Source organism: Pagrus pagrus (assembly GCF_965226575.1).
Source record: "Pagrus pagrus genome assembly, chromosome: 2".
In the NCBI taxonomy this organism is placed as follows: Eukaryota; Metazoa; Chordata; class Actinopteri; order Spariformes; family Sparidae; genus Pagrus; species Pagrus pagrus.
This window is the reverse complement of record NC_140186.1, coordinates 14,316,688-14,560,480: the sequence shown is the minus strand read 5'-3', so window position 1 is coordinate 14,560,480 and position 243,793 is coordinate 14,316,688. Positions and strand designations below refer to the sequence as shown.

The window sequence follows — 243,793 nt, the reverse complement described above, 5'->3', positions numbered from 1 at the left end:
GACTCTTCCTGCGTTCATTTCAGCTCCGTTGACCGGAGCAGTATCTACCGGTGGCAGACGACACGAGGACAGACAGAAGCTTGATATATATGATTTTGAACTGTTTTGATAAGGTTTTGGCTGTGATACTATTTTAATATATAATAAATCTATATTTAAATATTAATCTTGGTGAAATTACTTCAGTTTATCAATGTATCGGTGTTTTTTCAACATTTTGAAGACATTTTAAAAATCCCAGTGTACACCAATAACCATGATCATTTTGGTCACTATTACCATGGTATGAAATGTTCATACCATTACATCCCTATCTATGATCAACCAACATTTTGCCTGTGAATATTCTCATTCATCCAGGTCATTGAAGGCAACTGGATTTGTTTATATGTACTTGAAATACATAGAAATAAATCCAGCAGCCTTTGATTCAGTTTCCTTCAGAAAACCAAAATTATGTGACAGCATTCTACAAAAGGATGAAAATTCAAAGGAAAACCCAAACATTTCGTTTAAAACTGTGTAACCAGTCTATAAGTAGACCTGGCATCCTGTAGAACCTGGCCGAGCCACTATGAAACAATCTTTATGAAAGCAATGCAGTTACAATTTCAAGTGGTTTCAAACTCTGAAAACACCACATTAACATTCAAGCGTTTAAGGAGTAACCCTAATTTATGCTTTAAAATGTGTGTCAAACGTGCAGATTGTTTGATACCCTTTCAAAATACCATACCGAATATTCAATACAATATATTGTGATCTGTCAACACAATAATAAGTTTGACGTGTGATGCTTACAGAGTCACTATTTATTAAAGGATTAATGGCAAAACTCTTTCCAGACTTTCATTTCTCTAATGCCACAGTGCCCTTAGTGTTGAATTTAAAGAAGACAAAAACTTTCATTAAAAACAAATCACTTTATTCACTGCCAATGAGGATAAATTAGGTATAGATAAAAGTAGGAAACACTTTAATTTTATGTAAACTGTCCAGATCATGTCCTGAAATCAAGTTTCTTTTATACTGAAGTTGTGTCAGCTGATAGTGGAGCTCTCAGGTCACACAGGTCATCCTGATGCCTCTTCTGTGGATACTGATACTTCCTGATGCTGCTGGCCGTTGTCTTGCGGGCTTTTGCTTGACTGAGGCAACACCCGCCCAACAATACCTTCCTCCTCTGATGGTTTCTCATACTGCAAGGAGAGTCTGGCGGGGTCCAGGAAAACCTCAAACACAGCATCATCAGGTCACTCTGATGATCTGTAAAATATGGCAGAACCACTGTTACTTATATTATACAGTCATGATTAATCAGTCGCAACCATGCACCTAACCACTGCATAAATTTGGTTTTGAATGAAAGAGAAGCATGTAGTGGTATGGTGATCTCAGTACTAAAGTCAAGGTGACTACAGTATTAAAACCCAAATGACAACAACATGTTGTTGACAATTACATTTAAATACTTTCTTTGTTCAACTGTCCTTCTGTAAGGATCGCTCTTTGTTGATGTGGCCTGATAAAAGTATGTTTATTTTAGTGTAGGCATGTGAATTATTTTGAGCACTAAAAGTATTATTCCTGTTTAATTTGAACATGGTCGTGTTCTCTGTTTCTTTGAATATTGTCAGTAGTTGCACCTACCATGCTTTTATGCAGAATCACAGGATTACACTGTTGAAGGCCTCAGTAGTGATGACTGAGCATCTCAACATCACTTAAGACTGTCTGAGAGACAGGACTGACTGCCACTGAGCCTGAAAATAACATTACACAGAGAGTTCAAACACTGAATTAGACTGTGTTAGTTTAAGCGAATAAACAGGCAACTAATAAATATATATACAGAAATGAAGGGATATTTGGAAACTCACAGCATGTTTGTCAGCTCTGTCAAAGATGTGGTGGTGTCTGCAGGGTCGGTCTTGTAGTGGTATGTTGGCCTGTGTGCAGGACAGTTACAGTTTACTCCAAAATCATCTCAAATATATGCAACAGCTGCAAACAGTTTGCAAAAAAATGATTACACATCATTGTTTGCCAGTATGGAGGAAGAGATTGATTTAATAGAGCATTTGCTTAAGACTGTGATCTGTGTTGTGACTGACACTCTCCTAGTGATGCTCTGGGTTGTTTATAATGCAATTCTGGACAACATGACAGCAACAGGGGACACTTGGAGCTGTTGACAGTAGGGACAAGCAGAAATATACACAGACCCCCCCATAATGACATTTTTAGTTGAAACTGGCCTCTACAGGGGGATTTTTTTAAAACAAGGTCTATTTTGATTCTTTTTTTATGCACCCAAGCACCTCGTTTACATTAGAGTAGATGTCTTAATCATTGTGGCTGCTTATGTCCATCATCAGGCATCTGACCATGACTTACCTGCTCACTTGTACTCAACTAGCCTAGTCCCATCACTCCCTATTGCCATGGTCAGATGGCTGATGGAGGACAGAGGCAAATTTACATTTAGCCAATTATATTGCCCCCTTTTTTCTTTTTAACAATTCATTCTGATGTGCTGGAGATAAACAGAAAATTATCTGAAATGAATCTAATTTGAGGCAAATTTATCGTAATTCATCTGTCCAGTGTTGAAACAAACAGAAGCACATGGCTAATTATTATGCAGAATGATGTCATCGAAGCGTTCACGTCGAATATTTAGCTTAATCATTGTCAAATGCAATACTGATATTCTGAGGGTAGTGATGGTTTCATGTCCTGCATTCATCATAAAACGTGCCTCAGGAGTTATCACTGTTTGACTAACAGACTGATAAAATGTAAAACCTTTTGACTAACTTACAGGAGGCTGGTTTAGTGTTGCACCTGGGAGAGACACAAGGAGGCTAACGGCTTAGCTGTCTGCGATGCCATGCACAGTAACTTATGTTAGCTGCAGCGCTACATTATATAACTTATATACCTCTACTGCTCATGTCATGTTCACATAACTTAAAACTCATGCAGACATTTTACACACCACCTCATCCTCCTTTAGCTGTCCCTCAGTAACGTTTTTAAATACTTCATAGGTCCAGCGATGCTAAATTAGCCAGGTTAGCCGCGGACATTGCTGATACCAGGCTCAACAGGCTAACATGAAAAATAAACAGTAAAGCATCATAAGAAAGGGCAAAACTTACAGCTTCCAAGTTTGAAGTGAGCATCAATCAATCCTTGATCTTCATTAAACCTTCTTTGTACTGCCACAGGAAAGCAGTCTGCAGTAGTTTTCACACATGTCAGAGTTTTCCAGTTGTGGGGTTATTTCCATTTAAAATGAAGTGAATCCACTCAGCTCCTCTGTCCTCTGAGGCGGGGGGGGCTATTCAGCCAACAACAGAGACGTTTCAGTGATTAGCTCTGAACTTCTACACAAGGCTGGTAAGGCCATCACACGCCAGAGAAAAAATGGCTCCCTTCACAAAAGTAGTTTTCAGGGAGTCCCACCCAGTCCCACCCGAACAGCCAATCACAGCACTTTTCCACTAAACTACTTCCTTTTCCACTAAAGTACTTCCTTTTCCACTATACTTTCTCTCACACACACCTATATTCTCCTCTCACACACACATATTCTTCTCTCACACACACATATTCTTCTCTCACACACATATTCTTCTCTCACACACACATATTCTTCTCTCACACACATATTCTTCTCTCACACCCATATATTCTTCTCTTACACACACATATTCTTCTTTTACATTCATATATTTTCTTCAGACATATATAGACACATATATTTTCCTTTATATGAAAAATGAAAAAATATGTGTGTGAAAGGAAAATGTATGTGCGTGAAAGGAGAATATATGTGTGTGAAAGGAGAATGTATATGTGTGAAAGGAGAATATATGTGTGCGCAAGAGTGAAAATATAAGTATGTGAAAGGAGAATGTATGTGTGTGAAAGGAGAATGTATGTGTGCGCAAGAGTGAAAATATAAGTATGTGAAAGGAGAATGTATGTGTGTGAAAGGAGAATGTATGTGTGTATGAGAGAAAATATATGTATGTGAGAGGAGAATGTATGTGTGTATGAGAGAAAATATATGTATGTGAGAGGAGAATGTGTGTGTGTGAGCAGGCCAGAATGAATTATGTCTTGTACGGCCCCTCATATGAATGTAACATTATCGGTGAGTGTCGTTTTTATGCTACACAGAGTATATTGTAGGAAAGATTTGAAATTGGAATACTATATAGGATCAAAACACTTCCAGAACCAGTGACCCTTCCCATTTCATAATTATGAGGTTTATGATTCAAATAATTTTTCATTCTAATCAAACCCTTCAGTGACCCTCATTTCATGTTTGGAAGCATCTGCATTCGTCATGTTTGTTTACTCAGGATTTTTCTTGTAATTCGTCATGTGTCTGTATGTATAAAATCACTGTACATATACAGTTTATACTCCAAATGTAGAACTACACCTAATATGATGTCTTTTTTACCACACACACACACACACACACACACACACGCGCCTCCTTTCTCCCTGGTGTTCACAGTCTGTACTGATGACCCAGGTGTCGCAGTGGCAATGTGAGACCTCATCTTAACTGACCTTAATGACTTCTGAATCCTGCCTCGATTACCCACCTTCCCCAGACCCCCCCCCCGGCCTCCTCTCTGTGTGTCTACCTCAATCCTTCCCCGTCTCACACACAGCCTATTAGCATAGTGCTATCTTTAACCTACCCCTCTCATTCATTAATGAAGCAAGGGAATAGGTGAAGCGTATTTAATGAAATCAGAGTGTGACCAGCCCTCCTAAATCATCTGCACAGGTTAAAGAGCAAACGGCTTCTTACACTCGATCATGCAGACTGTAAAGCAGGGCGTTCTAGATAGATTCTGATGAGTTTGTCATGGTCAAACTAAATGTAGAATTTGTAATACCAAGTGCAAACATTATTTGATCGCTGTGCCATAAAATAAAAAGATAAATACGAAGAATATTATGTTTTTATATTATATAAGAACAGTACTTTTTTTATGACCAAATTTTTTTTGAAAAGAAAGTGAGGTGAGAGACGGTTTATGAGGGAGGGAATTGAGTCATATGAGAGACCAGAGTGAAGGCAGCGCTGAAAAGACGAAACAAATGAAGTGACAGGTCGAGCCCGCCTCGTGGAAGAACAGAAACAGTGAAACTGGTGATACAGGATGTATGTGGGCCGAGAGCTGAAATGTGTGTCTGAGGGAAAAAATCTGTCTGTGATCTTATTCAGTTTGAGGCGTCAGTGAAATATAGTGTGGCTGTAACAAGTTCAGTTAAAACAGGCATTATTTTTAGGTTAAGCCAGCAGATGGCTGCAAAACAATCAGATAAAAAACATATTTACCAGAAGCCAGAAGTTGGTTGTGTTTTTAAATCTCGATCATTGTGGAATTTGGCACACAAGCCTGATCTCTGCTCCTACAGTCAGCCATATATCAAATGTAGACACAACCTGAAAGCATAATTATGTAGAAATTAGTGCGATTTGGCGGCCCCCACAGTTTCTGAGTGCAACTCCACTGTTGTAATGACAAACCCCAAGTCCGTAACAATTTGTCAGATAATGTAGGTGCTAACTAGAAACAAAATTACGTCAACAATGTTATGTGTTGAAAACTTGGTAAAATAGTTACATAATATTCCTTTAAAACATTTGTGGCTCTTCTACGTAAAAAAGGTGGGTCAGCAAGCTTGATGATGTGACTACAGTACTTGCAGGGCTAGCTGGCGGGCTAATAGTTGGCCATGCTTGTGCAAGTCAGTCACAACAGAGCTTCTCTCAACTTCCTCTCTACCATTTTGTTTACTTCCTCCTGGCCTTTTGTTCACCATTCAGTTCGATAAAAAGCTTTTTAAGAGGGAAAATAAAGCTCTCAGAGCTAACAAGCTCACCTGTTTGGTCAGTTAGCAAATGCATTAGCTTAACTTGGTTGCTAACGGCACAATAACTGTACTAACTAAGTGCAAACCACTTTATGGAACATTCTTTACTTTGACCAAGGAAGTTAAATGTAAGTGAATGGTGCTTCACAACTAATAATGATAGATTCCTCTGGTTTGGACTCTCAGGCTAGTCGTCCCATCAAAGGTCATTAGTGTCGAGAGGATGTGCTATTGGTCAACACACAAATTTACATGTCAAATTTGCAGATTTTCTTTGTCAAGCATGGGAAAGAAGGCAGAATGTTTGTTTTTAGACCGAGCTGCAAAAGTATTTGTAATTTTGTAATGTAATGAACTGTAATGAACTGTTTGCCTGCTGCAACAGTTTTTTTAGTTACTTGTAAACCCATGAGGGTTAGGCACTCTATGTGCATGACACAAAAATAAAAATCAGTCAATCAAAATCAATCAATGTTAAAGGGTTACATAATTAAGACATAAAAAAGCAACTGTATTTCATAAAAGTTACAGAAAAAAAGATGTAATTAGATTACAGATACATTTAGTAAAAAAGGTGCAGAATACACACATGTATATTGAGATTAAATAAAAGTAATTTTATTAATAGTTATTTTCTCTTGCCTTCATTTGCATTTGTAATCTAAAAGTGATGGACAGTAATCAAGTTACATTAATACTTTGATAGGGTTACTGACTACATTTTTAACAGGTAATTACTAACTTTATCAGAATATATTGTTAAAGTAACCCTCTTTACCCTGATTATACCTCTTCAAGCGGCGATTCCATTGGAATTAATTGATTTTGCAATCTCACCATTTTAAATCCCGCTGTGTCCAGACCTCGTCAATACTTCTGCCTGCTCCACCACTTAGTTTTACAAAAACATGTTTTATCATTGATATTCCATTTCATCTTTCATGTTATTCATATTTGCTATCTTCAAATCTTTGTGTGAGCATAGTCTGAGGTATGTACGAGTGCTGCGCATTATACTTTTAGAAATAGAGGTTTATTTCTGTGCTATATGAATGTCTATGTTGTGTAGCCTTTATCTATTCAATGGCAACAGGACAAAAGCTGAAAAAGAAAATGGAATCCAAACACACCACATACATTCACACACGAACACACACGAACACACACACACACACACACACACACACACACACACACACACACACACACACACACACACACACACACACACACACACACACACACACACACACGCAGGTAACTACAACATGTGCTGGACAGATGCAGTGTTCACCAAACACATTCACCATCACAATTCACGCATTTCACCCAAAACACACTTCAAATTTATCGCCAAATAAAACCTGTCTGTGTACCTTCCATAAAACACATTATTGCATTAGAGCGCTAAGTGTGAGTGTTTGGGAAAGGTCACTCGGAAAGTGGGGCATGATTGGCGAGTGGTTATTTGCAGTCAGTCATAGTTGTGACGTGAAAATCCATAGGGAAGAGGAGTTGCCTCTCTCTCCCTGGCTGAAAATGACCACCAATCGATGGTGTAGGAAATTGGTCGGTGGTGCAGAGCTATAGGGTGTGGAGCGAGGAGGGGGTGAAACTGTTTGGTGGGGTATTAGCTAAAGATTATTTATGATCATACATATATTTCTGCTGACACATCGGCCGTTAGGTCCTGGATTACGGGTCCTTCATTATGCGCCAAATGTTTCTGTTTTCTTATTCTAAATGGCAGACTTGGAATTGTATTCCTCTGCAAATGGCTACTCTGTGATTACATGCTGGAGTCCAAATGAGGATCATTTACTCATCTACATTGTCCTCTCGTTTGGGCTCAGGTCTGCAAGCCCAAATGTGATGCGCTCTCATTGCCGTTTTCTCATTTTATCTCTTTCTTTCCCCTGCCTTACCCCCCTCTCCTTCATTTCTACTGGCTCCACTGGTGTCATTTCCTTCTTTCATTTGCCCTCTCTTTCTCTTTCTCATTTTCTCTCTTTTCCCAGTACCACAGAGACTTGGAGATGAGCTTATCACTTTCTGCATCACAGGACCAAGCTGTCAGGCTGGCTCTGAATAAGCCTCTGTGTGTATGTGTGTGTGTGGGGGATAAAGATGTGGGCAACAGCTTGAGAGTGTAGGTAGGCTCTAGAACAATAAATTTTTTTTTGCTTTAAACTTGCTTCTGTCTGGAGACATTACTGATGTGATACCTCTGAAGGGATACTTTCACATATTTTGACCATTTGTTTCTTTGTTGCTGTGATACCCCGGCGACCTGTCCAGGACGTACACCACCTCCTGTCCAATGTGTGCTGGGATAAGCTCCAGCCCTCTGCAGCCCTGAACAGAACAAGCAGTTTAGGTAATGGATACTTAGATAGATGGATGCCGCCTAACCAATCAGTGGCAGATGTGTCATTTAACAATTACAAGAATAGCCCCACAGTATACTGCCAATTCATCCCATTCTCAGGAGACGGAAGAAAATGACTTTGTATTAGTAGAATCGATATATCCCACACAATGCTACCTGAGATAGTTAAATAGCTGTAAAGGAAAATCATTTGTTTTGCATACACAGAGGGATTTTTTGAATCAGACACGTGGGGATATAAAACTCTTCTAAAGGCGACAAGGAGCCATTAGGGGCCTATAACAAAATGAAACAACCTGAGGAAAGCTTCCTTTCTCACATCACAGGAGCAGGAAGTTTATTTTCAAACAGTTCTAGCTGAACAAATCCTGCCTGTTTCAGTCACAAAATACATTTCACATCTGGCAAAAACAGAGACAATCTGTGCTATGAAGGTCCAAACTATGGCTGCAACAATCTAACTTTTTCTCCCCTGATACCAAAACTACAGACAGCTGCCAATCCAAAGCTCCAATGCTGTCCCAGAATTTTAAATCTGCATAAATCAATGTATGAAACCCATTGGATGAGGCACACAGGTAGCACTTGTCATGGTTTGGGTTTTGTTGTTTCCTGTTTTATTTTGTAGATTATATCCTCATTAGTCATGTTTTACATTCCACTTCCTGCCTTTGTCTGTTTTCCTGTCCTTTTTCTGTGTAACCCTGTGTTTCATTTGTAAAATTGCCCTTCTGTATTCAAGTCTGTTTTCCTTTATATTTCTTTGGATTGTCTGTGTCCCCGCTTTGTTCTCTGTGGCTTCCGATTTATCCTCAGTTATGTATTTCACTTTAGTTTTTTTCCCTTTTCCTTTTGTTTCTTGCATTTTGGATGTTTGGACATCAGCTCATCATCAAAGCTCGCTTTTGCCCTCCTGCCTCTGTGTGTCTTGTGTTTTGGTCCCTTTTTCTTAAACTCAGCAGAACTTTTATTATGAGACTGGTTGACTGTATCAGACTGTATTGTTTGGTAAGGTCAGTATCTGCTCTGATGCCGATCTAATGCATTGAAACAGTACGTTCTAGTCCCTGATACAGTTATCCCTACTTCTGCGCCTTTTAAAAATTACTATGCTCTTTTGGGTTGGCAGCAGATCATATTTAATTGAAGCCAGTTCGAAAATGATTAGAGATGTAGGTGAAAGCAGCATATTTAACAGAATCTCTGCCCTTCCCATCAGGCATCTCCGCTTGATTCAAAGGATAAAATCCGTCTGCATTTTACCATCGGTATATTTGATGCAACAGTGGCATCAACAACTCATCTCAGTGTGAGGAGACCTCGAGCATAAAAGTAAACAGAGGATAGGAACGCTCTAGATTAATTCCTCTCTGGCTTTGCATAGAGGCAAGCTAACCAACCCTTCTGGTTCCAAGTTCCTGACATCATCGATATGCAGAAGTAATTTTCATCTCAGTCGCTCCTGTCAAAAGGTGCAATATGTAAGAAATTTAGTTGAAAGCATTCAAAAATCAAATAAAATCATCAACAGAACGTTTTGACATTATTACTTCTATTTATTTCATTGCAAAGATACACACAATAAAAAAAGATCCAAGTCTGTCTTGGAGCACGTTCACCCTCTGTGTCTCCTAAGGATAACTGTTTAGGGCAGCTGTCCTGACTACACCGCCTCAGGCTCCAGGGCAACCAAGGCCAACAAATATGATGCACTCAGCCTCATACTCTTCAAACAGTCTCCTATTACATAAGCTCCTTTAACACCGTTCTTTGCGACTAAAATGTGGTGAAGATCAAAACATGGACTTTTGCTTTTTGATGAAGTTGTCAAAATAAACATCTATGTAATGAAATCAATTTCACATTTTCAAAATATATTCATGAGATCAAAACAGTTAAACTCTGCTTTTGGTCCCGAGTTGCTCTCCTCAGCCTTTGGTCATGCGCCTATTCGGATAGTTGGCATTCCCTGTTGGAACATTTCATTTTCATTGCTTTGAAAAAGAAAAAGAAAAAGAAAAATTCTCAAGCTTGTCCAACCAGAAGTGAAGCGCTAGTTGTTTTTGTTCTGGACTGCACCTGTGATGTAAATGCATGCACGCATTTAAGTTGTGGCTCAAGGTTATGAAGGTGAGTTGATGTTGTAAATCAATCAACACACAAATACCCCTTTTCCACTGGTCAAAAATACTACTTAAACCCGCTAAGATCTGGCTTTTGTGTCCAATGGGAATGTGATGACGCGTTATCAACATCCGGTGGTTGTGCGTAAATAAGGAAGGAATTTGGGATGTGGTCTATTCAAGGAAGTTTTATTACAGGACACAGTGTTGGAGGTGGAGCCCTGTTCATTCCTATGAAAGCTGCTCAGTGGTGTTTTGAATCCAGAAAAGCTTAACTTTCTGGGTATGAAAATACCTGGATCACCAACAGAGCCGGCTAACTTCCAGTTTAGCGCCGGCTATCTTGAATGGGGATAAAATAATTTAATTGTGCAGCTTTTCTAGACTTTCCAAATGTTATTTGACCAAATGGCTCAAATTATGATAGTGAAACAAGTCATTTCGCGGGGGTTGCGGTGCTCAAGAAAATGTATCCACCGTTGTACAGACACTTCTTTCACAATGGAATCGGGTCAATACACGATTTTAAATGGGTGTACCCATGTTTAAAAAACCTGTGTAGACCAGCTAATTTTGGTGGAAAAGCGGCATTATTTGACAACTTAGTTATGAAATCATAACCTTGCAAAAAGGAAAACAATACAACATTTTGATTTTTATCTACTCAGCCGGCCTTGGGGCCTATGTATGAGAAACACTGCTCAAATCATCTCCTAAATGTTCCTCCAGGGTTTCAAAAAGAGATTTTGAAGCTGACACCTGTTTCTTCATCTTCTTTTACAGCTGGTGCAGAGCTGGCAGCAGAAGGCTGTGGATTGAACCTGTAAAACAAAACTCAGACTAAATCAACAAAAATCAGTGAAAATGATCACACAGCATGTTTAAACAACTGTGAGTAGTTGGCAGAAGCAGGTGAAGTGTGTCATTTCTCTTGAAGTTCATATCTGTGTCTTAAACGCTGTATATTCTTTACCGTTTGCTGTTTCTCCTTGCTCTCTAACAAACAGGTAGAGTGCATGGAGTGAGAGCGAGAGAGCCTGCTGAATGTTTCACAGCTTTCGCAGCAGTGGCATCAGCTGTACAAACAAGATCCAGGAGATGACATGCGCACTTGTGATTCCGTGGGAGTTGATAGTCAAGGCCACTGTCGCCAGCTAAAGGAGCATAGACATCTTGATACTCCACTTCTCCAAGTGGACTCTCATCTCCTGAAGCACCATACATGATGGAGAGTCTCTCCACCTGTTCATCATTTGAAAGAAGGGTTTCGTTGTTGCCGCTATCTGTTTTTCTACTGGTCTACATCAAATGTGTGGGAGCCTTTCATGCATCTGCAGTGCCTTGGAGCACCTTGCGAAGGAGGTCTGGTCTATTCAGTGACAAGTGACACCCGCAAGTAAAACAATCCTGTCTTGCTGTCCAGCGGGTTGTTATGGTAGCTACTTGATTGACAAAGCTAAGCTTTTTCTTAAAATTTTAAGAACAGCATTTTCCTTGTCATCACCAGAGACCTTATAAGAAAGGATACAAACCAGCTAAAGCATTTTGAATACAAGAGTCCATAACGACCGAGATGGCAGTTGTATGACACATATTTCGCCCCTTCCTGCCAAAAGCCAATCATCTGCTTAATCACAACTGAATCAGAAAACATATGAGCCAAGTGTGTTGTTGCACAGACACAAGCACATAGTTGAGACAGTTTATTCAAATGCCAGTTAGACAAGCATGGGTTCATAGAGAACCAACGTAAACGCAGATGGTGTGCAGTAAACATTTACTTCATAATTACAAGCTAAAGCAGAAAACTCGTCTATTGCCAGTTTAAATATCAAGCTTATACATTTTCCATCCCTACCTTCGAAGTCTCAAAAGTCTACTTGACAAGGGAGCGTCTGAGTGTATAGGGAGGGTCAAACTCACACTTGGTACGACCTAATGCTCGGGGGACTGGGTTTGTGCACACCAAGCACAAAATGTTCTCTTGGGAGGATGGTTTTCGTCTGAGGGGCTTCTGTTCTTTTCTCTCGTATCACATGCACATGCCTGGTTTGCCGGATTTGAGTCTAATTAAATGCCATAGAGCAGCTCCAACCTGCTCTCTATCAGTCTTTTCTCTCCTTTTCAAATATGGACTTGGGCATACTTTTCCAAGGTAACAGTGGAAGCTTCGAAGCCTCAGGTTCAGCCCTACTTTCTAGACGCATTATGATTTTCACTTACTGTTGGAGTATCTATGCTCTGTACACATTTTATGTTTGTTGCAGTGAACCCTAAAAAACGTCAATAAAGCTACAAGGGTTTGGTAATAAAACAGACTCATCACCACAAACACAAGCGTAATGGAATAAATAGGCAATTAACAATATGTAATGTGGTAGTCACTGCTGTAATCAAAATATTAGTTTGAAATAATGTTCTCTGCAACCTTGTAGTGATCTAAAATAAGACCCTGCAAAGGTATGTATGTATATTTGTCAGTGAAATAAGAACTGATGGTCAAGGCAAGAAACTGAGATAACTACTGATCAGGTAATATGAAATACTGAGCATTTAATTCAACCGATATTTTGTTTTACACCACTGCATTTATTTAATTGCCTTAATTTCAATAAAATTAACTTCAAAAAAATATTTAAGTCAACTCTGGCAGTAACAGGTTTTGTCAGCCTTTGCTTCTCTGAAAAAAAAAAAAAAAAAAAAGGACCACATTTTCTCTCCGTCTGGATGATACTGCTCTGTTCAGTGCTTTAATAAGACTGTATAGCAGCAGTATGTGTGATCTTCACGTAGAGAGACAGAAGGACGAACCCAACGTTTTAATGTGGGAGATACGAATGGATTTTTAAAACTGTGGACATAAATTGAACCAAAGGAGACAGACTTGCCTGCTCTCTGTCATCTCAGTGTCACTGCAGCGCTCTGATGTTCTGCTCTCAAATGAGCGTCAACAGCCGGAGCAGAGCATCATCTGACAGCACGAGCTGGTAGCACAGTTTAAAAAGGGCTGCGGTATAGGTCAGTAAAGTGGATGTAGCCACAGAATCCAAAAATGTTTCCCTATCATAAATAAGCCTCGAGCATTTTATTTTTGTCATAAACTCACATTAAACAATTAAGTCTCCTACTGATTTTTAGTTGCATGTTATGAACCCTTGACAATCGGATGCTCTCTGACCTACAACCAATTAACTTTTTCACCTTGCTGGATTGACTTACAGTAAATCAGTGACAATCTGTGTAGCCAAGTTAGAAAGTGAAACAATTTTAAAATAAAGTAAGTTAGTTAAAAACTTCAGGAAACAAAGATATTGTTTGCTGACCTTTGTGTGACTCTTTATGCCGTGCTGAGTTTAAAATTCACAAAACATAGAATATGTATTTTTTTATTTTTCCAAGGGAAAATGTAGAAGGTATGAAAAGGGCATCTTAAAAAAAATGTTCTACCTACTCTCCAAAGCAGTCAGATGAGTTGAGGGTGCGTGCAGCAGTGACGCCAAAAGTTTGCAACTGCTTTTAATTACTGGTTTCAAATCTGTTGAAGTCCAACATGATATAATAAGCACAATTTGAACTTATTATGATTATAAAGATGGAGCAAGCAATTCTGGAGAAAGAGTTGACTGAGTCTCATTCCCAGGTCGTTATATACAGACACTTTGAGTTCGTGGCTCAGCCTGAGCTTTTTTAAGATCATCTGGATAACATAAATCTCTGGACTAGGGATGTCAGTTTTGGTTAATTTTGCCAGATAATTATTAAGAAAAAAACCCCCCAAAAAACAAAATGATGTGAAATACAAGAGGCGCTTTCCTTTCAGTCCGGTGCTCCATTGATATGATGAATTCTGGCACAGTGCAGCAGCTCCTCGACAAGGTTGTATGAAACATGCCGGATGAGGAGGCTCTAGTGAAGCCGTCAGCAAACAGTGTGTTCATTCGCAATTGTACCACCATGCTTAACTGTTCACAAATATTCTCAGCGGTTAACCAATCACCAGTTAATGGCACCCATTAATATTTAACCATTGACAGACCTGCGTTTTTTGCAAATTTTGAAATGTGTGGCCACAGTAGCCACCAAGCCTCATTAAACGTGCAGGTCACCCTTCCCTCTGCAGGACACTGTGGTACTAGCACTCAGTGGCACTGATATTATAATTAGCTTATCTGTTGCACTACTGGCCAGCTGGGTAAATCTTGAATAATACAAAAGACATGAGCAGAGAATGAATAATTAAATGAGGTACAAGGTGGGAGAAGAGATGTAGCATGATAATACTGTTAGGTATTGTGCTTGCTGAGGATGTGGTGTTTCTGAGGATGATGGAGTTATGCGCTGCATAGGAGCATCCAGTATTTATAGGGTCCCCTCCTTTGTCCAGGCGACCGTTGACCTTCTGATGTCACTGTTACCACTAATGATGAAATAAACAGATGGTGTCATAGCCTGCATATTTTGGCCACGGTGCCCTGTGACTCAGGGGTCTGTTGAGTCATAGGTTTGACCCCTCAGAGATTCGGTCCACACTTTTCTATTTTAGAAAATACTGTCAAAAATAAATATAAAATCTGATGACCCTAAAATGACCTGGCAATGCAACTAAGCTGACTCATTCCTTACAGAATAAGTTTCTGCTTGGCCTCATTCCTGCCTGCAGAAACATTGTAGTCACTTACAGTATGTCAAACGGTCTAATGTTGGATGTTCTGGATCATTTATCTTGATCATTTGTTTTTGCTAATGATAAAAATGGCATGAAAAAGAATATGGTTCAACTGTTTTTAAAAAAAAACACCACCTATATATGTATATATATATATATATACATATATATATATATATATTATATATATATATTCCAAATAACATACATTTATACATTTGCAGATAAAATAAATACATACAAAGAAGCAGTTCTCTCTTACTAGTTTCCACCAACATACAGGTGTATACTTAAGAGCTGGAAAACCACAGAAATGCATTGAGCACAGTGGGATTCAGCTGAGAGCTTGATTCACTGTTGCGTCTATTTAGATTCAGTCTGTGAACCGCAATTGCAATCAAACCTATGTGAGTATATTTTGTAGGGGGTGACAGGAGTGCTGAGGGAGGGGCCTTAACGCCCACACACACACACACACACAAAGCACAACAGCAGCTACGCTCAGAGCCAGTGACTCAGATACAGCAGTAGGGCAGTATGTGATGGCTCCATTGAGGGAATTTTAATCTCTGTGCAGCTCTACAATATTAGGACGTAATTAAATCAGGGACCGCACATAAAAATGCTGCAACTAATTAACCAATAAATTATCAGTTGCTGCTCCATAAATCATGATGTACAGATCAATTTTTGTGCCACAGCTGAGAAAAGCTCACTCTTGTCAATATAAAAGCAAGAGCTTTCCTGACAGAAGGAGCCTCTATATTAATGAAGTAAACAAATAGTATTTAATGAAAAGATGTTAACTTTGTTGGATATTTTCAAATGAAGATCTGAACGTTTGGTAAAAGGAATCCATATTTTGCCATTTCCTTAAAGAGGTCATGTTATGCTTTTAGGGTTGTCGCCTTTCCTTTTTTGTGTTATGTAGCATTTTTGTGCATGTAAAAGGTCTGCAAGGTGAAAAAGCCAAAAGTCCATGCTGAAGGGAGTTTCTCTCTCCGACAGAAAACACAAACGCAAGTGCAACTCTCACCAAAGTTTCAACAGAGGCAAGATGTCTCACTCTGTAGCTAAAACAGAGCGTTCAAGACACGGTGTGAAAAAGGATGCTGCAGCAATGCACCGTATGAGGAAAAATAATGAGTATGTAAATCTATTCTACTAGGATTGAAGGATTGATTAGCCAAGGTAAGTCTGTTAATAGTTAAAAAGTGTTGTAACACAATTTTCCATCAACAGTAAACTCCTTGTGTAGCCCATAATCACTGCAAGTTCTACATAAACTACGTTTTAGCGATAGGTTAAACTTGCAGTAGCTACTGAGATTTTGGGCGCTTTGGGGGAGACATCGACACATCATCTTTAAAGTTGGTATGGGTGTTGCCATTTAGTGCTGAGTATGTATTAAAAAGTGGTTTTTAAGAGCTTTTTCACTGCCAGCAGCCACATGATGCAACCAAAAACAATACTATGTGAGCAAAGAGAAAAACAACAGTAAAGTTGCAGGTCGAATAGCTCTGGGCAGCAGGGTATTCTGGTGATAATACCCTGCAGGGTCATCAATATGAGTGAGCTGCTGTGATTTAGCGGCTGTTAGCTGCTTTTGTTGAAGCTGTGGGTTTGACATTTGCATGAGCCCCTGTATGGCTGACAGACAACAACTCTGTGGGATTTTCACAGTTTGACTTGACGTTGAGTCAACAACACCTACCAGCTTGTTAATCAATCAGAGGAGTTAGCTAGCTATTAGAACTACCGCAGTTAGCGCAGCAAGCCTTTGACTTCTATCAAGGGCAGTAAAAGAAGGGTGCCTGATGACTCCATTTGTGCAGCTGTTTACAGGCAGTCAATACAGACATGTCACACCATCCTGTTGAAGGACTCCACCAGTTTTACACATTAAAGTGTGTAAACAGGTCTTGGGGAATACAACTGTATAGGTAAAAAAAAAAAAAAAAAAGTATTATAAATACTTTTATGGCTCTGGTGAAAGCTGCATGTGATCTAAAAAGCTTCCAGTGATGTCACTCAGAGGCTAAGTTGTGGGTAATGTAGGCAGCAGGTTGTACAATATAGTCCACTGCGTCTATCATTGCACTCCTTTAACAATGTTGGACTCATTATGGACAGTTTAAAGACAAATGATGAAAATCGATACAGCAGAGAGAGATGTTGCCTTTTTCATTCCACACATTCTTCTTCCTTTTAAAAACATGGCGCCTTCATTACCCACAATGCAACCTAGCCACTGAGTGGCATCGCAACTTTAATCGCAATTTATCAGATTACAAGCAGCTCCCTCTGGAACGCCAAAAAAAGGCTTTATACACCTTTAATGTGTAAAATTGGGGGAGTTACTCTTTCAACAAACACATACTCACAATATATTTTCTGACAGTTTACACCATACATTCCTCATTTGCTGCAATGTAGATTAAGATATTTTTCGATAAAAAATTACAATTTTTAACTGAAGCATTTAATTGATCAATTATTATTGCGATGACTCAATAACAAATCGATCATTTAAATCCCAGCTCAGTTACTATGCCTTGATTAAGATACATAAAATAGGGTTTTCTGTTCAAGTAACAAAAGTGTTCACATAGCTTCATCTTCAAACCAGTCGGTGACTTGATATTGGAATATTAATTGTAAAAATGAGTAATGAGTGGGTGAATAAAAACAAAGAACAGCTAATTGTGATGCAAATGTAATTTGAGGCCTCTCACTTCAGGTTGTTGTTGTAGCTGCTTGCGCCTCACATATTAACAGCGACACCATCGTTTACCTTCATCTGTGAGGCATTCTGAGAAATAATGAGAAATATTGCCTCTTAAAACCACAACTGCCCGTGGAAACAGCACGGCCATTAACATGCACTTGGAGCATGCTCTGAGGCGATTTATGTAATCTAGGAGGGAATAAATGAGCCTAACATTAAATGATAAATTGATGTTAATGAGTAATCATTGAAGCACAGCAGATATGAAGTCTACATGCACCCAAATGTGACAACCAATATAAGATGCTCACTTGGTACAATTCACCCCCTGCCCCATGCATCCATAAACAATTAATAATCATTAATTCAAAACGGGCTGATAAACTAGCAGCAGTTCCAGATAAAGCATTTTATAGCATATTGCAAAGTGATGACCATGTGTTAATTATGGAACATAAAAAGAAATAAATGAAAAATCACCTAACTGTATATGACAGGAGGAAAACAGCTTGAAAACGCTCTCAAGTAATTACTCCCCTCTATGAATCTCCATGCACCACTGCCGAATTGCAGAACAGTGACAGTAATGTTTGGTGGCAACGGAAATATCTGATAAAAGGCTGGAGTGAGAAGCACGTCACTGTTTCATTATTGCTTTTTCTACTCTGTTACCTTTGTTGTGTGTTGTTTGTAGATGAAATGGCTTAGATCTTCTTAAAACTGACAGGCACACTTGACAAATTATTCTGTTATGGCTTTGATCCCCCTCCTGGCCACCCAAGCTTGGGGGGGCTTCAAAGAGACAGAGGACGTACAAGCTTACAAGAGGCCTTCGACATGCCCTCGTCAACCAAGACCCTGACATGGGTCAAAGTGGCAGTATGTCGACTTTTGATCAATTATTGATTCGGTTCCAGATCACGCTTTGTTTATCACCTCATTTATGTGATCAAGGAGCACTTGAAGAAATAAATACTTGAATAATTTGACATTATTTGTTTTCTTGCAGAGAGTTAGTAGAGGAAATCTATACCACTCTCATGTCTGTGTGTTAGTATGGAGCTGGAGCTGGGAGCCGATTAGCTTAGCTCACCATTAAGACTGAAAACAGGGAGAAAACAGCTAGCCTGAGTTCAAAAATACACCTGCCACCAGTTGAGCTTACTGATTACCAATTGTTGTCAACGCCATCAATCTATTGTGTTGGAGAGTTGTCGACTGAAGTAAGCATGCTAACCAGCTAGCCCCAGCCCATCCAGGCTTGAAGCCGTCATACTTTCAGCTGGGACGTGTATGTAGCTAGTCTGATAAATATACAAAAAAACCCCACAAAATGTCAGGAAAGGAAACCTTCTTACACCTATTTTCCTTATTAAACAGAAAATACAACCGCACTCCTTCTGAATCCAAGCTTCTGTCTTTCACCGAACAAAATAAAACTCACCAAAACTGTCTTGGTGTGTCAACCAAAAGGACCGTTAGCTGCACAGCTACAGTCACTAGCTAAAGGCAACTAGCTGTAGCCAAAGTGTGCAGCAATATGCTGTTGTTCTGGTGATATGCTACTCCCTATTTGTTTCAAGTCACCTTTGCCAGCTCATATCACAACAATTTTAGACTAATTAACAGCTACCTGGAGTCGTAACTTCGAGAATGACTGCTGGCACTGTAAATTTGCCCTGAAACCAACAGAGATGCTACACAGACAAAAGACGTAAATGGATAAACTAGAATGGACAGATTTTCAGCTTGTAAATCACTGTAAAAACTTCAACATGACAATTCATCAAGTTAGATCATTTCTAGCTTAAATAAATGCAATGACCAACCAAGATAATGGCATAATGGTAGGTCTATTTTTGACCATACATAAAGCCCAGTTCGAACTATTCTTCTGAATAGCTTCTATAGACAAATTACAGCAATGATTATAACTGCAATACTGTATGTCAAAGAGCTCAATTTATGTTACTGCTGAGCTTTGTAACAGTCCTTTGTGTTAGTTTCCTCTGTACACTGCGTTTACTATGCTGCTGAGTAGGCTCTCACGCAGAGATAATGTTTAGTAAGTATGTGATCAAGGTGGTTTTTTTCTTCAATTAAATGGACTCTGCTGTTCCATGTGGAGACCAACCTGAATTCCCATCCCAAAGGCCTTAGCAACATTAGCAATGTTCAGACCACATTGGTCCCTTTCAGCCCATGTCTAATCCTCTTCTAATTCAACACCAGTAATCCTGTATCTGAGCTGAGATTTGATCTTTAAAGGAAGGGTGTAAAGAGGTTTTCTGCCAAGGCTGAGAGGGGAGACGTACTTATTTGATAACCTCATTGTAAAGGCAATTTCCTGAAAAGGTGGGAATATATTCATATTTGTGAAAGTGTACAATAAAGAAAAGGGGGAAATGGGGCCATCAATTCACTGCAGCTTCCATCCTTTCTCCACAACAAGCTTTGCTTGCTATAATTTAATCAGGCCACTAGGGATGGAGCAAAGACGGCAACAAATCAAAAACTGGTCAAGCATCAAGTTGAGAAAACATTTTGATGAAATGCTATATTTTTTTCCTTGGTCTGAGATAGGGATGTTCAAAGATGCAAAGACAGTATTTGAAAAAGCACAACTTATAGTACATCCATGTGGATTCATCACATTCATTCAGGCAATAGAACATTATGTCAAGCAAAATATCTACTAAACTGTTTGTGGTTTGCTGGTGGATTGTGGATGGTTTCATTGTGGCCATAAATTAAACATTTTACACAAATACGTGTTCAATAACTTCACTTTTTCCTTCTCCATCTTGGTGTTTGCCCACAATTTGTGCAGTATTTATCTTAGAATTGCTGCCAAAACTTTTCACTGGTGTATTGTGGAGCTGTGTAGAGTCATCTTATGCTACAGAATGCAATTAGTTGCCATTCAGCGCAGTGTAAAAATCAGCTTGCAGAGACTTGAAACTTCAGAGCCACAGGCAATCCATTTCAGTGACTCTGCAACTCACTAGCCAGGCAGAATAGTGATATAACAGATACCTTAAATAACAATGTTTTTGTATTGTCAGTGCCATTGTTTTGCCTCACCTCACCTTAAAGAAATACATTCTTATTCCAACAGAAGGTCATAATCACTGACAGAAGAAGTACACAGATTTGGTTAAGCAAATGTAGATGAAACAAGAATTAATCTGTAGCATTTTATCACAGAATAACTTGTTTAATGTAGTGGGATCAGTGATGATGATGGCAAGAGTTCAAACAAATCTGACAGTGGAGTTTCCCTTAAAGCGTTCTCATTGATTATTCACATTGATTATTTTGAGACAAATGCTGGCTGATGCTTATTAAGAACATTACAGCAGCTGTGATGAATATACTGTAGCTGCTGGCAGAGTGAGAGGCAAACCCTGATACATTTTCACGCTCCTTTTATTCCTTAAGAATGGCCTGTTTAATTATTTATGGTATAACGTCACCGTGAAGCCGCAGTGCTGTCTGTTTATATTGCCTCTGGGCACATTGCCCTTGTCATGCAGGGTCACTATCATTTGGCTATTTCTTGTTGGGCTTCATGTCTTCTCATCTTTTCTCTGAATATTTTTTTGTCCCTTCAGGAGGGACACACTGAGCTCAGAGTAGACGGGTGCAGCAACATCATTGCTTTTATGTTAAAATCATAATGACTGGTCACCAGAATAACACCTCTTCAAGGGAATTACCAATGACAAATTCAGAGTAGTTACAGAGCATTTAAGACTAGACTTTAAGGAACTCACCCTCAATTTAGGAACCATATACCATACATCACCAGACTACAGAGCAGCTTCTGTCCTCAGGTTGTGAGACTCCGCGAGTCATCCTCCACAATCCTAAAATGCTTTTTTCTTCTAATGTAGCATAAAAGGACTAAAACTTAAAAAGGACTTAAAACTAACTTCCTTTGTTTTGTCGCACATGCTAACCCTTTAAAGCCCCTCCGGTGTATAGCGATATTTTTATGATATTTAATACTTTTCTGAGTCCTTTCCTGGAAATGTTAATGAGCCACACTGTTTGCCAAATATTTTTTGACAAATAGCTTAAATGTGGGAGTCATGTCATCTTCCAACAGGGGTTATAAAAGAAGAGTAGCTTCTTTAAGAAACAGGGCAGTGTGTAGTTTGTGGGTGGTCGAGCAAGAGAAGGAGAGATAGCTATCTGCTAAATCTGCAAATAAATAAATCTGCATCTTTTCTACAATAATAAGAACACATGATTGTAGATCCAGTAGCTAAGTGGGTGATTACAGACTAATTACCTTTTTACCAGAGTTGAAAGAGATCAAAATCGCTATTCTGTTGTTTTGGGTTTGACAGGGACTGATGAGGAAAGTTGGAGCATTGACCAATAGACAGACAGAGCCAGGTTTAGGGTGATCACAACGTATATGAATTTTTTAATTTTAAACACACACACACACACACACACACATATATATATATACCTCTCTCTCTCTCTCTCTATATATATATATATATATATATATATATATACTTATGCGTGTAATATATGTAATATATGTGTAATAAACAGGTAAAATCCAGTGCAGAACTTTCAATTCAAATGCATTGAAAATGCATAGTGGCTACACCTTAAAACATCGAGAAGCACATGCACGGCCCTTTAGAAAGTATCACAAGACAGAAATATATTGAATTTCTACAGAACTTGCTGTTTTGACACAAAGGTTCTCACTTTCCCAATCAAAAATGATATTGAGATATTTAGTATACCACACAGGCACTGCAAGCAGGAGCAGGGTTAGTCACCACATCCTCCCAGACAGTCTGGGGATTTGAACCATTCAGGCAGTGACGGTGCTGTTTGGAAGTTTAGAATTGAAATATTTAATCTTTCAAAATGTCAGTCCAACTTCTGAACCTACACATAATTTTACTTTCATAGGCATGCATGGAAATCATAACTAAGATTAATTTACCCCTTGCTATTTACAGCGTGCTGACATTCCCATAATCCCCCCAAATCCATTTGCCTTTTTGGTGGTAGATTACCACCGTCCCCTGGTTGTATTTACATTACTTTAAAGACCAGACATTGCACACAGCTAATATTCACCCATCTTAAAACCTCACTGCAGTGTTAAATAAAATTAATATTATAGCAATCGTCTTTCCATCTATCTATCATACAATTTTACAACCCAGATTCCAAAACAGTATTTTGGACGTTGGAGGAAGCTTGTGTTTAATTATGTAGCATATCGAAATGTTCTAAACCAACTCGGTACAGAATGACATTGTAACAACCATTTGCCCTTACAAGAATAACTACTACGTTAAATAGGAGAGGTCGCATCACAATCAGTGCGTTTACAGGAGGGATGTTTTTCTCTGCATATGTCAGTAGATGGTAGATGGGAAGGGTTGAGAGAGGCAGCAAGCCTGAGACAGCAAGACCACGGCTCTTCTTCCTCCGCAGGCTGAGGTGGCTCAACACAAACTCAAGGATACTCTGCAACTCCTACAAGAGCATCCTGACTAACCTCTACACCCAGCGGTGCAGGAGGAAGGCCAACAGGATCATCAGAGACCCCAATCATCCCCACCCAAAAATTGTTCTGTCTGCTACTGACAGGTTAGCATCCAGTCCTGCACCACCAGGCTCATGGACAGTTCCATCCCATGGGCTGTAAGACTGTTGAACGCATCAATGTAACACTTTACCTGCACCGCAATGATACAGGGTTGTCACTTTACACTTGACAATGTTATACCATTACAATATTCATACTATACTTGGTACTGTTACATATTAAACTGCACTTAATGTTTGCAACATGTTTACATCTATGTATTATGTATATACCTCCCTGCAGCCTGTTCTCATTAAGCATATATTGTACATTTAGCACATTATTGCACAACCTGCCTACCATCACAGTTTATACTTTTTCCAGCACTTCTTGAACATAAAGGGTATTTTGCTCTCCGGATGATGCAATGGATGCAATGATAAGCAAAGATGTCCTTCTTCTTACTTTGACAAAATTGAGTTCAGTTTTGGAGGACAGGAAACCATTGAAAGAAAGGCGATGTGCAATTCCAGTCGACAGAAGCCTTCAACTGATCTGCAGGAGTGAAGGACAGGAGACTCATTATGACACAAAGCTTGTTTGAAGAAATTTAAATTTAAGGTATTATCATAAAACCTTTCACTCGGTCTGTCCCCTTATCTTTTTGTGAATGAACTCTCATTTTCCTCCATCCATCTCAGAAATGCTGCTATTTTGAAAGGTAAACCAACACAACTGCCTGTTGAGAAATAACCCATCAAAATTTCAATGAGAATGTTGTGGAGAAACAGGATTAAAGTCAAATTAGGTTTAAATAGAGGGTTGAGGCCACAGAGGGTTGTAGCTGCAAGGGATTCAGTCAGTAGCATTTAAAGAGAGCAAACAACTAAAACATTCCAGGTTAAGTAAGCTCAGACTGGTGACCTCCAAAGTCAAGGTCTTACTGGGCATTCATGTGCTGTCGGAAGTATTGGGAAACGTTTCCAATTGGGGAAATTCACACAAATGCCCTCTCAAGTCGGAAACAACAACTCTGGAAATCGGAGAAAATATCGATACCCAAGTTGCTTAGTAACTGGAAATAAAACAAAATGCCTGGAAATAAAGGTACAATCTGATGTGTATATCAGGATTCACTCCAGTTTATATGCCACAGAAAAGAAAAACATTTTTTCAAGCACTGAACCTTTTTTTTGTCCACTTTCAAGGTTAAAGGCACCCTAGACTTATTCTGACTGTCCAATGAAGCAGAGCCAGTGCACTGGAGGCAATATATTTATGTTGTGCTTTTGTTTTCATGCTTCATAATTAAGCAGTAGTATCCCTCTTTGCCAGGGTACAGGGTATTATCGTTTGTTGTGCAGTTTTGAAGTCATGGACTCAAATAAATGGCAGGCTTTCACGCAACTTTCCATAACAATTCCACCATCTTTACTGTAGAGCTCTCGCTCTATCTGATTCAAAAAATGTTACAGATCTAAGCTTTAAAGTATTCACCAGCATGGCAGAATTCATTGATTTCAACCAGCTTAAAAGTTTAGTGTTGTTTGTGCCAAATATGTAATTGCCAGGCAACAAGCTTTACTCCAGACAGTAATTAGGTTATTAATATTTACTTGTTTAGTTTTGTCTTTTTTCCATTTATTGCTTAGCAACAGAATTCAGATCAGGCTGTAACAACTCGATCAATAGAGCCTTGAAGAAAAGCTTTGTTACAGTTTTTAGTAAAGCCGAGAGCTGAGAAGTATGTCAAAAATTAATGATCAAAACTTTAACACCTTGTTCATGGTGTGCAACATCACATTGAACCATGTTATCAAAGTGAAGGAATTATTTGATTTTTGAATGAAGGTATACCTTCGCACTATCTTTACAGAAATTCCTGAGGGTTTTTTTCTTGAAGTATCCTCAGAGGTTTTCAAATGTACTCTTATATGGGTCACTTGATAGTATGATAAATGAGGAAGAGGTGCACCGAGGGACATTAGTGTTGAATCTTGGGAGGCTGTGGGAGTCCCAAAGCAATGTTCGCCTTGGGCTTAGCCCAACTTGTCTCCCCAAGGGAATGTGTGACTGATGTAGTCTCAAGGTTTAAAAATAATTATTATCTCAAGGTTCAGCTCACACAGGATACATGCAGTGCTGTACTTTGTAGAGGCCGCATAATACTTAATTGGAGAGTTTTACAAGCTTGTGTTTAATTCTGTAATTTAACAGTAAAATCAGTTTTATTTAGGTCATCTTGATGTCAAACCTTGGGACATTTTGTTTAATTCATTTCAGAAGGTAAAAATTCAGTCTCACAAACCAAAACCAAATCATAAAGTCATTTTTTTCCTCTTTCTGTCCCAGTTTTTCTTCCTGTCTCTTTCCTTTTGAGCCATTATCCCTCCATCACTCTATTTTTTTTTCTCTCTCTGCCTCTTCTCTCTCTCTCATTCTCCCACAGGCTGGACGTTGCACTCTTAACACAACATTTCATTAAAGGAATGCTTAGCAACACTGTTTCACTCACTCTTTGCTGCAGCCGTGCTTGTGTGTGTGTGCATATGCGCACAGTGTGGAAAGCCAGGCTGGTTCTGCACCTATTGAGATGGCCAAGACTGAAAGAGAGTCCCTTGAGGGCCTTTGCACATGCCAGTCCCTTTTAGATTAGGACCTGAATGCATCTGCCCAGGAATGTGTTCCAATTTTAGACTCGCTGGTAAAACTCGGCAGGTTTGGAGAGAAGTGGAACACGTGATGCTTTTATAATTTTTTAAGCTCGTCCCTTGTCTTTTCTTTTCTTTCTTTCTTTTTTGTTTTTTTTAATGGCCTACTCAGCAACATATCAAAGAGAATTATTGTACTTTTTGCTCCATTATCCTTACCTGACAAATGCAGTTGCTACTTACTTTTCAGGTTAACATCTTACATAAAAACGTACAGCACATACAAAATAAAGGATATTGTTAAAGATCGAAGTGAGGTTTCGTTCTTGGCTTGAATTTCCCCCAGCTGTCTATGATTTGTTTGCAGTTCCACCAAAAAGAGATTTCCACTTGACTGTTTAAGTGGTTTCATTTAAGGCCCAGAAAGTTAAAAATAACCATTATTTTACAAAAAAAAGAAAAGATAAAACTCCAAAAACTAAAATCATCAATCAGACAATAAAAACGTTGGTAGGAAAACTTTGATCCTTCCTTTTTCCTACCCTATTTATCATCTCACAGCCTCACAGATTTATCTTGTGACCCTCTGAAGGGGGCCAACGCCTCAGCTGGGAATCACTGGACAAAACATCCTAATGGTACATCAAGTAGATAAAGCTCCACCTCAACCAGGTACAATAAATGAAATGTTACATACACATTGTTGCTTTTTTCTCTATATAAGATAGGACATTTTTCCACATTTTCACTCATTTCTCAGTAAATAATGCATTGATCTTGATGAAAAAAATCAGATGTATTTAGGTGGCTGGTATCTACGTATGAGGGAGTATAAAAAGGGGCTGATAGGCCTCTGTGGAGGTATCCGCTCTACTGAGTGCCATTCTAGTTGTGACTCAGGGAAAAGACTGGAAAGGAAAAGTTACATCCTAACATTGTGAAAGGGTGTATTTGAGGGTGAACCAAGAGTAAAAATAAAAAGCAAACAGTATGTCAATATGTTCCAAACAGGACATAAACCCCAGTCTTGGCGATAGTCCTGGACCTAACCCATTCAGCTGCAAAGCAAAGAAATCCCAACCATGTGATTGGTCATTTGAAATGATGGTCCTGGAACAGCCACACACATGATGTTCTAGCATCACGGCAATATCTGATAAACCTGTTAAACAGCATGAACAGCTTGACAGTTAAAAAGCCATACACCAGGACTGTTTGCATGTTGTTTTGATGATGAGGCCAGTTCAAACTGTATTTAGATATTCATGACAAGCTGGCAAGAGCAAAGAGAACGTACATTAGCGCTCAGTAGGAATGCATCTAGCCTGCATCCTTCCAGACTTACAGAGCAAAAGCACAGTATGGGATATTATAAGTGAAAGAGAAGCAAGAATTTGGATATCTGACTTTTAAATGTCAGCCTGTGTGAAGTGATACAATCGGCAATGAATTCTTTTAAATTCTGCACTGCATCTCGGCCTATTAAGTTTTTATTCGATATGTCCTATACACAGCTATGCTAGGTTCTGTCAACATTTATTATCTTCTAGTACACCAGTAAGGTATATCATATCCTGCTTGTTAAGCTAATAATGTAAAAACTATCTGATGCATGTTTATAAGAAATGAACTTTAGGGGCCTCTATAAAACAATTAAGCTCAAATATAGTTTCTGCTGTTTATTATTTCTGGTACACAAACCCAGTGTAAAAATAGGATAAGCTCCAAAAAACTACCATCATATAAAGGTAAGAACTTGCAAGAGCACACAGCTGAGGACACGTCATTTCAGGATGAGCCACTGCATTTTTTTTCTCAAATTGGCTGAGCTGCCAATTTTATTAACTGTCAAAATAAATATACAGGCAGCAAAACTGGGAGGTGGCTCTTTGCATCTAAACCAGTTATTGATTTTCTGAGCGAGCTGCTGCAAATTGATTACCCTGATAAGGTGGGATGGCCGTAGTACTGTGAAAACCTTAGTGGAGTAATACAGCATAAGTGCATTGGAGCAATGCTTTTTCTTGTATTCTCAAGTTAACAGTTGATTGAACAAGACATCGGAGGCAGTACATTGAAATAACATGTCGTCATGTGGCCTTACACGGGCTCCAATATAAACGTCTGAAACATAACTTTGATCAAGCTCAGTCGTATGATGAAAGATGAAATGTTGTGATACAGTATGTGAATATGTTAACCGGAGAGAGAGTTCTTTGTGAGGCAGTAAATGTATACATTAGTCCTCTTTGAGAAGATTATTTTTATCCAAATCAAAAAAAGATCCATTGTTTTAAAGTTGAGTACATAAAGAACACCCATTGTTTTAATGTTTAAACCTTAGCGTCAATACATACCAAAGAATGAGCTGTTGCATTGTATGTGTAGGTTGGTGTTTAGAAAAAACTTGCAGAATGACGTCAGAAGTACCTAAAAGATAAATAGAAGTGGGACCTTAACCAATTCCCGGGACAATTTTTGCTGTTTTCAGACACTGGCAAATCTATTGAGTCTGTTAATGAGGATTAACTTGCTACAGAAGAATTACAGTTCTGCAGCAAGACCAGTCAAAACTCCCTAAATGAATACAAAGAAGGCTTCATTTAGATTTAAACAAAAAAAGACAACTTCCCTGAACTTAAAAGCAGAAAATACAATTATTTTAAAGCCTGCGGCAACCTATCAGCTCTAGGATTCTGTACATGTTATGTGGGAAATGTATATGGAGTGGTGAAACAAATCAATCAATTTTATTTATACTGTATAGCCCCCAGGTCTTCAACAGGGGGTCCCTGCTCTGTCCCTCTATCAGCTAGGGTTCCTTGGTCTGAAAGACCCCTGGTATAGCCCACTATCACTAATCAATCGAGCAATTTGCCTCAAAAGGCTTTTAAATCTGTACAGCATACAACACCATCTGTCCCCTGATTTAAATGAGGGGGAAAAAAAACATCCTCATAACAGCCTTTAGAAGAGGAAAAAATGGAAGAAACCTCAGTTAGAATAACAGAGGAGGATCCCTCTCCCAGGATGGACAGACATGCAATAGATGTCATGTGTAAAGAATAGATTGACATAGAAAATTGTACTATACTTTGTACAATTACAGTGTTTTCACTGTAATTGTTTTGTGACAGCGGGTATGTTTTGGTATCCGTTCCACGTTCATCGGTTGGTCTTACCTTTGGTTCTAGTGCTATAAGTGGTTTGCAGCACGAATGTTGTTCATTTCAGCTGATTTACCATGATTAAAGGGCTCTTCTACGCACTACACCTAATGCTTGTTGGTATTTTGTTTTGTTTTGTTATCTAGGTTATAATGTTCAACTTCCAGTTTTATCCACTCCTGAATGAATGGAGAGGAAACACTGCAATTATGATGACAAAACGTAGATAAAGGGAAGAGGGTGGATCGAGGAGGACAACTGATCAGCTTCAGATGTGACACAATAGAAGAACTTGAAGAAGGTCCCACAAACACAGAAGAGGACAACACTATTCATAGAGAAATCCCATTCAGAATAATAAATTAGCTGCTGTCCCATGTTTTCTACCAGTGTAAATTAAATGGATTTTTAAGTACTGACTGGTTAAAAAATTAGCAATCTGAAGATTTCACCTTGGGCTTTGGGAGCGGGTGAAAGCTAATGTTCTACTATTTTATACACCGAACGAAATAAATAAAAAATAATTAAAGAATGAATCGATAATGAAAATAAATATTACGTGCAGCGCTTTTGTAAATGCGCTGTGGAATTGCCAATGAACGTACGCTTACTCTCTACAGTATTAGCATTTTAGCCACACACAGACACATTTTAGATTAGAACATTAGTCTCCAATATTAAGTTTCTATTTGCTCTATGACAGCAATCACAGTAAAATAATTTTAAATGTGTCACATTGCTTAGAGCAATTACAGTAGCAAATGTGCTTTCATTCCACTCTGATTTATTTTTGTATGTCTAATTGATTTTCATTGTTTACCGATTCTTTTCATGAAATTACCTCGCATCTCTACATTATACAGCCTTCGATACCCACTTCATATAGATGACCCTCATATAAATGAACCCTCTGGTATTCCCTGTGCAGTATGGCTTATGTGCAGTATATTATATCCATTAGTGCTTTTATTTCCCTCAGTTCCCCACATGCTGAAATTGCCTGAACATATTTTACGCATGCCCCTGCACTCAAGAACAGCTGGAAAGATCCTATCAGGTATTCTTATATATTTGCATAATTGCTAATATACCTCACAGCGTTGCATTAAAATTTAAATTTCTAACCACAAACAGTGAGCAGAGCGGAGCAGTGGGCCCTCGATAGACAAATGCAGGCAGAGGGAACACGGATACCATTTGCATAGAAGTGAATTGGAATCAAGGAAGGCTGCGGGGCATTGTTGGTCCACAAAGTATTATTTCACTATATAAACCCAAGTCATGATGACTAGTTAGTGTATAAATGAGAGGCAGGTATTTGTGCTATCAGGCTACTTTAACACAGGAGTCAAACACTAATTAACTGAATTGTTGAGGGGTGATTGTTTACCAGCCCAAGATTTCTCTCTCAACATGCAGTGGGTCAGAGCATACATGTACTGTACATGCATTGTTTTGTGTCTGAACTTCTCTGCTGCTCTGGAACAAGAGTCAGTGTCATTATCAAACTGCATGCTTTTCTCCGCGTCCCTGATAATAACAAATAGCCCCCCTTTTCCCCAATAAGATGGTAACAGGGCAACATATCTCAGCATTTTTTGTGAAGACGTTCCAAGGACTTTAATTTTCAGTGCCTTCAGGAGATAAAAATATCTGTCTTTTGTACAGCAAAGCATCTATGGCTGTAATAGCTTTCTTCTGCAGCCCTGCTGTTCCCCACAATGCCACTATATTGAACATTAATAGCATTTTAGTCTATCAAGCTGTATAGTACGTGGCTGTGAACATGGGGGGATATTTGTGTGTGTGGGAGAGAAGCATATGCTGAACGTCTATTCTACCTTGGCAGTTCCATCCAGTGTATGGTCGTCCGACTGGGGACTATTCACTTTTTACCTGTACTCCTATAGAAGCTTGTATTTACAGTATTTTAGTTTTTGTCTGCAGTTTCTTAGCATTTACTTTGACCTCTCATACCGAAACCAGGAAGCAGTAGAGCAAGAACATCATTTTTATAGAGAAAATTCCTCTGGTGCAATCCTATGCTCTTCTTTCAGTTAAATATACTCTCTAGTTTTGATAATAGCAGCATGTGCGCTTACGTCATGAAGAACCACCATTGTTGCTTTAAAAAAACAAACATTTGCTTCTCACGCTGGTCGTCACAACTGACAAAATCCTTTGCTGCCAGTTGCTCCTCATAGGCCAGAAATGCATAGCTTGAGGCCTGGCGGGATTGGATTTGCGAGCTCACGTGATCTTGCAAATCCAGCTGCCTCGCAATGTAAGTAATACACTGCTCTATTTGTTTGGAGAATCTTTGACAGGTTTAACACATTGCACCTTTTAAATGATGCTCATAATGACAAACTAGTGCCTGAATCTGCATTTCCCTTCGGCTAAACACAACATTGTAGCACTCCAATTATCTCTGGCCACACCTGGCAGCTGTTTTCAGCAACAAAAAGCTCTAAAAAAACCAATGTATACTACCTGGTCAGCACCAAATGGCCAGATATTTTCCTTGGGAGTTGTTAAGTACCAAAACAGAGCTGAAGGGGTGTGAATATTAGACTTTAATTCAACATGAAGGTGGCCAGGAACAGGGCTCAAAATGATTGATGATGTTGCTCTGAATAACTACTAAATAAACTTTGCAATATAAACTTAAAAGGTGATGCTATGGCAATGTTAAGTATATGACTTTGTTTCCACTGTCCAAAATTCAGTTACTGTAGGTTTAAATGACAGGGAATTGAAGCTGAATTTAGAGCAACAACACCGAGAAAGGGCAAGTGACAGAAACAAAACTAAAACTCAAATCTGTGACTGTATTGAAGTTATCTATTTAACACTCAGCAGGTCCCGTCTGTATTGGACTGTTTGGCCTTTCTGGCGCTCAGTCTCCCCGTCTCTTTTTGGTCCAAATATCACAGCAACAACAGCAGCAGCAAACGGAAAGTCCTCTGGTGCCTCGACTGAGAGATCGAGATTCTCTTAGGGTCTCGGAATCAATTTCAAGTTTTTAAAGGTCCTCGTAAGCCAAGAAAGAGCCTCTGTCAGGAAAAACTATGTAAAAGAATTGGGGATTCATGTAGTGTAAGAGCTTCTGGTTGAATCCAGTGATTGAACCAATTACTGATATTATATTGCCGCAATACTGATTACACCTCCTGCCAAATATATTGCCTGAATATTTGAAGCTTACCTGTCTTGCTAGCTCTGAATCTTGATTTCTGGAGTATTCAGAGCCACGAAGCAGTTCATAGTGTCAGTCAGTGAAACTGAAACATTAACGAGCTCAGCAGCCAGTGGAGACTGTTGTCATATAGTTTTAAATGCTAATACTAAAGGCATCTTTAGCTTTAACTCTGTAAGATGTAATTATAATTATGATTATTTGAGACAAATAAAAAAAAAAGTCAATTTAAATGAATATACAACACAAATTTGGTGTAATAATTAATGATGAAAAATTTTGTTAATTGTTTGCATTTTCACCCATTTTATGTCCTCACCCTATTCCCCATCTCACCTCAAAGACAAAAAGCCGGTCAGAAAAAAAGTGGTGTGATAATAGTGCAAACAATAGGGCATTACAAAATGTGAAATTCTCAAATGACACTTGTCATGACAATAGAGTCATTAAATAGAATCATATCTTTCTGAGTATATAAAATATTTCTCAATTATTTCTTTCAGAGTCTGGGGCATGAAAAGAAAGTCATCTTCCCTCCATTGATAGGAAATAGTTCTTGTATGACCCTTTTGAATGTTGCTGTGCACATCAATTTTGTATTTGTCCTTAATGTCTTCTCACTAACTACCAGTACATTTGCTTTGAAAAATAACTGTAGATAATAATGGGAAACCATATGCCTGAGCAATGACACAAGAAGTAATTTGGATCGTCACATCAAACTGATTTGTACTCTGAGCAAACAGTTATCATGATAATAGCGCAAGAAAAATGGATGCAAACATGGAAAGTGTGGCCTTGTGGGAGTTCAGACGGCCTTGAAAGCCCATGCTGTTGTAGGCATGCAAAAGGAGACAGAGAGATGTCGCTCACAAACCGTACATCCCGTATGAATGAGAGAGCCTCTTGCTGAATTAAACATCGGGCCGTGGGTGGTATAAAGGTGGAAAGGTTACTAAGTGCTGCATCCATCTCTAGTGTGTATGTAGAAAAAAAAAATGTTCTGGAATAAGAATCCTAAAGTAAATGATTTGTAATTACAGCCGCAACTCAACAGAATTTATTTCAAATCACAATGGAGTAGAGGCCAAACTAAAGTACACTGAAGATCCACTGCAATGCAAAAGACGGTAATGATGGATTAACCTTTAATGCTAACCTTCGATCTTAAAACAGCTGCTTTTGGTACTCGGGTTAAGGTTGGACAGTAATAAGCTGTAGAAAGCTTGGCATCGTGGGAGTTTGTTGTAAAGTTGTTTCCAACTGAGCACTTCTGCTTGCTAGCTCTTTAATGTCAGGGCTGAGTGCATTATTAAGTTAACATAGAAACGTGGGTTAGGGTTAGGGTTAGGGTTAGGGTTAGTAATATCCAGTAATATCCAGATTGTAGTACTTCCATGGAGTAGTATGCATTATGCACTTTTAATTACCCTGAAGGTGCTCCAGGTTGTAGTGAGACACAGCTATAATGATTACATTTCCAACAGTCTTCAGCTTGCTTGTTTTATCCAACCTATTGTCCCAAAACAAAATATGTTCATTTTACAATAATACTACAATGAGAAATTCTGAGAAGCCAGATTTATGAAACATTTGGGGTTTTTGCTTGAAAAACTACACACTAAAGAAACAATCCAGTGTGTAGGATTTAGTGGCATCTAGTGTTGAGGTTGCAGATTGCAACCAACTTAATATCCCTCGTTTCACCGTCCCCGATGGTGGCCGCTAAAAACTTCACCTGGTCCCTCTGTAGATATTAAAGTCTTATTCTAAGCTAATGAAAACACAAGGACCTCAGGTGATTATACACCAACAAAAACAATTATGTGAAATATGTTCTGAATGCTTCTATGAACCTTACATTCCACTTCTGCTGATTGATTCCCCCTAAATCCAACAAAACATACCTTGAAGGCAATTAATCGAACAATGCCTCTACCAAATGATACCAAGCCAATAACAGGCAAAAGTTTCAGCATTTATTAAATTCAGAGGAACCCGACTAGTTTGAACTCCATGTATAATACAACTAGCAAAGGCTGCTGTCCCCAAAAACAGCGAATCGTATTCACATGTTGGAATTTTCTGTCATTCAGCTGTATCTTGATGTGCATCATTTATCTAACATCATGCACAGTATTCTGATGTGGAAAGGGTCTAAATGGCTGGTAAACCTAGAAAAAGAGTCAGCCTTTATGCACAAGATAAATTGTGTCCACGTATGCAGAGGTAGAGCCGCCTTTTCGAAACAATGAGACAATGTGTTTGCTCACAGTTACAAGGGAAGATAAAACTATTTGTTCAGTTTTGATTCTGTAGTCTTGTGGAAAGTGACATACGAGAGTACCAGAGACCTGATTCATGATTCGTCTGTCAGTAAAAATGTTGCAGAGGATTGCATAACCCCTCAGCAGGCAGTTGAGCAAAGATTTGAATTTGATTTATGCATAAAGGCCTTGAAACAGACAACTTTCACTGAGATGGTTATTCTTGAATGAATAAAAGAAGCAACATTTATGTAACAGTAGCTTAGACACAGCCATATGTTTTGAGTTGGTCAAGGTCTGAAGAACAGGCTTTCATTTAAAGAAATAGGGGGTCTGTGGTGCTTCAGGAGGAAAGGCCAAGGATGGCGCTCAATATTCTCTGTTCCTCGGCTTTCGTCACGAATGATTCTGAATCTAATTAAATCCACAAGCAGTATATGTGTATTTTTCCATGGCAGAAAAAGTCCTTTATGTAAATCAATTAATGTCCAATTTAATGTGAACTGCTCCTTTAAGACAGCTGACGTCATTATAGCAAGATCGTTTTCATGACCAAAAATTTGCTGGTGATTGTGGGTTTATTTTATGCAACACTTCCCCCGCCAGGCATTTTCAATTTAACAGGATACAGAGCCGAGGCACGCTGAGTTTGAATAAGTCCCATCGTAGGGCAGAAAATAAGCATCTAGCTTGTCGCATTATCCCTTCAGCGTTATTAACATGCTGCAGCATACATGAAACCTGATTAATAATTAAATCTTTATCTATTTAGCAAAATGCTGTCAGTCAGATGGAGGCAGTATACATTATGCAGATTGGACAATGCCTTTGAAGGAGAACTAATGCGGCACAGTGAAGTCAGCCACCGTGATGTATATATGTTGACATTTTCATTTAGAGGAGAGAAAATGGTAGGTCTGTCACTTTCTGCGGCTGGTCGAGGGGTGACAGGATTATTTCCTCTAGGGGATTTTTATCTCACTTCCAATCTTAAAAAATTGTGCATTAAGTGAGATGGGCCCTTCAACAGTAGACTCCATCGTTGTCTTTTAGAAATGGAAGAATACATGAGTAGGATTGTTCTATTTCTATTCTTTTGTGGACACCAACAGAAAATAGTTTGCAAATTGTAAATTCAGAGGTCATGTGGAAGAGGTTAATATAATTTAGAATGTGGTAGTATGTGCTATTAAAATTAATACCGTTATTCATATTCAAAAAGCTGAGGTAAATTACTGGAGGGATCAGTGGCCTTGAGTGCAGAAGGCACTGATGTAACGGAAGAGTTGCATCGTTCCATCCATTTGAATGAATACAGCCAAGCGTCTGTCCTCACTATCCCCTCCAGAGACGTAGCCAAATATGATTAGACCTTTCCAGGTGAAGGGGCCCAGGAGCTCACGGCGGCAAAGGAAATAGAAATTGTCCAGTTTCATTTAAGCAGATAATCATCTGATAGACATATGAGTGAGTGATTTCTGAGTCAGTCCAGGCGTGCTGTCATATGGATAAGATAAAAGACATTAACCTACACCCCTCACCTTGTGGTCAAAACAATGCTCAAAATTAGTGCGACAAAATGTCGCCTGTGATTGGTCACAACACATTCTGACTATGAAGCCCTTTATTGCTGTATGGTTAAAAACAGGTGATTGATTGCCAGAAGATGAGTTTGCTTGTCTGTATTCTTTTCCTTTTGTGCCACGTTTGTCATCATGAACACGCTAGAAATACAAGACACAGTAGAAAGCAGCAGATCACATACCTCATCAGTCTACATCCAGAAGACGTTAAACTTGTTTTTGAAAAGTCTTAATCCATAACATTCTGAATGAGATGCATTATTTTATTTTTTAAGTATTAACCAGCCAGTGGCCTTAAGTTCAACACGTCGTAGTATCTTCCCTGAAAAGGGGCAGATATTAGCGTATCCACCCAGGGAGTTGTGTTTTATCAGAGCCGTGAGAAGACATGAGATTTTACCTATTTACATTAAAGACAAAAACCCGATGTTAGTGGTCTTACTGGGAAAGGGTTATAAGATGACATAGGAATAGTCATTTTAGGTGCTCATTATAACCTCTAAGGACTTTTTTTTAACCCACAAAAAGATGAAAATACACCAACACGGCATGCTTACTGCTGTAATTGCTGCTGAGTCTGCTGTAATTTGCACAGCTTTTCTGTGTGGTTCTGGTATAAATATTCTCTCCACCTCTACATTTATTGTATACAGCATAACATATCCAAAAGGGCTAGGCTGAAAAGACATTAATTTACAACCTTACTAAAAGCAACCAGAGAAAAGTCAAATAATAGGCTGAAAAATGGGGCAAATAACGGAAAACAGGCAAGGGTGATAGAGGAAAAAAATCATTTTTCATTGCTCTTTCAATACATACTGGTCAGCCCCAAAAGTGTTGTTTTACAGTAACAATATTTATTAAATACCCCTTTCCACAAGGGATGTTTCTTGGCAAAGAACAACCCTTTTATACAGTGTCAACACAATTTTTATACACATTCACATTCGTTAAGTAAGGGTAAGGCTGTCTTGAAAATGAGATATGTATTACTGCTGCTGTCCCGGCCTTGGTTTGAATGTTCTCACTGAGGACTTGATGAAAATTATAAAACATGTTGAAAAAATCAATGGACGCCTTGACATAAACCTACTTTATATAGAATCCTTTGTGTACTCCTTTAATTGACCTCATGAGGAATCCTTTTTAAATACCTTTACATGTCGCTGCTCAGTGCAAATCAGAACAAATGGAAGTGGTACGATTGCTCTCTAAATGGCCATTTACAGGGTAAAAATTAAGGGACAAAGACCTCTTTACTATGAGCACTGCTGATTATTCTTGGAAGCAAAAGCAGTTCTGGCTGTGTAAAGATGTTAAAGCGACATTACCCGTCTGGGACCTGGCACAGCAAGAGAGCAGAATAAACACAAAAGTGCTCTTTACTTGTTTTAACCTCCCCTGTGTTTATCTTAAATAGGTCAAAGTCATCAATATTCCATAAGCATCCTATTGAAGACAGAATATCAGAGAGTTAAAGGATAACTGCAAATCAAAAACTGATTTGAACAGTTTAAATTAATAATGGCATTTTTAACATACATTAATTTTAATTTACAGCAACTGGCAATTTATGCACATTCTAATTAATGAATTCTTTTTCATCTTTCTTCATTTGAAGGTGGTGAGAATGTCACATTTTATTGTATGTTAAGTGTGAAGCTTTTGTCTCTGTCAACTGGTCAGCTACAAGCTTGACATTTACTGTACCCCAAAACAGTATTTCCAACTGTATACGTAGGCATGTAATGGTGTGACTATGTTCTGACTTGACTTTACCACCTTTACTTTCCTCAGGGTTGGTTTATATAGCATAATATCAGAGGAAGCATGGAGGAGTTTACCCTAAAGCATGCTGCATCTCTTTTATGGTGGTGGCTTGCACGGCAAAATTACAATCTGATTATCTTCTATTCACTATGGTTGTTTTTTTTTCCCCCTCACTGATAGAGATTTATCCATCAACAGATTCTGTAGAACATATGGAGTGTATTTAGGTTCTAAAATCCCATTATGGAAATGATGTAGCACGTAGACCTTCAGGACATCTGAGAGCAGCAGAGGGTACACAGATGGTGGTTGAAAGTTTGAGGGTTTCCTTATAACCAGGCCTGGTGTAAAATGGAAGTGTTCAATCAGCACTGCACACACTTTTTTCTGTATTTTGTGCGGCAGCAGCTTGGTTGAGAAAAATAAAAAGCTTGAACTGAGACTGTAAGAAATGAAGGTATTCAATCCCTTTGTGCTACTTTAAAGTGTCTGTGACAATGGTTAAAGTGTATTATCTTGGACACCAGCTCCTTTTTGCATTGGCATTTTTAAGTGGTTCAATCGTTTGTTGCATCAAATGAAATTTAAAAAAAAAAGTTTCTGATGTTTTAAACTAGCGAGAGGCTACTCATTCAAATTTAACAGGACTGCTTTACTTTTGCCTCTGTCATCCTCCTCACATCCATCATCCATCCTACGTACTTCAGGATGACAGGGAGCTGGAGCCCATCCCAGTATGGTAAAAGGTACAAGCGAGACAGAGTTGCCAGTCTATCCACCCACAAACGAAGACATTACCTCAACATCTCATAGAGGGACACAAAATTAAATGCAGAGGTCCATGGTTCCCAGTTTAAGATTCCTACTGAGTCATTAAGTTGATATTCATGCTTTTAAGTAAAATATCCAAAACTAATGACGTCCCCTTAAGGTCCCAGCTGTACTTTGCATCAATTGCTAAGGAGCAAATGTTAGTATGCTAATATGCTAAACTACGTAAGATAGTGAACACCATTAAGCACTATACCTGCTAAACACCAACTTGTTAGCTTCATCAATGTGAACTATGGATTTTACAATCTGGATACAGCTTTGGATGAGGAGCTCCAGTTCATTCCTATGAAAGCTGTTAACCCAAAAAAGCTTGACTTTCCCGGTCTATAATTACCCGGATCTTACTCGTTGTGGGGCACATAGAGAGCATACGTACTAGACACTTCCGCCGACTGAGCCGGCTAATTTCTGGTTTAGCGCCTGGCTAACCTGAATGGGAATACAATGATTTAATCATGCTGCTCTTCAAGACTTTCCAAATTTTATCAGACCGAATAGCTCAATATATGATCGTGAAAGGAGTCATTTAGCGGTGGTTGCGATGTTGTATCCACAGTTTTACAGCCATTTCTGTAACAATCAAGTCTTTTTGGGCTCCAGTGCATCATGTGAAGTTGTAATTACACAAACTGGCCACTATCAAAGTTGGCTTCAAAGTCTGGTGCACTTCCTGAGGGCTTGTTGTGAGACTTATATTATTATTATTATAAACCTGTTAGCATGGCTGTAGTCCTGCATTTGCCCAAAACGTTTAATTTCACAGGAAGATAAATTCAGAGCAGCACTTTCTACTGCACTCTACAATATCAGACTTCCCCTTGTTGTCTTGGGTCTTTTAGGCCCTTGTACTGTTGTTTATATCGCAATAAGATGCCATTTTTCAGCATCCCTAATTGAAAGCAAAGGACTCCTTCTCGCCTTAGATTATTAAATTTAGGGGATGAGTAAAGACCTAAATATCCAAGGCGAACTTGAAATAAGATTTCTGCTCCTGTTGTGTCAAGGTGATTTAGGCATCTCATAAGGATATGTCCATGTGGAGGCATACCAAGCACGTTCAACTGGGAGACCCTTGTTACCACTAAGGACATACTGTACGGATTATATATTCTGTGTGGCGTGGGTATGACCCAGGAGGAGCTGCAGGATGTGGAGGGTGAAAAGGACACCAGGGTTACCCGTTGTGATCCCACTGTCACTGAAACTGAGAACACAAATGACAATAATGAATGGATGTATTAGAAGGAGCATTTCTTTACCTAAACATGACTTTCATAATTGATTAAGGTCTGATTTTTAGTGACGCCTTCCCGGCAATGCCACACACCTTGATATTTGTAACGTTAGACTTCACAGTGTGACTTTGCCGTGAGTCACCACTTAACAGCAAAGAAACTTTATTTTCTTCTAATCTCGTCATTTTCTCCCCCAGGACATAACTCATGCTCTTTTTCATCAACCGTTTCCTGGGAAATGAACACTACCAGTTCCTAGAGTCCTATTTACCAATCTCCCTTGGGTGCACCCACAGCCTTTTAGAAGCTGGGAGTTGTACAAATAGGGCCTGTTGAATCAAATGTGAATTTAAATGTGAGGCATACTCATGCATAAACCAGACAAAGTGACATTTACCACAACTTATTCTGGAAAAAAAAAAAAAAAAGTTAAAAGCACAAAGCTAACAGCTTGCTTGAGATAACACTGATGATCTGTTAAACTTGACAGACTCTGACAACATTAGTCGACTTTGTATAAAGCTAAACTGCACTCGTCACAATAACCATAGTTACGCACACATCCAATCTTTTTTAGCTTAATTGAGGGATAGAAATTCTAATATATTCGCCACTTCATCACTTATTATTAGAGCTGAAATGATCAGTTCATTAATCACAGATTCAAAATGAAGAATGTCTTTGAATTCTCGACAGCCTGTTTCGACACCATGCATTGAAATACAAAGTAACTGATAGAGGTTAAAGATAATAAAGTGTTGCTGTTCTTAGCCCTAGCTATGCAAATACTTGTAATATATGCTTACAACTATGCTTTTTGCAACAACAAACAGGTACAGTCTTTGAGTAGCTGTGACGGCTGCATTGAGGGGCAGAGCCTGTGCTTACTGATCAGTCAATAGTGTTCAACTATTCAAAACAGCATCCAGCTGCCTTAATCTTAAAATCAGTAGCTCACATCCTTAACTAGTAGTTCGAGTGGAAGTGAAGACTGTATGCATGTGTCTGTCAGAGAGGGGGAAGGTGCACTCGGGATCCTTGCAGAGTATGAGGACTGCCTGTAAAGTGCAGCTTTATTCATCGTTTAGTCACTGAAACAGAACAGAATGTGATTTGACGGTGGAAAACTGAGCTGAAAGTACTGAACAAGTCTAATGAAAAAGTTATGACATAAAGGAGTAAATGTTGGGAAAATAAAAGCTGGGGGTAAATTGAACATCAAATGGTATGCTGTAGTAATCTCCACTGGTGCTCTGGACTGATGTGTCATTACATTTTCTGAGATATATTTTAGTTTATTTCTGATTGAGTCATACGTTAACGTTTCACATTTATGGGTAATAAACTGAAAGTTTTCTTAATGCACTTATATCTCTGTGTGTTGTTGTTGGGGCTCTCACACTTTCTTTGTTATTGAAGATTAAAAGAAGACATGTGGTTAACAGGTAGTTTAGTTTATATTTTATATATAGCTTTTAGACTGCTGGGTTGTTCACTCTACTTATGTAGAACTATCTGAGGAACATTTTTTGACTAGCTGAATTGTTATAACCTTAGAAATGTATTTCTCATCTATTTCAGTTTTGTCTGCATGGTTAAAAAAATATCAATTGTAGCTGCCTGTAAAAAGAAAATGTTTTCCGTTCCAAGTGAATTCATCCGTGACCTTGTCAGATGACAATGGGCAACATTAATATTATAAAGCCTCTCTAAATACAGGCCTGTTATCAGAAGGTTGAGTGTTGGAACTTGAGTAGCTTTGAAAAAGGAATGACGTGATGCTTACGCGGACTCCCAAGTGCCTTACCTCTCTGCACTCCCCTACTGTGCCAGTCTATTTTCAAGCCTACTGTAACAACAGGTGACACTGTTGCTGAACATGTTCCAATTATGAGCGTGCTTTAAATTGGATATGAGTGACTATACGTGTCAGTTTTCAATTTAACACAAAATTAATTCACGTGTACACCTACACTAAATGATTTGATATGGTATATAGAGATGAAAGCTGAACAGCATAATATAATATCTTTAACGTGCAAAGTCAAACTCCGCTTATGAGTAGAATATAGGGACTTTAAAGATAATGATGTTATTCTCAATATAATACTTTATGATAGTATTTTTTTGAAACTGCATTCACTGTTCATTTCAGTGTTTGGTCTTGTGTGTGCGATGTTACTGTTTCGGCCGACACTAGCTCACACCTACTGTATGTAGTGCCAGCTCGGGCAACAGGAGGCTGACTGAGGTTCACTTAACGCCCACCGGTGTCATTAATAACAAAGGATTTTCTGAATAATTCACAATGTCTTTATTAATATGAGGTTTTGGAACAATTCATTTGTGTTCCCTCATCTTGAAAAGTAGTCAAAGTTTCTAAAGTACCTGGTCACACCCTCCCTCTCTATTTTTCACACACTCAGGGGTGGGTGGATGAGAACCTGAGCTGGAGAGCAGCCAAGTCGTGGCAGACACATTAGACAGTTGTAAGCACAAAGTAAGGTCATGCTCAAACTTAAGTGGCCAAGACTGTGAACCTGCACCCTGCTCACTGGAGAGGTTAATAGGGATTAACAAAGAAGGGCTCTCTCAGGAGACACTGTTGTGTTGCCTGTTTTTAAAGTCAAGTGTAGACTTGACATACATCAGGGCCTTCGATAGACAATAGGAAATTGTAATTCTAGGCCCCATAATTGGTACCAGCTTCTTCTCATCTTCTCAAGAAGTAGAGACAGAAAGGTATGTGTGTTTTCTCATAGCTGTGTGCGTCTATCTTCACACATACTGCAGTAAGCTCTGGTGCAAACAAGTGCATATCAGTCTTAGCCTGAGTGTGGAGAGATTGATGTCAGTGAGATATTGTGGCATGGACCTGTGGCAGGTTGGGCTGGGTCAGCATTCTTCCCCCAAGGCTTAGGTTATGAACAGATAGAGCTGTTATCATCACTGCGATAAAAGCGGGACAGAGCCACTACATCAATACAGCAACATCATTAAGAATGCACCATTTCTGAGAGCTCAGCTGTGAAATCCAGTCTTAAACACTTCATAACATTCAATAAAGTGTGCATATTTTTTTTTTTTTTTAAAGCTGGCACGCTTTGCTTACTCTTCTAGGTGTCAGGTGAACAAATGTGAAAAATGTTTAATTAATTGCAAAAAAGCTAATCTGCAGCCAGACAGATTGTATCAGACAAATATATTAGTTAAAAACTACCTTTTATCAGTATGTCAACCAAAAATAAGATTGCTTTGAAATGCAAAACAAATTAACAATATTAGCCCTGTAAATACCTCTTCAACCAAATGTCTTTCAAGAATTTGTCTGCAAGTATTTATGTTCTCATCTTAAATATTTAAGTACTTACCTACATACCTTCTCAAAGTATCAGGTGGTACTTAATCCAATTTATTGCCTTTTGGCAAAAGACGTAGTATTAAAAGCAGACGCTTTAACCTCACATTAATACTCAATGGGGTACAACATAAATTAAGCAAAATAAACTGGGAAATATGAGCACATCAGTCAGATGGTTAAAAGCAGTTTGTCATTTTGGTGCAATGCTGTTGTACACAGTGGAAAATGAATGGATGAGCATTTGCACTGTGTTAATTCTCCTTTAGTGAATGATCTGCTGTAGCGATGAAGCCATAACTCAACATAATGAGGATTATGATAATTCACAGTATTACAAGCCTATACATAAACTGGACAGTGAAAAATGCAACCAAAATATCTGTGTACAAACACATGTTTCTTCGTCTGTGCTAAACTCCCATCTAATGTTCCTATCCATTTCACTGCCTCTATGTTAGCCACCACATGTTTTCTTGTTGTACTTTTTCTTTACTTCTCATTCCACCATTTCATCATTGTTTCTATCACAAAAGATTTGTTTCCCTTTCATCCTTCTCCTATTGCCCTTCTTTCTGCTCACTCTCACTATATCCCTTTTTCACTCCTGCTTTCTCTCCCAATCTTTTGTCTCAACACTTCCATCATTCACTTTTTTCCTACCTCTCACCTATCATTCCCCCCTCCCTCATTCCATCTTTGTACTGGTGCAGCTGCAGAAATGAGTCTTGGCTGTGACTAATCTGCTGGCAAAGCCTCCGAGGGCCCCTTGTGGTGGTGCCTCTTCACAGAGGACACATGTGATTGATTGAACCTGGGGAAAACTTTGTCAGGCTGGCCATCATGACTGGATCTCTTGCCTGATAATAAATTCCCTCCTCCCTCAAGTACTATGGGGAGACACAAGTGTCATGAGGCGCATTTTCATGACACATGAAGCCCTGGACTGTTATGGTGATCCACATTGCCAGATTCTACTTTCTCTTACACATACAGTCTCACTCTTATGGTTACATGAGCCTGACATTTAACTAGCCAACACATTTTCTATGTACAGTATGTGTTTTAAGAGCAGTATGTTGTTGTAATTACGAGATTCATACAATCTTGAAATTTTGGAAAACATTTAAATTCCTCCTTGAATTCATATATACTCCTCGAAAAATACTTCATTTCAACATAATCTGGTGCTACACAATCATTCATGTCAAATCGTTTAAAAATGAAACAATCCCATCGTCATATTTGTTCGCTGTCTCCTGTAGTCTCATGTTGACGTCGACCACACCAGACAGAGTTGGATGAACAGACATGAACGCCGAAATGACAAGGGGATGTTTCTCCATTCTGCTTTGTGTCACCTGGCGTCATGAGGGCAACCATCTGTTCTCAGAATGAGCAGAATGGGTCCTCTGACTTTTGACACTGTCTGTGCATGCACATTAGGAGTGCAATTTCTGAGGAAATTGTGGTTGTGAATGCTGGCTGTTGAAAAGATGATGCATAATTTGCATTGCTGGCTTTAAAAATGGGAATAATACCAAATCACGTATGAAAGACGTGGAATATTGTCAAGGTTTGTAGAAAAGCTGATGCTAAACTGAATTGCTGGCTTTAATCTATTTGAAGTAGCATCTGAAAGAGTATGAAGAGTCATAATACTGGGGTGAAAATGAAGGATTCAAAAGGTACTAAAGGCTTGGTTGGGTACCGACTACATTTGAATCAATACCGCCAATAACAGTACATGCAATTTGGTAGCAGTGCCCAATGGTATCTTTAGTCGGTGCTTTACCCTTGCTTTAAAATTGTAGTTTCACTTGTGAAAAATAAGTCACCAAATATGGTTTCATACCAGCATTGCTGCTCACTGTTTTTACTCTGTGCATTCTACTCAATCTCAGTAACTGGACTCAAATGAAGAAACTGACAGAATATCAGCACAGTACTGGACTATATACAAATATAAATTACTCTCAAAAGGAAAGTGTGTAGTCTGCCTTATCAAAACAAGAGGAGGAAATGTTGTTTGTTTATATACTTTTAGTTCTATTCTTACGTATAAGACATAACAAAAAATCTCACCTACTTTTTTAATATACTAAATAGCATGTTGTTAAGGTATTCCTGATGCAGCCAGCAGCAGTGTTGGTTAACGCTAGCAAAAATGCTAGGATAATGTCAACCAATACAGTGAAAAAAGCTCAGTTATCTCCAACAGCAACTTAGCCAACTAGTCAATTAATTACCTACAGCTGATGTCTCAGTTAAAGTTTCTTCATCCATGGACGGATCAACTTCTTCGGCTCTGGCTGTAGGCATGCTAACATTAGCTATGGGGGACTTTAACTTTCAGGCTATCAAACATGGTACACCCTTTAGACCGGGTGTTTCCTCGTTTTAGTCGGTTGCCTTGGCCAACATTGCATTTCGTATTACCAATATTTCTGGTGTTTGTCTGTGTTGACTTTTAAAAAGTGTAACCACATTTGGACTTGATCAAGCGTTGCCAGATGGGAAAGGTTCAACTGTTGTACTTCGGGGAAAAAGCGCTGTAGGTGAGTCATAACCAAGACATGTTTTGAAAGATAATATGTGTAAACAAATTTTTGTCATGCCTACAAATCCCACATAGGGTTTTTATTTATAGTAAGCTGATGCAGCTGTGGTCTGAGGATGGGGATGTCCATAATTATTATATTGGTCCACGTTGAGCAAATACCATAATTATTGTACATCTGGCAAAGCTTGGTGATGTGGTCTCGCTGTCTCTCTTTCTTACTATGAGAACATAGATGCGCTCTCATGTACCAAAATTTGACATTGATCGGTTTAACATAAAATGGGTCTCAATAATATCAATACACTGTGGTTGGTACCCTTAAAAGTAGCAGGTTTAATACCCAACCCTATTAGTCCCCATCATCCCATTTAGATAGTGAGCAGGTTATGTGATGTGCATTCTCCCATAAAAGATTCTGTGCACCAGACCATCTGCTGCTGCTTCTAAATAAAAACACATCACGTCATGAATGCAGACTGATTTGTTTTCTTGTATATTGTGTATTTGCAACCTTCCTGTAATTTTGCTAACGATGATGTGTTGCTCTAATTAAAGTGCAATTATTGATTAAGTGTGTCAGATTTTACTTGATGGAGCTTGTTCTACTAACTTATGTAACTGAGTGGTCGTTGAATGCCGTATCCTCATTTTGTTTCTGTTTTATTTTTCCCCGACTTGTTCAAGGCAAGAAGCATGAAGACCTCTCAAAGACCAGGTCAGGTTCCACCTTAGGGGTTTATTTCCACCTGACATCAAAAGAACTCCACAATGATGCTTCAACATCAAATGCTGAAACCACAGCTACTGCAATAAGCAGTGATAACACACTGAACATTTTATTACCTCAAACCAAGCAACGATGGCAGAAATTTGTTGGGCAACAGAACAAATCCTGACATGTAAATCCTTAACATTAAAATCAGTTAACTTGTGGGGAGATAGCATCCCATTTCTTGTCACTAATGAAGTAGAGGGTAAAGAAAGATTCAGAATCATTGCTTTTGTTTGATGAAAGTTTGAAGTGTAAAATGAGCAGGTGCCCACGTGACATCTACTTAAGATACTGGCATGACAGTTGTGTGCAAACAAAGGCACTTACATTCTGTTGTCATGAGCACCAAGTTGCAGATCAAATTAATGAGAAAATTGAATCTTACGTATGCACAGATATCAGTTTCCACAGCCTGGCAAGCACCAGCTGGGAACTGTTGATCGCCCTCTCAAGGCTTTAAGTATCTTTTTAAGATAAGACGACATGGTAGTACCTGGTATTCAAGTTTCCCCCATGATTATTGTCATTACCGATGGCTGGAAAATGTGGAGGTGGCGTAGGGGACTTTTCGGGATATTGTACTTTTTGAGAGAGCCATCCAAAAGTGGTCAAGTTAAGCTGCTGAGAACGTTAATGAAGAGAGTGTCTCTCAAGCAAAACTGGACTTTCTCATGGTTGCAAAGGAAATCATTCCCGTCTTAAGAAAATACTTTACTTTACTCCCGCTTATGAGCAAGGATCTTTTCACTTTGCTTTGAGAGTTACTGTAGAAGTTCATAAATTCAGTTGCCAAGAACACCACCACAACACTGAAGCTGATACAGTTAGAATATAATGATGGGGACAACCATGATATAACAAATCTTAACAAATAACAACGATTGAATGTTGAATTCCTTACAGCATGAGTTCTTGAGGATCACAGAAAGCAACACCCAAATGCTGAGGCTATAGTTCAATCAGAGCTGTAAATTGTCTCTGATGAAGACCGTCTCAAAGCTGGATCCAAGAGTGCTCATCAGGATCAAAGAAGCAATCATGAAGGAACTCACCAGAGTTCTTCGTGGAATCTGGCCCCATCCATGAGAGATCCTTTGATGGAGTCCTGAAGGAGTTCATCCAGTGTAATGACGAGCTTAAACCCAGACAGCAACCGGATGACAGATTGGATCAATTCTACCATGAGCAGTTGTCCACCAAAGCAGAGTGGTGCCACCTGTGGGAGATCATGAAACATCTCCTGATCTTGTCCCATGGCAAAACCTCTGTAGAAAGACGCTTCTTGGTCAATGCAGAAGTGATGGTGGAGGATATGCATGAGTGCTCGCTGGTGGAGGACCAAGCCATTATTGATCATGTGGAGACTGTTAAGAGAATGTTGAACATCGAATCTACCAAAGAGAATCAGCTCACCACATCTTCACGAGACAGATATAACATTACCTTCAGGAACAAAAAATGAGACAGACGGATGAAGAAAAGGCTGGAAACAGAAAAGACGTGATGAATGACATAGGATAGTTGAAAGAGAAGAACGGAAGGCTGGTAGAGGAGATTTAGGTTCTGAAGAATGCTGATGATTGTAGTGCAGAGTAAGCAGACAAACACAGGAAACTCAGCCTGACCGCTAAAGCAAACAGACTTTGACTAGCTGTACAAGAGTAGGTGGTCTACCTTGAGATGGTGGAGCGTTCAATAGATGAGAGTAGAACAAGTAGATGTGTTGCCATGAGCACTAAACATTTATAATTTCAATATGTAACAGGTTTTCCTCCAGGATTTTTTTAAACCGTGGGGAGGTCTGCCCGGGTTTATATTTTTTATTCATTATACCTTCACTTTTACATGACGTTTCTCTCGTCAGTTGTCTCTCTGTTCTCCACTATCCGTCTCTGTTGCTCTCCTCTGTTGACATGAATGAACATGAACTAATTAAATTGAAGTGTACTACCATCCAAACTTTCCATTAACATGAATTAATTAATTGAATTAAATTTAAGTGTATTGTCTCGCTTGTGATGTGACCATTTTTAGCCACTATAGGCATACTTTCTCTTCTAATGTGGCAGTGGATGAGCTGGTACTCATCACATTTGGTACAGTTGATCATTTTTAGATTGATTTTTAAATTCCAAACAGCCTATTACGCCAATTTTTCACTATGTAATTCATTTTTATAAATTGTGTGTATGATATTATTATTATTATTATTATTATTTTACCCAGCTGTAAAATGAAACTGCACACGTTTGTTTTCACTCTGGTCCAAATGCAGCACCACTGACAGAGCGTCATGTTTCCATGATGACTGACCAGGAAATGACGTGCGGTACGTCATGTTTAGGTGACTCGATTGTAAAAATTAGTTTCTAAAGTAAACTTTAACTAAACTTTAACAACAGAGACACACGTACACCGGTTATTTGTAACGCTGCTCATTAGGTTTATAAACGGACCACTCTAGTTCGACTGTAGCCGAGCTAACGTAGCTAACGGCGCTAACGGAGCTAACTAGTAAACAGCTGCTCAATGGCTTTGTGATGTCTCCGATCCCCCTTGCCTACGGGCCAGCTTAGGTACCTTTCTTTCACCCTTTTCTCTCCCTCCACGTCGGACTGTCGTCTCTACTCTCTTCGTCTTTCGCGCTGCAGCCAGACAGGCAGGTGGTGTCTCCGGTGTTGGTTTTTCAAAATAAGGGTATTTACAGCGTAGCGTCACATTTCATGAAAAACGCCATGTTTTGTGCCAAAATTCACATTTCATACAATAATTTACATTAACATAAACATAAAACAACATAAAAACAAGGTAAAAAACAACAACAAAAAAACTTAAAATTATAAAACTAAATTATTATTCTAAATTAGGTGTGGCGGCTTTTATTTTGCCGTGGCGGTGCGCCACAATAAATTACATGTAGAGGAAACCCTGTGTAAATATTTTTTTAATGTAGATATTCTCTAATGTAAAACATGAGATATTTTCAATCTAAATTAAATTAAATAGACTGAATAAACATGCAACTACACTGACTTACTTAATTTCATTAAATTCTCTTTCTTGTGTTCAATTGTGATTTAGAGTTGTTGATCTTTTACTCTGAAATAAGCAACCATTAGGAAATTCATGACCATCGCCTACAATCAAAATTAACTTAACAGCTGGTAAAATAAACAAAGCGACGATAATGATTGCTGTGGTTGTAAAGGAATTCTAGGCTTTATTTCCTGCAGTTGCATTTATATAGATGCGATGATTGAAGAACCGTGAAAGTGACTGAATACTTTACTCTTATAAAGCTGTATGAAGCCTGTGAATATGGGCATTAGCCTGTCCAAATATGGAAACACAGGGCATGTATTTGCAAAGTGTCTAAGTGTGCAACCAATCATTCCAATAACCCCTTTCTTGGTTCTAAGCCTAGTGTGCATATCAGATGAGGACTGGGAAGAGAGAACAGGGGAATTACTTTTATCGGCAAAGTGTCATGACAAATTGATTTTCTCACTTAAATCCCAGACAATGGACAAGACATAGCAGGTTGACTGTTTCTCTCCCTAAATGGCCCATTTTCTCTTTCCTTCACAGATCAACGCCACTGAGTCATTAAGAATCGTGAGGTAGACCCCTGCGCCAAACCAGAGGCACTACAGCACCAGCTCTCTCCCTCTCTGTCTCTCTCTCTGTCCCACACATGTCCATTTATCACGTTTGCTATCAATGGCTCTGGAGCACAAGTCCGTGTATTCTATCACAGGCTCAGTCACCCATTGAAAAGACTCTGAGGTACGTTTGTCATTGGGCTGCTGGATTCTTAGTGAGGTTAGCACATGAGCCTAAACACACACCAACACACTATTGTTACAGTAAAACACAAAATGCTTTCCTCAAAATGACACATATGGTAATATTGCTGACCAGTAGCAATATTGCTGTCTGGTGGTGCATTATGTACTGGTGAGTCTGGATTTTCAAATGTGTATATAATATATATTTAAATGTATTTATAGATAATCTAACTATTAATTTTGACATCTGTGCAAGTGGATTTGAAAGGTATACTGTGAAGGATTTTCCTAAGAAACAATATATAAACAAAATGATCCTTCTCAGTCATCACTAATGTCCAACAACCACATGATCAGTAGAAAAAGACATTTATCAATCTACAACAGTTTAGCACAATACAGCATCTAACACTTAAGCAAGGAATATTTGTCTGTCTGTCTATTTGCATATCTTGAGAACCGTTCATCCGATTTCAAACCATACAACTGTCATCACATGGTGATCACAATGTTGCTAAAACTGATTGGTGCAGAGAAGTACATGACGTTTTCCAACAAAGTCCTGCAGCTCAAGAGAAAAACAGCAGACAGAAGTCTCTAAAGTAAAATAACCAAGACTGTTGTAAATGTGGATTAAGGCTGTGGGTTTATGTAACACCCCACCCCCCGCACAAAGTAAGAAGCCAATTAAGAAAACAACTTTTCAGTGTCTTTAAGGGCAACACACTCAGGCAGTGCGTCATCACAGGCTGACTAGTCAGTATAGACGACTTATCTTTTCCCATGTTCCATATTAACTAGGGATTGGCAAACTCTGTCTACCTGCATCGCTTATCTGGTGTGTGCGACATTGTGTGACACATAGTGTTAAACGTGAGTGTGTGTGTGTGTTGCCCTTTAGTTCTTGCACTTAGTTCTGTAGAAGTGATTAAAAGAAGCAGCCATGTTCTCCAGTTTTCTCTTGGGCTGCTACCAATGGATTTAAATCCACAGTATATTGACTTGTCCTTCTCTGCGAGAACTGGTTCCAAGGCTGAAGCACACGAACCAGTGCTTTATGAAACAGCACACTCTTCCAAATGAAATGATCAGTCTTGGTCTTTGAAGTCGATATTCAGTGAACTACAGTACTGATGAGTGACTACAGAAATATTAAAAGTATTTGTTCAGAATAAAAAACACTTTATTTGCGCTTTGCTAGTGTACTCAAATTGGAAATAATCCTAATAATTAGGTGTCTGCTTGTGTAATTTATGCAAACTATAGTGGTTACAATCCACCAACAGTCTCAGAATGAGTCACCAAAAAATCAAAAGAAAAAAAATGTCCTAGCATTACCAAAGTTAGTTGCTATGTTAATGGCCATGTTTTTGTGTATTTTAAAGTGTTTTTTTTCCCACTATGATGCTAACAAATGACCCTTTATGTGCACACTAACCTTTTAAAATTAATAGCCCATGGTGTTTTTGTGGCAATATAGTACAAGCAGTTCTCTGCTCAGAGGATTGTGGTGAAAATTCCTCGCAAGGATGTTAAAGTTCATAGCTAAAATGAGATGTTAAAAATAATGGCTCTGTACTTTCATTCTGTAGACACTGCTGGATAAAATGAAAGATGCAATTTGGAAGAAATTTTCTCCAGTGCGTTGAACCATGAAGAAGTCTGATAGCTCATAGGTACAGAGGCCCAACTGACTGACCTGAATATGTCTCTTGATTACCATGGCGTGCTTGTGACAACCATAAGTTACCATGACTGCAGTCATAGATTTAACACAACTGACAGATTTCATGCAACACCTCCACACTCACAGTTAAGGCTGTACACCATCACCATGTTCTTTAATGTAGTAGTCTTAATTACAGTTATGGTAGTGAGACTCATTTACCACCTCCTCTCAGATGGCCCCAAATCAAACACAACTAGTGGAGTCAGTAGCCCCTTCAACTTCTGTCGGTCTCATTTGCACAACAAACACATGTGATGCTGAGTTCCAAACATTAACCACTATCAAGAAAAGCAACTGAAACAAGCCATGACCTCTAAATTACACATCAATAAATGGCTTCCGCACTGGAGGGAAGGACAAGTTTGATCATGTTGTCAATCCCTTGACACAGCCAAGGCATGTACATGCATCTATAAAAGAAATTTGTCAAGGCATATTTGGAAAAACATGAGGCACTGGCAGCATCAGAGGCAGGGAAAAGGACATTTGATTGGGTTGTCATCTCAGTTTCACTCTCTGCAGGACAGCTTTTGTACAACCACACATATGAATAGAGGGGTAAATGCAATGCTAAAACTCCAGTATATGAGGAAACATTCATGCCTAGAATCCGATGTCATGCACATAAAGTTGCCCATTAATGTGTGTGTGTGTGTGTGTGTGTCAAGATTACATATCTGGTACCCAAAAGGTTCCTATCGGGTGACTCAGCATGCTGCATTCCTCAGAATCATCTCAGTGGATGTTTCACCATCTTAGACGGGTGTTTTGGTTCACAAGTGATGTGCTGCCAGGAAACTCAGAATTGCTGTACTTTATTGCCTTGCATGCTGTGCCAGCATGGGATCAAACTTTCCTATTGGAGTGACACCTGACTGAAAACGGTTATTTTTTTATGCCAGTAAAGGTTTGTGTCAAAAGGATAGATGCATATTTACTGTCCACCCCGTATTGTGAAACTCTGCTGCTTTACAATCACAGTAATCATGACAGGTAGGAATTTAGTCAGGACTGATTTATATAATGTTCTGCAGTATCAAACCTTACAGAATATAAAACAATTCAAGGGGGAGGAATGAAACAACCGCAATATTGTACTTTCTATTGCATATAAGCTAAGCTCACAAGTGTCAAATGTTTTACTACATAAAGTAATCCATATACTGTGTATCAAGAAGAAAGCTGCTGTGCTATTTCTACTTTTGTCAAAAACGTTTAAAATTGTGGCCACATTTTTGATAGTTCTAATTGACGGTACATTGAACCCCTCTTTCTTACTTCAATTTTATGTGAGGTTCCAGGTTACATAAGAAAAGCCCCGTTCAGGAATCATACATCAACTGCGCTGTAACACCGGTCTCCGATGTCACTAACTGTTGTACCAGAGTGTGAATTTGGGGGAAGTTTAGCCAATATGACTTTTCAAAAAGTATTGTTAAGTCCTGACCCTCAAAACTCGTTTTCTAATGTAAAATTGAAACACGTTGAAAAATTAATAACAAAAAGCATCAATCTAACCTTGTTTTGTTTGTCCAAGTAACAAAGTATGTGTCTATAGTACATAGCCCATGTCTGTTTGTTGATCGGTTGGTTGGTACAAAAAAATACTGGAAGGATTTCCACGCAAGTTGGATTGAGGACGGGTCTCAGGCCAGTATAGACCTCATTAACTTTTGGTACAGATCCAGGCGTATTTAGGGTGGCTGGTATTTATGAGTAAGTATAATTTGATGTGGATCCAAATGGAAATCTGGATCTAGCAGATTGAAATATGTTTTATTTGATATTGGATTAGGCTCGAGTGAATTAAAAGGGACTGCTGGGCATTGGCAGAGGTATGCGCTCTACTGTGCCATTTTAGTTGGATTTTCTTATTATAACCATACTGTACTATAAGACTAGGTAGCACTACCCAAGGGCACTGCTGCTCCTGCATTTAGATGTCTTCTAGATGAATCATTAACTGATGAGGACACTGACTTTTGGCTTGGAACCTGGAGCTTTCGCCCTGGTCTTTTTTGCACCATTACACAAAGCTGCATTAGCATGTCATGCATGTAGCCCTCAAATGTTCAGACCCTGTAACAGGCGTTTCATTTCAAACAAGTCAGCTGGAGACAGAGTTTTCAACCAATCCACAGAATGACGTTAGTTAGCTTGAGTGGTGCTGACAATTACAGTCTTTTGTTTACATTGCTAAGTTTGATTAAGCATGCATGTTCTGATATTTCCAACTGGCCCCCAATGGCAGCAAAAGGTTAATTTCATATATGTATTGTGAGAAGTGCCACAGCACAGCTAATAATAGGCTACAAAACAGCACGGGCTGCACTTGGAGGCACATAAACCCGCCAGCCCACTGGGAAAACTCTTGCTACAGACTGATCCACCCCTGCTTTAAGCTGCATAATTTCCCTGATGAAGTGGAATAGTGCCACTATACATACAACGTGACAGGCAGTTGAAACAACTAATTTAAGACACAAATTACATTCAGCAGCTCATTGCGGTGAGTGCAAACAAAGTGATAGGGGTTATGGCAGGTGAAGTCTTGTGATGTGAACTGATAGAGCCCAAGCAAGTCGTTGAAATTATAATTAATTTTTAAACATTCTTCTTGGTAAGTGCCACAGGCAGACATTTACGTCAGGGGGAAATATCTTGGCAAAGGGGCAGGTGGTGGTTCAGTTTCCCAAGAGCGTCATTAGCAGAAGTAGTTGGGAGTTTGGGATTTTTGAAAACACCTGCAAGTACTGTTGTGAAGATGCGTAGGTGGAGTCACAGCCACAGATGAAAGTTGTCCTTAATACTACTCATTTTACTGCTGTGTAAACAGATTAGACAACTGTAATCACATTTCAGGTTGGACTTTGTCATCCGTTCTTGCAGCTTGTGTTTGACAGCAACATGCAGGCTGATTCCAGATATAAAGACATGTATGTTTTAACTCACATGCCATGGGCAGACTGTCTTAGCAGTGGTCGTGAAGAGTAGGTCGACACCAGCATCTAAACTGACGTGAGATTTGCATGTATGTTTACATGTTTAATGTGTTGCAGTTGACTAACTAATTAGCTATCTAGCCCACAATCTGACATTGTGTAGCAGGCTGCTCCCTGGCTCTTAGTCAGTGTGACCATCTGCAGGATTATGTTACTGCAAAGATAGGGGGCGTTAAGCATAAATACAAAATATGAATTATTCTTGTGGTTGTGGTTTTTCTCAGAGCAGAACACGCAACATATGATTTGCAAGGCAGATATACATTTCACTTGAACTTTAAAGATTACACTGGTTTTGTAGTAGGTAAGCTGAAAGCCCACTGTTGTGTTCTTTCTCACAAAACACAACACAACAATAAAAGGAGCATATTATTCAGCAGAAGTGAGATTCTGATGGATTGTTGTGCCTACAAAATGCCACCTGTCTACATGTGGGTGGACATCACTGATGTTGGCATCAGCATCATTAGCACCCTCCATTATAATCCAAGTCCTCCTCTGCCTACTCTACATAATTGTTTTTAATATGTGAGCAACATGAGATATTTCCAGCTTTAACTCTGTTCTGTCACAATTAGTTGGTTTCAGATCAACATTATGTTGCCACAGCAGCCCCTACTGGTGGCTCTATGGTAGTTACAGGTTAACTTAACTGACATTGTTACATCTGACGTTTTATCAGATGGGACAAAGCTAAATATTGACAGGCATCTTGTATCTACTATATACTTATGTACAGTGCTGGTTGATACTGTGTTTATTTTATCTTTTTTTCAGCTATCAGTTTACTGCAACCTATGCTAGACATACGCATACTAGCAGTGTGCGGCTAAATTGGTGGTAATACAACATTCAAAGTAAGTGTAATTTTATCGTTGGTCTAACAATAGTATTTTACTCGTTTTAAATTCCTGTGGACCATAAATGCTATGGATTAGATACTCTGTTGTACTTCTATGGGGAGATAATGTTGGTAAACTGTGTCAGCCCGTTCTTACTCCCATAGCGTCAAATACTGCAGCCTGTACAGTGGCCCTATGTTTTTTGTTGAAGCTGTAACTATCCCTTTAGTGCCACTTCTTCATGCAACACTCTATTGGAGTATATAAAGGGTGAGCCAAGGGTAGGGGCTGGGGTGGTTGGGTTGGTTATTTGGTGGATGTCCCCCCCCCAGAGATTGGGGTTTGAATCCAATTTCTGAGTCCAGAGTGATTTGCTTAGTATTTATTTGTAGTGAACGTACCTTAATGACATGAATGAACTGATGTCACCTAAATTATGTTACGTCACTTATTCAACTTAATGTTTGTTTTTTTTAATCCAAGGTACGATCTTTTCTTAACCCTAACCAGGTATTTTTATTTTCCCTAATCCTAACCAGTTTGTTGGTGGAGGCGAAAGCTGACCAAACTGCGACCGTTTGACAAGGATAAAAACATTTGCAAAGTCATAGAATATGACACTATGTGAAATGCTTGTCAGCAGGCATTATTTTGAAAGTCGAACCACACTTTGTATATAAAGTATTGTTGTAAACTTGACTATGGACCCTTTATTTTGAAAGTGTAACCAGGCATTGCACTTCATTTATTTTTTGAAGCTTCAATATACAGAAAGTTGCATTAGCTTTTAAGCTGGATTTTTTAACATATAAACTAATAGGCCAGACAAGGTTTTGGCATTATTTTTCATTGTCTTTTGTTTTCCTTTCTCTCCCTTTTTGGCTTTGTTTCCCCAGTCAAATATCTCCACATCTGTCTCACCTGGCTAGAGAGCAGTCATCACAAAACACTGTTGCTGAAATCTTGTGTGGTTGTTGTGATTCTACCGCAGTCCCTCAGCCACAGAGAGGCGGCGTCACAGCAAGCCAAAGGTTGTAATACACATCACAACATGGTGTTCATGGGAATTGGAGGATTAGGATTGGGAGTGCTGCGGTTTAAAACCACTTCAGACAGATTCAGCGATGCGTTCTTCTGGATCCATTTGGCAGGTTTGCGAGTATATTATGGGCAGAAGGTTACCGAGAAAGGTTTCAGTTTTTGTCCGTCTGAATTCAACTTCCTTAGTCTTGTTTGTTACTGAATCCCCACAGAGAGACTATTACAAGCTTCAAGCTGTGTTTATGTGCATTTGTGTGTTCTTGTGTGTGTCTCACCAAGACATTAGACTTTGAAAGCAAAAGAAGGGGGATAAAACAGATGACCTTTTAATGATAACCTTTTCACAGCAGGGTTTCATTTCTTAATCACTGTCAACCCAGCATTTTAGAGATAGAAATCCCCTTACATCTGTTTTTTTCTCTGTCTCACTGTGAGAGTGGCTTGAGATCTGTTCCCCCTCTATAGGCTTGTCATGGATTTGCAGCCTGTCAGCATGCTCTCACTGAAGTTCTCTAGGGGTTCGGTCTGTGATGACCATCCTGTAAAGCAATGATTCCCATGTAAAGCTGCCCCAGTTTATCACCCAGACCATGTTTCTCCATTTCTACTCTCCCCTGTCCTCCCAGGTGACCAAAGTATGACATGTGTCAGTGGTGCGTGTTAGTGTTGGGAGATGGCATGGGGAAAGGGCAGGGTTAGCTACCCTTGTATCAGAAGTCAATGATTCACTGGGGTGAGAAGGACATTCTGCAACACTGAACACTTCCTTTACAGCATTCCCTTTCCCTGCACACTTGTCTATCCCTTGCTTATTGCTGTCTATCCTTTCCACGCCACAATATTTATGATAAAAAACAACGATTCAATAATTTCAAGTCTGAAATGAATTATTCTAATTATCATTCACCAAACATGAAGTAGCTATATCCTGATCCTGAAACAGGCACTGAATTATTTCAATTATCTGACTGGCTGAATGAATAAAACATATAAGCACAACACATCCCTTGATGTGCATAAATCTCATTTATTTGTCAAGCATTGGACTGTAAAGTCAAGAAATGACTGGTTTCTTTTGTGATCTCTCTTATAGGGAACACAGCAGTGCACAGTGTATAGTGCATACATGCAAATTATAGGACTGTCATAGGACCTATTATTTACAGAACAAAGAAGTAGGTTACTGTTCAATGCTACTATAGTCTTTACAAGTTGAAGGGTCGTTTATGCTCAGCAGAACTGCTTCACAGAGCAAACCTTGGGTCTTTTTCATATCTGAACAGTTTTTCTGTAGCACCTAGAACTGCTTATAATAGTAAAAAAATTACAACGTTTAAAAAATGAAGATGTTGTTTTCTACAAGGGCCACCAGCCCTGTGAGGCTGTACTTTGTGACAACAGTGCTTTGAACTAAATGCTTAAACTAGCTTGCTAAAATGGTCAATGACTCTAACATGCCAATGCTTATATGTACCATGTTCACCATCATGTTTTGGCATGCTGACAGTTGCTAAATAGCACTAAACAGAAGGCGCAGCTGAGGCTGATGGGAATGCCATTAGTGTTCCAGTTACTTGGTCATAAACAAAAATGGTGGACAAATGTAATTTCGGACCTGGTGATGATGCTAGATGAAAAGTTGAGTGATCATTACACTCTATCCTGCGGGAGACATGTACACTGTTGTGCAAAACATCAAATTAATTTGCCCACTGCTATCCTTAAAATTGGGGAATTTCTATTTCTGTCACAATGCCACCTGGCTGTCTGGTTTAGCTACTGTAACTAACTATCTACAGTACTATCTATCTATCTGTATCTACAATCGATCAGCATCTTCACAGATCCTCAAACTCTGATGTGTAAAGCGTTTCGAAAAACAGTCTAAAATCCTAAATCTAGATGTTTAGTTCACTTGTCATCTAAATTTGATTACTTTGGTTAAAATTGTACTTTGCCTTGAACAGAGTTCTTTGAGGTCACAGTCATTAGAAACTCGCTGTCAAAACAGGATTTTCCAAAGAAGTCAAAAAGTCAGACTTGGCCTTCAGGCCAAAACAGTGTTGAAAGTTTTTTTTTTCACCAAGACATCCAGGAAATGAAATTAATGCTGCTTTAATACCTTGCGGTTTTGAGTTTTGAGCCAAAAGTGTTTTATAAATAGCAACACGAGGATACCATCTGCACCAAATCAGCTTTCATCATGAACATTTTCACCACATTTGTAAAATTAGCTCTTGAGATTTCCTGGTTGAAAAAAAGCCTGTGCTATCGTTATCATTTAAAGGTCCATACAGCTATCCTGCTTTCCAAATTTATCTATAAATAGCTCATAAATCAACTCTGGCCTCTCATTTCCTTTCACTTGCTCTCCATCTTGAGCCTTTAGCTTACTTTTATATTACTAGAAGATAGTACTAGGAGAAATTTACTACATTGTCATACAAACAATGACAGTCAATACCAATGTTTTTTTTTACTATTAATGCCTTTTTTTTAATGATTACTTCTTCAATATCTCCCCATGGCGCTACAATATGGCTAATTTCACATAGGTGACTGATAAACAACAAGACTTTACCCTTGAGCCCCATGTACTGTACATTGGAGTAGAACAGAAAAATATGTTGTTGTAAATCACTTATATAACATAGTGTAAATCACTATGAAGATGTCTGCGCATTGCGTTTCCAGTGTTCTTAAGCTTGTGCAAATTACTTCAGGTGGATGAACAGATCTGTGGATGGTGTGTGAACTGCTGATCTTTTCCTTGGCAGGAAATGCAGTTTTCTTTTTTTCTATTTTGATAATACAAATGTATTTTAGATTAGGATACATGTCCATTTGTATTCTCTATTCACACACAACTGATGTATTTTTGTACATTCTTGGCAATGACCGAGTCCAGCAAAAACAACTGCCAGCACTTGGCTGATTTCACAAGTGCATATTGTCAGCGGCCTAATAATACATAGTGATATATACACACAGCAGCACTTGAAACCAACACTCTGCAGCTGGCAGCCTGCTGCGGGACAAACGTTTCAATCTGCTCCAAATATGACAGCGTGAATAAAGAAATCACACCCAGCTGACCATCAGATAACTCTAACGTCGACAGAAAAATCCAGCAAATGAGCAGGTAGCTACAAACACGAGACCACACAAGGAACACAGGAACATAAACAGCCAAACATAGTATTAATGCAATTTTTTTCAGTGCAGTCTTAGACATTTTAGATCAGCAAGTCATACTGAAAGTAATAGTGAGAACATTTCTTTTAGCTGTGAGGCAGCAAAGCGGGGTGCGATCCTTTCCCCAGTGCGTTCTATGCTTAAGGGTTTGTGTTTGTATTTAAACAAAAAAGGGAATATGTCAATCATGTACATCCTTCATTGGCACACCATGAAGCCGCCACTGCTGGGTCACAGTGTGTCTTCTAGCGGTAAAGTAGCGCCCTGCTGGAAATGTACCATTCCCTAATACATGCATCACCTCCTGTGCACAGATGAGATTCCCTGCTTCTGTTAAGTTTTTCTGCAGCCCAAACGCATTACTTTAATTTGGGTCATCTAAGTTAGGTTTTTCCTGAAGAAGTTACATAATGCAGATTTGCGCAAGTATTTCACAGCTGTAGCTGCCAGAGAAGTGTGAAAGAGAAAATGGATATTGAATAGAATATAAGCCGTTCCCCAAGATATGTTACATCACTTTGCTCATTTTAGAGGTTTTTCATCTGAGCCTGTGTAGGCGTGTGTGAAAATGTTGAGCATGTATGTGTTTTTCTGTGTTAATGTCGAGGCCATCAAGTGACACGCTGCTGTCTCCCTTGAGGGGTTAAAGTGTCATAATCACCCGGTGCGCGTTCGACCGGCCTTGAGGATGTTAAAAATGAGTGCTCTTGGCAATGGAGGTGACATGAAACTTCTTTAAAAATGATGGGGAAACTTTGATAAGTCCTCAACAGGGACATGAACTGTCAGGAAGACAGATACCTCAAGTGAAGCAGGGACCTTTCATTAATGTAACACAATCCCTCTACCATCTGTTTAAGCTGACACCGAGAGGCGCCCTTTGAAGCGCTCGTGAGCCTCATGCGTGAACCACCCTACGGCATTGCTTCTCATTGACACTACTAGGACTCTCCATGTGATCAACCATGTATCTTTGTTTTGACAGTGCACGTACCGAACATGCAGACTTTTCAAAATAATATCTGTTGTTGTGTAATTTTCTGAAGATCGGCAACGGGGAAAATTACTGAGCTCTACTGCAAAACATAATATTAATGTCTGTGCATTTAATTGTGTGTATCTGTGTGTTTTAATATCATCAGATTCACCAGATATGTCAAAGACATTTCTTGACATCAGTTGTTTTATTAACCATAACTAAGATGTTTAAGTATATATATATTTTTTCAAGTAAAAACTGCTAGAATCACTTTGATTTTGCCTTACTTACTTATTTTTGACCTACATAAGTGAATATGCACCAAATACTAAGTATATTTAACCTTTGTCCCTTTTTTCTTTTTTCTTTTCTTTTCTTTTCAGTGGTGCAACAAAATAACTAAAATAATAATAAATGTTAGCAGTAAACGTTGCTGCAAAGCACGTTTATTAACTGTCAGGAGTTTGTGGCGACACCCAAAACTAATAAGTTAATAATAATAAAGCAGGAGGCACCTTAGCAGGGCCCCATCAGAGATCTGTCTGGTGGCAGTTAGCAACACTGCACCTGATTATTCAATGTTTGTTCTGCATGCTGCCGTTGTTTTGATTTCACAGGCAAACAGTGAGTGAAAAACAATATAATGCTATATATATATATATATATATATATATATATATATATATATATATTTATATTTGGTAACACTTTATTATATCTGTCATACCATAAAAATGGCAATACATTGTAAAGAAGCAATGGAATGCTTTATAAACCATTTATTAGCAGTTGTTTATTGGAAAGTTGCAATTGATGTTCATAATACTGTGTAGTAGTACTGTGTTTATTTGGATGGCCATTAGAGAGTTGCAACTGAGGTTTTTAATCTTTACAATTGCTTAATAAATGTTTTATGAACCATTTAATTGTTTCTTAACAGTGAAATAACTTAACTAAATATAATTAACTATAAGTTTACCATGTATTAATGATGGTTATTATAAAGTGTTACCCATGTCAATAAGTAAGAAATAAGTTCAGTGCATTTACAGTTAGTCAAAATTGGTCATATTTTTTTTACTTATTTTCTTCTTCTTCTGTCGAAATTTGAGTAAATTTTTCATAGATATTATTTCCTAAGCGATTATTGGTCCTGTCAAATTGCAGAGAAATGCATGGATTTATACTATAGTCAAAATCTTCAGGATTTTTACTATTCCAATCATTTTGTTATTGAGTTTTTGGATACTTTTTTCCCCACATGTTGTGAATGCGCGGTTCTTCTAGAGAAAACTAATTTATGATGATGTGCTTTTTCATTGACTGGTTGAAACAATGTTTGTGACTTTCATGTATAATTTCAGAAAAAACACCACATCAAATATCGAACATAGTAATTGAAAATTAGGAAAAACGTTTATCACACACTTTTAAAAGAAGCCAGATATCATGCTTACAAGATGCTTTAAAATCTGTCAACAAATCCCAGGAAAAGACCAAAACCAACAGTTTACAGTTTTCTTATCTTGTACATGGTTCGTATACACAATAAAGAGTAATATTATAGGATCAAATCATTGTTTCTGGTCTACTCACAGGATGTAATGATAACAAGAGAACCACCAGACTTGTCTTAAAATCCGTGACCCCTGTTGCATGCACTTCTTATTTTTAGAACTGTGGAGCAGTGTCACCTTGGTTTTGTTGTTAAAAGTGCTGCATAAGTTTCTTTTTAATCACTTAGAAAAGTTTTAGTTTTAAAATTGCCTCATATTTTCAAAGTCTTTCCACGTATAAGCAGATGAGCACAAGAGCGTTGGCCACCATCATGCACGGGTCCATAAACTGCAGGCGGAGTACAGCTCAGAACTGCATTGGTATTCCAGCTACAATTGTCTGCACTATCGCTAGTTCTCCAATTTATAAGCCTCCTCCACCACAGTTCTTCTGTGTCCAAGTACAAATAAAAATCTCTGGCTGGCACACTACTTGATCAAGATGGTGTTGTACCTGGCTACTCCCCTATCTGTATTCATAGGACAGGGTGAACACACATTTTCAAAACAAAGCCACTGCACCAGACAGAAAGCTCCTCCAAAGCGGGCTTCAGAGCTCACTGGAGAAGGCCAGACGGGGTGTTAATTTTTCATAATCAGTGACAGTTGCACTGATGTCAGAGCTTAAGCAATCATTGAGCACAAGCACAACTTTCTAAAGAGGCGTCTGACTGAGTGACAAGGGTCTGAAGGGAAGAAAGATGGAGTGGGACAGAGAGCACGAGCGCGTGTGACAGGCTGAAAGAGAGAAACGAGAGGCAGAATGCAGAGCCGCTAATGAGGGAGGGTAGATGCTAATTAAATTTGAGAGGAAATCTTGATGTGAAACTTTTGGTCTAAAGGCATGTCCGATTAAAGGGGCCTCTCCTCGAACATGTTGCCTCTTTATTGCTCCTTGAGAGGTGTTCAATTAAATTGGTGGTCATGCATGAGGGAGGTGTTCAGTAAAGCAGACAGGCGTATCGACACAACCGTGAGAGATCTGGTGCTCACTGTGATAGGCGTGAAGTGACCGTGCATTGATGGCTGGATTAAGCACTTCATTGAATGTATATAAAGAGGACAGGTTACTAGGAAGAGAGAAAAAAAAAAACCTTGTCCTCAACTCCATTCCTCATATTGTTACTTTCTTATCCTGGTTTCATTTTAATACCCTTATCTGTTTTCCCCACAGTTCCCATCCTTACCCCAGTATAAGCACTGTAAATGGACTCCACAGCCTCCGGGTTGCATTTGTCATAAGCCCATACTGTACATGAGCATATTAGCCTTGCCTGCCAGACGAGTCTGGCAACTTGGCCAGACTGTGAATCATGTCTGGCGTTTCTCATCTCTTCCTTCTGTTATCTCAGGATTTAAAAGCGTGAATGCAGTAGTTTTTTTTTTTTTTTTTTTAAAGCTGCTGAAACATATCTTTTTATCAGAGGAGAAGATGTTGCTGCTGTTTGCTTTGATCGAGTCGCAGAGTTCAGTCGGTATTAAGAAGACAGGAAAAGGGGGACGGAGGAATAAACCAGCAATAATCGCTGATGTGTGTTCATCTGTCATGGAAGATGCACAATGTACAAACTGTCACTGCCACCTCAGATACCATCTATGGATGTCTGTGTTTGTTTGTTTGTTTTCCTCAGTAGCTCAGGAGCATAATTGCTGAATGACTGATGAAAATGTGCCCAGTTCATCTCCATTTTGTAAAGAAAATCAGACGATACAAACAGGAAAATATTGCTTATGTGTTACGTTATGAAACATGGTTGAACTATGGACAAAGCTATATGAATCATTGTTCTGAATGGTTTGGAAATTAAAATGATACGTATGAAGTGTCACCGTTCATTAAGAGACAGTCTCTCTGCATGAAACTGTACTGAGGGTTAAAGAGGCCATTGGTGTATTCACAGTGTGACTATCTTACTAGACTCATCTGGCCTGTGAGGTAATGAACATATGTGCACATCGTTAACACATGATCACACACATCTCACAGCACCTTAACACAACCGTTTGTCTGACTGTTCAGTAAAGCTCAGACTGCAGACATACAGCTTTCATACATTCAAATCATACATTATGATATGATATGATACAGTCTGTGTTGGGCAAGATACACTCTCAATACTCCTTATCCACTGTAGATACACATACAAAATAACAAGACTAACAATCTACAGCCATGCTAGCGGCCTGTGAGCTGTGCTAAATATTAATGTCAGCATGCTTGCTTAAAAGCGCCTCAAACTGTGAAAAACAAGTAGGAAACATGATGGAATTATGACATTTCTGTGTGGCAACACTCCATTCACTTAAACACACTGCAACCTGTCCGGTAGATATGAAGACATCCATGCCAGCGTTCTGAATGAAAAATTAAATCTGGAAAGTTTTGAAATAAGAAAACTGTGATTTACTGTATCAATGGCTTTGTGCAAATCTCCATCAGATGTAATGTAGCTGTTTTGGTGGAGTGATTGGGTCGAAAGCCAAACTGCATTGGATGTAAGCCAAAATTGCTCGTATTGAGATATGCTGTCAGTTGTTTGATAGCAACCTTCTCAGCAACTTTTGGTAATACTGGCAGTATGCTTATAGGTCTATAATTGCTGGCTTCATGATGGTCTCCAGACTTACTGTATAGATAGGAGTTACAATGGCTTGTTTCCAGGCACTAGGGAAAGTATTCTGTTGAAGTGACAGATTAATTAGATGAACAATCGGTGGAACCAAAGTATCTTTGTGTTTTTTAATAAACACAGTGTCAAACTGGAAAGCATCTCTACATTTCAAGCTCTTTAGGGAGCTGATGTTTTTTTTTTTCCACTTCTGTGACATTTGTCAAACCAGATCGAAAACCTAATCCGTAGTAGTTATAGGAACAATATCCAGTTCCCTTTCTGTAAAGTTTCTACCTAGTTCATTTACAGACTCAGAAGAAAGCTTGGCAGTTGCCTCTCTAAACATACACATGATTAATTATGTTACCACTTGAGAGCTGGCCTTAAAGGTTAGTTTGAGGCCCAATCCCAATGTCTCCCCTAAGGCCTTCTGCCCTGAACCCTCACGGACTGTTTGAGTCAGAGAGGCTACAGAATGGTCTAATAGGAATGGGACAGCACTTTACAAGATTTCAATTTACCTTGTAGATTTTAGGCTTTGTATTTTACTTTCTTTTAAATATATATTATAGCCTTATAATGAAACTAAGAAGTACAGTATGCAAACACACATATAGACATATATTCATTCAGAGGTTTAAGGGGAAATGTTCCATATAGTTTTAAAAGTTTATTACTTGAGTGATTTAATTAGAGAAAATATCAGATGTTAAGAAAATGTCTTTTTGTGAATAAAAACCATTGCATAAAGAATAATGAAAGCATAAAGATGCTTCCAATGGTAACCCTTTGTTTAATGCTACAACAATACGAACTGTGGGTAATTCCCATGCGGAAACGCAGAACTGCACACTTACGCAAAGTGGCCCTGTGCTGAAAGAGTGTATGAGCATACCCACAGTCCTCACTTAAAGCCATACTGCTCACTACTACTCATACTGCAAAAATGCAGTCAAACAAAAATAATGAGCAATTAGTCTCATTCCAGCATATTAACTTGTCGCGTAGCGCTGTCCTTGCGTGTACATGTCGGATGATTTGTGATGTGATATGCGAATGTATCCGCTGTAGCTGCTGCTACTACGAAACAGCTGCTTTTTTGCTGATCCAATCAAACACAATTAGTATCTCCAACATAAACACTCTGCTTTTTCTCGTCTGTCTCTGTCGCTGTCTCTCTCATACACACACATTCACACAATTGCATGATCCCCTCCCCACCCTTTTATTAACACCACTTGCCTATAGGGAGCTGGCAAAGTTAAGTGAGCCCTCCATCTGTTAAATTAGAGAGTGTCAAAACTTTTTGCTGCTGAGTGATCCAGAGACATAATCCCATGTCTCCTTGGGTAATGAATTGTACTCATGCTAATTAGCACGCACATGGCCAGCAGTAGCAGTGAGAATGTCCTAATCAAATAGACTTATGGTTTTGTCATGTCTACGGTTTCCCTCCCCTCTGTGGGGCTGGCCGGATGGGCCTTGGCTCGAACCTCTGCTGCTCACCCCTCCCTGACACATCCCACTGCAGGCAACTTTTTATTGGACAGTATAGAGCAACATTAAGCATTAGCAGAGAGAGGCAGATGGCATGTGACAACGGCCCCTTGTTGCACTTGAACCAGGGCCGTGACAATTACACAGTACATATTTTCTACTGCTGGAACAGTTTGTTTTTGAGTGAGTTCCTTCAGGCAGCGTGTAGATAATAGCAAATATTCTGAATTTAGAATCTCAGAGTAGAAGAACACACCTAATAAATAAAAAATGAAACAGCAATATAAATAGACAAATAGCTGTTGAGAAACAGCATTTCTTGCCTCAATATTTGCATCTTGTATGTATGGGTACTATCAGCCGGTGCGATAGAGTCCATAGAGTGATAGAAAGGGAGAGTGAGAGTGACACAGAGAAGGAGAAAGTCTTCAAGGGTGAATGGAGCAGGGGGTGTCTGTGTTGCTAAACACAGGCTATAATAGAGGCCAAGGATTAGATGGCAAACTTTATACCCCTGCACCCACACAGACACACACACACTGCATTCCATCAGGGCTTTATCTGGCCTTTTATTTGCCTTTATCGAGCATGGCGGAGGCAGCCCGCTCAGCGTTAACAATGTCGGGCTAAAGTCATTTCACACAACACTACTTGGTCATGTAAGCTGACAACTTTTATATTCCCTTATGTCCTTGGCTTGCTCTGTCGTGTGGGCTTATCAGGAGCGGAGAGTGGCGCAACCAGTTGGGTTTCAACACCAAGACGTGCCACAGAGTGGGGTAAATTGTGCTAATTTCAAGCCTGGAGGAACCATTACTAGGAGGAGAGCATAACTCGTAGTGGCAGACAAAACTGCAGAGAAAGAGGGAGCACACATTGCTCATGGATCTACTACATGCTGCACTGGGTTTAAGTGTTCAATACTGGCCATTGGTGTGCATCAAAGCTTTCACATGCAATTTATTCTTTGACAAAGAGTGTGTGTGTGTGTGTGTGTGTGTGTGTGTGTGTGTGTGTGTGTGTGTGTGTGTGTGCATGTGTGTGGCGATGGTGATGCTTTTGGGTCGGGGGTTTAAGGGGTTCATCTGCACAGTCTTTTAATTAACCTCGTGCCCTGCTACTATCTACACGGCCTGGTCTTGGCTGACCTTACACCGATTTATGCAGCAATAAAAGTGACAAGGTTATGGAAATACAGGCTGATGCAGGACGTGACAGAGAGGTTGCCGGACCAACCTTTAACAGGCTGACAGAGGCCATTATCCTTGATGTCAGATGAAGAGGTGGGAGATGGAAATGCCCCTTACATTTCATGCTGTGCTGGCTGCTTAACAGCAGCCAGGGAGATGGACTAATGGTGGACAGCCAAACGTGTTCTGTTGACGTAAGGATGACTCACATAAATAGGTCTTAGGAGGAGTGTAGGCGGATATTTTGAATGGAACACAAAACCTACTATTGAGGATGAAAACTAGAAATGTCATACTACATGCATTTTGATTTTTCAAGTCAATATTTCATTTATGTTTTACTTTGTAAATAAATAACACAATTCAGTGGGACTGCAACCAAAGATTTTTTGTTATTAATAATAGGAAATTAAACTTTGGCTTCAATCTCCTCTACCATCACTGAGATCATGTCTTCCAAAAGTTTCATTTTCTTTTTTGGTCCATGGCTGTTCCTGTACTAAGGGTAATTCATAAGGCAGGTGCCATCAATTTAAGTTGATTTGAGAATTATAGATCACAGGTGAGCAAGTAACGGGAGTCTTAGGCTATGTTCAGACTGCAAGCCCAAATCCTTTTTTTTGGCAGATCCAGGTCGTATCAATATTGATTTTAGGAAGTCTGGAAAACAAAAAAACACTTTGGATTCAAACCACATGTGGAGGTCGTTTGAAAATCTGGATGCTCTGGCCAATTGACATACAATAACAATGTCAAATCAAGAGTGACAGTAGTGCATCAGAGTGGCCGGGCAGAATCCATCCTGCTACTAGCAGAGCAATGGGGGACAACACAGAGAACAACAGTCTGTGGACAGTCAGGTTGAATTAAATTGTTTTCTCTGCAATTGTTTGGAGGTCAAGATGATGGATCTCCATTTTTTGTGCTTCCATGTTGACTGACGCCTACGTCATTACCACAGCAACCCGTACATATTGGTTGGTGTCTGGACACAAAATAACAGTGCTCCTCTTCATCTGATTTGTGAAACAAATCTGATTTGCCTTCAGTCTGAACATTGCCTTAGAACCTACTACGAGGTTTTTATGTGCAACATCTTTATGAATCAAATGTCTATTACCTTCGCAAACTACAGTACCTTAACAAAAATGATCTTGTCTGCAGTGACAACAGTTTTTTTCATATATATAGAGCCCTGCTGGGTTGAGTTTTTATGTGTAGTCTTCACTCTCCATTATATTACATGACATGCATACCAATATTGTCTCTTTCTATGGCTGCCATATACTATTAGGCTAATAGTATTGGATTTTGTCACTGAGTCATTTCTGCACTTTTTTCCCCTCGATTTGTCCTTGTTTTACTTCTTCATCATTATTTAATCCCTAATCTGAAATGACACGGGGCACATACACTGCATGAATCACTTAATAGGGAACCTGCCATAACTGTCTTAAAACCACAGTGTTTATCAATTAAATGATAAAAACCAAAGGAGAGCACAATAATCCAATTCAGTTTTGGATTGCTTGTGGCTGAGCAGATCCAGAAGAGTGTTGATGCTTGATTAAATATCTTATTTTTTTTTTCTCTGCATTGCTAAATCAATTAAAAAATGTGCTGTGGTTCCATTCAGCAGCATATAATTATCTTGTCATTCCAGTTCATTAGCATCCTATAAAGGACTCACAGCCCACAAGGTAACTGCCCATCAAACAGCAGGGCAGACGACTACATAATAAGATGACTTGAGGGAAGCGCACTCGGGTCAAAAGGTGGGTCTCTTTCCCACTGGGGCTGCGCACAGTTAGCCCGGGGGTCACGCTGTACTCAAACTGTGAGGCAAACAGATTAATACAATATCCGGGGTTAGTCATGGGACACGTCATACTCATGGTTGAAATATGGGCCAAAACTACCCAGCAGGACATCATTTCATTTCACATTTTCATGCAGATGTGAGTAGAGCTTGGACAGCATCTTGAGAGGATAATATTTAAAGTATAGGATGTTAACTGAATGTGGTCACTTTTAAATGATTAACTCCATGAAGGAGTTTGTTTTCACCCGCGTCTGTTTGTTGGTTGGTTTCTCAGCGGGATTACAAAAACTTGGATGCAGGATAGATCTCAGCCCAGACCCCATTAACTTTTGATGAGGATTCAGATAAAGGAACGGATCCAGGATTTTTTTTCTTAAATGAAGTCCCCATGGTATGGAGGGTGGAGTGTTATTTGCTTCTGCATATTTACATGTTTCCTGTAAAAACAGTCAGGTAGAGAGGGACTTGTGGAGGGTATTGATTGGCGTTTTTAGTAGCCAAACACATTAGTGCTGAATGTGAATTACGTCCCCCGCCATGCAGCTACATGTCAAAGTGGCCGACTCTGTCTGACCAGTAACCTGAGGCTCCCAGTGAACACGGCTGATTAAGTGATGAGAGGCTTCACGCAGCACCTGAGACCAACAGCGGCCAGTTTGACAATAGGGAATCCAATATTGAGGTGGATTTCTTGACAGGTTTTGCTCCTGGCAACCCAAGGCCTAACATTAGTCAGCTAATAGGACTGCCAAAGTTAACTGCATGACTAGACAAACAAGCAGTAACTCCATAAACCACCTCAGTACTGGATTCCCTGTCGTCAAATTGGCTGCAGTTGGTCTCAGAGTTGGGGTTTGGTCCAGAAACTGGCCATGTTCACTTTGAGCCTGGTACAGTTAGCAGCTGTGACCAGTTATTTTAGCAACATGAAAAGCCATCTGTTCATCAGGGTGGATGGATGGGTGACGGCATGATATTATTGGTTGAATTTGGTTGGTTGAAGCTCACATAAGCAGATGCGATGTTTTGTGTTACAGGACAAAGACATGACTGGATTTTGATACAAACATACTAGTGACTGTAATTTTTGGGAGGCATTTTTTTTGTTAAACGGATGCACAGCATGACCATGGATGTGATCTGAAAGTAGTTAAAAATGCATTTTTCATTTCAGCTTGACTTGACCATTGTTTCTCTTTATATAAATCTATTACTCTTCAACAACACAATAGAGATTATGATTCCATTGTCTTGTTGTCCTAGTGGCTGGCTGTTAGGCTTGATTGAGTTAAAAGGGACTGCTGGGCCTTGGTGGAGGTATGCACTCTGAGTACCATTCTAGCCTTTCATTTGAGTCCGACGTTATCTGCAATTTTCTCAATTCACTGATGAAGGGCATGTTAGGAATGTCAGAAAATAGAACATTTATCACAAATTCCTCAAGCTAACTAACAGTCCAAAACTCTGAGATATTAGGAATAACATATTTATACGTAAGACGAAGTGAAAGCAGCAAATCCTCACAATTAGGAAGAAATTGAAATGATTTAAATAATTGATTAGAAATAAGGGTTTTCAAGCCTGTCCTCTCTATCAACATACTATACTGCATACATATAGTATACTGCTGTGAGAAAATCTCTTAACTGGTAACTGACACAAATAAATCATACACATACCCGAAATAAACTGCCAGATTCCAATGTGCTTTGCCGCAATGATAATCAAATTTGCAATCTGGTGATTTCAGTGACTCGTGGTCCTGCAGCCAAACAGTTAGACGACACAATGCCAAATAGAAAGACGGCAGAACAGACGCATCGTTTGACTCACACACATAATCGGCAGAAGAGAAATTCAATGGTTCTGTTTGTATAGACACAGATTATCCACAGGTCTTCGGTTACAGCTTTTGGGTTTGCATCTTAACTCACTGTTTTTTTTTCATCTCTTTTCTACAGAGTTTGTTTTTATTTATGTTTTTGTCCTGCTCCGTGAATAGCTTCCGGCAATGTTCATTGATCTGCGAGGCGTTGTGTCTGGATGTTGTTTTGGAGATTGGGCAGGATGAAGCAGCTTATGTAAGCAACAGTTGAAGTCATCAGGGGAAGGAGAGATTAAGCCGCAACATCTATGTTAGAGGAGAAGCGATGAGATATTACCAATATCAACACACTCACGCTGTGCTTAAGCACATCCATGGATTCCAGAGCCCGACGGCTGATAGAGACGCTGCTGCAGAATGGTAAATATCGCGGCTCTGCATGAACATCTGTTCATAACTTTCAAACTGCTACATTACCAGCTGTGGAAATTAACTGGGAACTTGTGCCATAATGCCACTTAAGCTGGGGAGAAAACGGAGAGACTCTATATATTTAGTGACTCAATTATTATCTGGAGAATTAGAATGTATATGAGGTCTGTACATGCACAGTTTATAGATAGGACACCAGCAATAAATGGAACAACAAAGGATTACTGAATGTACTAAACAATAATTGCATGCTTTAAAACTACGGAGCCCAGCGGACATCACAGGGAGAATTCTCGATAATTTGCAGGACACCGATTAGTCAATTCTAGTTAAATTAATCGTCTGTGCCCTCAAATTACTTAATGTGCTCCTGTGAAGTAAGACTTCCTGCACACACATTGAACAGAAGCACTGTCTAATTTAAAGCTGCATCGATTTATGGTTTTCTTTATTTTCCGGGCCTCTTGAAGCAGCGGAAACATTGCAAACACAACACTGACGTATCGTCACCTCATGCAGGTGATCTGGTGAGTGTGCCAGAAAAAAGTTTCTTTTCTTACACATCGAGCAGTCGCATAATAACATTACCATTCAACCGGAGTCGTGTCTGTGGCCACCAGAGGAATCCAAGTGCAATACTCACTCTCCTGTTTTGGTCTCCACCTACTCCTGAGGGAAATATCTGGCTCTTCAGCTGCTAACTTTGTCTGTCTGCTGTTTGCTGCTGAGAATGTGAAGAACAGTCATACTCTCAGAGCTGTTTTAACACTAGACCTTCGTCAGGCAAATGAGAAGCCATCTTAAATAGAGAGTGGCTGCCAATCAAATTTCCCACATGAAATATAAAAAGATGAATAACAAACATCAGGTTTTTTTTTACTGTACTCTTGGGGCTTGTAGGATCTATTTATAGGGACCCACTCTTTTTTTACATAATGGGGTGGGGGAAATGTGATTGTTGTCATGTGCTATACATTGAAGTTTGCCTATTTAGTGTGACCTTGTATTTATTATTTCGTTTCTGATGATGCAGTTTTTTATTTTTATTTTGTAATTGCTGTTTAGCCATGGGAACATTCAGCATCCACTCAATTTGAAGCTCCATGTGGTGTAGGGAATGTTTACTATCACATAGGAAACTGTTTGTTATTTATCTTTTATATTTCATGTGAATGATCGGTGATTCATTGCAAGCTTGCAGCCACTTCCTATTTAAGATGGTTTCTCTTTGTCTGAAACTATTTGCCTGTTGAAATACTAGTACCAAAAGATTTATATATTATTGTATTTTTGCAAGTTAGACAGTGTGCAGGAGATTGCTTGCAGCCTTTTTGCTGTTGCTGCTAACAAGGTTGATAACAGTATAGTTAGAAAAACAAAACAATGAGCTTAAAGATGCTAAAACAGAGGAGCTGTAGAGCTGGGTGAAACATTTTTGACATTTCAAATCATACTTTTATCAATTGTTAATAATAATAATAATAATTATCAAAATGATTAGTGCAGCTTTAAACGTTCCATAAGACATTCACTGCCACTAGATATTTCACTAGATCACCAGCATTTCAACAAATGAGCATGTGGTTGCCTCAGTAAAGTTGTGGGGGGGGAAGTTAGCAGCATCTGACAAAACTCAGATTAAACTGTTAAGACTTGGCAGTGCTGATCAAATATGAATCCATAATCTGTTACTGCATAGCCTACTTTACACCTAAAATGTTTTCAGAGCCATATTGTCATAGTTTTGGGTTCCGGTTTAGTTGTTTCCTGTCTTATTTTGAAAGTTTTATCTTTATGTCTCATGTTTTAATTTACATTTCCTGTATTTGTCTTTTTCCTGCCTTTTTTTCCTTTTCACCTGTGTTTTATCAGTTAATAAGTCCTTGTGTAATTAGTCATGAGTGTCTCTTCACTTGTTGTCACTTCATCTGTTTCAGTCCTCCTGTCACTTCTGCATTTCCTCATATGTCCCCGAGTCTTGTATTTTGGTCCTTGTGTGTCCTCAGTGCTCCAGCTTTTGTTCCCTGTCGCCTTCAGTTTGTTCTCTTGAGATCTTGGATCAATATTAACCTGCTTTTGTCGCCGGCCTTTTGTTGTCTGTATTTTTGGTCCTTGGATTTCAGCTTTACGTTATTGAAGCTTTTTTAACCTGTCTTTTTTGGTATCTTGCTGTCCTTTTAGTACCACATGACACATATTTTAGGGTTCTCTTTAGTTTTAACTTAGGAAGTTTCTTACCAGGCCGCCATGTTAAAATTGGATACAAGGAGGACAGAGATGGGCTATGCGGCCTTCCCGGCTGCCAAAACAAAGAACAGAGAAGCTCAGATCAAAGAACACACAGAGGGAATGTGACGTCATTCTCTGCTCGTGACACCCTTAACCCACTGTATATTTATCTTTATCTCCTATATCAATTTTTAAAATATTATATATTCAACCTTTAAGGGATGGCAAATAGAACAAGTTTCTATTCCCATAAAAAAATCTAAATACATGCACATTTATCTCAGTCCAAAATAAAACTATTCAGCCTAAGAGGCCAGTTCAGTGCATAACCTGACAGCTTCTGTTGTTTTACTTCATATTTTCCATGTACTGACAGCCAAACTAGATAGAGAATATGAACACAGAGCAGTAAAACATTTAGTGTAGCATCAAAACTGTATGAGAGAGACAAGTAAACAAGGATAAATGAAATGAATGAGGTGAGATAACAATTTTAGGTTGAGGGGATGTATTCAGTAATCCGAAGCACAGCTGCTAGTCTGCTAACAGTTGGGGTGCTCCTCCCGAACTGGCTACTACAACAATTAACTTCACCCCCTATTGCTACAACGTTGTAACTTAAAACAGTGGCCTCATTTTAATAGCTGGACTAAATAACCTGAGGGCACAAGTCAGTGGTTCAACAACACAAATTATCAATTCAAGGACACAGATTAAGCAATTATATAATAACTACTGAATACCAATTATCAGAAATTTAAGCCTCGATACTTGCTGGAAGAAAACACGTAATTAATTACCAGTGACAGTTATAGTTCCCTTTAACACAATCCAAAAAATGCTGAAAAAAATTAGATGAACAGGCGACAGACGTGATAAATTGGCATGCACATAAAAGACAAAACACTTGTGAAGCCTGCTCATCAAATAAAATCAATCAATCAATCAATCAATCATCGGCCAAATGTATTAAGATTCTTAACAAGGAGTGACATCTACTGAATAAAATGATCAGAACCACATTGGTCCTTTTTAGATGGATGTAATAAAACGATGTCCACATTTGCAGGTGAAACATTTCCTAGGTGATAAAGCTGCACTTAAAACAAGAGATGGCTCGTTTTTATGACCGTGTTACATCACCAGCAGGCAAAGGTCACTCCGCGACAGCTGTTTTGTGGGACATCACATCGGTTTCGAGGTAATTAATTTTTGAAAAGTAGCACGGCTTCAAACTGGAATGCTCTGAGGACACTGGTGACATTTTGGTGTTTGAAGTGATTTTGTTTTCAGTCCATTGAACACTATATCTCTTAGAGAAATATTTAAGGGGATGACTGATGTTATTTCCACCTGTGTTAACATACACTCAGTTTTACCTTTAAGTGCTGGGAACAAAAAGCACATCTTCCAGTCAGCCACTGTGTGTCTTTTAAGTTAGTGGCAGTTAGTGGCTTCTCCCTGTCATTTTCTCTGTGTCAGAGTGTGTTAGTGAGACAGAAAATAAACAACCTTCAGTCTATTAAGAATGTGTTACAGTAAGTGTTGAGTGTGTAACTGTGTTCTGTACCATTTAAGGGTAAAAAAGGGAAACCAAGCGAGAGAGAGAGTCATTTTTTTTTATTTTCAGTTGACCACATTAAAATCCACCTTTGAAGAATTATGCTGTGAGAAAACTCAAAGTATATTTGTTCGAAGACCACAAAAATGTTCCAATAAAATGATGCCCTGGGACATTAAAATATCAGACTTCCACGACTCTTTGAGAGATACCTGTTCAAAGCAGCAATGGTAATGAAATAAAAATGTAAATTACTAACAATGAAGTCTGCCTTAAAAATGAATGCAAAACGATTTGGGCAAAAATACAATTTGGGGAACACGACGGCATGAAAGTCAATTATTAAACTCCTCTGCTGCCCGAAGAGATTGAAATAGTCAAATATCTTTAATACACACAACTGAATTGCAAATGTGACTATTTCCATATACAGCATTTCATGTTTTATATGGTGTTCATTTGACTTAGAAAAAGTTCAAGATAATACTAAGGGCTGGATCTACTAAAGGTTTGCGTGTATTAAAACGTGTGCAAACTGCTTGCACACGCAAAAAAATGTACAAACCGATTTACTAACAGTGCGCAAAAAGGGTTGCGTCTGTCAAAGGTGCAAAATAGCGCGTCTGCATTCAGTTAGTACGTTTGCAGCAATGAATATGCAACATGGGGCATTTACACGCAATTGTGCGTGTTGTGGGTGGAGAAAATGTAAATATATTAATTTAGCACCACAAAGTGATTTATCAAACCGGAAAGCAATTTTGCTCATAGAAACTGCGTCTATATTTAACACGTCTCAAAGGGAGGTGCAAACGGTTTGTATGCGTAATTGTGCACACATGGCTGCGGTTATTGTTGCAAGAAGGAGTCGCCGAAACAATGGAAGGAGACGCCGATAACGCATTTTTCACCCTCGTGTGAACATTTTTGGGATGAATGAGGAAACTATCATTAGAACATATCGCCTATCCAGCCTTGCCATTTTGGAGCTGTTGGAGGAACTCAGAATGGATTTGGAGCCAGCTACGAGAAGGAGTCACGCAGTACCTGCAATAACGAAACTCCGTGCAAGTTTACTATTATTATTTTATTTATATTATTATACGCCAATTTTTCTTTTGTTCTTCTTCTGATGTCTTGGTATCTCCTTTTCACTTCATCCACTGTTCGCCTGTTTTTTCCAACAGCATTAACTTTTTCACCGATTTTCTCCCACACGGCGTTCCTTTGTGCGACCGTCAGATTCCGTTGCTGCAGCTCATTGAAATGTTTTTTCGCTTCCTCTACCAACACTTCTAATTCCAAAGGGTCCAATTTCACTGCGCTTTCACTCTCTCAAACTTGCCATGCTGAAAACCATGAAACACGCTAAACCCTCGTTTAAATAGGCGTGTCTCCAACACGTTGCACATGTTGTCATTAACGCAATCACTCTTAGTAAATCGCCCGCAAACCGCGGTTCAACCCCACACGCAAATTTCTAGATTGCCCACGCAGATTAGTACAAGCAATTTTGGATCTTAGTAGATCCGGCCCTAAATGTACAATGTTTGTAATGGAAGTGTGTTGCAATCACAAAAGAAGAAAAAAGAAGAAATATCTCTTATTGACATTTGCTAATAGACTAATAGGTGCAATATGTAAGACATGTTGTGACAAACATTCAAAATGTAACTAAAATGATCAACAGAATGTGAAGAAAACAGTTTTGACATTTTATCAAAGATGTCTATGTATTTTGTTGCAGAGGTATCTAGTTAGCATGCTAACTAGCTAACCCTGGCCATTCCTTTTTCATGGTACCAATCCGAGATCCCACTAGCTGCATGGCTAACTGAGCTACCTAGCTAACAGCTTCTGTGCCAATTAATTGTACGTAAGGGAGCTGTAGTGTGCAGACTTTTTCGTTTCGTTTTTCGTATTCTCTGAGGAGGTGTTAGAGGAAACGTGACATTATGAACATTGAAAGCTAGCTGTTGTTGAAGAAAAGAACATTAACTAACAAGACAAGGTAATTCCCCTTTCAGGGCAAGAGTACAGACAATAATAAGTAAAGTATTAGTTTTCAGAACAAACTGGACTAATGAGCGAACAAAAACATTGACTGATTTAAGTTGCTTAAAAAGGATTAGAAGTAAGGAATTGGGCTGTAATTAGACCCTGCTCTGTTGTAAAAGAAATGCTGCACATTAATATCTGTGGACTGAAAGCCTGTGACTGCAAGGTCGTTTAGCCTTTGTAGTTTGCAAGAGGAATTCAAGTTTGTCAATGTGGAGAAAAGACTTGGAGCTGTAAAAAAAACTACAGGCTTTGGTTACCATCTGAAAGTCTCCTGCATGTCTAGAAAGTCTCTCTAAAGCACTAGTAACACCAGGACTCCTTAGTTCTGCAACTTGCTTGCCTTTTGTTTCTCCTTTTGCTCTGGGATAGAATAATAATTCGATATCAAAATATCAAATGTATTTGTTTTGAGTAAATGTGTCATGCATCATCGTATTTTATTTTGGCCCAATAGTTCCTGTGGGAAAAAAATAATTAATTAAGAGATACTGTCTATAAAAAACACAATTTACATTGAAAAAAGTCTTCCGTCAAGTAGCACACAAACAATTCAGCAACCAAAGTTTGGTCTTGATAACGTGTTGCAGGACAACCCATGAGGACCACCAAAACCACAACAGCAAAAATACAGGCCATTTCTGCAGACAAAAATAGTTAGCAGGAAAGTCTTGAAGACGATTAAAGCAACTCCAGTGACTCCAGCTGAGAAACAATTATTAAAAGCACTTACATCATAGCACTTATGAAAGGTATCCTTGTTTAATAGCAGCTACTTTGCTCTGATGAAGGCTTGAATATTGCTTCTATCTTTTCTACTTTATCAACGGTGATATGTTGTGGTTTCTTTCTTGTGACAAAGTCGCTTTGGACAAAAGCGTCTGCTAAATGCCCTAAATGTAAATGTAAATGTAAAAGATTTCTACGGCTGTACATACGAGAACTGGATAAGGTAGGTCTCAGAAGTGTGTTGGTACAGTATGTGTGGCTAGTTATATTTATTTGAGTCTTTGGAGGGACTGGCATGACAACCAGTTGCACACCTAGGATCAGTTTTTGAGTTACTCTGTACATACAGCTCCATGGAGATGGAGAATATATGACCAGTCACTGCTACACTGTGGATACTGTGTAGTAAAAAAATTGGCCAGGCAATTCTGAATGTACTGAACTTATATTTTACACCTCTGTCATAAGTAGAGATGAAGAAATGTTCTTTGGCAGAAATAAGGGACAAAGATGCTGTGTCAGACTTGACCTTGTTTCTTTACGACAGTAACTTCTGAAAGTTGTAGAACTGATTGCCATTTAACTGAGTTTAACAAGACATGCAGCAACCTCTAGATAATCTCTTTTTATTAAAATCTGCCATGCAGGATTATTTGTTCAAATTGTTGACACATTTTTAATGTGAAACTATTGCAGGAAGCTATGTGAAGCTATGCTATGCGTCAGAAGACCAATATCTGAGTGACATAATGAGATGGTGAAACTCAAAGACCTTTAAGTTTAATGACTTCTGGGAGGTAGCAAATACAAGACCAGTTGTCAGTCATAGCTGTGTTTGACAGTTTCATCAGTATGTCAGACAACACTTTGTCTTGTAAACAATTGTTGATTTTTTCCATAATAACATAATAAGATGCTTTATAAACCATTTCTAAGTTGTAACTGATGTTTTCATAATACTCTGTAAATGGTTAATAAATACTTTATAGTTTAAAAACTCTTACAATTGCTTAATAAATGGTTTACAAAACATTTAATTGTTTGTTAACAGTGAAAAAACTATTCACTAACATTTAATTAACTATAACTACCATTTATTGATGATGGTTATAATAAAGTGTTGATAATTGTCTAGTTGTGGCTTTATCGGCATGTGTTTGATGTGTCTTAAGGGTATGTGGCTGACCCCTTACACCACATCACAGGGCTGTTGTTGGGCTGTCCTTATAAAATTGTTTTTTAAAAAATGTTAAACTGAGTTAAATGTGATGTACTGACTATGTACTTCACTGATGTTGGATGACTGAAGTGCCATTCAATTGATGTTTAGTTAATAACAAGCAAACTTCAAAACTGCCTTTATTTTGTAGCAACAACACAGCTGAAAGAAATATAACATGAAATAGTGAGTATTGTTGTTATTTCATCTTAACTGCTTTCAACAAAATGTCAGATGACTGATATTAGTCTTCATTTTTCATCCGCATTCAATGTAATTGCTGTTTTATCTGACACGTACCTTCAATCTTCAAGATGAATTCCACATTACAGTGTTTGAACTTAAATGGCATATCAAAAATCTCTTGGCACACCTGCAGTCCGGCAGATCTTAAAGTCGTCTTTTTACAGGTTTCGGCTTACTTTCTGGGAACACTCTGAAACACGAAGCAGGATACACCGTTGTTAAACTCTAAGAAGGAGAACCATAAAAATCAGAATGTATTGTTTACTTGACCTTTTTTGGTCTTAGTAGGATTATGGAAAGTTGATTATCGACAAACGAAAAAGCACACAATAAAACCAACAACTCAGTCAGAGTCTGAAGCAGGGAGGGGGGCTTATCTGTGAATAAGCTTTGCAACTCTTCACCAAATGATCCTTCTTAAAGCAGCAGTTTACTTACTGTTACAGCTGAGAATGGACATAGGCTCGTAACAAAGGCTGAAGGATAAGTTCACCCAAAAATGAAAATTCAGTCGACGATCTTCGGTCACCCCCATGCCGATGGAAAGTCAGGTGAGGTTTCATAATCCACAAAAAATTTTTGGAGCTTCACATCAAAACAGCGTTGCAGTAGCTGTAGACTGAAAAACATCTCTACCTCCTCAGGAAATACAGTATGCTGCAACGAACTGCAAATTACTACCTTACAGTGAAAGGCTGCAGTCTTGAACCTCAATTCCGTTGCCTTTGGACACAGCTGCTAAAGGGAGATGATGACTTAAAGCACCTACAACCTGCTTGAAGCAACAAAATGTAACTTCCTGGAGAAAGCTTGGGTCTGACGCCAATCCAAAACCTCAGTATGTGTAGACCTGGGCATGAGATTCGACAGTCAGCTATCTTTCTCTAGAAAGTTACATTTTGTTGCTTTGAATCACGATTTCAAACGATAAATTTCATTCCCTTGTAATTAACATAGTTAATTTATTTTTGTAGTGGATCATCATTGTTTCGTTGTTAAGGCTGCATGTTAGCCCACATTTAAAAACATTTTACAAAATCACTATTAAATAAAACATTTCAGTTAAGAGGCTCTAAGTGTTCTCATTACCAGGTTTTGAGCAATGATCAAGAGAATTTTTAATAAAAGCAAAATAAACAAACTTGTTAAGCTGCTTAAGACTACTTTTTTCTGATTAACATTCTTTTCATTTAAAAGGGGAGAAAGAAAAAGTTTATTTAGGAATACTGGAAAAAAAGTGTTCCAGCAACATGATGCCTATGTATACCTACGTCTCTTGTGGACAACATTTTAAAATGTCAACATCAGAGGTCATCAGGTTGGCTGCAGTTTGGGAACCACAGCTTCCTATAGTGAAATGAGTACTACTAATTCAAGCTGGGGGTCATCGCCTACCACACAGTATGACCAAAGTATCAAACACCCACACACACAAACACACTCACGCAGTCGGAAGTGGAAAACAAATATTTGGATGAGTCATAGTTGTTGAGTGCACGGCTGCCTCTTCCTTTGTTAACAAATTCACAAGCAAACAAGTGTTTTTGATTTTGACAACTGGAGAGCCGACTGCCTTGATTATACCATCTTTATAACTTCTTTCCAAACACACTAAAACTTTCTATTGTCCCAGCAACTCTAAAAATTTGCATTCAAAGGGAAGTATTCACCCAGTGGGACACACACTCTTATAAACAATGACAAACTCTTTCATGAATAATGCATTTCGTGAGACTGCTTTGAGAATGCTAAAGTTGTAAGAGGACCAGCGCCTTCCTGTTTTTTTTGTTTTGTTTTTTGTTTTGTTTTTTTGACTCACTGTATGTTTAAAAAAGCCCCCAAAAATGCTTGAAGACACATTTATTTACTCTGAGAAAGATATTATAATGAAAAACAAGGCATTACAGTAAATATTTTAATAAGTTGTGTGCATTTTCACTTCACTGTGTCTTTCTCTTTGCCACAGGAAACCAATGCAGTTCAGCTATGTTTTGTTTTCAACTGACCGCTGACTTAATTGCTCTATTAATTAATGAGTTATGTATCTTTTAAACCATTTAAAACCCACATAATCATACCATAAGGACTGCCGCTTTACATGGCTGTTGTTCTTTGAGCAGGAGACCAACACTGGAGCACTGGAGAGCCACCATACATCCAAATTAACATTAATGATGTGCATTACACGACTATGTATGGTGACAAAGGGGCCAGGTCTCAGAGGACACTCAATATCAAGTGACAGAGGGAGGTGTGTATTAATGCACAAGGAACTTCCTTGACATATTTTAATTGACACCTTAACCTCTGGTGTCGGAGCCATTTAGTCGCCACAAAGGCTTCACATGCAAAAGGGAAGAGGAGGGAGGGAAAGTCCAAGCGGTGAACTGCATCAACCTCACTTATCCTCCTTAGCCTCTGACACTGTGTTCCCCTATAGTGCTTTGCCAATAAACCACTCAAACTCCCCCAAGGCTTTGGTACACATGACAAGCCCACGCTGCTGTTATGACCCCTCTCTGGTAACTGTGGCTCTTAATTGCCATCTTCTGTCATCCGGGTGAACTGTAGACCTGTAACCACAAGTATCACCGGTGGCGGAAAGTACGTTGCATAACATAAACTCACTCATAATGCACAATAAAAGGCTCTTTGCTATGCTGAGATGAAAAAGAGGTACAGCACAGGAATGCTGCAGGAACCAAAAGGTGAAATATAAACTGAAAGTCCTTGATCTTTCAGGTAATCTTTTAAAATTTTTAACAAATAATTCCTCTCCTTTCCAGTTCTTTCATGTAACCTTCAATACTTGCATGTTCTCCCGTGCTTATGTGGGTTTCCTCCACCATCAAAACATGTACGTTGGCATAATTCTCAGGCCAGTGCACCCATCAAAACATGTAGGCGAGGTTAGTTCTCCGGTCAGTGACCCTGACCCAGGCATTGGCTAAGAGTCGGTCCCTGGGCACTGTATGTTGGCTGCCCACTGCTTCTCAAGGATGGGTTTAATGCAGAGAAGCAGTTTCATTACATTGTACATTATTTGATTGTTGGGATCAAATAAATATTCTTCTTCCTCTACTTTCAGAAAATCCTTGTTAATAATAACAACAGTGGCTGTTGAGTTGGTGGCAGTTATCATTTTGTTGCCCATGCTTGCACTAAAAATTGCTTCATAATCCTACTTTTAAAAAAAAAAAAAACTTTTGCGCTGAATAATAGTACATCTTTTAGTTTCTCTACATCAAGCTGTGTTTACTGTCACACTAACTGTGTGACAACTGGAGAAAAAAGTAAAGAAAGACTGCAATCTCATCAAATGATTTCATGTCTGTGAGTTGCCAGTGATTAGGATGGTTAATGACATGAGTGTCTCTGTTGTCATTTAGAGAGACATTTGCAATTGCCTACATTAATAATTAAATCAAAGTTGAATAGTAATAATAACAGTTAATAATGATAATATCTGAAATAAAACTGAGCCTACTGAATGGGACTTTACATTTAGCTCTGAGTAAATCTATTCAAAAAGGACCATAAACACATTTTCATGAAAACCCCTGTACAGATTATTATTCCTGTTTTTAATTTGATCTTGTCAAGGTGGCTCTAACGCAGCCTGTGTTGTCATATGAATTTTAAATTTTGCTCGATTTCTAATCAGTAATGCGGCTTGAATCAATATCGTTTAAAAAACACTCAATTCTAAAAGACAATTACCTCCTCAATCTCAAAGCAATCAAGAGACCTGTTCATCATTTCAACATACTCAATTTCTCTTTATGACCAGAAAATAAATAAAACAGAAAAGCAATCATATAGAAATGCTTCAGGGAAATATTCCAATGATGTACTTGTCATAACTTTCCAGAGGAAAGTCAGACAGTTTTTGATTCCACCTAATTAAAAGACTAATCAAACTGAAAAACTGCACAGATATCATCAAAAAAAAGTTTTTGACTATATCATCATATCTTTAATGTGAGCAGTCATGTGCTGCTTAAAACCAAAGTATGCCGGCACAGGACTTCAATGTATTCCATATTCATCTGTGTTTGTGGTTAGTCCTGGACAGTTCAGCAGACCATGATATTTCCTTAAACTAAATGTCATGAAGGCATTCAAGCATGAAATGTCAGACTAATTCAGGGCACAAGCACAAAATGTGAGCTCGCAAAGGACTTGCTGAAACCATACAGAGCAATTCATCAAAGCGAAAAGGTGGCCCAAGAAGAGTGACGTCCAGAACAAATGGTCTGCAGACACAGCTCAAATTGATTTGGGAAAAAAAACTGCTTAAAATCTATCTCAATTTCAATGAAACACTGTTGTCCACCGATTCGTAGAGCAAAATCTATAACTTATGCCATTTTATTATAGGCTTGCGAAATAACACGGAGGACGGACTGTCCTTGAAAGAATATTATTGACTAGATATTTGGCAGTTACAGCAGTGCTTCACATCAATGGTAACTTGGCGCAGACACACCATTAAAATATTTCATTTTAGTCTACGAAAGTTAATGTTTTAATTAATTTGATTCAGTTGAATGACCTAGCGACTTTAATTACTGTGATGGGAGCAAAGGAGGAAGTCGGGGGATGTTGTTATTTAGTGTCAGTCTGTGGGAGTAGATGGATTGCTCAACAAAACATTTAGACTTTAAAGTCCCATAACCTTAATTAGGTAGTTATTTTATTTTCCCCTAAACCCAACCGAGTTGTTGTGCGCTTAAACCTAACCAAATCGTAACCATAGTGTTGTCACATTTATGAACAACATTGTATTCTGTTGTTTTATTTGGAGGTTGGTATGTACAGTTATGTTTGTAATAAAAACTGTATGGCTGAATGCATTTTTTTCAAACTAATTCCCAAGAGCTGGCAAGTTGTCCTTTCTAAACACCTCATGTTGGTTAAAACTGAGGGGAGCAAAACAATAACCTGTAGATTAAAGGATTCCCACTCATATCGTCATATCTCAATTCGAACTCCAATCCTAACAACATTAAAGAAGATCATCATCAGCTCTGAATGGTTGCTCTTACAGATGGCCACATTATCAGGGTTTTACCAAGTCCAAGTCAATTGATCTCATTCATTTGTTCATGTTTCCCTTTATTTTTTGGCTAGTTCCTTTCAGTGATGTCATGATTCTGCTTTAAAGGCATCTAAGAGGAAGTATTTAAAAAAAAAAAAGGAGGAGGATTCTGACTTGAAGGTTAATTCTGCAACATCTGAGGCTAAGCCTACGTCCAACAACAATCCCCCGTGAACCGAAAGAGAAGAGTTGGGGCAAGTTCATACTAAGTGAAAAGGAGAGCGGGAGGGAGTTGGTTTAAAATCGACAGGGATGGCGAAATCTGTGCGTCTGTGTGTTGTACGACAGATATCAGGATGTGAGCATGTGTGTTGGAGAGAGAAATCTAAATGAAGACAGTAAAGCTCACTCTGTCAAGATAATCTTAATGTGTGTGATGCATCATTGTGCTCTTGTGATCCAAACATAGAAAAACTGTGAGATTGACTATTATATATGAGTTGCAACCCTGTTTAAAAAATTGCTTAGAAAATTTAAAAAACATTTCAAGCTCAGTTATCAGGTCCAGATAGGTCACATGAGTAGTTTTCAGTGCTGTAGTTGGCTTAATGGGGAGACATGTAGTCACCAAAATTTGGAGGAAGCTTACCAGAAATTGTTCCACTATTTTACCAAACTCTAATCAATAATTGCCTACTACCACAGAACAGAGTATGGTACAGATGTTTCTGTTTATGCACCTTCTAATTCAGTAGATTGTAGTTTGTTTGGTATTTTTGGGTTGTTGGCTGTGCTTTATCTTGGAATTGACAACAGTCCTGCTACAATAACTTTTCCAATACTATTAAATCCCATTAGCATTTTTAACACATCATAAATGCACTAAAATGTTTACAGGTTGAAAAACTTATTCTGCAGTCTTATGAAAACAGGACTTTGTAATCAGTGTTAAGTTAATACAAGCTACATCAGATTAGTCACTTAGCTGCCGATAAACAGCTTTGGCTCAAGAGTTTTCAAAACAGTTTAAGCTCCACTAATACCTCTGTAAATATCTAATTAATAACATATTTTGGATCAGCTATTCAGAACAGCTTTAACAAGTAAAGCACAATATGGCAAAAGAAGAACACAGACATCGTCACAACAAATCCAACACAGATTCATATTCATCATTCTCAAAATAACATCCACCATTTTTAATCCGGTGGGATTTAATTCACTATTATTAAATGTCTAAGAAGATGTAACTTAAATTGACTTGGATGGCCAATTTCAGGCATTACAGACATTAAATTGGAAACAGGGAGAGATTAGGTAAATTCTAATCAAGATTTATTTCAGGTGCTAGACTAAAATTAATACTTACTAAAAGAGACAGTCGGGGGTCAAATGTAAAGTGACAGCGGACTTTCATTTACTTCTCCCTCAAGCAGTTTCTCCTCCCTGCATCTTTAGCTTTCCCCTTCGAGTTGCGACTGCACTGCTGCGCTGAACTTTTGCCACACAGACTAATGAAGAGACTTAAAAATCATATGTAATTAGCCACTGAATATTCATCAGGCTAAACCACAGCATGCCTCAGGATTTGTAGAATAGTATCAAATATTAATACCTATGTAATGAGAGCAGCAGTTTATAGAAGGAGGTGGGATGAAGAGAACAGATGTTATTATGAAGTTTGATAAATTGGAAAAACACTAGTATATCAGTTATGCATAAGTCAGAACACCTGACGCTTAGAGCCAGTTTTGTGCAATCATTTTCAAAGTTTAGTCTATAACGTCTTGTTCACTCAGTTCAGTTACTTGAAAATCTGATAATAGTTATGAATATTTATGCTTTTGTAATGACTTTTTGCCTCCTTGGGTCTCGTTAACCTGTGGCAACTTCATTATTACTGACTCAGTGCTGATATTTCTCTGTGACATTATGTAAGAACTGGTACTTTTTGCAACTTGGCACCAATGAGGTTTTGGACCTCAATCCACTTTTATACTTTTCAGTTGTGCTTGACACAAGCATTTGTTAACAAGCTGAAATGTAGAACCACAAAGCTAATATTACTTCTCGTCTATCAGCAGGGAGGCCAGCTGGGCGTCTGTCTTGCAGCGCTTTATTTCGCAAAGCTCTCGCCAACAACTAAAAGCCAGTCTGAGATTTACTCTTGTGCAGACGCTTGCTTGGGCACTCTCTCGTTTATATCCTTAACCTCTTTTGTCAATGTCCCCTTCGGTCCCTTTGCCTCTGCTGTGACGTCTGTAGGGACTCCCTACAAACTACAAAGTATTTCCTATGTCCAGTGTCACTCAGATTGTGTGCCTGATGCTTGTAAACACTCACTTTTTAATCCAAACCATGATCATTTCCTAAACCCAAGCAAGTCATTTTATTACCTTAACGTAAGCAAGTAGTTTTGTTGCCTAAACCTAACCAAGTAGTTTTGTTGCCTTAACCTAACCAAGCAGTGTTGTTGCCTAAACCTAACCGAGTAGCTTTGTTGCCTCAACCTAACCAAAGTGTGACAGACATCTGAAAATATACTTTAAATACCTGAAAAGGAGTCTAAAAGTAAAACACCACTAATAAAACTCTAACGCCACACAAGACTTGAACTCTGGTTACCAACATGAAAGTCAAGTGTGCAAGATCCATTCATCCAGCACAGGTACAACACAGCATCACTTTCCATGCACATAGGTGTGAGGTCAAATGCACAAATTATTGAAAAACAATATGAACACCGAGTTTTTAGTGAGATCAATGTCCATGTATGTCCATACGAACAATTCAGATCTAGCTTCTAATAGCTTGCTAAACCACATAGTTACTCGTGAGTGACAGTGTTATAAAGCGCACCTTACTCCTCACAGAAGATTGTTCCTGGTATACCCAAGCTACATAGTGCAAGAACAGGCCTTCAGGTTGCAAAGTGGGAATGAAAGAGGTGCCATTCACCCTATTAAGAGTCAGTTTACCATAAAAATGATTCTGAAGCTTTTACTTTAAGTTAAAAGCCGTGTATAATGCATAATGTTGCAAAGCCCCAATGTTTTTCCATTTTTCTTGTAACAAGGATATCTTGACATTTATAAATATGGATATGTATTTATGCTGTACAGTATAAAGTATATCCCTCTTTCCCATGGGTATTTGCCTGGGGAAATACCTCCAGTTGTTTTGAATTCATGGTAATAAAATTAGGGGTTGTGATTCTAGTCTGTGGGTATTCCAAATATCAACAAACAAGGCACTGAGCTTAGTCTTGAAAATACTGGAATGCACTGTTGTAGTAAGCATTAATCCTGTTTTTTTTTTTTTTGCCGGAAACCAATAAGTGCTGTTTTACGGACAAATGAATGACAAAAACTGCTAACTGGAAGGAGGCCAGGCTATATTCCAGCACACCCATCTATTTCCTGAAACAAATCCATTAGGTTTTTAATCTCTCATTTGTAGAGCACATCAATTACGATGCAAGGACGCCACACAAAAATAGAAAAGTCATTGATGTCCATGATGTGAAGGTAAAATATATAAAACTACAATATTTTGATAAAGGTATTTAAGCAGGGGAAATGATGACCACAACGCTCCATCCATGCTGTCCATTTCAGGATTACACCCTGTCATCATTTTGGTGAGTGCTGATATTTCTCTGTGATGGCATTAATGTCCAACAGCAGCAGCCCTGCTGCTCTGATGGTCATTGATCACTGATATTTATGGGGAAAAATTGCTGAATCAGACAGGGGGCTTATTTTACTGCTACAATTGACAGAAAAAATATCAATACTCACAGAGAGACGGAGGCGGACTGAAATGAGCGAAATGATCAAGAGAAGACGTAGCTTGTTTTCATTAGGGAGTGGCTGATAACATCAGATGATTAATCACCATCCTCCCAGCCTCTGTAATTCTATGTGAGAATTACAGCAGAGGAGATCTGTAGCAACCAACCACAATAAACTATTCTTGCTGGCATAAATCAGCCTCACTCAGTACACGTCTAAAGGAAAAAAAGAAATGAGAAAACGTTCAGTGTTTTAGCTGGAACTGACTCACAACCACAGTTTTGTTGATGCTATTATGAAATGTGTGCGCAGTTGAAAAAACGGGACCATTTATACAAGCAATGGACATTTTATTTTTGCTGGTTAAACGAGGAAGACGGGGAAAAAGGTATCTTTGAAGTTTGCCTTAATCCTTGAAACAAAATGGTTCAGAAAACAACCATCATACATAATGCATGGTGCATTTCTCTCGCACATGACTCAAGGTTTTTTTTTTTTTTTTATCTTTAGTTCTGCTGGAGGCACATGAAAAAGAGCTTGCACAAAGTAAAAGCTCAGTTTTTTCTGCGTTTGTAGTGGACTAGGCCACGCTGCTCTCACAATGGCCCGTACACCAGGCTGGTTCGATTTCCCTAAGGATATGAAGGCTATCATATCACACGGCACTTCCTTTCAACTCTTTTCCAGTTCAATTTATCGAGTATAAACAGGGTTCAGATCCTCAACAAGAATTCCTGCTTTGTGAGATTCAAAAGTGAGGGCTTTCAGCCCCCAATAAACATGTTGAGAGTGTAAATCTGAGAACGTCTCGGTCTGAGATTTTACACTCTGCAGCATCAAGATCGTGTTTCAAATCACAAGGAGAATCACTCTGCTGGTACTTCTGACTATGCTGAAGGAGAGGTGGGGAATTAATTACATATAAAAGCATCTGTCATTAAATGTTATGTCTGACTTTTTTCATTAGATTTTAAAGACTGCTTCACTTCCAAGCACCTGTTAATGTTGCCATCAACCTCAACCCTTAATGCATACCTCTGGTCTATCGGGGACCTTACTATTTTTTTTGTATGACTTTTTGAATAATCATTGTTTCAGCACTGTCTCTCATGGTTTTGAAGACAGTATGTGTTGAAGATGTGCTTGATGCAAATAGCGATGGTGAGTATAATACTGTAAAGTGATCAATCAGATCCTTTTCACAGAAAACAGTGGACTACTGAACCCATTGCACACATCTGTTTTCAATAACCAAAAGACAACCATTGTGATTTGTTTGTACTGTGTTGACTAATATGTGTTTGACAAGTTTGAGCTTATTGTACAGACCTTTAACATTTAATTATGAATGTCTTAATTACATTCTGTGCGGTAAGTCATTGTTTTGACATACATGTTATCTTAATCTGCATCTTGAATTGCATTACCTAAAGGTTCCCTGTGGAGTGTACTGACCACTTTTCTTTCTTTTTTATCCAATTGCTGGTTAAATGAATGCATTTTAAAATGGCTCTGATGCAGTATGCAATGTAGTGGAGTAAAAATGACAATATTTGCCTCCAAAATGTAGTGTTTCGAGTAAAGTACAAGTAGCTCACATTCTACTTAAGTACAGTACTTGAGTAAATGTACTTAGCTACATTCCATCACTGTATACAATAATGTGCCGGCAAAGGAGACAATGTGCCTACAGAGGAAGTGAAGAAGACTGCTAGAAAGAAAACACAGATGTGAACAATGCACAGTTACATGAAATTTGCTCGATAAAGGTAGTGACTGGTCCTGAAAGACCTGCGGTATGTATAGAATGATGCATGTTTGGCAAAACACCCATTAATTAATGATTTTAAATAACCCCTTCCGATAAGATTGTCACATATTGTCTAAGTGCAGAAATTAAACCGACTTAAGAATACAGTAATTATTATTCTTTCAGATGCAGGTAGATGAATCACTGATTTATAAAAACGTCTGCAAGTCTGTAAGTGTAATGTAGTATGTAGTACGGGTATGGCCTATTTTTGGTGGGAAAATGCCATCCGAATCGAAACAATGCAACAAAATTAATGTTTCCATATTTGCTGACCTTACTGTAGACAAGAAACTCCTTACTGAAGTCAAAGCAATTCATTCATTGTGTCAGAAAGAGAGTGTCCAACGGCCGGCAAGCTGCTTATTAAAACTGTGCAGTAAATCTCGCATGGACAAGTCCTGGCCTTATTACATCCTGCTTTTAATAAAGCTGTCAATTCTTCAGATTACACCAGTGACCTCTTTTTATGTAAGTCTTTTTAATGTTCTCCTGGGACCAGTTGGGTTTATAGAGTTGGTGCCAAATCATCACACTTAATCAAACACCTATAGCCTGCCCCTCAATTCTGAATTTATGATGTTTATAAACACAGTAAATCATTTAAGCCTGTTTGACTGCACAAGACATTGCTGAGACCTGTCTTAAAGGTAACATATCCAAAGGTTTGTTTTGACATCTCCAAGTGTCTAACTAATTATTTGCAATAATGGCTTCTTGATTTAATTATTGGCTGAAACAGATATGATATAATACATGTGTCTTTAATAATCTTACAAACAAATCGGTTCATTTTAATTTATTCAAGTTATATATCTATATATATATATCATCTACACCCACATCTACAACCAATGAAAATGGATTAACAATTGTGTGAGAACATGTTGTATGATAATTGAACTACAACAATTATAATGTGCTGTCAAATAATGAGCCCCAAATCATAATTAACTAAGGATATATACACAAGGACTCAACTAACTTACATCTTTAGTTTGTAACTTGAAAAGATACCGTCTCACGCTTCGTTGGTAATCATAAAAAGAGCTTCTGTGAGAGAAATACAGCATCATGCGGTGTGTTCACAAATCAAATTCAGCTCTCTAAAACCAGGGACTCAACCACAGTCTATTTTCATCTCTGTGTTATGAAAACAATTTTTGCTCAAAAAGGCCTGCATGCTGCCAGTCAGTCAGTCAGTCAGTCACACATGCACGAATCAGTCTAGTCCTTATTACAAACTACAGAGAGCAAATAAATATGTCCTCCGAACTGATGACATGAAACAAACTGGGGCTGCAACACACACTGAAATACAAGAAGCGCCTCATTTTTCCCCCTTGGTGGAGGAGGTGTTTATCAGGAGCAAAACTCAGTCATCCAGGCTAAAGGTTTGCAACTGCTGCAACTAATCTACTGTATGTGACAAATGATGTTCTGAATTTATTAAGTTTGCTTGGTGCTAACAGAGCAGGGCTCAGGCTGCACTGCAGCTAGAGTGCTTGTATCACAAAGTGTGCTTATTGCTGTAGTGGCTAATCTTCACTGATAATATTAGTTTGTGGCTGAATGTTTTTAGTTACTGCTAACCTTTCACTCATCTTGTTTAAAATGTCTCCCGCAGAGAGTGAGGGTGTTTTTTTTGTCAGTGTGTACTTATATTTCAAAGTGAGTTAGCTGTAACATAAGACTGGCACGTCATCATATTTTAAGTTGATATGGACAATGTGCTAGAAAACATTTGCTTACTTACACATCAAGCACATATACGTTGCAACATTAAAATTCATCCCATATTCAGTTGTCATTTAGCTCCTCTATACCACCTCCCGAGGGAAATATGTGGCTATTTAGCTGCTAAATGTTTCACTATTAGCGGGCTGCAATCGTCAGTCTGGCATTAGGTGCAGAGCAGATTGCATATGGAATCTTTATAAGCTTGCTGAAAACAGCTGCCTGCGTCTGGACATGAAAATGTTGCGAGCAGTAAGAGTGAATTGAAACAGTCAACCAAACCACGATGAGCTGAAAGACGGCTAAAAGTGCCCGAGAGACGAAAAAAACAGCTGAGTCAGATGATAATTGAGTTTGTCATAGAAAGTGATACATTTCCAGTTACATTTTATTCATATTTAATATAAAAAACTATCCAACTTTTTCCTAGCCCCTATGATACCATTTTATGGGTGAGACTTGGGACTGGGTGCCTCTGGTCACTTCACCACAACCAGCATTATTCATTCATGAAAATTTAGGTTAGCAACTTTGTCAAGTGAATACTACTGACACTGTTAATATTCTTAGCTCACTTTGCTAAAGCCTTGAAAGTGCTGCCGGTTATTATGATGTGTTAGTTCAAACAATCACCCATAATTGTTCCCGCAGTGACCTCCTTAGGAAACTCTAGAAGAGCAGCTTTAAAAACAATCTTTCCACTCATTTCCCCTTATATTTTTACAAACTGCAACAAAAACAAAACGTTTTTTTGAATGTATTTTGATGAGGTCATATTCCCACTTTTTAAGCTATTAGTAAGGCATTTCTGCTTGTTACAGGAAGCGGGACAGAAGCAGGAAAAAAGGTGACAAAAATAGAACAGATGTCTCGGGGCCGGCATCAGTGGAATAATGCCATAGATACTAATTTGCACATAAGCGCATGTGCCGTGTGTGTAAATGAGATATTTCAGTCAGGTTTCTGCCTCTAATCAGTGAGCTAACTGGTGTTGCAGTGTCAGCTGTGCTGTCATTCAAGTGAAGCAGCGTACAGTAGGTATGGAGGTAACAGAGGTTTTATCACTGTTAATGTTGATCCCACTTGTTTCTCATAGAGGACTACAACAGTCAGGAAATGTTTAGAGCCCCCTGAAATCAGATTTGCCAAGGTTATATTGTAATTTGTTCAAGTATATGTAAAAATATCCAGTAACTGTCAATGTAATATGATCCATTTTACATGGCACTACAAATAATATGACACACTCTTTGGTTGTATGGGCTTGTACACGCAAAGGAAACTAATGATTAACCCTTGCACACTGGTCTTTTCAGTCTTCTTTGTTATGATGACGTGGAAATCTGGCTGCAGCCTCACTGCAGGGCCAGGAAGTAGTCATGATTACTAATCGTTGAGTGCACCAACGTTACAGCCATTGGTACCTTGTGAGCCCAGACAGATATCAAAACCACAGATAGATATGTTTGGTTTCGTATCTTGGGCTGTTTTAAAATTCACTGTTTTTTTATCTTAACTTAAATTTAATGACTTTGAATCAAACAGGAACCCTTCGGGGCTTCTTAATTCTTAGGAAAAAAGAGCTCCTGCATATGCTTTATATTTCAGAAAAGAAGTTAACAATACAGAACTTTAGAAAGAAGAAGAAAGTGCAGTTACGGAGTGGAAAAGTCTGAAGTTTACCAGAAAACAGAAAGTATTTTAGTTCCATAAGCTGTCAAGTTTCCATAACAACAACTGTATGAACTTTTCCAAGAAAGGAGGCAGCTGAGGAAATTCTGAGAAAACACGAACAGTATGGTAGCACTGCCCTTGAAATAGCAGCAGGAGGTAATTTCATTGCATTTGGGAAAGCAGAAATGCTTGAATAGCAATTTTATAAATATCCAAGGAACATTTTTACAGTGCTCTCTAGTCCAGGCAAAGTATGTGTGTGTTTTGACAAATTTGCTGAGTGAAAGCTAGATGCAGGTGGCCATTAAAAAAAGGGGCACACAAATAGAAAATGGTTTAACGAGTTTAGACTGCCAACATATATTCCACCTATTGAGAGAATATCCTGTCAAATGAATAACAGTCCTAAAAAAAAAGTAGGAAAAAGGTTTAAAAGCCAGTGAGGCATACTTCATCAGCCCTTGGACTCATTATGTTGCTAATAGAATTTTAAAAAATGTCCTGACTGTCTTAAGATAAGAATTTAATAAAGGTAGCAGCGAAGACAATTATTCCTAGATGACCAGAACGAGTTTATGATTAATTAATCAACACACAGAAAGCTAAAAGTTGTCTAAAATATGTTTATTCACAGTGAATGCACTGCAGATCAGATTCAGTATGAGGATGTAAACAATTAAATTACCTACAATATTAATTTTTGCCATTATATTGATTTAAAAGATGCAATTTGGATAGTATTCTTATAAAAAAAATGTTTTGCAGTTTTTATTTTGTTGGCCACTGTTCATGTCAAACTAGCCAACTCTGTCTGACCAGGTCACCATGAGCTCCCAATGAAGACGGCTAATTAAGTCATGAGAGCGGTGGTCCGAGACCGACGGCTGCCAATTTGTTGACGGGGGAACGTGGGGTCTAATGTTTGTTGGCTAATGTTACTGCTAATGTTAGCTACAAGGCTAAAAAAGGAAGCAGTAACTGTCGTCAAACTGCCTGCAGTTACGTTAGCAACATGTAAAACCATTTGTTCATCAGGAAACTTGGGCTGCTCAGGCTCAGGGTCCAGGCAGAGCAGCCAGAGGGAAATCCAGAAAAACATTGTCTCAAAAAATATGATCCAGTTTTACTTAAATCAGTGAATAAATCATAAATTGGTGTTTTTTTACGGTCAGTGAGACCCGGCCCCCTCTGCTCCGGCTGCGTCTTTCTGACATGAAGTCTTAGTTCTGTGCCGTTTACTCACCGGACTCACAGGATTGAGTGACGATATAATTGGCTGAAATTGTTTGGTTTAAGCTTACATCAGGCCAAGCAACATTTTGTTTTACAGGAAGACATATCAAGATTTTGATATATAAATACAAAGAAATTGATTATAATAATATTTTTAGCAAAAATGTGATGTCAAGTGGTCAAAAAGTAACATTAGCTCAACTTAAACTTTGCACTGGCTTCAGTCAGAATCTTGCACTGCCATCTTACAGCATATATCCAGACTTTGGGCCACAAATCACATGCCAGAGTCTGACCAGCTATAAAAAAGACATGGTGAGTGGCTAAATTTTGCAGGTGTGCTTCGCGAGATAGTGGCCTTAGCATGTTGGCTAAATATGCAGTTGCTGCTGTTGGACAAGATGCAGAAAAGCCATGGCAGGAAATCACAGCTGTATGAAGAATAGGAACTACGACAAATCCTGACTAAACAGCAGTCAAAGAAAGAAAAATCCTGAATGTTTACACAGACAGAAAACGGTGCAGCAGATGTTTTCTGCCAATAATCCTCCCCGACTTCTAGGCTAGCTTTCTACGAGCTTTCATAATCATTGAGGCAAAGATTTAACATTTTACTTTTATTTAGCATTTGACAACTACATCTCCCATGAGTCTGACATAGATGCCCTGTCAAAACCCCATGGGAGCTGAAGCTGTTAATACAGTCATAAGACGGCACGGTGCTCTAAAATACATGACATTTTGGAAGACACAGACTAATTGGTAAATTGAAAAATGATCCCTGTCTCTGGTTGGGAAACTAATCTGGCCTTATTAATCAAGTGATTAATGAGACCAACACAGTGACTATCAGGAAAAGAAAAGGAGATGCTTGAGACTTTTCTCTCATGCTCAGTCAATTAGTGAGTAAATTGCCTTTGATTTATCTTCAGCCACAGCAAATGGAGAAATTAGCTAGCCTTGCTTTTTGTAAAGACGAAAATTAATCACAACAAAATTGGAGCTGTCCTAATCAAAAAAAAGTCCCAACTTACATGGGCAAAGCAACGGGTGTCAAATGCTTCCTTTTTATTTACCAGAAGGAAATACTATCATTATAAGTTCAAAAAAGGGACACAGAACAACGATGTCCGTACGTGTCATCCTGCAGAAAGATGAGTTCTCGGGTTTTGTCAACTGTTCATAAATGGTTTAAATGCACGTTTGCACGCAACCAAAGGCACGTGAAGGATTCAGCTGCGTGTAATTGACTGTTACATAATCGACTGCAATTGATTACACAATGCAAAGGATTGAAAAGCTATCCATCCATACATGGTAACCAAGGCGATGTTCACCCAAATGGCATGCCCCAGCCTAAGCTTGTGGGCCCACATGGAGGCAGGCCAACACAACAAGTCTGGCCATCAGATGCTCAAAGGCAAGCTTCTCTTCTCTCCAGCAGTGAGTCCTGGTTTCATCTATCAGGACGAGGTCACACTCTCCCAAAGATGCTGACAAAGATGAGACCAATTTGCCTCCTGAGACCACACGATGACCTACTGCCCTGACAACACAGCGCCGCGGGTCAAAGGGGCATGTGAATTCACCACACTGACTTGGCAATTATCAGAGAGGTGGATTTAATAGCACTTGTGCAATACATGAGGGTCAGGTTTGTATTAAACTGTCTCCTCCTCTAAGGAGACTGTGCTGATTAACACAGGTATTAGGGGGAATGCACCCTGAGGGGGAAGACAAATGTGACGCAGAGCACTGAATTAGAAAAACAAAATGACAAACAAAAGCATGCTCTTGAGCACGCTTTCTGGTAATTTCCTAAAATCGAGGATTATTGTATGGTACCACATGGGGAACACTCAATTACATTACAGGAACTGTAGTCAGTTAATGAGACATTTAAAACTGGAAAGATTAGGCAGCAATTACCTTGAAATTCTTGGAAAATGTCCATTGTAACGGTGCCATGTAAACCACTACCTGCTGTCATATGAGCTGCACTTCAATTAGGATTTAAATTGTTGCCTTAGAAGGTGTGATTAATGATTATAAAAGATGGTAGAAAACAACTTAATTGAATCTATTTCATCAGGTCATACTGCATTCATTATATTGGCAAAAGAAAAAAAAAAACTATCTACAGTGCCTTTTTATCAGTTTAAATATGTCCCTTATTGGCCTTCAGGGATCTTGTCTCATTACCCCTGTCAGGCAATCCAGGAACGAAGTCTGGAAAATCATGGAAGCAGCCTTGAAAAAACTGACTATTTCTTGACGCACTAAATTTGATGTAAAATTTACAATCCTTCAAACAAAAATCAAGGTTTTCTGAACTGTCTGTCTCTCTCGCTCTCAGTTGCCTCTCAGTAGGGGTTCAGAAACCCTCACAAATTCAGTCTATTAACTTCGCCTTTTGCGGTTTTATGACATCAAGTCTATTTAGTCCCAAGCGTGTGACGATTTAAGAGTCCGCCCCTCAGAGCACTTTGAACTGTTGTGGCAACTTCTGCAGACATGTGGGGCCAAGGAAACATCTCTGTTTGAGAAACAGGCTGCACTTGGCTGATTTATGCCTTTACGCCTGCTTCTTCTGATTGAATAAGATCATGCCTCTGTGCTGATTACTACAGAGAGGGTGCCTAAACGCATGGGACATATATACTTGCCAACAAGTACGATTTTTGCAGATTTCAACTGGGAGTGTCTCGGTGTCTTGTCGGATGTGTTTGGTGGTTCCTGCCTGATACATGCATGGACATCTTTGCTATAGATTGATGAATATGGTGCCAGACACTGAATGCAGGCCAAAATAGCATTACATTTTACAGATGATACGTGTTGAAAAATTGACAATTTAGCTTCGTAGGCCAAAAAGCACACACATACTCCCTGTGTGTTGTTTTTGTGCTGCTGTGGGGGATTGACCACAATAATATTGTAAAATTAAAAGAATCCCACAGTCAGATAGAATCACCACTGCTGTGAACTATCTATTAATAATTCACCACAAATGTTATCTACATTGAAAGTGGCTGCTGGGGGGGTTATGGCAGCCAAATAAACCATCACAATTGGCAGCGTGGTCCATTAATATTGCCAAAACGCAGTCCAGAGCAGCTTAGAGATGCAAAATGAACATCACTTCATAAATGTGACCGTAGCCAAGTGTGTTTCTAAAGACCATTTCATGAGCCTTTTGCACTTTATAGCCGTTGACAATGTGCCCCGCTGGCTCAACATCTTGGCTTGTTGACTCTAAATCAACAATATGGCAAATCCACTCAAGATCTGAAGTACCCATTACATATTTTTTAGCTTCTTTGGATGTTTTTTTTAAAATTTAATTTAGATCAAAGAACTTAAGTAATACTGATGAGCTGTTGGCGTACCTGCCTATTGTAGGTGGCTGATATGCCGTTTGACATGGCTTTGCTTGAGTTTGTGATAAAAAATGGAGATAGATAAGATAAAACAAGAGAATTGCTCACTGCTCACAATGTGGGCAAGATGGTTCTGACAGCTGTACGATAAAGCGAGATTAGTGGGTTAGCAGCTAACATCAGGCTTAACCCAGGCTTTCTGGTGTAAATGTGCTGGATCACAGAACCAGCTCCAGTGTGTTGACTTATGATTGACTAGCTTTTACAAATCCGGACTCTTTCATGTGCACAAACTCATACCTAATCCAGGAGATACAGAGTCACTTGATGTCTATAGCTTTGTATATGCAGTTATCTACAATCCACTGAACAATATGCAACATCAACAGATCAAAAGCAGAATAATATGATTCAGGTGTTAATTCCCACGGTGAAGTGAGGTTAATACTGCAGGAAAAAGCAATATCAAGTCAGGTAAAAGATAATATAATCACACACAACTAGACTAGGAAAAAAGCCCATGGATGAGATGGATCGGATGGGATTTATTTCTCTAAGGAGGTTGGGTGATTTTAAAATTGTGTGCGCAGATCAATGATCCCAGACACAACACTTATGCAATATGTGATTCTTAAATATAGTCCCGTCAGGAGACACATGTTCTCTTTTTATGTTAATGAGACTGTGTGTGCGAAGAGCTACGTTTCATCAGTTCAGGAAATGCAAACGTAAACAGGCTCGAAAGAGGTTTTTGCTCACCTGACAGGTGGCAATTTGTTATACCAACACACAGGAAACCTTTATGACAAAAAAGGGATTTTGAATAAATATAAGGAATACATTACATTTAGAATGAACATATGTTGCACCATCATGTGCTGATTTCACATATCTCCCTAATGCAATTCAGCCGCCAGTCTTCTACCCGGAAGTAATTTGGTCTATAACCGATGAACTCATTGAAAAATGCAGCCATCCAACATTCTCCAGGATCCCGACATGGACAGAAGTACTATATTCACAGTGAAATGAAGGACACTGCAATAAAAAGCACAGTGTGATATGTTTACTTACCCACTCTGGTTTTAAAAAAAAAGGATTTTAAAAAAGCAACAGCAGTGCATTAGCTTTCACTGAATTACTCCTTTACTTTAACTTACGGGTACAAGAGGACTCAATGAAATGATGATTGAAAAAATATATATGCGCATTTACAACCTGTGGAATTCATAATAGTAAAACATTGAGTCAATCAACCTCACTTAAATTTGCTCATAATAAATTACATGTTGTTTACAGAACATTAATCAAGCATTAAGTCCATGTGTTACTACAAACATTACACTCATACTGTACCTTTTAGATTTCATCTCATGTTTCAGCCACATAAACTCTTATTTTTATTTCTTAAAATGTTAAGCGTTGCTCACCATCTGTTACAACAACCCGTAGCACAAATGTGAGTGCTGTTTTTCTCTCTCAGAATAGCTTATGATAATTCACACACAGACTGCTTGTTGGTTTATATTATTCTCAGCTACTTCTGGTGCTTATTTTCTAGAATGTCTTATTGTAAATTACCTAATACCTCTGCAGTGGCCTGTCTTCACACGGGGATCAACATTGTCCTCACATGTAACGTTCTGCCTTTGGTCTGTTAATATTTCATGTGGTTAGCTTCTAAATACAATTCAAACTTTTTCGATTTTATTAACTAGATGTCCAGAATCCTGGATGTTATGCTGAAAGCAGATAATCAGAGATCTAGCTGAGGAAGAACCCTAAAGACTGCCACAGTTACTGTTCATCATGTAAGTAATGAATAACCTTTGAATGTTGCAGAGTCTTTCTCATTAGAGATGAGAAAGAATACCAGCCAAAAATCCTTGAACAAAACCTAACATGACCCATCTAAAAGTGAGAAAAATAATGCCATAGGAGAAGAATTGATTCCACCACGCCTTACATCAGATTTTGTTTACTGTATTAACAACAATGGAGTGTGTGACATTGACAGCTCAGTCAAATGAAAGGTTTCATCGTCTCAGTTAATTAACTCTCTATGCCCGCAATAAAGGGCGCGTGACATTCCCTGTATATTGCTGTTGTTCATTTCATTCAATACTTATGTCAAGATGTGAGCTTACATTCCATTTCCTTTTTCACTGCGACAACCACATCTTATCTTAAATCGTCTGAATCGCTCCGAACTGCATTTTATTGACTAATTGTTGTTCTTTAATCTTCAAGTGACAGTTTTCATAGCAGGGCTGGAATATCCTGTGTATCCAGGTTACCCTCCGTTCATGTCAACCTTATTTAGTCTTAATAAAAGACTGAATATACGCCTTTCTGTATGAAGTTGTCTTTTATAAAGTTGTATTCCTGTGATCTTTCTCTATCTGTCACCCCATTTCAACTCCCTCTGTTACCTGTGAGTGGAAGAAAATGCTCACATTAGGTGAAGGCCACATTCACCTTATGTAAGCAAAATACTTGTGAACTTAATTGAATATACGCAGTGATGTAGCTGAGATCAAAGACAATGTGTTGCCACAAGTATGTGTGAAGGTTCCTATGATTAACTCGACGTGCTGCAAGTCGCGTATTACAGCGTGTCAGTGATACAACTACTCCAAATCATAGAGGCATGTAAATACAGTAGAAAGTAGTAGAAACTAGATACTAGTAGAAAAATATGATTTGCTTTTGTGAAAGATTTATTTTTTTCCTCTAAAATGCAGTTCTGACTGAATCAGAACCTTTGCCTGGGTGAAAAATGAAACCCCTCTTGTAGCCATCATTCCTCACTTGGTCAGCCATACTGGTGTCAATCTCTTTTTTTCTGAACACGCAGCAAGTACTTCAGGGATCCAGCCCTCTGTTTTTCCTTTAGCTGTTCATGCTGATGTAGCTAACGGTCATACTTCCCACACACATTTTTTGGAGTGACGCAGTGCTGAGTTCTTGTCCATCCTTATAAAATAATCCCTATAATTCACAATAGCTCTTTTTTTGGGGATCTATCAATCTTATATCTGGCCTTACCTTGCCCTGTCTGCAAACCAGCAAGACATGCTAAAAAGAGATAGGAGGTTGGATGGATTTTGATCTCTGCTGTTTGCATCTGGAGAAAAGAGAAGCTCAGACATGGCTGTGAAAATATTACGCATCCAGGAAAAAACAAAGAAAAAGAAAATTAAATTCTCAAAGGATGGACAAAAACTAACAATGCTGCTGAAATACAAGATGAAACATAATCAGAAATTCGTATGAGTTCGCAGGAGTTAGGAATCTCAGTTCTTATGTGAATTGAATTTTTTCAGCTGGCTCCTTTCAATGCAAAGGAGCAGCGGCTCTACTCCAAGTTCCCTCCAGATATCCGAGTTCCCGACCCTATCTCTACGGCTGGGTCCAGCCAACCTATGGAGGAAACTCAATTCAGCTGCTTGTATCCGCAATCTTATACTTTCCGTCACTACCCAGTTTCAATTCTTCTAATGCTGTGCCAAACCGCCTGTCCGTCCCTCATCAACAAGACCCTGAGATATTTAAACTCCTTTGCTTGGAGCAGGAACTTGCGCCCAAACTGGAGGAGGCAATCTTCCGTTTTCCAGCTGAGAACCATGGCCTCAGACTTGGAGATGCTGACTCTCAACCCAACCACTTCACACTCGGCTGCAAACTGTCCCAGGGCCTGCTGGAGGTCACAGATTGAAGAAGCCAGCAGAACCACCTCCTCTACAAAAAGCACAGACGCAATTCTGAGGTTCTCAAACTGGACACTCTCCCCACCAAGGCTGGGCCTTGAGATCCTGCCCATGCATATCATAAACAGGATCAGGGTCAGCCCTCATCCAATGCCCACTGGAAACATGTTGGACTTTGAGCCAAGTATACAGACACAGCCCTTACTTTGGTGATATAAACCCAAAGGGACCGGTAGCTGATACTGACGGCTCACTGTAGAACTGAAACTTAAAACAAAACATTTGATATTCTACTTGGTGGTTCCCAGTATATGCTGGTTCCCAGTGCCCACTGCACAGCTTGGTTTGATGTTTAGGTACAGCACCTGAGAACACACATATATCCATCATCACCCTCTTAAAACTCAGGGAAAACAACAGCCCACTTCTTTGCTGTTGTTAAATGTTTGTTTGCACTGTAATGTTTTGGGAAAAAATACCTAAATGGCTCTCTAATTATAATTACTGTATGATCAGTCGACAAACACAAAACTGTATGTGAATTTAACTCAGCCATAGCCGCTGCTTGATGATGAGAATTTCTGTTCAATGGAACATAGTTAAATGACGCAGCCATTTTTAAAATCATATGGGTGTATTTTCAAGGTTATTTCAATGCATTTCCTACCATAAGCCGACACAAGGCCCTCAAAAAAAGATAAGAGCTGCTGCCTTCAACATACCAGCAATATACCTCAAGTCTGCACTTTAAATGTCTGACATTAGAAGGAAAGTCTGTCTCAAACTTTCGAAAAATAGATATAGATACATAATAAAAGTGAGCGGAATAATACTTGATCTCAATGAAGATACCGTGTGATACATGACAAGGGAGCGGAATATCCCTCAGGATAACTCATATCTTAAACCGCACAGAAAAATATCTATCACAGTCAAGATAATGGTCCTGTACATTTGGGCTTGTGTGGCGTTCATGGCACAATAAGATGTCATGCACAATGTGCTGATTTTTCCCTTTTCTATTATCAATCACTGCATTCTCATTTCTATGTTTGAAAATATGGCAAGCAGCACTTAGGAGTCAAATGACTATTTTTCACATGGCTTCTTTGAATTTAAATTTGGGGTGTATCTTCGGGGGGGTTCTATAGCTCAGAACACTGCTGTTTGAAAAAGCTTCATTAGGCAATTAGGATGTTTAGGGGCATTAATCTGCATCACTCTGAGCAGGCAAATGGTCTCTCTCTGTGGGGGCGTATTGGTGCCAGAATACTTGGAAGGATGATTTAATATTTCCATTTGACTGCCAGCCTGCAACAATGTCACATTAATTGATTGAATCTATTCTGAACTGCTAACTCAATTGAAAACAATGTGTGCAGTGCAGCTGAACAGATCTTGAAACCAGATAGAAGGCTTGTGGCATCCCCTCGTTTCCTGTGGGAGCATGCTCTGTCACAGTATTTAGTCCGTCAAATGGGTGTCTGCCGATGATGCTTTCCCTTTCCTGTCTGGCTCACACTGGCTAAAAGGCTGAGATGACCTTTGCGGGTGTTGTCAGTCTGGCCCTTACAGCTCAGGCTAACCCTTCACGATATGGTCAAAAAAAAGAAAAAAAAAACCTGGAATACTCCTCTCCAGTTATACAGTATTTCAATGCAAATCAAATGCAACCATGTGCCATTCATGCCTTTTAAAACAACTGGCTTGTAACATTTGCGTCTTATGAATTGGTTTCATTATAAATGAATATTAACAACACAGATCACGTTATCAGTTGAAATTAACGTTGCTTCTGCTCCTCATACTACAGACTAGCAACAAAGATAAAAGTGCAGGGTTTAACCGCGTTGGCAGAATGAAAAAGGATACGAAGAAAAAAAAATCCTTGACCAAAAGTTGCATTAAAAGAATAATTGAAAACTTTGTTCACACTGCAGCCATTCTTCTCTTTAGTTAAAAAAAGGACTTCTCACTGCTTGTCATTGGTGCGGTGCAGATCAGCACCAAAAACTTCTTCAACAAACTTCTGATCTTCCCCAGGGCTTCAGTGATGAATGTGAGTACACAATAGGCTAAGCTTAAACAATCCCTTTTGGGAATCTATGTATGTAACAAGGAATTTCATTCATTAAAACCTCTTTTAAAGCAAGAGTAGTAGTTGCTAGTAGTACACGTTGCATTACTGTTCAAGGCACGTCAATTATTTTGTCTTTACATAACCTGGTTCCAGACATCTGAATCGCTGCCCCAGTCCTCAATCTTTTCAGCAATTTCTATAGATTACATGTTTAGTGACATCTGTTTCACCAATTGGAAAAACAACAGAACCAATCAGAGCTTCATGTCTGGTTAGAAATGTTCAAAATATAGCATGCACTTAAACTGATATAAATTCTATAAAATATGTTTTGCTGTGGCCCCCACCCACAGCGATCCAGCGCTTGGGTTCTTACACTCCAAGTGCTTCTCCAAACAAGGCAATACATATGACATACACTTCAAAAACTATCCCTTTCAAAAACCCCATGGAACCATGAAAGCACACTTGAACGAATTAGGACTGAGTCTGATAGTAGTACACAGTAAAAACAAGAAATGAGATTGAACTGTTGCCAGGGAGCTGGGTTCTGTCCAATCACGAAGAAAAAGTGTTGTCCCACCTTTACTGTAATCTGAAATGTTGTTTTTCTTCGTCAAAATGTTGTTGTATTTTATGAAACGTGACTTTGTTCTAAAATATTGGTATGGTTTTAAAATGTTGTTTTCTAAAATAATGTGATTTTTGAAATGTTGTGCTTTGTAAAATATTTTGCTTTTGTGAAATGTTGTTTTGTTAAATGTTTGTTTGTGTTGTGAAATATTGTGTTTTGTAAAAAAATGTGTTTGATGGAATGTGTCTTTTGAAATGTGTTTTTTGAAATGCTGATGGTTTTTTGTAAATGTTGTGTTTTCTGAAATGACTTCATCCCTACTTATGAGATAAAATAGGACTTTCCCTAAATGCAGTTAGTTAACATGCTTCTGTAATACCAAAAATCCAAAATGGAATGAAATTGCATAGGAAGTTTCATGTAATAAGGCCTGCATTTGTTTAAACTGGTTATAGAGGTGATGCTGCCCTCATCTACTGGTTATTTAATGTGAATTTATTTGAATGATAATTATGTGTATTTAAAACTTCCCTCTAGTGTGAGCAACAACTTGACACTAGTTTTGTGTATAAAACAGCAACAGATTCCCCTCAGAGGTTCTTAACCCATAACAATTAATTCAGTTTGTTTGGCAAAGCAGTTTAACCAATTAAAAGTATCATTTGAGAGATACTAAAGTATCTCTTCAATAACATGTTTGACTATCGGGCTGCCTGGTAGAAATTCAGGCATGCTGATAAACCTGTGTCTGAACAGTGTTTGTGTTTTGAGCCAAAAAGTGACTGAACTGATGATAACCCTCCAGGTCCCTTGGGCTTCAGCCTGTCCCATGCATCTCAATTAAGAGCAGTATCTGTTAGAAGAGGTGATTAGGCTTTGCTTGTCATATCACCAAAAAAAGGGGCGGATTAAAGCAATTAGAGGCCATCACTCTGCACACTGCACTTTTGTATTTACTATCTTCGAGAAAGTGCTCTGGGCATTGATTCATCCAGGATTAGCTTGAAATCACGACTCTGATGACAGCAGCATATTCATTATGGTAGATTATATTGGGCAGAAGGCCAAGGGTGTTTTTATTGGCCCTTGTCTACAGTTGGCAGATGTATTGTCAATATACAGAGCATACAACAATGAACCTGTATACCCCATGAACACATGAGACTGATATATATTTCCTTTACGCGGCATTTTTTTCCAGGATCCATGAGCCCCTGTGACGGGCAAATGTGGTTAGTGTTGGCAGGAGCAACAGTGTTGAATGCTAATTGTTTTGAAGGGCACAGGATCCATTGGTTGTTATGGTAACAAGAGACTGTGCACCGGAGTGCAGTAGAGACATGGTGAATGAAAGATGGATAGACAGACAGACCGACGGAAAGATATTTCTGTCAGATCCACGCTGCTCCGAGCTCAATTTAGGATACCTTATAACCTTGTGTCTGAGGTGGTTGTGGGAGAGCTGTGTTTGGTTTGTAATGTGTAAAAGATATTGGAGAAAAAGATCAAAAACGTATTGAGCAGGGCAGAGGTTTAACAAAAGACTACAAAAATGGGGCTTTGATTCTCAAATTCTTACAAAGAGAGCTCATGATTCTTTGAATTTTGAAGAGGTTACCAAGATTTTCAGTGGTGAACAAGTATCTTTTAGGCACAATAATAAAATCAATAAATGCAATGACTAAGTTTTTGACTAAGTACCTTCAAATATCACTGACTATTCAATACAAACTATGTAGGCCACACTTGCATGCAATAGCCTAAAAATTCTCCCACTTCAGTCATGGCTAAATGTTCAGTGTCATTAAGTAGAAAAGGGAATCCTGAACATTTAAGCCTACAACTCTGTGAGAACTTTCCAATGAGTGAAGCACACACAACGAAGACATTAAAATAAGGGGGGCTTTATAAAGTTAGCCTTTAAAAGTTTTGTTTTTTTTGATTTATTTAAATTGCAAGGTCAATACAGAAATGTTAAAGTTGTGAGCTAAAAATGGACACCACTTACTTGATGACTGAAAGACTAAAGGCTTCAATTGACAACTTTTCTTGCCCAATTAAAGCCTCAAGCTTCCTGCGATCGGCCAAAGTCATGATAAGTGAACGTAGATATAGATGACTAGATGGATGGATAAAGTAAATACCAAATAATCTGCAAGATCATGGATGCATGATGGAAAGTAATTGGGATTTCTTTCATCTTTCCACTGAGCAATGCTTGAAATACTCATTGTATCACTTCTGTCTGCCTGAAATGCTCATTTTTGATGCCTTGGCGCATCAGTCAAAACTGAAGGACCATTTTTACTGATCACATTTGTAACAGTCAAAAACAGAAAAACACATTCTGTGCTCAAAGACTCCTCTTCTGTATTAGTGTCTTTAGTCTCTAGACTCTACTGCCAGTTTCTCTGAATCGCTGATGTGAACTGTAGAACCAGGTGACTCAACCACTTACTGGCATCAGCGGTTCTGTTGTCTTCCACTTCAGTTCCTTTCAAACAATCTTGATCTGCTTCACATGGACTTGATACAGAACAGGCTGTATTCAAATTATACTGAAATAGTTTTATTGACTTGACTTTATAGTAACTTGCATTGTACACCACTTGGACACCACTTATGCCAAAAGAATAAATGTACTGCATTCAGTTTGCCTTGCCAGGCTTTTCTTTCATCCACGCTGTAAGCATGAGCTGAGTTTGTTTACATCAGAGGTTAGCTACTGATGGTAATGCTAGTAAAGCTAGTGACATTGCTGATAGTGTAGCTGTAGCTACATCTAGCTGATGGCTGAGGATAATCATCAAGGTCCTGGCAATGGGTATAGTCTTTCTGAATGCTGTTGCTCTGGGAGAGCCATACTGTATGTGCTGCTCAGGTCAGCCATGGGCAACTATGGCTAAGCTCTTCCATGCCAAAAAATCATAAGCAATAATCTGCTATTCAGACGTCGCTGGAGGTGAAACACTAAATAGCAACTTAGCTTTCTTGGCCACACTGACGATCTCCCCCCACCATCAGACAGACTGATGGATGATGACATTGTGGATACAGAATTGTGGACTTTTGTGTGCTAAAGGAGCACCAGCCTCTTCATCTCTATTCTCTCCCTCTGCTACACTTCAATCTACTAATGAGCTGTTTATGTCACAGTGAATGAAACAGCTCTCTCTTTCTCTCTGCTTGGCACTTGCTGCTTGGACACTGTGTTCTATACACAGCATTGATGACTGTGGCCAGTTTTTCTCGAACGCCAGAGGGATACTGGGTGGTCCCACAGTACCACGATCTCTCCATCTCGCCCACTACCTGCTATCAGAGTGTTATCTCTGCAAGGCCAGACCTTTGCAGCCTGGTCTCTCCTTGGTTGGACAGGACATTGAGGAGATTCAACATCAACCTTCTGGTGTATACCATGCACATCTCTAACCCCACTGTGGTTGGAGGAGTTACATGTAGGTTCTGCGTATTTGTACCCCCTATCATGTGACTGATGCTGAATTTATGGATTCTCAGTTCCCTAATTCCCAGACGTTAGACTATATCCTGGAGGCTGGATGACATCTGTAGATTTGACAGACACTTTTATGCTCCCACTGTACATCATATGTTTCAAAAAGGCCGGCTTCCCTCTTACTACAGTCTGCCTCCGTGCACACAACCCAAGTGAAAGGAGACAGGGCTGAACCCATTCAGACTGAGAGATGTGGACCAGTTGATTCTTGCCCCATCACTGATTGAAGCTTGTACCTCTCTGGCATTTCAGCACTTCACGTTTGAAGAAGTGTTTGGAGATATTGCTACACCTGCACAAACACGTGGAGACAGCCCATGGGGTCACTGGTGAGCTCACCATGTTTCTGCCTGAGTTCATGTCAGCATTGTTTGTAAGTTTCTCCACCAAAGCAGAGTCTGATCCAATACTTATATTTATTAAATGCTGATTTAATATGTATTTGGCACATTGAATGAACAGGTGTAGCCTAGGGACTTTGGCAAATTTCATTTTTCACAAGCTACTTGATACAAATACAGAAGGTCGTGGATCAAAAATACTACATTCATCAGATTAAATTATTAATATGATGAAAGTAAAGAGAGGCGAATGTGACTCCTGAAATTGACGCAAACAGCTAGAGAGAAGACTTCTGTGGGAGTTGTACAAACACACAAATCAACTTTCTTCCACCACAAACTCTGGAGCATAATCAAATATCTCTTGAACATTAAATATTTTCATTGCCTTTTCCACGAGACTGATGATAAACCCAGTCATTTCATGGCACCAAAGAACAGTTTTTGCAATTTAGAAATGAAAAACTTTAATGCTCTAAAAATCAAAAGAGATGAGACTGAGCAGCTTTGGTGGAGAAAAAGACAACGCTCCTGTCCTTGACTCTGAAAGTTAAAATCGAAACAGATTAAAAACATACGCAATAGCTCTGTGTAATTGTCTTTTGATGCTCATTGCCCACATCTGCTGTTGACAATGCTGATGGTCATTTCCAAGTGTGACCACAGACGCCACTTGTCAGTCTACTAAATCTTGAATGCTGTGATGGTAACCCAATCTCATTGCACTTAATACTGACAGCCTGTACTGTACACATGATGCTAAGCCACTCATTCCCTTCCATATGTCTAGCCTTTAGCTATGTTCCTCTTTATTGAAAATGGCCAACATGTTCAATTTAGAATAAAAAGACAGGTAACTGAACTGATTAAGCAGCTCACACTGGCAGACAGCACGACTGCAGCTGCAGGTAAGCCTCATTGTGGACAATAAGAAGATAGAGGAAAAAAGAATAAACATTAACTGTACATTGTGCCATTGTGTCTAACACAGGACGGAGGGGCATCGCTGTATTGTGTTTTTTGTATGGCTGGTTACGGTGAAAATAACTGTCAAGTAATCACTGTCTGTCTCTGAAATCTCTGGTGTATTCAGGGATAAATCCCATAGCCACTGCAATTCTTTCTCAAGCACATGAAACACGAGAGAAAATGCCTGGAGCTGGGAAACTGAAAGGCGGTAGATAATGCTAGCACCTGCAGCAATTTGTTTCTTTGTGTGACCTCACCTTAAATTGGCTACATGTGTCCTCTTGCACATGAACATCCCAACAATAGGAAGTCAGACATTCTGAGACAGGCAACTTGGACACTTTTGCTGCTTGTCTAGCAAATAATCAGATTAAAAACAGAGTAAACATATGAGATATAACAAGACATTTCGAGGTGCTGGTGAACAGATTTTGTTATCTTTGTACAGGGCCAGACTAGCTGTTTTCTCCTGTTTCCAGTCTTTGTGTTAAGCTAAACTAATCAGCTACTGGCGCCCTAAAATGTAAAGGACAAATATGAGAGTGGTATCAATCTTCAAAGTATTTCTTTAAAAAATATAGATCAGAAACTGGTCACTCACTCTCAGTCAGGGTGAAAGTTATGCTGTTAGGTCAAATTTAAAATGTGATTCTCAAGCATTTCTTAATGGTTTGAAATGCAAAGGCCATAATTTTGTCAACATTCCCTTTTTGTAAGGATTGGCCTTTTTCTGATAACCATTTTAGATGCTGTCAGCTCTCTGCAGTTTGCCGTTAACATCCTGGTGGTATTCACCTCACGTGTAAAAGCCACGTTTGATAGTACTTTCAAGCATAGCTGGTGCTATTAAAACACCAGATACACAGCGGGTTATGTCCACATTTCAATCTGCCCACAAACAACACAAGTGATTTTGGCCCTGGTTGTTTACAGGCTATAACCATAATATGACCATCATATCAGCAAATGCTTGGGCAGCATAATCCAAGCAGTTTGGCATCCAAGAAAGGCCTCTAAATATACTCCCACTATGTCCTATTTGTAGCTTACTGTTTATTAAAGTATAAACGGTTGTGTGCATCCCTCCTCTGTCTAAGTATGCAATGTCCCAAAAGACTGTTGGCAACAAGGCACATGACTATTCATCCTTTCAAAATAAAACAGCTGTTAGTGGGCTCAATTTTAGAGGTAATGAAGTACATATAAGCTATTTGGACTGGAGTAATCATTGCAAAACACTTGGATAATGCTGCACAAGCTGTTCAGAGACTTTTAACTGCATGGGCTCGTACTGTTTAGTTAAATACACATGGGGTCTTCCTTTTGTTCATACAGATTCAAGCTGACTGGGAAAGGAAGCCAGCTAGGAGGGTCCAGTCCCCTGGAGGAGACTGAAGGTCATGAGATATAAAAGAGGGCAGAAACCCCAGATGGATATGTTTCTGCTACACTGAAGTAGAATTAAAAGGCAAGAGTGTATGATACTGACACATTGAAAGGCTTTACAGGAAGAGAACACACATGTGCTATGATTTAGTAGGAACACACTATCAGCAGATTCAGGTTGATGTAAGAGCTTTTGGTTTTTGACTCCCTGATACAGGGATATGAAGCCAACCTAGTCTGCATATTTAACCTTAATGTGTCTGTAATGAAATTCACAATTGGACAAGAAATATTCCCATTATTCTCTTTTTTATTTTGTGATCAGGATAACAAACGTACTTGTGTGTTTCCCATTTCCACAAAAATATATGTACTTGATACTGTACACTCTGAGGAGAAATGTAGATGATTTATTGTTATATCGGTGTCTGTCCTTAACAAAATGGCCAATAGGTAACATAGTCACTGTAGTTCTTTAATTATTTAGTGCAGTGCCCATTGAAAACATTATGCACGGCACAGATTATCTAGTAATGTCAGGCGTTTAGAGACCCAGTCATAAGCCTCCTGGACTGCTCGCAGAGCGATTGCGGCCGCCTCAAAAATATCAAACATGTTTGATATTCACGAATACATTGGTACTTTCTGAGCCGGACCACAACAGCCAATGAGAGAGGCTTCCTGAAGCAGATGACGGTGAATGGTAAGCAAAATTTAACATTATCCACTAAACTACTGTTGACAGAAACTTAAAATCTCACCTTCAGTTCTCATTGGAGAATAGAAAACCTGTGTTGACTGCATCTCCCTACTCATCCAGACTCGTTTAACCTTCTGCTTTTTTTTCTCTCACTGCGGCTTGTTACTACGGCAAGCTGTTGTACCTCGCTAATCTCCATTTTGTTTAAGTCTGCTTCCCCATGAGAGGTGTTGCATTGTTAGCAGCGGTACAATAACCTTTTCTGTCCTGTGGTGTGCCGTTATTTTCAAGTGTTGTAGTGTGTGCATCTTCATATGTGTGATATGAAGCCAACCTAGTCTGCATATTTAACCTTAATGTGTCTGTAATGAAATTCACAATTGGACAAGAAATATTCCCATTATTCTCTTTTTTATTTTGTGATCAGGATAACAAACCTACTTGTGTGTTTCCCATTTCCACAAAAATATATGTACTTGATACTGTACACTCTGAGGAGAAATGTAGATGATTTATTGTTATATCGGTGTCTGTCCTTAAAAAAATGGCCAATAGGTAACATAGTCACTGTAGTTCTTTAATTATTTAGTGCAGTGCCCATTGAAAACATTATGCACGGCACAGATTATCTAGTAATGTCAGGCGTTTAGAGACCCAGTCATAAGCCTCCTGGACTGCTCGCAGAGCGATTGCGGCCGCCTCAAAAATATCAAACATGTTTGATATTCACGAATACATTGGTACTTTCTGAGCCGGACCACAACAGCCAATGAGAGAGGCTTCCTGAAGCAGATGACGGTGAATGGTAAGCAAAATTTAACATTATCTACTAAACTACTGTTGACAGAAACTTAAAATCTCACCTTCAGTTCTCATTGGAGAATAGAAAACCTGTGTTGACTGCATCTCCCTACTCATCCAGACTCGTCTAACCTTCTGCTTTTTTTTCTCTCACTGCGGCTTGTTACTTCGGCAAGCTGTTGTACCTCGCTAATCTCCATTTTGTTTACGTCTGCTTCCCCATGAGAGGTGTTGCATTGTTAGCAGTGGTACAATAACCTTTTCTGTCCTGTGGTGTGCCGTTATTTTCAAGTGTTGTAGTGTGTGCATCTTCATATGTGTGACACAACCTGATTTCAAAAGTCCCATAGTGTTAGCCCTGCTGCCGCACAAAGCAGTTAGCTTTTTATCTGTGTTGAGTCTCCAAATTGCACTTCATTTCCCCGGGTGCTCAGCAACAATTCTGCCAAGCCTGAAGAAGGTTGGATAAACAGTTCTGGAGATATGAGAACATACAAACAGACAGACAGCCCTTGCTTCATAGTTGGATTTCAGAAAAATAAAATTGCATCAGCGAGAATGCAGACTTAGATCTTTCATCTCTTTAATCCTTTAGCTCTCTACATAAACGTGTCCAAGACATAACCGGTCATGAGTTAAATTATTTAGACAAGCCAAAGTTAGCATAGATGCAAGTTGTGTTGTGAGGCTCAACGGGTTGTCTTTGTCAGTCTTTGATTTTGGATTTATCCTGATTATAACAAAATAAGTTGGAATTTGAAGTGGGGCTCTGTCATAGTGTGAGTAAACAGAGGAATTTAGACATTTGTCTAGGCAGTAATGTCGTTGTAAGTAGTCATTTGTTATTATTTTTGCAATGTGAGGCTTAATTGCTGTCTTTTTCACTAATTGTCATTAGGTGAACATACTACATACATGCAGAAACTTTACAGGATAAACATGAAAAAAGAGAATTAAGTGACAAATAAAAATGCAGGATGGAGACAGACATCCAAGATTTTCCAATAAAAATGAATTGAATTTCCTCCATCCAGTCTTTATTGTTCCATGAAACCCTTGACAAGTTGGCCATTTTTCAAGTCCTGCTCTTTTTGATCCTTCATCTGTCCTTATTTATTGCTCTCCATCTTTTACTTATTTAATAGCAGTTTAACCCTCTCCTTTCACAGAATGGCGTCCTTTAGCAATTCACTTGTCACATGTCAAATTACACAAATGTCCTCGCTCCAGGAGGGAGTATTTTTCACTCAACTCATGGATATAATTTCTAAGTTATATGTCACTTCTGTCATTTCTCACTCGTCTGCCTCTATCTCACCAATGATTGCTTAATGATTAAATCAAAGAAGTGATACACAAAGAAAAAGTTACAAATAATCAAATAGCCATCCACCTTTAAGCCCATTACCTCCAGAATACGTTCAAGATGGATATCTGATATCATTAATATTATGTACTGGGGATTGACTGGACAGGTTTATCACTCAAACATTATTAGGTTAGTGGAAGAGACCAGCAATGCAAGCCAGTAAAATGGTGATGGATGACTAAGCATACAGTAAGGCTTTTTAATGCATAATGATTTACACAATATGTCATAGGGTTTTTGTCACATCTTCCTTGAAGGTGTCCTACCTACAGCAGATCTCCCTGCTGTGTTTTGATATATGAAAGAAGGACAGCTCAACAAATAGGTAAGTGGATGACATTTTTCTTTTCAAATCTGTCAACAAATGCACAGAAAAGTCAAGGTCGAGCCAAGTCAGAGAAACAAAATATAAATGAGACCATGTCTTCTTTTGAAAGGACCTGCCTGCTTTGAATTTTCATGAAAATTTGCAGCATTTTTTTTTATTCTGTGAACAAATTATTAACGTGTGCTGTCATATGAAATAAGTATAGTTGTCACTTCAGGTCAATGCCGCCTTTTTTTGGCTGCTGTTCGGGCTGTCATAGCTGTGTTGCAGACATGGCTTTGATTTTTAAATAAACGCAGTAAAAGGTGACAAAGTGACATTGGATTTGCACACTAGCAACTGGTAAGTAAGCTTTACAAAGATGTTGTCATAGATTGTGAGGGTTAAATCTGACAAATACGTGCCTCTGACTAGGTGGGAGAGCTATTTGCTGGAAAAAGTGAATTATTCTGTTATAAAACCCTAATCCACTTGAAAATGGTGTTGAAACCTCTACATGTAAGAGTTTGTAGTTTGTAAAGGTTTGGAGGTAAAATACAGGGACAAAACATGAGGACCTTTCTATCAGCCAGAGGACAATGTAAGTGATATGGGCCGTTCTAACTCACATCATGCCACTAAATCTCCACTCAGGCAGTTGTGGCCAAGATCCAGCACAGTTCTGGCATGTGTGTCTGCTGCTAGGGAGACATTAAAACCCCAGGGAAGGCTAGTATAATAGCACTGCATTAGGGAAGTATTATATTATCTGACAGTATGGAATTGGCTTTTCCCCTTGCTTTGGTTCGGGATCAGTCCAAGTCAACAGCTCAAATTTAGGTATTTAAATACATTTTGGGAAATAAACGATAGAATTCACGCCTCCCTACTTTAGGAGCCTAAACAATCCTAGGAAATCTAATTGTATTGTTTAAAGGTGTAATTTGTGAGAAATGGCCAGATTCGAATGTAGCCTCCAAACTACACTATATAGCTGCTTACTGCTGCTTACCATACTGGACTATTTACTTTAGCTATCTCCAGGGCTAACTGAGCTACTTGCTGAGTGGCCCTATTAGGTGACAGGAGTCTGCCCGCACCACAAACTCTGAGACTGAACACAGTTTCTGAGACCAACAGATGCCAATTTGAAGACCATGGATACAATACAGAGGTGATTTATAGCAGCTCTGATCAGGACTCTGACTCCAGGAACAAGAAAACAACACTGGCATGAAGTCGCAAAGGACAAGAGTCGCTTATCAGCTAAAATGTTGTTGGAATATTTTCACGTCTTACTTTGTGAACTGAGGACTAATTTCGACCAAACCAGAGGTGATTGTGTAAAGACAAATCAAGTGAGTTTCATTTCGTTTCTGTCGTGTTTCAATCAAGTGTGTTTCATGGTGACTTAATTTTAGGCTCATCTTAATTAAAAAAAAGAAGGACACTTGAATTCAGATGGTGAGGCTGGGGTGTCGGGCTATCACTTCTTGTGGTACAAAGCGGTATTAGAAGACAGGATAGGTCAGAGCTAGCTGGTTAGCATGCTACCTTCTGTTGATAGTTCGGCAACAGAGCACATACTGTATACCTCTTTGACATGACATTAACTCTGTTTTTTCGTCACAATCAAATTGCCCCTTCAAGGTTTACAGATCCAGTCAAAACACGAGTACACATGTTGACCTTTTACATTCATCAATTCAAACACAAGTAAGGCACTCTTATTATAAAAATAATCACAGTAAAGCCTCTAAAATTCATTTTTTAATTTACATTAATTAAATGACCTCCCTGTCAGTCTTTTTTAAACTACCCATGACTCCAAGGTGAACAAAATAATATGAAGTATATTGTCACACACACACACCGACACAGTGAGCATACACTATGAACACGAAGCAGCATCAAAGCTTGAGTGGGATTCTCCACACTTGTTTGCTTCAAATCAGTATGTAGAGCATCAGCACAGTGGCAATGACAGCAGCTTAAATTATTAACCTGATATTCTCTCTGGTTTAAGATGAACTCTACAAAAACATTAGAAATAATGTGATTGTTTTGACAAGGAACCCTCAAAACTGTGCTGAAATTAAGAAAGTGACCTCAGGCATAGGGCGATCTTTTGGCTTGAGTGTACCAACATGTGGTATGATCCGTGCCATGGGCATATCCACAATGACATTTTTTTAAAAAGCCAGGAAAGAGTAAAGAGCACTTGTGAGCAATTCAAGTTCTTTCTATAACAAAAGACGGATGATTCCTGCAAGCCACTCAACCTGTGGCATAAAAGACATTCAGATGATGCTGTACTGTTGCAGAGGCTCTGGGTTACAGACAGGAGTGATGTTTAGAAACTACACAAATAGTGGATATTACTAGAGAAAGGGTCCACATGGGATTACAACACAGGATTTTTGCTGCCAACTAATCAGGAACTGGAAGAAAACAACAAAAACAGAACAAGAGAAGGTTTTCCAAGAGGAATGTGGCGGACTGCACACACAGATGAATGAACAGATTTCTTTTGATTGACGAGTTTAAGTGCATTGAGAGGAAACAGACAAGATAGACTTTCAGTTACACAATACCCAATGGTGTTAATGGAGATTTTGCACTAGCCTTCATTAACATTCAGCCGGCTACAGCTGATGACTGTGATCTACAGCACATCTGTGCATATCATTTTAAGCATTTCCTTTCCAGCATGCCCAATTGTGGAAATATTTTGCAGTTCACCTCCCTCGGACTGCAGAAAGGGAGGCTAAGACTTGGCCAGTATAAACACGAACTCCGGTTGGACAGCTGAAATTTTTTCTTTCTGATGAGAACAGAGCCAATAAAAACTGATCCAGAGAGGGACCAAACTGGTGTCCTGACAGCTTCAATTCCTGATTTTGAGACCAGGTAAGAATCCCTGTGTTCATGTGAGCCTTTTGTGATCTTTAAACATGTCTACAGGAGAACAAATATTTTCACACATCTGGAAACAGAACAACCACTGACATGTTCAAGAGAAACAAGGCATGCTTATCTGTCGAGCCAGTGTTGAATGAAATGGATGCACCATGAAAGCAACAGGGTGGGAAATTAGCACCAGCCACCATTCATTGAAAGGTTAACAGATTTGAATATTCATCTGTCAGTGGCTGGGATATGTTCACATTTTAAAATATGATTTCCCACCCTGGTTTGAAAGGTCAGCACATTTATGACTTGGTCAAAGTTGTTACCTCGTGTGTTCTCCAAAATCCAAAAGATGCTGCCACTATTGTTCACACTACTATCAACATTGCGAGGACAATTATTTTGAAGACTGATCTCAGCTGCCCAGACCATATGATACATTTTTAATATTTTGTGACCTGACCTCTAAGGGGATCGATTTGGAAATCTAAAATCATAGGTTCATTCAGTAGCTTATGAGCTGGCTTTGGTATATTTCAGTTAGCTTCAGCAAGATTAAAAGGTTTCGGTAGTAATATGATAATGCAGACATACTATGATATTGTAAGTTCAACACTTCCTAGTAGCATAAACCTTTCCTGAATTCTGCATTTTCTTTTTATCCATTAAATATCAAGTTCAGTCCAGATAATTAATGTCCCAAACATTAATTATCTTATCCATAAAAACATAAATACAAAGAACATTAACACATGAAAAAATCACAATAAAACAACTTAAGAAATTTAAAGTGTTGATAGGATACATGTAATACAGAACACAATGCATTTTGCATGATGCATTAAGACTTACATTACCTGGTAGATGTTGGATGGTTCAAATAGCAGTGGCAAAGGTGTTGATATTTACATATATTTATGTTTCAGGGGTCAGCAGGTTAATCTTATAATGCTGCGTGATGCGTCATTCTAGTCTATTGTCTGGCATAATTTACAGTTTAACTCATAGACCAGTAATGTGGGAAATATGCTATGTGTCTGAAATTGCCTTTTTTTCAAAATTGGTGAGAGGTTTTCAATGATTTTACTGCTTACAGAGACAATAAAGCCTCGGGCTCATACTGTAGTCATCATCCTACATAAAGACTATTTTAATAAAATAAGAGCCATGCTCAGAAAGAACATTATTAACCTATGACATTTTCGTCATGGCTTATTAGTCATTACAAGAGTATTTGGTGCATGGGCATGGGACATTTTAACAACATGTGCACATTACTTTTACTTATATATTCATATTAACATGGACTATTTCGTAAGCCTTTATCCACAATAATTATTTTAGATTTAAGTATTTTCCTTTTTTTAAAAATTGGCACTGGTATGAAGAAGGTAGTACATACTGCAATTGCATCTATTGGAATAAAAATGTGACTGAATATGTATTATTCATTTTGTGAACCTTCCTCTAAACAACCTGACAATCACAAAGGAGAGTGCTGCTCTAATGTCACTGAAAAAAAAAAAAAAAAGAAATAGAAAAGTACATACAGTACATACAGTGAGTGGCAATGCGTCAGTATCAATAGGTTATTCGAGTTCTTATCAGGTTTATAAAAATGTTAATCTTGTTTGGAAAGAACAAATAATCATTTTAATTAAAACCGATTATCATTTAGGTGCTTAGAGTATATTGGTTGAGAAAGGAAAAAGATAAAATAGCTTATCTATCTTATCTTGATAAAAACAGCATTCCATTTCACCACATGAACTATAAAAGGAACCAACCGTTTATTATGGAAAAGGGTTGTCACTATATCAAGAAGTCAAGTTCGAACAAATTCGAAGCCTTGACATTTCTTTTCTAGTGGCAAGTTTGCTTGCAGAGATGGCCTATGATGAGGCGAGCTGTTAAACTTCCCTTGTCGCTCAGACAGTGTCAACAGTGAATATGCAAGCACCTCTTTCAAACTCAAAACTAAATTCTCGAGTAGTTATGTGTACCACAATCACAGACAGCAGATTCAACTAAGACTATCCAAGGTACCATTGTCTTCATGCAAAGAAACGGCCTGGAAGGGACTGTAGGAGGGAGAGTCCTGGAAGAGGAAGCTCATGTTAGCACTCTGTTGCTTCTCTTGACTTCATGTCGGCCAAGATTGCAACAGTCGCTGTGCAACAAAAGGGGATAATAGATATTTGCCAGAGGTTCAATCACTAAAAAAACAAAACATGTAAAAAAAAAAAAAAAAATGATCATAAATCTGGAGAATCTGGAGTTGACACTTCCAAGGCCGAAGAGTCAGAGGAGCAACAGATAGTCAACTTCTATGATTGTCACACCCTCCACAGCAAAAATAAAGGTGTGACACCAGCAATAATAATCTGCTTTACCAACAGAAGGAGAAGCATGTGCTCCTTGAACAAGGAAGGATATTAAAGTGGACCGACGTCAATGAACACCTCGCCAAGAGGTGACATCGCCAGCAAGCACGTATACTAAGAAAACAAAACAGGAACAAGGGTAGTTGCCAAGTATCGATTAAGTCTAATGGATAGACACCAGTGGCAGCAAAAGTTCTCATCATCAGGGACATCAATGAGCTGGAATAATTTGAGAAATGATGACCTGAGAGGAGTACTAGCATACCTGCCAAAAAAGGGAGATTTTCTGGGGTATCGGCAAATGCCATTTTCATCTGAGCGAGCACAGGGACAAGTGACAGATACAGGCTGGGTCATTTGTGCAGACTTACCTCTGCCTCTGATTTGGGCTGCCAGGTACAATGACTCATCTCCCACACAGAAACTGAGAAACATCCATTTGAAATGAACGTTTTAGAACAAGTAACCAATCAGAAGCACAGCAGAAAACAGTTTTTGAAAAGTGCTGGCAGGACTAATGGATTATAATGACAGGACCATTCATGTACTATATTTAGCTTGCTGATGGATAACTTGGAGATAGCCACACAGACAAGACAATAACAGATGAGAAACTAACGTGGTCTTCTTGATAATTTCCTGAAGGTCACCATATTTTGTTATAACGTCATAAAAGGAAAGACCAAAGGGCCTCAGGATGACTCATCTGAATGTCTGCAGTGTAAATAACAAGGTGCACGGAACTGAACTCAGCAGAACACTATACAGATCTTGGGTGTGTCAGAGACCCACTTGGATGTTAGCATAATGAATGCAGAGGTATGCATGGAAGGCTATCCCAGAAATATTCTGGGTTAGTGTACATCTTTCTCACCTAAAGCCAATCTTGATAGGTTGTTGCTACAGGCCCTTGGAACTGATGCTGAATATCTGAATGACTTGTGTGAGCTGATTGACAGAGTTGTAAATGTGACCTCTAAAATGTTCTTACTTGGGGACATGAATATCGACTGGCTTGCAAATGTTCAATTAAATAAAAAGGTATCACCAGTTATTGATTGTAATCTATCACAAATGATTTCGTAACCGACCAGTGTCTTTACTAACAATGCTGGCCACACATCTACTACATGCATCGACCATTATTTACACAATATCTCCCGAGTGCCTGTCTGCCCAACTGTGGGGATCAGCAATCATCAGGAACACCGAATGATTCACAACAGAATGTCCAAGAAATCCATTCCTAAATGCTTTCAGTAAGATGCCAAAAACATAAACTGGGTTGATGTGAATGCTACTCAAGACCCTGAGGCCTCTTTAGACATTTTTATGAACATCTTCATGAGGATTGTTGACAACCATGCTCCCATGAGGTGTGTCAAGTGTACTGCCAAATCCAGACAAGCTTCATGGTTGAATGAGTCCGTAAAAGACTTCATGAGAAAGAGGGGCACATTCAAATTACTAAAGTCAGATCCATGAGAAAACAAACTAAAAAAAGAAATCTAGTGACAAAACTGAACAAAGGAATGAACAATGAATAAATGCTGTAAAACAAAAAGGCAATGCACTCTAGAGAAGTTTAAAGGAAATAATGGAGAGAAAAGACACTGGAGGCTCTTATTTTGTGGAATCAGATGGCATGTTTCCAACAAAACCATCTGATATAATCAATTATTTTATTGATTATGTAGACAGAGTTAAAGCACTAAAGCAGACTATGGGCAGCATTGTTTCCAATACTGTTGGACTTATAAGAAACAACATAATGCTATTATGTTAAAAAATTGTATGTTTCAATTTAAAAGTGTAGATGAGAGGGAAGTACGGAAGCAATTAAAGACCTTCCCTGAATATGGTTCAGTGGACACTGAAACGCAGGACAGTAAGGTACTTGGTCTAGCAGCTGTCTAAATTTTTCGGCCCAATATGTCATATTTGAAATAAATGCTATGAAATAAGTAATTAAATAAATTCAGGAAGTTGTTTCATCCTCACAAGAGAGGTCCATACAATGGTAACAGAAATCGACCCTGAGTATCAGTTATGGTGGACAGGACTTCCTTTAATGATGTAACCGATGTGGTAACTGACAAAAAGTTCAGGAGCATCCCACCCTTCTTTTTTCTTCAGTAATCCAGACATTATTTGTCACTAAGTGACAAAACTGCAATTATTGCCAATAAAATATGCAAATCTGAAACATTAACTGCAAAAAGGCTGCAATGCATGACATCCTACCTCTATAAACTTTGACGACTTTCTTGTCTCATGCAGAAAATAAGAAGGCATATAAAGTAATACTCAACTTTGATATCAGGATTTATGTCTTTAATCTAATCAACATGGGTGATGTTTCCCAAATGAGCCATGCAGCTTAAATGAATTAAGGACATAAAAAATGATGATCCTCTCATCTGTAGTCACTACTTTCCCTGCATACTTGAAACCCTCAGATGTTTGTCACAGGACGGAGCAGCCTGTGAAAACAATTAGATTAGCTGTGAGTTTTATCCTATTCAGTCTTTTAATTCCAGTGATGGTGCAATGAGGTAATCGATCTAGGATCAAGACCTTTTGTTTTATGTTTTAAGAATTAATGAAACAATAAATATGATTATTACCTGGTTCAGACCAGGACAGACAATGCTTGGTGAAGGAGCACAATTAGAAAAAAAAGAAAAATACTTGTCATGAAGCCATCAGGTTTGGTCATCTGAGACCAGTGTTCAGGTTCAATATGTAACAGCATTTCTTGAGATTACCTCGACAGAGACAACCAGCAACGACTGAACTCAACTGGGTTTAGCAGCCTGAGAGTGAACATGCTGAACTGGCAATGAACAGCCTTCAAGACCGACAGAGGTCAGTCTGAAGACAAGGGATACAGTATGAATACGATTTACAGCAGCTTCGATCAGGACTACAATTCCGGGGATTGCAAGACAAAGCAGATAGAGATAGAGGCGTGCAGCGGGAAAAACAAAGTGTAGAGCCACAATATTTTTACATCTTACTCAGTGAATTGAGGATTTATTTTGACCAAAGGAGACGTGATTGTGGAAAGACATTGTGGTCATTTGTTAATGCTTGTTGAATGGGCTCTATGTAAAAATTTAAAGCAATTTACATGTAGTAATCAATTTCTTATTGGCCATATGTGAGCAGATTGTAACGTGATGTAAAAATGAGACCATCCCTATATCTTTGCCTTTACAAGCCTGTAACTTGTTTACGTTGTTTAATGTGGCTCGACTGTGGATTTCTTTGCACATTTTCCATGACAGTCCAAAGGATATGATTTTATCTACGTTCATGAGTCATCTCCGAAGTTTCATGAGCCCCTTTAAGGGTAGCAACATCGACATTATGGTGTATGTAGTGTGCATTAAAGCTTGTGTATTCACCTCAAGTAGAAGGGAAATAGGTAGAAGTCCCAAGAGAGGGATTTTTCATCATTTCCATTATGTCCATAGATGGATAGCACTATAGGACTTAAAACTCAGCTGGTTCCAGCTCATCTTTCCGGTAATGCATTTTTACGTGAATGACCTGCTCACAGCCTCAGCTACAAAAGCTGGATGAAAAATTGCATCGATATTTCAAGCCAACAGTATATGCATCTTACAGTGTGGCAGCAGGTGTCCTTCTGGGCGCATACAAACCTTTATTTATCCAGTCAAGTGGTGCTGAGAGTAATTATTTTTCCCCAGGAATCCCCTGTTCACAGTCTCACACACATTTTACACATGCAAGTTGCCCAGTACAACCACGATATAATTTAATGGCAGATCAGGGTTATGGACCTTGCTACCTTCCTATCATCAGCCTGCGTTCAGGCCAACTTTTACTTACTCATTCATGCGGCGTGTAATTAAGGAGTGAATGTGTTGTGGTGAGTTAAAGATAAAATGAAAGATTCAGTGAGCACAAGTGTATTTCATGTTCCAGCTTCAGGAGGCATGTTTAGTTTTTTTGAACTGGCATTGTCCCTTTAAATTAACTAACAACAGGCAGACAGATGGCAGATGGCTTGCACTGTTGGAGTGCTGGGATCATGTCAGATAGATGCTAGAGATGAAAGAGAGGGTCATCGCACAACTGGGACCATGATCAGTGGCACTGTAAGTCAGATCCCTCCTGGAAAGGACTGTAACAAAACTATTATTCATGGCTTTTTGAGGAGCTATAAATCAGCTACCACCTGCCACCACACATGTATAGTTTGATGCTGCTATTCTTCATAAGAACTGTCGGTACCTGTAGGGTCATCTTTAAGTCGAGGCTGTGTCGAGGAGTCTCTGTAATTTCTGATGTGAATCACCAGGAGCGCATAAATCTTTTGAATCATGCCTTTCTTTTTAATCTGTGTAGAGATCCTGACTGGGTCGCAGATTTCAAACGCCTTCAACACATTGGTGGCATTCAGACATTCGTTTCATGCTGCAAAATCATTGCAACAAATGAATAAAGACCAAGAGTTTAAAGTGGAGGTCATGGAAAAAGAGATGTCACCACGGCAATAAACGCTGTATAAGAGGGAGCACCAGCAGGAGTAGAAAAAAGGAAAAAATGGGGAGCATTCGGAAAGCATTTTAAGAGGAAGAAGAGAATTTTTTCTTTAATCCCTGTGAGGCAAAGCGACTTAATGGAAACTTCCTCTTATCGGGCATGATGCAGAGACCTTACCATTGCCTCTGCTTCACTTTGATGTGTTTTGAGAGAGAGAGACCACTAAACACTGCTTCGCCACATGCACGCACACATACAGCCTTGAAACCCTTTAGTAGGCTACACTGCGTATTAGATTTTTGCTGCAAAGATATGGTGTTCTGAAAGGCCTGGGTTTATTGTTGTTCCCACGCTCCACTCTATATGAGTAATTCAAAAAAGGCATTTCAATTTCAAATCAGATTCCAATGTGCAACCCAGCTCATAGATATTGCTATAGAGCACTAATATGCCTCTTTTTTTTAGGCTATGTGATCAAGTGTAAAATCTTATCCAGAAAAGAAAACCAAAAAGAGAAACAGGTGTACCTTGATCATGCACATGTCTTTTGTACCAGGTGAGGAAAGGCAGACAGGTTTGCTCTGTTTCTGTTATGTATTCTGAGTTACCTTTGTTTCTGTCTGGTGCATCTGTCTAATGTGAGATAAAACAAAAAAAATAAACATCTTTCTGCCATCATTTAGCAAAAAAAGGAAATGAGAAGAAAAATGTAATATTGAGCCAATTGATTGCAAAAAAAAAAAAAAAAAGGGTTTGTGAGCTTGAGCCATGATTACGGTACTGATTACTTTATGTGTTGCTGTTTGATGAAATAATAACACAATTGTAATAACACAATGACTTTGAACACTGTGCCAGACCAGAAGTGGCATATCCCCTGCAGAGATAACATCTGTGTTCTGTAATCAAATAGTGACAGTACTTGTGGTTTAATCAAAACATTGTGATGATCATGTAATATTAACTGCCCACATCAATACACTTGAAGCAAACAAAGACAGAGACAGACTGTCCTCAATCACAAGCACTTGCCTGGGGAGTCTTGATTACCGCCTACGTAACACAAAGATGACGTTCATGCACTGTGTGTCCTATCCCAGACCATGTGTGCACACAATCCTATCATCATCATACAGTGGATTGAGGGGGAAACACTCAATGGTGATGGTTACTGGTACGTAATCAGCTATATTAAAACAATATTTAAAAATAAGTTTTGATGTTTTATTACATTTGTTTTTGCAAAAATTTACTTCGTCATTTACAACTTGGTGTGTCCAGTTTGCTTTGCACTGCAGACCTTGTTACTGCTAACTCTCACTACTGCACTACAGACAGACATGTGCTACCTATGCCCAGTGTTGTAATGTAACTAAATACATTTACTCAAGTACTGTACAATATTTAGGCACTTGTACTTGACTTGAGTATTTCCATTTTCATCTAGTACAACAACAGTTTGGTTGCTAGTTACTTTGCAGATTGCATGATGCATCAATGCCATCAAGTGGCACATTTAAATGTCAGCAATCGGATTTAAAAAAAGAAAGTTATTCCAATAATCAGCGAAACGCTGAATATCAGATCCAACATCAGATCAGCTGGGCTGATAATTGATAGTCCCGTATATAACGTATATAACTTACTTTTAGTTGTACTTTTGATTGTACTTTTATTTTTGAAACATTGATTGCAAGAACATATTTTTGATACTCAAGGACATTTATTATCAGATTCTAAGACTTTCATTCAAGTTCTATTTGTATGGGTGACTTTCACTATTACCAATATTTTACCACAATATCTTCACCTTTTCTCAATTATGACTTGGGGGTACTTTTTACAACACTTGCCTATGCTTTACATACTGTAACCAGCTTCTTGTTTTCACCCTCCAACAATGAGTTTCCCTAAAAAGGAGTGATCAGAAATGCGTCGCAAGCAAAACCATTGTTTTCCTATAGTATAGCTCTGTTCTAGCAGTTTTTAGTTGAAACATATTCAACTTTTCAGTGCAAGGGTGAAAAAACCCACTCCTTTTCCTATTCATTATAGATGCGCACAGGACAGCACGCTGTTTTGTCCAAAACACTCTTTGTAGCGACGAGTCACTGTGTGATCAGGGCCTAATGCATGGGTGGTTCAAAGTGCCACCCAGGTTTAAACCCCTGACCCAAGTTGTTACTGCTAAAACAAAGACAATAACACTCGCTGGCTTTCAACTTGGTAACAGAGCCAGTTGTGTTCATTTAGACCAACATCACAAAGCTGGAGGGACCACGCGAAGAATGTGACAATTTTCTGATCAAGTTTACACTTCTTGAATGAATGGGGAATGTGCAATTTGTGTTAAATCAGCTATACAAGTTTACATCGCAATTCACACACTCTTAGATCAGGACCAAAGAACAGAAGGAGAAGAATTTTTGGAATGCCAAAGTTGATGCACAATGCATGTATGCCTTCACCTGCCATTCAAACTCCAAACCCCCGACTTAGTAAAACATTATGCATTGCCCCAACCATCTGCCAAACTGGTATTTATATCAAAGGACAACTTGTAGTTGACTAAAGCAAGGCTCTGATTCAGGGAGTTTTAAAATACTTAATAATATTGAGATCTGCCTGCATCCAACACAGAGAGAAATGTAAGAGATTATCTGCTCTTGAATAATGAACCTCACTCAAACTACAAGATTAGAAAACAACAGCACATCACAGACTCCAGGATATTGCGAAGATTATCTTTCCAGGGAAGATACCTTTCTCTCTCACACACACAAACACACTTTCATTTCTCTCAGTTTCAGATTTGAGATAAATCTGATTCAGGATGCTACAGAACACCTTGCCTTGTGTGCTTATTAAATAGATCCTCTGTAAACGCTGCCATGCGGTCTCCATTTAAGCCTTATAATGCTTTTATCCTGGAAGAGAGCAAGGTTACTTTTATCACCATATTGAAACACTAATGGCTCGTTGTTTCTTTCTCTTCAGCTGGTCTGTAAATAAGCTTTGGGTGTTGTCCATTTGTTTGTCTTCACATACTCAAAGCTGGTAAAAGTAATCAAATCTTTTACCTAAATCTGCAGTGTGGGACAGTTAAATAAACATCACAGTATGCTGATTAAGCCTATCACCACCAGATAAATCTCTCTGTATTTCTTTGTTTACCTGAGTTTTTGAATCCGTGGCGAGTTTCCAACCCTGTTGCACTGGTGGCAATGTGTTTAACACCAACCAGCGAAGACTGGCTTGCACAGCAGAGCAAACAGGAGTATGGTGGAGCCTATGGCATCATAAGAACATGGCAGTGTTTGTGTAATTACTCTCACTGCCAGAGGAGGGAGACAAAAGTTACGCACTGAAAGTTTTAATTGGCAACAAGCAAGTTTTTAGCTTTAACTTATCATTATGAAGCAAATGTTGACTGCACAATATAATGGCCAAAGAATAACAACATCATCTGCGCTGATGGATTGGTTGAAGTACCAAATGTTTGAGTACTCATTATATATATATATAAATTATACATATTGATGGACAGGTGTACATTTGTTATAAACATATAACAATACATTTTAATTTTGTTTAATCTGAATCTGAACAGTAACTAGTAGATGTCAAATTAATGAGTAAAAGGATAAAGTTAGCATACAATGGAAATACCCAAGTAAAGAACAGATAAGTTAAAATCGTTACATATTGTGTAGTACTTTGAGTGAATCTACCTAGTTACATTATACCCACTGGCCATACCTTCTGTAAGTCTTTGGAAATGTATATATATATATATACATATACACACACACACACACACACACACACACACACACATATATATATGTATATATATGTGTGTGTGTGTGTGTGTGTGTATATATATATATATATATATATGTCCTTCTCTCTGTCTGACACAACAATACGAGTATAGTTATCAATGTTGAACAGCACATACAGTAGATACAAATGGTACAGAGCTCCTGCACACATTCATTTTAAGAAAAAAAAAAAACAGACCTTGTTTTTTTAATAATGTCAATGTAATTTTGTTCTACCTAGTTACTCTACAGACCCACTCAGTAACTGGTAATTTTCTACAATGTGGAGAGAGAGTGAGCTGTTGAAAGCAGGTTAAGTGCGCTACGCTGGATATTTATTTGGCTCATTGTAGCACTGCAGTGGCATGATGTATTGCAGTAGAGCTGTTTTTTGTCATCATTTAAACTAATCCACTGGATCAGTAAAAAGGACTGTCGTGTTAAGATGACAAATCGCAGGCATGCTGCTCGGACAGCAAAGGACCATCGTTCCATCATTCTCCGACTCACAACACTCTTGGTTACTGTTCTGATTAAGTTGGTTATCCGTGCTAAGAACTAGGAGTGAAGTGTGTTGAAATGGCAACATGAACTTTGTCTTTTGAATTAATAGGCTGGGAAGAGTTAGCCTCACTCCACAGGGCAGTGATATTTGGTCTCTGTCAGTATCTTATCAATGGGGAAAGTGGGAGGTTTCTCATGGTTTCTCATTATCAATCACACAGACTGCATCCTACTTTATAGAGAGCTTTTGATATGGCTAGGAGATGTTATTGATCGCCTGCGGTTACCACCTGACTTAATGAATAAACAACTAGATTTAGTCATTCTCCTCACAGGGGAGGATCCACATACATGATGCATGATTCAAGGAGCATGGTGGGAGGAAGCAGGGCACAAATAGGAAGGAGACAGGCATGGCCTCCGGGCACCACAGGCCTCTCTGCTGGGATTCATTTACAATCGCAGCATGAAAAAGGAATAGCTGTGGTTGTGTGTGAGACTATGAGAGCAAGTCTTTGTGTGAGAGACAAGATAAAATGGGTTATTGATTAACTGTAAATGAGCAGTAGCAATTTTTAAAAAAAAACTGTGTTAAGATTTTGGTCACAGACAGTTTTCATGAAAGCTGAAGAGAGACTAGATTAACTTTGTCATCTGTAGTAAACATTAACATAATGGCTTGGGCAAGTTAACTGACAGGTGGTAACATGTCTTGAATGTGTATTAATAAGAGGGGGAAATAAAGGCAAAAGTGTTTGATTTGCATGTTGTGCAACATTTTTTCATGCAGCCTCATTTGTTTCGTCTCTCATCTGTCAGGAATTCAGTGTGGAGAAGACACCAGTTTGTCTACCACCAAGAGCGACAACACAATAACAACAATATTTAAGCTGTTTGCATGAGAACAAGAGTAAAGTTAGTTTTGTATTGGATATTTTATGGCAAGCTTTTTGGTTTTTTTTCAGCAGAGAATGGAAAACAAATTAATCAATACATTATTTATCACTGTCAGAAGAAAGATGACTAGAATCACCAGGTAATTTGCTTTCTCTCAACATTTCTGTCGTAAAAATTGACATCATTGAGAAATTTGAAGACAATTAAAATCATGCTCCAATGGCTCTGAGCTTTTTTTGATCATCTAAAAAACCTATAGAAATAAAATAACTAGAGACCATTTTGCGATGGGATCACACAAGCCGGGGGCCGTCAACATGTGGTCTAACCCCGCCCCTCTGCGAACTTGGCCTTCAATGTGATCGACATATCTGTCATATTTCTTGACTTCATCGATATGTATGTGAGCCAGGGGCTTAAAGTATGGGGGGGCCACCCCACTAATTTTGACCAGACCCATCTTCAAGCTCAGCATTCATTTTGATCTCAACCACACACATATTTTGTGACTGTATCTTCACAGTTGTGATTCAATCATGCTGACAGAAAGACATAAAAACCTTGCAAACTGCTTTTGTGGTAGTTCCTGCTACAAGTTTCTTCAAGAACGCCAACGCCCTGCAAGAGTGATTTACTCATGTGATATACTCACAAATCTAAATAAAGTTTTGTGGGCCAGCTACTGGGCGTATACATTTTTTCCTGCTCCAAACTATTGTTATTGATCAAGCTGGTTATTGGTCATTATTGTGCTGTTGGTTTAGAGTAGATCCAGTTAATCACCAACTTACATGTCGAGACATCGTGGACATTGTGTTAAATACCGTACATGTAATTTCTTCATATATGAAGCCAATATTACATTTTTATGTCTGAAAATGGAGCTTCCTCATGCCGGTGAGTGACAAAAGTCACAGTAAAATGATACTTGAACATCGCAGCCAAGTTAATGGATCACGGAGAGCAAATTGATAATAAATTTCACTTCAGTGGTCATTAATCACTCAGTTTCAGTGCTCTGGTGCTACATATTCCCTGAATAAGTACTGACTGAATCGGTCCGAGGAAAAAATTATTATAAGATTACAACTTGAAAGTTTGAAGCCTTTTAAATTCTTGAAGTGTTACTCATGGATATTCATCTTCCTGAGGTCACATACACACAGTGGATGCCCTTCAGACTGGCATAATAAATTATTTGTTCTTTTCTGACTCAGTGCAGACGAAAGCATTAGAAATCAATTAAGCGAGACGGACGGAGTTACCAAGCCAGTATTGATAAAGACGAGCAAGACAAGGACACTGGACAATGGGCAGTTGACGTCACAAATGAAGGATGAGGAGATAAAAGATACCTGAGCACTATTTTTAAAATTGACAGGAAGTAAAACCAGGGTGTCAGGCACGACTCAGGATAAGTCACAAATCAAATAGAGAGTAGATATTAAGATCAGTGCAAGCAATAATCTAGTATGATCAAGAGAACTTTGGTTGAAAACAAAACAATCTCACATCAGGGTCCATATAGCAGCTTTATTGGAATTTTTGGCCATATCACATGATCTTCATCTGTGTAAGTTGTCTGCTGTTATTTCATTAACAGATAAACAGCTACTAAATATACCATGAAGTGAGATTGCTTTGTTGAGAACAGTTTCCAAAAATAAACTTTTTTTGAACTCAACCTTGAAGCCGACATACATGAAAAAAATGGAAATTTGAACATTGACATTTCCGTTTCAAATGCTCTTACTTATCTGCTGAGAAATGTCAATGGTAGTATGCATTAAAGCTCCACTACAGCTAATAAATTCATGTAACGGTGTCCAACGGCAAGAGAGAAATTCAAGAGCACTTTGATAAACAGAATTTTTTTTTATGGTATTGGTTGAACATGTAATGTTGGTGTATTTTGTAAAAAGGGTGGCTGCAGCTCATGTCCTCCTGTCTACAGGTAGTATCCCTCACCAAGGCAATGAACCCCAAATTTCTCCCAATGAATGTGGGAAGTCCCTTTGGATGAAAGCATCTACCAAATGATTAATGATTTAATCTAATGAAAAAAATGAAGATTTTTGATTGCCATGTAGAGGATTTGCAGAAAAGAAGATGTATGATACCTGTGTCAATAATAAACTAAAACATCTAATGCTCATTTTCTGCTCACATAGCGTTGCATGGCAACAGTACTTGGAAGTCACTACACCAGTGTCTTTCATGAAAAGATAAATGGTACACAGACAAATGAAATAACTGAATGAGTGGAGTATTGCGGCTGTTGCCTCCATACCAATAAAGCCGTGATGAAACATTCAAGCTAAAACCAAGGTTGACCCTTTCCAATCAGTGTGACCTCTTTCCCCAACAGTATCAATGTCCATCTCATACCACTTATCACATGCCATCATCCCAGAATGAAATGATAGAACACTGCACACACCAAATTACAAATGTCATTATTTCTAAAATGAAGCAAATCACACTACATAATGGCCACTGAGGCAAGAGATGGATACTCAGATTGACTGCTGGTGTGTGCAATATGTCTGTCAGAGGGAACAGCTGAGCAGCAGCTTCTGGCACTGACTTGAAACCTTTTGATGCACAAACTGGCACTGAGTCTTTGTAGTTGCATCATCAAGGCAATGAAAATGCCAACTTTAAATGTGATGCACAGGCCTATTACGATGCAGAGGTCATAGCGGGACAACAGACGCGTGTATGGTGTCAATTTAAATTCCTCACAATTATACACAAATATGATACGGGATTAGTTTCTAAGATGTCTAAACATGCCAACCTACAGAGTATCTGTCAGTAAAGGGCGGTCATTGAGAGTCTCTATGAGAGCAAGATAGGAGTTTTGGTATAAGAGTTGAAGTGGACCACTTGCTGTTGCACTTTGTCACAGGGGTTGTATGGACTGCCACTGACTCGAAACCATTTATAAGCATCTGATTAGAGATGTCACAGTGAAGAAATGTTCCCACCTTTTCATAATTTTTGGACACTAGTTGACTTTCACAGGAAATGCAATTGTTTGTTGAGTTTTTTTAGTTTAGCACTTAACGCTATCGTGCATTAAAAATGCATCTCCAGAACAAGACAACAGTCATTGACAACGAATCAGCATGAAATATTGAGTGAGTAATGGAACATGAAGGAGCAGCCACAGTGAGCTGTTAGATGAAGAAGTACAGGCGACAGGCTGCACACCTACAACTTCTCTGTGTAGTAACCAACTCCTTTTTGCTCACTTACATTATCAGGTTCCCTATTGGGGCAGTGGGTTTAAATTTGAAATATTACAAAACATTATTTTGCCTTTTGCTTTGACAACAAATCCTCATCTGTCAACTCTTCCCACTGAGCAGGCAACGTCTGTAGATGTCCAAAACAGGTTGATATCATGTCCATCGGGCCAGGCCATGAGCTGGACGTCCATTGACAGCCAGAATTAGTCGACAAACAACATATAAACGTCTATACAACGTCCTGAAAAGACGTATACAAAACTTTCATTCTGGCTCCCCAGAGGACGTCTTTTAGACGTCTTGGATGTCCATAAATGACGCCTAAAAGACGTGCTCTAGACCACTTTTTGCTCACTGGGTTCTTAGTCCCTTCACATGAGAAGTGAAATATGACTCCTGCTCTCTATGTTCTGACTCTGCTACTGCTGTATGGAACGACTACTTTTATTTCTGTGATTGTGCCATTTATTGTCCAAATAAGTATTGATTAAAAAGAAAAAAGAGAAAAAAAAAAATGATGCTGCTCATATTTCAGTCCATTCTTTGCCCTCCTTCACTCTGGCTGCCGATACAGACAACCAATCAGTGAGAAAAAAGACATGCTTTGGGAGGACTTTTGTGCCCTCAGTCATAAGCGCTTGAAATAGCTTGGGCACAGTGTGGTTGAATTGTCTGTAATGTTTCTGTGTATGTTTTTTCTTTTGTTTGTATTTTTTTTTATTCCTTGTCTGGATGTCTTTTCATTGTATAGACTGTGAAAACCGGTATGCCAGAATACCTTGTTACACAGGTACACACACCAACTAGCCAAATCGAGGTTAACTTTAGAAAGCCCAGACAGCAAAAAAAAGACATGAAATGCTATTCTATTCGGATCCAAGCCACATCTGGAGGAGGTTTGAAATGCAAATCCACTTACAATACTACAGATCCGTCTGAGTCTGGATGCCCTGGACACTCAAATCTGAATTTAAAGTGTAATTTATGTCACTCACAATGCGACACTACAGCAAAACTAAGGTGATGGAAGCGCACCAGAGCGGCCAGCTAGCAGAGCAGTCTGGTGAGATGGAGGAGTTCTGCACAGCAACTTGACATCATGATTGTTTGGAAGCGAGATTTTGAATTCCCATTTCTGGAAAGCAGTGTTACCAGTGTACCAACATACAGACAAGGATAAGTTGGTGATGTCTGGACCCACAAATGCAATCTAATAACTTGCATACAACAGAGCAGACAGCCTGTCTTAAAGATCTGAATTGAGAAACAAATATGCCGGCAGTCTGAAAAAAGCCAGTGTCTGGCACTAGAAGACAAAAGCAAGGTCTACAGATCGTTATGAAAGAGCAAACAGCCAGTGTTTTAAGAATACAAGGAAAAGATCTTAAGGGATTTTGTCACTTGTAACAATGCCTTTCTCCAGGAAAGTTTTGCAACTTTAAACAGCATAACTATGAGCACAGGTATATGTATGTGTGTGAAGAAGTGACTGACTTTTCCAAGTAATTTCAACAGTTTCCCCTGTGACCATGATGTAGTTGCCAATCTGAAAGATAGTGCCATGATCTCTGCCAATGGCAGGTTGTTGATTAAAATTACAGATTTGTTTAAGGCAACAACAAGACAAATTCCATTGAGCCTTGTATATGTAAAGATATTTTTGATTAAACCATAGTCTCATTCCCCCACAAAATGAATATCGTAACTGTTTAACACGATTGAAGGTGAGTTGATTGATTAAAGATGTCAGCTCATGCAAAGAGAAACATGCAATAGAGTTATATATAAACTTTAGTTTGAGTATATGTTTATAATGAACCTTGTCACCACATCAAGCACCAAAAGTACATTCGCAAACTGTGAGAAACACTGGCGCCCTATGTGGAAGTTTGTATTCTTGTATCCATTTACATAAGATGCATGGAACAGCTTTTACAGTCAAACCCAAACCATTTCAAAAAATAACTTTGAGAAAGGTAATTAAATGTCAGGTAGCCTTGGTGTCTGCCAAAAATCATGTAGATGTTTCTCACAAGGGTCATGTTTTATGAAAATGCGCTGTGCTTTGGCTTGGGCAGCATGAAAAGCTGATTATCATTGGCTGATATTTCCAAGAGGTAGTTTTTTAACAGCCTGTTTAAAAAATTAATTAATAATAAAAAAGAATACAAGACAGCTCTTACCACCTGTATAGATCATGTGGACTCATTGGGCTGAGCGATTTTTCCTTTTACAGTGACATAAAAGTACTGAATGAGCAATAACACCATGAACACAAATATGTTACAATATTTCTCCTGCATGTATTTGTTAGCAGAATGATTTCCTCTGAATACAAGGGGAACATAAAGATGACTATAGTGGAGCAGAGTACATGATAGACTGAGACATGCCCTCCTGTTATATGGGGGGAAAAGAGCAGCAAGATAACAAATCACTACTACTTCACTGCATCAAAAGGCTACAAGCTCTGAGTAGTGCTGTAAAGAGTATCAGTCAATCGACAGCAGTTTGGCACATCATTTAAAGTGGCAATTCTATACTGGAGAGGTAAAAGGTCAAAACCACTGTCACCTGTGCCTTGAGCAAGACATTGAATCTCCTGCTGCACAGTGATTGACGTTCGTCAGTAAAAATATACCAGCTACAGTAAATGCCTCGCTTGTAAATACATTCTTATGTGAGCTTCTCTACGGCGTCATTCACAAAGAAAGAATTGAAACATTCAGATGGGCTTTTTTTGTGATGGATAATACAATGCATCAGAAACAGGAAGAAGAACTGTCTAGAAAAACAGTTTTCATGAAATGTTGCAGAAATCTGGTTTTACAAATCAATAACAGCCAATTTAACATTTCCCTCTCTCTGCCTTTAACAGCTCCAGTCATCCATTTTCTGTGAGGGGCAAGACGTGCCTTAGCTGATACACTGTTGTAACTCAAGTGAATTTCCAATTTAGGTAAACTGGCTCTGGTAGGGGCAATAACATTGGTGGGAAAAAAAACAAAAAACAAATGCTCTCACTCTAAATCTGAGTGTGGTAGTCTGGGGACTTCATGTCTGGAGCAAGCAGGAGCCTCATATATAAATCCAAGCTTTAACAGCCCTTGGTTAGGAATGACAGCGCACATAGGCTACAAGGAAATTGAGGATAATGCATCTCTCAGTCATTAATTGGACAATGGAGTCAGGGGAACTGAGTCTGATAAAGGTTGAGGACAAGGTGTCTTCTTGTGATTATCTTAACCAGGTCAAAAATCCACTTAGAATCCTGCCTCTCAAAGTTTCAGTACATGTTCTGAAATATGAATTACACAATTCCTTATTCACCAAAAAGTGCAACTGGAGGGGCATGTACTTTCAAAAGGACTTAAAAAATTAAAAAGCCCAGATACTGTAACAATGTGGTTTTCACATTGGTAGGTAGGGATAATGAATTTAAGTAAATATCTAGTGCAATGTTCAGACCAATTTCAGTTTAAATTGTGATTCTGGGCTGTAGATGCTGCCTAATAACATTAAACATGGTCTTTTTTTCTTTTTGTGCCATGAATTTCACATTCATCAATTTAAAAGATTATTCTAAAAGTCAAGTTAGTCCCATTTTGTAGTAAATAGCAAAATAGCATGTATTTTTGTGTAAAACCGATCAGTGAACTACCTCGTCTGACTCAGTTTACAGCACCAGCTCTACAGGGATTAACGAGACAATGTCATTTACGCAACTGTTGGGTGTGTTATATTTCAAATTACTTATTTCCACAGTTTTTCACAGGGACACGTTTTATCACCAACTGCAACGTCCTCGATTTGAAAAATTATCTTTAAAATTGACAAACATCATGGGCTATATCTCACGCCTAATGAAGAGTGTCATTGTGAGTTTCAGGCTGATGCAGTTGTCATTTTCTGTGCCCACGCTGTGCAAATAGCAAATATACCTGCACACTGGGCGTGTTGGTCTTAAAGAGGGGTGTGGTCCAGCACACTGATGGAAGATTGCTTTTTGAAGCAGCAGAAAGCGACTGCGTCATAGACCAACAAAAAGCTATTGTTAAGTCAAAGGCGCAGCGTGTTTCCCGCTATTTGAAGAACACTTTGTAAGATGCGTCTCCACAGACAGCTTCACAACGCTTTTCAGACTTCTTTCCATGAACACAAAATTGTCACTGCAGAAAATATCATGACGCATTTTATCAGCAAAACTAAAAGCTGTAGTTAAAAACATTACAAGAAAAACATCTGAACTACTACTGTATGAATCTGGATGGTGTGTGTGACCTTTTGATGTACAGAAGAACACAGCAGATTTGTTAACATGACATACTAACCAATCCTGTCGGCAAGTCAGGAGTTTTAAATAATCAGTGAAGATAGACTGAGATGCACGCATCACAAACCACAGAGGCGTGCAGCAGCGTAGCAGCGGTCCTCCTCAGTTGAATATTAGTGTATTTTTTCATATGCAGTCAAACAGTTGTTGATGGGACAGATGATTATGAAACTGCAGAGACAGAGGGTCCAGCAGCCAAAAACCACATCCCTGTCCCTGATAAGATGAGTGTCGCTGTTTAATAGCAATGCTTTAGGACCTGGCGCATCATTAAAGGAAATGGGAGACAACACCCTGATTGATTGAATCTATGTTCCGCCCAAAACACACCTTTAACTAATGAGTAGTCTAAATACAACCCCTTTGCACCATACACCTTACTTTGCACAATATTTTTTTAACCCTAAACAAGTGGTTTTTGAGCCTAAACCTAACCAGATCTAATGCACAGCATTATCACAACATACAACAATAGAAAACCTAAAGAAATGTTAACTTGCAACATAAAGAAATGTATGTGTTCATCATATCCTTGGTTTGTAGAAACAGACATTGGCAACATTTATTCTGGCGAATGGGATGAATAAAAAAGATTATATGATATGCTTAAAAGTCCAACTGAAAGATTCCAACAACAGTTCACCAAGTGTCTGTCATTTACACTAGACGACCTGCTACCTGCTTACATGTCTGTAATTCACATGAGGCAACATGCCACTCTTTTGATAGACATAAAGTAATACACAGTCCACTTTTTCAAACATCAAAAATGATAGAGTTACTTCTTCCATAATATCATCTTTAGCCTGTAGCATAAATATACAAACAGTGGCACGCAGAGAATATTAACTAGACAACAAACAGTCTTTTATTCTTTCCCCAGCTTACAGAATTAACATTATTTAACTACAGCTCAGTAAATCTGATGTTGACAGGTGTTATCATAGGGGGTGAATTCATCAGATTGCACTTTCCACAGCCTGTTAATTATCTAAGTTCTAATTAAAATTGCAGCTCTTTCGATTTGAAAATCTGACTTTTTCATAATGCAATTTCGATGTAAAAAGATTGATCGCTCAACTTCAGTCATAGACCATTATGATATCCTCCAAAACGACAGCTAAAAAAGAAAATATAATGTTAATATCATAATCAATAGAGGCAGTGGTAGCTGTTGTGGTATTTTAAAGGGAAATCAAAGAGGGTTTTGAGTAAATGTTAAATATGGAGCTAGTAAAAGAATAATTTCTGTATATTAACCTTCCACCTTCTCTCATGTAAAGCATTTGCCCTGTGGCCAGGCATTGATCTTTTTTGTGTATGTGTGCAAGCCAAGTGTTTGACAGACACCATTAATCACACTTTGAAAATAATTTGCTTGGGATTCCATAGGATACATTTGTAATTTTCATGAGCTTATGCATACTTAGTATGCCTGAAAACTCTATCCATTTCTCCAGCCATCCATGCATTCAATTACGTAGAATCCTCGGCAAAAGCCAGGTAGGCTTTTCAATCAGTACACGCCTCTCCTGCAGGAAACCTTGTAATCTACAAATAATTGGTGACAACTCACCCATGTTCTTATGCACGGTGAAGAAAGGGCTATGTATATGCTATAGAAATCTGCACCTGTATGTTGTGGGCGGATATGCTGTAATGGCGGATATGCTGTAATGGGAGTTGGGGAAAATGTCATTTGATTAATACATGGAAACTCTTCAAATACATAGTCAGAGTAAAAAAGGTGCATGTAAACACCTGAACCCAAACATTCCCTTTATTGGAATATATCCAACAGCTGAGTTATTAAATACCTGTACATGTAAATGTAGCAAAGTAATATTAACTAACTCAAAGGCACTGTTACGTGACATAGAGTTACATTTCATTAAGCTGATGTGGTTTAAAGGAATATGTAGGAATTCTGCGTTAAAATGTATAAAAACGACAAGAGCTTTGTTATATTTTTGTTGAGTTGTGTACAAATGTTTTTCAAACCAAGACAATCCACAAGTTTATTCAAGGTAAGGTGCGTTTCATTTGGTTGGCTGTTGCTATTTATGGAATAGGAAAATTGGCAAACGAGGCTAAACCTAACCTGATTAAAACTTTACCCCGTCTGAAAATTTTGACCAGAGCCATGTCGATAGATTTTCATACATTAACTGTGAGATAACATTAGTGAGCAACAACAGCAAACACCAAATCAGCACTCAACAGAGATTTCGGTTCTCGCTCTCTTCCTTTCCTCTCTGTTAAGTAAGGTTCATGAAGTAAAGTATATTTCCCCTCCAGCTCAAGTCGGCGGTCAACACTACAGTGCATAAAAATATCCGACTAGCTGGCTTTGAGCAGCTGAGCAGCAGCTCTTCCCCCTGCACTTCCACAGTCTTTTATTTTGTTTCGATAGAGAGCCCCCTAGTGGCAGAAGTTACATATTGTACCTTTAATAGTGGCTCTATGATGCTGTCACTGTTTTTCTGTTTGGCATCAATTCTGTATCTGCTACCTGTGATGTGAAATGTAAAGGGATTTTTGCACTGTACACATTGTTGCCGTTTGGTCTTAATACAAGTGATTTTTCAAACAATACACATATTGTTTGTTTGTTCTGCTCAAGGTTAGCTTGTATGTGTCAGGCAATTTCTTTCGCCAACCCCTAACCATAACTGTTTTCTATGTCACCTTTTATAGTATTAATAAATGAACACAAGCTAACCATACTGCCCAATCTCACACGTACTGTAGCCTGGTTAACACCGCTGGAATAACGATGTCGTACATGAACAACATTGATTCCGCTTCAGTGGGAGTAAACACAACACATGGGCCAGTCGACAACTTCACTGTATTCAGAGCTTATTGGCTTCAGAGCTGTAACAACATTTCTGAAGAGGTTTGAAGCGGTAGAATAACTGGATTAAATTGGAATTTTCTTTTTCTCCTTTGCTACCAGAAAAATTGAACTTTTTATTCTGTGTAATTTTATGGTGAGAAGAAGAAGAAGCTTAATTTGATGACATATCAATTTACCTGCTCAATTCATGCTTAAAGAACTCATTCTGTAAAGTCTGTTACCCTCTCCATGAAGCTCTCCACCTCGCTGTTGTATTGAATACTAGGCTCCTCTGACTCTGACATTCAATTAATTTTAACAATAATTTATTATGAATGTAGTCAGTCTGCCACTTTGGTCCAGACATCTATCTCAACATCTATTAGATGGGTTTCCAAGACTTTTCAATACAGACGTGCTTGTTCAAAGGATGATGAGATAAGTTCAGGGTTTTCTTATGAAATATCTCAACATCAAAATGGATTGGCAACAAAAAATCATAATTCTAATGCCACTATTAGGTCCACCTATGTGGTTTTAAGTGAAATGTTTCAACTATTGTACTATTATCACACGCATCTGCATCTGATGTAAAGCCTTTAAATTGTGTAGATATAGTAGTTCAGTAGTTCAGTTTACCAGGCTGATAGTGGCAGCCATTCTGCAAACGCTGTCTTTGCGACAGCTGCGCCAACAGTAATACCAGGGAAACAGCACAGAGGGGCAAAGTTGAAAAGTTGTCTGTTTCCACTTAAGCATCGATCAATATCTGCAGCAATTTCTCCCAAACAGATTTTAAAGAGCATTCTGCTTTCAAAAGTTTCCAACCCTGTATAAAAAAAAACATTTTTATAAAACATTATTTTTGCAACAACGGTGTGCCTGAAATGGCCACACTCAACAGCTCTGCAGGGAAAACATGTCATGTTTTATCACGACAGCAAAGAGAGATGAGTTGGCAAAATTCAAATTAAATCTGTATTCTGCAAAGCTGGAGAAACCTTCACTCTTTCAAATTAAGCACTATCTTTTATGTAAACAAATGTCGGGTTTTGATAATGTGCTTACCCCCCAAGAGTGTCGTAATTTGTCAAGGTGAGGAGCTTTTTTTCGCAAGCTTGATGAAGAGCTCCATTAATTGTTGAGATTTTGAGGAGGGGAATGAGAGGGGAGTGGAGCGGAGAATACAACCGAAGAGGGGGGAAGAATAATTGTTGGAAACAGTTTTCATTTCATCAAATCCTGGAGCCCAAGGAGACAGGGCCACAGTGATGAGAGGTGGGAAGGAGGGAGGGAGGAGGAGGGGGGTCAGCTGAGGAATTAATTGCAGGGGGGAAATTATTACTGGGCTGTGAGCTGAGGGAGAAGGGATGAGAGAGATGAGGAGATGGCAAGGCTCAGGATGGAGGAGGGAGCAGGGAGGTCAGGCATGATCATTGTAAGAGAGCCTTACGATGATCACGTCTGGGTTTCTCTCTAGAGAAAAGGTGTGGGCAAACATTTCTGCAGACACTGTGAAGATGATAATAGTTACAAATTGACAAAAAACATCCACAAAAGGGTCTTCCTACACGTTTTATTTAAGCATCAACAGTAAGTAAGCTAGTAGTATTTTAACTCTCCGATGCTCGTCCACATTTGGGGTCATGTGCATTCAGAAAACCACCCAGTTAACCATATATGGTAACAAAACATCTTTTTCCTGAGCTATCTCCAACCTCATGGTGGCCAAAAACCCCAGGGTGGACAGGACTTGACTGTGCACAGGAATGGCTTTCTTAAGATTAGTTTCCCACTCCGACATAAGTTCAAAATCACGGCATGAATCTAGCAATATCTGTTTCGGGAAGTGGTACCTACTCAGAAGTCACTCTGTGCTTTCAACCAAACAGATCAACTTTCCAGTTGACTAAATCTTCCAGTAATGCAAGATGAGCCATGATACATCTTAGAATAGCTACCTGTCACAGATCTCGTTTATAGATAATAATAATAATAATAATAATAATAATAATAATAATAATAAAAACTATATATAAGCAAGAACAACAAAAACAGAACAAAAATACAAGAAATGTACATTCTTCTAGAATATATCCATACAGTGTAATAAATAATTCTACAGTTGAAAATATATGGGTTATTGCACATTGTTTGTCTTAATTATTGCACATTAGAGAGAAACAAAGTTTCCAGAGTCCTCCTATTGACTCAGAGTGTCTGACACTCAGAGCAAGGAGTTGAACAATTATTACAACAACAATTATCACACGCATCTGTACATACGCACTGTTAATAAGGGCCCAGGTATGAATGTATGTGATCAGTTTCTGGATACAGTAGGGTAATGATTGCTCGTTAATGAAATCTGATCCATGGCCATTTGAATTCACACCTGGAACTAATAATTGTTGACACTGTCTTGATTCCGCCCTAATTCTGATGAGCTCTCATTTACATGAGGCTGAAATCTATCCACTATGGAGGCTTGTTGCTTTCTGATCGCAATATTTTCTGTGTATTTACACATTGCATTAATGTTTGCATATCCAGGTATGCAGAAAAAAGGCCATGTGTTAATGCCAGACGTAAATGGGGTAATAGTGTCCATAATATCACTGCCGCACACTGTAGAAAATGCATTCTGTCACCATTCAGGTGACCCGACTCAGATTCAACATGTGATTGTACCCCTTCTCTCTACTGTTTTACGTGTCTATGTAACACATCATTAACTTGAATGTGTGCCTGCTCGGTTACAATGGTCACTGGATAAACGATCCAAAATGGCTATATCAGATCAATCAAATCAATTTTATTCATATAACCCAAAATCACAATCACATTGTCTCAGTGGGATTTACAATCTGTATAGTGAGCAACATCCTCCGTCCTAAGACCCTCGATTCAAGTGAGGAAAACTTGCCATGTTGAGAAAAAAACTTTTTTTTTGGGGGGGGGGAGATGGAAGAAACTTCAGGAAGAGCCACAGAGGAGGAATCCCTCTCCCAGGATGGATAGACATGCAATAGATGTCGCCCATACAGAACAGAACAGCAAAATCACAGTTGCGTTGCAAATTGCATTGACAGAATACCTGATACAGTAATTATATATGTGAAGAGTGTATATTATAATTTCTAAAAAAAATACTGCAATTCCAAATCCAAACCCTGGATAATGCCTGAAATAAAACAGCCTGAGAGAGAAGCGTGAAAACTTGATGTGAACCCAAACACAGTCCGTCAACATCAACTGACGCAGTTTCAGCTATATGTAGGCCTAACCTTACCCACAATACAACATGAATAAATACATAAATAAATGATTACATAGATAGATAGATAGATAGATAGATAGATACAAACAATTCACAGATATCCAATTCAGGTATCAGAATCGGAATAGGTAAAAACAGTGGAAGTGCATCTCTACTTGTGAAATACTCGCATCTCTTGTGTAAGTTATTATTTGATGTAAATTTATGAGGAATAATGGGAACAGAGATAAAAGAGAAGAAAAACAATAGATGATGTACAGGCCTTTAAGTGCTTCTTGAAACTTTGGGCTTGTTCTCAGTTTCAATCAATTAAATATGAAAATTTGACAAGATCACTTCTTGTGGTGCGTGACTCAGTGCTGGCCTGGTCTGAAGGAGAAATTCAATCACACAGAGCCGCCATCATCTTGGCCTTCATTTAACTGTCATCATGCAGTTTCACGGGGGAAGTTCAAACATTTCACCTCTGCTGATTGATGGCAGGTAGTTGGGTGAGTGGAATTGCTGTTCTCACCTCAGTTATAAAACAAGCCACCTCAGCAGATAGTAATTGCTCTGTGCTCTAAGGTTCATCAAAGCATTAAGTTATTGGCTTGATTAAAGTTATTAGTCATATAGAGGGGAAACTGAGCCGTGAGGATCCCTTTCCATTTTTAGAATGTGGATATACTGTCGACTGCAGGGAATCTCGATGCCAAATCAACTGTGAGCGCTTGAGCTGAGTTTCTCTGTTGAACTAAACCTGACATATCATCTAGTTAAGAATCCCCTTTTGAAAAGCTGTCAATACACGATTAGTTTTTTTAATAGGAGTTTTTCGACCTCAACTGCCTTGAATTTTACTCTCTAGAACAGATTTGTGAAGAAAAATCAATACGTCTGGGTCGGCTTAATTACCTGTACAGATGTGCCAGATGTGATATTTCATCAACTGTCAGAATCGTATGCAAGTTAACAGTGTCTCATGCATGCTTACATACAAAAACACTAATTATTTTTTGCAGGATCTAAGGCTTTCATTATTGTGATGAGTTAGTTATAAGTTATTACAGAGGCCATAGCATGCTTTTTCAGTTTATTCCTTTCCTGTAGTGTGTTGAATCGCTTTTTGTGCATGTAAAATATCATCTCTTATACAGAAACATCTTTTTTTCAGCCCAGCCTTTACTTCCCTAACTCACCTACTGTAAATCAGTATGTAATACAGCTTCTCCTCCAGCTAGAGGACAGTCCTCCAATTCCTGCCCACCTCACTGTCTGCCATTAGGGAAGGTTTCATTGTCAAAACCTGATGCCTACATTACCCACAACGCAAGCACAAACAGGTGAGTCTGAGATATGTGTGTTAGACTATTAGTGGCTAATCTAGCCTCAATTTGATAGCCTCAATCAGAGATGAGGACGCTAGCTACAAAGGTCTGGAGCCATGTGAGGCTTCATAAAACTTTTTTTCACTGATACAGTACTGCCAAACCTTTTAGTAGACTTTGATGTGTAAAATCTGTGTTCCATTATAAACTACATTGCTAAAGTTTTTAACTAAGCCTTTAAAAGAATTATCCCAATGCACAATGCACCGTGGGATTCAGTAAACCCTCATCAATGCAGAAACTTATCATAAATGGATCGTTTTAACTTGATTAATCTCACCTGTATGTGAGTAACTGCACTTTCATGGAAACTGTTCATTAGTTTCCATGACTTTCTTGACTTGCCAAATGGTCTTTGAAATTGACATCAACATCATATGTGTAATTCCTGGCACAATTCAAACAGGATCAAAAATGTATTTGTCTCACCCTATTGACGACTGTACATATCTTTTCTGAAACAAGGTCCCATGGGGCTTGACTTTGCGTCCCTATAAACTTTCAGGCTACCACTTAATCTCTGTCAGCAATTTTCATGAACAAACAATTTAGCAAGAGTAAAAAGAAGAACTTCACAAATTGAAGTCCTTCTGTCTGTAATCAGCAGACAAAAACATTGAATATTTATCAGTGACAGTGGTGATATCAGGGAACTCACAGAAGCAATGGAATGATAAAATATTGCTCCAGCTGTCAACACAGTGTAATTACAGGGCTGCACCATGACAGAAATAGAAAAGAATGGTTTTGTTATGGAGTTAGATGCCTAGAAAATGTTTTGCTTAAGTAAAATGGTCCTTGACTGAAATGGAAGGTGGTCACAAGGACGTGACAGTCACAGAGATGATGGCAAGATATATTCAATAGGTTTAATTATAGGTGATGTCACTCTGTCAGGAGATTAAGCTGTAGGATGTTGACCTCACCAGAAACTAGCATAAAATGTGAGACAGGTGTTTGAATATGTCATAATTTGCAGGACCAAAACTAATGCTGAAATGTAAAACTTTTCTCTTTCAAAAAAAACATTGATACGGCACACACTACTCTATATTCATTGTATGTGTATAACTTGTACAAATGATCAGGACCGCATCAAAATGTTATTTGTGCCTGAAAATAGACTTTAAATATGAGCTAATCCAGTATTGGTGCACAGAGTTTTTTATTTCAACTGAGCTTATGCATCCTTTCAAATGTTGCCAAATAAGGAGAATGAAACGCCACTGTGCTGGCACTACTGGGATGTTTGCTCCATGCCTGTGTGAAACACTGTGCTTAGTTTTCACTTGATTTAGCAGATTTACTGCCCTCAAACTAGAGGCCATTGTCTTTGGTGTGGAGAACACAAAACACCATCATCCCTCCTTGTTTCATCAAGGCACACTGTTGGAGTCTGGAAAAAGTAAAAAGTACATTTTATTTTGTGGCAGGTGAAAAGATGTGAAACGTTGTAACACCACAGCACGCAGAGATTTATATACAAAAGAAAAAAAAGTACTATTCTAATAGCTTGAAAATGACTGTAATTTCTTGAATAATGGGTTGATGGACACACTTCCAACAACCCATTATCATAACCCTCTGACAAAAGCAGTTATATGGCTCTGGTTACCTTGGATACAAAGGTTGAATCAGCTTCGTCCTGAGCTGTGCAAGGACACGTTTTATTGTTATTGATGTGAATATCAATCAAACGTCAAAAGGTTAATAAAGGGCAATAAATTAATTGATTTATCATTTTGAGTTGGCTGTTTGATGGAGAACTCTGTGTATAGGACTCTGACATTGTCCTTTTCATTTCAAAACAAGTGCAGCAGCTAAATTGATGGGTGATTAAGGTGGGACAAGATTGATGGTTTCACATCAGCATAGCTGACCGCGACCATTCAAGGAAAGTTTATGGGCACAAGAATCTTTTTTCTCTGGATATATTACTTTCATTTTTTGCATCATTTCCCCCTTTAGGAACTATTTATGCTAAAGATTTAGCCTTAATCTTACTGCTCTGTAATACCCTTTGTGATACTAATACTGGCAACCATAGACAGCATGCCAGGACTAATGATTCAGTGTGCATAATCCCAAAACACTAGAGGCCCAACAAGATTAGAAGTGCCAAGTCCTTGCTGAATACATTTTTTAATACATCTGACAAATTTCAATTAAAATGTGCACTTCAATAGAATCTTAACAACAGGTTAAACAAATGTAAATACACATACGGGGAAGCAACATACCTCTAAACGAGGAATATCTTTTTAATGTTTTTTAAATACTTTTTTACGTTTTAGCCACTCTATCTACAATTTCATCTGGTCTTTATCAGATTTGGGGTATGATATGTTTGGATAAGACGCCAAAAGAGCTATTTGTCTTTTGATATTCCACAACATTTGCCTGCAATTGGTTGAAAAAGTGTTGTAGTTGTGGATTATTTGACATAAATTGAATTGTGCAATTGCAAACCAAGACAGCGCCACAAATCACATGGTATATGATACACTGACAAAATGGATGTCAATTTTTCAAAGTAATTCAAACTCTGGGGGAAAACAAAGAAATCAACTTTCTCAAAGATACTGATCCATTGAAATATGCCTAGATCGGCCTCGATTCCAATGCTTAGAAGTGGCTAGTGGCATCTCGTTCTCCAGCGGCGGTATTCTTAAAGTGAAGTGAATCACTGCATATCCTATTGCCCTCGGTGAACTGTTCTATTGTTCTCCTCATTGACACAAAAAGGGGGGGGTTAGCTAGCTAGAAGAGGCTTTGTTTAACACATACACTAATAATGATGCTGAAGCATCAGAGCAGTTTGGATAAAGAGGGAAAAGTGATGGATAAAAGTAAATCCATTTGCAAACTTTGGGATGGCCAGTGTCCAGGTAGCCAACCCAAAGCATTAGTATTCGACGACCTGGGAATGAGACTCAATAATCAACTATCCTTCTCCAGAACTATCTACTTTAGCTTTAAACTGTAAAATATTGTGCCTCCATTACATATCTTTTTCACAAGTGCTTGACCACATTTGAGGGATCAACTTTGATGGATATCTGTAGTATCAGTATCAGCCCCTCAAATCCAGTGTTGGTCGAGCTCTGCTGATAGGTTGTCACTCAGGTAAGGCAGTGGACACATACCGACACAACACATTGATTCTCTAGTGTAGTTAATGATTCGGCTATGAGGGCTATGTTAAACAAATGAAGTGCTTCTTCAATTTGAACTACACCATATCATTTAAGCAAAGACCATAACCAACACTGTGTATCACAATAACAATTGTATTCCTAAAATAAACAACTGCTACGTGCTTGCAAATCAATATATTTGATTCACTCTGATCCTTGCGAGCTTCCAGCTTGCTCCATTTTCTCGAGAGCCCTCCATGTCTTCATAGTAAACTTTGGCAAAAATGTGATTATATTGTCAACAGTGCTGCTGAATAGTTCATTTCCCATCTATCAATCCTCTCCCAAGGTGCCACAGAGCAATACTGTCCTGTTTACATTCCAACCGGTATCACTGAACAAAATGTGCCAACCTGACAGTCTGATCCTCTGACAATATATCCTGTTGCAAATGCGCAAAGGATATGCAAGTAATATCTTCCTACATCCATTTAATCTCACACAGTGTTCTAAAAATCACAACACATCGTACTGTATCAGTGCTTAGAAACAAAAGTGCATCCCGTCACCGATATCCTGTATGTAAAAATACAGTAATTGGTTTTGATCAATATCTCACTTCCAATAATCTCAAAAAGGTCCTTTAAAAAGATCTTTTCCTCACGTCTCTGCTTGTCAACACCTCCCAGATGAGTACACCTAGTTAATCACCAGAAACAATTCTACACCACTCTGGAGGGATGATGGATCGCAATATGCATCCTTCAAGGCAATTATTCCTTTGTAGCACATGTAATTAAGTAGGGAAATATAATGTAGCGAATTAATTATGATTAATGGAGCTAATTTGAATTGACAGATTAAGTGTAGTGTTTTAATGCACTCATATTTTACCTTTTTTATGAAAGCCATCTCAGTCTGCACGTCCTCGCCGCCTCTCACCATGCATCAGTCTCTGGAGACCTGAAGGTGACAGAAGAGAGATGGTGCAGTTGACAGCCCTGCAAGCAGCTTAATTTAATACTCACAGTTTGTGGGTATTTCACGAGCACAATCCTACATTGTCAGAGTTTGAACAAACAATATGATGGCACCTGTGGACAGTGTGGGTCCACAAAACCAAGCAAGTATGCAAAACACCTTTTGCATTACAACTTTGAGGGCTGTCTCATATGTGTTACACTATTAGAGCAAATCATGAAGTCGGAGCAAATGCATCACTGTTAAAATATCTTACATGTTTATGTTGCTTTTACCATTTCTCAGTATATTGGTAAATAAATATAGGAAATGCAAAAGCCTCTATAGTGTGAAACAAAGCTGTTGTAGAGTGAAATAGCCAGTGAAAGAATTCTGCATACTGCTTTGATCTGTAACATTCAACAATGATCTTCCAATGTTATGCTGTCTCAAAAATGTAGGATTTAATGGAACAATGAGGATAATGATAGCGAGGACACCAGCAACAACCCAATACACCTATATATAGAAAAAAAGACTTTCATGGTAGAAGTTCCACATAAAATGGCAGTGAAGGAGTGATGACAGATAAAGGTAAAAGCAAAGGTTTTCAGCCTGCCACTTCAATATTCAATAGATATTGTTGCAGAGTTTGGATCCAAAACTACTTAAGGAAGCTTTACTGAGAGAGAGCCAGGATTCTTTGAAACTGATACATTGACTGTATGGTCACATTTTAGTCCTTAAAGCAGCTACAAGGAACTTTAATTTTTGGTGAATCAACTGTGAACCCCCTTTTGATTTATCTGCCCACCAACAAGTCTTTCAAGGTCCCATGTTGTGAAAAACACGTTTTCTCTGGTCTCTACATATATATACTGGTCCTCCCTGAGCCTACCAACTCCCAGAATGAGGAAAGCAAACGAGTCGTGCATGGTCTCTGCAGCCCACCCACTGCTAAAACGGGGCTCCTACAGGCTGTTCAGATTCAGCTCCTGTTGTTACGTAACGACAGGAGTGATTTGCATAGGCCGAAAACACTCCCCCCTCTCCCCGGAGATACCCGAGAGGGGTGCGTTCATCCCCGAGGTGAAGGTCGGTGTGTCCAGCGGTGAGATAGCAGTGTTTCGCAATGTCGTCGCTCAGAGCTAGACACGCAAATTGCTCTGTTGTTGGTTGTAAAAATCAACATAAGTGCCTATATTGTGTCCCAGCTACAGAAGAACAGAAGAGACAGTGGTTGCGTTTCATTTTTAAGGACAACGTGCCGGCTACGGTTCCTGTAAGTTGTTTGTGTGTGCTAACCACTTCACATCGGACTGCTTCAGTAACGAGGGTCAGTACAAAGCTGGCTTTGCCTCGACACTGACCCTCCTAAAAGGATCAGTCCCAACCATACGGGACCCAGCAACTGCACCCGAGCCACAGGTAAGTGTCGCCACGTTTTGTTTTAGTATTTACAGTTGCCTACGAGTATGGTGGTCAGCTTGAAATTGGCTAACTAGTTAGCGCCGCTTCGGTCCGCTATACAACGGCGTTTGACGCGAGTTTAATGTTAATAATATTACGAGGGAGCTTGGTTGTCACAGTAAAAAGCCTGGAAACATGTGCAGACTGGAGACAGAGACTATGCGAACAGTGTCCAAGAGTTTGGTGACTGTGTTGGAGACAAACACAGCTTTCGCTAGCTGTTTTTAGATGTTACCTGTTGCAGGTCAGTGGGGGATGGGAGCCGGGTGGTTGTGTTGGGGAGTCCTGCTGCAGCCGCAGAGTCTGTATTTTTCTGAGCCTCTCCTTCTGGGTCCGATTCTGGGTCAAACTGGTGTGGTTGAACGACAGTATCTCGGCGAGCCATAGCGATACATCCACCGTAAAAATTAGCACATGCTACTGCTAGCGTGAGCGGCATCCTCTCCCTGACAGGGGCGCGTAGCAGGAAAGGCAGGCGCTGACAGACGGAGCTCATTAGCATTAAAGGTGCAGGCACAGAAACAGTCTGCTCTCAGTAGAGCTCACTTGAGCTGAAATTCAGGACCACGGATGGGTTTGGGGCAATACATTTCGAATACAGTGTTGTTGGACCTCTGATAGCTGTGTGAAATTAATGAAAACAGTGTAATATGGGACCTTTAAATTAAATCCTCTCTACAACAGTGCAATTTTTTATCTGACAGCCTTATCAGCAGAACAGGTCTTTTGTCATGTTCTTCCAAAACCATTACAAATCTCATTTTAGGTACAAAACACATTGGATTAGGAACAAAAACAGCTTGGTAAGGTTTGAGAAAAGACGATGGTTTAGGTTACAATGACTACTTTACTCTACTTTTTAATTTATTTGATAGTCAATTTACGACCACAAACAGGTGGAATCCCAGTTGAAAACATAAACCAACCTCTTTCCTATGTGGACTTTGCCACTCTCTAATCATGACGTCAACGTACCTCAACTTTTTTTCCCATCCTAATAACTGTTACCTGTTTTTAATGTTATAATGGCCAATGAACACAATGTTTATATGTACCAAATAAACTGCTCATATAGGCTGCTGAACATTATATCATACACGGTACACATTATCTTATATGCAACACATCAACAAGTGGCTGCTTATATCTGCTGCTTCATGTTTACAAATCCCTGAACGCAACGTTTATATGCATGAAAACAATAAAAAGGTGTGATAAGGTCACTAACATTAAGGCATGATACCATTATACCATTGTTTGCGCTGTTCTTGAGAAGACAGTGTCCTGCCAACATACAGTCTGTGCCCAAACACACGAGTCGTGATGATCTAACATCAGTAGATAATACTGTCGATTCATAGTGTAAGGCTCAAACAATTCTGAAACAATGTGGAGTCACAGACTCAAGAACCTGAGAGATATAACTGCTCCAGTTCAAACTCTGGCAGTAGAGTCCTTTACAAGCTTTATACACTTTTTCAAAGCAAACTATTGCAAGTCTCCATCCGTATTTGGAAGAGCCAGTGAGGACACTATGAATATTAAAGCCACCTCCAGTTGTGTTAGTAGCTACTCAGTTACAAACACACCTTCCTTTAAATGGGACTGCATCTGTCCAGCCACTTATTCAGTAATGCCCTTGTATTGCCAAGCTCTACTAGCCAAAGACATGCATCGGTGGTTGTCATTAATTAAACTGAAAAATTGACATGTAAACAAACATGTCCATCAATTATGTTCTGGCAAAGCGGTGATTGAGATCAAGTGGTTGGGCATATCCATTGAATGGCTAACGATGAACGTAGGACTTTTGCCTTGAAGAAAAATGCATCAGGAGGTAAATTCTGAGTGAAAGTTCTCTAGAAACAGCTCATTCTTATGATGCCATCTAATCCGTACAGATACAGGTGTATATAAAAATATAAATGTAAAGGCTGTTAACAGCGCTCAGCCTCATTTATTGATTTCATTGGAACCATTTGCTGCATCGTCAGGTAACAGCTAACAGTTAAGTGGTGTCTCCTTGACAGCAATATTTATTTTCAAAGCATGATCCAGTTTACCTTCAGACTGACAGAATAGTGCTATCAGATGCACTTTTCCAGGCTGTATTGTTGAAGTTTCCTTTTCAAACTCATTGGGTTCATTAACACAATTTAGTCTGTTAATGAACTGTTTCTGAGTGCAACATGTCGAAAATAAAAAAAAAACCTAGGTTTCTGTAAGAATTTGTCAGATGTAACATTACATGCCAACAAAAGACGAAAATCATAACAATGTTATGTATACAAAGCTTTTGTCTTGAACAAAAGTTTGCATAAGCATTGCACAAAACACAGAACGGTAATGCCAAGCTAACGAAACCTGAATCAGAAACAATGATACCTGGCTGTAACATGCTACTGGCTAAACCTCTGTTGTAATGGGCTGGCCTGGCTTATGATCAAAAACTAGTAAGTTAACAACTTCGCTGACACAGCCAACATCAAGTGAGTGCAGCAACACAGGTCATATAACTTAGCAAGCCAGCAAATTTTACAGTTGCCAAAACTAAAAGCCAGTCTGAGATTTACTCATGTCTCTTTCTTGGTCTATTCTTAGCTTCCTCCGTCAACTTCCTCATCTGTCTTTCATGATGTCCATAGAGGCTGCTGAGCCCAGTTCTGTTACCTGCTTGCCCGGGTCCTGGAACCTGAAACCTCCTCCTCCTATTGGTTCAAAGCTGCTGTGTTAGCTGCTGCTAACTTGCAGATACACTACGCGTAGAGCAGCCGGAGGACATCAGAGGGAACATTTTCATCATATTATGATCATGTTATACCCAAAATTACTGATAGTTGGTGCTGTGTGTGATGTCATGCCATAAAGCGTTATCTACTTTGACCCTACCCTCTCACCAAAGTTACACAGCACAGAGACAAGCAACAGGGGGGCCAAGTGGCTGAGACAGACTGCATTGACCCTATTACAAGTCACAGTAACAACAAAATTATTTTAAAGCTGTTACTTTGAGGTAAGATAGTTACATAATGTTGCTTCAAACCAAAATCTTAAACCATTTAATTTTCTGAAAAAGCTTTATTTGTATGCATACGTTTGTGTAATGCCTGGCAGCATGGAGACAAAGGTCAGACAGTGTCTGGAAGACAATGGCCTTTACTTCAGTATTTCTCCCTCAGTCTCCAGCGTCCCTCAGCTCTCCAGCAGTCTTTCACAGAAAGCAAAGTAACTCATACGGACCATTTCAAAAATTACTTCTCCCTACCAGCCACTTGAGCCCCGTGTGATTTATGTTTGAGTGTGTCTGATTTTTTTTTTTCTGTGAGGATGCTGCAACCGTGTGTGTGTGTGTGTGTGTGTGTGTGTGTGTGTGTGTGTGTGTGTGTGTGTGTGTGTGTGTGTGTGTGTGTGTGTGTGTGTGTGTGTGTGTGTGTGTGTGTGTGTGTGTGTGTGTGTGTGTGTGCTGGACAGCTATTGTGGAGCTGTGTGTGTCTATGCCGCAGCCTGTCTGACACTCCTCTCGTTAGTTTGCAAATGCCCTGTCCTACAAATGACAGGCAGACACATGGGAGTGTGAATTAGAATTCACCTCTAATCACTCTCTAATTCACCTTCTGTCACTCTGGAGGCTCGCTCACGGCACTGTTTCTGCCACATAAGCGCTTTGTAGGCGAATGCTGATGTGAGGATTTCAAGCACAAGAACCCCTCCAAACACACACACGCAGACACAGAGTGGTAACTATAGACTGCAGGTTCACATTCAGTTAAACAGAGTGAACAAATACACTTTAACTACGTGCACAGTAACCGCAGTGACCCATTGCAAAACAACAACGAAGAGACCTGTACATGTGTTGCTATTTATCATATTCCTTATATTTAATTAGTCTGTTTGTCTTTTTCTGTGCAAACTATTTAATTTATTTCCCCACAAACATTTCTCTCTTTCTGTGCTCCCCTCCAAGTCCAACATTCATTTGTGCACTGACATTTTTCAAGCCAGGGAAGTCGTTTTGCTTGTGAAAGCAGTTTCACCACTAATTCAACACTGTCTGTTCTATATTTCATGCACTGTAGTGCTTTGAGCTGAGGCAAAGTTAGCCTGTATTGTCCACGGAGGGTACAGACAATGCTAAAGCATTAGCCAGCTCTGTGGTAATTTAAATTAGCACTGGGCACGGAGTTGAAATTGCTCTCGGTCTTATCAACATTAATTTGGTCCGAAAGCTTTTGCCCCAAAAGGTTTGTGTATTTATTTAAGCCTGAGAGAGTTCATTATTGAAATGAAACGTACAATATCTAAATTGTTATGCAGGACTTTAACAGGTGACCCACAACAATGTGTTTGTTTTCCACATTAACATACATTACAGAGATTAGTGCATTAATAATAGCAGTAATAGTAATAATGTTGACAAACAATTAGCGGGAAAATGTGATGAACTTTAAATTGTCTAAAGTCAATGAAAATTAATGAGGACAGAGCAGCTGCATACAATTATTGTTTAGACGACTATGGCATATTAGCTTAAAGGATCAGTTCACCAAAATCACAAAAAAATCATTTTGTCACATACCTGTAGTGGTATGCAAGCAGATTATTAAAATATACCTATGCTTATGCCTAAAACAGTAGTGAATGGAGAGGCATTCATTTGATGGAGAGCGCTGGTGTTGTGTCAAAGTCTTTTCCCCACTGATATGTGTTTCCCTTTTAACACCGGGACTTGAGACGTTCAAAACTGGCATTCTTTCTACGTGATCAGCAAGTAAAAAAACCTGCCTACTTATTAATACAACCAAGTGTTTTCGTCTGCCTTTTCATAGCACTGAGATCGGGGTTTCTATAGTGTTTTTTTGTGCTTCGGACAGTAAAACCACAGGGAAACACTAGTGGTATACTTATGGTCAGAGACAGTTGTCTGTTTCTGCTTTAAAACAAACATTTTATATTTGCAGCTTCTGAAATGTAAGCATTTGCTGCTTTTTGCTGATATCATTGTAAAATGTCTATGTTTAAGTGTTGGGCTGTTGAACACGAGCATGTCACATTGACACTGTTAAACTGAGATGGATACTTTTCCTTATTCATTTTTTTTTTTTTTTTAGAATGGTACATTTATACATTAAAAATATATACATTTCAGAGTGTAAAAGACCCAATGGTGAGGAGAATCAAAAGAATAAAATGATCATAGTAGCAGCCAGACAGAAAAATACAGATTTTTTTTAATTCATTTTTTTTTTAATTACTGGTGAGTCAGCCCCTTCAAAGTAGAATTCCACTGCATATTTTAAGTCTCAAACTACTCCTAAGAAACTCTAAAATGTCTCCTTAAATATAAAAAATGATTCAATACATCTATTACTGCATGTACGGTCTTAATTTTATTGTATTTTGGGCCCATAAAACTATGTAACAAGATAACAAGGTGCTCACAACAGCTTGTGGTTGTCAGACCATGACAGGAAAACAGTAAATAAATGGAGTAAATTTTGATGAGGAAAAATGCTTATGAGACTTGTGAACTATTAACAAGGGAGGTGCAGCAGTGTAGCATGTGTATGTGTGTTTTGGGAGAGCGAGAGGGACATTCACAGAAACACACAGATGGGTGTGGGCAGCTTGCCGCAGTAACTGTAAGTTATTAGTCACCAAGGACTAAAGCTGAATTCAATCATTTGTCACCTTGAGAAGCTAAACAGTGAGGTGAACACAGAGCTAGGATGTGCTCGAGTAGGTATCATCACTAAGACTACTGTACATTATTGGCTTAGAGGGACGACACTATAATTACAACACAAAATGATAGATGCATTTCATCTACCATGAGCTTGAAAGAGGCACACAGGATGAATGGAGCTACTTCCTCCAAGGGCAGAGCGAAGGGGTTTATTGCATAGATTATTGAAATGAGTCATCATCGACATTAACACTACCAACCTTAGGTTTTCCTCCACCCCTGTGTCCAATTTACATTACACAGTGTGCGTGGGATTTACTCTGAAGTTGGTTTTCTCTAACCAACTGAACTTTTCTGAACGTTTCCTTTTCTGAAATATTCAGCCCATCAATCAAACAGGCCTTTAATAAACCCCAACCTCATGTGAAGTAGCACTTAAACCTTTTGAGAGTGAGCTGGCTGTTCTTTTAACAGTCAGGTTTCAACCTGCTGCCGTCTACCAATCGTGAAGCTACAAGCATGGTCCAAACCCAGTAAGCTGATTTAAGGATAAGTTCACCCAAAAATGAACATTTTTCCATTATCTACTCACCCCCACGCTGAGCGAAGGTCTGGTTTCGTAGCCCACAAAACATTCCTGGACAACAAACAATGGGGTCTTATACTTAACAAAAAACAACAAGAACATAAAATGTCTCCATACAGCTCGTCCTGCATATTTCAAGTCTGCGGAAGCCCCTTGATCAGAGGTTGATTTTGAAAGACTTGCACCCTTTTAATGCGAAATCTTCACTGTAGCAGCTAAGCTAAAAGTGTAAGTTTGCATCCTATCTGCTTTTGTTTTTGCGGTTGTTTTTTAGTAGATGAGTGAGTTTTCATTTTAAGTTGAACTTATCCTTTAAAGCTAACCTTCAAGCTTTACCTTAAGTTCTGCATTTTAAAAGCATTTTTTGACAAAATGCACAGCACTTTTCTCAGTTAACAACCCCAATTTTGATATAGGTGATAAGTGATTTTTTGTTTTACCGCTGTGTGTCAAATTGCAATGCTGTGCTTACTGTTATTTGTGATCAGGTGACTGGATAGAGCCCTGTCAAGTAGCCCAGGGACTGCTTTGAAGCTTGCAGTAACCGTCTGAAAATGCCTAACCCTCTACACTGACGAACTGCCTGTTGTCTGTGTGAATTGTGATATGTTAAAAGGTAAAAGAACAGCTGCTCCGTATAGGCGTTGTGAGAGTGAGACAGTTTGATTAAGCCTCTTTTGAAGCCTGTAAGATATCTGTATATGATGTGTAAAATATTACTCACATTCACCAAATTGAATCCAATGTTCGAACGGTTCCACCTCCAATACATCCAATACACGAATTATCCTTAGGACGGTCCAGTGTCTTTTTGCTGCATCCATGTGAGTTTGGCATGAATATCTTTCACTGTAACATCTTCCTGCCTGCTGCCAACAAAACCAAAAACACATGTACCTACAGGTCCAAAGGAATATTTTAAGGATGTTAAAGCAGCGTAGGAGGAATTTTTAGTGGGGAAATTATTTTTTTACTTTAGTCATTACAGATCCTGCTGCTGGTGGTAGCTGACAGGGCTCTTTCCAAAAATTCATCTTTTGTACAATATTGTGTGGGAGTCCATACATATGACGTATATTGCCTTATATTCCAGGAAATGGTGATATCCTGTAGAGCTTTTTATTAGAGACAACGGAAGAGCATAAACACATGTAACTATAAAGTGAGATGGAAGACTTGTCTGATCAAACATCCATTTGACATTAACACAGCAGTGGCATACTTCTATTTTAGTGCTCATATAGCAGCATATAAGATGAAACCCTCACTGACAGATTGTATTTCTGAAACAGATAAACGATGATTTGCAGATAACACAAAACCGTGTGTCCACTAGGCTTCTCTTTGTGGATGAAAATCGCTGGCAGGAGGTGGGAAAAATACAAGGATGAAGCACTTCAGGGAAGTGAGGAAAAAGCCCTGCAGGTGGGCCTTGTCCCTACAAAAACATCCCCAATCCATCTGTAATGAAAAATGCAGCACTTTACCAGAACCATGAAATATTCTTGCCACAAACTCAAAAGAAAATGGATATTGGACAACTCACAACAGTGAGTCACATGGCGACATGACTCTCCCTCCCTTCACTGGTGCTGAGTGAAAAGGGCCTACAACCTCAGACAGGAAATAGATCCGGCCAAGCAGACAAGGTGGTCAAAAGGGCAGATGTAGATGCACTTGATGAGTCAGGATACATTTGCAGCAGTGATTCACTGTTTACCTTTCAAACTGTATCTGTATACAAGATGGTTTTGGTGCTGCATGTCAGGCTGTTTATGAATTTATTTAACATAATTACACATTATTTTACAGAATATTATTGTATTTTTATTCAATTTTATACCTATACCAAATGGTATTTTAGAATTAATTGTCATGCTGTTGTCTACATGATTGTTTATTTAAATATGTACAGTGTTTCCCACACATACTTTACTTGGGCAGGCAGTTCAGGTATATTAACAGCCGCCCAAGTATATTTGGCAACCCATTTAGGCATTTTATTCCTTTTATTTTTTCTTTATCCATCCGAAGAACAATGTAATCCTTTATCGATTAACTAGCTCTTCCCCTCCTGTCTACTGTCAATCACACATGCTATGCAGAGAAACACAGAGAGAGAGATGCTCTTTGGTATTACACCCCTCCTGTAAACACAACGATTGTGCTGCAACCTCTCCTATTTAATGTAGGCCTGTTGTTTTGTATAAACTTGTAAGTGCACCTGGTTGTTTGCGATTTTATTCAGTGCATGTTAGTTTTGATCGGCCACATGACTGACAAGCCTCCTCCACATGCGGCTCACCTGCTGTTTTGACAACGGAAATTCTAACACGAGTTGTGTTTTTTGGTCGACTTTATGATTTGTGATTTATGCTCGATACAAACTCATCCTGTATAATACTAAAGAGACCACCATGAGAGCCCTGGGCAATTTATTAGGAGCTAATCAGAATTTAAATCACAAACACAGTATTTGGTGGAAATATTGAAATTCTACACATTCATATTACTGCTTAACAAAATGAACAAAACATTGTTTTACTCTGCCACACTGGAACTAGGGCACTGTGACTCAGTTCTCCTGTTTGTTTGTTCATGCCCCATTATGTGTGATTACTGTGGATTTTCACAAAACCAGGGGGAATAATACATCTCCCTGCTTCACTGCAACATTTACAAAACTACAGTGGGGAGACCTACTTCTTTCCTTTGTTCACAATCATGTGTGTAGAGTAAGATGTCACTGACCAGATTTCTGCAAAGTGATTCATTACACTGACAGATATTTACATTTTGAATTAAGGTGACATATTTAGTGTTGATTGGCCACAGGAGGTATCATTTGTGTCCAATGCCCCATTAATTGTCCCTTTGTGGAATCCTGGAGGCTGTTTATTGAACGTTCCTTCAAATAGCACTGAGTATTATGCAGCTTAATGACATTAATTGCATTGCTCTAATTGGATGTCTCAGACCATGGTTTGTTAATCACCATTTTTTTCTCATTTATTGCTGACTTTTATTCACACACTATATCCTGCACACACCCTGTATTCAGTACATATGACATTAGAGTCATTTTTTGAAACCCTTTAGTTCTTAATCAACTGATTTTAGTTTGCACCATGAATCAGCTATCTCCATAGCAACTTTGATTACCTGCTCCTCAAACAGAATACAAAGCTTGTTTTTTTGCCCGAGATTTGACACGACAGCGCACAAAAATGAATGAAATGTAGCAGGGGTAAATGATAGTGTTCGACACACTTGACTGTTTTTATATCAAGAGAAAGAGGGGGTAAATTATTCCCTCAGAAGCTGAGTATGCCATAACAGAAAGAAGGGGAGAAAGTTAATTGGCTGTCTCCTGGCCAACTGGGATCTCTATTCACTTTAACATGCAAAAGAACCACTAATTATAGGACACAATGCACTGCTATCTCCTGGCTCGCTGCATACTTTGCAGGTCAGACAATCAGATGCTCCCTGTGAAATCAAAGCAAAGCACATCATGGAGGAGAGGCTGTTATTAGCCGTCTCTCTCAAATGACATGAAAGCCTGAATATTTGAAAACATTTTGAGTGATACTTTGAGACAGAATCACGGCAACCCTGTCTCCTGTAAATTACATTCATATGCAACTAATCTGTATCAGAAAGTAACTAAAAACGTTTTTAAGAAATGTGATGGCACTTGGATCATGCTTGGGATAAAAATGTTGGGCCATCACTTTGATTGCCTCAACAACAATTTAACAGATTGTGAAGAAACTTTGTTATAGAGAGTCATGGTCACCAAAAGATGAAACCTAGTGTCTTTGTTGAGCCCCTGACTTTTTCTACATTGCCACATCAACAACCATTGTGTGGATTGCCATCAAATTTGGTACACACATTCATGTCCCCCTCAAGGTGAGTTGTAATCACTTTGCTGATCTCTTCACTTTTCATCTTCATCATCAGGTCAAAATGTTAATTTGTCCAGGCCTTTGGTTTATGACTAAATCCATGCATAACTAATCATATTTCCATCATTTTGACATGTACTTTGTGTTAAGAGCTCTTTAACAAATGTTAACGTGAAAATATTAAACTGATATGGTTGAAATGGTAAAAAACAAACAAAAAAAACCAAACTGCTAAACATCAGCATGTCATCATACTGATTTCAGCATTGAGCTCAGCATATTGCTGAACCAACAAACAGCCATACATATCTCTTTTGTGTTATCACATAGTGAGGAAACATTTTAAACACTAACCACATTAGCAAACTGTTCACCTCCAATCAAAATGTCCATAGTTTCTTCAAATGGTACAGTCCCTTTATAATATTTGCACTAACTTGTGCATCCATTTTGAATCTCAGTACTTTTTTTTTGCATTTTTTTCACTAACATACTCGTGAGGAAAACTTCAACATATAATGTTTTATGTGTTAAATGACTAACAGCATTGTTCTACCAAACAGCTTCCATAAATCTTGAGTCATCATGGGAGTGGGGCTGTTGTGATTCAAGATCAGTTAATCAGCCAGCTGTAATATTTGTATCTTATTTACCTTTTTCTCATATACCATGATACACATTTAAATATATCAAAAGTTTATCAAATAAAGAAGAAATATTGCCTCACCACCCAGCAGTTTAATAATGGAAAAGATTCTATTATCCAACAATCTAGCTAACAAGATTTGGAATAGGATTAGGATTAGTTTAGAATTGACAAAATCATCTTCAAACCAGCGACTATGAGAAGTCCCAGAGGTACCTCATAATGGATATTTTGAACACCACCGAGAAAAAGTGATAATGAGGACCATGCGATATGGACACATTTTCTAGAAAAAGTGAGAAGGTGGACTTTGTGTTGAGAACTTCTGTTTCCAAGGTCAGGAATCAATTCTGAAGCCCAAGTTAAGGATTACTTTCCTGATGCAATATACATTTTTTTCTATTTCAACATGGACACAGAGGCTGTAGAGTTTTAGGAATTTATTCCATTGAACATTATCGTGAGTGAACAACAACAAAAAACTTTATGTAAGCAGACGTTTTAATCAAAGTTCTGAAATAAAGTTTGAGCATGAAAAGTGAATCTCCAAAAGTTGAGGGTGGACAAATAGTTGTATTATAGCGATTTGTGTCTGAAAGTATAAAATAAAAAAGGCCAAGGTCAGAGAGGGCTCTGGCTGGGGGAGAGTTTTGTTTACAGCATCCGTTTCCAGAATAAATTTAATATTTATGAAAAAAGAAGCAGCAAAGTTAAGGCATGGCTCACCCTGCTGCAGTTTTTGCAGTGTTACAGTGGGTTGTATGATATATATATCATATATCATAATAAGAAACTACACCGGACTTATCATCAGCATGACGGTGAGTCGATAATGACTGAATTTTGTTCTAGAGTGAACTATTCCTTTTAACTAGAAAGTAATTAGTCATTACTGTCTGACAACACTCAAGAATAAAAGATTAAACACACAAGAAAAGCACCTCTGAATTTGATGAAATAATGGATGGTGTCTCAATTTTATAATTAGCTGTTTCCTAAAAGAGTTCTTGTTTTTTCATCTATACTAAAGTTCAGAAGTGGAAACTTCACAGAGAAAGGTCAGGGCTCCACTCTTGACCCTGTTAATCAGAGACTTCCTAATGATCAGAGCTAAAACAAAGCCTGTTTGAAGACACTGTTCATGGCTTTTGTTCCTGGTTCTGAACTATGGCAATTATGAGGTGACGTTTTCTTCTAAACTCAGTGAATCTAAATATGACAGAAAAATGTTGTAGGAGAATTGGTCGCATGTGGGGATCATAGGAGATGGTTGAAAAGGCTAATTTATTTGTGGCTGATTGTTGCTGGAGTGAATCTACTCTTGAAACACTGGTATTAGTCCCATATAGCTCATTCAATGTTGAGTCCTGCTCTATTCTATGTAGAAGTACTTACAGTTAGATGCATTACGTCACTAACTTTAGCTGGAAATAAATGAGAATCCAATTTGATGCAGTTTATGTATAATTCATAAACTGCTACATTCACTTTGATACCCCCATCACTCTGCAAGCCAATGCAAACTAAGGAATACATAACAATTATGTAATGCTTAAAAGCTTAACATTATAACTTTCATAAAGGTAGGATTTATTTCATGGATGTTACATTAGACTCCATTAGTTCTACCTGCCTGTACCTTATAAACTGGCAGCGGGGTGTATATATGGGAAATGCCAATACTAAACAGGCTTCTGAGAACAGCCTCATACATCTGTATCTCTTTTGGTTACCTGTATTAGATACTGTATGTCTATTGAAATTCTTTTACACAATTCATAATCCTACCAGTTGGGGTTGTTATCCCCAGCTCTGGGAGGTTGAAACGGAAATGCATATCATAACGACAACCCACCTCCAGCACACAGAAAAGCCATACATGAAGGTTGTGCACCTTTTCTAGTGAAAGTGCTTTGTCTCATTTATTTGATGGTTGGACTTTTAACTCAGTTCAGCCCAGTAATTGCGTTTGGACTCAAACTGACCTCTAGCCGCTCACATCACTCGCTCTGTAGCAAGTGTAGCAAAAGTTGGCACCCTTGGTTTCAGGCCTTTGATGCGAGCTCAGTGTTAAAGAGTTAAATTACAGTCTTCTGCCACCTGAGTCTGCTTCAAATGTCAGCAATTCACTGGCTCATGGAAAGGGTGGGGGAGTGCAGAGTTAAATGTCAAGTAATGCTTTTTAAGCTAATTGCCTTCAGTGTCTTTGGAGGAGCCACTGTGGGCTGCAGCTGATTAGAAAAGGTAGCTTCATGAATCTGACCACCTGATGAGCAGATGGGTATTGTTGCACTCTAATGGATAAAGCTCTGACTGGTCTAACAAGAATGTTGCCGCTGGCTTACCACGGTGCTCATTTTGTGTTACGGCACATTTAGTTTAATCACGTCCTGGTTTTGCTGCACACGACTTAGGAATAACAGCTATTTCGACAGTAGTGTTTAAACTATTTGCCCTCTGCAGTGTACAATGTCAGCCTGGCTTCACTGGTAATTTAAATGTATTTGCACAAAAAAAAATTATGGTTTTATCTGATATCTGAATAAAAGGGAATGGACTGTGTAGACTCAAGCAGGAGCAAATAGTGTCTTGGTTGGATGCAGAAGGACAGTATATGTCAGATTAACCTAAAATAAACTACAGTGCCCATTTTCATTGTCATATGATAACATGTCACGCAGTGTGGCTCATTTTTGTGTTGTTTTTTTTAGGCAACAGAATCAGTAAGCTATATCAGGCTTTGGCTAGACAGAAAATACTTGTTTGTAGGATCAATTGATTGTTAATTCTGTGGTTTTAAATTATATTTGCTGAGAACAGGAAAAATGTGGAATAACACCAGACTTGTGCTTTAACCCTGGAAAAGTGGGTAAAAAAAAAAAATAGTAATAGTTAAGACAAATTGAGGTTATTTTCTTGGTTTATAATGTGAGAATATTTTGAGTGATATACGCAGCTTGCATTTGCCATCATGTAAAGTTTGCTTTCACAAATCCGTCCTCTTATCCAGATCCGCACCAAAGGTTAATGGTGTCTGTTCCGAGCCAAGACCCATCCTCAATCCAAGCTTCATTGAAGTCCTTTCGGACGTTTTTGTGTAACCCTGCTGACAAATTAAATAACAAACAAATGGACATGGGTGAATGGTTATGTCTCTTATGCAGTTTTTTGGTGATTAATCAACAGATTACTCTCTTCTGGATGTAGTTGTTTTGTCCTGCCCTGGCTAATAACGGTGCCACAGGGCAGAACAGAAACAGCAGATTGAACATTAGACAGAGGGCAGAACAAAGTTTGCAAGGTGCATAACACAGAGGTCACAGTCGGGAAAGCAGAGACACGAAAAATGCAACAAAGCACAAACTGGTCATTATTGGAAATATAACAGAAGATGTGTTGACACACTAACCTGTCATTTGTCACTACTCAAGATGGAAGTTGATTGGAGCAGGGTTTTTTAAAAGGTAATTTCACACATTGTAATAACTCTAGGCTGTCTGACAGAATAACTTTTTGACAGTTTAAATGTCTTTTTTTTTTCCCATTTGTAGTCATTTTTGTAGTCTTTTTTTAATTACTTGACGATAATGTAATTTGTACCTTTTTTTTGATCTGTAGAGAAACATTTTGTTTTCTCACCATTAGAGCAACAATATGGAGAGCAGAGGTCTCTCTCAAATAACCTAGAATGAGTCACTTTCATTTTCTAATTTCCTTCTTAATTATGTAGTTTTACTTTGTAAATAGGCCTTCAGTTGTCACATGGCTCAAACAACCAGAATCACTTGACGGTAATGTCACCGTCCTTATCCCAGCTGTGGATAAGCAACCTCACCCACACATTCATGGCACCAAGAAAAAAGGAAACCCAGCCCAAAGCGACCAGTTTAACATTATAAAGCTACAGATTTATTCACCAGTTATCATTTTTAACAGGAAATGCAGTACATACATACAATTAATGAAAACCTGAAAACTGATGAAAGGATTAATCTCGATATTGTAATTATGCAGTATTTACCATTACTGCATGACTTATACTTTCAGTCAAAAAATATCCATGTATCCTCAATAACATCCACCCAAAGAGCCTTAGTTTCACTGATGAAGGCAATGAAATGAAATCAAAACATGGAAACAGTACTTGCAATTTCTCTCAAAAGACACGTCACTCGCCATCATGACACTTTGACAGTTTGTTTAGTGAGTGGGAGGAGGCTGGTCTCTTTTTCACAAGTCTATTTACAGTGTGTCATCAACATCCTTACAGTATGTTACTTGTTAAGATGTAGTGCTTACATCTGTGTGATTGACAGCAAACGACCCAAGTGGAAAGCTGAGTGTTTAATGCATTTTTTGAATGACATAAATTATGGTAATTTCATTCTTATTCCTCTTTACATGAAGGCTGAAGTTACTTACTGTGCAAGAGAGTTCAGCAGAGGACCAATACAAAGCACATACTCAACTTATTTTTAAGGCAGTATCACTTCTTGCTGCAGCCTTATGTAACTTTACAGACATTTTAGAAATAAAATAAATAAGTGACTTTATATTCTGAGAACACATACCTCATATTTGCAAATGACCCCCCGTCTTGGATCCTACATGATGTCATTTTAAGTTGCAAGTTTCTAAGGAATGGAAAATGACTCACTAATTAGACAGTGACAAAAGTGCAGCTCTGCGGTCTGTTTTCGTTTCTCACTTAGATCTGAAATGAATACCAATTTAAGCCCTGGCATGCAAATTCTAACTGCATTGAAATACAAGAGATTGCTTTTTCATCTGGCCATCTTCATCTCAATAGAGGAAATGATTTATTTTTGTGCAAATAAATTCATTCACTGAGAGCTTAATTAACTAGTGATTCATGATTTGGGTTAAGCCCAACTCTCCCAAGCTTTCAGAAGAATCTCATTTTCTAGGACAACATTGATTCTTTTTTTTCCTTCTTTTTTTTTCAAATACCCCTCCCTATTCACTCAACTGATTAGTTTAGTCCACATCTGACTGTAATCACAGGAGGGAATGTTGTTCATGTGTGTATATTTCAGGGCATGTGCGTGTGATGAAAATATTAACAACAGAGTGTGAAAATTGAATTTCTCCAAGTAGGATTACTAAAGTGTGACATATGAATGAATTAAATACAAATCAGTACAAAGTGCAGTCCTGTCTGAAGCAAGCTGCAACAAGCACACATGCATGCACACACACAAGCACACAGACGCACACAAAGGAGAAATTTGTATCAGAGGAAGCTGCATGGCAACTGTTGAAGTGCGTTGAAGTTGTGCAAATGTAAACTATATTTTGCAGACTCAAGATGACATAAGCTTGATTGTAAAAGTTTAGAAAAATTGTTCAAGCAACCATATCTACTCAAAATTATGTTTAGCTACAACTAAATTACAACAACAAATACCCTTTGAAAGAAATGTAAATGTGTTGTTCGTAAAGGTATCTGGCAAGTGGCAAAAATTTGATGCATCAGTAAAATATTCTGTGACAACATCAGTTGCAGCGGATATTTATTTTTAAGGCATCAGCATCACTAATGCTACAGAATATGACTTTAAATGTGCGTTTAAATGTATGCTATATGTTGTGTGAATATATGTGAATCCTGTCGTCACTCCTTTGTTTTTAAAGAACTTGAAGGAAAAACTGAGCTAAGTATTATAAACATGAAGTAATGAGGGACAACTTAGTAATACAAAAAGAGTAACACATGATTAAGTTTATAATAATTAATGAGTCGCTACTATTTGGTGGCACTCAGTGGCTGATTCATAGTTAACTAGGAACAACTCATCTAGAAAGTGTTCAGTATGTGGATTCACATATTGATGAACTAATCATTACTTAATGATTCCTTAATATAGTATCATCCAGTTTGTTCTAGTAACTCATCACCTGCCTTATAGTCTTTGAATCTTATTTATTCAGGACTTCATTCTCATTAATGATTCATTAATTATCAACTAGTTCCTGATTCATTCATCACTCGTTTCTTGTTACGTATTAACATTTGTGTGAAATAAAAAATTGATCACAAAAAAAAATAACATTTGTGTGAAGGAAAGCACTTTGAAATGGGTATTTAAAGTGGGTGATAGGGGGTAGGAGTTAATAAGTCGTACACTTCTTCCTACTCCTTTTTGGACATGTTATTTAATTTAATTTCAGCATTATTATTTGGGTATTAGAATGTGTATCATGACTAGGGTTGTCACGATACTAAAATTTTCAACTCGATACCGATACTTAGGAAAATATTCGATACCCGATACCATTTTCGATACCACAAGGATTAAAAAAAAGACCCCAAAATTTAAAAGAAATACTTTTATTAACGAGAAAAATGCAAAAATAACCTCTGTTACAACATGTAACAATTAACAGAACCACACGTTAAATATTCTGGGGACTTGGCATCATATTTTCGTTGTTGGTCAAACACAGATAGGTCACACACAGGTAGAGTTGGCTGTGTGTGTTGCTGTTTGGTTGCAGGTCGACTTTTCTCTGCTTCATTCTGGGACTTTAACAGAGAAAATAACACTTTTCAGTCATCAACATTTATGTAAACTTAGTATACTGACACTGTGTCTATTAACGTAATATGGGCATGCCCGATTCATTTTTTTTTTTTTTACGTTGTGGGGGGGATCGATACTTTTGAAAATGAGTATCGTATCCGGATACAACATTTTAGTATCGATACTTTTTTGAATATCGATACTTTTGACAACCCTAATCATGACTACCATAATGTCTAAACATTGGGATGATGAATGGGAATGGAGGAATCAAGTTTTTGCTTCTGTTTTTTTTCTTCCTTCTCTCGCTTTTCCCTCATTCCTTCATTTTTTTTTCTTTATTTTTTTTTTCTGTGACTTGTGAATGTCTTATTTTTTGATAATGCTTTTCTTTTTTTTCTTTTGGCTTTTTCTTTTACATGTTCGAAATAAATAAACTAAATTAAAAAAACTAAACTAAACTAACCTCATTGCAAAGTGTTACGGATGTAATTTCTAGGAGACTGTGTTGGGCAAGGAAAGCATAACTGCTGAATTGGGACTCAGCATCTGCAGTTACTCAACTGACAAAGAGGTAAAAAAAAAAAAAAAAAGACTTTAGACTGCGACATCCCTAATTAATCAATGTTACATACTGGACTAACAAATCTAAATATATTGTTTCTGTGCATCCAGCTACTCAGTGGTATTCATTGACCCCCCTGGCTGTTGAGGATGCCAGCTCTTGCTTGGTGCTTCTGGGAGGAACAGTGATTGAGGTACATTCACAGTTTCACCATCTGGAAGGGCTCTTCAGACAGGCAAACAGCATCTCCCAGAAGACATCACTCTCTCTGCTGCAGACCTTGAACCACTTCCACATGTCTTTGTGGGGTAGGATATTCCTCAGCACTGAAAGCAACAGCCATCGTACGAAACAACATGTTAATAGGATGAAGACACAGAGCTCGCCCAGGGTCATGTCAGGAAGCTGGTCCTTCTGGTCCAGAGGCCATTCCCAGAGCACAGCAACAATCAGGCACAATAGGTGGTGATTGTGAGAGACCTCAAACAACTTTTATTCACCAGCTGGTGAAGTGCCAAAGCAGCACCAAGTGCTCTGAAGTCGTTAATCCCCCCACTGTTCACCTCCTCACCTGCCACCATCCAATCTGCAGCTCTCAACAATACGCAATCTGCTCTCTAACACAAAGGCTCAAAACAGCCAAACCAGTGTCTAAGAAAAGCTTATTTCCCAGCTATGAGACACAAACAGATTTTTATCACCGAGAGTTTAATATTACAGACGGCATAGCAGGTCTGTGGGGCTGTTTTGATATCACAGTTCTACTGCAGTTCAAATGTGGCTTCAACAGTGACTTTTTACAAGCCAGCAATACCGATAAGTTTAGCTGTTGTTACAAAGGACTGAGTCGGACTTACAGTATATATTGTATATGTATGTACATGTACTGTATACCGTATGACTGAAAAAGTTTTGGTGGTGCAAACAAACTTTTACTTACAAAAGTTAAAACCAGGGAATGAAACCCAGAGCAATATACAGTACCACCACTGCTAGTTTGATAAGATTGCTAAAGAGATTGACAGCAAGTCACAAGGGGACCTCAATTACTGAAGCACAAGCACAGGTTACATTTTACTATGCCCTGGGCTGTCTTGGAGTTTTGCATCAAATATCATGTTGACTACACATTTGTAAGTGCAAGCTCTGGGCCTCATTTAAAGCAAGTCTCTGGGTATTCCAGTCAATGTTTTTTTTAAGCAATGCTATGCTAATGCTAGCTTGACTATATTAGATTAAAGATGCGTCACTTCTGTTCAACATACCTCCATCTCTTTCATTCTGCAGTGCTACTAACAGCAAGTGTGTTTACTGTTTGCCTTTCTAAATGTATTTTCAGAAAGTACAGCTGGTAAATTAAAATAATCTAAATGTTCATTTAGAAGTCCCAGAGGGCATGTTCTCCAATGGTTAAAAGAAAAAAACGTGCAAATTTTGTAGGATATGGAAACAAAATTTTACGTTTAATACCAATACAGTGGAAGATTTCGTTTTTGTAAATGAGGGATAAAAGTTTTAAGGGGCAACTAGATATCAAATAATTAATTCTTAGATACTGTTGGAGAGAAAAGCAATTAAGAGACACCTTGGTTGAAAACACATAGTCTGAATACTGATGTTTTGTATAATTGTCAAATCCTCACTGACTTAAATGAGCTGTAGTAGTAGCAGAGACTTTATAAGAGAGGAGACAAACCGCTTAAAGCATTATAGATAGAAAAGTCACCAGAGATGGCGGTTATATGACATATATCCTGCCCCTTCCCTCCAAAAGCCAATCATCTGTTTTATAACGGCCTAACCAGGGAACATATCCGCCAATCCTGTCGTTGCTTTAACTCGAGCACACAGTTGAGATTCACAACAGTTTCAACTGATTTGGTGCGGCTGCAGACAGACTTCTGAAAGGAATGGAAGAGGAGGAGTTATCACAGTAATACACAGGATTAATGAGCAAGGTTAGTTTATTTGAACATTAGACATTGAACTTGCATTTGTTCGAGTGCTCTAGTGAAATGAGCAGATGGCTTCAAGTCACGGCGCTCTGCATGGAGTCGTAAAAGAATTTGGTATTGTGAAACTGTGTGTATGTGGTAAAAGTACAACCTGTTTGGAAAAGGTTTTATAAACCTTATTTTGGGAAGATTCACTTTTCCCCATCAGATGTGACTTTTAGTTCTATAAATGCAGTTGTTGTGTCCCAGTCACCACTGAAAGTGAAGTTGGGGCTCTCTCCCCATTCATTTAGGTAGGGGCCTGGTCTTGTTAGCCCAAAATAACTGCCCAGGGGCATTGCCAAGATGCCTGCCGCATGGCAAGACGTGCCTAAAAGGACTTTGGTAGTACTCCATATTCTGAACTCATGTGCTGCTTTAATAGCTCTCCTTGGGTGAGTGTGGTTGCATAATTTTCTGCCCTGGATTAAATTCGTTGGCAGCCAGTAGCTGTCCAGGCCAAGGTAATCAGCATATTGAAGCAGGGGAAAGGGTTGGGTGGATTACCATTTGACTGCTGAAGAAAAAATCTTCATAACAGATATATAGTAATGTTGATGATCAACCACATCTGGGTACAATATGTCTCATGAAAAGCCAGGTGTAAATGGAGCTGTAATCCTTCTGATTAAGACCATAATAGATGATGCATTCCTCAAAAATAGTCTTTTGCTGCTTGATTTCCAAAACCCACCTCCTTGAATTATTCTCCGAATTGATTCATGGTGCTCTAGAATAGTCACTCTCCTTAAACTATGAGACAAAGCCATTTATTTTATGAATTATTTATAAAATGGATGATACCGCGGACTTATAAATAAACTTTGAGGAGTGGTGATAATTGTTCTCATTGCAATTTGTTTGGTGTCCCACAACATCAAAAAAGCATGTCGGCACTGCAGAGCCGGCCCTTTGCATAGGTTGTATAGGCGAATGCTAAGGGCGCCGTCATCCACGGGGGACGCTGCAAACAGTGGTGGAAAAAAAACAAAAAAATAAATGTAATGTAAATGTTTTACCAGTGCTATTACTACCATTATTTCGAAATATTATATAAGCCCACAGCAACATAACTTCATAGCAAAGCCTATTAAATAATGGAGAGGCCTTTTTTCTGGGTTCCTGGCTTCGTTGCACGGTACCTGCCCTCTGTGAGGGTGGGGGCGGGGTCGAGAGGCGAGTTGCCTGAATCTGACCGGACCGTGACACCAAGACCAAGAGAGAGATTTATTGATACTGTAGCAGAATCACAATGTCCAAAAGATTGAAACCATCCGGCGCCCAGGGAAGGAAAAGAAGGAAAGAAGAGGAAGAAAAACGTGAAAAAGAAAGAGGCACAGTAACGTCAATGTGATGAAGTGAATGAAATTAATAGTTTAATGCATCGTAGTAACCGTTGTTGGAGCAGATTGTTAACTTGCTAGCTTACTTCGGACGATAGTAGCATTGTTTAATAATCAGTAAATAGCTGAGTCGACATAAGTTAATGTTACTCCCACCTTAAATTCATCAGGGACATTTGGAAAGTTAACGTCAGGCCTGTTCAGGTGTTATTTTAACCTGTTGGCTGTGTTTTCCTTGCTTGTATGTCAGTTAAAATGCTATAAGTTTCCATCCCCTTTATAAGTAATAGGGTAGTTATACATATACATGTGTATATGTGTGTGTGTGTGTGTGTGTGTATATATATATATATATATATATATATATATATATATATATATATATAATATACATATATTATATATATATATATATTATATATAATATACATATATTATATATATATTATATAATTAGTCTTATGTATAGCACACACCAAGCATCTGTTTTTTTATTAAAATGTAATATCCAGTGGTCACATATACTTCTCTCTTCAGATGCACTTTTTAAAAAATTGAATACATACATGCAGTTTCTGTATGAGTGTATGAAAATTTATTGTGAAATTGACTGTGATGCAAGGGGGCACCAGCTAAAATCTTGCCTAGGGCATCAAATTGGTCAGGGCCGGCACTGCTGCACTGTGACAGCACTGCAACAGTCCTTTCACACACATAATGCCACTGAAAAAAACATTGGCTAACACTGAACATTAAACTATTAATGCAAAAAATGGGCTCATTAAATGTAGAATGACTATTATTTTATATATTTTTTTAATGTATTTACACCACTAGAATATGCTGTATTATCATTTTAAGCACATAAGCATTTTTGATATAACATTACACCATGATATGTAATGAACAAGACATTATACTATTATAAAATAAAGATGAAAGTGATCTCTTATTACTACCAAAGATCCCAAGTAATGGTCAATTGATAACACCTGAGCCAAGACTATTGGCTTAATGAAGACCATTAGATAGTCCTGAAAGTAGAGCTGAAACAAGTAGTGAATTAGTTGTTTCTCTGACATTTGAGATAGTAAACTGAATAGACTTGGTTGGATAAAACAACAAATTGTCTGGGCTTAAGGAAGCCATCATAGAAATGTTCAACATTTTCTCATAATTGATTTATTCTAGAAAAGAAAGAAATGAATCAATAATTAAAAAAATAACTGGAGGCAGCCGTAGTTAAAAGCTCCACAAGCTGATATATACTGCTCCTAAAGTTCAAGAGTGAACTGCCGTGTTCAAAACTACTGTCATTTTAAGAATAAATAAATAGAAATAGAAATAATTTTCACCTATGGGACATTTTTTTAACCATGTACTGAATTTTACAGAAGGCAGCTGCTCTCAGTTGAGTCACTGACTTAATATATATTCAAATAACTTTCATTCAGTTCCTGTCAAACACAATTGTAGATTTGTGGAGGCATTAATATAAAGCTATATTGTGCAATTGGACTCCTCTCTGGGCTTTTGAACTGGAGGAGTGAAATCAAGTAGAAGGTCGGAAACTACTAGTAAATTGCTCTGATTGAATAATAAATAATAGCAACAAATTAACATAAGTGTGCTAGGTAAGAGTCTACATGTCCATAGCCCACTTTTGTTTGCTTGCACAATTGAACTGCTTATCATTAACATTTACATTTAGGACATTTATCAGAAGGTTTTTTTCAAAGTGCTGATCGTGAATCTCCTTCTATAGTATAAACAAATGTCCCCATAACAATCCATTAACTGTAACTGCATTACTGTTGTTCACCTGTTCACTCTGAAGAGTAGTTCTGAATTGTATTAGATGTTCAGCCAAATACCCAGACGTGTCAGCACTGTTTGTTGCCCTGAAGTGAGTTTCCACAGATTGTTTGGAAATAAAATTTCGAAATTAAAGTTTTATCTCCTATCTGACTGCTCTGCATTAAAAAAAAAACCTAGCACAGGATTACGACCAAAAATTTGACACAATCATCTCTGAGCCAAGATACTGGGACACTGCAACGGGCAACAAGTATGTACAGCTGGGTTGATTGTTGGGTAGTAGATTAATTGAGTCCCTGGCGTAATTACTCAGACAGGACAGCGGGCAGACACAGATCCTCAGCATCTCTGATTATGTGGTGTTTGTGCTGTGAAAGGGGTCATTAGTCACTCTCACCGCGGCAGCTGGACGTCTTCCCAAAATACTTTCTGTGTGTGTGTGTGTGTGTGTGTGTGTGTGTCAGTGTGGGCAAGAGGTAGAAATGAGAGGAGTAAACAGGAACATTAAGACCACACTGGGAGGTACTGTAGGTACAAAAGAACATAGAGTAGTAGATGCACCAAACCAATGCTGTAAGGCTTTTTAGGAGTGTTATTTGGTAGTTTCAAGGCGCCACATGTAAAAAATTTAGTTTAAAACAAATTCAATTCAAAAATTAATAAAATTATCAACAAGATGTGAAGAAATAACAGTTTTGTTGTTATGTCAAAGACGTCTATGTATTGTGTTGCTGAGATATCTACTGAAGTTGGCATACTAACCAGCTAGCCCTGCCACTTGGTACCTATAGAGGCCCAATAGTATAGCTCTGGCCTCAGAAGGTGCGTGCAGACTGATGCCGACCTCCCTCTTGCTCCTCTCCTTCGTCTTCATTGTCCCCAGAGTCAGATTCCTGGTCAAAGTCACTGTAAATTATCCTAGTACTGTATCCTTGGGTGCTGTCAGTCTCAGCGGCTGTGATCGGTCATGTTAACTGAGAGGTTGCTGAGGACAGTTCTCTGGTTCTGGAGACCATTATGGTGCTGCTCCCTTCCAGCATTATGCGCTGGTCCCCCCCCAGTTAGAGGTTACTCTGGTGATATGTTACCTCCTTTTTGTTTGGAGTATGCCAATTCTTACAAAATGTGCTTTGAAAAACATGCAGGATAGTGACAAAATAAATATCTATGTAATTCTTTTATTATACATGTACTTGCTAGTATTTTTTAGCAGAGGTGGGAATTGTGGAGTCATCAAGTCATCTCCATGCCATGTATTTGTTCTGCTCAGTCACTGAATCAGGTGCATTCACTAATTACAGTAGCTCACCTTCCTGGCTGAAGAGCTGTGCTGATTGAACTCAGCTGGTTTAGTGCGTGAACAGAACAAATACATGGCATGGAGATGACTTGATGACTCCACAATTCCCACCTCTGTTTTTTAGTATGGTGTGTACCAGTCTTTCCTCCTATGTTCTCACCGACCTCGCTCTAAAATATCATTTGAATGTTTATATTAATTCATATTTTCTGTCATTGTCATCATTTATTTGTATTGCTTCAGCCCAAAAGCCCTGCCTCTGCTCTCTGTTGGCACGCTGCCCGAGACAGACTTGGCATGGTCCTATCCAATTTGGTGCTTTGCTAAGATAGATATGTTTGCTTTTCTTGCTGCTGACAGAACCCCTCACCCCAAAATAAATGTATAAAACAGCTGAACTTTCTTTTCTCAAGTTAGTCATAAAGTTACAGAGCAAGTTCAACAAGGAACATCACCTCGCCCCAGCACGCCTCACACACGTGTTCTGTTTCTAGGTCATCAAACTCCGAATTAAATGTCAAAATGTGAGTCTAGAAGATATTTTGAAGCGTTTCCTGATCTGATGCCACTATCTCAGCAGGAAGGCATCTGTGGCTTCAAAAACAGTCACAAATCACTGGTGAAAAACAAATCAGTTTTGTGGTGTGACAGCACAATGATTAGGGTTTTATTTGGTCCAGGCACAAAAACAACTTGGTTCAGTTTAAGGTAAGTCTGTGGTTTGGTTTGAAATGATGACTTTACTAAGGTTAGAGGAGCTTTGTCATCATGGAGACAATAGTAAACTAATAATAATAAATACAATTTATTACAGTTGGGGAATGCTTGTGATCATCAAAGATTTTTTTTTCTATGCTAAGTGCTATTGCAATGAAAAAATGAATAAACTGGCAACAGAAAGTTTCTTTCTTGATATTTGGGTGCACAGGTTTTACACTTGCCTTTTCACAGCACAACTACAAATGCAAATGTTTAGTCATTTTCTCTTATTGGCTACCAACCAATGATGAATTATCGATTATCATTGAAAAACTATAACGTGAAATGAAAGCGTCCATAGTAGGGCTGGGCAAGATTTTGAAATTATATTGTTATCTTGATCTTAGACGATGTCATCTTAGATTTTAATATATTGGATAGTGTTATACTGTATTGTGATATGACACAAGTATTTTCATTCATTAGAGTAAAGTGATGTAACTGTCTGAACTTACCAGACTCTGCCACTCACCCACTAAGTCATTATATCAACATTACTGATTATTTTCTCAAGAGAAAATTAGTATTATTTTCTAATTTACCAGAGGTTGTTCTCAGAGCTTAATTAAAATTTGATTTAATTTATGATATTGTTAAGGGTTACAAATTATAGTCATGCCTTAAATAATTAGCATCGTGTAAATGCTCATCTTGCAGCAAAAATAGACATTAATTAACCCTGGCTTGTGTAATCTTGACAGCTTTAATGACTCTTATCAGCAACAGAAATGGAGTGGTGTAGTCTGTAGCCCAAAACCCGGAAATCAGTTAGCATTTTTGCACATCCGGTTGCCTCATCTCAAAATCTGTTTTTTTTTAATTGGTTTTCGGTTGAATACCTGAAATAAGGTCTGTGATTACCACAGGCTTAAGATATTAACATGTTTTGTTCTATGACATAAAATACATTGCTTAATGTCCCACAATTTAATTATAAAGCGCTTACGCTTCTTGAAATGAATTTACAAACCCAGGAACCAGGGTGATGCCAACTTCCGGGTAAGCCTACAAAAATATGTCATCCCTATACATCACTCTATTTTTGTGTGTAACATTAACAAACTCATATTCAGAAGTTTAGAATGATTTATGCCCAATAAAAAAAACTACCAAGAAACTAACTAAGAAATAGAAGAAAAAGGGAAGGAAGTGTCACAGAGACTTTACACCTTTTATATAACTTGATACAGTAGTTATGTATCAATGTACATTGTTATGTTAAAGCAACAACAAGGGGCTTTCATTTTTGTTAATTCTGTGGCCCCTTTAGTCAAATGCGGTAGTGTTTCTTCTGCCTTATGTCTACAGATCCTAATCTGGCTAACACGAGCATTTGTTTTTGAAAGCGGAGTGAAAAAACACAGCTGTTTGTGGTATAGGCGATGAGTGGGTGGTTGTAAATGGATGAACATTTCCTCACATACACAAAGTATCTGATCGCATGACCCACTGCAATGTGATAAAGAGCCAAACTCAGGAGGTGTTGGATAAGATGCCCGTTTAATCCACTTGTGTGTTGTTCATATTATGCTTACATGTTTCCATGTCTTTCACGCTCCCGCAGAGTACATAGTAAGAAAATCTATTTCAGAGTAATGCATAATTCATACTGTTGGAAGAACATATCTTTGTTGTACTTCTTTTTCATGTTCTTTATAATCACAGAAATGTCTGCGTGTAATGCTGTTTTCCGTGCCCAGGTAGGTCACACGTTGCTGGATGGGAAATTACTTTTCTCTTGTCATGTTAACATTTAATGGCGTAAACAGGGTAAAGTGAACGTATTCTGTCTGGTGTGCTACATGGTTGGTTCCCCTCTTAGTAATGTTCTCAAATTGGATATGGGCACAGAGCGTGTGACTACTAGGGGAGTGCACATAGAAGAAAAACGTAGGAAACAACAGATAGATTTATGTAAGGGCTTATCAATATTATATCGTTTTTGTGATATGAGTCTATATGGTCTGAGATTTTGGGTCTTTAAATTGTGATATGTCATACAGTAAGTGTTGTCTTTTCTCTGTTTTAAAGGCTGCATTACAGAACAGTGATGCCATTTTAAGAAACTTACCAGACTGTTGTACTTGCCTTTACCCACATAGTCATTATACCGATGATTATTTATCAAATATCTCATTGTGTTAATATTTTGTGAAAGTAAAAATAGTCATCCCTATAATATTGTCACATTATTGATATCAGTGTACTAAGTAAAAATATTGAATTTTTTTAAGGAGATTTCAAAGTATCAGCATATATATTGTGCATCCTTAATATATCACAGTATTATTTTAAGGTCACATCATCCAGCCCTAATCTATGTATCGTACCAAGAAATTAAAACAACGATGAGCACTTTCTCAGTGTGTCTTTAAGTCTGGTTAGTCAGATCGAGTTGCTGTTAGAATGAGACCTCAGTAGATCACAGAGTACACTGAACTTCTCACCCCCAAACCATAAACTCAGCACATTTTTTTAATCAGTCAACCGGCCAGCCAGTCAGCACTGAGCTACAGCTCTGTCCACGACCTGTCATCTCAGCTCGGCCATGTCTGCCTAACAACCCAAGGGGAATAATGGCCGCCCACTTCATCACTGACACTGTCCAGTACAAAAAGGCGAAAAGGGATTTGAAATGATGGAAAGGAACCACATGCTTACATTCACACACACAACGATGCACACACGCACAGAGCGAAGCCCTCAGCTCAGATCAGCAGATTTGTTCTGTTTTTTTTAAACACTTCATGTGAAAAACCAAAACCAAAACAGTGAATCAACAGTTAATGTCATTATCTGCCTGTGCTAGTTGTTTAGTAATGAGCTCTATTACTGTGTATATTGGGAGGCTGTATGTATTGGAATGTGTCCTATATGTGTTGTATTTATTTGAATTTACTGCTTCATTCCTTAAATTCTGGGTGGTTGTCGTGTAGTTCATTGCAACAAGACGAAATGCAAACCTGTGTGAAACATCAGTCTTCATTTGAATAAATAGTGTTTGTTTAAACAGACCCCTCATGCACACTGTGGACTTTTCATCAGGTTTGTAATTAGAATAATTTGAAAATGTGATGCTTTTTACACAGACCAGAAAATGAGTTTTGAACACTGTGTTTGTGGCATTTGCGAGTTCAAAGGAGAGTTTTTTATATTCAGATGCGAAAGCATTGGCTTGGCATATAATGACACACCTGTAGATAAAAATGTGATACTGGGAGCCAAGGAAGATCAAAGCTTCAACACAACAGAGGACGCAACTATGGGGTAAAATGGAGGGAGGCCAGCTTGGTAGTGTCGATCATTGATGTTGAAAATAACATCAAACATTTAGTACCATGCACAGCATATATGCACTGTATGTTATGGCCATATGCTGCAGTCAGTCTTGATTAATATTAAATGGTTTACTGTGTAACAAAATTACAGGTTTTTTCAGGTATTTCAGGCAGAATGGCTGGGTAGCGATCAACAGTATGCTCTATAACACTATAATCCAGAAAGCTGCAACCTTATTTGAGCATCTCTTCTGTGCAAGCTCTTTAAGTGGTTGCAATCAAGGACAATTTTCAAAAGGTTGCAATATCTTAGCTGAGCAATCGTGATCAAAGTCTCAGATGCAGACACAGCTCAAATAGTTTTCCATAGGATTGGTACTGTAAAAGGTGTTGCCAAGCAACTGTCGTGTGAAGCTTTACATTCAATCAGCTCTCGAACACCGTGTCCTAACTGCATGAGACACGAGCACTGCACAGTGTGACAGAATGCCGTTTAACGGGTTCAGTGTGGGCAGCGAGCGTCCGACATTGAACTTCATCAGACGCTTGCATGCAGTCAGGACACGGTGTAAGGCTGCATTCTTTCTTCAAATGGTATGGTAACGGTGATCCCAACAGATTTAGAGGCGTTTATTCATTAAATGTAAGCCTTCTCTCTCTATCACACAGGTTTTACATTGCTTTAAGATGTCATTTCAGTTGCCGTCTACACAGATGACGCCATCCTCTATAGAGAACAGCTGTCAAGAGCATATGCAGCATTTGAGGGCACTTATGGAGTTCTTGAGGCTGCCAATGATCACAGTCAACTCAAAGAAGTGTGAAATTAACCAGATTGAGTTATGTTACACAACTTGGGCTTCAGATACATTTTGATTACATATAGATTAAACAGCGGTTTTGGTGGTTGTCTGTGGACGAGACTGTTTCTGAGGCTAACCAACAAACGGAGACATTTTGCAACACACATTAACCAACTGTGATAAAAATCTATCTCAGGTTTCGTCTGCTGCGCGGTGTAGCTCTTGAGATATTGAAACTGGTCATTTTTAAAACAGCTGCTTTCACTAGTCTAGGATCTTTTTAAAACATTAACATTAAGGCTTGGGGCTTTTCTTTTTCCTATAATTTAAGCATAATTATGTACATTTTTTTGCACATGGTTTGCACATTAGCAGCAGGTGCTCACAGTTTGAAGCTAAGCACAACATAAAGAAAGGCTTGCCAATAAATTGGTGGTTGTTATGTTCTGCCTTCTCTCGGGATCTAGTTAACCCAGTCATTTTAGCCCACTGACGATATATTCACATTATTATTTGCATGCGGAATATGACCAAGTGCAATGTCTATGCGGCAGAAGCTGTAATTTTTTGATAAAAGGTCAAATGTGTGGTGGAACAGCAATATAATTTGTGCTACAGAGATGCCCTGCCCCACAGATCTTGTTCTCTAGATGCAAGCAAACATGTTTGTTTGGAACAGACCCCCAACAAATCACATCATCATGATGAGATAGTAGTTCAAATTCATTAGTTTTTTTCAATGAAAATGAAAATTGGGATGCTAAAATGATCATTCCCACTAACTGCGAATCATATCGCAGTATCTGCCAGAATAATCTTTACCATTTAGTGTGCAGAAATATTTAAGATGTGTTTAATTTTAAATAGAACTATAGGGGCACAAACACAAAGTGTATCAAACCTTCTGAAAAGAGGTCAGGGAGCCTAATTCGGGCAGTTGGGGGATGTAAGAGAGGAGAGCACTGTTCATCAAGGGAAGTTCCCAAATCTCACTATCATACTTGGAAAAGCAAAAATAACTCATTCTACATATTTCTTACTTTCTTTCTCCCTTTTCTTTTTTCTTTCTTTTTTTTTTTTGTTGCTGTTTTTAGATGCAAAGATAGTACGCCTGTAATCATGAAGAAAACATACTCAACTGAAAATAACCTGACTGGCTGTTCTCATTTAAGTCAAAGGAGAGGTGGGTGAGCTCCATGTCTGTCACATAGGAGGAGGAGGAGATGTGAGGGAGAGACACACAGAGGCAGAGAGAGCTGTTTATTAGTATTCTCTTTGTTTGTTCCACAAATAATCTTTGCTACTGTTTGTCCTTGTAGGTCTGATCTGCTGATACACTGAGAGGGGAAGTTGACTTAACTGGGAGTGGATGAATGGTGCTGGTCCTCTGGGACACTTTTTAAGGCTGATACTATGGAGGCCAAAAGATATCATTTGCTATGTATATACATGCCCTCATTCATTTGTCTAAGATACACTTTAATACATGTATTCATCAAAAGGAGGACTTTGTCCCCCATCACTCCCCCATTCAATTGAAAATGCATTAGGAGGGAATATTTAATAGCCAGCATGAACAAGAGGAAAACATAAGAGCAAGAAAAAAGGGTGAAGGTAGAAGGCTAAGTTCAGAGTAGTTTTGTGAGGCGAAGTTTTCGTATCTATATGACTTTTTGTGGTGGGTTGAGGGGGGCATAATGTCAAGGGACCTTAATGAAAATCAGAGTAATCTTAAGTGTCTTTGATCAAAAAATAGCAAAGCCATTGATAAACTTGTCATAATAGACTGAATAACCATTCAGTCATATTGCACAATAGCTTTCTTGCATATGTGGTTACGTCATCCTGTTGCTATGGCGCAAACTGGAGATGGAGGGCAGGAAGTAATTTATGATTCAAAGTTGATACATATAGTGATACATAGGAACACTCACTAACTCTCAAAATGCCTTTGATATAGTAAGCACAAAAACAGAGATATTAACGGTTAACCATTGATGCCCCTAGTCCAGACTGGTACAGTATGGCTATGTTCAAACTGCAGGTGAATCAATTTTTCTTAAATCAGATCTTCGGGACATACTGTCTGCTATTATGTGCAAGTGATCAGACTTTTGTGTCCAGACATCACCAACCCATGCAGATAGGTTACTGTGGCAACAAAGTAGGCGTCAGTAACTATGAACGCTGGTGAGGCTGCTTTCCAACACAGAAGCATGAGCACTGGAGACCCATTATCTCGCACTCCAAACAATCATACTGTCAAGTCACGAAGCAGACAAATTTATTTCAGTTCAACTGTCCACAGACCGCGGTTCTTTGATGTCCTCCATACTGCTCTGCTAGCAGCAGCGTGGATTCTGCTTAGCCGCTCTGATGCTCTTCCTTGAGTCTGGATTTGATGTGGTCATTGTGTGTCACAATGTGACTGACACAAAAGACACTTTAAAATCCCATATGAGCAGCCAGAGCGTCCACATTTTATGTGGATTTTTGCTGTCCGGACTTCTTAAAATCAATCTGGATATGCCAAAAAACGGATTTGGGCTGTCAGTCTGAGCAAGGCTCCCACATAGTGAAGCTTTTTTTGGTGAAATGCCAGTTGTCACTATATTGACATGTATGATTCCAGTGAATAATTGCCAGGGAGAAACATGCTGTCTTAACTTTGAGACAATTTTACCTGAGCGGTACAGAGGAGTTATAATAGCCTCATCACATGGTGCAGCGACAATGACCTGAAGCTCAACGACCCTGTGTTGACTACCGGAGAAACATGGGCTCCCCTGTCTTGGTTGACATTGAGAGAGAGGAAGTAAAGAGGGTGGACTCATATAAGTACCTTGAGGTCCACTTCAACAAAAAAAAAACTGAGCATGACTAACAACTCTGAAGCCCTCTTCAGGAATGGACAGAGCAGACTGTTCTCCAAAAGTTTTCTTCCAACTTGCCAATTAATAGGAGTTGTTCCTCGTCGGAGTTGAGTGTCTAGGGTCGTCTAAATTGTGAAGAGTGTAAAGCAAATTTGTGATATGGGGATATATAAATAAAATTGAAATGACTTGATTTATTAAGCTCTGTTGTTCTTGTTTTGCTGTATGTCTATTAGTGTGCAAACTAATTGAGATGAACCCAAAAAAAAAGTCAAAAATTCTTGCATTTGTTCACGTGCTTGGCCAATAGACATGATTCTGACAGGACTCAAAGAAGCTACAAATTCTTAAACTCGGATGCTTTAGACAGCTCTTCAACCAGGCAGCACTTAAGGTCTATAAAATTGCAGCGATTTAATGGTGGGCAGTGAGGATTAGTGTCATGAAGTCAGTTCCCAAGCAAATGTGAAATATGGCCAGAATCCCCCCTTCTGTTCTGGCGTTGAATAATGGCCGAAAAATAGTTTTTGTAGAAGATTATGATGTCACTGTGAACTTGACGTTTGACCTGACGGATATAAAATGTAATTACTTCATAATTTTATCCTATTATACATGAACATGAACTTTTGTAATAATTAGCATATAAATTCTTGAGTTACGGCCAAAAACAAGTTTCGTCAGGTCACAGTGATCTTGACATTGACCAATAAAATTTAATCAGTTCATCCTTGAGTCCAAGTTGAAGTTTGTGCCAAAACCAAAGAAATTCACTCAAGGTGTTCTTGAGATATCACGTTCAAGAGGAAAGGACGGACAGACAAACGAGGAGCTTGAAAACATAACTCCTCTGGTTGTAAAGCATGTGAAACAAAAGACATCACTGGAAATGTTTTTTTCAAATATACTGATCTTAAAAAGAGATTTGCAGGATTCTGTTACTTAACTGGTGAGTAACCCTTCTTTTGATACAGCTCTCTTCAGTCTCACTTTACTGTTTTGTTGAATTGATCCTCTGTCAGGGAAAGTTCCAGAGGAGTATCTCCACTGTCACTAACCTTTTGGTGCCCTTTGGGTGGAAGCGCCTGAACTATGTCTAGGAAGACTGAAACAGAGAAGATATTGGAAGAAGCTTTACTGTAGGTCAGCCTTGAAGACGATGCCATGTGTGAAGATCAGTGATGCGCAAACACATGAAGAGGTAGATGGAAAGAGGCTGCCGCAGTCCCCAAGGAGGAGGACACGCTGGCTCTTATTGCCATGTGTCAAACCTGGCTTTCACCTGCAGTCTGCACACTGCAGCAGCATGAGTGTGTGTGACGGTGTTGGCAAAGCAACATTTGCATCCAAGGAAGGAATTATGTTATAGGGAGAAACCAGGTTAAGGCAGGAAAACAAGAAGAACGAATACAATGCACTACAAAAACCCAGTTTACTGTAAAACTCATGTTTCCATGCAGATGGTCAGCAATGAGATTTCTCCCCTTTTCCCTTCATCCTTTTTTAGAACCAAGGCCGGCATATTTTACATTTAGTGTGTTATGATACAAGATGCTGCGGCCTGTGTGCTTGTGACTGCGAAGAGAGGAAAGGCTCTGCATTAATAGAGAGTGCACCGTTTCTCATTATTGTGCATGTGTGTCTGAATTTTACAAACACTGACATATTCCCCCCAAAAATATTGCAGCTCTAATCAGACCATAGCAATACTTTCTCAGTCTTTTTGTGATAAGCTCTTGTAAAAAAAAAACATTATTAAGAAAACATATTTCTCCTTCAGAAATCTAGTTAAACCAGGGAATTGTGTTTGTGTACATGGCATTAAACAAATCAGGTTACTGCAGAAGGATGTAAATAACCGGGTTATTAAAATGCATGTAAACGCACCATAAAATAACACTGACAACTTTTATACAATCTTAATGAATCAAAGCACACATCCGAGACGTACATGGTTATTTAAGCCACGAGAAGTGTTTAAGAATAGAGTATTCACAACTTAGCTGCCAGCATGCTGTCTCTGCATGATGAGCTGAGGCTGCCTCAGAGCTCTGATGGTTGACTACATTTTCTGCTGCTGTCAGCGAATGTTAAGCTTTAGAAAGTTCAAAAATACTTTTTTTTTGACTCCCATCTAATGTTTTTCTCTGAGATATAGAATCACAGTACTATGTTGTCACTTGCGGTAGCCCGTTTAACTACTAATTTAGGGAGTTTTCAATCTTTACACCTAAAGGCCAGGAGGTAGGAGAGACACTCTTTATGCCGGACAGCAACAACATGATAAGAAAAACAAAGACCTTAAAACATGATTTAGCGAAGGCTGAAACTGGGTCACAGCTGTACCCATGACACGGTTTAATCAGTGCAAATAATGAGGGTGTCTGATTTGGGCAGTTTTGTCTGGGCATCTTCACAGCCTTTAGGTGGAAGAGGTAACAAATAGGAATGTTCATGATAAATCCACAAATGGAGCGCGAGAGCTTTTTGAGCATCAATAGAGAAAGTGTGCTGTGAATGCCCTACATGATCCGTCTTGTCAGCCTTGATTACCTGGATCAACCACTGCCTCACACCTGGGTCATGGCTGCTTTTTTCCTCAGTGGTGGTAAGAAGGTTGAGACGCCGAGTACACAATAACTCTATAGTGTATTTATTGTTGGTGAGCCGCCTCATTTTGTTGTGATTCATAAAGCTCTGTATCTCTTGTGTGTTCGGCCCCCTTGTGAGTACCACACCCATCTTTGAACTTGACCTTTTATTTTGATGTTAGCTACACTCCTGCAAAGTTCCCTGACATGTTTTATGGTTGTGTAGCTATCACAGTGACAAAAAAAAGTCCACAGGCTGACAGACAGACGAGGTGAAAACAATAACAGCTACGCTAGAGTCGAGGGGAATAATGGGAACTGGGTAATAGTGAGCCGCACTTTACAACTAATGTATGCCAGGGGCGTTAAGTGGGGAGCTACTGGCCTCTTGTACTTCCTATCTTCTGGCCCTAATTGCTCGTACAATGACCGTTTTTGAACTCGGCTTTTATTTTGATCTCAACTACACACCTGTATAATTTCATTGCTGCATGTTTTACAGTTGTGACACTATCGCACTGACAATAATCTGTGTATACACGTGACAATATACTTAAAACTGCTTCAGTGTTAGTTCTCAGTAAAATTGGTGTCTCCAGGTACACATTTAATGGGCCACCATGTGAAAACATTACCAGCCGACGCAGTCACAGCTGGTTATCAACAAAAGCATTTTTAGAGGACACTTGAGGCTTGAAATGGAACATTAATAACATGTATTCCCACTCTCGCATATGTGTTTGATGCATAGGCACACTGGCAGGAATTTTTGGTGCTACATCCAGATACCAGAGGGAGTTAAATTGGTTTAATAATTAATTTGACCTGCTTTTCAGCTGACATAGCATTCAAAATTCCAGTTGTTGAGTGATCATGTTTTATTTGAATATTGTTATTAAATATATTATATTATGTTATATTTATTAATTGTTATTTTCTATTTGAGAAAACAGACTGTGTGTACAATGTGGTGATCAAATGATCCAAATTGTACTGATGTTACATGAAGGCAAAATGGAGAAGTGGAGCCTCAAAGGAGCAGACAGAAATACAAAAGTTTCTGAGTTGTTTGGGTTTTTCTTATTTGTTAAGTCAAGCACAAAGATATGCTGTTGTACATCAGAGGTCTGACTACTGTCATTTTTCTAAAGGCTGCTATCAAAGGCGAGAGACAGTGTAGTCGCAGGTGTGTGACCATTGTGAGCCTGGAGGATCAGGTTTTGGCTGTGATAATGAAACTTTGATTGGTAAACAATGAGGGTATTGCCTTCAGGTTTAAAGAAAGTGAAGCTTACAATGACAAATTCGAAGAAGATGGAAACTTTTTCCCTGCACTGTCACAAGTCAAAAGCATACAATTTACAATCTGAAGGCCAACCCAGAATGCTGTTCTTGTAAAGGATCCACTGTTTTTGTTAGTTGAAACCCTACATGATGAATGTCCTGTTAACAGCCTCAATGTAGAAGTTTTAAGGGGAGGCCAGATTTAAACCTTGGTTCATTATTACTACCATGGAAAAGTCTCTTTTTGAACGGTATCTGAAAGGTCGGGGTGAAATCAAGTTGGATGACGTGTGTGTAAAGCTAAGGACAGGAAATTAACTTCGTATTAAGTACTGAATGTTTAGAAGAAAAAACAAAAACAGAAGTGATTTGAAAACCGGTCCTTAATGAAGCTGGTTAGCTGTCAAGCAGACCCCGGCACATAGCATATCTAAAAATCTTGAAAAGACATTTGCTTTGTTCCCTCTTACACAATCACACTTAATCACTCAATCAACAGTGTCACAGACTTGATGCCCAACCCAGAGTCTCAGAAAGTAGAAAGAAAGTCTAAGAACACTGACTTTGACTTTTACTTTTGGCACACACAGACACACACACAATAGATTTATTTGCAGGTTTCACAAAACTAAGGTCAAACTCAAAATCCAAGGCTGTCTTCATTCTGCTAGTCCATGTTCTTTCCCCAGGTTGACAACAGAGTCAAAAGTAAGTGTCAAGAACAACAGCCTGTGCTGTGTTGTGTGAGCCTTAGCAGGAACCTGCTCTTGCTGCAAGCATGGGAGCATACGCTGAACACACATATGGACTCAGGTATCAGCAACTCCATTACAGTTGAGGCTGGTGTAATTTGAAAACATTTTGTTTACTCCTCATTTATATAATTGTAGCGATCACATGTAATACTGAAACAATTTATTGACTGACAGAGAAATAATCAGCCAGCCTTTACATAGAGTTGGAATTAATGCAAAACTAGAAGGCACCATCGGAGAGCAAAACCAAAGGGCAAGAGTAACCATATAATATACATTTCTCTCTTTTGGTTTGTGATTCACAGTGCAGATATGTATGCTGTACAAAAAAAACGCAATTTAGCTTAAGTTAGACTTCCATGAATCACTGTCCCTCACCATACATTTCTATAAACATAAAAAAAGAGTATTTGCTGCCTCCAAGTAGATTATTATTAGTATTCTTGCTATTGAGGCAGAGTTCTTTCTAATCTTATGTCAATTCCCTATTAATGTGCGGTCAAGGTTTTCACACTTACTGTAAGCTTCAATAGAGCAGTTTCTTTTCTTTCTTTTTTTAAAAGTGGGGCGAGAGCACTCCTAATGTTTTTAATATAGATGTGCAGTATTTACTGTGAAATAAAGCCATGATCCATGGATACAGTATACTGGTGAAGTAAGATTCATCCACACTAACAGCTCAATTTCAGAGATAGCATTATTTAAATTAGCCATATCAAGTGATTAGTTGAATTTAAGGCAATTTATTGGGTGTTGGATGTGTGGTAGAGATGCCGGTGTGGTAATTTAGTACAGCTGCAGCTTCTCATTAAAACAATTTTAATTGATGAAAGACATTGTTGACAGATGACATGTATACTGAAGAATGCGTTCATTGAGTTCAGCACCTAACGCTATTGTTCATCACTAATGGGACTACAGAGCAAAACAACAGTTATTTTTGTCATTTGTTGACAGCAGATCAACCTGAAATATGACAGGGAGTGGTTTTATTCAGTCTGTGGGAGTAGAAGAAGAACGTGTTGAGGAAGGTTCTCAGTCATCCAGATCTTGGTAATTCTAAGTGCTTTTCAAAGGCAATTGAGGACTTTCAGTTTCTTGAAGACAATTCACCTCTCACACAAGAGGCTTCTTCAGTTCTTACAAACTGGAGGGGAGTGTCCTGGCGAAATTGTGGCATCACCGAATTCCATATTTTTCAATACTTTCCAACACTTGGATTTCTGAAGATTTTCTATGTTATCGGAGAGGCTTTTGTGAGAAATAAATATTCCTTAGATTTTCTGCTGGAATTTGTTCAGGAGTTCATTCTCCTTTTTCACAAAATACCTGCACTAATCGGCCTTTTGAAGAGTTGGAACATATTTAAGGTGATCTTGTACCCACTGTAGATTAATATTCTTGCACTTCAACCAACATGATTTTCTGCTGCAATAGCACATCTCTTTCACAGCTCAGTAATGTTGCATTGTCTATCATGAATCAAATACAGAAGTTCATTTTTGAGCTTTCTTTTTAATAATAAAACCAATCATGGATTGATTAAGTGTAACTGAGCCTGGTATGCATGGTTCCTGACTGGCATTCATCAGGTGTCCCCATGAATCCTCCACCTAAGCAAACACTGGCAAATAAATGTTTTATTTATTATAATCATTATAATTTTTATTATTATTATAGACATTTTTGAGCATTTTTCTGTTCTTGTTCTTTGCACCTGTTGCTTAGCCTGCCTTCCAGGTGTGCAAAAGCTGCCCACGCTTTATTTATAGTCCAAGACATATTCTGTCTGTACATGTATCACAGTACATTCTGCAGATTGACCTGACAGGATTTCATTCACAGTTCTAAATGAAATGCCATGGCTGCCCTGCAGTTATGCACTCACACTAGCTAGGGTCATAACAGGTGCTGACAGACACAAGGATCTGCAAGGACTTTTCTGTACAATGTAGAAGTACACAGGAGGCTACTTTGTTCAGTACTTCTTGTACCAAGCAAGGTTTCACAGTGTTTATGTCTTTCTTTTAGTAAGTATTGCAATCAATGGTGGGAGATATTTTAAAACATCCTACATTTAAAAGCAAAAATAAAGATGATACTTCAGTTCAACTGGTAAGAGCTGAATCACTATAACGGATACGCACCATGAACTAGACTTGGCTATACAGCTGTGTAACATGGATTTTATTTTTTCTTATCTATGAGGATTGGTGGTCTCAGTTAAGAGAGTACTCCACCAATTTAGCACTGAACTCTTTTGTGGGACTTGGTGGGCATACAGTGGACAGAGATCACGAGTCGGCTATAGAGGTCTGGTGAGCACATTTCTTCCGAACTCCACACTTTTAATTTGCAAACTAACTTGGTTTTATACAACTATTTCACAAATGTAGTAGTACTCAACATGACCAATAAAAAGACTATCATGTGTGAAATGCCGATACCAGTATCAACATGCCTCCGATACAGCCTAAAGTGTGAGTACACAATTCTAGGCCCCAGTCCGATACCACATTATTTATTTATAAGAAATGGGATCCTGCTGCTTCCCAGCAGCATTCTGTACACATGTGCAACTTACTCCCAACTTGTCAAATACGGCGGCTTGGTCAGTGGCTATCAGCTTCAAACAATGATGCTCTACTTACCCCTCTAGCATCAGTTTTCAACGTGAATGGCTCAGTACTCAAGTTAGCAGTAATACATGTGCAATGCCTGGTTAGACATGTGGACTGTCGTGAAACGGTTGTGGTTTGGTGATGTACTTGGGCAAGTACTTGGTTTGGTTCAGGCAAAGATCAAGACGTGAACCCTAGTCACTGGAGGGAATGTCCTGTGTTTGACCTATCAAACCACCCCAACCACATCTGACTCAGACTTGTCTCGCTCTTTATAATACTGCAAAAGAGAGGCGTGTCAAGAACTGAAGCTAGAGGGGTATCTATAGCCTCTAACTTAGAAGCATAGGGCCACTGAACATGCCACTCTATCCACCATTTCTAAAAGGGTCAGGTATCGGACTCGGCATCAGGAAGAAAAGATGGTATCAGAACATTTCTAGTGCATACAGAAAAGGGGGAAAAAAAGCGAAGACTGTTTCCTACAAAGGCTGCGCCGAACAATGAGGAAAATGTTCCAAAACTGGATGCCTCAGCCGGAGTTTTGACATGGTTTCTTTTCAAGCGAGTGACAGTGGATGCAAACTTCTATCACCTCAAAATTACACCAAGAATATAAAAACCGTTCAGGAGGGTGTTCCGACTCCCACACAAGTAGCGTGAGCAGTTGTTGTCAGTCATTGAGTACTTTCTGTCCTTCAGATTAAAGTGAGTGGTAGAACACCATCAAGCCCATTTAATCTGTTAAACAAGATAGCATTAAGGAAACAGATAAAACACTGGGTTTGCAGAGATAATGATAACCCACCCAAGTTATGTGCCACAGAAGGAATGAACTTTACCGTCACTTTTAGATAAGTGCTAAGTAATAGACAAGTAAAGGGCAAAGGCGTCACATGTCAGTGAACCTAAAGACATTGACTGATGGTGTGATTTATCATGGCATCATTTAAGACAGCCATGTGCCCCCTCACACAGCTGATCAATACCTGACAAGATCATTCCTTTTAGGTAGAACTCAATAGTCTTTTTATATGTACTGTAGAGGTATAAAGCACAAATTCAAGAAAGGTTTTATACATTTCATACAGTATTTCTTTAAGTCCCTCTAAAATGCATTTCATCAAGGAATGAGAGGATCAGATCAGCCTTACGTGAAAGAGGCAGGAAATGCTTCTGTGCCTTCCTAATGCACCCCGACATTGATGGACGGAGTTGGAATTTACTGTCATGTAGATCAAACACGTAACCTTCCAGTCATGTCACCGTTTTGATTAACAACCAGGATGCCTTGCACAGTCGTACATCACATGCATGATGTTTAGAATGTGGCCTCGTCTCATCATTACATACTGCCACAGGAAACTTGTTTATTATGCCGAATTGTCTCACGAAGCCAGCCAACTTAAAACATTTCACATCATTCATTATATTCTGGCAAGGTCCAGGTTGGAGGCGCACAGTACTAAGAGAGAGAACTGATTGCATGCAGAATTGCCAGAAGCATTAAGCAAGACAGGAGCGCATGGGAAAAAGTGAGAAATGAACTCTGACCTCAAACTGGTGGAAAACTGTGATGTAATGATTAATCACACTGAAAATCTGCCATGCTCTGTAAACAAATGCCCAATACTGTTGGTTTCTAGCTACACAATCACGAGCTATGAAGTAGAGCTAAAATGACTGACTCTTTTAATAAATGATTAACTGCCAAACATTCACATTTAGTTCCTGTTTTGTGAAAGTTAAGTGAATCTCTTTAGCTTTTGGAGTGTCGGTCGCACAAAACACACTATTTAGTGATGTTACATTGGGCTTTAGAGGATTTTAAGTACATGTTGTACACTAAATGATTGGGGATCATCAGATTAATCAATCATGGCAAAAAAAGTCATAAGTCACAGCCCTAATATGAAATGTTAGCCAAATATATTGAATACCCTAGCATGATTATTGATAAAAATAAACCCAAAAACAAATGTGTCCAGTTAAAACGGCACCTTCTGTAAAGGAGAAGTAGGTCAAATAGATGAATGGGAACTGATGTGGGAAATTGTGGCGGTCGCCTTTGTGGTTCAGAGCGGTTGACACAACTGGGCTGAACCTACAGTTAGAGGTTCAGTGCTGGCAAGACATCTGAAATTCAATGAATCAGATGAACTCACCCATGATTGTAGAAGTCATATTGGAGTCACTGAAGAGTAGTGGACAAATAGGACTGTCATGAAGGAGTTGGCCCTTCCAATGAAGTCCTGCAGTGGATGTCACAGCCTCACAGAAGAAACCACACTAGTGTACAGAAACTACACTACTTCCAGTCATCTTGCTACTATGTGCATACATATGCCTCTACTTTTATGTAAGATAGTCCTGAAAAAGTGAAAAAACAAACAAACAGACAAAGGTTTAAAAAAACGAAGACAAGACAAAAAGAAGCAACAAACTGGGAGCTGCATTTGACATGACAGAGAGTGATGGGTAACATCTGGTAGAAGCGTCGTCGTGATGACAAAAACTACAGAAGAAGAGACCACTGGAGAAACAGAATTTGGTTTTGTACGCTGAGCTAGAAATGTAGGCATTTAATTAATTGACAGTCATAACTTTAGTTAAATATGAACAAATTGGAGTCAGTGTAGATTTATTTCACTCACTATGAAGTGCAATGAGGTACTTGAAGAAGGATGTTGTCACATTAGCTGAATAGAAAGCATCTGTAGTCTACTTGTCTGTGTACTTTTTATGAGAAAGTAAAGCATAAAAAGTAATCTGCCGGTTTCATCTGGAAGTTTTGTTTTGTTTTGTGTGAGAGAGAGAGAGAGAGAGAGAGAGAGAGACCTTTGTCATTTAAAGGATAAGTTCACCCAAAAATGAAAATTCAGTCATTATCTACTCAGCCCCATGACGATGTCGGGTTCAGTTTCATAGTACACAAAACATTTCTGGAGGTTCACAGCAAAACAGTGATGCAGCATTCTCCTAAACACCTGAAGTAGATGGTGACTTGTTTTAAAAAAGTAAAAAAATAAATAGAGCCGAAAACTTCACTACAGCTGCTAAGCTAGAACCCGTCTGAAGTGGATGCACAAGCTTGATCGCATGTCAAGGGTGTAAATAACATCTTTTGAAATCATTTCAAGATTTCGGAGCTTCAGGACACTTGGAGTGTGCTGGATCTGCCATACACAGCCATTTTATGTGGGGTTATTTTGTCGGTTGTTTTCACATTTTAAAAAAACTCCCCATTTTCCTCAGTACTTTAGGAGAATGCACCAAGACTGTTTTGCTGCGAGGCTCCAGAAATGTTTTGTGGACCTCGAAACTACATCTGACTTGGAGGTGAGTAGATAATGACTGAATTTTCATTTTTGGGTGTACATATCCTTTAATTGGATTTAGAACAAAAAAATATCCGGAGGTACCAGTGGTTCAAGTGGAGGGAAAGGGTCATAAAAAAAAATCACAGGGCGAGAGAGAGCAAAAAGCCTCATTGCTATGTGAAATCTTAACCAGGAAAGAGGAACACAGAAAGGCAAGAGGGGCAAGACACAGACTGAGAGTCAGAGAGAGAGACAGACAGAGACAGTGAGAGAAAAAAAAGCAATGGAGAGAGTGTGACAGCTCCACCCAGTGGTTAATAAGTCCTTATTCTCTATGGCATAATAAGGGGGGAGGTCTGTGGCTCTCAGCATGTCGGAGTAAAGGCTGTGCAATGATATTGATGACGAGCAGAACAGTTATGGCCACACACACCCAGACACACTGCAGCCACACACACACAAAATGCACACAAACGCAACAGTGTCGAGTTCATCGCATTGATCATGTTAGCCAAAGGAATCCCCACTGGTGGTGAGTAGCCTTCATCAAGTGATGCCATTTGCACATGTAGTGTTTACTTTATTTTCTGTTATATTCAGTTTTTATTAGGCTGTATTGCTGGCTTGATTTTTCAATATACATGTAACGAGAACATGTATTTGCCATTTTACTGCAGACATTTTTAGCCTTGACGCTGCTCAACTATAAGACCACTATGTTCAAAGCATACTAGCCAGTGTGATCCTACCCTTAAATTAGAGCAGAAGAGGAAGGGGAATATTCACAGCAGTCTCCTCATATTCAATTCTGGCAAGATAGAACATCTTTTGATGCCATAGTGAAAAGTCATACTGGGACAAAAATGATATAACTGTGATGTTTAAAATAAAAGGAGGATTACATTCGTCAGGTGCAGCTGTGATGGCAAGCTGCTCTTCACGTATACTGACCCAAGTCTTCTGAGGTCAGGAAAGTCTGCAAAGAAACACAGAGTAGGAGCTTTGAAGTGTGATGCCTGATTGATGCCTGTAGAAAAGAAAGAAAATGCAGCTGTTATTGTTGACACACCCAGTGGCCCAGTTACTTCTTTATGTGACGACAGATTCAATATTTGATTGCTTACCCTGCATGTCACTTTATCCATAATAACATTACACAAATATTGTATCCAGTTCTTATCGTTACTTTTTAGAAATCAAATTTGTATCACATGAGAGACAGACACTTCACCAAGGTAATACAGTTATGTAAACAATGTCTCCAAAGGGCAATTGTGTGTAAAAGACTCATCGCGAATGCAGCTGTGCAGATTTTTTCATTGCGATCCATGCCAATAAGGCGAGGGGAGACAGGCACAGCTATTAGAGAGTCTGAAAAAACCTCCACTTGGACTTAAGAGTGAACTGATTAGAATTTGGTGGTCAATGGTGCAAGGTAGAGGTCACTGGCAACCTCACTTCCATCCCATTCTCGGGACAATTTGTGGACAAAGGTGAAAGGTCAAGGTCGCTCAGATCTTACAAAACATGTTTTTGGCCATAACTGAAAAATGCATGTGCTAATTATAACAACATTTCACAGAAATGTCTAAAAACAACTCGAAAACATAAAGCCTCCGGCTGTAGCTATCGGCAGTGCAGAGGCATTAAAAAAGATCAGCAGACGTATCAAAGTGAAAATAATCATTGATTGTGCAAGATACACCTAAAAACATTGCAAGAAAGGGAAATGGTGAAGTCAAGAATATCTGTATTCCACTTTAAAGACAGGCTGACAATGATTTCCGGTAGTTGTTTCATAATGATGTAAGTGGATGATGGTGCTGTGTGGAAAAAAAAATCAGGTTAGACAGAAGGAAGATGAGCAGCTGTGAAATCGCAAACACTGTGACGCTGGCGTTGCAACTGGCTTCAAGCTAAAGTGAAACATACGCGGATGATTAAAACAGACGCATGAAAGTAACATCACTCATATGTGATTTCTTTACCTTTGCAGACACTTCCTTTTGTCATTTAGTGGGTGGAAGTGGCTCCTCCAACTATGGATGGAAAACAACATGAGGATGCTTTTGTAGTTTGACATGCACTCTTTGCTTTGAAATATATTTCTTGAATTTTACTCTAGCTTAGGATAACACTTTACTTGTTTCCTGACCTGCTCAATATATGTCCAAAATTCTTGGTATCTTTTCCTTGAAAACACAAAAACAAATGCTTAAATGTCACAACATTCTCACACATAATAGATCATTGCCACCCCCTGTTATTTCTTACTCTGTGTAATCCTATGTTATTTGGCAGCTGATGCAATTAAGGGAGCTGCTATTTAAAACCTTAAATGTCATCTTCAGGGCCGGGTTTCAATATGATAAAATAAAGATCCAAAAAACGTTAATACAAAAGGGTTATTAAGTAACAGCTATCTCTAAGTTGCAAGTGGTATGTTTGTTGTCATGGTACATAATTACAACCTTTTACATGAAATTACAGGGGTGTTTCCTAAAATTGCAGCCCAGTTCTTTTGTGCTCAATTGTTGTGCACAATGCACACGCCAAGCTGTGTATCTTACTGTATTTGCTGTAGCCTAATTACCAATTACCTCCTACCAAAGTGGGAGTAAAATGTGTTTGCTTTCTTCTTAATTATTTAAAACAGTGTATAAACATATATTAGAGGCTCTTAACTGTGTAAATCTATGCAGATTATCACACACATATATAGACAGATCAAAACAAACAGTAGCAGAGTGTTAAAAGAAGAAACTATCAAGGAGTCTTGCTCCTTTTTGCCTGAAGTATGCTGAAAACATCCTCTGCAATCATGAAAAGGATTAAGTTAATAGAGAATATGAATGAAATCAAATCATACTTAATTCAGTGACTCATCAAACAAATGCATAGTCACAATAGGCAGATGGGGATCAAACAAGACCAGGTGTCTGCTGTCACTTCTTTCTGACATGTTTTGACGAAATAATTCTAACTGATGATAACAGCTGCATAAAACCGCTGCAAGCTTCTCCTCAGTTCATGCCTGTGGCATGCCTCTTGTCTTAGACAAATTGTTCCTTCCAAAACTGAGAACAGGTGCCTCAAACAACATGATTTGCCAAGCATTTGACATTTCTTCTATAGGCTGTAATTATCAAAAAAGGGAGAAACATGTGTTGCTTTGTCTGTGGGATAGAATAATCACATTTAAATGATGGAACTGCGAATGCAAATGAATGCATCAGTAATGCAAAGTTATGCACCCGTAACAGTTCCTGCTGTGTGCTAAATAATATCAAGAGTCTGAGAAGGAAATGTATCGAACTTTATTGGTCTGGCAGGGTCATGAACTGGGTTGAACAGCTAGTAGACTGGTAATGAGGACACAGACAGTGAGACAAGGCCAAGATGTCAGTGAGGGTGGTGAATACAACAATACAACCTCACTGGGATGGGTTTGTGTTGACCAATCAACTGTGTTTCAGCACTTTTGGGGTAACTTAAACTTAGAATAAAGAAGTTTTCTGCTTCTACAGAACATTATGAAGTAAATGTTGATTGCACAATGTAAGGGATACAGAATAATGACACCATCAGCGTTTACACTGGTTCCTTAAAAGCCTTGCTATCACTAAGCAATTTTGTCTGCCACCGGGCATGCGGTCACATAACTGGCGACCCTTTTCTGCTACAGCCTAAATGATTGAATAAACCACATTTTTTCCTGTGTTGTTGTTATTTGCGACTGAGGAAAACAAAAAACGATCCAGTTGCCTTCACAGCGGCGGAGTCAACAATAATACCACTTGGTAAAGCTAGGGGGGAAAGTTGCCTCTTGCCACTTTAATGCATTCGTTCTTTCTATACAGATCCCTTGTTAAACAGCACCACTGCTGAACCTTGAGACACAAAGCATCTTCAAGATACTAACCAAGTCCAGTCCTTGACTTAGCATTTCTAAATAATAAATCAAATGTCCCTGTGAAATGTGAAAGGTTTCGCTTGAGGTGAACAACTCACACAGAATTATCACTGAACTCTGCAGTTCCCTCAGATCTATGGAGCTTTTTTGTGTTTTAAAGCTCGATATTTTGAGTTTCCATGTTGAAAAATCTGGCCACATCGACCTTTTTCAAGCCACAGCAGGCAGCTGCAAAAATGCTCTAATAAACTCACTTTACAACTAGCTGCCGAGCACCGAACAACAAACTCAGTTAGTGACTGCTGGTGGAGTGTTCCTCAGGAGTTAATGGAAACCAAGACAGAGCTAAAAAGGAGAGATTATATTGCAGTTATGGCTTGTCCCACTGCCCCATTGTGACCAAAAAACAACACAATTAATGCCGTTTTTAATTCAACAGTTTGCTGGTCAACGGCTGGAAATAACCTGCATATTTCATTTACAATGTGGTCCACATTCTTTTTATTACAGTCATTAGTGCGACACTTGGTCAGCCACAAATCAAATTTGTGCTAATTGAGGCATTAAAAAAGATAAATGACAAACAGATAACATTAATGACTCTCTTATATGGTTTTACAAGAGGGTCGACCTCAATCAAGTTAATTTATCTTCATGATCATTGTCAGGTATATGTTATACTTCTGCACGTGATGGATTTTTCACTGCATACGTCACAGGTATCATAAGATAGAAAGAAAGCTTATTCATTTCGTATTGCTCAATGGACACTGCCCCCTTCAAATACCATTAACATTAAACTCAAAGCCATTACTTATATAATGTTATATGATCAATCCATTCTTACAAAAATCAACATGTGAAACGTTGTGTAACCTGATACATCATGAGTGTTCCTTTTTGTGGGGTTTCGAACAATGAGTCAATGCGATGACTCATTGTCCTAAATTTGCTGTCAAATTCTAAGATCCAACCTGTGCATAACCTTGTTTTTTTTGTTTTTTCAAGTCACTGTCTGCTGCAGGGAACCAAAAAAGATTACCTCTTACACTGGAAACACACCGAGTGAAATATACAATTATACCCCCCACCCACGGCCAGTCCACTTTTCATACAATGCAGTCAAATGTGTCCGTTTCACAGAGCTCTATGATTTGAATAATATTCCAGCAAATTTAAAATGTTCTCCAAGTTAGAAATAAGTGACCGTGTGAGCCGCGTACAGAAGTTTCATACATATGCAAAGGTGAGCTACTCGCTATTTATACCGCCCAGCTCCCTCCTCTCTCCTTCTCTTTGACAGATATTACAATGGGTGAAGGATTGCTGCCTGAATGCAGCATAACCAAGGACTCATAGACTGCCTTTGATTATAGTGAGCCGCTACAGCAGCTTAAGATACAAGATACTGAAGGGACCTAAGCAGATCTGGCATGTTCGTTTGACACATCTGCGACAGGACGTGTGTTTGGAGGACAGGGACTGCAAATTACATCTGCCTCTCCCAAAATTGTGCAAAGTGCACAGTCGTTTTGTTGACCTGAATTTCATCAGTGCGGGTTATAGGATATAATATTCCACAAACATAATCAAGTGATGAGCAACTCCATCACCACCACTGTGCTATTACACTTCTGATTGACTGCTGTGTGTTGGTTCAGCACAAAAAATGAGGTGTTTCATTGGTGCTCTGTATCACCTTGTTTAGTCTAGTTTGAAAGTCAGTCTAGTTCTGGAGTAAACAATAGGTTTGGAAATCACAGAGTCAGAGAATCTGACACTAACTGAGGTGTAACAATGTACAAAAAGTGCCTAGACTTAGCTTAGTGCCTCTTTAACAGACACACATCATTTCCATGTAAAACAGCCATGAGGTGGCAAAAGGTCAAACTGCCAGAAGCAGAGAAGTTCTGCAGCAGAACAATCTTTTCAGTCTGTGAAAATTACATTTACAGAAAACTTTTAAAACAATTTAGTACAAAAAATACACATTTCTCTCAAAAAATAATGACAAACTAAAATTTCAGGATGATGACAATTTGGGTGGATGGCTTGGTCATTGTGTTGCCCCTGTACTTCACTTTGCTTTCAGCAGACAGTTCTTGCACACCACGCAGTCTTCTTCGATTTTGTTTGTCCCATCGATGTTGTAAAAGCCGAAGTGGGTCCTGTCATGGTGCTGTCATTTTAGTTTCATTGTATGTCTGCTTGTGTGTTTTCCCCTTTTCCCAGTGTTCTGTTTGTCTCCTGTTTTCTTCACCAGCCTCCAAACCTGTCTTGTATTTGGTTAATCAGCCCAGCTGACAAGTTCATAATGCGTCTCTGACCTGTTTTCCCCTATTTTCCACCATTATCCTTCTTTCAGTTTCTTCTTCTTCACTGCCAGCTAGTTAACTTTTTCTTTTGCATGGCATCTCTGCATTGCATTTGTCTGCTATCATCCCTCTGTAAGTTTGTTCTTCACCACCAGTTGGCTAACTTCGGTTCACTTTACACTCATTCATCTGATAAACGCCACCATGTGAAGTCATGAAGTAGTGACGATGGAGATTCAAATTGGCAGGGGACATATGTTATATTATATAAATAAATATATTTGGTGCCAGTGTATCAAATAATCATATCTCAAGAGGAAGGGATACAATATATTGCCTAGTCAAGCAATGACCAATAGTCCGGTGAATGTGACTACTATGAAAACAGAGAGCCCATAGCAACATTTAGGGCCTTGTTTGAACTATCAATACAGATACCATTCACAACGTTTAAACAGCCGGAGAGCTGTGTGCTTTGAATAGCTGTCTGTGGAGATGGCCCTTCAACAAGTAAGGCAAAGAAGAAAAAAAAAGCACAGGGTCGTCTGTGTGGACTGATGCATTTGATAAATATGGAATCTGTTCAATGAGTCAAACACATTATATAGGTTGCCTTTTCATGTGAAATCAAACGGTAAGCTACTCTTAAATTCCTCTGCTGGTTTTCAGCTGTCAAGAGACTGATCTTCTGAGTTCATCTGATAACCATAGTAACACGTATGCAAAATGCGAAAGAGCCTCTCTAGAGCCAGTGTTTGGTTTGTCCATTCCAGGCCACTGTAGAAAGATGGTGGCACAGCAGGACGGACTACAAGGAAGAGGACAGTTCCAGGTGATTTTACACTAAGAGAAACATGATTATAAATTATATACTTAATTTCTGCCAATAGATTTATCTAAATCCTACACACTGGACATGTGATGCTCATGATCCTTCATGTCTTCATGAGGTCTTTGTGTCACCAGAGAAGATAAACACATAATGTTCACAAATGTGCTGCCTGACTGGGCTGTCAGTAACTAGAATTTCATTTCCCAACATGGGCCCATGTAGTGGTGACGCTTCAGGATGACAGTCACGAAAACTGTCCAATCAGTGAGCTACCTGTCAAATCACACAACTTCATGATGGCTCCTCTGGGAGACAGATACAGCTGAAAGTTCTGCTTTGGCTTCAGTGAGGTAGTTTTGGGCTTCACTGTAAGCATGTTATAAAGTACCTTAATTGCCTGGCAAGAAACATGGGCCAAACTACAATAACTACATCCCTGTTATTTTAAGCACCTGTTTCTTTCACCTCACACAGTATGACTGCATCATCTCTCTCCCTCCTCCCCTCCTAAATTCTCCTGCACCCTCCCGAGGAGGTTTGAAAACTCACAGTTTGAAAACCCCCCTCATTCTCCATTTTGTGTTTATGCTTCGACAGCAGAGAGACTGGTCTACAAGCATAAATATTTCATTTTACAATTTAAAGAAATAGTCAGTTAATTACAAATCAGTGACACCGCTGAGGCCATGATTCAGCTACTGCACCATTCTGAAATAGTTTCCTGTTAACAATGATTTGCACAGCTTCTTTTCCGGTTATTATGCGTTTTAGGGGGGACTCTGAAAGAGGTAACACAGCACAAGGCCTAAGGGGGCGGAAATAGCTAAAACCTACTGGAGCAATTGGATGGCAATCCTTAATTGCCAACATCTGTTAAATGACAAAGATCGGGCTGTTGTTACTTTTTGAGTTCACTACCAGGAGGTTGCAATTGCTATTCCTGTGACTTTCACTTATCATATGTCGTGTAAGTAACAACCTAGATGTGGTGATTAACAACACCTGTCCCAGCTGTTGACAAACTGTCGTATTTTTGCCCGACTTCCATCAGTTACATCATGCGGGGACATTTTTATTGGTCTACTTTATATGATGTATTTACCAGCAACCGATGACCACTCAAATGCCTGATATACAGTATACGTCTTGGTCATGCAATACGTTTCTGATGTTATTAGTTGATGGGGGCTGACTGATTGCAGCTTTAGGTCACAGTGACAAAATTGATTGATGTATGACTGTAAATTTCACGGCTCTGCTGTCCAAGAAGTTAATTTAGATTTTTTTGTAATACTGCGTTGAGAAAAGAGTTCAAGTATAATATGTTGTACTGTCAACTGTATGACTGACACATGAAAACAGTACAAGCAACAGGATGATGGACAGTTCAAAGGATAGAACAATTTTTAGATAATTGAATAATCATGTTCGACATTAATTCAGTAAAAAATCCTTACAGTTGCTGGAACCAGCATCCTAAATGTAAGGATTTGCAGCTGTGTTTTCATTTTTTTAATACAGTATCATGTGATGACGTAGAGAGGAGGAAATGTAAATAGTAAATAGTAACAAAACTTACCAAGTAAATTTAAACGAGTAAAATGTACAACATTTGCCTCTAATATGTAGTTAAGTGGAAGTATGGAGTAGCAGAAAGTACAGATACCTCAAAATTGTACAAATGTAGGATACTTGACTAAATGTACTTGGTTACATTCCATCACAGGCATACAAACATATGCACAAAGTCAAAATATGTTCGGTAGACTTATCTCCAAAAACATATTTTACTTCACTGGGCAGATTTTTTTTTCTCCATTTTAAGCGAAACTATAATCTTTCCTAAACTAAAAGCATGTTTCAGTAGCCTGAATTTAACCACAGAGAGGACTCAGAAATGCAAACTCTGATCTCCTGTGTCAATTTCCTGTGCGGTACAAGAACATAAAACTTAATGACTGACAAAAACGTTTCCAGGCAAAATAAAGAAAAAAAAGTGATTCCAAGGACGCAGGGTTCGATGTTACGGCATAATTTATTGTTAACACAGCATCTGTTGGTCACTGACAGTGATGTTCAATGAGTCCAACAGGCTTTTGCCGTGATCAATTGTGTACTCGATTGGTCGAGTGCAGGACACGTTCACTAACCTCACAAACCTCGACGCTACTGGGATTCTGGCCCACCAACAGACAGAAACAAGAATCTAGACAATGAGCATCCAGCAGCACACGCATGAGTAACACCATAGCAGCAACAGAAAAAAACTGTGGCCTGAATTAGAGACCTTCAATTCCCGCAGCACCCAACAGTAATCATTAGCTCGACAGAGCGACTGACAGCTCATCCCCAACCAGTGGCAGTTCTCTGATACATCATTTCTGTTGCTGCTTGTTTGTTTACTTACTCAAGCAAAAGCCTGACATTCTGATAAGAAGCTGACAAAGAGCCCTCAGGGGATGATGAAAAATAAAAATGGCGTCAGATATTTAGACTTTATCTCCAGTGTCCTCAGTGTACAGGGCCGTAAAGTGCAGGAGGGGTGGGAGGGAGGGAGGGAGGGAGGTCAAGAATCAAGAATTTTCATCGTCTTTACAGTGAGATTAATGGTTAGGGAAAGGAATTTCGGCATGGTACAAGAGCCGGTGGGACATGGTGAAAAAAGCAGCATGACATCGGATAAATCCGGCAGGGTTTCTGACAGTGTTAAGGAGCATTGGGGGGGAGCTTGCTGTCTTGCTGTTGTGTCTAGTTGCGCTACATTGATTCGGGCAGTGAAAGTAAATCTGGATCACCTCTGTTGCACCGACAAAAAGACAGAGTTACGTCAAAACAAAATTTCCCTTCGGATTTTGCTAACTGCCATACTAAAGGGCAGTGCGGCTGATGCTCTGCGGTTATCTGTGGAAAATGTCTTTGAATCCAATGCAATCTTTTGAGTGAGCTGCATCATAAAAAAATGAAGAACAAGGCCGGTATTATTCTTGTGTTTCTTATCCAAGAAATCCTATGAAAGGATCAAATTCACTGACACTCCCAGTCAATAATTATGTTTACATGCACAAAATATTCTTTATTCTAGTTATTTAAACTATTCTATTTTATATCTATATCTACTAATATTGTAGTTGTTGCCCTTATTCTGAAAAAAACGCTTTTCATGCGTCATAGGCTTCGCACCATATCGACATATCAACAAATCTGCACAGAGCATATCGAGCCAGGCAGGAAGTCAGACACAAGAACAGCAGAGAGCCTGTGGTCAATCTATACAAAACCAAAAAACTGTCAAGACTCTCTTCTGTCAAGAGGATATACAGCACAACAAAATCAGAAATAACAACAATAAATGCTTAAAAGCCTAAAAGCTTCCAGTGGTGTATGAAACCACATGGAAATCGGAACAAAACGGTGTTGCACCTGCAAGGTCATAGAGACGTGCCTGATGGAATCAAGGTGTTACAGGCGAGAAGCCTGCCAAGCCACTGTCCACAGTTAGCAGCTGTGTTTCAACATTTGTAATTGTGAAACCGCTCAAAACCAAAACATCTTTTCCTAACCAGCAAAATGATAAAAGGATCCCATTTTCCATTAATTGACTGACATCTTGCGCAAAGTGTCAATCTGCCCGTTGTGCTCAGGTTCCAATTATTAACTTAGTAAGTATTTGGTAAGTGACGAGTGACTGTTGTTCAAGTCTGAGCACACAGCATTGTGACGGGAGAAAAATGTGAAAAACGCAAAGTTTTAACTCATTTATAGTTTTGCAGGAAGATACGACATTTGTATTAATGATTGGGTCAATTATTACCTGAATCTGAGTCCCTAATGTCTATGATTGTGCCTCTCTCCCTGGCTGCATGTATGCATTCCCATGTGTGTGTGCGTGTGTATGCATGTTATGAGAGAAGCGCCAATTATGAGCCTTCATGTATGAAGGAGGAGCTCAGACGTCCTTTTTAACTGCCTCAGGATTTGCAAGTGGTCCAAAATGCTGTTGCTAAGCAGGTCCTCGCAAGGGTCTCATGTGACATCCATTTTGATTGCTCTCCACTGGCACTCCATCAAACACAGAATCCAGTTTAAAGTTCTTGTAATCATTTATAGATCTCTGTTACCTGCCTCTATAAGAGACGGTCCTATGTCATCAGCATGTCTTTAAGGTACTCCAATCGGATTTTACTTCCTCGATCTAGGCTTAGTACTGAGGAGGCCGTGCTCCGTCACATAACAGCTCAGCCTTTGTGTTATTTTCTCTATTTTTCCCTGCTATTACTGTGTTTCATGTAAAATGTATTTTTTTAAATATTGCCTCTGTGAAGCACTTTGTTTACGTCTGTGCTCACAAAAGGTGCTGTGTAAATAAAGTTACTTATGTACTCTCATAGCATCAGCGGGCTGTTTTCAGCAAAAGAGCTCTAAAAAGACGCTGTTCACTCCCTGCTCAGCACCAAATTGCGCATAAAGTCAGCAATTAGCTTGTAACATGTAGGAGTGAAAAGGTGATTGAATATTGAAGATTCTTCAGATGGATACAAGCACAACCTCAACTGTATGCTAATGATGCTTCCTGTCTGCAGGATGTGTTAATACAAAAGTGTTTGCTTACACTTTAAAAGGTGACAATGTGCCAGTGTTGACTTTACAGATCTGCTGCCACAAAATCCACATTATTGCAGGTAAACCTAATGTAAATATAGAAGTTTTAACTATTTCATGTTAAACTTCCAATTTTCTAATTGTATTTACAGACCACTTCAGAACTGAAAAAACAGAAGTTCTGTTGACTTGAAGTCTTTTGACAGGTCGAGGTGAGCTGGCTGCAAGAGGAGCTCAAAGAAAAGAATGGGCTCCTCGAAAGAGAAATTTCTAAAAAAGCAGGCCAGAAGCCGAGCTGACGAGGACACCCTGTACCAGCTGTCTCTGATGGAAATCCAGCTGAAGAGGAGCGAGGAGCAGCTGCAGGTATGCTGCCTCAGATCATCACTTTTCTTCACAATAATGACCTGTTGGATTCTAACAGCTTGTGTTGGACTGCTTCAGAATCAGCTTTTTCATGTAAGGTACAAAAAAACACTGTTCCCCCACTTTATTATTTTTTTCTGGCACTCACCTCCAAATAAAGGTCCAGGAGGAGGGGGAAATGAAAGAGGAAGAGGAGAATGACAAGAAGAGGGAGGATAACAGAGAAAAGATGGAAGATGAGGAGGAAGAGATTAAGGAGGAGGGTAAAGCAAAGATGGGGTACAAACAAAGGGCAGGAGAAGGAGACAAAGACGAGTGGAGAGAGAGAAATTAAACATGAAAAGAGGAGAAGAAAAAGAAGAGAGGGAGGAAGGAACAGCTGAAATGTTCAGTACAGTGGAGGAGCCTGCTGCTGGTTGGACTCAGGGAAGACATCATCAGGGCAGACATCATCCCAAACCCCAACCTGCCTCCTACCCCCTACCTTACCTCACCCTCTCACTCTCAACAACAACTAACGGATGGTAGAAAATTGGTGCAGACACTCATATTCCTCTCAGGATGAACTTTACTATTTTTGGGGGTCCCCTGCAAGCAAGCTGCGATGGTGAACACTGCCAGCATTAAGCCTGTTGGACATTAGCATGCTGACTTTAGCATTTAGCCCAAACACAAGTCTGTCCATACGTACAGCCTTGCGGACATTAGGCTGACAAAGCAGGATTTGTTTTTAGCAAGGTAACTTCAGTTTGAATGTACTGGTTATATTATACACTGAGAATTAACAAGCAGAGCAGCTGAAGCTGGAGAAAAATGAGAAGGATTTGGGGGGGGCTTCAAGATCAGGGGCATAGCACACAATTCTGGACTACACTTCCAAATTTCACTCCACTCGGTGCGAGACCTTCACCTTTATTGACATTTGCCTCCGGTCTCACATGTCTCACATGTCTCACATGTCTCACATTGGAAAATATCCCAGAAAATCTTGCTCTTTTTCTCAACCTAATGTCGGCAGGTATGTGTTCAGCTCCCAGCCCATTTGTTTATACTGAAGCACAGAAGGGCACGGCAGTTTTATGCAAACCTTACATAATACACTCTTGATGAGCTCGCAAGGTGGGATTTGTTGGCAACGAGAAAATATAAAATATTGCCTCACCTCTCCTTTCATTTTGGCAGTTTCTTGCATGGGTATATAAACATGGCACTGCAAGATGACAGTAAATGGCAGAAAATTGATACTTTTGGGGAAGCACATAAACTGCGCTGTGTTAATGAATATGAGGAGTGAGTATATCACAGCGGGTCTACTTTTTACGCCAAAGGGAACAAAAAAAGGGGTCATGAACAAAGGCTGTAAAACTGACCACCATTCTTTTCAGCTTTTTCTTTGTACAGTAAACAGTGTCTCCCCGATACTATCTAAGAACAGATGACAGGCATTTACAGTGCCTTACCAGTGTGCTGCTCTGATGGGCTAGTGAACCAGTGGACAGATCCAATCTCATTAGGTTAGGACTGACAAACAACTGCTGTCAAAATGTTAGTGCCTCCTGTGGCAGAGATAGAAGCTGGATATGTCACACAGGCGTACAGGTTAAACTGTCGTCTGATATGGCCTCGCCATCTACCACAGGGCTGAGGACATTTATCTCTTTTATGACAGTCCTCTGCCTCCACCATAAGGAGTGGTCCAGGTTTATTGTGAGCTACATGGCAGATAGCTATGACAAAGGAAATTCTATCTCCTGCAATATGTTTGCAATATATCATGTTATGTTTTATCATGTCAGACCTTCAATTGTAGCACAACAACCCAACTTAACAGCAACAATTTACAATAAAGTGATGTGTATGATGGCTTTGACATGAAGTTGCAATCGAATCTGTCAACAGTAGTGGTAGTGTTTGTCAAAATATGGATTTTTTTTCATACACACTGTTTCTGAATATTTGACATTGTTTCAATACACATTTTCTTCAGTATCAGTAAACCAGTTTCTACTGCACTTTCCCGCTCTCTTTTTTCCCTCTGATAAGGAATTGACACATGCTGAGTGATTATCGTGTTGTCCTGTAGCTGGACCAACAGCCAATTGTCATGCTCAAAGCTAAGTTAATCCCCCTCAGAGTTATCAAGCGTGAGCAGAGTTTCAGAGTACATAGAGCACTCAAGCTGTGTTATATACAGTAAATATGTTTTAATAAAAAAATTAAAAAATGTAAGCCGTCAATGTTGTATTGAACATGGTATCGAATATCGATATTTCTAGGCTGTAATAGGAAGCACACTATCCATCCATTAACCCATTAATTTTCCTTTGCTCATCCGGAGTCGGATCGCGGCGGCACCAGGCTAAGCAGGGTGTTCCAGAAATCCACTTCAGCTGGCTTCTCTCGATGCAAAGGAGCAGCAGCTCACCTCCGAGCTCCCTCTGGATGTCCGAGCTCATCACCGTATCTCTAAGGCTGAGCCCGACCGCCTGTATTCACAAGCTCATTCTTTCGGTGACTACCCAGCGTTCATGACCGTAGCTCCCTCCTCACCATGACAATCCGGCGCAACACCTGTAATACTTCTGACGCTGCACCAAAACGCCTGTCCATTTCCCATTTCATTTCATTAAATCGCTCAGCCCTAGCTTGCATTGTTGAATATAATACTTAAACAGGGCGACAAGGTTGACCGCAAGTTAAACACATTTCTTACACAACCACAAAAAGTTCACTTACGTATAACTATGATATTTTTTTCTGCCAGGTCATGTTATTAGATTTCATCATAGTATGCAAGTGTTGCTGTTTTGTTGCTTACCTTCTTCACAACCACTACATTAGTGGAGGAAATCTGGAATGAGACAGGCAGTGTAGGCACTGTTTACTGTTTACAATATGGGCCTTGTTATGCTAAATGGGCCATAGGGATATTTAACTTGGTGAGCTGCTTGGCAGGTTGTGTAAGTACGGGATTAATGTATGGCCCACACTCTCAGTTGAAATATGTATTTAATTATGAGCCACGCTTTAGTATTTGTACACTATTTTTGTTAGTGCACTGCTCCTGTTCTTGGAGCCCAATTTTCTTCTTGCAGGTGTCATCAGAAAAGATTTGTTTTAAAACATGAGAAACCACTTCCTTTTTAAAGCTTTTTTAAAAGGAAAAAGGTTAAAGCAGACAAGGCGAGGGAGAGGCAGCGTAGCCGTGCTCAGTAAGATGTAGTTTATAAAAAGGGTGTGAGACTGGCAGTTGTGAGAATGGCAAAGCAATCTCGCAGGGACCTCGGTTAAAGAAGATTTGTGATCACTCCTCGGTAAGTGTTTAGCAAAGGTGCTTGCCAATAGCTTGGAGAGATAACACTGCCAAATTCTTATTCATAGGGATGTGTAAGGATTTATATGACAGATGTATTTCACTTCAGATTAGCTGGATTGGTGGAAGAGAAAGTTAGCACACCACTATATCAAAGCTAAAGCCCCATTTGCCAGTGAGACATTGTTGTTGTTATGCCATTGGGTAGTGAGGGAACAAAAAACAAATAGGTACTTTGCAAGGGTTTTATTCGCTAGTTTGCCTTTTTTATGGATGTATAAGAGCATAAATAAAAGTTATATATTTCCGGACCATTCCCAAAGCATTTAGGGAACAGTGAAGGAGAGGCATATCTGCTCGAAATATAATTTGCCTTTTAAAGTGTTGGAAAATATAATGAGTATGACTAAGACTCTGGAGTGAGCATAGAATTCAGTCAAGGTCTAAAAGGTCTGATTAAAACCCGGAAGAGAGAATAAAGCAAAAGTTAGGAAAAACCTACTTATAGCTCAGCGTCTCACAGTGAAAATCTTTAACAACAATAACCTAACTTTTTTTCTGAACATTAGAGGCAACAAACAAATAAGCAAAGAGGTGTAATGGGACATATTCCGCCCATTACTTTCTAACAGAGAATAAAGGAAATGGAAAATACGTTTGTCTAATGCTGAAATAATTGGTTCTGATCAACGCAAAATAAATTAAGCATAAAATATCAAAAATCCTTTTCACAAATGTGAGGATTTGCTGATTTTCTCTGTTTTACATCATTGTACAATTATTACCATCTATCTGAAGCGATCTCCCTGGATTTGTGATGGGCATATCAGGGATATTTCATGGACTAAGCAATTGTTCAAAATGTGAAAGAATAATCAAGAGACTGATCAAAAATGAAAATAATTGGAAGTTGATGGTTACATAATCGGACCATTTAGTAAGTCTCATGCCTACAAAAAGGCACGTTGATATTTCTATCAAAAAGACGGTATTTGATATCACTTTGGATAATGAAGAAGCTTTTCATACAAGATAAAAAAAAAAAAAAATTTGAACTAAATCTTTGTAACGTCTCTGCCCCCTGATCTCATAAACAATGCCCACTCTTGTTTTTCCTGAGACTAACAGAAGCTCTTTGAACATGATGCTACAGGAGGAGTGTGTGCCTTTGTGTGTGTGTCAGTTCCAAATATCAAGAAGTGCCCTCAGGTTAATATGGAGATGAGATCAAAGCTGACCGAGAGCCATTCACACACAATGGGCCACTGAGAATGGCTCTCCCTCAGCACCTGTCCTAAGGCTGGAGCTCAGCTGACATTTAAAAAGAAGGACCTGGATTGCTGTTTCCTCTCTCTCTTCGAAGCTCTGCTGGAACTCCACTTGACAGACACAACTCTAAGACTAGCTCTCACTCTGTTTCATGTCGGAGCACTTTGCTTTTTTTTTTTGCCCTCTGTGTCACAGGCTTCTGCAGACTTGGATGATATCATTGCGCGCTCACGTACATGAAGTGAGATGTTTCTAAAACATGTATGCATACAGACAGCCTATTCATGAGTCACTCTAGGACAGTGTATGTACGCGTGTCGGCTTTAGGTCAAGCTGGCATTTCAGACGTTGGCGAAAACACCCACACACGGTTCACATGAGTCAAGAGAGTGATAGAAGGAAGAGGAGCGGGATCCAAGTGACTTCGGCCTCCCCCTGCCTCTGTTCAGGGCTGAGAATCATTGCAAGAAATGGAAGGGGTTCTAAGGGGGAAGGAGCCACGTGGGAGTACAGAAGTGAAGAGGAAAAGGAGCAGGAGGTGGATAGCATGTCGATGGGGCTGGTGTGAGGATGAAAATTGATTTATTGCAGCACTGATGAGTAGCGGCATGCCAGGAGACAGTGGGTGCACTCCAAGCCCTTTGCTGCGGCACCATAAAACGAAACAGGGGCCCTCCCTCTCGTTATAATTGCTGCAGAGATCTCAGCAAAGGCTCGAGGTCTCTGTGTAGAAATTTATGCAACCCCCGACTGTCGGCACCCTGCACGTTATTTCCAATCTCCACGTCTAGATGCCGCAGGTAGAGATATAAGACATGCTTTCTGCTCTACACTGTCGGGAGCTTTAACTTACAGTGTAAACATTAACACACACAGATCAAAGGCATGCTATAATCATAAAGGCACATTCCTATAGGATACGCATCAGGTGGCTGATTTCGCCACCCGTGAGCAAAAGCGCTCTGAGTTTCTGAAAGAAAAATAAACATGTCTTGTTGATTTACACACTCAAGCGCTAAGTGGTTGGTGCTGGTCAATAGTTAAACTTGTATGCCAAGCCGATGTCAATCACAGCTGTTTGGATTCTAATCATTCACCTCGCTCTGACTCATACTACTTGAGAGTATAACGAACATGCTTGTTGTGAGAATTAGACTTTAAACAGAGCTCTGGCAGCTATTGTTGTAAGTGCAGACTGATTTGAGAAAGGGGAAAAGACACAGTATGATGTTCTGACCTTTTCACTAAACTGTTTAGCACTCCCACTGTGTGGCATTTAATCAGGAATAAAAGAAATATTTTGCTATCTTAAAAGTTATGTTGAAGTATTTGTGTTTGGCTCATTCGTATGAGACGCAGCGCTCGACTCAAGGGAGGTCATGCTTGGTAAATATGCCTACTTAACACACAAATAGCACAAAATGATCCAGCAGTGCTTGACTGTGGGTGACTGTCCACACATGCTAAGACAACGTATAAACAATCCACAGTTTTACAACGTGCGTTTTTATGGGCCTGAAGCTTTGACAGAAGAATTTACTTGAGAACCCAGAAGAGCTCTGGAGCATGCTGCAGTAGTTTAAGGCAGACACAGCATGAGGGCGGGGGATGCAATGAGGGGAGTAAGCCAATACTGCTGACAAAGGTGGTGGTAAGCTTGTTTGTCTGTGTGTGTGTGTGAGTGTGCGTGCGTATGTGTGTGTGATCTGCCTACACATGTGGAAGTGTAACTGGAACTGACTGACGCAGATTGTGAATTCAGCAGAGTGAGAGGGATGTTTTTCCTGCCTCACATTCAAATGCCACTTCCTGTAATCACGGGTAATCTTCCATCAAAATGTCTCAGACAAATCAAAGCAAACCCAGCAATAATCTGTGTTGATGCTATCAGCGCACCACCGCTAATGACACATTGAATGACAAATATAAATGGCATAGAGTGATGAGAGGCAAACACCGAAAAACTGAAGTGATGCAGCTGCACACAAAGTGCATGAGTGCATGCTTCTGTATGAGAGGTCAGCAGAGTAGGGGTGTGAGACATATCGTTAACTTACTTTAACATAATTGCGGATGTATAATTTTGGATTTTGATTTCCGAGGTGTTGAATTTGGTATAACATTGATATATAAGATGTATGTTGGTTGTTTTGATATATGGCTTTGTATTAGTTCCTCATGTATTGTTTCCAAGGTACTTTACTGATTATCACATTGGTATTGGATGTTTTGGATGTCTGTGACTCAGGGCAGTTTGAATGATTAACCACACATGCTAGTGTATAAATATCGGTGTGGTTTTTCAAACCAGTTTGACCTGATAAAGATCGAAAGGTTGCCTTTTAAACTGCTTGCAGGTGTTACTCTCTTTTCATTCACGCAATTTCATAATAACGTTCGTTAGCTTATAATTCACAATGGTAGAAAAATCATCAAAACACCTCGGAAAAGCCCGTTGAGCGAGTCTTTGGGGCAGAGCTGCCTGCACAACAAACCAATCAAATGTAATTAATAGAATAAAGGGATGTGTCTTTGCACCTTGGGCTGAAAAGTTGAGATTTCAACTCATGCTAGTCGAAAAACCTCTTGAACAATGCAACGTGCCTCGCCGAGAGAGGAGCGCATGCCTATTTTATTTCAATTTTATTAGATTTTGTAATTTCATAATTCCTGTTTTTTTCTTTATATCGCAATATACATCGTGGAAAAGTAAACATCGCAATGGCATTTTTTTTCCAATATTGTGACTATGACGATCACAACATATTAACACAATAAGATTTTGGGAAATGATCATCAGTAATGTGGATATAAGGACTAAGTGAGAAAGTATTAGAACAAGTAGGTTTAGAAAATTACATTTTACTGTAATGCAGCCTGTAAAACCAGAAAAGGACAACACTTAAGCCAGTCACACAGGCTATATCACAATATAAAGATAACCAAAATCTTAGATGATATATAGTCTCATAGTACCATAACGATATAAAATTAATTAACTGCCCAGACATAGTGCTGGATAGACATCTGAAATTAACTCACCAAACAGAAAATCTACACACATTTGGCGCCCACCGGGTTTTTATTTTGGACCCTGATTGCAAGATAAATCTAATCATTCCTGGCTACTGTCCGAGCGTTGTCTCATACTCGAGTATGCAGTTTGTATCTGTTAACTCACATCTGATTTCACCACTCAACACAGGAGAAATACAAGGCACCAAATTCGAGAGTTTCTAAAAATAGAGCAAGGATTTGTGGAACAAAACAAGGGGAGTAGAAGTCAGACGTCAGCGAGGGTGGCCAGCATAACATGCATTATGATAACTCGCACCAACCCCTGCTCTGAATAATTGATGGCCCTTTTCCTGCTCATCGGCCAACTTCTGAAACTCAATTCCCACCAAGATGAAGAAAAGCAAAAAAAAAAAAAAAAAGATGGGTGGGTAGAAGGTGAATTAAAAGAAAAGGAACTGAGGCTGCACAGCTTTCTGCTGCAGAGCAATTCAAGAGCTGCCTGTGATGGCAGAGACTCAGAGGAACAGCAAACCCAGGAGGCCTGCAGCAGCACACAGTGATAGGAATGTAAAATGAGATGAAGAGCTACCTCAATGAGATCTTATCAAAAGCAAACAGGCTTTCAGGGAGAGTGTGAGTGTGTGTGTGTGTGTTGGGGGTGTAGGGGTGTGACCAGGGAAAGGAGGCTGAAAGTTTAATCAGAGCAGGTTTAACCTCCTCTTAACCTTTGTTGACAAAAGCCACGAAACAGATGAGACGAACGAAAATTGTAACTTTGCCCTAAGTCCACCAGCCGGCCATTTTACACAACGGCCCGGGTAGGCAAATGTCATTTTGGTTGCAGAAGGCAAATCAGGAGTGTCTGAGCCTTGGACTGGTAATTAACCTCAAAGCTGTGGCGAAAAGAGGACAAAAATCCTGCCAGCCTTTAATCTGCTTGTCTGTGGTCGGTAAATAAGAAGCCCTGGGTAGACTGCTTTATTGAAACACTCTCACAGGTTGGCCTGCCAGGTAGCCGGGCATTAATATTGGCTCCGGCGAGAAGCTGTCAGGATTTATTAGTCAGTATCACTGGTACTCAGCCAGCAGGTGTCCGCTCTGGCAGAGAAGGGGAGAGCGAGATAGATTCATAGATAGATAGAGAGAGAGAGAGAGAGAGACAGAGCTGACAGTTGGAGAGATAGATAGGCAAAGAGACTGGAAAACAGAAAACTGTTTTTTTTTTTCTGCCCCTCTGTTCTTGGCGGTCGACAGCGAGCCTCTAATGCTATGTGTAAATGTGCACAAGCGTGCACTGTATTAATGATGCATTTTAATTAGTCAGCTCTTTATTTAATACTGCTCCTCTCTTAGATAATATGATGCTGGAAATGAAGGACAAGCAATCACAAAGACGAGATGCACTGTGCCGTATTACATGCTTATGTTGAGAGACATTGATTTCCAGATTGCTGAAAGATGCTAAGATGCTCCCTATCTGGGCTACAGTGTGAGATGCACCTGCTTACAAACACACACGTACGCATGCAAGCATGTCTACACACACTGGCACACACACACAGCAATAATAACTCTGGCTCTGACATACGGTCTCTTCTCCTCTTTGATGTGTTTTGGCCTTGAAAAGTTAACTTAATTGTTGACCGTTTTGCTCCTCTTGGACTACCTTAACATCGCCAAGCAGTCCAGAAGGGGGGGAATTTTCCTCTGTTGCTAAGCAACAGGCACAGCCTAACTACCCTGCCAAGGAAAACACAGCCGAGCAGTTAATGAGGATACAAAAGACTCAACTTCAAATGCCTGACATTGCTATAGACAAAAAAACGGTGCTCGTGATTCGAGTTGAATTGAGGATGCTTGTAATTCTAAATGAGATATTGCTGGACACACACAGTTGATGCTCTGTGCTGCATAGTACATATTAAGACCTTATGTCGAGATCTGTGTGTCTTTTAGATTAATGTCTCCATCTAGTGACAGGTCCCTGAGGCAAAGTATAGACACCGTATGTCTAGGACAGATAACAGCCAGAAGCATCAGATTTCAGATGAAACAGATGTAATGGTGATAAACCACTGTGACATACAGTGGTAACATACTGGAGCATGAAATACTGAGACGAGTTTAAAGGACTGGCACAAGGGCCGCTACTGACAATTACTTTTACTATTGACTGATCTAGTCATTTTGTTCTTCACAAGATTGAATCAGAGCCCAAAAAAGTGATTGATTAATTAATCTACTGAAAAATAAAGGGCAGCCATTTTGAAAGTTTATTAGCAAAAATGCAAAACTTCTGCTTTGTTGGCAAATGTGACAATAAACTGAATACCCAGGTTTAAGTACTAGGGACGCCAAATAGCAATCACAATTTAGGAAATAGTAAAAGGTCGTTTTAATCATTTTTGGTAATTTTACAGACTGAACACTGATTTAATGAATCAAGAAAACAGCAGGCAGATAAATCCTTGCAGCAATTGGTAAAATTAGTTGCATCCCTAAATTGAAAATGGTGAAATGATGTTTCAAAATGCAAAAATATTCTTTAATTTCCACTCTACCTGAGAGTGTCTGGCATTTGTGCTTTATAACTGAGATAAATGATTGATTATTCAACTAACAGGATTACCTGAGACAAAGATGAAGACAACCTAATCAAATAAACAGACATGTAGGGTTTTAAATGTCCCAGCCAAAGCAGATGCCCTCCTAATGAAAGAGAAGGAGGCCGTTGTCAAAAGACACTGATTTATCATTAAAGATATCCTCGTTGCTGGGCACGTCTGTCTACATGTAATCAGCCCCAAATTCATCGGAAAAGAAGTGCTTGATTGTTTATTGTAGTAAGAACATTATTCCTGAGGCAATCAGCATTGTTACAGCATGAGTTGCACAGTGAATTCTGCAGAGGTCCCCTGGTCTCTAATGAAATTTAAATAGCTGCATGTCCCAGGGCTAATCCCTCTTTCTTTTCAGTTGTTGGCAGGTGCACTCATTAGGAATCTTATTCATTCCACATTTATTTGAGAAGAAAACAGTTGCACAGAGCCAGGAAGTTTATTTAACTTTGCATACTCTGGAGTGTTGACCATTTTTATATTATCCTCTGACTAGACTTGGGTTCATCGCTCAAGGCGAAGCAACATGATTAAACACTAATGTATGAGAGAATTTGTTGACAAAATGTCCTTGAAAAACAAATTGTGTCTAAACTGCTGGAATGTGAGGAAGCAGATGTTTAAACTGCCGCAGTGAGCAACAGTACATCTTCCTGAGACATTTATTAGCAAAAGTGGTGTTTTAGCCTAGTTGGCACAGAGTTACTTATTGGACAATCAGTGAAGTATTACTTACTGAACAAAATACTAAGGTCAAGAGTATGCACTTAAAGTTGTTGGCACTTGCCTTTGTGCAGTAATTAACTATTTAAAACAAATCTGTAATGAAAATTGTCAGAACTGTTGTGCAATCTACAAAACATAAAAGCAACTGGAACAATCAGGAAACTGGGAAAATCAGGCAGACATTTTTTTGCCTGTGAAGGCCAAAGCGACATGGACTAATACTTTAAAAAGTGCTTGTCATGATGTTGGGCTTCACTTTTATTGTTTCCTGTTTTATTTTTGTAAGACTCATCCATGCGTCATGTCATCTTACTTCCTGTCTTTGTATTGTTATCCCTTGCTTGTGATTGTCCTGATTAGTTTCCATCTTTGCGTCGTCAGTTCGTCGGTGTTTGCTTTGTGTTTGTTCCTGGTGTTTCATCTGCGTTCCTGCCTGTGTTTCCCGCGCTTCATTTCACTTGTCCTTGGTTTAGTTTTTCATTGTTTCGTATGTCCTTGGTTCTCTCTTTCTTCGGCCTGTTTTTTAATATGAGCTTTTCATTAAAGCTCGCTTTTTGTTCCACCATTTGCCTGCCTGGAATCTGCAATTGGGTATTTTTTTTTGCTACAATCAGAATGTTGATGTGATGCTGACAAATCCTGATTTAAAACAGGATCAGTTTCAGGCGATTTACAGTGCAGGCGTTATGTCCCTGATGTCAAGCATCCCGAATGTTTAGGACTCTCTCGTTCTGGCCACATTTCAACATCCACAGATCAACGACTGTCCTGTACGTCATACAGGTCACTGATTCATACGGCCTTTACCTTTCTAGATAGTATATGTGTTTGTTTCCTCACCGGATGACAGCTCTACTCATTCATAGCAGCCATCTGAGTTTGTTTGGCCTCTCTGCGCTGGTGGAGGGGGTGGCTGTACGTTGATGCATTCACTCTGCAAACCAACCAATGAATATCAAACACTGGAGCATCTGTTACTGTGCTTCAGCTCAAAAATTTAAAAAAGACCTTTTATTCTCTTTCTCTTTCGTTCTTCTCTTTTCTCTTTCAAGACGGAAAGCTTCAGCTAACCTGAAAACGAATAAAACAGAATGATAATATCAAAATGAAACCCCAGGTCAGTCTTATAATTAGTCTGAAGGAGTATGACTGTAAAATGGTACAAATTAAACGACACGCCTTCCTCATTATGTGTGCACTGGCTTTATCGAGCAATCACTTTTTACTCAGTCTTGTGAGAAGGCCTGGAGCGGGCGACATTGAGGAGGAGAGTCCTTCAATTGATCTCTCCCCTCAGAGCTACCATTACTTTTCAAGGTTGCATGCCACCTCCTTGTGGTGTGACTATTGATTTAGACTCCAGCTGGAGCTTAAAAAAAGTAATGCACAAGAGTTTTTAGCGAGCCACAAAAGCGGATCGAATTGAAATGTATAAACTAAGTCTGGTAAAATTCTTTAGTCGCAAATCATCCCACACGTTCCTTTCTTTGATTTCATGACAAATTATAACATCAGACTCTACCCCGGCATAGATCAAAGATCGATAAAAGCCATCAATACAGCAGCATCGGCCGGTGAAAGATACGGAAAAGGCGCATTGAGTCTCACATTGACCTCACGGTAATGCAGCATGACTGCGATCGTTAACAAGCTCAGAAAAGGAATTCGATGCGAGCTCTCATTTCAAAAACAAGCAGTAACATACAGTTGTGTGGGTGTGTAAGAGTGCAAGTATTGTGTGTGTGTTGGGGGGGGGGGTTACACATTTAACAAATCTGCCCTCTTCTGTAACCAGTTTGCACCTATGGGGCTAATTAAAGGAATGATTGGACTTTGATCAAAGGAGGTTAGACCATGTATCGGCTACAATAAACTATGAGAGGTGGTGAAAGGCCTAATTGCTGTGTCGAAGCAGTGGAAGAGTGGTGAAGCTCTAAGCATGTTGTGGGAGGAAGGGAGGAAAGGAGAAAAGGTTGTTAGTTACATAAAGTACACGTTTTATATCTATTATTAAGCATACATTTGGTAAATTATTCTGTTTAGAGAATATATTAAATCCAAAGTACTTTGTGTGGTCTTTAAAATAAGATGATAAGAAGGCCTACGTTTAAGATTCCCTTCTCTGTGTCATGCATTATTTGAAAATCAGAATAATTTTAATGATAACCATTTATTATTAAGTCTAAAAATCTCAATTACGGGGGAATGATAAAAGACTTACTGTCATGGCTTTAATATGAAGCAGCATAGAGGTTTAGGTCTGCTTTTTTTCTGACTGGATGTATTTCCTGTTTGACAGGTGAAGGGATGACAAGAACGTTCAACATCAGCAATATTGATTACGCTGACCACTCACTGAGAAGCACACGGGAAAGGCAACTGAGCAATCCTGATTTCTGAAGGTATGCAGGGAAGGAATTGGCAGTTTTGAACGGGGAAATGTAAATAAGTGATGTAAGATGATGTCATGAAAAAATACTCAATGGAAATACTGTTTAAGAACTTAATAGACCTGCTTTTGTTTGTTTTTTTTATTTATTTATTTTTTGGAGTAAAAAGCCCAACGCTGTCCTTATTACAGTATGTTGTGACTTGTTGCCACGTAAACCACATTTCTTCATCGCATTGTTGCCGACTCGGGTCTAAATCCCACAGAGACAAATCTCATGTCGAGGTCACAGCCTTCACTTCAGAGCACAGGTAGGTACAGGCACAGTGTTACAGCCGCGATGTGATGTGGATGAAAATCTATCTAAGAAGTGGACTGTGGTTGTGAACTTATAAACTGTGTTTTCTTTTCTTTGATGTGGATTTTTTTTTTTTTGTCTGTGAACCATTACATGATTTTGCTGACCGTATGAAGAGTTTAGGGCTGCACTTTATGGTCGCATCACAAATTTTTATTCTAATTGAAAAAACTATTAAAGTCATGAAAGTGTGACATCCGTTAGGCTCTATACCAAACAAACATGTTTTATTACATCTGGAGAACAAGGGTATCTACTTCATTGTGATGTTGCTTTATAACACATTTTATCTGTATAAAAAAATATCGCAGCTTCTTGCAGTGTGGACATTGCAGTATGCCACATTGTGATTTTGTTAATACTTTGACTGGTTGTGCAGTTTTGATAACACAATGTTGTTTTGCAAACTGGAACGCAGGTTTGCGGTCTGTGTCATCTGTTCTCAAAATTGAGCATTTTGTCTCCAGCAACAATAGAGAAGAAGTTGGCTGATTTAACTGAATTATCAACCAAAGAGTTGGACAACATGCACATAAACCGGCAGAACTCTAATTAATCCAGTTTAGTGTATTGTGACGTTACTTTGATGTTTTTGTTGGCAGGTTACAAAGAGGAAACAACATGCAATCCAAGTTTCACCTAGTTTACAAAGTGCTCTCAGGCATAAGAAAAGTCATCAAAACAGCCGCAATTAAACTGAGTTACTTCTGAAAATGGAGTTGCAAAGTGTAATGAGTTTTCAAATCTTTTAAGACTCTACAGTAGATTGACTCAGGGTGTGACTGAGTCTCGAACTACGGTAAAATGTGAAAACACTGAAGGGTGCGCTCGCTCTTCCCAACAGTGAACGGCGCTGACAGAAAACATCAATATTGCATGTTACGGATTCCACAAATTTAAAGATTGAAGTGTTTCATTCTTTGTTTTTACACCCCATGGGCAGTTGTCTTTTTGAATTGTATTTCCCGAATTTATTTCTCGTATTGCTGTTAATCTGCTTCCACGGTTAGAAACTTACTGGAGGGGAAAATGGAGATATTCAAACTTTTAGGTTGAGGCAAGTCAGACTCGAAACACTGCGCTCTATGAAAAAAAGGGAGGGAGGGAGGGAGGGAGGTGGGTCTTGTTTTCCATTCCCATTCTGTGAGTGACTACACTGCAGCACAAAGCAGAGGGCAAAGGAGGGGTGAGAGGCCGAGGAGCAGGGCAGACAGAAATACAGGAGCATAATATCACCTATATGTAGAGCATATTGTATGTCTGTGTACGTGACAGATGACTCTATGACACTACCCAACAATGTAGTCAGACGTACTGCAGATGATGTTCATATACAGGGGTGAACATTACAGAGGTGTGTGACAATGACTGACAATAACCCCTCCCTGCCTGCTACACCAGGAACATTTTTTAAGAGCTTCACCTCCTTTCACGTCAGCTATCCTATAAAGTCCTTCAGGAAAGTGACATCACACGACAAGAGGCAGTCATTCATCACATATGCCCTCTCCTTGAAGGAGGATTATTTGAACCGCAGTCAAATTTAACTCTAACAATGTCTGTCAGTTTAAAAAGCAAAGTAGACGGAGTATTTCCATGGCAACGGTGGCGAAATCCAGTCACAGCACAGCAAAATCTCTGGGCTGTCAAAAGATTATTAAAGTATTTAAGGATTTTCTTATACTACTTTCATGCAGGAAACTCATGTATAACATGCTCTGCTGAACACCTATTCAGCCCGTGGTGGACCCATCCATAATCCCTGGTTGTCAGTGTTCAGAGACTCAAGTCTGCATCTGTAGTTCTATACACAGCACCCCTAAACCACAAAATTACACTGAATTAGCTAATTTCTGCTTAATTCAGTTTCAGATAACAATCATATTTGTGCGTTAGACTAGGACTGGGCAATGTATCAATGTTATGTTGTTACCGTGACATGACAATATAATGTATGTGCTCTTATATTTGTAAGTGTTGCCTTTCCTGGTTTTAGAGGCTGCATTACTGTAAAGTGATGTAATGTTCTTAACCTACCAGGCTGTTCTATTTGTTTTAATGGAGAATTACATTTACCCACCATTACTTATCAAAATTCGCATTGTTAGTATTTAGTAAAAGTACCAATCGTCATCCCTAAAATATTGTTGTACTATCATTAGGGGTACTGCAGAACTGCAGACCTGGGCTTGGCAGGGATGGGTGATCTGATGATTTTAGATCATGATCAATCTTGAACAATCGACTTTTCAGGCAAATCGTCGAGCTCTCAGTTTTTTCATGTCCTCTTACTTCTGTTTCCAAATTTCAGAAAACCTTGTAGACGAGCAGATCCGGCCCAAATGTACAAACCAAAGGAGTTCTGATTCCAAATGGATGGCTGTGCTGATTGGACAAATGACTTGTGACTCCTCCTTGAGTGATGTATTGTTAAAAGTAATAGCTAGCGGAAGGGAAGATGACGAGCTTGTACAAACACATAACTGTCTTTCAATTGATCGGCTAGTTTGAGTCTACAGGGCAATAAAAAATAATTTAAAAAAAGACTGCAATTCAGATCAGAAGATTGTGACTGTGATTAAATACATCTTGACATTACTTTTCGGCCAGATCACCAACACCTGGGGCTGGGTAAGGATTTTTTGATACAAGGCCAATTGATAGCTTAAGTTTCAGTACCAGAACTTTAAATTATACTTATTTGATACATGTGTTCTCAAATAATTCATTCATTCATTAATTGATCATGATAGTAATCATTAGTTGATACCTGGCACTGCTGCAGGTGTGGTATCTAGCTGGCTGATGGGGGCAATAATGTCACGGCTACACAAAGTTTAGGCACAGACTTAAGCTAGAAACACTAATTATAAATCCATGTAGTTCCACAATTCACCTCAACACACCTGTGCAGTTTGTGACAAACTGACAACTCGCACAGCAGTGACTCTTTTGATTTCCTCGACAGTCTTTAATCACTCTCTACTTGCTGTTTAAAAAGCCAGAAATGCCACAAAGCTACTAAACTTTAAAACATTATACTCTATTAGCTTAATGAGAAACCATGTGTGCTGGCACTGTTTGATATAAACTAATGCTTTAATGCCCTATCTCCAGATGGTGCCTACAAATATATCTGTTGCTAGATCACAGCCAAATTTCATTGATATTGGAGGGTGTCTCAGTAATAAATACTTGCCACATATTCTACATTCATGATCTGTTCTCAGTTTAATCGGGATGGTGAGAGAGGAGGCATGATAGGGAGAGAATATGAGAGACCACTTGGTCAACAACATATCAATCACTCAGCCTGTGGGGTAAAAAAGCAAAGTGCTATATTCTCTCTTTTGTTTGATGACCTCAATTTACCTCCGTCACCTCTCGCCCCTGCTGACTCAAACCAGGCTAAAAAGAAAGCCATGTTTTTCAGGTTTTCATTTTGTCCATCAGCACTATTCTATTGCACGGGGGGGGGGGGAGGACGGGTCCTGTTTATGGCTACCTCTTCCATCTTGATGTTCTATCCAGCACAGCAGGTTTGGCAGCACTACAGTGAGCACATTAGTGCATGGTTGTGAAGAAACCACATGTTATCGCCTCTTTGCTGACAGACAGAGAGACACAGGGAGAGACAGAGGGGGAGAGAGAGAGAGAGAGAGAGCAGCGGAAATACGTGTTGGCCCATTTTTACTGGACACCTATCATCAAGAAGCTTTTTGTTCGATTATAAAAAATGTACAACACATTGCACCATCTCGGGGTTGTAAAATTTTAACAGCACTCATTCCTCCTACAAAGACCGGTGCAATGAGAGGAGCTGGTCTGGAGATGGCTTCTATAGTTATATCTGCCCTCTTGACAAAGCTGCTGTGCAGCAGCAAATATCAATTTTCTTTTGTCAATTTTATTTTGCAACAGCAGTTTTGAGTTTACAGCAATGTTGAGGTTTCTTATTTCTACTGAGATGCAATAACTGAAAGAGGTAAAAAAAAAAAAAAAAGGGGGAGATTGGTTAAAGCATGTTTTCGAGAACTGCATTACCCTTTCTAGGCATACATGCTCAGATATCAGACATTATGAGCTTCTGTATGAGCAAACAGGGCGATAAATAATTTAGATTAAAAACTACAAGGCTCACTTAATGGAATGCAGGTCGCAGAAAAACCACTGCAATCACAGAAAAGATTACTGATAAGACAAAGGCGGTGGGTGGGGGGGAGCTGTCAGGGTTCTTGAAAGCCCCAAATCTGTTGGTATGTGGTATTTATGAGGTGAGGATGTGCCCAAAGAGATTGTTTTCTCCAGGGTTCCCTAGCAGACCCTGTTTGGCCCTGGATCATGGGTCTATTGGAATTTTTAATACTAGATGGTGATTTTTTATTCATTTTACTTCTCCCAAAATGTTTTTTCTTTATTATCCTAGACAGAAAACAGGGGACGCAATGCCTTCTTTTGAGTGAACCTCATCTTTGTCCCTCTTTAATCAATTGAAATTGAATAAAACATGAGTGTCAAGATGCGAAGTGAGTACATTTTTCAAACAAAAATTTCAGGCCTTAAAAATAAGACGATTGACAAGGAAGAGTAAAAAGACGCGTCAAGATAGGAAAATTTAAGAACTCACTTGCCAGATCATTCAAGTAAGTAAGCTGGTGGTAGAAGAAGAAGAAGAAGAAGTAGAAGAAGAAGAAGAAGTGCTGCACAATGGTGTTAGCTTACGACATCAAAATGCTGCAACTGGGTAGAGCCACGCAGCGTATAGAGAGCAAAACAAGTCACCAATCATCCACTTAAATCAAAACCAGGAGTTTCTATTTGAGTAGCCTTACATGTCCCTCCAGGTGATCAGTGAGAAATGATACAACCTTTAAAAAAGGTCAGTCATCTCATAATTCTTTACTTTATGCATTGTTAAGATAATATATGCATGTTTAAGATATCTACTGTGCTCAATAAAAGCTGAGTCTTGCAGTGTTGTCCCAAGCATGAGGCGAAACTTAAGTCAATTTGTGTAACCTGATTCATGTTAATTATATTACTTATTACAGTTTCTTATTATATTTATATTTCAACATATGTTTTTATAATAACGTCTCTTGTTAAAATGAAAATATCTTCACGCTGATGTTTTGATTATGATTCAAGGTGTCTTCTCTTTCATGGAAAAAAATCAGACAGGTGCAGTTTGATTATCATTAAGACAACGGGATAAAATTGTAGGTTTCATGTCTCATACAGTATGTTGCCCTCGATTTACAGTTCAATGTTGTAACATACAATACATAATACAATAACATTATTTGTTCTTTTTTCTGTAGAATTGTATCTGTAATGTTGTTTGGTTTTACAGCAATACAATATTGATTTAAAAAAACAATCTTCAAAGCCAGATAATATTTTCATTAAACAAAATAAAACAGTTTGACAGAAGGAAGAGAGAAGTCATTCTTCAGAACACCATGGATACACAACAAAGAAAAGAAAAAAACAATCACCAGAATACAAAGGAAATCTAACAAAGTGAGCTAAAAGAGAGGATTTAACAGATGTTGATTTTTCCTGCCAAAACCCCTGCTGTATTTTGCAAACAAAGACTATATGCTTTGCTTGGTTAACCTTAGTATCAAATGTTGATAATCTTTGAAATGGATTCCAGGCTTAGAAATGGTTGTTCACAGCAGCTCTGTGATGCAGCGATACGGTTGTGTTTTAGTTGAGCGTGTTTCCACTCGGTTCTCTTATTGCCTCCTGTCTGTGTTCAGATTGTGTAAACATTTCCCAAATTCCACCAAGTGCAGCCTTTCAAGGGGGGCACTCTACCATGCTACAGACTGTATTGGGTTTTAAATAAAACTGTGGAGGGGATGTCACTGAAATGACTGAACTGATGGGTGGTTTGGAGGAGGGTGGAGGAGGGGGGGGTCGTCTGAAGCTGGTGGCTGATGTGGTGTGCATTCATAAATATACCTAATGGCTTGTTTTATGAACAGCAGTGATTCATTCTTCTTTTTTTCTGTTCTTTTCTTGAGACTGATTGGTTTTGAAAGATTGAGACGATAATGCTGTGAGATACAAATGAGGAAGCTGTGAAAAATCTCATTTGAAAAAGCAAGGGGAAGCGTAGCCTTGTAAACAAAATTCTATTTCACATTGTTAAAAGGTAATTTGTCTCCATCGTGCCTGGCAGAGCCTTCATAAATAAAACAGTGCACATTGCAGGTGAGCACTCCTTCTCCTTTCTTTTTTTCCACTTTTTGTTTTGTTTGCTCGACTGCTTGCATGCAAATTAGACGTATAAACTAAAATGGAAGATAAGAAGGAACAAAATTAAAAAAAACAGGTGAAGCCAGCGGCTACTATATATGGAGACATTTTGCTTTTGGCGATGTTTTTTGCATACAGTAATAATTTGTGGGAAGTGTATTGGCAGAGAGTGATTCTCCATTAACTTGAGAATGTTGTAATTTTACTGTTCAGTGACAGTAGCAATGTTTTTTTTAACAATAGAATTACTTAAAACTAATATGATACAAGAAAAGCCAATTCTGTAACTGCCAGCAGGACAACAAAAAAGTAGCATTTAGTTTATAAAGTTCACTTGCATTGCTCTTGATGCACTTCACATAACTGTGGTTATACTAAAACAGAGTTAGTGCCTCCACCACAAAGTTTATATTTTTCCTGTGTCCATTTGTTCATTTGTTGGTTGGGTTGTCAGCAGGATTACACAAAAACTATTGGATGGATTTCCATGAAACTTGGATGGAGGATGGTTCTCAGCTCAGAATAGACCCCATTAACTTTTGTTGCAGATCCAGGTATTTTTTCTCACTTTGCGAGATAGGACGTTCTTTAATACTTTTGTTAATTTCTTGAGGGAATAATGCGTGGATGTGTATTTAGGTTTCTGGTATCTGTGAATGAGCACAATTAATATTAATTCAGAGTGATACAGGGCTGTCGAGTTTGGTATTGGATTAGGACTGACTGATTTAAAGGGGACTGTTGGCAGAGGTATTCACTCTGGTACTGAGAGACATTTTTTGAATATGTGTGGGATCTTAGCTTTTCAATCATTTCTTTTGCAATGAATGTTCATTGTAATGACTATGTCTGAGTCGCAATTCAAACTGTGGCCACTATACGACACAATCAACACACATCCCAACACTGCCTTTATCCCAAACTCTCAGCTATTGGGTAGGTGCAGATTCTGCCTCTATTACTGTATGAGCAGGCTTTGACACATGCTGTCAGACTGGCAGACTCAGGAAAAATACACCTGGAGACATAATCAACTGAAAAACAGAAATTGACAGTAAATGGTTAGGAATAAACATACTGTTGAAATTGGATTAAGCCTGTCAGTTAAGCAGAAAATGATCTATGGGGAAGCCATTTGAAGCCATAAGGAAACTGGATTCCTATAGAAGAGTGGTCTCAAATCATGGATCATGATGATTAATGCTTAAACACTGGACACATATTAGTTTACCAATGTGTTCTCTATATTCATTTAAAGAGGATATCCGCACCTATGCTATGCAAGGGAAATCAGATTAACATTAAGGGTTACCAGCTCATATTCTGTGCTGTTTGATGATACAAACCAGCTATGTGCACCAGCAGCAGAAGATGTTATATAAATATAATACATAAGTGACACTCCGGTGCAATTATCTACATAAAATAAATAAACAATAGCAATATTAAGTATTGTTAGAGACTTTAATGATTAATTATAGACCAATTAATAGCATTAAGAATTGAACCGATTTAAAATGTATTAACCGACAATCAAAGATGGGCACAAATACATCACAAATCACCTTGTTACAAGTTACAAATGCTTCCTTATTAAATATATCAATATCAAATATGAAACGCTGGTATGAGAAAAGGTATTTCACTAAAAAACAACTACCTATATAAGCTGACTCAATATGGGTTGTTGAAAAGCGACAGATGGGAGCATTATTCTGTTGTATTCAATTTTTCATTGAAGGTAGTTGGCGTTTACTTTATCTCTTCTTCTAACTCCTAATGTAGCCTACTCTGATTTTGCATCAAACATTGATAATGTCAGTGATTAAAACAACATCCGCTCATCAAGCCTATAGTAAAACAGTACAGGTAACAGCGGGTTAACACTACAGCTCTTGAGCAGCCTCTGTTCTGTTGTGCCAGCAGCAGCATGCTCCATTAATGATGAACAGCCATGATACGCAAGAACATTTCTGTTCTGTCACGTTTGTGTCTGTGGGTTGAGTCTATGATTGAACTGATAGCAGCACTATAACAAGATAAGAACCAGCTATCTGAACCCACGTTATTGTTGGCTCCTGCCCTAATCAATTGTGATGCAGTTAGCCAGCTGTATCTACTGCAGCCTAATGTTTCTCATGAAAATGATGCAATGCAATCATAAAGACTAATGTTTCTGTTGGCAGTCTCAGATTTCTTCTTCATCCACTGCAGAGAGAAAAAAAACAGGAGAGGTCAGCAGAGAAACACCTCCGGCTACTGTACGAAGGAGGAGCTGCAACGCCTTCATAAGTGCTGTTTCGAGAAGAGGGTTCACTCAATTTCTCAACCTCTCCATCTTCATGACTTGGTAATCATTTATTCAACATTATTTGTGTCAACATTCACTGTTACAAACACAAAAAATACAAAAGTTCTCAAAGTTCCATAACCTCAAAATATTAAATATGCTAATTTAAAAGAAAACCTATTTAAAAGAAAACTGTACAATTCTGAGATGCTTATACTACTTTAGCATGTATATTTGATGCTACTTTAAACCTCTACTTCACTACATTTATCTGACAGCTGAAATTACTTTTCAGGTTAAGATTGTATGCATAAATAAATACATCATAGGGTTAAAAATATAAAACTGTAGAGGACTCCATATGGACGTAAGGACACAATTCACCAAAACGGGTTTGAAGGATGTTGACCATGACTTCCATTCAATATCATTCTTATGCCAGTCGTTGTAAGTGTTGACTTGTGTCTTAAAGATATTGCAGTGTAACTATGGTAATGCCAGTGCAGTGTTGTGGGTTACAGGGCAGAATGTGAAAGCGCCATCTTGTGTGAAATGGAGTGTGTGTGTTTTATCCCAACCTCCACAATACGTTGGTAAAGATTAAACAAATCAGCCCTCAATGTTTTTGACTTGTGGTCCCTTACCAAACAGCAGGGTCTTTGAATTGTTAGTCCCACCGAAGGGACATTGTTCGAATTATCCGGTATTTCAACAAAAAAGGAAACATTAGTCCCAAGTCCAAAACATGCTGTCCCACACTCCCCACATGAGGAAGACTCACATAGACCTTTCATTGAATAAGAATACTCAATATAAAATATGCAATGTGCAATATCATTATTTGACTCAGGTGTGATATCACTCGGCTGTGCAATTTCAATATTCCTATGTGCAATGGTGAACATTCAACCGTTGAGTTTGTTTTTTGTTTATATTGTTCTAACGGTTTAATTTCCTCCTGTTCATATCTTGCTTTTGTTTTTATTGTTTTTTTTTATTGATGCTTATCTCTATTTTGCTATCCCTGCTGCTGTGACAATGCATGTTTCCCCATTGTGGGACTAATAAAGGATGATCTTATCTCATCTCATAATCTGCAACAAAAATTTATTTTTAAAATGTTCTGCGTGGACTAAAATGAGATACAATAGGCAACATATTTTAGTCCCAGGGATGCCTCACGTTAGCTTTCTACTTGTGGTGATTGAATTCATGCGTCAAAAATTATAAACATGGTGTTCATTTGTAAACATTACTGTATAATGCATTTTCAGAAAAGTTGAACACTAGCAGGCTGTTTTCAATCCTGGTCCAATCCTGCTAATGCTTCAAAAAAAGGCTTTGAGAATTCTACATTTTGCCAACTACAGGGAACACACCAATCAATTATATATCAAATCAAAATTACTCAAATTACCTGATTTAATAAACTACCGCACAGTACAAATGATGTACAAGGCTGCCAACAAAAGCCTCCCTCACAACTTACAAACACTATTCCTACATAGACAGGAGGGACACAATCTGAGAGGGAACTTTGTTTTCAGAAAGAGAAAGGTACGAACTTCATTAAAGTCTTTTACCATGTCGGTCATGGGTGTCAGACAATGGAATAATCTTGATGAGGAACTCAAAAAATCTGCAAATCTGAGTGTTTTCAAAAAAAAGTATGTAAATATGATTATTGATCGTTATAAACTGAACCAAGAAGAGAGTCTGGTAAAGGTCAGAGGCAGGAATCAGCAAACGCTATGTTGAGACTACAGGGAAGACTAAACAAGTACCAACTGTACCCAAACAATAGCTGACACTGAAAAGTACAAATATCCACTTTTGTGAAGAATTCAACTGACTCTGTTAATCGAGACACAAAGGAGAATCAATTGGTCCATGATGGAGTTGCTAAACTGGTCACTGAATGCAATCGACAGAGTGTTCTCAACAAGGCGTACTGGTTCTGGTGAGCCTACATGCCCGGACGGGACCTTCATGGCCGGCTACACAATGGATGGATGGGGAAAATGGAGAGTCTTGTGCCTTGCCGTAATGGATATAGAGGACGTTGAGGACGTGTACATATTCACGTTCATGACAATCGGAATGCTCTCCCTGGGATATGGAATGTTCATGCAACTTCGGAAGCTGAGAAAGATTGCTGCCGAGCAGACCAGTGTGAGGGCTGACAACGCCAAAACTCGGAGTGCTGTGGTGGAGATGCGATCTGGCATCTCCACAATGTGCGAGTACATGGGAAAGATGCGAGCAGACGTGGCTTCTAACCAAGAGGTCTTGGTGAAGCTAAGCGCGGCGAAAGCTACAGAAGAGATGGATGAATAAAGACGGCAATACGGGCTCTCACACCATCCCAGTTAACAACCAAATAACTGAAACTAACCTATATCGATTGGATCACCTTATGACTGTGTTACACTCCAGGCAACAAGTAGAGACTGTTGTTCACTCATGATGGACCAATATAGACACTGTGCAGACACACACGTAGTCTGTTGACTGTCTAGAGCTGGACTGCAGCTCTGTTCACTGCATGCTGCTGTAACATGTACGTCAAAATACAAAAGAAATATAATTTGTGGAAATAATGTATTCTGTGGGTAACGGGGGCGGGACTAGATAAGCATCTGCTTCTCCCGCTTTCCCTTTCGGCCATGTGTACTACCTGATTTTAACTAAGATGATGTGTGATGATGACTGTCTAATAACATGCCGAAATAAATAAATAAATAAACATTCAACTTACACTGGGAGCCAATGGAATAAACTACATAATAGGTCCATATAGATCAGGTGCAACACGGGACACTGTTCTGCATTACTGAGTTCTTTAACTTTTGATACTTTAAGTACATTTTGTTAAGAATGCCTCTGCACCTTTACTAAAGTAGGGACTTTTACTCGTAAGGAAAAGATTGATTTTGATTTTTATTGGAACTTTAAAGGAAGTGGATAGCTCAAGGGTTTGAATAGTTGTCTGCAGCCCTTATGTTTGGAGATGTTCTTCCTTCGTTTACAGCATGTGTCATGAGGATCCTTTGGACCACTTTCTTCTAGCAAACCCACTTTCCCATATAGCTATGAACCTGGCCTTCTATGATGGACCACAGCTGTTAAATACACTTCACAAAGATATCTAGGCTTTTTAGAAAACATCCTTCGCTCCATGGGAATTCAGAGATGCTGCAGATAATATAATTGACGAACCACCTCAAGAAATCATAAAAATTCATGCCTAAATTGTAATGAGGCAATACACTACTCATTTACGGGGGGGCGGTGAGAGCTGCCTCTCTCACCACAACATTCAATTCAAGAACACCTGAGCCTTATGCCCCTCTCATCTCACCTTCATTTTAACCATGTGGAATAAATCAGAACGAGACAAAGTCCTCTTGGCTTCATAAAAAAGCAGCCGCCTAGCTGTGATTGAATTTGCAAGCGCATGCAAAAACAGTGCCACTGTCCTCTCAGCAGAATGCAGATGAATGCCATGCTGTTCTATCACACCAGTTTATGAGTACCACATTTCCTTCTGCTGCTAGAGATATTGTATTTTGTGACTGTGGTCGTAGTTGGACGGCAGTTGTATCCAGTAAAACCGGGATTTTCTGATCAGTTGTCTCAGCCTTGGTGATATTTACTTGTCTCAAATCAGCAAGGCACAATCTAAGTTCCTTTGAGTCAAGCAATAAAAACCTGCATCATAAGGAAATGAAATACAAGCAGCTACAATATGATGCTTTTTTTAAATTTGTTTTGTGAAAGCTCATCAATGTCAGAATCCAGATATTGAAAGATATGAATGTTAATGTTGCAGCAGTCCCCGCTGCTCTCATCGCTGTTAATATTCTTGGCGACAAATGTTGTCTCCAAAATGTCATTAGAATGCTGACATTATGCCTTCTGTGATGTTTTTGTTTTCACAGGTTTCCTGGGCTTTAAAGTAATACTCCCTAAACAAAACAAGAAAGTGCTTCACGCTCAGTGTGCCTAGATGTCATTCCTCATTAACTGGAAAGCTGCCATGGGCTCACATTTTAGAATGTAATTGTTTGTGGGCTTTTAACAAGCTGTGGGAGGTGATTGTATTTGTATATGGAAGAATACATAAAGGTCCAGCGTGGAGGATTTAGGGGCAGAAATGGAATATAATATTCATAATTATGTCATTAATGTATGATCACCTGATTACAAGAATCGCTGTTTTCGTTACCTTAGAATTAGTCATTTTATATCGACAGAAGGAGTGGGTCCTCTTCCATGGAGTCTGCTAAGTTGCACAGCCACTTTCTACAGCCTGTACGGGAGAGTTAGGCGAGGGGGGTTCAGTTGGTTGTAGTATGCAACCTCAGAGCTAGATGCCACTAAATCCTACATGCTGTACCTTTAAAGCAACATTATATAACTTTTTTTTTTTTTTTTTGCCTTACAGGTGTATTTGTAAGAAAAGTTGATTTTTGTATCTCATTCCCAAGTCATCAAAAACTGACGCTTTGGGGTGGCGTCCGACCCGTCCTATATTGTGAGACGAATTGGGAATGAGACTCAAAAGATCAACTTTTCTTACAAATAGCTCCTTTAAAATAAGAACTTCAAAATCATTTTGATGGTAGAGTGTCTTGTAACTGGGTGAAGGGTTGCAATTTATTCTTATTTATTCGTATGTGCAAAAGGCACAAAAAAGTTTAGGAAAAGATCTTGTTTTGGCTTAAACTACCTGTTTTGGTCGCCACAAACACAACTGGAGATGTCCCAACTTCACGTATGGTACGTAGCCTATGACATGTACAACTGTGAACGTATTACTGGTTTGCAGAAATGTTAACTGCCAACACTTTTGCAAGTGACTGCGCTGCTCAACTCTCTTATTGTCTTCTTTTCAGCTGCAGCAGTCAACTGATTTCAGCAAAAAAACTGATACATATATTGTATACCACCTACTCAGCAAAGAAAGGAAGACAGTCAGTCAGCAAAGAGAATATTGGACCCTAAATCAATGATCTTGTCTTGTATAATCACTGGATGTGTAAGCAAGGAATACGTTTGCCACATTAACTTAAGAGGAGATGATGTGGGATCTGGTAGAACAACTTTTTCTGCTGCTCCCAAGAAGCCAAAAAATCACTCATTGTGGGTTTAAGAAAAGTTAATCTGCACTATCATCTAGATCTTCACCGTTGCAGCCTGAAGTTGCAATGTATTCTCCTACAAGTGCGAATACTTCAACTCACAGGCTCTGATTTTTTGTTCCAGCAGTCAGACAATATTGCAAAGCTCTTACAGACCAGATGAGAATTCAGTATGATTCTTATGTCAGTCTGGTTGACACAAGACCGCCCACTGCAGCACAAACAGCTCTCCAGCCAAGAGAACAGGAGTCATTAGGAATGCTGTGTATTATTCATGTGCACACTCGCAGCATCTGCTCAAATACACATTTTCTGGTGAGCGCGTGGAAAAACTGTCCAGCCACTAGATGCTTGGCATGGAGCCTGATTCAAGATAGCATTGAGACTTAATTTAACATTCACACCGGGACTCACAGCATCATCCAGGAACACTTACTGTAGGATTAAATCATCATTTGGGGGCTCTGTGTGCACATACGCTTAATGGGATTTACATTGATGAACAGCAGTAGAGACGATACATGACAAAGAATGTTTCCATCCATGTCAAGCCAACCTTAAACAAATTTGGTCCAAGACTGAAAACCCTGAAATCCCATCACAGCACGTTATGTCACATGTACCTCCAAGCTGAAAAAAAAAAGGTGACCTACAACACAAATGTTGTTGCATAATACAATTTGGACTGCAATGCCATGGTGGAGGATGTTGGAGTACTTCAGAATCAAACACTTATAACTTTTTATGAACTTCAACCACTTCAAAGAACTGACTGTTTAAAATGCTCTCTTCGTGCTAGAATACCACTTTAAAGCTACAATAAACACACGTATTTGAGGTTAAATAGTGGAACGATTATCAGCGAGACTGAAAGATGTAGAGAAAGCCCAACAAAAACAGGAGAAAATAGTGGAACATCTGTTGTGGTCTTTACAGCTGCTGGTTACCTCAGCCCCAGGCTATAGATGCTGTTTCGAGGCAGCTTATCAAGATGAGTGACAATGAAGGGATGCCTCACCAGCTTTAGGGAATAGGAGGGAAGAGCAAGCTAACAACAGATTCTCACAATAGAAAACATTCAAATTGTTGCTTTGAATGTTCAATCCATAACTTGTTAAAGAAAAGTGGAGAATTGGAGTTGGAGAATTCAGAAGTGGAACTTTAAGATTACACACTTTGACCAAGGTTATTTGGGATGATGGGAAAAGGTTTGTCCATTTGCTAAACCATATTTTATTTTATAAAAGCAATTTCGAGAGGCAAACAAGAAAAGTTTGTTTACAGTACAAACAGGAAAAGAAAGCATCAAAACAGAGCCAATACAGGCAGAAAGAAAACTAAGTTTTTAACTGTGTGCAGATAGTCCAATAAAAACCTCTCAAGGCTGCTATTGTGAAGGTTCTTGTGAACCTTGGCAGCACCTTTGGGCTGTTATCAGTGCAGCCATGTGTTTTTACTGCAGTTTCTGCTTCTGTTGTGTTCTCACTAAGGCAGGCTTGAGGTACACCTTCCTTGCCACACACATCCTCATTTTAAATAAAAAGGAATTAACTGGTAAGCAGGCACAAGTTAAAGTTGTTGTCATACAACATACAGACATAAAGAAAACACCACTTTTTGAGACAGAAAATTAATGGAGACATATTATGCTCATTTTCAGGTTCATAATTTTATATTGGGTTACAATTAGAATAGGTTTGCATGCTTTAATGTTCAAAAAAACACATCAGTTGTCTCATACTATCCAGTGCGGCAGCACTGTATTCCCCCTCTGTCTAAAATGCTCCATTTAAGCTCCTGTCTCTTTAAGACCCCCCCTCCTGAATACCCACTCTACTCTGATTGGTCAGCTCACACAAGCCTGACCCAGCACTGTTAACAACAACAGAGCAGCTGTGCTAAATCATTTCTTACACGCCAAAATAACTAGGCATAAATTATGCGAATGTGTGACATGGTGACGTAGCGTGATGTCACAAAGTCACAGAATTAAAAGCAGGACTACTGACGAGGCGTTTCCGGCGCAGTGTTTTCTGTGGGAGAGAGAAGCTACTGTTGGTGTGGACTATGACCTTTTAAGATTTCTAGATCTTTTACATGCACAAGAACATAGAAAACACTTAAGGAAAGGGAAAAAAATGAAAAGCACAAAAGGTCTCCTTTAATAGGTTGGAGAAAAAAAAGGCATAATCTCAGTCCAGACTCGAAGGGCCATTCCCTTGAAGATGAACACCATTCACTAGCCAGGAGAAGGGCTGGGAGTCTAGAGGCAGCAGACAAAGAACTGCCCCCGACAAACAGGACTTTAAATGTGTGGAATATTGGCCACACACACAGAGCTTTGAATGTGAAGGCGGTTGACCCACTAAGTAATGCAGACGAGACCCACAAACTAGGGTGTCAGCTAGGAGGCAGGACCCCTGGGAGGCAGATGACGTACAGTCTGGTTGTAATGACTCACTGACGACTGACGCTGCTAATACCTTGCGCAAGTATGGGGTGAGGTTGAAAGGAAAGAAACCAGCGTCTCTGATGTTGGGCCTCGGACTATGAGACCGACAGACCTGAGAGCAGAGAGTCTGACACAGGCTGCTGTTTAAAACCAAGACATGCACTTGGTGTTGATCGCTGTTTTCAGAACAGTGTTAATAAGCCCCACAATATGTCCCACTGACACTGGTGGAGGGTGGACAGGTTTCAGAAGTCTTTTGATTGCTCCTTTGATCTAATCTGCCTGAAGAGTAAAACCTGGAATATAGTGCAAAATAAAATCAAAGTGATTGACTGTAGCATGGTCCAGAGCGGTCCAGTGAAGTCTGTTTATACTGCGTGGGATGGCTGCTGCACTTTGAACATGAGAAATAGATAGAAGACCAGTGGTATACGACAGGCAGGACTGAAGCCAAAATTGGAGAGTAACTGACTAAACTAACTGAGTGAACCAGTGTCTTTGGACTGGGATAAGATTTTCCGTAACTTCAGATCAATTTTCTGAGCTGGCTGGAAAAAAGTTGATAAATACATTATTATTTTGTTGAAAAGCCCTTGCCAGCTCTCTCTTTTTCTTTTTTTTTTCTTTTTCTTTCCTTTTCCTTTCTGGTATTCTGATCTATTTGCAGTTCCTGGTAGAGCATTGGATTTCACTCTAACATTAGTTAGTTTAGATCAGTTGCAGCTCAGGTCATGTGGCCGGTTCACATTTGACATTTCGACATTTAAAAAAAAAAAAAAACAGCTCATACCATTTTCAGGAGGTGAGGAGTTTTCTACATGAAACAATGGCTCTGACTTGGGTCACAGTGCAGGGGGACAAAAAATATAGGTAATGACATTCCCTCAAGCGTAAACTGCTTGCTCCAACTGAGTTTGTGCTGTTGTGGGTAGTTATCGCTATAATAGCCTGCAGGTGTGGGTGCTGCAAACTGAGCTTATCTATACACTTTACGGCTGACTAAAGTAATAACAGTATGCTGCGGGAAATGAGTGGGACTTATTTTCCACAGCAAATATACTAGACTCTGTTACACACACACACACACACACAGGTTACCAGGCCACCGTGCTGAAAGAGAGGGCTCAGCTGATAACACAAGTGCAAGTAGATGCATGTTAGACGCTGCCCTGTCACCAGGATATAATGTTAGCACATTCTGCAAACCACAGATACGTCAATGGTCGACATTTGTACCAAATGTGGTATTCACATTCACGTTATATGCCCATTAAATGACTTTCACATCCCGAGGTGTAGGGGAAGGTGACAGGGATGTTACAGGCTACAAGGCAGCAAACGGACGCACGCTATTTAAGTCTGTTGGGACACTTCCAGATGTTTTTGTGGCAACTAAAAGATTTATTTTAAGCCAAGCCATGTCGTTTTCATAACCCTAACAACATGTTTTTTGTGCCTATCTAAGTAGAGCATAAGCAAGTTGTGACAAGAGAGAAATAGAAAATTAAACATAAACAAACATTAAGTTTTAACTCATCTGTGATTTTGCAGAAACATACTTAGCTGACATTTATTTAGGTTGTATGCCATAAACTTAGAATTTATCAACGTACCATGACCGTAACAGCTGGCTTGACGTTACCACTTCGTACCATACCACCTGAAAGTGGGGTTACAAAAAGTCTTCCCTTTTCTGACACCAGTTTTAAGAAGTAATGGTGAGTATTTTTGCCTGAGCTGTTTGGTACTGGGTTTTTTGAAGATCAAGCAGAAAAACGAGAGATGTCTAAAAGACATGATTTTGATACGTTGCTTTCCTATGGAAACCTGCATCTTGTGGTTTACTTTGAGTGAATCCTCTGTGGTTTGTTGTATGCATCTGTGCTTCAAATCCCAGTAGGAACTTTGCTCATAATGATACCCTTAGGCTACATGCCCCACTTAGTGCAGTATGTTTCTTTTTTAGAGGAGTGGTCTTTGATTTGGCTTTCTCACAACCTTTTCATACACCATGTCACAGTTCCGACTCTTTAGCCAATCAAGGCTGCTGCAAATTTTGGGATAAAAAAAGACAAACAAAAATACACAACAAGAAGAGGAACACTGGAGAACCTCTGATTTGCAAGTCGATTTCAAGAGCAATCAGGAAGCACTTGCTCTTTTTACAGTCTTGACATGTGGTCCTAATCTCCAAGCCGTCGTTGAGCACAAAGTAAAACCCTTTTGTGCTTCCTGCATCCACTAGTATTTGTAGGAGCACACCTGTGTGGTGTCAATCACGCAGACATTGCGCATTAGATTAGATCTTGCCAGACATCAATCACAGGAGTGCAACTGGAAGCAGCAACAGTATTCTCTCCAGGATTAAGCTGCTTTTAAATTGGCTGCAGTGAACAAGATGAGCTGTGGAGCAGAAAAGTAAAGTAAGCCAGAGGATGGAGGAGAAAAGAGGGAGGAGGAGGAGGAGAAGGCAGTGGATAATGAGCTTTGTTAAGGGATAGAGAAAAAAAAAGCTATGACGCTGTGTTTAACTTTGAGAATTATGGCCCCGGTTGTGTGAAATGAGAAAAACTTGAGTAAATTATTCACTGAGTGGTAATTAAATTCACTATGAAACTTTAAATCGGCTAAATAAATTGCTTTTCTCAATTAGCTTCCCTTGATTCCTCCTTAGAGCAGCTTTCGGGATCTTATTATTTGTTTGCCTTACCTTAATTTTGCAAAATAGGATGTTTTCGGCCAGTTTTAGAAACTGTTTTCTTAAGCCAGTGATTCCCTTTTTTTGGTGAAAATTGTCTATTTAAACATAATTACATAAAATGGTAGGTTTTTTAACATTAGTATAATTCATGCTCACTATGTTATTATACTTGAACTACTTAGACTATATTTACGTGATCAGCTTACACATGCACTACTTCTGATATCAGAAATGGACTCACTTCTTTTTGGCTTTGTCTGTAATATGTGATTATGTTTAAAAGCTCACCGTGTCTCTGGTTGGCTCTGTTGTGTTTTCAGCATCTAGTTAGCTTCACATCTACCATGAACATAGGCATACACTCTGGAAATGCATGACACGGAGACGTAGTGCGATGTCAGGAAGTAAAGGTGATGAGGTGTTTCAGGAACAATGTTTTCTGTGGGAGAGGAGCTCCCTTTGTGTTTTTTTAACTGTCAAGAACTTGTACATGCACAAGACCCTATCAACACACTGAAGGGAAGGAAAAAAGGCAAAAGGTCTCCGTTAAGTACATAAGCATAACTGATGATCTCTATAAAGGGACACGTGAGTTTCTTTCAGATGAATGGTACGTTAATGTATTCAATGGTAAAACTGTCTAACCTTATGTCCTGTGTTTGTTTCATATTTGAAGATCAAGTAAACTCCATGATTTCAATATTTAACTTGAAGGTCCACATTGTAAGAAAGTAGATTTTTAAGTCTCATTCCCAACTCATCAAATACTGATGCTTTTGGGACTGGGATTGTAGGTCAGTTCAGCCGCCATCCCAAAGCTTGAATTTTGCCTTATAATACCAGTATTAGATGAGTTGGGAATGAGACTCAAAAATCAAATTTCTTGCAAATTGGACCTTTAACATTGTCAGAAATTCCACAGAGCACCTGTTTAACCCCCTGACAATCTTGTTCCTGCTGAGATCCTTTGGTTTAACATCTCATCTTGTAGCATTGGTATAAACATGTACAGTACTCATCAGTCCATCGTGAAATCACTGTTGGGTGTGGTTATAGGAGCACACTCCTGACCACAGCAAAAAGACAGACTAGAAGGTGGTAAACACTGCTATTCAGCCTGGTAATACAAATTTTAAGCTCATTATTAAAGATGATTTCTGTCTAGACAAATATTTATATAATAGATGTGTACTGTCGATATGAAAGTGATCTACATTAATAGTTACAAACTTTCTTTATCACTTCCAGCTGTCATCACAGCAGGTGCTTTTAAGTGATCTCACTTTTGTTTTACTTCAAAAAAGATACAGATGAACTGCTTTGTTAAATCAGTGTGCTAGGCATTAAAGAAGGCATTGTCATTTGTATCAAAAGGAGCAAAAACTGTAGACTTGGTACTGCTCCTCTACTTCTACTATCAGTGCAGATTCCAGTGCAACTACACAGATTCTGTTTGACTGAAATATCATTAAAAATCATTAAAGGGAGGCAGTTCGCCCTGCAGTAAACTGTTTTATCAGCTTCACCCCGCATTGTCTTTGAGATGTAGCAGCATGTTCTTTATGTTTTCATTCCTCTCTTTTCATAATTATTTTAAAGGGCACCGGCAACTTCAAAGGCTCCGTTGTCGGAAGACGTCGCCTCTCCCTACTGTTGTGTCTCCTGCCCAAACACTACTTCAACACAAATGGAATCAAATTAATTGCTAAAGAGACTGGCAGCTGGCAGGAAGCAGCTCAGGCATCAAACGACTCCCATTAATATGGAACAGATCATTTACCCAAGAGAATTCACTCGTATAAAGAGAGAAGTTATCAGGTAACTCAATAGTTTTACTCTAGAATTTAAATATATATTTTTATATGCATACATATGTGTCTTCTTTAATACTCATAGAAACAAAAGTGTTGCTAGAGGGCTTACTTCTGTCATTCAGAAAACTCCAGTGGTAAACTCCTCTACCATTCTCTCCTCCTACTGTTAGAAAGTCAGCTCATATACAGGATTTTCACATACAAATTAAAAGTATCTGTGGTTTGTAGAAATGTACAATGCCAGTATTTAATTCTGGTGCCCGAGCTGCAAGGCAAGGGGCTATGGACTATATATTGGAAAGTCTTCAATCAACCTGTTGAAGCCATGAAAATGCATGTCCTAAAATGATGTGGCGCTGGGCTGGTTTTTAATTGGTTGTTCTTTAAACAGGTCCTCCTCTATAACGCATGGAGATGCCTCCTCCTCTTGTGCTCCTTTATTTTGTGTGGTACTTCAAGGATCTATTTTGGGTCCTCTCTTGTTTACTATTTATATGCTACCAGTCATTGATTTCCATTGCTACGCAGATGACACGACATTGTATTTTCCAATAAAGCTTGGCACTACGGATGCAACCTGTCTTATGTCCTGTCTCACTGAAATTAAAAATTGGATATCCAAAAATGTCCTGCAACTGAATGACGCTAAATCAGATTATAATTCCCCCCCTGTGGCCCCAGCACCAGCAGCATCAATAATCTCTCCTCTGCTCTGGGTGCCCTATCGAGTGGAAAACCTCAGTGTTATCTATGACTCAAAATTGTCCTTTGATACTCACTTGACTAAAGTGGGCATTTCAACATTTGTAAGCGGGACACAACTGGATATTTTTAAGTAGACCCCAGGGGTATTTCCAGCCATCTTTGTGACGACAAAACCAGGTGTTTTCAACAAGATCTTGGGACATCTCCAGCTGTGTTTATGGTCAACCAACACTGGTAATTTAAGCCCAAACATGATCTTTTCCTGACCCTAACCAAATGGTTATATGTGCCTAAACCTAACCAGACCATAAGCACAGCGTTGTCAGACTATAAAAGTGAAAACTGAAGAAGTTTAAAGTTGCAACATGTTAAGTTTCAATATTGGATGGTTTGCAGAAACATACATTGCCAACATTTATTCTTGCAGCAGGTTGGAGACGTCTAACTAAGATCAGGTCTTCCTTTAGCCTGCACACTTGGAAAGATCGTCCATGCTTTATTTCATCTTCCAGACTAAATTATTGCAATGCGCTTTTGGATTTAGCATCATGTCCATAGACTTCAGTTTATAAAAAAAATGCAGATGCCAGGCTTTTAACATGTACAAAGATAAATGACCACATTACACCAACCCTTGCTGCCCTTCACCAGTTAGTTGTGAGCTTTAGAACTGATTTTCAGATTTTACTGCTTTGATTGATATATCTGCTACCTCCCAGTGAGCCTGATTGCTGCTTGAGATCCTCTAGCAGGACCTTAGTAATAGTTCCAAAATCTTGGGCTTTCACTGTCTGTGTCCCCAAGCTGTGGATCTCAATGCCTTGCGATATTTAAAAGCACTTTGTTTCTGAAAGGTGCTATATAAATCAAGTTATTATTATTCTTTTTAGCAAAACTTTACTTTATTTTGAGGGTGTGCCTGTGTTTATGCATGCATGTTGTGGCAATACACAATTTGACTGCTGCTAATGTGCACTTAGGATTCTGTTAGCATCATATTCTCGTCCCTGCCCACCAGTGTGTCTCTGATTTGTTAGTCATGTTTCAAGCGTCTGCTGTTTTATATTCTCTGCTTGCTTGGATAAATAGTTCCATTAGCTATGCATTGTTAATGCTATTTTGTCATTAAGAGAGGCATTAGGTGCATACAGATCATCAGGGTTATTTACTTTCATAAAATATCATAGACGTCCGCAACCAGACTATTTTTATATGCAGGTATTTCTTATCTATTATATGTACAGCACAGTACATCACCTCCCCAGGCAATCACAAACACATTCCTCAGTTTTTCTTTACTTTACACTGCATATTTGATGTGAAAACCATTAATGTCCCCAACACATACAGTACCGAATAACACACACACACACACACACACACACACACACACACACACACACACACACACACACACACACACACACACACACACAGTAAAGAACACCTCTCTTTATATATGCCTGCTGTCTTGGAATTTAATGAGAAGGTAAAGTCTTTCACCGAGCTCAGTGCTGCACTACAACAAAATGATTGTCGAGCACGACACAGTAGGAATAAATTGCTGGAATAACGTTCACCTTTCAGTGTGGGTGCCACCTGTGGACCTTTCTTTATAACTGTGATCCGGTACAAGAAGAACATGAACGCTATTTCTCGGCACAGTGTAATGTAATGTCTGGAAAAATGTTACATAACCACCACTGGCGATTACATCATGTCACACTGGCGATTTGAACAGAAAACTACAGGATTTTCAATCACCTCTGACTCTTTCATCCTTTTTCTGTCCAGGAAAAGTAAAACTCATGCTGTTGGTCAGAGGAAACTTCAGACAAAGTCAGACACAAGGGTACAGTTTAATGCCAGTTTAGTACCACGCTCATAATCCTACAGTTCTACAAATTATTCATTATCTCAATCCGTAGTTATTTTGGCTTTTATTATATTTGCTTCATTTCAGTTTATCACACTATCGCATTTGGCATGGTAGTGCTATGAATTTGTGATTAATTATCTTTACCCCTTTGCAAACACATTTCCACACTCTTTACTCATTTTACTGTCACAGCATGTCATGCTGATAATCCTTGTATCAGCTGTCCACCCACTACCACCACAGATAAATCCCCTCTCTCAAAATGCTGTTTATCTTGTATTTTGTGGATATGGAAAAACTAAGATGATCAGTGCTCCACATGTGCCTAAATAAAAAAACAATCCTCAGATATATATAATATTTATAATCAATGACTCACAGAAATGTATTTGAATGATTGTAATTTTATGTGTAGTACTATTTTTACATGTCTTCACACAAATCATTTGCCAGAATGAAACTGTAATAAAACACCAAAAGGACCAGAGTGGAGGATTCAGTGGCATCTACCGTTGTGGTTGCAGATTGCAACCAACTGAAGTCAACTCACCTCACCTACTGTGGCTGCTCAAAACAAGAACATGTAAAAGGCCCTCTCTAGAGCCAGTGTTTGGTTTGTCACTTGTTGAAGCATACAAAAAAGCAAAAGTGGAGTGGTGGTCAACATTATAGTCATTAAAGTTGAATCTTATCAAAATCATATTACCACTTTAATTTAAGCCCTTTAACACATCCCCAACGGTCTTCACAATGCCAGTATTTTGAACTGATGGATGAAGACAACAAACCACCAAAATGACATCATAAAAAGTGCAAGATAAAACAAACTCATTAGGAAACAAACATGGAGGAAACTGCAGAAAGTGTCTGACAGAGAGGGAACCATCTTCCAGTACAGTCAGGCGTAGAGCCGGCATAGAGAGGGGGTAAATGGAGATTAAATGCTAGAACAACTTGGAATATATTAACAAACAAAATAAATGGCAGAACAGTTGAGTGAACATGATGATGATGATTCAGGGGCACCAGTGTCAACTCACAAATGACTCTTTTTTGTCATTAAGGTCATCATACCACTGACATACAGAAAGGAAAAGTTGGTATGTTTATGCAGTTCGCATAAGAGGTCGTGCAGAGTGACTTTCTCTTCATTCTCGGGTATTTTGTTTTTTAATGAGATTATGGTCCATGACAGTACATTTAATTTTAGAGGTTTTATGTAAATGTGCTTAATAGTGCTTTTTAAAAATAAAAATAGCAGATGCGTCTCACTAATTTTGTTTTGCTGTTGGATTTCAAGATTGGCATTAATTGCAGTTATTGACAACTCATTGTTGGCTGCACGTTCCCTCAACCACACCACTTGGGGATTATTACTAGATGATCTCATTGGTCATCGCAAGCATATTACTCATACTTCCTGCAAGGAAGATTTCCTGATCCAAAAATGTAATGGATGCAGATACTATCAGCCATATTTTGTAGATGTCTCCACTTCAGCTTTGGATGAACCACAATAGAGGTACTGAAGTGAAGTGAAAGGCTAGAGAGGCTGAGCAGTGACAGAAACATGTCTACTCGTGTCATTATTGAAAACTGTTCCCTCAGGACATACCTACCTTTGATGCCCTCGTGAGAAAAGTTCAGTATTTCTCCTCTGCTCCTCAAAAGGTTTGGTAGGCAACAATATAATGAGACTGTT

At 38.9% G+C, this 243,793-nt stretch overlaps 2 long non-coding RNA genes across 2 annotated transcripts; both read right to left on the bottom strand.

The window, feature by feature from the left end:
• Window positions 1-964: 964 nt before the first annotated feature.
• On the bottom strand, window positions 965-3,338 carry LOC311273155. Its single transcript, XR_014624645.1, has 4 exons — window positions 3,165-3,338; window positions 1,881-1,949; window positions 1,651-1,763; window positions 965-1,266 (listed from the first exon to the last, which is right to left on the bottom strand). It is a non-coding gene; the product is annotated as an uncharacterized lncRNA (long non-coding RNA).
• Window positions 3,339-22,468: 19,130 nt separating this feature from the next.
• Window positions 22,469-150,867, bottom strand: LOC311266308. Its single transcript, XR_014623698.1, has 3 exons — window positions 150,681-150,867; window positions 148,910-148,978; window positions 22,469-23,949 (listed from the first exon to the last, which is right to left on the bottom strand). It is a non-coding gene; the product is annotated as an uncharacterized lncRNA (long non-coding RNA).
• Between the last annotated feature and the right edge of the window lie 92,926 nt (window positions 150,868-243,793).